The 282,004-nt window shown below is 54.7% G+C and overlaps 5 protein-coding genes and 2 pseudogenes across 12 annotated transcripts in view; 1 reads left to right on the top strand and 6 right to left on the bottom strand.

Moving 5' to 3' along the window:
* PLPP7 (phospholipid phosphatase 7 (inactive)) overlaps positions 1–7,183 on the bottom strand; it is a 13,910-nt gene extending 6,727 nt beyond the window's left edge. The window contains exon 1 of the mRNA XM_066366862.1: positions 6,535–7,183. Within this exon, the coding sequence (XP_066222959.1) occupies positions 6,535–6,988 (454 nt within the window). The 5' untranslated portion in view covers positions 6,989–7,183. The remainder of the gene's footprint in view (positions 1–6,534) is intronic.
* An 8,532-nt stretch (positions 7,184–15,715) lies between these two features.
* Positions 15,716–35,465, top strand: FAM78A (family with sequence similarity 78 member A). Of its 5 annotated transcripts, none has more exons than XM_066366863.1 (3): positions 15,716–16,250; positions 16,859–17,948; positions 33,440–35,465. In XM_066366863.1, the coding sequence occupies exons 2-3, from the start codon at positions 17,626–17,628 to the stop codon at positions 33,966–33,968; spliced, it is 852 nt and encodes a 283-aa protein (XP_066222960.1). In that variant the 5' UTR covers positions 15,716–16,250; positions 16,859–17,625; the 3' UTR covers positions 33,969–35,465. The 5 variants fall into 5 exon arrangements, with proteins under 5 accessions (XP_066222960.1, XP_066222962.1, XP_066222964.1 ...); XM_066366865.1 differs by lacking the exon at positions 15,716–16,250 and adding an exon at positions 16,356–16,528; XM_066366867.1 differs by lacking the exon at positions 15,716–16,250 and adding an exon at positions 16,520–16,532.
* Positions 35,466–53,686: 18,221 nt separating this feature from the next.
* NUP214 (nucleoporin 214) lies at positions 53,687–148,980 on the bottom strand. 4 transcript variants are annotated; one of them, XM_066366876.1, is made up of 36 exons: positions 148,826–148,980; positions 144,593–144,785; positions 142,992–143,143; positions 141,759–141,957; positions 141,036–141,106; positions 139,757–139,820; positions 139,263–139,366; positions 135,608–135,714; positions 134,900–134,966; positions 132,215–132,341; positions 130,991–131,152; positions 125,881–126,343; positions 124,423–124,595; positions 121,437–121,531; positions 118,666–118,752; positions 118,312–118,461; positions 117,137–117,295; positions 114,240–114,343; positions 111,459–111,641; positions 110,715–110,800; positions 110,541–110,624; positions 107,958–108,218; positions 106,503–106,664; positions 102,581–102,680; positions 94,469–94,547; positions 93,698–93,776; positions 88,934–89,024; positions 87,137–87,198; positions 84,797–86,617; positions 82,483–82,553; positions 68,922–69,075; positions 61,923–62,075; positions 57,212–57,383; positions 55,114–55,253; positions 54,340–54,364; positions 53,687–53,917 (listed from the first exon to the last, which is right to left on the bottom strand). In XM_066366876.1, exons 1-36 carry the CDS (start codon positions 148,868–148,870, stop codon positions 53,884–53,886), a joined length of 6,279 nt encoding a protein of 2,092 aa, XP_066222973.1. In that variant the 5' UTR covers positions 148,871–148,980; the 3' UTR covers positions 53,687–53,883. The 4 variants fall into 4 exon arrangements, with proteins under 4 accessions (XP_066222973.1, XP_066222974.1, XP_066222971.1 ...); XM_066366877.1 differs by having other exon boundaries at positions 61,932–62,075; positions 68,922–69,078; XM_066366874.1 differs by having other exon boundaries at positions 68,922–69,078.
* LOC136396292 (U2 spliceosomal RNA) lies at positions 81,348–81,453 on the bottom strand (annotated as a pseudogene).
* On the bottom strand, positions 90,225–90,378 carry LOC136396283 (U2 spliceosomal RNA; annotated as a pseudogene).
* Positions 148,981–150,728: 1,748 nt separating the features above from the next.
* On the bottom strand, positions 150,729–172,331 carry AIF1L (allograft inflammatory factor 1 like). The gene is made up of 6 exons (XM_066366887.1): positions 172,174–172,331; positions 171,901–171,962; positions 160,032–160,098; positions 157,782–157,823; positions 155,411–155,573; positions 150,729–152,909 (listed from the first exon to the last, which is right to left on the bottom strand). The coding sequence occupies exons 1-6, from the start codon at positions 172,202–172,204 to the stop codon at positions 152,822–152,824; spliced, it is 453 nt and encodes a 150-aa protein (XP_066222984.1). The 5' UTR covers positions 172,205–172,331; the 3' UTR covers positions 150,729–152,821.
* Positions 172,332–175,239: 2,908 nt separating this feature from the next.
* LAMC3 (laminin subunit gamma 3) lies at positions 175,240–238,278 on the bottom strand. Its single transcript, XM_066366888.1, has 28 exons — positions 237,792–238,278; positions 222,576–222,880; positions 220,104–220,234; positions 215,951–216,117; positions 213,603–213,791; positions 213,111–213,228; positions 212,440–212,538; positions 208,402–208,538; positions 204,863–204,973; positions 202,211–202,403; positions 201,944–202,053; positions 199,640–199,858; positions 197,443–197,631; positions 194,692–194,937; positions 193,735–193,888; positions 192,920–193,062; positions 192,268–192,446; positions 191,854–191,995; positions 190,249–190,454; positions 189,801–189,877; positions 187,679–187,813; positions 186,435–186,582; positions 185,159–185,308; positions 183,317–183,419; positions 179,255–179,454; positions 178,655–178,801; positions 178,461–178,560; positions 175,240–176,692 (listed from the first exon to the last, which is right to left on the bottom strand). The coding sequence occupies exons 1-28, from the start codon at positions 238,165–238,167 to the stop codon at positions 176,442–176,444; spliced, it is 4,725 nt and encodes a 1,574-aa protein (XP_066222985.1). The 5' UTR covers positions 238,168–238,278; the 3' UTR covers positions 175,240–176,441.
* Positions 238,279–282,004: the final 43,726 nt, after the last annotated feature.

Here is a 282,004-nt window from a genome sequence, read left to right on the forward strand (position 1 = left end):
GAGACATGGACAGGAGTGTGGTGGTTACGGGGGGTGGGGGGAGGGAAGGAGGGAGAGGGGGAGGGGGAGGGGTACAAAGAAAACTGGATAGAGGGTGACAGAGGATGATCTCTCTTTGGGTAATGGGTATGCAACAGAACTAAATGACAAGATAACCTGGAAATGTTTTCTTTGAATATATGTACCCTGATTTATTGATGTCACCCCATTAAAATAAAAATTTATTTATAAAAAAAAAAAAAAAAAGAAAGAAAGTAGATTGGAGGCTACCAGGAGCTGCAGGAGGGGAGGGGAGTGAGTGTTCAAGGGGGACAGAGCTTCAGCTGGGGAAGGTGAGCAAGTCCTGGAGACCATGGTGGCGATGCTTACATGACAAGTGTGAGGGTGCCTACCGCCACTCAGCTGTGTGTTCCAACACGGCTGACAGCCAGTCGGATGTGATATGTATTTAGCATGCACACAAAAAGCTATTTTAAAAAAATCCCGAGCACCAATCCAGAAAGACACAGCTCCTGGGGAGGCGTGCGGGGAGCGGAGAGGTTGGGGGGTCCTGAAGGTGAGGGTCTGTCCTGATGTCCCCTAGTTTGAGTGATTCTAAGTGAACACATGATTTCACAGGCCTTGATTTTCTCAGTGAAGAATCCAGGTGTGAAAGCTGGGCCTGTCTCTGAAGACGGTCGGGCGCAGAGAGGTGGACGGTGCCGCTGGCTCCCTCAGCAGCGGAGCAGGAGTGGGGCCTCTGCTGCCTGGGAGCCCTCCTGGATGCTCACTTCCGGCTTCCATTTCGGTATGAGCTGCAAGGGCGGCGGCGGCCCCGGTGGTGCGTGAGGGCCCTGGGCCGGTCAGGGCGCCCCAAGGGGCTCCTGTGGGGACACCGATCGCTTTGGGTCACTACATGCCATGAAGGGGCAGGGGAATGTTCTGCATCTGCAGGGCTGTCAGGAGTCATTCCACAGGAGTCAGCCTACATCGCCATCAATCTGGGGCCGTCTGTGCGAGCCTCGTGGAGGGGCTGTCCCCTGAGCTGTCCCGGGAGCAGGGGCCGCGGGGCGAGGGTGGGGAAGCTCTCGGAACAGCCTACATCGCCATCAATCTGGGGCCGTCTGTGCGAGCCTCGTGGAGGGGCTGTCCCCTGAGCTGTCCCGGGAGCAGGGGCTGCAGGGCGAGGGTGGGGAAGCTCTCGGAACAGCCTACATCGCCATCAATCTGGGGCCGTCTGTGCGAGCCTCGTGGAGGGGCTGTCCCCTGAGCTGTCCCGGGAGCAGGGGCCGCGGGGCGAGGGTGGGGAAGCTCTCGAACGGTTTCTGTGGAGGGTCTGCCAGCGGAAAGGGGGCGAGGGAGGGGGATGCCGAGAGACAGCTGGGGCTGCGGCAAGGTTGAGGGAGCCGGTTCTGGGTACGGAACCCCTCAGGCATGAAGGGATGCACAGGGCTGAGCCTGTGATGCCACATGGGCGGCCCAGGACCCAGCAGGCCCATCACGGCCGTGAGAACATGGACAAGCTGGGCAAAGCAGAGCAGGAGGTCATTTGAGAGACGTATGATGTGTTAGCAAGTGCGTGGAGGAAAAATGCAGAGGGCCCTGGCCGGATAGCTCGGTGGGTTAGAGCATCGTCCCAAAGCACAGAGGTTGCTAGTTCAATCCTCGGTCAGGGCACATACAGGAACAGATCGATGTTCCTCTCTTTCTTTCTTTCTTTCTTTCTTTCTTTCTTTCTTTCTTTCTTTCTTTCTTTCTTTCTTTCTTTCTTTCTTTCTTTCTCTCTCTCTCTCTCTCTCTCTCTCTCTCTCTCTCTCTCTCTCTCTCTCTCTCTCTCTCTCTCTCTCTCTCTCTTTCTTTCTTTCTTTCTTTCTTTCTTTCTTTCTTTCTTTCTTTCTTTCTTTCTTTCTTTCTTTCTTTCTTTCTCTGTCTCTGTCTGTCTCTCTCTCCCTCCCTCCCTCCCGGACCCAAACTGCACTGGAGTTCATTCCTGGGGACAGGAGCTAAGGGAGAGGCTCACTGTTCCATGATCTAGCCGTGCAATGTTTGCATTTTCCTGACCATAGGAACGCATGATGAGAAGCTGCTCAACCTCATACTCATTAAGGAGATGGAAATCAAAACCCCAATACCACTTTCACACCCATCGGGATAGTTATTATCAAAATCAATGGAAAGAAACAGGTGTTGGCGAGGCTGCAGAGAGATCAGGGCCTGCGGGCAGTGCCAGGGGGATGTGAGGTGGGGCGGCTGCCGCGGAAGACAACCCACCCGTTACAACACAGGATCACCACCAGCTCCACCTCTGGCTCCGTGCCCACGAGGAGGGAAAGCGTCACTGAAAAGGGTGCTGTCACGCCAGCTTCACAGCGGCCCAAAGGCAGGGCAACCCAAGAGCCCATAGACAAACGGTGGATTAAAAAAACCCGAAATGTGGTCCAGCCACACAGTGGAATATTATTCAACCTTAAAAGGAAGGAAATTCTGACCCACAAGGAACATGAACTTTGAGGACATGGGGCTGAATGAAAGAAACCAGTCACAGAAGGACAAATACCGTAGGATTCCACTCATATGAGGTCTCTAGAGTGGTCAAACTCCTAGAGACAGAAAGTAGATGATGGGGGAGGGGATGGGAGTGAGTGTTTAATGGGGACAGAGTTTCAATTTGGGAAGATGAGAAAGTTCTGGAGATGGACAATGGCGATGGTTGTGCAACAACGTGAATGCTCTTAATGCACACTAAAAAATGGTTAAAATGGGTCCTGGGCCCTGGCCGGTTGGCTCAGTGGTAGAGCGTCGGCCTGGTGTGCGGGGGACCCGGGTTCGATTCCCGGCCAGGGCACATAGGAAAAGCGCCCATTTGCTTCTCCCCCCCCCCCTTCCTCTCTGTCTCTCTCTTCCCCTCCTGCAGCCAAGGCTCCATTGGAGCAAAAGATGGCCCGGGCGCTGGGGATGGCTCCTTGGCCTCTGCCCCAGGCGCTAGAGTGGCTCTGGTCGAGGCAGAGCGACGCCCCGGAGGGGCAGACCATCACCCCCTGGTGGGCAGAGCGTTGCCCCTGGTGGGCGTGCCGGGTGGATCCCGGTCAGGCGCATGCGGGAGTCTGTCTGACTGTCTCTCCCCAGTTTCCAGCTTCAGAAAAATACAAAAAAAAAAAAAAAAGTAAAATGGGTCCTGGCTGGTTTGCTTAGGGGTAGAGCGTTGGCCCAGTGTGTGGAAGTCCCAGGTTTGATTCCTGGTCAGAGCACACAGAAGAAGCACCCATCTGCTTCTCCACCCCTCCTCCTTCTCTCTCTCTCTTTCTTCCTTTCCCGCAGCCACGGCTCTCTTGGTTCGAGTGCATCGGCTCTGGGTGCTGAGGATGGTTTTGTGGAGCCTCTGCCTCAGGTGCTAAAAATAGCTCAGTTGCAAGCATGGCCCCAGATGGGGGTTGCCAGGTGAATCCTGGTCAGGGCGCATGCGGGAGTCTGTCTCTATCTCCCTTCCTCTTACTTGTAAAAGAAGAAGAAAAAAATGGCTAAAATGGCAAGTTTTATATATCTGTTTTATCCATTAAAAAAATGACATAGGAAAAGTAATGTATAAGTTTTCATATTCAGGAAAATGGCAATAAAGATACTTTCACAGATCATGGCAACAATACCCAGAGGCATTTTCCCACCAAGGACAGGCTCACGAGGAAATCAGGATGGACTGGTGTGGGCCTGGGTCACCCGTCCCCTGGCTCCCTTCGGGGCTATCAAGCCAAGTGCTGCAGGTGAGGAACAAGCAGGGATCAGGTCATCTCACAGGTCTAGAGCTTGGGTGGGACCTACTGGGAGTCTGGACCTGGGACTTCTTTTTATAATGGTGACAGTGGTGATGATGGCAACAAGCACTGCTACACTAGCATGAGGTGGCATCTGTATGTGCTATGCACTTTGTAATTCTTCAGGGATGTGTTCACGCAACCCATTTAACAGAGGAGGAAAATGAGGCTCAGAGAGGCAAAGTCACCTGCCTGAGTTCCCACAGCAGGGCTGGGATTTGCATCCAGGTCTGGCTGACTCTGGAGTCTAACCTTTTGCCTTCTGCTAAGACCCCTTCTCGCTTTGAGCATGCCCTGGGGGAGGGCACACAGGCCGCAGTGCAGAAGACTTGCTCCTGGCCCAGCAGGGACTCCTTCTGGCCCCTTGGCTGGAGCCTCGCTTCCCAAGGTTCCTGAGTTTTCTCCAGGGCCAAGGGGAGCCCAGGTCCCAGCTGTCCAGGCAGAGACCTCTGCTCCCAGCCCAGGGATTGGCTCCATGAATTGACGGGGTACCCTAATGGTGGTGTGGGCGACCAGGGCTGGGCAGGGCTCCCTCACCCCTCTGGGCCTTACGGTCCGCACAGCAGTGGCGTTGGCCACCCCTGTGCCAAGCACTTTACCCCCTGAGTCTGCCCCCTCCCCCCAGCCCTGAAGCCCCACGTACAGATCAGGAAGCTCAGGCTCAGAATGTGGAACCAACTTGACTAAGTCCACAGAGTGAGTCCGGTCCAGGCAGGGACCTGGACAGGGCCCAGTCTGACCTCAGAGCCACCCCACCACCAAAGACTAGAGGACAACAGAACCCTGCGGACCGGTGGCAAGGGGGACGGCAAGGGGTTTGCAGTCTGGAGGACTTCGGTGGGGTCCCCAACCGACCACATACAGCTGTGTGGAGTGGGCAAGTCCCTTAACCCCTCTGAGCCTCAGTTAACTCATCTGTAAAGTGGGTATATTCATAGTTCCCTTATAATCATTAAAAAGATCTTAAAATCATGAAACATGGGACAGTCATGGCATAGAATGAAGCTCAATAAGCCAGTTTTAAAAAACTTAAAGTGACTGCCATTCTTACTCCAGAAGGAGTCTTGTCCTTTGACGCAGACACCTCTGTGCCCACCGCAGCTGGCTGCTGGCACGATGCAGAAACTTCCTTCGAATAAGCTAGTTACACCCAGTTCTCCCGGCCCATCACAGACGAGCTGCGTCTCCCTGTGCCTCCGTTTCCTCCTCTTTAAACGGGGAGGAATGACAGCCTCTCCCTCGTGGGGCTGTGTCGAGGATAAGAAGCACCGGTGTGGTTTATGGAAAAGCGGGCACACCGCAAACACCGAATACATGGAGGATTCTACCACCTCCACCGTCATCCGGGGAGGGGCCGTGCAGATGGGGTCCAGGGAGCGGGCTCGAGAACGCGCCCCAGTCCTACCCTCTGACACCAGGCCACCTAACCCCTAACGCCGCTCCGTGTCAGGCTGCAGTGGGTCCTGGGGGACGCCACGGATAGTGAGAGCAGGGTTCTGCCCCCAGAAACCGCTGGCGTGGTGCCTCGGCCCCTTTGCTCTGCCCGTACTCTCCCTCCCACACCCATGGCATAGCCCCTGGGAAGAGCACAGAACTGGAGGTCTGGTGCCAATTTTCAGCTCTGAAGCCTTGGGCCAGGTTGTTTTATTTATAGGAGCCTCAGTCTCCTAATCTGTAAAGTGGGGAGGATGACAGGGCCAATCACATTGGACTGTTCACTTGGGATAAATAACAAGTCAAGTAAATAATTTGGTGACAAGAACAAGAACACGTTGACGGTGCCAGACCCGACCACCATCTCCTGCATGGAAACCCGTGACCATTTTTCCCGCATCCCACCCACAAAGTGTCCATCCCTGGGCCCTCTGAGACTTGAGCGGGTAGAGACACGATTTTATTGTAACTTTCTCTAGACCACAGTTCCCAGTGGTCCAACCCATACCCTTTTGGAACTGGGACCCCCTGTCAGTGTTTCCTTAGCCTGGGAACCCCATCCACCTGTGCCCCACATGGTGGCCATGCTAGGGAGCGGGAGGGGTGGGATGGGCCCAGCGTGGGGGACGGAAGCCGAGATTCCCTGGGCACATTGGGGATCTGGAGGTGCCCGGAGTGTGGCCGGCTGGAGGGAAGGGCGTGCCGTCCACATGGGTCCCACGTGGTACCTGGCACAGAGCAGGCCCTCTCCTCCAGCGACTAACCCAGGGAAGCAGCAGGTATGGATTTCAGGAGGACACGCGTGTGTGGGAGCCCACACTGAACCCCCAGCACCGCTCAGGCCTGTGGGAGCATCCCAGGCAGCTTGCAGGGTCCCTGAACCGGGCAGTGAGGCATGCGGGCAGTTCCAAGTGCTGCCTGTAAGCAGCCCAGAAACAGGGACCCGGGCTTGCGGATGGGAGTTATGTGGTGAGGCGCCCACGCCAGCACCCCCGACAGGACCCCACAGACCATCGATCATCAGCCTTGAGGCCACAGCCTCTAGCCTCCCAACCCCCAAGCTGCCCCTGGGGCAGCGAGCACTTGCTAGGCGCAGGGCCCTTTCTTAGAGGTCCCCGCCGGGCCTCTATGTCCTCAAGGCCCCCTCCTGCAGGAGCCCTCATCTGCGCATCCCTGGCTCCCTCTTCTCCTGGCCGGAAGCTTGCCTGTTTCTGGGGCACCCTTCCTGCCTAACCTCATTCGACCATCCCAGTCTGTTTCCGAGGCCTCCCTGGTCCTGGTGGGGCCGGCGGCAGGCGGCGGGCACACTCACCCAGAAGCAGGTTCATTAGCACCTCCTGGCCGGCCAGCGTGCTGCTCTTCACCAGGCAGAGGATGGTGCCTCCGATCCAGGGGATGCCGTGGCCTGTGATGCCAATGAGCTTGACCATGGAGCGAGCACTGGCCCAGGAGGCGGCCCGGCTGGCACACACCCCCAGCCGCTTGGACATACAGATGTCAATGGCCAGCAGCGAGTTGAAGGCGATGCCCTTGAAGGAGGGGTTCAGCTGCATGCAGTCCTCCTCGGGCAGCTGCTGAGACTGGCGCCGCTCCCGGGCCCCCTCGCCGGAGGGTGGGGGTTGCACCGAGGGGCCCGAGGCCTTCCTGCCCGAGCTGCTGCGTGGCTCCGGGGCCCCCTTGGGGGGCTGGTTCAGGGAAAGGAACTCGGCCCGGTTGAGGATGTTGTTGCGGTCCCGGGCCCGGGCCCGGTTCTGGGAGGCTGGCATGGCGACGCTGACGCTGTGAGGGCCGGGCCCAGCCGCACTGCAGGGCCTCGCTCTCCCCCAGGCCAGGGCCGCCCCCAGAGCTGCCCCCGCTCCTCGCCTGCCTCTCGGCCTTTTCCGCGGCAGCTGTTAAATATAGAGTGACCGACTGCACATGGCTGTTTACCTCCGGCCGCCGCCGGGCTCCGAGGGCCGTCAACATCGGCGGGGCAGCCAATCGAGCCCACCCATGCGGGCTGGCGCCAATGGCGCCGCGGGGGAGGCGGGCGAGTGCGCTGCTGCGGCCGCTGCCTCGGCCCTGGGCTATGTCAATCTGCCAGTGGCTCCCTCCCCAGGCTTTGGGGGCCTCTGGGAAATGTAGTCCTTTTGCTACCCTGGCCCCGGCTGTGCTCTGGGACAGAGGTGCCTGTGTGGGCTCCAGACTAAGCCCTGCAAACTACCAGCTTCCCTCTGGGCAGTCCAGGCCTGCCTGCTTGCCTGCCTGCTCCACGGGCCTGGGCAGCTTGGACTCGATCCCATGGGCTCAGATGGAGTGAATGATGTCACGAAAAGCATCATCCTGGGTCTGTGGGGACCAGGCCAAGCCCTTTCCCTCTGTGACAGCATTCCATTAAGCTGGAAGGCTAGCTTTTATTATTATTATTATTATTATTATTATTTTTTTTTAAATCGGCCTTGAATTTGGCTTCAGTGCATCCCAGTCCAACGAATTGGCAATCTGTAAGGCAGGGATCAGGAACCTATGGCTCGCGAGCCAGATGTGGCTCTTAATGCCTAACGTCCACGGGTTGTTGAATTGCTCTCACGGAATTACATTTTAAAATATGTGGCGTTCATGGCTGTCTCAGCCAAAAAGGTTCCCGACCCCGGCTGTAAGGTGTGATTTCCATTGGAATGAGGGGTAATTCATGGGTTGGTAACGGACCCGCCCCCTGGAGGCTGCCCCCACTGCCCTGAGTTTTGTGAAGGACAAGAGCTCCGAGCAGCCTCAGGCAGCCCATAAATAGTTTCTGAGCCTGGCACCGTGCTAGGGGCCTGGCGCAAGGCAGCAAAGGAAAGACTCCATCCCTGTCCTGGGGAAGCTCACAGATCGGGGAGGGGCGGGGCATCAATGAATGACAGGGAAGTGATTGCAAGTGTGCAGACGCGTGGCAGGAATTGACGGAGGCTTCAGGGCTGGGCCTGGTGTCGTGGAGGGCTCCCCGGAGAAGGAAGAGCAGGGCAAGGGAGAGCTTTTCCCGTGCGAGGTCTCGGGAGGCCCACGGGGCTGGTGCAGGGAGCCAAGTGGGCAAGAGAGGCTGCAGACCTGGAGAGCGCAGACCAAGAGGCCCAGTCGAAGAGGAGTCAGGGTGTGCGTCAGGTCTCCGTGCACCCACCTGGGCAAATGCGGGCACCCAAAGCCTCCCCAGCCTTTGTTTTAGGGCGATGGGAAGTCAGGAGCGAAGGTCCTGGTCTCACTATTCGTGGCAGCCAAGGCCTGTCTGCTAGGCTGTGACGGAGGCAGGAGTCCATGACTTGCCCTCCAATCATGGAGCCTGCCTATGAAACCCAGGCCCCCCCCCCCCACGGCCTTCCAGGGACCAGGTGCAGAGGATCCCAAGACTCCAGCATCAGGCAGATGAGGAATGACCGGGGCTCCAGCCAGCGGCTAGCGGTGAGACGCTCAGCAGGTTACTTGGTCTCTCTGGGCCTCAGTTTTTCTAGCCATAACCTGAGAATAATAGTGTGTTCCTTCCGAGGGCTGTTGTGAGGTCAGTGAGCTAATGTTTGTAAACTGCTGAGTAGGGTCCCTGCCACATAGTGAGCCTTTGACACTGTGGGTTAGAAATCAATCTTGTTTAACAAATGGAGCCCAGCTTCTCTCCCTTCCAAGCGCCCCCTCTGTTGGGACCCAGCCCCAAGGTGGGGCTCCAGGAGCCCGCAGGCTGGAGTTCTTTGCAGACTTTTTGGCATTTCTTTTCCAGAGTGTTCCATTTGGGTGCAGCCAGGCAGGATGTCCCAGACTATGTCACATACCCCCCTCTTGGGTGTAGCATGATGACGTGTGCTGCTTTATCCTGGACCCCGGACAGATGCACACGAACACGTGCCCAGAATACACGGATAGCAAGCAGTGTACTGAGCTCTCTCTACGTTTTTGCTTATGGACCATATAACCAACCTTAAAGTTGGGATATCATCCCCATTTTACAGATGAGGAAGCTGAGGCTCAAAGGCTGAAGGCCTCCTAGGGGAAGCCCATAAGAGGGGAGGTCCCACTCCAAAGAAGTCCCGAGGGTGGGACATGAAGGCTTCTGAACTCAGACCCCTCCGACCACAGGGACCTGGGCCTGTTTGCTCCACTCTCCACTAGGGCACTCACCCCACTGTCCCTGGGCGGGGCCCACGACCTGGGCTCGCTTCAGAAGGGGCAGAGGAGTCCAGCCCTGACAGAGGCTATTAATACCCAGAGGCCTGTGTCAGCATCTTGGTCTGGCCAGAGCTGCCAGCAGGTTCTGAGGGCCACAGTGGGCTCCGCTCTGGGGAGGGCCATGGAGTCCCACTGGGCTCTGGAGTAGGGCAGGCCAGGTTCCAACCCTGACTCAGCAACTTTTGGCTTAGTGACTGTAGGCACGTCCTCTGAGCCCTTTCCGCTCTGTTTCCCCCTTGGAGGCTGGTGAGAGGATGGTGTGAAGGGTTCCCTCATACCCTGAGACCCTCCCCTCTCTCTGTCATGAGGTGACACTGTTTACATTCTCAGGTAGCAGAAAGGCAGGCGCCATCCTTTTACGAACACCTACCACAGGCCACACAGTCTCCCACTTTCCAAGAGTCTTAGAATTCATTCATTCATGGAATCGATACTTTCATTGATCTCTTCCTGCAGTCTAGTTGAGAAGACAGGATACATGCTGGCTGTAATACATTCAATAAATACAGATAATATAAGTGTAATCCCACTGCCCCTCCAGTACCTCTAACAGGAGGTGGTCAGGTTATAAAGGGACTCTCACTTATCTCAGTTCCAATTATTGAAATAGTTTACAACCACCAAATATGACTCTAATAACCAGAAATAATACATGAAACTGTATACACACACACACACTTAAAAATATGAGTGTACTGTATTATATGTCCTTAAAAAAATGACCTACCATTTTCACTTAACAAATATCAAGCTGGCCATGTTTCCATGACAACCCATCATTTTTCAATGGCTGTCTGTCATTTTGCCATGCGGAGGGGCCATAGTTTATGTAAGCAATCCTCTGTCATTGGACATGAAGATTGTTTCCGTTTTGTGACTATTCAAAACTATTCTGTGTGGCCGCCCTCACGCATGCATCCCTGTGCACCACAGCAGAATAAAAATAGTGGTTCAAGTGGCAAGTGCGAAATCAAACAGCGTGCTCAGACGCAGCCCCGTGCGCTCCGAGAGCCGGCCTGAGCCACCCACTGCCATGCCCAGACCTGGGGCAACACGGCGACTCCAACCACACTTCTCCCATGGTGACGATGACAAAGAGCAGGCTAGGGTGGTGACAGGACCCGTGAGGCCGCACAGCTGGTGAAGGTCAGAGGGACGTGGGCTGGCTGGTCTCGGTAACTCTGAGCCTGTGGGCTGTCTTCCTGGCCACGTGTCCCACAGCTTCTCCATTCCCCGGCTGCTTGTCACTCATCTGTCACTCACTCGCTCACTCAGGGGACACTTTCTGAGGCTTGCTGTGCACCATGCCCTGTGCAAGCACCAGTGAGAAGTGCAAAGATGACTGAGGTGGCACTATGCCTACAGACCACCTGCCCCCACCCCGCCGAACCGTTGCCCCACCGGGCCCCCGCCCACATCGCCTTCCCGTTCTAGCATAGCCCATCGCTAGAAAGGGGTGCCGTGGGCAGTAATGAAGTGATTTGCCAGGTAAGAGACAGACCAGGAGCCAGGCTCCAGTCTCAGCCTAAAGCCCCCCCGCCCCTGCTCACTTGGATAGACTGCCTCTTACTGGAGAGCAAGAGAGGCTTTCTGGCAGCTTCTGGGATCCAGGCCTGTTTGTCCATTGTAGACACTTGTTGTCTTTAAATGTGTAGGATAGATTCACTGCCACTGCTGAGCGTGTTGACCATTCTCTTGTACTTAGCACTTGCTCTGTGCCAGACCTAGAGCTGGGTGGATGTCCCTTCACCATCTCCGCAACCTCACAGACCGGCTTTCGGTCCCGCTGTACAAATTTGAACACAGGGCTCCAAGGCAAAGGGATTCTACCTGGCCCACTGAGTGAGCCAGTGGGGTACCCCAGGACTCAGGCCTCACCCCAATATCCCTTATCCTCTTCTGTTCTTTTCCTTGGCCTGCATCCATTCTAACACGTTTTACACTCATCTACTGTGTGTTCACGACTCTTCCTGGCAAAGTGTCAGCCAACGGGGTAGAGAGTGCTGTCGATTTGTTCGCTTACGGGCCCAGGGGCCCAGGCATGCCTGGCACCCAGGAGGTGCTCCACAAACCTTCAGTGAATGCATGGCTGTCTGATTCCGGAGTCTGGGCTCTAATCTACTACAAACCTTGACGTCAAAGACCCATGGCCAGGAGGAGACTGGTTATTTGGAGCAATGACCCCGGAAGGGGAGCGGAGCGGGTGAGACACTCCACTCTGGGCAGACGGCCTGGGGAGATGCACAGCTGCAGGGACAGTAGGGAGGGGCGGCGCAGGGGCCCCTGCCAGGCTGGGGAGGGAGCCCTGTGGAAAGCCTGTTTTCAGCACCGCCTGCCCAGCCCAGGCGCTCCCGCCCGACTCAGATCACTTTCTCAGTTCGCATTTCCAAGCCTGCTCTTGGGTTATTTCGGTCCGGAAACCTGATCCCGCGCGGGGTTTATTTTAGCACCTTGGAGAACTCCCAGTGCCGCACCCGATCCTGGCCGCACCCAGACGCAGACTCGCCTCCGTCCCTCTGTCCGGCCCCAGCGGCGAACGTGGACCGCGTCCTCTCTGTCACCTGCACGTGGATCCTCACCTCCGAGATGCTGGGTGGCGGGAGGCATGCAGGGGCGGCCCGAGAATGGCCCCATCGGCGCACACTCCAGGCTGTGGCTGCCCAGCCTTGGGGCGCCTCCTCTGGGGGCACCGCTGTCCACTGTCTGTAGTCCCGGAGGCTCTGATGGGGAAGCCTGGCCAGAGGGCACTGGGTCCTGCCGGCACCAGTGAAAGGTTCCCAGGTAGGGGCCCCCCTGTGAGCCAGGCTGGAGCAAGCTGCCCCTCACCAGCTCCCACTGACCTGATGTGGCCGTAGGAATTTCCACCCAGCAGGCACCTTCATGTCCCCCTAGTCCCAAAGTGACACCAACCCACCTCCATGTACTGTCACAGACCTGCACACTCTCACACACACACACTCATATATCACACGTACTCACACCCACAAGTGTGCTCAGCCACACCCACCATCACACACACATCCACACAGTTGCATGGACACAAACTCACCCTTACCCACAGACACACACACTGTCACGCACACTCATACGCACACCCACACGCTCATACAACCACATAACCAGAGCACACTCTGACACATCCTATGCATTCACATACACTCAGACCCGCATACATTGTACACACTGTCATACACAATATGCACACATTCACTCATCTACACTCCCACAAGACCCACATACAAATGCCCTCACACACACACACTCATGGCACAGACACTAACCTGGACACACTCTAGCCTCATACAACCTCACACATCCCCTCACACACAAACTCACACTGTCACCCACACTCACACCGTCATTCATTTACACATATACATTCACTCTAACCTCCTCTAATATGCTTACACACAACACCCCCCACCCACCCCTGGAACATGCATCTGTCAGCCGCCTCTCCCCAAGCTTAATACTGGACACAAGCACATCAAAACGGCTGACTCATACATGTCCTGATTTGTAGCGATCGATACTTACTCATAGCCATTTTGAGTATGAATTTGTACCTATTTATTATTTATGCTAATTAATACCTCTATTCATTATTCCCAGAGTTATGCCTTGATGTCTCTCTGGCCCACGGGGACGCGAGTGCTGTGGGGACCACGTCTGTCATCTGTCCTGGCCCTGGCTGCGTTCCCTGTTGTCTTCTGAGCGCCTAGCACAGAACAGGTGCCCAGTCAGCACTGGGGAAAAGGCCGGATTGAGGGTCCTGCGCTCCCACTGACGACACTTTGAGCTCCCAAAGTTGCCACACTAAGGAGTCCACCATCGCTGGGTGTGGGCTGGGGCTGTGTGTCCTGACCACTCCTCTCTCCCACTCGCTGGTGATGTCACAGCAGAGAGTCTGGGGAGACTGCGGTCTGGGGCAGGGGAAGGGTCCAGGGTACACTGTGACACTGTAAGTGTCCCGGTGGTATTGGGCGCCTCTCAAAGGTCTCCTTCCTCTGTTCTGCAGACGCCAGCACTTCGTCCTCATGTGGATGCACCCTGGGCCTCCGCATGTGCTGAGACAGCCGTGGGTCTGAGCCCAGCACCCACAGAGCTCCAGAAAATGCTGAGCAGAAAGAAGGGCACGGCTGGGAGGACGGAGGGCCAGGGGGGGGGGGGCGAGAGCTGGGGACGCAGCCAGAGCCTTGGAGGGCCTGTCAGGAGCTGGCCCGGGAATGCATCCATGTGCAGAGACCTTTCAGACCCTCCGTCTATCAGGGCTGGCCCTGGAAGCTGGGCCTTAGCTCACAGGCGCACGGACACAGACTGGGCCATGTCCCTGCAGAGCTCACCCTCAAACTAGCCTGAGATAGGGTATCGCATCAGGGGTAATGAGACAGGGGAGGCAGCTCAGGGGCCAAGGTTAAGAGAGAGGAGTCTTCAATTTTGCAAGAGCTTTTGCTCTCTTCTCGCACAACTTTCTAGAGACAGGGCTTTCAAGTATGAGCTTCTTCCGGGCTAAGAGGGGCTGGGGTGGCACCCCGGGAGGTTCGGCCAGACTTGGGTAGGGATTCAGACTGGAGAAAGCCGCTGTACCCGGACCACCCCTGGGTTTCTCTGTCTGTACAGCTCACCTCCTGGGGTCAAGGTGAAGACTAAAGGAGACAATGCTCATTTGGGCAGCATCAAACACACAGTGGGGACTTGATCATTATCATCACAAGCCCAGGGCTGGTGGGCATCCAGGGGACCCGTTCCCAGGACAGGACATCCTCTTCAGGGAACTGGTCACTTAATGAGCAGGTTAGGGCCCTGGCCTCTGTCCTTTTCATGTCAAATGAGAAAGATGTGCATGCAGCTCAGCCCATGTTCATGGAGCACTCATGTCCTTGTCACCAGGACAGTGTCCTTGCCGTCAGGGGGCATCCTGATTAAAGAGGTCTGCTCTGTTCCAGGCACTGGGGGCGATGGTGTTGGGAGATGAGAAGGGCACTCCGAAAGGTAATATCTCGCCTCTAGCGTAGTAATCATCTGATGCCAAAGGAGGTGTTAGAGCATCCCAGGGGTTAGAACGTGCGGTGGAGGCTCTGAGTGCCTGGCAGGGAGATTGGCAAGGAGAAGCTGCACTGGGCCAGGCGGCCAGGGAAAGCTTCCTCCTGGAAACGGAAACTCACACGAGTCCTTAGGAGACCTATGCTGCCTGGGTTTCTACCGTCCAGCAGTCAACAGGCCAGGAGAAACACCCTGCCCTGGTCTCAGTCTGTGGAACTAGGAATACGCTGCCCACTCGCTGAACTGGAGAGGGACGACCCTTTCACTGGGCTGGATGAGGGGCCATGGCAGTGAGCAGGGGGAGGGCAGGGGTGTGGCTGGGTTTACCGAGATACCTCCTGTGGCCTGAGCTGGTGCTGGTATTTGATGGGTTACTCAGCCTGGCCAATCATTCATCAAAGCAGAGACCTCAGCGTGGCCAGAACCCCCGCTTCCCTGGTCTCTGCCCTCACTGGCACTCCCTGGGAAGAGCCCCAGAACCACTGGCCCTGTGCCCAGCTCTGGGCACCTTTGCAAGTCAGAGTCACGGAGGAGAACATGGCTTTAATGTGGCCGAAAGGTTTTCTGATGTCACCCGGCCTTCTCCTAGAGATGGCTGCACAGTGAGGGTGAGGCCGACGGCTTGAGGGTGCTGGGAGAGGCCCACAGCTATCCCTCCACCACATCCAGGTTCAAACCCCTGTGAACCTCTGTACTCAGGCCACCGGGTCCCAGTCTCAGCTGGACACATGCCAGGGCAGGTCTCCCAGGTTAGGATGGCCGCTCTGTGAAACGCACAATATAGGGCTCCCACAGCGGTGCTGATGGTGGCAGAGATGAAGCTGACAGCACGTATTGGAGCCCAAAAGGCCTGACCACCTGTCGTCGTGCCCAGCGGCCCATAACAGAGGGAGCAACACAGGGACCCTTTCCCCAAACTTACCACCCTGACTTCCCAGCCCTGTTGCCTACCAGAGACCCGGCACTGCCTCCAACCAGCCACGGCCCCACCAGGGCCAGGAATATCAGGGCACCGCGACTCTTCTTCTCGTGCCCTAAGCCCCAGAAAGCCTCCGAGTTCAAAGGGCATCGAGAGCAGCCCACCTGGACCAGAGGCACAAGCCGAACTACACTTCCCAGAATCCGCCGGGCTTGCCAAAAAGGAAATGTCGTTTGTGCATGGAGAGACTCAGCTCTCCCAGCAGCTGCAGATAGAGAAGGAGCGAGAGGGGGGAAAGGGGGGCGGGTGGCCAGGGGGAGGGCGGGCGGTGTGCGGGGGAGCGAGGGTGGAGAGCAGGGCGGGTGAGCAGGAGGAGGAGGCGGCGCTCGCCGCCGCGGCCGCCGCCTGCGGACCTGCATCCCCGCGGGGCTGGCGAGCGGGCGGCGGTGCCTGCTAGCGCTGCCCTCCGGCCGGCGGCTGCGGGCGGACGCGGGGCCAGGCGGGCGCAGGGGCTGAGTTTCTGCAAAGTTTGACCTGGTTGCCTTTCCGATGCTGCAGCAGAGCGAGGCAGCGCGGGGCACGCCAGGCGGCTGCGGCGCGGCGGCGGGGCTGAGCGGCGACAGCACGCTTACAATGATCATAAAATAAAGGAGGCTCGCGGGGTGGGGGCGAGAGAGCCACAAGCCTCAGCCCTCCGCCCCCGGCCACCCCCCTGCAGCCCCAGGCTAGGAGGACGTGGGGGCCGGGGGAGCCCACGCCGGCCCCAGACCCCAGTAGACCCAAAGGACACTGCCCGGGGAAGGGGGTTGGGGCACCCGGAGGACGCACCCGCGGCGGGGTCAGGGGCGGCCGGAGGGCGGCGACCGGGGCACGCGGATTGGCCCGAGGGGCAGGTGAGTCTCCGGTGCCGCCCGGGCGGGGGCGTGCGCGCCAAAGTTCCCCCGCGGCTGCGAGCGCGCCCGGCGCGCGGGGACCCTGGGCCGCTAAAGGCTGGCGAGGGGGGACAGAAGCGCCTGATCCGGCGGGGCTAGGACACTGCGCCCTCCGAGGATCTGCGGGGTCCCGGCCCGGGAAGGGGTGCATGCTGGATCAGACCGGCCTGCGGGGGTGGCATTGCGACCCCAGGGTGCCGGAGGGACCCGACTGGGGAAGGGGCACCGGCGGCGAGGCGGTAGGTGCGGTGCCAGGGCCAGCAAGTCCACGCGGCCCTCTGCAGTGCCAGCCTGTCGCCCCCCTCCCCCGCCCCCGGGCCGGGAGGGTGTCAGCGGAGATGTCACGGGCGGCGATTATTCGTTGGTGCGTGCGGTCGCGCGGCTGCCACTGACGGGGCGGGCGGGGGGTGGGGGCGCGCCGCCTCCGGGGAGACCGCCCAGAGCTGTGCTGTCAGCTCCGCAGTCCGCGCCCGGCGCACACGCTTCGCTGTTCCGCGCGCCCCCCGCGGCAAAGTTAGGCTCAACTTTGAGGCGGGCCTTGACGTCCTGTCCCTTCCATCTCTCATCAGGTCCTCGGCGGCCGCGGCGAACTAGGCGGCGGCTGGAGCGCAGACCCGGAGCCCCGTACAGCGGGCGGCGACAGCGACGAGCGGACGCGGTGCATTCCCGTGAGGGCGTCGGCCCGCGCCCGCCAGTGGGCACCGACCGGGACCCTTGCTGCACCGCGCTCCTTGGAAACCTCGCGGACGGCGGGAGCCGAGCGCTCGCCTCCAGGAAGCCGCGGGTCGGCGCTCGCCCTCGAGGGAACCGGGACCTCTGCCGACTGAACAGAAACTGCCCTTCCATTGATTCTGCCGGGTTGGTTGAGAGGCCGGGCGCGTGTGCCCCGAGCGCGTGCGGAAGGCAGGAGGGCAGGAAGTTGGTCTTCTGCAGTGAGGGTGGCGGCGGCGCCGCGCCGGGACAGAGCCTTCCTTATTTATGTGTCTGCCGGCATTCGCCTTCTTCCCCGAAGACTTCAGGGAGCGTCCCGGAGCCGCGTTCCCCGCCTGCGAGGCACGGAAGGGCTGGATATCTGAACATGATTATCTATTAACATCCAAACTTTTCTTTTTTTAACCCAAAGAATATCGGTGATTTTTGTTCACTGCTAGCAGAAGAAGAGAGAACTCAGGGCCCTTGAAATGCAGCAAAATCCTTATTTATAAACAGGCCTGAGGTTGTGATATGCAAACGCCCCCCTACTCAGTGAATGTTCTATCCTATGGATATCTGTCTTGAGATTTGAAATCGGAGAGCAACCCTGTGTGCCCTGGGTCCGGCAACCTCCATCCTTTCAATGCCCAGTTTTCTCTGGGACTGCTGGCCTTCCCTGGAGATCAGAGCGCTACTGCGTGCCATGGGCTGTATTCAGAGCATCGGGGACAAAGCCAGAGTCTTCCGGGAAGGTATCGCGGTGATTGATGTGAAAGCCTCTATCGACCCCATTCCCACCAGCATCGATGAGTCCTCCAGTGTGGTGCTCCGCTACCGGACACCCCATTTTCGTGCCTCGGCCCAGGTGGTCATGCCGCCCATCCCCAAGAAGGAGACCTGGATAGTTGGCTGGATCCAGGCATGCAGCCACATGGAGTTCTACAACCAGTACGGGGAGCAGGGCATGTGAGTACTGCTCAGAGGCACGCTCTGGGGGGGCTGTCAGGGCGGGGAGACCCGAGACTTGGGGCTGGGCTCAGGGCCTCACTGGGGGCAGAGGGAAGCTTTATACTTGTACAGAAGTGGCCTCGGAGTCCTTCTTGGCCATGTGATCTCCTAGAAGGCTGGCACGTTGGGGCCGTGGCTCTGGGACCTTCCTTCCCACTGAGCTCTTCCCTGCAGATTGCTGAGAAAGCAGGGGAATATTCTGCCAGGTGCCTCTTTGACAAAACAAGCATGGCTGTCTGGGTCACCCGGGAGGCCGAGGCTTGGTCGCCAGGCCCAGGCCTCCGTGAGCCCGTGCGGCGGATATTTGGGGAAGTGATGGGGAGCTCTGAAGCCTCCTGAGTTATTTGCAAGTGCTGTGTGGTTGGGTCTGAACTTGTCTTTGGCGTTTTCAGATGCACATCAGGACCTGGGGGAGTGCTTTACTGTTGTTACCAGCGCTGTTCTGTTTGGAAGAACAGCTGCTTTTAGAAACCGGGGTTGCTCCGTGGGGTGGTGTTTTTTGTCTCCAGGGCAGGAGGCCACTTAGCTAGGCATTAGTTTAAGTATCCAGAGGGCTCCAGCAGAGCCCTAACAGCTGAGAGGAGCCCACTGGCTTCTTCTCTCCAGTCTGGTCTCCAGAATGTTCCCAGGATCATGTAAATGCAGGACATTGGGACCCTGGGACTCTTCTGGCCTGTCCCCGGCTCTCAGAGATGGTGATCCTGGGTGTGGAAAGAACAGTGGTAGAGGTAACTTGAAGGGCCACCCTGAGACAGGGCAGTGACCATGGCTGTTTCTGGGGCACCAGGACCTTTCTGAGAGAGCTGGCCGTGGCCACTCTCCCGTAGTGTCCCTCCTGGGCAGCCTCCCGGGTCTGCACGGAAGGAACAGAGAGAATTTCCCCGAGTAGGAACCTTTCACCGATGTAGGAACATCCCGGGCCATCTGAAATTAGAGAGGGGTAAGGAGGGGAAGAGAGGTTGGGGGGACACACACACACACACACACACCAAATCTTATGGCTTCTCCACTTAATAACTGAAGTTACAAGGGAAAGGGGAGGATCACGGGAAAACTTAAGACGCGGGTGTACCCGTGATCCCCCCGAAGAGGTGTGTGCGCCGCCTAACACTCATCGGCTCCTCCGTCAGCCTGCTTTCTGTGCCCAAGCCCTTTAATTCCCCAAAGCAGCTTTTAATCCAGGACAGGGGCTGACTTCCTATTCCAAAAGGGAAACGTGTGTCTTAGCCATTTGGTGCGGACCTTTCCTCAGAAGCCTTAAGCTCGGAGCCTTCTCAGGCTTTTGCAAGGCTTCTGGGACAACTGGCAAGACACCAAGGTTTTGCTCGGGGGCTTCAGGCTAGGTCTCTTTTCTCCCCCTAGAAGTTCCGGGGTAAGGTAGGCAGAGGGTCCTTCCGAACTTGGGAAGAGAGGGGTGCCCGGGGGAAGAAGGCCGTGGAGAGCGGAAGGGGCTGCGTTCTGATGGGATGGACGTGGCGTGTGGTGGGGAGGGGACAGGCCTGGCGCGCTGCCTCGGCCTTCCCCTTTGCACACGGGGTTTCCAGCCTTCAAGGCCTTACGCTCCACGTGGCAGCTCTGGGTAGGTCCAGGCACTCTTGCTGGAGGCTGGTCCGAGTCAGGAGACCCGAGACAACCGTTCTCTTTCTGTGCCAGTCCTTGGTTCCTGGGTAGAGGAACCCCGGGCGCATCTAGACTGCAGTCAAGCGGACTTGGGCGGGAGTCCAGGCTCCGCCACTGTCCAGGCCGTGACCTGAGCCACTCTGACCCTTGGTGTCCTCCTCTGCAAATTGGGGCGTACTAGTCCTTGCGCCACGGTTTATTGTGAGAAGGATGGGAGTCGGCACGATGCCAGGCCCACGGTGTAAAACACTCAGTAAGGCGGGTGGCTTTCGCCTTTAGCGTTATTCGGCCTGTGATGATGACCCTCTGCCGGGGAGCGAGCGGTGGGCAGAATCATGGCCGCAACTAAAGAGTTCCGACGGACGTAAATCACCCTTGTACTGGGTTTTCTCCCCGGCCCGGACTTCCTCTTTTGCACAGGGCCACTTCCTGACTTTAAAACGTGTTGAAATAGTGAAGTCGTGAACGCTTGGAGTTCTCAAGAGTCCGAGGCCGCTTTCTTTGCTCTCTGCCTGCTCCCCTTGGTCCCCTCCCCTTCTTGGGGCACCTCTGTTGCCACAGGACCCTTTATGTCCGCATCCCATTCCTTTGGGTTTATAATCCCACGTGGGAGGGGACCAGCTTCAGAGAAAGGGCCAAGTTTGAGGCTCCCTAGGAGGGTCAGTGTCCTTACTGGACTCAGGCCACAGGGTCAGACTGACTGACCAGTGCTGGCTCTGGGGCCTTGGAAAGCCACCCCGCGGAGCTTCGGTTCTGTCATTGGTCAGAACTCCCCACAGGCCGCTGGGAGGGTCCGGTGAGGACAGGTGTAGGGGCTGTGTTTGCAGCTGCTCAGCTTACTAGGAATCAACAGGAGCATGTTTAAGAATTACGGAAGAGCACGGTTCCTCGCGTGGGGCCTCCCGTCTGTGGGCAGAGCGCGCTCGTCACCCAGGGCCCCCTGGAAGTGAGAAAGGCTGGTTTTAGAAAAAGCCTGGAAGTAAGTGGATGTGACCTCAAAAAACCCTTCCCATCTTCCTTACTCCAAACTACTCTTTTTCATATTTTTAAGCCCCGTGACATGAAAGAAAGGGAGCAGTGATGAGCCGTGGGACTGACCAGAGACCTCCAGCTGCCTAGCACTGTCCCCTCGCTCTGCTTGGACTGGAGGCTGTCCCGCGCACTGTGGGCTGTTGAGTAGCCTCCCTGGTCTGTACCCACTCAATGCCGATAGCCCCCCAACTCCCTGCTGTGGCAACCAAAAATGTTTCCAGACACTGCCCGTTGTCTCTGGGAGGGGTGTGAAGCCACTCCTGGTTGAGAACCATTGGAATAGACCCCAACAATATGAATCATTAAAACAAAACCCACATTCTGGGCTTCAGTGGCCCAGGGCGGGCAGAGCCAAGGTGGCAAAGGTTAGGGCTTCTGTCTGTTACAAACGGGCTTGCATTCAAAATATTAATTCCAGATACTTAACTGAGAGCCATAATACCCCCCAAATGTTATCCCTGCTTGAGATTAATCTCTAATCCAGAACTTTTTAGAATGACATTCTGGGTTTGAAATTATCTGGAATGGAATAATAATATGACTTTTACAGACAGCTATAAAATGGTGAATTTCTCCACACCAACTTGAGAGGATTCTATATGGTTTTGGGTCCAACCCACATTGTTTTGAAAGCCACCCCCCTCCCCTGAAAACTGTTGGAGACACCTGCCTCGACAGCCCCGTCCCCCGCAATTCCTCAACCGCCACCTGTCAGCTGGCACAGTCTTCTAAGTGACAAGTCACAATTTCTCACCTGTGTGGGAGACACTTCACATTGTCCCTAGCTTGCCCTTCTCTGGAGCCCCCAAGGGAATCTGGCCCAAGGCCAAGGCCCAGGCCCAGGCTCAGGTCTGTTTCTGGCTCAGGGTTCTGCCAAAGGGCAGACTTGGGGGTGAGGGGAAGAGAGCAGCTCAAGAGGAGAGGGTCTCTCGGGGTTCACAGTGCCACCTCCCCTCACCCTCGCCCAGCAGGGTGTGGATCCCAGCTCTGCCATTCAGTGGTGCTTGACTGTGGGCCAGTCTCAACCTTCCTGAGCCTCCCTGTTCCCATCTGTGAAGTGGGGAGAACAGTCCTTCCCTCGTGCAGGGGTGAGGATTATGTGAGGAGTGAACCTAGCACAGTGCCTGGTGCCTCCTAAGGCTCAGTCAGTGGGAGCTGTCAACGCCATAGCTACCGATAATCCAGTGGTGACGCAGCGCCCGGCAGACCCAGCGTAAGGACTGCTCTGGTGTGGTTGTTGCTGAATTGGGTTTTGTGTACCCGTCTTACGGGGTGAGAGCCTTGGGCGGTGAGACTTCTGAGGGTCTTTGCAGCCACAGGGTTGGGTGACATCTGCTGTCACAGGAGGATGAGGCTGGTGGGAGAGGGCTAGGGGTGGGGAGGGACCTGAGGCCTTGGGGACACGCTGGAGCTGGGGCGATACTCAGAGGTGCCCAGCTCCTTCCTCCTCCGCCCTGTTATTTCACAAGAACATCATCTGATGTGAGGAGGAAACGTCCCTGAGGCCTGAAGCCGCTTGCCCAAGGCAGCTTGCTCTGCGCAGTGGGTCTGGGGACAGGCTGGGAGGACTGGCCCTGGTGACCACGTGGCTTCCTCCTGCAGCCCTGGCCGGAGCCATGGGCGCTGCACAGAACAATCGAGGATGCTGCTTCCTCTCTTCACCCGGAAGGCGGCCTCCCCCAGCTGCTGGGTCCCGGCAGAGGCGTGGGTGGGAGAGGGAAGTCCTCACTTCCAGGCTTTGGGGTGGGAGGAAGTGGCAGGGGACTGCCCGGCCCAAAGAGAACTCCCCCTGGACCGGGCCGGCCAAGTCATCACCCCAACCCTTACCTTCCGAGCGCCCAAAACAAAAGCTGGCTGTCCCTGGAGAGGTGCGAGGAGGCACCCGGCAGCCACTGTGACCAGGGGAAGAATTCAGTACAGAGACCCCTGTGTTTGCCGATTGGATTGGGGTAAAACGTCAAAGACCAGTGGCTCCCACGAGGGAAGGCGATCAGATGGTAGACTGCATTCTTTTTATTTAAATAAAAGCTGTAAAACATATAGGGTAGGAACCCATTTTTGTGATACAGTCATCACGGAAAGTGGGAACAGGCACTGTGTGGATGAGAGGGAAAGGTCTAGAGCAGGGGTCCCCAAACTTTTTACACAGGGGGCCAGTTCACTGTCCTTCAGACCATTGGAGGGCCAGACTATAAAAAAAACTATGAACAAATCCCTATGCACACTGCACAGATCTTATTTTAAAGTAAAAAAAAACAAAACGGGCACAAATACAATATTTAAAATAAAGAACAAGTAAATTTAAATCAACCAACTGACCAGTATTTCAATGGGAACTATGCTCCTCTCACTGACCACCCATGAAAGAGGTGCCCCTTCCAGAAGTGCGGAGGGGGCGGATAAATGGCCTCAGGGGACCGCATGTGGCCCGCGGGCTGTAGTTTGAGGACCCCTGGTCTAGAGAGATGTTTCCCGGGCTGTAGAGTGGCGGGTAACCTCAGGGAGGGGCGCCTCAGGGAGGGGCAGGCCCGCCCGGAGAGATGGCTTTCATTTCTTATTCATGCACTTCTCTCTGGCCAGCGTTAAAAAAACAAACAAAACAAAAGCACAGCATCTATAACGGAAAACTGAAACGGAACGGGCCCCACCGGGCTGGCCCCTCTGGCTGGGCCCGGGGCCGGGGCAAAGAGGGGTGCAGGCCTGGCCTCAGTGCAGCTTGTGTGGGGAGGAGGGGGACGCCAGAACCCCTCCCTCGGAGAGCAGGGGCCTGGTGGGAGAGGGCTTCTGGGCCTGTTTCTGTAAAATTGCAAAACTGGACAGAATTTGAACTTCTTGCAAACGGTACAGATGGTTTCATCGGGGACCAGGCGGGCTAATCCCCAAGTGCCCGTCTGCCTGAGTGAGGGCGCGGGCACCCGTGCCAGGCAGCCCTGGGCGGGGAGCCTCAAGTCCTCCTCTGTGAACCTCTTAGTGTGCCCGGCAGGTGCCGTGGGACGTGAAATACTGTTCGGGTGGACTTAGTTCAGTGTTATTTCAATTTAAAGCAACAAATTTAACATATATTACGAAAATGAATAGATACTGCTCACAAAAATTAGGGGATATTTCAAAATGAATATGAAGTGATGAGAAAAAGAAGCATTTGATTTTCTTTTTTTTTATTAAACAAGAACATCAGAAAAGCAAAGGACAAGTCAAAAAAGTTGTTTAATTATGCAAATGAGATGCAAAACCAACTTTTATTTCATTGGTGAAGATGCACTAGACAGGAGTACCTGCATGTGCCCTGGCCCCCTAATTTCTGTGAGCCGTGTATATTAGGAAAATGACTATATATCTATATACCTAGCGTATTTGACCTGTTATTTCAAAGGTGTTTCTTAGGAAAAGATAAATTTAGTTGAGTTTTTTTTTTTTTTTTTTTTTAAATTTTTATTTATTTATTCATTTTGAGAGGAGAGAGAGAGTGAGAGAGAGAGAGAGAGAGAGAAAGGGGGGAGGAGCAGGAAGCTTCAACTCCCATATGTGCCTCAGACCAGGCAAGTACAGGGTATTGAACCGGCGACCTCAGCATTCCAGGTCGATGCTTTATCCACTGCGCCACCACAGGTCAGGCGAGTTTTTTTTTTTGTTTTGTTTTGTTTTCATTTTTCTGAAGCTGGAAACAGGGAGAGACAGTCAGACAGACTCCCGCATGCGCCCGACCGGGATCCACCCGGCACGCCCACCATGGGGCGACGCTCTGCCCAACAGGGGGCGATGCTCTGCCCATCCTGGGCGTCGCCATGTTGCGACCAGAGCCACTCTAGCGCCTGGGGCAGAGGCCAAGGAGCCATCCCCAGCGCCCGGGCCATCTTTGCTCCAATGGAGCCTTGGCTGCGGGAGGGGAAGAGAGAGACAGAGAGGAAAGCGCGGCGGAGGGGTGGAGAAGCAAATGGGCGCTTCTCCTGTGTGCCCTGGCCGGGAATCAAACCCGGGTCCTCCGCACGCTAGGCTGATGCTCTACCGCTGAGCCAACCGGCCAGGGTGAGTTTTTTTTTTTAAGTGATTGATTTTAAGGAAAACAATACAGGAGATATGTAGATGGGACCTAAGTGTAGAAAGAGACAGGAAGTTTGGTCACTGCTCTGAGACCTGGTGGGCTGGGCGGACGGTCCGGCTCTGGGGTCCAGAACTCCCCGTGCAGTCAGGGCTCGCTGGAGCAGGGAGAGTGTGCTTCCCTCGGCCCAGGGCCGCTGAGGGGCCTTCCATGGACACCTCTGCGCCTCCCTGGTTTCCTTCACTCTCTCCTGAGAGGCCTTCGCACTGGGCCAGCTTGGACTGGAGGCTGGGCCTGGAGCCCCAGAGTGGCCATCCCCAGCCCTGTGGTGGCCCTCAGCACAGGCTCAACCCTTCTCCAGCCTCTAGGGAAGGCCTTTCGGTAACCCTTCTGGCTCATTCTCAGCCAGGCGTGCTGCTCAGAGCCTGTGTGTGTGTGTGTGTGTGTGTGTGTGTGTGTGTGTGCATGTGAGTGTGTGTGCATTGGGTGAGGGTCTGTCGGAGGCTGGGAGGTAAGAGCCTCTGTGTATGTCTGTGCGTGTGTGTGCATGCGTGTGTGTGCGTGTGTGTTGGGCAGGGGCCTGCAGAGGCCAGCGGGTGAGAGCTTGCTCAGGCTGTGGGTCCTGGCCTGGCGGCTTCCTGGTGATGTGATCTTGGGCTGGGCCTCTGACGTCTCCGAGTCTCCTCTATAAACGGCACCCCCACCCCGGGCCTGGCCCCCCGGCCCCCCGGCCCTGGCCCAGGGTCGGTGAGGGGAAGCTCGGGGCTGAGGTGGGTTCATAGGGCGCCTGGCTGGCGGATGTGCTCGGGGACCATGACCGCTGTCACTGTGGGGACAGCCCAGGTGGGAGTGGCCCTGCCGCTGCAGCTGCTCCAGGTGAGAGGGAGCACCCACAGCCACGGCTCTGGGTGAGGGTCCCCTGAGCAAAGCTGGACTCGTCACTGAGACAACCCCCCCACCCCCCGGCTCTGGCCCCACCCACCGTGTAAATCCTGGAGGCCTGGCTCCTGCTCTCTCGGGATCGTCAACAATGATCATATAATTATTTAATCACCCCTTGGCTGTGCCAGAAAACAGCAGGACGAGGACCAAGTGGCATCTAGGATGCCGGGCACTTGGCCTTGGGGGCAGGGTTAGGGCGGGCTTGGGGGGGGCGGGGGGGTTCTCCAGAGCTCAGCCGGGAGCACCACTGTGGAGGACAGGAGGGGGAGGGGCGCGGGGGCTCCTGGCAGAAGGCCCCGTGGTGGGGTGGGGTGGTGGGCATGGCCCCTTAAGGAACTGAGAATGGCCGTGGAGTCTGCAGCCTGGGGAGGGTGAGTGCGTGTGTGCGCGAGCGTGCGCGCATGCGCCTGTGCCTGGGACCCGAGCTTCAGCTACATCTGGCTTTAAGGTCCATGTGGAGTCATGGAAGGTTTAGCGGGATTGGAGGGAGGTACGGTGCGATCAGGAGTGTTTTTATTTATTTATTTATTTATTTATTTATTTATTTATTTATATTTATTTATTTTTGTATTTTTCTTAAGTTGGAAACGGGGAGGCAATCAGACAGACTCCCGCATGCGCCCAACCAGGATCCACCCGGCACGCCCACCAGGGGGCAATGCTCTGCCCATCTGGGGTGTCTCTCTGCCGCAATCAGAGCCATTCCAGCGCCTGAGGCAGAGGCCACAGAGCCATCCTCAGCGCCTGGGCAAACTTTGCTCCAATGGAGCCTTGGCTGCGGGAGGGGAAGAGAGAGACATAGGAAGGAGGGGGAGGGGTGGAGAAGCAGATGGGCGCTTCTCCTGTGTGCCCTGGCCGGGAATCAAACCTGGGACTCCCACACGCCAGGCAGACGCTCTACCACTGAGCTAACCGGCCAGGGCCTCAGGAGTGTTTTTTTTTTTTTTTTCCTTTCCTTTTTCTGAAGCTGGAAACAGGGAGAGACAGTCAGACAGACTCCCGCATGCGCCCGACCGGGATCCACCCGGCACGCCCACCATGGGGCGACGCTCTGCCCAACAGGGGGCGATGCTCTGCCCCTCCGGGGCATCGCTCTGTCGCGACCAGAGCCACTCTAGCGCCTGGGGCAGAGGCCAAGGAGCCAACCCCAGCGCCCGGGCCATCTTTGCTCCAATGGAGCCTTGGCTGCGGGAGGGGAAGAGAGAGACAGAGAGGAAAGCGCGGCGGAGGGGTGGAGAAGCAAATGGGCGCTTCTCCTGTGTGCCCTGGCCGGGAATCGAACCCGGGTCCTCTGCACGCTAGGCCGACGCTCTACCGCTGAGCCAACCGGCCAGGGCCTATCAGGAGTGTTTTTAAAGGATCGTTCAAGGCCCCGGCTGGGTAGCTCAGTTGGTTAGAGTATTGTCCTGGTAGGCCAGGGGTAGGGAATCTTTTCGGCTGAGAGAGCCATGAACGCCACATATTTTAAAATGTAATTCCGTGAGAGCCATACAACCACCTGTGTACGTTAAGCATTATCCAGTAAAAATTTGGTGTTGTCCCGGAGGACAGCTGTGATTGGCTCCAGCCACCCGCAACCATGAACATGAGTGGTAGGAAATGAATGGATCGTAATACATGAGAATGTTTTATATTTTTAACGTTATTATTTTTTTTATTAAAGCTTTGTCTGTGAGCCAGATGCAGCCATCAAAAGAGCCACATCTGGCTCGCGAGCCATAGGTTCTGACCCCTGCGATAGGCCAAGGTTGCAGGTTCGATTCCCAATCAGGGCACATACGGGAATCAGCTAATGAATACATAAATAAATGCAACAAACGGATTGTTTCTCTCTTTCTCTCTCTCTCCCCCTCTTCTTCTCTCTCCAACATTAATTTTTGAAAAATAAAAAATAAAAAGATTGCTCAGGCTTCTGGGAGGACAGCCACTGCAGGGGGCAGGCAGGGAGACCTGGAAGGGGTGAGGGGCCCTGACCGGGGTGGGGGGAGTCAAGAAGGGGGACAGTTTTGGGGCGGGAGGGAGAGTCAGGGGTGGCGGGCGTACCTGGAGGGTACCGGGCCCTCCACCACCTCTGCTGACCCGGGCGGCACCTCCCTGCATTTCTCTCGTGGCTCTGTGGCCGGCCTTGGCAGCAGGCGCTCTGCGAACTCCTGTTTGGGGGTGACGGTTGGGGACCACAGGAGGCACTGGGGGTCGAGGGACGCTGAAGGGTCCGTGTCTGACAGGACACGAGGGGGCCTTCTGACGTCCGGCTTCCAGCCTGGACTTGCCTGCTGTCCTTGGGGTTCCCCTCCCTGCGAGGACCAGGATCTGGAGAGGAGGCGGCTGAGCTGGTGGGACCAGAACCCGTGAACTGGGGCCGGGACGGGTGTGTCTGCCTTTACCCCGAGTCCCCCACCTCCAAGCAGAGCCACCGGTGGGACCAGAACCCATGAACCGGGGCCGGGACGGGCGTGTCTGCCTTTACCCCGAGTCCCCCACCTCCAAGCAGAGCTGCCGGTGGGACCAGAACCCATGAACCGGGGCCGGGACGGGCGTGTCTGCCTTTACCCCGAGTCCCTCACCTCCAAGCAGAGCTGCTGGTGGGACCAGATCCCGTGAACCGGGGCCGGGACGGGCGTGTCTGCCTTTACCCCGAGTCCCCCACCTCCAAGCAGAGCCACCCGCTGAGCCCCTGTGCGCGGGCACAGGTGCGGGGGTCCTTGCCAACTTACCCGTTTGGACAAGGAGGGTGCCCAGTGCGCAGGGCTAGGGGCTGAGCTTTCCCGCCACTCCGTGCAGCAGAGACCGAAGCCCAAGGCCACTGCAGAACAAACAGGCGATCTTAAGAGGAGGCGAAACGGCAGGAAACCCACTCCTTTCAGAGTCTGAAACCATAAGTAAGTTCAAGGAGGTGTCCGGTCAGCTCAGGGCCGGCCAGTCCTAAGTGCTGACACCTCCCTCAAGTGGTTCCAGAAACTTCCACACGTTGCTGTTTACTGTGAACCAGGTAGCATACGTCAGCCAGTGGTGGGATTCAGCCGGTTCGTACTGGTTTGGCAAAACCAATACCTAATTTTTCATTAGTTTGGTGAACCAGTTGTTTTTTTTTTTTCTCTTTTGTGGCAGAGACAGAGTCAGAGAGAGGGACAGACAGGAAGGGAGGGAGATGAGAAACATCAATTCTTCGTTGTGGTTCCTTAGTTGTTCATTGATTTCTTTCTCATATGTGCCTTGACCGGGGGGCCTACAGCAGACTGAGTGACCCCTTGCTCAAGCCAGCAACCTTGGGCTCAAGCTGGTGAGCCCTGCTCAAACCAGATGAGCCCGCACTCAAGCTGGCAACCTCGGAGTCTCGAACCTGGGTCCTCCACATCCCAGTCTGACGCTCTATCCATTGCGCCACCACCTGGTCAGGCAGCGAACCAGTTGTTAAAATGGCAGTTGTCATCAGGTTTCTCTCTAAGGTGGGTGCCTGGGCAGCCGCCCAATGTGGAAATCATAAATTTACATTTCTTACTCTTTTTGAACATTCACCAACATTCATCTGTGCAACAGCGTTTTCTAAGCGCCCGTAGTCATGTTCGTTCCGTCCACAGATAAAAATAATCTGACAGAACTATGCTTGTAATATTTATTTATTCATTTCATAAAACTCATTACACCTTTAATGAAATACTACATTTTAATTTCCTTGCATTTGTTACTTAAGTAAACAAATATGTAACGTAAAGAGAAAAAGTGCCAAACAGCCAGACAGTGACAAGCTGTCACTGGAAATACCTTAAATAACCGTTTATTGTTTTCTGTCACGTATTATTTAATATTCTTTCATTAATATTTTAAAACTCTTGTAACATAATCTAGTTTTGTGTACCCCTTTTATTGCTCTTATTTAAGTATTAAATGCATGAAATAATGAACTACCTGTCGGTATATCGTTTTTTTATACTTAAAACGGTCATTAGGACGGAGAACCGGCTGTTAAAATGATTTGAATCCCATCGCTGACATCAGCACATTTAACCCCTCAAACCTTGCAAGGTGGGAAGAGTTAGCTCCAGTTCACTGAGGGGGAAATGGAGGCTCAAAGATTTGTGACTTGGTCAGAGCTAGGAGCCAGAGGGAGACTGGGACCCCACTGGGGGGGGTCTGTGTCCCCCAGAAGCTGTGCCGTTAACCACGCTCCCTCCCACTTCCTCAATGGGAACATGGCCCACGGGGACCAGTCAGCCTGTGCTGGCTGTGTAAAATAAACAGACACCCTGAGCCCTGGTTCTGAGTAATGCCCCACATGAGACCCGGCTGCCTGCCAGTTTGTGAGGGTGGTCACCTGTCTGTGACTGAGCTGGGGCGGAAAGGAACCACGGAGCTTGGGGTTCAGAGGCTGAGAGGGAGCGAGACAGAGAGGCCGATCTCCACACCAGCTCACAGGAAGTGGAAGGGGGCCATGGAAGAACACAGTTCCTTTCGCAAGTTTGCGTCCTGACGTTTAGAAAGCTCTGGCAAGCGAGTGTAACCACCGTGAGCAGACGGTTTGGGCGGCCGGCACGGGCTTCTGCTGCTGGCGGTGGGTGGGGGGGTCTGCCAGAGCCCCGCGATCTTGGGGACCCGCGGGCTTTTGGAGACGTGAGGCCCCTGGGGCTGCCTGCTGCCCACGCTCCCTCTGAGTGTGATGGACCCACGGCCCTGGGCAGGAGGTGGCCTACTAGGCGGGCGTTCTCCTCATTTGCCACCTTTTCAAGAAAATAAAACAGATGACAGAGATGAAATAAACAAAAATTGGCCAAGTCGTGTTCATAATCATTCCTCCTATGGCGGCCCCAGTCCTGCCACCTGCTAACGTTTGAGTGACGCGTCCCAGTAGAGGAATGCAGAGTGTGTGTGTGTGTGTGTGTGTGTGTGTGTAAAGATAAACATGAACTTTACCATTCTGACCACATTTACGTTCAGTGACGTGAAATCCATCCGCCCCGGTAGAGGAATGCAGAGTGTGTGTGTGTGTGTGAATGCAGAGTGTGTGTGTATGTGTGTGTGTAAAGATAAACACGAACTTTACCATTCTGACCACATTTACGTTCAGTGACGTGAAATCCATCCGCCAGGCTGTGCGTCGGAAACTCGGTCCCCATTAAACAGCCCTCCCCCCTCCGGCCCCTGGAACCATCTTCCTTTCCATCTCTATGAATGTGACCGCTCTAGGGACCTCACACGAGTGGAATCACATAGTATTTGTCCTTCTGTGACTGGCTGATTTCGCTCAGCGTGATGTGCTCCGGGTCCATCTGTGTTGTGACATGTGTTGGAATGATGTCCTTCCTGTTTAAGGCTGAATCCTATTCCCGGTGTGGATGGACCCCGTGTCGTTCGTCCATCCCCCATCGGCGGACGCCCGGGTTGCTTCCAGCCGCGGGCCGTCGGGAGCGGTGCCGCAGTGCGCAGGGACGCACCTGTGAGGGCGCAGAGCCCACCGCGCAGGTCTGGCGTGGGCAGGCGTGCAGCGCTCTGCGTGCCGAGCGTCCTCCGCGTTGGTATCGAAGGGCCCCGGGGGACCAGCGCTAGACCCAGTCAGGCTGCCCGGGTCCCTGGCCCCGCTGCTCGGCCAGGTCACCTCGGAAAACCCCGACTGCCGCCTTCGCGCCACCTAGCTGTCCAGTAGGGTGCACGTGACTGTTGACGAGCCTCTGAGGGGTGGCTCCCCAGCTGCTGCTGCGGGGTCCTCAGGGCAGCTCTGACAGGCTGGTGTCCTCTTCCGTCTGACCGCTATTCTTATAGCAACAACAGCGATGACGATGGTGTTAGCGGCTACCGACTACTGGCATTTATTTACTTTGGGCCCAGCCCCGGGCTGGCACATTCCTGTCCCCCTCCTCCAGTGACCTCAGCAGGGACGTGTGTCCAAGACTGGGTGGCTGAGGGAGGTCTGGTTCCTGCATGGGGTCTCAGGCCACGGAGGGGGGAGCTGGGACTTGCAGCAAGGCCTGTGGGGTTCCTGAGCCTGAGCTCTAGGGCAGCCCTGGTGCCTGCTCTGCCCCAGGAAGCCGGGGCCCCTAGGCCCGCAGCAGGTGTGAGAGCCTCATGCGGGCTCAGCACTGCAGCAGGGCAGGGGGGCAGGGGGACACTGCAGAGCTGGGCGCCGACTGCGGCGCTCTGAGACACAGGGGGGGGGGGCTGGTTGGGTTCTTCCGCCCCAGAGACGGGCCAGCCAGATGGGGGCAGTTCCGGCTGTGTGGTGCTCCCTCTTCTAGGCCAGCATGAGCAGAAAGAAGGGGGAGTAGTGTGTGTGGGGGGCTTCTCTTCACCCCTGGAATCCTCAGGTGTGGGCTGAGGCCCCAGGGAGGGCCTGGGGGCCCAGGCTCCCACATGGTGGAGGAGACACAGAGGTGAGGGCCCACACCCTGAACCAGGGGTCCCCAAACTACGGCCCGCTGGCTGCATGTGGCCCCGAGGCCATTTATCCGGCCCTGAGGCCATTTATCCGGCCCCCGCTGCACTTCCGGAAGGGGCACCTCTTTCATGGGTGGTCAGTGAGAGGAGCATAGTTCCCATTGAAATACTGGTCAGTTTGTTGATTTAAATTTACTTTTTTTTATTTTATATATTGTATTTGTTCCCGTTTTGTGTTTTTTTTTTTACTTTAAAATAAGATATGTGCAGTGTGCATAGGGATTTGTTCATAGTTTTTTTTATAGTCTAGCCCTCTAACGATCTGAGGGACAGTGAACTGGCTCCCTGTGTAAAAAGTTTGGGGATCCCTGCCCTCAACAGAGGGCTCTGGGGGTGCTGGTGGCTATGACCCAGGCCCCAGTGCTGAGAGGGAAAGGTCGGAAGCACCCCTTTCACAGGTGAGGGCACTGAAAGTCAGAGGGGGCAGGTATTTTCTCCAGGTCACACACTGGTCAGTGGAGGGACCAGGAACATTCCTGTAGGTGCCTTGACCGGGCGAACCCAGGGTTTCAAACCAGCGACCTCAGCCTTCAGGGTCGATGCTCTATGCGCCGCGCCACCACCGGCCAGGGGAGCCATTCCTGTATGTGCTGACCCCATGGCCGCTGGGCTCTGAAGTCTCCTGTTGGTCTTTAAAACAAGAGAAAGACCTGGGGGCCACGTGTAGGCCAGAGGGGCTGCTGCATTTCCATCCAGGCCGGCCTGATGCTGTGTGGCTGCAGCCTCTCGGAGCCCGTGGCCTCTGCCTTAACCCTTTGAGTGGTACGAATGTTCACGTACGTCCCCTCTCAGAGGGTCACAATAAAATCACTACTCCGAGGGTTTAACCAAGGGCACATGTGGCCGTTCCACCAGCAGGAGATGTCCCATCTCAGGGGATGTCCCTCCAGCAGCTGGGCACGGCACACATCAGAGCTCTCCATTACTGTTCACCACCACCAGACCCGTCTGTGTGACGCACCTCCCCAAGGGCACATGTGGCTGTCCCCCCAGCAGGGGATGCCCCATCTCAGGGGATGTCCCTCCCAGGGGCTCTGGGCACGGCACAGGTCAGGGCTCTCCATTGCCGGTCACCACCACCAGACCCGTCCATGTGACGCACCTCCCCAAGGGCAGGCATCTAGGGCTTCCTGAAGCCCAGCCGGGGCCCAGCCCTGTCTGCTGTGTGGTTTTGGGGGGAGGAAGATGGAGTTGAGATGATGCAAGGGGACAGGATGGCCTTTGGGGGGGGGCGATGTCGGGGGAGCCCTGGTTCACCGGCCATGACGGACATTCGTTTCCTGTCTGGCCCCCTGGGAGGTAATAAGCCCCGTGGACAGAGGGGACGCAGAAAAGCCCTGTGGGTGGTGGGTGGGTGGCTGCTGAGTCAACGGGCCTTTTCTGTCCCCAGGTCCAGCTGGGAGCTCCCGGACCTCCAGGAGGGCAAGATCGAGGCCATCAGTGACTCGGACGGGGTGAACTACCCCTGGTACGGCAACACCACGGAGACGTGCACCATCGTGGGCCCCACCAAGAGGGACTCCAAGTTCATCATCAGCATGAATGACAACTTCTACCCCAGCGTCACGTGGGCCGTGCCCGTCAGTGAGAACAACGTGGCCCGACTGACCAACATCTACCGGGACCAGAGCTTCACCACGTGGCTGGTGGCCACCAACACCTCGACCAATGACATGGTCATCTTGCAGACGCTGCACTGGCGCATGCAGCTCAGCATCGAGGTGAACCCGAACCGGCCCCTGGGCCAGCGCGCCCGGCTGCGGGAGCCCATCGCCCAGGACCAGCCCAAAATCCTGAGCAAGAACGAGCCCATACCGCCCAGCGCCCTGGTCAAGCCCAATGCCAACGACGCTCAGGTCCTCATGTGGCGGCCCAAGTACGGGCAGCCGCTGGTGGTGATCCCGCCCAAGCACCGGTAACCCCCAGGGCGCGCCCGCTCGCTTCCACGCCAGCGATGACATCGCTCAAACAGCAGGCTCGTGGACGCCCCTCATCCAGCATAATACAACCATTCTACCTTGTCCGGTGGGGGGCGGGGGGTGTCTCACTGTGCACATGCCCCAGGACAGCCTCCCGCCCTCCAGATGGAACCGGCTTCCTCGCAGGGGGTAGTGGGGGGGGAGACCCAGCCAGGACAGACCAACCCCACGAGCGCCCACCTTTCAGTGTGACCTGGGGTCTCTCCTGCCCTCTCCTTTTTCTCACAGTTTTAGTCATTCACTTGCAACAGATTCCCCAACACAACTGCTTTTCAGTCTTTTTTTTTTTTTAAACAGCCTCTTGACGAGGCTCAGGGGCGGGAGGGGGAGGAGCCACTGTGTGACAGGCCCCCTCTCGCTGACCTGTGAGTGCTGTGAGGCCCTCCCGTGGTGGCTCCCCCTTGTCCCCCTTCACGCGGCCTTATGTAGACTTGCTTTGCCAAACTTTTGCCTTAAGCTGAATTTAAAGGAAAAAAAACAAACACACAAAAAAACCAAACCCGAAACCAAGAGAGAAAGCAGGATCTCTTTTTCTATTGGACTTTCCATCTTCTGCCCGAGGTGAGGGTGAGGGAGGGGGTTGGATCAGGGACGAGAGGGAGACGCCCTGAGCCCCTCTTCCCCAGGGGTCTTGGGGACACAGGCAGGGGCACAGATTCCGACCTAAAACCAGCTGCTCGCTCTCGTGTCGCAGCAGAAAGGAGACACCAGACGGAGGCTGTCTGAAGAGCCCCAGGTAGACACCCCAGTCCCCCGCACCTGCAGAGCAGGGCTGTGAGCCATGGCCTGGCCCGTCCACCCCGGGTCCATCCGCTGGGGCAGCCTTAACGTGCCCTGGGGGGGTCTTGGAGAGAAGGGGGGTCCTGTGAGTTATCGGCCATCTGTCCTCTGCGCCCATCCACAGAGGGTCCGCCCTCACAGCCCAGGGCGGGCGGCTTCTCCTTCCGGACCACACTGCCCCCCAATGCCTGGAGGGCCAGCCACTCGACCCGGTTTGGATCAGAGGTCAGAAGAAAGGCACGCCTTTCCCTCCAGGCTCCTTCTCAGGGGACGTCCCTCCCAGGGGCTCTGGGGAGGGCTGCTGACAGGCCCTGAGCCCCCCCCCCCGGGCTGGGGGTGGGGGTAGCCACGGAGGAAGCACCCACAGAAGGCTTTCCTGGACTGGGGGGGGGGCAGCTGGTGGCCACGCCCCTGCCGTCTGGGCTCAGGCTGTGGGACTCCGTGGGCCCCGGGGGGGGGGGGAGAGGCTGGTCTTTGAGGGCCACCCCCCCTCGAGTCCTGAGCCCCCCCCCGAGTCCTGAGCCCCCCCCAGTCCTGAGCGACACCCAGCTTTCTTAGCCGCATCTGCCTTCAAGGCTGCTCCCAGGAGCGGTGGGGGACACCCCACTGGAGCCCCCTCCCTCCAAGCTTGCCAAACCCACAGCTGCTTCCCTTGGGCCCCACATCCAAAATAATAATAATCAAGCACAGAAAACCGTCAGGGAAGGAAAACGATCCATTTCTGCTGCACATGAGCCACTCGTAGGAGTCCCAGTGACAACACGGGAGGGCGTCATCACCCAACCCCGGCTCCGCCCGGTTACCCATGTGACATCGTATCTACCACTCCAGGGGTGCTTAACATCTGGTCCCTCGCCCGAGCCCACTCCGGACTGACGGAGCCATCCCAGGACAAACGACTACGACAGCTTTGTGCTGCTGCCCGCCGGCCTGGTGCTTGGGGACCGTGTCGGGCCGGGACCTTCCCCCCTGGAAGCTGCCGGTTCTCCTCGGTGGGTACGGAGCCCTGCCACCCAGAGAAGGCGTAGCCTGGAGGGGAGGGTCCAGTGGGTCCCAGCTCCCCCTTGGGGGTGGGCGGGGAGGGGGAGGGCGGGCTGGGGACGTGTCCGGCTGCCCGGGGACAGGACCCGGCCTCCTGAGGGAGCCCCCCTCCTCACACTCAGGTCTTTCTGGTACTACACAGAAGAGGGGGCCGGGAAGCTGGGTCCCAGCGGGGGGCTTCCTGCTGGGGTTGAGGGTGGGGGCGGGAGAGAAGAGCAGGGCCAGTCCTGAGCTGTTTGGGGGGCAGAGTCCCCCCCACTCAGACTTAGTGTGAGCAAGGCTCTCAGCAGGGGTCAGCGCTGTGTGCCCACTCAGGAGGGGAAGGACACAGCTCCAGCGGCCTCCGCCCCCAGATCACCCCACCCCCCACCCCGGGCCCCTCTCTGCCCATCTGGCCTTTCTGAAGACCCCGGAGAGGCTGCAGGTCCAGCGAAGGACGCTGGATTCAGCGTGGGGCTGGCCCCTTGGCCTCCTCCCTCATGTCAGGAGCACAGAGCCTGGGTCCCCGATCCCTCGTGTCCCCTCCCCCCGTGTGGACACACCCCTCCAGCAATAAGGGCCATCCCCGGTCACGTCCACGGTCACGGAGAGTACTGTGAAAACAAACCACTGCACTTACCAGGAGGCACAAGACTCTTGAAGAAAATGTAAAATGAACCTTAAAACAAATATTCACAAGGAGAAATAAAATGTCATTTTAAAGTAGGCCTGGCCAGGGTCTGATGTTTCTGACGTGGCGGTTCATTTCGGGGCTGCTCTGTATTTCTGGCTAGGGGAGAGAATGGCTTTGGGGGCCGGAGTTTCTGGGGGCCCAGGGAGACCCTGGGGGAGGCAGGCCCCAGCCTTGGGCCCTCAGTCCCCACCCCAAGTGCCCCTGGCCGGTGGCCTGCGGGGAGAGCAGAGCTGGTGGCAGGCCGGGGGTGGAGCCAGGACTGCGGGGACCGCCTGGGTGTTTGGGCAAACAGTGGGACCCCGTCCTAAGGGGGTTGAGCTCATAGACTGGGCCCTCACCCGCAGACCTGCAAGCCTGTCTGGGTCAGGAGAGAGCTGCTCGGACAGTGTCCATCTCAACTGTGGTTCTGCCCGGCCCAGCCCTTAGCCAGCAGCTGGTGACGGGCCGCGTGGGCTCCGAGCCTGGACAGCGAAGGCTGCCTTGAATCACTCTCTTATGATGGGGTGTGGGCCCACCCCCGAGGTCCTGGAGTGGGTGTGGGCTCTGAGGGCGGGCCATGGACTCAGGGCCACTGGTGTGAGTTTGGGGGAGACGCCGAGCCGTGCTGAGCCCCGCTTACCTTGGACAGGAAAACGGGGCTCTCCGAGGATGCGGTGAGAACATACCCTTCTCAGCTCCCAGGTGTTAACTCACTGAACCCTCACAACCTGTCACCAGGACCCCCATTTCACAGAGGAGGCTGAGGGAGAGAAGGTGAGAGGCCACCCAAGGCTGTGCATCAGGAAGGGGCAGGGCCAGGACGGAAAGCTGGGTGCCAGAGCCCTGACACCGTGGAGCTCGCTCGTGTGGGGCGCTCAGCGCCAAGCAGACAGTCACTGCACAGCCCCGTGCCTTGGGCTCCCTCCATCCCGGGCTCCCCCACCCCACTGCCGGAAGTGTGCAGTTTGTGTGTGGTCACTGCTCCTTGCCCGCCCACAGCGAGCTGGGCTCAGCCCCTTTGCGGAGGGGCTGCCTGGTCAGGTCAGCTGCGGATCACAGGGTCACATGCCGGGGCGGGCGCTGACCTCCCGGCCTTGCCACGGAGGACAGGTGGCCCCGTTCACGCTGTGGCACAGGGGACAGGGCTTCTTCCCCGGGCTTCCCCCGTTGCAGGAGCCCCGCGGAGCTCTGCCTCCCGCCTCCCAGGCCCTAGACAGCCCGGCAGGAAGTTGCATAACAGGCTCCACAGGCCGCCCTCCACCCGGATGGCTCCTGGGTGGTGCGGCTCGCTGTCACGGCCTGGCTTTCGGTTGTGGAGTCGGCTCCCGAGCTCTGCCTGCGAGACTGTGGGTGTGTGTGTGCGCATGCGTGCACCGGCCCGCGTGTGATTGGAGGACAGGCGCGGGCCCGGCTGCCGGCAGGACGGCGGCGCTGGCTTGCACAGGACGAGCCGGAGCTGCTCGGGTGTGCGAACCTCCGTGCAGCCAGGCGGCTGAGCGAGGACACGAGGGCAGCAGCCTGCACGCTGGGGTGACATTGGGAAGGGCCATGTGCAGGGGGGGGGGAGGGGGTTGCGAGTAAAGTGGATTCTGAGTGGCGTTTAGTCACAGTGGAAGCCCTCCAGCCTCTCGGGCTGATAGCAGGTTAAATTTAGAAGTCCCAGACGGGGATGAAACTGCGACACTGGACGCTAGCCAGCTGTCACAGGAGCCTGGGCCTGGGAGAGCCTGCTGCTGTCGGGGCAGGACCGGCCCACCTGCCCCGAGATGTCCAGGAGAAGCCGGTGCCCCATGGGCCCAGCCATAGCCTCCCTCCTACCTCAGAGGGCACTCGGGGAGGAGCCGGACCTCTGCTCCGGACGCAGGCCCTGTGGGTTACACCCGGGCCACAGGGAAGCCCCTTCTGGTCCAGGAAGGAAGCGGGTTGTTGGGAAGTGCAGAAAGGTGATGCTGGTGGCAGTCTCGGGCCCTTGCACATTCCCAGCACCCCAGGTGCTCTTTCTGTCGCCTTTGGCTTGATTGGGACCTTGGTCACCAATCACCTCTCTCCTGCCTGGGTGGCCTCACAGAAACTGTTTCCCACTTGGCTGGGGTCTGGGCTCGGAGCCTTCGGTGAAGGCAGACACTGCAGGCGGCGACAGGCCGCTGTGCACGCACACAGTTCATAAAGGGATCATCAGAACACGGCTAAGTCCCGCGAAGGCACACGTCCAACTAGTGCGCGCCAGGCTGTGCCGCGGCCCTTTTCTGTCACCACTGGTCACCACCCTCTTTCACGGATGAGCACACAGACCCTCCGAAAGGCTCCGAAGGACTGGCTAAAGGTCTCTCAGCTAGGAAGCCACAGGGTAGGGCTGCTTTCGGATAGCCACCTTGTGACCCCGCTCTGTCCCTGCTTTCCCGGCAACACCATCAGCCCTTCCACACCCCGGTTCTCCCAGACTGCCTTTGGCTGTCCTTTAGCTAACAGCGGGGCGGGAGGCCTCTAGCGTGACACTGAGTACAGCCGTCAGCAGCCCCGCGGGCACAGGCCGACGGAAATGATTAAATGCAAGAAAAGGCATCTGAGCAAATAAGCTCCAACCCCAGGCCCCTGCCCAGAGAGGCAAACCCACGCAAATGGTATCGGTTCCGGCACCTGCCAGCCCGGCTCCCGACCAGGCAGGGCCGCCCCCCTGGTCCCTGCAGAAGGAGACGTGGACACAGGGTTGGTCAGTCCCTCCACTGGCCTGAGCCCAACCTAGGTTTACGTACCACGGCCCCGACTCATCGTTTATGGTCCCTTTTAAATCAGACAGATGAAGGGCGGTGCGGCTGGGTGTTCAGAGAAAGGGAGATGCAGGCAGAGGTCCTGGGCTATTCTTGGCTGGCACTTGACCTGCTGAATGAGGCCAGGCTGGCCGCCGGTCCTCGCATGCTGGAGGTTCCTCATCTGCAGGCCAGGACACGTGCCCCGGGCTCATCCGCCTGTCACACCCCGGGAAGCGCGGTGGCTGTGGTCGCCGTTGGGCACGCACATGGGGCTGCCCGGGCATTGAGGACACTGGGTCGGGTCGGAGTTTGTATTATTAGAGACGCTTCTCCCCTTCAGTAAGGCTCAGGGCTGCTGTGACATCCAGGTGACAGGACTTGGCTATCTAGCACTCTCAGCATCGGCAAATACACACAGAGCCCAGCCAGCCAAGCAGACAACCGAACTTACTTCACACAGCTTTACTGAGATCCAGTTCACACACCACATGGCTCACCCACGTAGGCGTGCAATCATTCCATGCTTTTTAGTCCCTTCACAGAGCTGGGCAGCCATCACCACAGTCGACCTGGGGATATTCGCATGCCCTCAGAAAGAACCCCCTGTCCCAAAACCACTGTACCCCGTTAGCTGTCGCCACCCCCCTGCCACCCCCCGGCCCCGAGCAACCACCAAGTGTGCCGTCTGTCTCTCGGAGGTCCCTATTCTGAACGGTTTGTGAACGGTCACAGCCGCGGTCTGGTTCTGGCTTCCTCCGCTTAGCACGAGCTCCCGGGTACACACCGGGTGGCCACAGGCCTCGGCGCTCCCTGTCCTTTACAAATGCAGTTTTGCTCCCCTCCTGTGCAGGAGGTGCTGTCAGCTGTCGGAGAAGCAGCCTCTCAGAGCACGCACTCCCAAGACTAATGGAATGTCACCAAGAACTGACGCCCCGGTGACGTCTGCAGGGGCGTGAAGGGGAACACGCAAGGGAATGGAGGGTGGGGAAGGGTTCTCAGAGGAGGCCTCTCAGCGGACACCTGGAGAACGGACCCGAGTGCCTCGTCCTCAGGAGAAAGGGAAGAGGAAGCAGAGCCCGCTAGGACAGTCTCCGGGGCCAGAGAACCCTGGCGGCCGCAGAACTCACAGGAGAGACAGCACCCAGGTGCAGAGAAGGGTCTGGTGTTTAAAGGGCAACGGGGCTGCCGGGCTCTGTGCCGGCTCCGGGGAGCCACCGGGGTGGGGTGGGGGTGACACGGCGGTGCCCCACCTAGGGGCTCTCGCTGCCCCGCCGTGGTAGAGGGCACCTGTGGCAGCAGCTCTCTCAGAGGCCCCACTTCATCTGAACCATTAAGACAAGATTCTGTGGAGAGGGCGAGAGTTCACGTACTGACGTCCCTGCATTTAAGACAAGATTCTGTGGAGGAGAGAGTGAGAGTTCACGTACTGACGTCCCTGCATTTAAGACAAGATTCTGTGGAGAGAGCGAGAGTTCACGTACTGACGTCCCTGCATTTAAGACAAGATTCTGTGGAGAGAGTGAGAGTTCACGTACTGACGTCCCTGCATTTAAGACAAGATTCTGTGGAGAGAGCGAGAGTTCACGTACTGACGTCCCTGCATTTAAGACAAGATTCTGTGGAGAGAGCGAGAGTTCACGTACTGACGTCACTGCATTTAAGACAAGATTCTGTGGAGAGAGCGAGAGTTCACGTACTGACGTCACTGCATTTAAGACAAGATTCTGTGGAGAGAGCGAGAGTTCACGTACTGACGTCACTGCATGGCAGGAGCGGAGTTTCCGGCTTCCCTGACACTTCACGTTGGCTCTGCTACAGCCGGCTGGACGCAGGAGGGTCGTGGGGAGACCAGCGGGCTCTGCGTGCCTGCGCCACCCCTCCCTGACTGTGTGGCCTGAGCCTTACCCTCAGCGCTCAGGGCTTGGGGTTCTCAGACGTGAAACCAGGATAAGCGTGGCTGCTCACCTCACAGGATGTGGTCGGCGTGTCAACTGCTACGAAGCCATCAAAGCACATATGAGAAAGCGATCAATGAACTAAGGTGCTGCAACTATGAGTTGACGCTTCTCACCTCGCCTCCCTTCCTGTCTTTCTCTTGTTAAATAAAATAATATATATTCTAATTTTTAAAATCTTTGACTCGTGAGTTATATAGGAATGTGTTATTTAGCTTCCAAATACTTGAGGATCTTCCCATTGTGGTCAAAGAGCATATTTCGTACAACTTGATTTTTTCAAATTTATTGAGACTTGCTTTACAACTGAGAATACGGCCTCTTCTGGTACCTGTGTACACTTGAGGAGAGATGCATCCTACCGGTTGGGTGGACAATTCTATACACGTCAGGTCCACACTGAGTACTGTTCCGGTCAACTATAATCTTACTGATTTTCTGCGTATCACTTCTATCAATTAGTGTTACGGCACGGCTGAATATGTGAAGATAAAATATTTACCACAAGTTTGACAGGGTGTTGTTCTTATACCGGTGAACACTTACTGCACCAGCTGACCCACACGCGCTTACCTTTTTAAGCTGTACCGCTCTGAGAAAGGTTCTACCTCTGGGCAGCCATCTCATTTGTTCTGGAGTGTGCACAGCTAACGGAGCAAGTGACTCGTTTTAGCTGCCTGATTATAGCCATATACTAATACCAGGTCATTACTGCCCTGTTCCCCTAAAATAAGATATCCCCCGAAAATAAGACCTAGTGCAATATTTTTCTTTTTTAGATATTTTTTATTCATTTTTATTACAGAAATAGAGAGGAGACCGAGAGAAAGAGAGAAAGAGGGAGGGGGGAAGGAATGGGGGTCAGGAAGCATCAATTCCCATATGTGCCCTGACCAGGCAAGCCTGGGGTTTCGAACCGGCAACCTCAGCATTCCAGGTTGATGCTTTATCCACTGTGCCACCACAGGTCAGGAACAATTTTTTTCAAGCTTAGAAATATAAGGCCTCCCCTGAAAATAAGACCTACCGTGTCTTTAGGAGCAAAAATTATTATAAGACACTTATTTTCGGGGAAACGGTATATAGTACCGTACATAGCCATATACAGTGTGTCCGTCAAGTCATGGTGCACTTTTGACCGGTCACAGGAAAGCAACAAAAGATAGAAATGTGAAATCTGCACCAAATAAAAGGAAAACTCTCCCCGTTTCATACCTATTCAGTGCAGTTTGATGTGGGCTCACGCACAGATTTTTTAGGGCTCCTTAGGTAGCTATCCCGTATAGCCTCTGCAGACTCGTCACTGACTGATGGCCTACCAGAACGGGGTTTCTCCACCAAACTGCCGGTTTCCTTCAACTGCTTATCCCACCAAGTAATGTTATTCCTATGTGGTGGCGCTTCGTTATAAATGCGCCGATATTCACATTGCACTTTGGTCATGGATTCGAATTTAGTGAGCCACAGAACACACTGAACTTTCCTCTGTACCGTCCACATCTCGATTGCCATGGCTGTGGGCTGCTCCGCTGTATACACGGTGTTATGTCATCATCTGCGCATGCGCACATGCTGCCACATCATCCTACAGAAACTGGGAGGGTTTTCCTTTTATTTGGTGCAGATTTCACATTTCTATCATCTTTTGTTGCTTTCCTGTGACCGGTCAAAAGTGCACCATGACTTTACGGACAGACACACTGTACTAACTCCAGATAATGACTCCAGTACATAGCCAGTACTAATGCTGGGTCATTACTATACAGTACAGGAAGCACACAGCCGTATATGTACTAGTACAAGGGTCATTATGTGCAGTAAAAGAGAAACGGGTCAGGAATGGGGAACTTAGCATTCTGTTCTCATTCTAATAAAAGATGAGGATGATAATGCCAGCTTTATCTCATTTAATCCTCAACAAATCTAGATGAAGGTATTTCCAGTCCCTCTTTCTAGATATATGAATGGGGCTCAGAAAGGTTAAGTGACTTGCCTGAAATCACACAGCAAGGATGGGGCTCAAGCCCAGGCACACCCAGGGTCTTAACTGACAAGCTGGACTGAGTCTCTTTCTTCCCCTCTTTGGGTCTCAGTTCCCTTTTGTATTCAAGGAGGATGTCAAACAGGATATGCTCCAGTCCTAAAGCGCTGGGCTTGATTCCCATGTGGGAATCCTTTGCTCACGCCAGGGCCACAGAAGGGACAGCCTCCACCCTGAACACACGCTTACAGCCAGCGACACACTCGGTGAGCCACGGCCTGTGTGACAAGCGTGTGGCTGGAGCAGGCAGGCCAACTGGCCGTCGGGAGGAAGCACGACCCCCGTGCGGTGCTGACGAGGGACCGGCAAGGGGGCCACACACAGGAAGTACGACACACGGACAAATGCCCCGGGGTGAGGACCTTGGTCCCATCACCTGTGAGGTGACAAGCACCCAGCACAGCCTGAGCAACACTTGGCTAGGGCGGCGTCTCAGAGATGATGTTGATTCGTTTCCAGAATGGCTCAAAACGAAGAGAGAAGAGCCTGCCGACAGGCGCCGGGGTCAGCCAGGTCAGATGCCTGAAGCCTGGGTGTCCAAGAGGACCCGGGCCTGGACTCCACTCAGAACACTGTTACCACCTGGTAAACGGGAGCTCGGCCCCCGGGGGCCCTGGGTGGGAGGAACTCGGGCTGCACCGCCAAACTACCACACGGAGGACCTCGTAATCTAGTTCAGGGCCCCGTGTCCGTGCATTGGGGCAACTCTTGGTTCCCAAAAACACAGGATGAAAGAGATTTAAGAGTCAACAGCCCAAGACTTGGGAATTCTAAATGCTTCTGACAACACTGGCTGGTGGCTATCAAGCTGCTCCATCAGCTCATACAGCCCACTCCATCAGCTGCAGCCAGTGACTGAAACTCTGCACGCCGTTCCTGCTCCCCCTGACCCCACCCTGTGCCTCTCGGCCGCTGGAGTCGGGGGATGGTAAATGTGCAAGGGGGGTGGTAAATGTGCACGGCCATTCTCGCCTGCAGGGAGAGAAACCTGCAGACAGGACCGGGGTGCAGGTGACCCCTCCCTGGGGCCAGCCCTGCACCCTCCTGTGGCAGAGTGGCTGGGGGGGGGGGTTAGGGGCGGAGGGCAAGGTATCTATCTCTCAGTCCTAGGACCTGCCCTGCTCTGGGGTCCTGGTCCTGGTCTGGGAGTGAGTGCTGCAGTTCAGCTCGGGGGCTGGATGGGAATGTCGTGGGCGTGCACTCGGAGCCAGGGGGCACTGGAGCTTGTCCATGTGGCTGAGCTGCTACAGCTCCCAGCTCCTCTGTGAAGCCAGGGGGCCACCTGTGAGACGACCATGGCTGTGCCAGGCACCACCCTGTGCCTTGTGCACACCTACCCTGTGCCAGGCACCACCCTGTGCCTTGTGCACACCTACCCTGTGCCAGGCACTACCCTGTGTCTTGTGCACACCTACCCTGTGCCTTGTGCACACCTACCCTGTGCCAGGCACTACCCTGTGCCTTGTGCACACCTACCCTGTGCCAGGCACTACCCTGTGCCTTGTGCACACCTATCCTGTGCCAGGCACTACCCTGTGCCTTGTGCACACCTACCCTGTGCCAGGCACCACCCTGTGCCTTGTGCACACCTACCCTGTGCCAGGCACCACCCTGTGCCTTGTGCACACCTACCCTGTGCCAGGCACTACCCTGTGCCTTGTGCACACCTACCCTGTGCCAGGCACTACCCTGTGCCTTGTGCACACCTACCCTGTGCCAGGCACTACCCTGTGCCTTGTGCACACCTACCCTGTGCCAGGCACTACCCTGTGCCTTGTGCACACCTACCCTGTGCCAGGCACCACCCTGTGCCTTGTGCACACCTACCCTGTGCCTTGTGCACACCTACCCTGTGCCTTGTGCACACCTACCCTGTGCCAGGCACCACCCTGTGAGTGGTGGCACCAGCCCTGTTTTAGCTCGAGTCGGATGGCACGCGTTGTTCCAGCTGCAAAGTGTCAGAGGACGGCCTCCTCCCCAGGTCTGTGTCCCGGGAGCGTTCGCCCTCACCCACGGTGTGCCCCAGACAGCTGCTCTGGCCGCAAGCTAAGCGCCTCCCTAAGCCGATGAGAACCAGAGGACCAGGGCCGTGAGCTCACGAGCCTTGGTGTGAGCAGCTGGCTTCATGCTCTTGAACCTCTGTAATAGCCCCCCCCTTGCCCCCCGGCCCGGCCCCGTCATCCTTGGTTGGAGTCTGGCTTTTGAGGGAGTCTGGGAAGTCACTCGAGGGTGGCATTTACCCTGGAGTCCCAACTTCTTGCTGTTAGGGGCTGCCCGGGGCTGCTGAGACAAGGCCGGCATGGTCCCTGTCCATATGGAGCTTACTGTTCAGGGAAAGGGGCGTCTGACTGAATAAAATCAAACAGCCAATCAGATGAATGACTGCGACAAAGGCTTCATAACAGCAGTGCACAGGACGGAACGGGATGTGGAGCTGGGGGTCGGAATGGAGTGGGCGGCCAGGAAGGTGTCTGGGCCAGTGGGACGGGTCACACTGAGATCCAGAGATGGGGGTCTGAGCACAGCCAGTGGGACGGGTCACACTGAGACCCGGAGCTGGGGGTCTGAGCGCGGCCAGTGGGACGGGTCACACTGAGACCCGGAGCTGGGGGTCTGAGCGCGGCCAGTGGGACGGGTCACACTGAGACCTGGAGCTGGGGCTCTGAGCGGGGCCAGTGGGATGGGTCACACTGAGATCCAGAGATGGGGGTCTGAGCGCAGCCAGTGGGACGGGTCACACTGAGACCCGGAGCTGGGGGTCAGAGCGGGGCCAGTGGGACGGGTCACACTGAGACCCGGAGCTGGGGGTCAGAGCGGGGCCAGTGGGACGGGTCACACTGAGACCCGGAGCTGGGGGTCAGAGCGGGGCCAGTGGGACGGGTCACACTGAGACCCGGAGCTGGGGGTCTGAGCGCGGCCAGTGGGACGGGTCACACTGAGACCCGGAGCTGGGGGTCTGAGCGGGGCCAGTGGGACGGGTCACACTGAGACCCGGAGCTGGGGGTCTGAGCGGGGCCAGTGGGACGGGTCACACTGAGACCCGGAGCTGGGGGTCTGAGCGCGGCCAGTGGGACGGGTCACACTGAGACCCGGAGCTGGGGGTCTGAGCGGGGCCAGTGGGACGGGTCACACTGAGACCCGGAGCTGGGGGTCAGAGCGGGGCCAGTGGGACGGGTCACACTGAGACCCGGAGCTGGGGGTCAGAGCGGGGCCAGTGGGACGGGTCACACTGAGACCCGGAGCTGGGGGTCTGAGCGGGGCCAGTGGGACGGGTCACACTGAGACCCGGAGCTGGGGGTCTGAGCGGGGCCAGTGGGACGGGTCACACTGAGACCCGGAGCTGGGGGTCTGAGCGCGGCCAGTGGGACGGGTCACACTGAGACCCGGAGCTGGGGGTCTGAGCGGGGCCAGTGGGACGGGTCACACTGAGACCCGGAGCTGGGGGTCAGAGCGGGGCCAGTGGGACGGGTCACACTGAGACCCAGAGCTGGGGGTCGGAGCGGAGTGGGCGGCCAGGAAGGTGTCTGGGCCAGTGGGACGGGTCACACTGAGACCCGGAGCTGGGGGTCTGAGCGCGGCCAGTGGGACGGGTCACACTGAGACCCAGAGCTGGGGGTCAGAGAGGGGCCAGTGGGACGGGTCACACTGAGACCCGGAGCTGGGGGTCTGAGCGGGGCCAGTGGGACGGGTCACACTGAGACCCGGAGCTGGGGGTCAGAGCGGGGCCAGTGGGACGGGTCACACTGAGACCCGGAGCTGGGGGTCTGAGCGGGGCCAGTGGGACGGGTCACACTGAGACCCGGAGCTGGGGGTCTGAGCGGGGCCAGTGGGACGGGTCACACTGAGACCCGGAGCTGGGGGTCAGAGCGGGGCCAGTGGGACGGGTCACACTGAGACCCGGAGCTGGGGGTCTGAGCGCGGCCAGTGGGACGGGTCACACTGAGACCCGGAGCTGGGGGTCTGAGCGGGGCCAGTGGGACGGGTCACACTGAGACCCGGAGCTGGGGGTCAGAGCGGGGCCAGTGGGACGGGTCACACTGAGACCCGGAGCTGGGGGTCAGAGCGGGGCCAGTGGGACGGGTCACACTGAGACCCGGAGCTGGGGGTCTGAGCGGGGCCAGTGGGACGGGTCACACTGAGACCCGGAGCTGGGGGTCTGAGCGGGGCCAGTGGGACGGGTCACACTGAGACCCGGAGCTGGGGGTCTGAGCGCGGCCAGTGGGACGGGTCACACTGAGACCCGGAGCTGGGGGTCTGAGCGGGGCCAGTGGGACGGGTCACACTGAGACCCGGAGCTGGGGGTCAGAGCGGGGCCAGTGGGACGGGTCACACTGAGACCCAGAGCTGGGGGTCGGAATGGAGTGGGCGGCCAGGAAGGTGTCTGGGCCAGTGGGACGGGTCACACTGAGACCCGGAGCTGGGGGTCTGAGCGGGGCCAGTGGGACGGGTCACACTGAGACCCAGAGCTGGGGGTCAGAGAGGGGCCAGTGGGACGGGTCACACTGAGACCCGGAGCTGGGGGTCTGAGCGGGGCCAGTGGGACGGGTCACACTGAGACCCGGAGCTGGGGGTCAGAGCGGGGCCAGTGGGACGGGTCACACTGAGACCCGGAGCTGGGGGTCTGAGTGCGGCCAGTGGGACGGGTCACACTGAGACCCGAAGCTGGGGGTCTGAGCGCGGCCAGTGGGATGGGTCACACTGAGACCTGGAGCTGGGGGTTGGAGTGGGGCAGGCGGCCAGGAAGGCGTCCGGGCCAGCGGGATGGGTCACACTGAGACCCACAGGACAAGCAGGGACACACGAGGGCGCCCTGGACCTGGAGGGCAGGGACAGAGCACGTGCAGAGGGACTGGAGAGGCAAAGGGAGTGGGCTGGAAGCAGACGGGCCAGGCGTGTGACCGTAGGCCACGGTGAGGGTTCCCGGGGGGAGGCCACGCCTGGGCATGTCTGGGAGGAGCAGTCCTGGGAGGGTGGGACACACCTCCTTTTCCACATCCCTGGGTCCCAGAGAGAGAGGGGGTCCGTGGGGGGAGAGGTGAGCTCCACTCCCTGCAGTGCGCTGCCCGAGCTCCTGCCTGCCGCCCCCTCCAGCACAAAGCCTCTTTCTTTGCAGCTGCTGGTCTAGGGCTGAAAACAATGTGGAGAATCTCCGGCCAGGGCTGAGGAATGGACGAGATTCTATTTATAAGCAGAGAGGGGCTGAACAATGGAGCCACAGCCGCCTCAGCAGGTCTGCGGCCGACCTCCTGTGGGACTCTGGGAAACCTCAAAGCCAGACCCCCGGAAGAGCCAGCGCAGGAAGGAGGGGATTAAACGGCCAGAGGGCGTGGAGCCAGCTGCTTCCCCCCGGGGCCCTGATCACCTTCACCAGGAAGCGCCCTGCAGGCCCCTCTGTGCACGATGCACGCCCACGGGGGCTCAAGTTTACCTCCACCTCTGCCCTCTGTCCCCAGGGTCACAGCTCAGACAGACGAGCACACACAAGGCTGGAGCTGGCAGGAGGGGACATAACTGCACAACAGGCGGAACGCTGGCTGTGGCCCGTGCCCAGGGCCGGCGGGGCGGCTGTGTGGTGCTGAGGGGCTCAGCAGGGTCCCTGGCACAAGTGGCCAGGCGTTTCTTCTAAAATAAATGACTCTCTGGGAATGGGTGGTGGGCCAGGCCCGGCAAGGGCAGGAGGCGGCCGGACTCCTCTGGCTGGAGACCCAGCGAGCTGCCGACCACACGAAGTGTCACCTAACGAATGATCACTACTATTATAATTGAATAGCTGACCCTTACACAACGTAAGCGGGTGTGGGTAAGGGTGCCGACCACCCATGGTAACAAGTCAGCCCTCTAGGCACGTGGATTCCCAACTGAGGATCAAAAATACAGCTGCCCCTCCCACGGGCGTGAACGGCGTCGGTCCCCTTAGCTCCGTGGGTGGATGGACCTGCGCAGTCCACACCTGCACTGCTCAAGGGTCCCCTGTACAAGGAAGAACATGTTAGAAACCTGCAGGAAGTGATACTTGTGTCCAGTGACATCAACAGTGATGCCGGTCCCAGGACAACAAGGATTCTGGGGCCAGCAGAAAGCTTCCAAGGTCAAAGCGATTTGGAAATGGCAGATGACTTCACTTCATTGACTTTACAAGGCACATATGAATGTTAAAGACCCAGGAGAGTCTTTTTTTTTTTTTTTTTTTCCACAGAGAGAGAGAGATAGACAGGGACAGACAGATAGGAACGGAGAGATGAGAAGCATCAATCATCAGTTTCTCGTGGTGACACCTTAGTTATTTATTGATTGCTTTCTCATATGTGCCTTGACCGTGGGGCTACAGCAGACCTAGTGACCCCTTGCTCGAGCCAGGGGCCTTGGGTCCAAGCTGGTGAGCTTTGCTCAAGCCAGATGAGCCCGCACTCAAGCTGGCGACCTCGGGGTCTCGAACCTGGGTCCTCCGCATCCCAGTCCGATGCTCTATCCACTGCACCACTGCCTGGTCAGGCCCCAAGAGAGTCTTAAATAGAACTATTCAATTTTGTTCTGTCCGTTCTTTCCCCAACTTGTGTGACCAGGAAGCCCTTTGGTTTTGGCCGAGAACAAACTTCCCTGAGGAAACACTATGAAGACAGCAGGAGTTTAGGGCTAAAATGACCGGATGCCAGTGGCTTTGGTCTGCATGGGAGTGACGGGACAGGGGTCGGGGCTGGGAGCGGGAGGCAGACACCCGCCCTGCCTTCCGCGCAGCAGGAACGAGGGTGTAAGAACCAGCAAACACCCCGCAGTGCCGCCCAGGGTTCTGTGAGAAATGGAGAAGGGAGCCCACGAGTTGACAGACTGGAGAGAAAGGAAAGACTGGGAGCCATGTGCGGCAGGACACAGGGACCACACTCCTACCACACAGCACTGCCACAGGGACCACGGCTGTCCCGAGGGCGGGAGGCTCCCAGAGGAGGCGGTCAGACGCTGTCCAAATGGGAGGAAGGGGACAGCCCGCCTGTGCTTTTATATTTTATATTTTTTGTGCAGGTGCCCACAGGGCAGTTGCAAGTGAACTCGGTGTCATTAGTTTCAGGAAGACCCCTTACTCTGGATTAGTGGCAAAACACACTGCTCACAAAGGTTAGGGGACATTTTGAAATGAAGATGAAGCAATAATAAATCCCCTAATTTTTTGAGCAGTGTAAGTTCGTCCAGGGGAGCTGGACTCTTTCAGATGCCAGAGGCTACTATTCCGTTATCACGGGGAAACACTTGCTCAGGACGCACAGTCCGCAGGCTGTCTGCGCTGGAAGCACCTGCACAGCTGTCCGACGAGACTCGGGGGCCTGAACCGCCCTGCCAGGTCTGAGCCTCGGGACTTGGCAAGGGCTGACCCTCACCACTGTGGTTCTGGGTCGGGAAGGGGTCTGCAACCAGGTGGACGGTGCCACCCCCACCCCCGGACTGCTTATCCCGAATGTAGGGCAGGTCCTGGGAGGTGAGAGCCGTGAGCCAGGCCCTCCATGTGCGTCCACACCCGGCAAGACTGGTCTTCCAGCCTCCATTCACCACTGAGGGGAAGCCCTTCCGACCGCCAGAGCCTGGTTCCGGCCTCAGAGCTCGTGAGGGCGGGGGTCGGGGGCTTGCACGGACCACACTCTTTCCGTGGCGCCCAACCCAGAACTTCCCTGGAGGCTGCTGGACAGAAAGCGGCGCGGAGGGCCAGGAGCAGGCCCTCCTGAGCCCGGCAGGATGGCGCCGGGGGCCACTGCTCAGGTGCGTCAGCACGAAGGGGACGTGGACACACCCACTGAGTCATGTGGGTTCTTCCTGTCCTTGAGAAGCCCGACTCACGGCCTCTATCACTGTGCTGCCTTCGGAAGCACCGATTATGCTCACGTGACATTTACATCTGGAAAAGCCAAGCAGAACACGGCCACTTGTCAACATGCCTCCCCCTTTCCTTCCTGCCCTTCCTGAGTTACACAAGCAGACACAAGCGAAGCCAGCTCGGCCTGCCTACCGACCCCTGCAGCCGACCCTCTGAGAGTGGGGGGCAGCCGTGGTGCCCTCCCCTCCCTGGGACAGCCCCCACTCTCATCTCGCTCTGCCTCCCCCTCCCCCACCAGGGAAGGCTCACATCCTCTCCCTCCCTCCCCTGCCCCCGCTTCTCCCTGGGAGCTTGGGTTTCAGGGGCTGCATACTGGCCGCGCTCTGCGATGACCCCTGCCACCTACCAGTATAACTGACCCCAAAGAAGGAGCTGCGAGGGGAGGGGCCCGCACGGCAGCCCTGCATTCCCCGGCGCTGTGGCCGCCAGCGAGCGCCGGGCGGTATCTGCCTGAGCACAACTGACGCGGCCTCGTGGAGAGATGTCACATGCCACCTCAGCGGAGGATTAAGGCACAGAATTTGAGGTCAAGGGTTTAGGCCAAACCAGCTTCTATTTATAAAAAAGAGCCTTGGGGGAAACAGATGGGCAGGAGAGACGGCTGGGTCTGCGTGAAGGTGACAGGATGACAGGCCCAGGCAGCAGTCCCTGGTCACACTGCTCCCTTTACAGCGAGGCCCCTCCCCGTGAGCTTCCCCATCGGAACCCGAGTGTCCGTGTCTCAGGACAGCTCCTGTGCAGACTAAGGGGCTCTTCTGCGGCAGGAACAAGCCCTGTGTGTGGCTGGTAGGTGCTGGGGACTGTCCTCTGTTCCACGCTGAGGGGCCTCGTGTGAGAACAGGTGGAACAGGGCTCTTCTGTCCCACAAGGGCCAAAACCGTGCACATTCGACGGCGGCAGTTCAAGCTCCCTGCCAGAGGCAGGCGCCCTAGCTGCTGGCGGTACGGATGGACTCTGCTCTTCTCTCAACCCCACAGAGCCGGTGGGGGACCAGGATGCCACGGGTCCAGTTCTGCCGTGGGGTTCCTGGAACCCAGCAGTGGGTGTTGCGCACGACCCCCCCCCCCTCCCAGACAGGTGGGAGAAACCACTGAAGGCAATGCCCAAGTCCAGTCCTATGTGACCAGCACCCACAGGGCTGGGGCTCTGGGGCTCTGACCGAGCCACCAGCAGAGCGGGGCTCTGGGGCTCTGTGACCGAGCCACCAGCAGAGCGGGGCTCTGGGGCTCTGACCGAGCCACCAGCAGAGCGGGGCCGGCCGGCCAGGCTGCGGCACAGGGGGCTCCGATGAGACCTACCCTCCTCAAAAAGTACACGGAACTTTCAAAATACAACTTCCCAATGCGTAAAACTCTCCACAACAGTCCCTTTCCGATGCTCCCTGCTGTGACCCAAGCTGAAGGCCTGGCATGCCCTGGGCCGGACAGATAATGAGTTCCCACACCTCTTCCGGACGCGAGGCAGCCCTTGTCAGCAACTGTCACACCACCGGCCTAAGAAGCAACTGCCCAGACCCGAAGCACCGCGTGACAGGCGCTTTACAAGACTGCGGTTCTGGTCCAGGGTCTATCCGGACGTGGCAACACCTTCTCACCTCCCGAGTTTGCCCAAGGGGTATCGCAATGCAGTTAACAGACTGTGGCCAGGCGTGGGTACCAACGTCACCGTCACTCACTAGAGATGAAGGCTGTCTTCATCAACTGCCCCGCCTCTCCAAGTAGTAGAAACAGGCTGTGTGACAGTGCCCATGGCCAGAGGAGGAGAGTGGGTCCGCCCACGGCCAGCACACCTGTCCCCGCGCTCACTGGTCTGTTCTGCAGGTTTGCTCACAGCCACCTAAACTCGAAGGCACAACTGCCTCTTCTGAAACTCTGTGGACACCTGTGTGAGTGAGTTTCTGCCCCTCCACCCAATAAGAAAGTTGGCACCGAGGGTCCTGATACCCAACAGCAAAGAGGACACAAAACAGGGATACAAGTTATTGCCTCAAAAAGGTGACAAGGGCCCTGGCCGGTTGGCTCAGTGGTAGAGCGTTGGCCTGGCATGCAGAGGTCCCGGGTTCGATTCCCGGCCAGGGCACACAGGAGAAGCGCCCATCTGCTTCTCCACCCCTCCCCCTCTCCTTCCTCTCTGTCTCTCTCTTCCTCTCCTGCAGCCGAGGCTCCATTGGAGCAAAGATGGCCCGGGTGCTGGGGATGGCTCCTTGGCCTCTGCCCCAGGCGCTAGAGTGGCTCTGGAGGCAACAAGCGACGCCCCGGAGGGGCAGAGCATCGCCCCCTGGTGGGCGTGCCGGGTGGATCCCGGTCGGGCACATGCGGGAGTCTGTCTGACTCTCCCTGTTTCCAGCTTCAGAAAAAAATACAAAAAAAAAAAAAAAAAAAAAAAAAAAGGTGACAAGCCAGCACTCAACTTCTGCCCTCTGTGGAGAGCCCGAGGGCCAAGAGGGTGGGGACCTCGTGCTAGTCTGACGGCGGCGGCCGGCGGAGGGAAGGCTGCACAGCCTCCCAGAGCACAGAAAGAGAAGACCTCTCCCCGCGGCTGTGAACCGAAGAAAACCCACTGATGTTCTGTATGCAAATAAACCCAAACAGTTTAATAATGGGGGGGGGGGGGCGCGAAAGGGGAACTAAAAACAGCACTCGAGTTCTGGTTTCTGTTCTTTCTGGGAGTGAGTCAATGCGAGCGTCCACTTTGGAGGCCTGCTTCGGTGCCGCTCAGGGAAGAGGAGCTGGGAATGCGGTCGTCACAGGAACCGAGAGGCACACCGACACCCACTCAGCTTCTCCAGCCACCGAAGCCCTGGACAGACCTGCAAGGAAGCGCCGGAGAGGCAGGTCAGCTTCCTGCTCACACAACTGTCGCGCTCAGAGTGCAGGCGCGGGGTTTTCCTGTCCTGTGGTTCTAAACAGGAGCAGAGTGAGGACCAAAAGGAAGACCAGGCAGCTGACGGGAACCCAGGGGCAGGCCTCTCTCGAGTCCTGCCTGCCAGTCTCTGACCAAACAGCCCGTCTCTCTCGTGCACGGCCCTGCAGGAGCCTTGGCCTGGCACCTCCTGCCACACTCTGGCCAAGATCAGCAAATCCACAAACCCCCAACCTGCCACGGAACCCCCATGCTTCCAGGACAGGCTTTTCAAACAGGAAGAATGTACAAACAGCAAAAACTTAGTCCAATATTCTCACACACCACACTCTTCCATTCTTACTTAGTGACTCAAAACGAGATACTTACGAGTTAGATGATCCAAAGCTGAATGCTGCAAAAGACGAAAAGGGTCAAGTTAAAACATACACACACTTGAATGAACAAGGTGGACCCTCGGCCAAGTCTCCCCTCCCTTTGTTCCCTGTGGAAAGCCCTCCCGCAGGCCGGCAGGAAGGCGAGCTGACTTCGGGTTGTTTCAGCCCCCCCCCCCGGTGCAGGCAGAGGGTCCTGGGCTGGCCCTCTTGCTCAGCTCCCCTGGGCCACACAGACTGCCACACAGACCCAGGTGCTCTGCTCGAGGCCACAGAGGCAGGGCCTTGGGTTCCAGGCTCGGCTCTGCTGCTCACTGTCTGGGCCTCTGGGCAAACTGGCCCCTTGGAATTTTTGTGTCTTCATTTGTACAACAGCAACGATGCCTAATTTCTGTGCCTCTCAATGTGTTGCCAAGATAAAAACAGAACATTTTTGCTCCACTATCTGAAGAAGCAGAACGTTAAACAAATGAAAGACATTTTGTGAAGTCTCGACTCTTTTTTGTCTGCTGGCTTAGAATTCTAAACCAAGATCTAACAAGACGGTAATTATTTTATGTTCTCAAATCTTGAGGAAAATTTGGTAAGAAATGGTACAATGTTACAAGTCTAATTAAAACCTACAAAGTACCTCTGTCCTTCAAGCACTTTCAGCTTTTAAGACACCCCACTGAAGAGCCAGGTAAGCACCACTCCTTCCTCTGGCGAGGGTCGCGGGCACCGCCGAGGGGAAGGCAGGAGGGACCCTGTGAGGGGGGCTGTCTCCTACCTGCTGTGCCGGATCCAAAGCCAGAGAAGCCCCCGCTCTGGGTCCCGAAGCCTGAAGTCTGCTGGGACAGCGACCCAAACGTTGGCGCGTTCTGATTGGCGAGGTTGCCGAAAGACGTGGTGCTGCTGCTGTTCCCAAACCTGCGCAGTGAGAAGGGGTGCAGTCAGCGCAGCGCGGCCCGGCTGTGCCCGTGTCTGCGCCCGCACCCACGCCCGCGCCTGGAGCCTCAGGCGGCCTCGCGAGTCCTCACGCTCGACACACGACTCGAGGAGACACGCTTGGTCTGCACCAGCAGCCTCTCGGAAGGAAGAGGCCAGAGCCCAGAGCAAACCATCTCTACTCTGGGGAGGAAGGTGACAGAACGACACAGAATGCAGCTTGCCCAGCGTGTCGGTTCTGCCCGCGCGGGACGCTCCAGGCCGCCTGGGGAGGGAGCAGTGCTGGACTACGTAGTTTTGTTCTGCTTCCAGTAGTTCTCCACTGCTTCACTTCAGCCCTCCTCATTAGCGACACCCTTCTGCCTGCCTCTCTCTGGACCTGATCCCATGTTCCTTCCACGCTGAGGGGGTGTCCCTATGCGCACAGACCACCCTGGCCCTGTGCTCCCGGTCTGGCCGGGTCGGCTACAGTCCCACCCCTGCCCCAGGCCTCTCAGACACAGCCGCGGGAACTCCTCCACCGTCTGTGGGGCCAGAGACCAGGGACCTAAACAAAGGGGATGACACGGGCCCACGTGGATGTCGTGTGGAAATCTTCTGCAGGTCCTTGCCGGTCCTTTTCTACAGAGCGGACCTGACCAGCAGCCTGGGCTCGCGGGAGAGCCCCTCCACGGCAGAACATGGCTCTGCTGCTGGCGAAGAAAAGGGATGGTTGCCAAGTCCGTCAATAAAACGCTGAATCCCAGTCAATGCGCCGCCAGCACTGCAGTGCTCTGCGCGGGCGGTCGGGGAGGGCGCGGGCCCCTCCAGCCTGCCGAGGACACTGGGTCGCTCGTCCCAGCGTGCCTTTAAAAGCCTGCCTTCACTTGAACTCTGGGGGTTTCCTGGGGGAAACTGAAAAGACCCATTAGTGTCTACACGAAAGCCGAGTGGCCACGCAGGGACGTTCGCTTTCCTTGGGACCTGCCTCCCTTTCTGCACCAGGTTCCTCATGGAGGGAAAAGGGTATGAGTAAGAACCTAAGTCTATTTTCAGGATAAAGATGGTACTACCTCATCACTTACCCCCAGGACTGCCACAATGCCTCCTTCTCCCCAGTTTTAGCTTTGCATGCCCTGAACCAGTGCCAAGGGCAAGAGGCTTATTAGACCATTCATTTCAGACACCATAGACCTCATCTGAATGAGGCACTTGGACGTCATGACCACCTAGATTTCATCGAGACTTCATGATGCAATGAGAGCTATTTTCTCCTTGAGGTTTTGGCAGCTAAACGAAGTATCTGGGCCCTTAGAAGCCCATGCCTAACGGCACTTTCAGGGCGGATGTGCACAATGCCGTCAGAGTGGCTTCGAAACCTGAGTGGTCACAGAGACTCTCAAACATGCGGGGGACCAGCTGGTGCCTCCCATGGAAGCCAGCCTGGGGGACTGTGGGCCGGATACCCTTTTCGGGGCTCGACTGGAGGAAGGGACACAAGGAGTGGCTTACTCAAGGACAGTGGTCTAATGACAACAACCCAGGAGGAGAGAACTGGTGAGAACAGTTTGTTCAGAATTTCGTCGCACCAGTGACCACACAAAGGGCAATCTTGGTGGCAAAGGAGCCATGGCAGGACTAGCTTTCTTCCTTTAACTGACCATTTAGCTCCAGCAGAGTGACAGGGCTGTCAACCAGTGCTCTGCACATCAGGGAAGTCACGTGGCCGTGTCCCCTCATGTACCTGGAGTCTGGCTTGGCAGAAATAAGCCTTCCCCAAGGGGAAGAGGAATCATGGAGCGACCTGCCTGCTGATCTTGACGGAGGGGCCCTCAGCTCAAGGTCCAGAGTAGGGAACATGCAAGAACGTCCTTTTCAAGCCCAGAGCACCAGGCCCCAGGGCACGGGCTGGCTGGGCTGGGTCCCCGGCCCCACAGGCCCCCCGGGTCCCAGGCGCTTACCCGAATCCTCCTGCGCTGGCGGCCGCAGTGCCCTCTCCGAACACTTTGCCTCCCGTCGAGCCCAGAGGGCTTGTAAAGGCTGGGGCTGAACCGAATGCTGGCACCCCTCCAAACCCAGGGGATCCCCCAAAAGTAGGAGGGCTGCCAAACACTGGAGCAGCACCGAAGCCACCTGAGCAAAACAGAGGCAAACAAACAGAAGCGGGGAAAGAGAGGGGGGACAGGAAGAGAGGACGGTGAGCGGTGAGCACCAAACCAAAAGAGAGAAGAGAAGGAAAGACACGTTAGACGGTCACATACAAAGGACTAAGGAGAGGCAACGCCCCTTCTACCAGCAAAACGATAATTAAAACCAAAGCAAACCGAACCACCCCACTGCCTCCCTCCATTTCTAGCAGAGAAGTCTGGGGCCCACTCGGGAGAGCTCCTTGGAATTCTAAGAACCCAGCAGACCCCATTTGTCTGTGAGATCCCTGGACCCTCCCAGAGATGAGCTGGACCAGGCCACTCCATGTTTTGTCAAATCAGAGCGCCACCGAGAACCTACTCGGCACATTTCCGGTCTGCTGCCCTGTTGTGAGACTCCTCATTGTAAAATCATCCTCAAAACTCCGATTCCTATGCAGCTGCCCGAGATGAAAGGCAGACTCTGTGACTGACCAGCGCACAGGCATGGTGCCAGGCTTCGTGGAAGCCCAGCGCACAGCGTTAGAAGCTCATGTCCCCTCTCGGGAGAACCTGCGACCCGGGCTCCAGCCGCGAGGGTGAGCGCTCAGCGCTGGCATGTGGCCAGGGGCTGGTTACTTATTTAGAGCCGATGGCTCCGCAACTCTCATCGCAGTCTTACAGTCTCTCTCTCTGTCCAGAGGAACTGTGTTTTAAATGCCTTCTCTTTGCAGTAGGAGCTACTCAATAAACAAGCACACTGCATTTCTTTTCTGGATGAAGGCGGCTGTACAAACGTGGTACAACAGTGTGCACTGGAGATAAGACAGCCTGCCAGCTGAGAGGGGAGCTGTCCGAGCCCCAGGCAACCTCCGCAGGCTCACGGCGTGCGTGCCTATGAGCACAAGCCGGCCGGGTGGCCACTGCATCAAGGGGCAGGCGGCCACGGCAGCCGGCTCCGACCGACAGAGATCTCCAGGGTGGGAGTATGAGCCAGCCTTCCTTGAGTGTCTCTTCTGCTCTCAGAAAGGTCCCCAGAGCCCAGACACTGTGTAAATCATTCCAGGCCATCAGCAGAGACCCTCGGTGTCTGTAGAATAGAATGAAATGGATCGTACAAACAACATACTCTAAGGGGGTATTTCTGAAGATGAGCGAGGCCTTGGGGCCGCACGCTGAGCAAATGGTGTCCTAGGAGCCTAAGGGGACCAGACAAAGTGAATCCCACGCAGAGGGAGCAATCAGGCCTCTCATTGGATGCCTAATCCCACCACAAGCTTCCACCACCCGGGCCAGCAAAGGCCCACAAAGGCCCACCAGCTGCACTGGCAGCTGCCTGTCCCTTCTTCTTGACTCATCCATCTGCTTACGGGCCACCCGCGGGGCCGCACCACGGGGAGGATCCTTTCCGCTCAAGCTCACGTTTGGGTTAACAGTCTGTATTTTAAAACCTTGAGTGAAATTCCAAGCCACGATAACGGGGACTGTTGGGTTACAAATATAACGGACTGGAAAAAAAAGTGCTAAAAAACCCTCGGGGTTGAATTATTTAAGACTGATTGCAGATCTAGTTACGCTTTCTTCCTAGACACACAGGGCTGCATCTAGTACCTCGTCGCCCATATTATTCAGACTTCTTGGTAGAAGGTGAGTGGAAAATGAGAAGTCACAATGATACAGAAAGTAAACTGGACCGGGTAGAGGAGAGGGTTACACACACACGTGCACACACAACGCCCCAAGCACACCTGAGTCACAGCGAAGTGAAACAGGAAGAGAATGGTCATTCTGGTCTTATTTCTGGAGACAGGCAACTTGCCCCTGATGCTAGGAGCGGTCAATTTTATTAGATGCCGTACTTTCGTGATTCTCTTCTCCTGAAGAAATAGAAATGTACTAATCACCACTGAACAAAAGAATCTGACTTACTCAGGGCCCTGGCAGTGCCAGGGGCTGCGTGGCAGTCTGTTTTTATCCTCCCAATAAACCCGGGATCCCCACTTCACAGGGGAGAAAACTGAGGCTCTGCAGCTTATGTCTGGCTAGCCAGTCAACAGTGGAGCTGGGCCTGGAATGGGCTGAGTTGACTCACGAGACCACCTGTCGGCTAACCACTCCCAGTCCTTCAGCAATGCCAGCCACAGATCAGCGGGTGAACCCAACGACCTGGGACGGCAGCAAGGACATTTCCAGCCTGTCCCTCCTGTCCTCCTTGAATCAATCCCAGCAGTGTTATGTCCTAATGCACTGTACTAGGGAGGACGGGCACTGTCGAATTGCTCAAAGACCTGTCCAAAGTCCCTCTGAAAGCAGAAAGCAATGACCCTGATGCCTCGGGCTTCGGTGCTGCCTTGGCGGAGAGGCGGCAGCTGGATTGGAAGCAGCCCCCCAAAGCTCTGCGGCACCCCCTGTGCTGGAAGAGCGCTCTGAGCACTGGGCACCCTGCAGACGCACCTCCACAGGCACAGGGCGGCAGGCTTCCCCACCTCACCTTCACTCTTTCGGGGACTGGCTCAGGCAGCTTTCTCTGTTCGAGTCCTCAAACCAGGTGGTTTCATGGGGCAAATAATCAAATAGGAAAAATATTCTTGTTTGCTTTTTTTTCTAAAGTGAGAAGCGGGGAGGCAGAGAGACAGACTCCCGCATGTGCCGACCAGGATCCACCCGGCATGCCCACCAGGGGGCGATGCTCTGCCCATCTGGGGCGTTGCTCGGTTGCAACCAAAGCCATTCTAGTGCCTGAGGCGGAGGCCATGGAGCCATCCTCAGCGCCCGGGCCAACTCTGCTCCAATGGAGCCTTGGCTGCAGGAGGGGAAGAGAGAGACAGAGAGGAAGGAAAGGGGGAAGGATGGAGAAGCAGATGGGCGCTTCTCCTGTGTGCCCTGGCTGGGAATTGAACCCAGGACTTCTAAACGCCAGGCTGAAGCTCTACTGCTGAGCCAACCGGCCAGGGCAGGAAAAATATTCTTAAAGGAAGTTATATTTTACCTAAGATTGAAATTTTAAAAGCATCAGATTCTCAAATCAACTGGGACCCGATCCCAGGATAAAGAACAACATATAAGAAAAACAGAGGAGTCAAAGAAAACACTACCAGATTCCTTAAAAAAAAAAAAAAAAGAGAAAGTCTTGATGATTAATGCACTAAAATCTCTTAGTCAAATAATATTTGCCTTGTTAACGAGGAATGAGAGCTTGTAGCCCTTTCATTTTTAAGTCAATCACTGCAGGGAAGGTTGGGGGCAGAATAAAGCTGCAATGCTGTTTCTCGTCCCTTGTAAGGTCTAGAAAGAGGAACAGTAACTGGCAACCCAAGACCGAGGCACCCAGTCACCAGCGAGCAGAGGTGCACTGTGCACCTAGGGCCCACAGCCACTTGGGAGAAGTCCCGGTGCCAATCCGGACAGCCCTGAGTCAGAGCGGCCTGTGCACCTGGCCCACAGGTAGAAGCTTTCCTCTGGAGTTGGCAGAATTTCGGCCTACCACACACCCACAGTGGGCCTGCTTAAGAGAACTGCTGTCTCACCAAACACTCCCCTCTGCCCCTCGGGCCTGCTTAAGAGAGCTGCTGTCTCACCCAACGCTCCCCTCTGCCCCTGCCTTAAAGAAAGCCTTTCACACAACTGTCCACATGACAGGTAGGAAGGCAGACCTGTAGGTCTGCGAGACAGGAACAGGACAGAGAGGCAGTTGACAGAAATGAAGTCAGCTTTTGTGTCTAAACATACAATGTTTTCTAAAAATTTTAATTCTAAGTCCAATGCATGATTATAAAAAGTCACAGTCCATAAACATATACTTTCAAAGTAATGCTGGGATAAAACATAGTGCTGAAAATATTCTTTATTCTTAATTACATGGGTATGGTCAAACTGTAAAAATAAACCGAGCTGTATGCTGACATGCAAGTATTTGGACATTGTATATGTAGTACACGTATATCTAATATATTCACGTTTATTACACTCAAAGGAAAAAAACCGACTCGGGGTGGTGAACACACAGGACAGTGTACAGATGTGTTGTAGGATTGTGCACCTGAAACCTGTATAATCTTGTTAACCAGTGTCAACCAATAAATTTAATGAGGGGGAAAAAAGGCAAAAACAAAGTGATTTGGAAAAGAAAGGACAATGACGCAGACAGAAGTTACACACTGCCCTGCCTGGGACAGGCACCGGGCACCCAGACACCGTGACCCGGGATGCTCTCTTACTTATACCTCAGTTACCATCGGTTACCACTTTCTTCTCTGTCCCCTTATTCTGGCCACTCTGCAACTGCTAGGTATCTACATTTTCTTCCCTTGGAAGACTCAAAGCTCTCTCAAGGGCTACGTTATATGCATTCTGTGCTTCTCTGCAGTCTCAGCAGGCCTAGAACAGTGTCAGGAACATCGCAGAGCTCAGTAAGTACACCGTGTGTGGGGGGTCCCTTCACCCACACTCCATCTACTCCCGCGAGACACCTAGATCCCCCTCCAGCTACTTGTGCGCACGCGAACACACGTCTCCAAGCGCCCACGGCTGCTACAGACACAAGTACCTGTCTTACTCGGGGTGGAGAACCCGAAGCCCTGGGACGCCACGCTTCCGCCTCCGGCGCTGAAAGTGCCCGTGGGTTTCTGCTCGCCGAACGACGAGCTGCCAAAGCCGCCAAACGTCTTGGCCCCACTGTTTCCGAACAGGTTAGAGGTATCTGAGGAGGTGAGACACGGGTGCGGGAGGTCAGAGGGGGAAAGGGTCCTGTCCTTATTTACTTCTAAGAACAGAAGGAAGAAACCTCGCTGGGTGTTCTGGGAGAAGAGAGTGAGTGACAGGGGAGCCCAGGGCTCAAGGGCGCTGAACTGAAGAGAATGGACCCCTTCTCTGATGGGCACGCACCCTATGGACCAGTGTTTAATCACTCTGGTAGCCAGGCTGAGGACTTCCTGACACGACCCTACAGGCACCACGGGCTCCAGAGAGGAGGGTCCTTCACAGACGCCCGTCTGCGCTTGCACAGGTATTGGACCAGAGCAGCTTCACACCGGGCTTTTATTCTAAACAACCTCCTCACGAGGACCAGCTTCAACTTTTGTCAAACTGGAGAAAACAGAGTTAGAGCAAATCCACAGCAAGTGGCACGGTGCCCGGCACTCCGCTTCTATGGTCAAGTTGGCATGCTTGCCACAGCCTGGTCCGCCCCGAGCATGGCAGACCAGCGACACCCAGGGCCTCCCGCCATCGATCTGGTGGCAGCCAGTGGATCCCATGAGAATGTAAGCGAGGCCAGCAAGACTTCCCGTCTGATTTGCTCTTTCTGAGGTTCAGGGGAAGCTCCTGACCTTTCCAACGCGTGTCTAGAGGGGCACTCCTTCCAATACGTGCTGAACCACTCCAACAATGGAAGGAAACTAACAACTAACACCCAGCTGGCGAGAGTTCTTGGTTTTATTGAGTTTGTGCCCGCAGGAGGCGTGGAGGAGCAAGCTACCCCGAAATGGGGTGAAGGCCCAAAGGCAGAGGCAGAAAGAGGAGGCTGAAGTGATCAGCTCTGGGGGGCGGGTAAGAGCTGACTCCATGCTGCCAAATGAGAAGTACAAACGTCTGCACCAGGCCGGGCCACCCCCAGCAGTGGCCAGGCGCTGCTCACTCACAGTGAAGGTGACAGGGGAGGGGAGGGGGGGAGGGGAGGGAGCCACTCACTCTCAAAGTCAAGCTGTCTGAAGGGGGGGTCCACCCTAACTTGTCAGTTCCCAGGTACCTCCCTCTCCACTCTGTTGCTGCTTCCCGTGTGAGATGTGACTGGTAAAACTTCTACTGCAGTGCTTGATCTACAATCTGGGAAGTGCTCAGCCTTCCCTCAGAGACACAACCACCTCAAAAACAAACAAAAAAACAACAAAAAACAGAGCCTTGACTACCCCGGGCACCTGCTAAAACCAGTGCCAACAGTCTGAGAGCCTGGCTGGGCACGCCAGGCCCTGACAGCGGCAGTGGTTAACCCCTATTTCGGGTACACAGGGTTATCTGTCCCCTGGGGGAGTCCTCTTGAACATTGTAATCGAAATTTCCCTTGACGAGCTAGTTGAAGGTCACCTCTGACTCCCTCAATGGCAGTCCGTTGGAAAATGGAGACAAGAACAGCCTTCTCAGTCATTCTTCTAACTCGAACTTTCAAGAACAGAGGGCTGCAATTTTTTGACTCAGTGCTAACGATGCACAATTTCAAATAGCAAACGAATTCACATGCACGACGAGGGGCTAGATCTCCTCTGGGAGAAACTCAAAATGCAGAGGTGAAGGATTTTGCTGGGACAGCGCTGGGAGGCTTAAATTCCTGAGACAGAGAAGTTTTCCAAGGCTTTGGGGCCCTGTATCCCTTTAGAACCCTTCGTCTTTAGGGTGCTCACAGCATATCACAACGAACAAGCGAACAAGCGTGCATTCTGCATTCAGACCCAGCTCAGCACACCCAGTATCCACGATGCCGGGCAAGCGCTTACACTCTCCTGAGCCCAGTTCCCACACACACAAAACGGGCAGAGCGGCTGTGACCACGCAAAGCTGCTGTGGAGAGGGGATGAGACCGTGTGAGGAACGCACCTCGTCTGGCACATAGTATGGCCTCAGGAAATACAACTTCCTGTTTCTTTACCTCTTCCTCCTGCCATCCATATCTCGTTCATATCCGACATAAAAAACACAGAGTAGGTCAGGTGAGAGAATCAATCCTTTTCATTCTGTGAAGATCCTGAGAACTCAACCATTCAAGCTGTAACAGCTGTCACTTGCAGTCTCAAAAGGGGCCGGGCATACTGAGCCGTTCCAGGATCTGTGTAGCTGCCCTGACCCAAGCGGCAGAAAACTGTCTGCGCTGTTTCTGTGGTCAACAATGTACTTCTCGGCGGTCTCTGAACGGCCCCAAGTAACAGTCTCTAGTTCTTGAAAACACGGCACAGGGACTCTGTTGGGCACTAAAACAGTATTCCACTGTAGGGAACTCTCGTGAGCCGGCCGGCTGCCGCTGCGCACTCCGGACAGTACAGGTGGAAGTGGCGTCCGCTCTGGGCCTGCCCGCCGGCACAGCCGTCCTGCCAGGTCTTTCATCTGGCGAGAATACTAGCGTAGCCTAATGTCATCAGAGACCAGTCCCACGTCATTCTGCAGGTCTCCAGTCACCCAGTCACCACACAAGAACTGAACATGTCCTGACAAAGGGACCTCAAAAAGCACCTGTCCAGGACAACTTCCAAGACATTTTCTTCTTCAATTTAATTAATTAATTTTGTAACAGAAACAGAGAGAGCGAGAGGAACAGATAGGGACAGACAGGAAGGGAGAGAGATGAGAAGTATCAATTCTTCATTGCGGCTCCTTAGTTGTTCATTGATTGCTTTCTCATATGTGCCTTGACCGGGGAGGGGGGGGGGGGCTACAGCAGACCAAGTAACCCCTTGCTCAAGCCAGCGACCTTGGGTCCAAGCTGGTGAGCTTCTGCTCAAACTAGATGAGCCCGCGCTCAAGCTGGCAACCTTGGGGTCTGAACCTGGGTCCTCCACATCCCAGTCCAACACTCTGTCCACTGTGTCACCGCCTGGTCAGGCTCAAGACATTTTCTTAAAAATCAGTCATAGAGGGAGCTTTGTGAGCCCAAAAAAGTCTCATCAAATGGCCTTTTCATTCTCAAATGTCTTCAGGTCCCTATATAGGAAAAAATGCGCCGAGGATGGGTCCAGCAGTGTCCTCAGTGAGACCTGGGAGGAGCAGGTTCTTACAAGTGACAAGCCACTGTGGCGCGAGTTGTAAATGACCCCTGGGTTCAGTGTGCTGGGCACTGTGCCTGGGAGGTGGAAGGGAACCTGGTGGGGAGGCAGCCTCCACACACTGAGCAGGCCGGCTCGGCCGCATGCCTGCAGCTTGCCTTCTCTGGGCTCTGCTCAGTCCCCGCCCTCTTCCTCCGGCTGACAGGGCAGCCTCAGGCCCAGGCCGCCGGGGCCTACACGTCACAGAGGGAACTGCGGGTTCCTCTATCTGTGCTCAGATATGTGTCTGCGAGGAGGAATGTGTGATGCCCTGAGGAACAAGCACAGGGCCGCCCTGCCCCCTGGGGGTTGCGACGTCACGCTGTGCAGCCAGGAAGACCTCTTGAGGCAACGTGCTGGAGCCGAGCCCTGGAAACACACGCAGGTTAAACGCTGGCTACGCCACTCAAAGCCTGTCACCTCCGTAAGTCCACATCCCTTCCCTGTCCTTGTCGATGAAATGGGGATGGCCACAGGGAAACTGCTGTTGTAAGACGTGATCAGAGCACAGGTGGAGCCCCTGGCACACTGTCTCCCCAGGAATGGAACACCAGGGCTGCGGGATTCCACACGAGGAAATCGCTGTGGGCCCACGCGACCCGAGTCCACGCAGCACAGAGGCAGAGATTTCCATTCACCCTCGCAGGAAGGGCAGGGTCAGTGGGTGGTGTGGAGGGAGCAGGGTGAACCCTAGCACTGAAGCAGGGGGAATGTGTTGGGGGAACTGAGTCAGTCAGAAAACCGTTGGGGCCAGCTCAGAGGGCCCTAACTTCAGCCTGAGGAGCTGGACTTGATGCCACAGTCAGTGGGAAGCTGCCAAACGGGTTTGAGTAGAGTGCGGCCAAGCAAAAGCAGTCTTGTCACTCAGTTTGGTATGGACTTCCAGACCGCAGTGGGAGAGACTAGAGGCAGAAAGGGGAGTTGGGTGGCTACTGTAATGCCCAGATGACATTGGGGAACACACCCCATAACGACAGAGAAAAAAGAAAAGGGAAGGGGTTCTTTGAGAGGCAGGAAGAGGACCCGGAATGCATATCCATACAGTCTAGGGAAGAAGCGAGACCCAAAAGTATCCAATGTCACAGTCACCCAAGGAGGAAGAGGCTGCCCCTGGTGATCTGCAGAGAGCACCCTGAGTTCGGTGGCCAGGACAGCGGCCTCCCCAGATGCTTCCAGCTCCTGCTTGCCCGCTGTTCTTCCCTCTTAGCCTGAACTTGGTCCTAAGGACTATGAAGGCTCCTGTCCCTGTCACCATCAAGCCATTTAGGTTTTTTTGTTTGTTTTGTGTGTTAGGGACAGAGAGAGTCAGAGAGAGGGACAGATAGGGACAGACAGGAAGGGAGAGAGATGAGAATCATCAAGTCTTCGTTGTGGTTCCTTAGTTGTTCACTGATTGCTTTCTCATATGTGCCTTGACCAGGGGGCTACAGCAGACCGAGTGACCCCCTGCTCAAGCCAGCGCCCTTGGGCTCAAGCTCGTGAGCTTTTTGCTCAAACCCGACGAGCTCGTGCTCAAGCTGGTGACCTCGGGGTCTCGAACCTGGATCCTCCGCTTTATCCACTACGCCACCACCTGGTCAGGCCAAACATTTAGTTTTTAAAAACAAACAGAAACAATTGTTAAGTATTTCCTGTACCCTCTGAAATTTACTTAAACTTCCCTGAGGCATACAAGTAAACTGCTGGGTAACAAATGCCAAGGTTTAGGAGAAGAGACCAGCAGGTGTCCGGGACCAAGAAGAGATGTGTTTATTTTAAACCAGAAGAAAAGAATCATAACGATGTGCCAGTGACCAACAGGCCAGGGAGAGCACTGTCCCACCTGCGGGGTGTAAACACACACGCCCTGGCGGACTGAACACGAGGCAAGGGGAGACGGGCACAGCAGGCTCTCGTGGGCCAGCGCCAGCCCACCGAAAGAAGGCAGCTCCTTGGCAGTAAGAGCCACGGCATGAGAAGTGACTCAGCCAGAAGGAAAGGGATTTCTACAAGGCTATGTCGAGCCTAAGTTTTAACAAATGGGTAACACGACCTGGCAGATGAGGACCTTCCTAGGGGCTAAGCTCACATTTCTCACTAGCACGCCAAGTGCCTCTTCTGTGCCAGATGCTGTGTGGCACATTATGGGAGGTGTAGCTGAATGCCAGATCTGCCACTTTCTGGCTTGTGACTTAAAAAAACCCAAAGCGATCACCTCACCACCTAAAGCTTGCTTCTTATTGGAAAATGGAGAGTGCTGGGTACAAGCGTCCACTTTCACAGTGTGTGCGCGAGGCCCTGCGGGGCTGTGCCGGGCAAACCAGCCAGCTGTGCCTCCGGCTCTGACCCTGCTCCCGAGTAATTAAGAGTTCATCTGCAGAAGTGGATTTTGAAGATGACAAGACTCGGTGTCTAAGAGCCCATAATTCTAGGGCTCTACGTTCCTCCTGCAGATGTAAGCCAAAGAACAAAAATTTCCCATTACACAGTGATACAAATTAAGAGGTACAGGGTCTGCTGACTGTAATCTTTCTTTCTTTCTCTTCCTTTCTCTCTCTTTTTTCTCTCTCTCTCTCTCTTTCTTATTTTCTCTCTCTCTCTTTCTTCTGAAGTGAGAAGCGGGGAGGCAGAGAGACAGACTTCTGCATGCGCCCAACCAGGATCCACCCAGCATGCCCTCCAGGGGGCGATGCTCTGACCACCTGAGGTGTTGCTTAATTGGGGCAAGAGCCATTCTAGTGCCTGAGGCGGAGGCCACTGAGCCGTCAGCACCCGGGCCAGCTTTGCTCCTATGGAGCCTTGGCTGCAGGAGGGGAAGAGAGAGACAAAGAGGAAGGAGAGGGGGAAGGGTGGAGAAGCAGATGGGCGCTTCTCCTGTGTGCCCTGGCCGGGAATCGAACCTGGGACTTCCACATACTGGGCCAGTGCTCTACCGCTGAGCCAACTGGCTAGGGCCTGTAATCTTTCTTTTTAGACTACCAGATGGGCAGTGACAGCAAGATAACAGGTCTGAGTCCAGGAGACTCAGGGTGGAGAGCTGTGCTGTTAACTACATGAGCCTTAATACTAAGGAAACACTGTTTGTCCTGTGCGTAGGACACGAGCCCTTGAGTCACTGAGCTCTTGTGCTGCACAACAGATGTGAGACACTAAAGTCAGACACAGGCTCCCAACTTCCCATCTCAGCCTCCATCAGCAGTGGGATATATACATTGTAAATATATAAGTGAATAAATTCCTTTCGTTTCTAACCAGGAGACAGATCAACAGAGGATTTTAAAAATCAGCTGAAGAAAGTGCCAGCAGAAGGCTACAGCCTCATTTGAAATAAGACACAAGGGTGAGATGTGAGAAGTAACAAAGGCGTCACCGTGTGGGTGACACCCCCCCGGGGCTGGATCTTCAAGCCGAGTCATGGCGAGCAACGCACACAGGAGAGCCCCGACGAGCCTCCCGCGCGCGCCTGCCCGCCCACTCTCCACCGCTCTCATTTACGCCTGTCTGCTTGCATTCATTTCAAGTCCTGTCGAGCCTAATGCATTTCAACCCTCTCCCTGCAGCTCTGATGTCTTTTCATGATTATATAGGACATCTCATTAAAAAACCAAAAATAAAAAACAAAATCAAAACAGATCACACTGCTTTCGGGTAGATCTTTTAAATGGCCCCTCTAGACCTTTCCTTCCCTTTCTATGCTTGTCACCGATGCATCGACAATGGCCATGAGGATGACAGTGGCCTTGGGGGTTAGAGGGGCTGGGAAAACTTTCTCAGCTTACTTGGAGAGGCTGTCGATCCGAAGCCCCCGCTGGCCGCGCTGAATGGGTTTTTGTTGGCTGCATCCTGGCTGGGTTTCCCTCCAAGGCCGCTGAAGAAACCTCCCCCTCTTCCCGTGTTTCCAGAGCCGAACACGCCGCCGCTGGAGGGCGAGGGCTGCTACAGACAAAGGGGACAGGAAGTGGGAGAGGATGAGAGGTTGCTGGAACCGGCCCCATCCGCGCACAGGAGGCGCTCGCAGCTCCGTGAATGGAAAGCGGGAGAGGTCGGAGTAGTCCTGGTGCGGGTGGAAAGCGGGAGAGGTCGGAGTAGTCCTGGTGCGGGTGCCCTCACAACCACAGGCAAGCTGGCTCTGCGCAGGCGTCCTGCACGGCCGGAGCGCTCAGCCAGGCCACGTGCACGGTCCTCTGAAAACATGACTTACAGGGTGAGCACTTCAAATGTCTGCCCTGCAGTCTGCCGTCTCTGCTGACACGATGCCAGGGGCAAGGGAACCAACTCAAGAGTTCCCCCAAATGAAAAAGTGTACAACTATTTCCAGGCTATTATGAGAGCGCCTCGTATTTTGAATTCTCTAGTGTTCGGCTGAACTCATCAGCAACTGCTGATAAGTGACTTACACTCTCTTTTCTCCCAATATGTGCACTTTTCTTTCATAATGACTTCCCCAGTGCTGCCAAAATAAGCTTAAATTGGCTCCATTGTTGAAGTGATGACCACAGCTGAATTCTGTCCAAGTCTGCAGATCTTATGTTCGGAGGCTGCTGCTAACTTGGGGCACACGCTGACTCAAAGCTGCACCCGGCACCACACATGTTATTTCTGTCTGGAGATTGTTTCTAGAAGGAAGACCAGGGCTAGCTCTGAGGGACCAGTAATATTAGAGCTAAGTGTGAGATGACGTCCTTGGCTGATAACGTGGAATAAGATGGGCTTTTAGAAACGAGTCGTGGTGTCTAAGAACCTTTCGGGAGCCCCCTTCAAAGGGGCTCAGTGGTAGAGTCTCGGCCTGGCGTGCAGAAGTCCCGGGTTCGATTCCCGGCCAGGGCACACAGGAGAAGTGCCCATCTGCTTCTCCACCCCTCCACCGCGCCTTCCTCTCTGTCTCTCTCTTCCCCTCCCGCAGCCGAGGCTCCACTGGAGCAAAGATGGCCAGGGCGCTGGGAATGGCTCCTTGGCCTCTGCCCCAGGCGCTAGAGTGGCTCTGGTCGCAACAGAGCGACACCCCGGAGGGGCAGAGCATCGCCCCTGGTGGGCATGCTGGGTGGATCCCGGTCGGGCGCATGCGGGAGTCTGTCTGACTGTCTCTCCCCATTTCCAGCTTCAGAAAAATACAAAAAAAAAAAGGGGACCGAGTGATGTAGAAGTCCCTCTTCCGTACATGGGAATGACCTCGCCTCGAAACGACAAGTGCTATGAGCAAGGAAGCAGAGTGTATTTCAGAACAGGACTTGAAATATTCAGTATCTCAACAGTGGCACTAAGGGTCAATGACCAAGCGCCTTCCGGTTGCTAGGCACTTCCCTATGTACCTTCACATCATTTAATCCCCCCAGAAGTCAAGCTGCCAGGGGGCCACCTTGGAACCGCAGTGCACAGCCAGCACCCTGGGCTACGCCCCCAGCCCTCACTTTCCCCGGACTCCACCAGGGAACCCACGCTCTGCTCCACAGCAGCTAGACCAGTACTTTAGGACGGCCGCCAGATCACTTCCCTCCTGTTTAAACATTCCAGGAGAGACCCTGCCTGGTCGGGCCCTTGTCTGTCTCCAGGAGAGACCCTGCCTGGTCGGGCCCTTGTCTGTCTCCAGATATCATCTTTTATCACGCCCCACTTCGGTATCATTATACCACTTTTTTGTACCTGGAATGCAACAATCTAATTTTTACCTGAGGGCAATGTACTTAATGTTGTCGCTCTCATTTTTCTTAAACTTAAAAAAAAAAAAAAGTAACAATTTATTACAACCATTTAATAATGAGTCATTGCTTTTTAAAACCTGGAATCTAATCCAATCATAACAGCATAGGCTTTAATAACTAGTAAACTGACTCCCGAAAGGAAGACATGACAACTACTATGTGACTGTAGAAATTTTTAAAGCCAACTTCCACGCATCACCTGGAAATACCGGCAATTGCCAGGATATGGACATTTAGTCCTTCAAAAAAAAAAAGCAATTTCAAATGGTTTAACCTAATTTTAAAAATATAACTTGAGCCTGACCAGGCAGTGGCAGAGTGGACAGAACATCAAACTAGGACACAGAGGACCAGGTTCGAAGCCCTGAGGTCGCCAGCTTGAGCGCAGGCTCACCAGCTTGAGCTCGGAATCACTGGCTTGAGCATAGGATCATACATATGATCCCAAGGTCGCTGGCTTAAGCAAGGAGCCACTCGCTCTGCTGTAGCGGCAAGGAGCCCCTCGCTCTGCTGTAGCGGCAAGGAGCCCCTCGCTCTGCTGTAGCGGCAAGGAGCCCCTCGCTCTGCTGTAGCGGCAAGGAGCCCCTCGCTCTGCTGTAGCGGCAAGGAGCCCCCCGCTCTGCTGTAGCGGCAAGGAGCCCCCCGCTCTGCTGTAGCGGCAAGGAGCCCCCCGCTCTGCTGTAGCGGCAAGGAGCCCCCCGCTCTGCTGTAGCGGCATGGAGCCCCCCGCTCTGCTGTAGCGGCAAGGAGCCCCCCGCTCTGCTGTAGCGGCAAGGAGCCCCTCGCTCTGCTGTAGCGGCAAGGAGCCCCCCGCTCTGCTGTAGCGGCAAGGAGCCCCTCGCTCTGCTGTAGCGGCAAGGAGCCCCTCGCTCTGCTGTAGCGGCAAGGAGCCCCCCGCTCTGCTGTAGCGGCAAGGAGCCCCTCGCTCTGCTGTAGCGGCAAGGAGCCACTCGCAATGAAGAAGTAATCAACAAATAACTAAGATGCCGCAACAAAGAACTGATGCTTCTTATCTCTCTTCTGGTCTATCTGTCCCTCTCTCTGTCAAAAAAAAAAAAAATGTATATAACTTGAAAAATAATGGCTACCTATAGAAATGAATAGAACAGCACACCACTGAAGTGAACGGACAATTATTACATCCTCATAAATGGGTTAGAGAGAACCCCCTTTATTTTTATTTTTTTTATTTTTTTACAGAGACAGAGAGAGAGTCAGAGAGAGGGATAGGCAGGGACAGACAGTAATGGAGAGAGATGAGAAGCATCAATCATCAGTTTCTCGTTGCGACACCTTAGTTGTTCATTGATTGTTTTCTCATATGTGCCTTGACCGTGGTTGCGACACCTTAGTTGTTCATTGATTGTTTTCTCATATGTGCCTTGACCGTGGGCCTTCAGCAGACCGAGTAACCCCCTGCTCGAGCCAGCGACTTTGGGTCCGAGCTGGTGAGCTTTTTGCTCAAACCAGATGAGCCCGTGCTCAAGCTGGCAACCTCGGGGTCTTGAACCTGGGTCTTTCCGCATCCCAGTCCGACGCTCTATCCACTGCGCCACCGCCTGGTCAGGCGAACCCCCTTTATTTTAATTGCTATAAACAACAATTGCTTTTAAAATTTTAAATTATGTAGCCCCGCCCAGGTAGCTCAGTTGGTTAGAGCGAGGTCCGAATACACCAAGGTTGCAGGTTCAATCCCCGATCAGAGCACATACAAGAATCAACCAATAAATGCATAAATATCTGAATCAGTGTTTCTTGCTTTCTTTCTCCCTTCCTCTCTCTCTCTCTAAAAATCAATAAACATAATTTTAAAAAACCTTTAAACTACGGAATATCTCAAAATGTGTAAAGCAATCAGTGGAAGAATATAAGGCACCTTCCATGAACCCATCATCCGGTTTCCATAATGAACGCACAGCCACTGGGATCGTCTATAACCATGTTTACTGCATGGTGCCCCCATTTCATCCTTAGTATGATGCAAATCCCTGACATCTCATCATCTCATCCACTGATTCTCAACATAAATCTCTAACACGTAAACAATAACCATACCATTATCATGTGCAAAACATTAATGCCTTGATATGATTAAATAGGGAGTTAATGTTCAAGACTCAACATAATAGTGCCCCCCCCAATCTGAATCCCACCGAGCCTGGAGACCCCAGCGCCCGCCACGTAGCAGTGAGTAGCAGAGGGCAGAGGGGCAAGTTAAGCTGGGAGCTCCGCCAAAGGGAAGCACTCGGCACCCAGACCACAGGGAACTCTCTAGAACAAATGGCCTGCTTTGTTCAACAACTGAATTATGAGGAAAAGGAAGAGAAAGAGACACACAGCAGGGTAATCTTCACAAAGAGACTTAGGAGACCTATCAACCAATCTCAGTGTGTGAACCTGATACGATCCTACTTCAAAGAAACAAATGTAAAAGAGACACTTCTCACACTTTTTCAGAAAGGCATTTCCTAAATATCTAACCTAAATGATCTTGCCTGATTCATCATCCTGCCGTATTCTTTTCTTAATATTTAAAGCACCCTGAAATTAAACTGTGTTAATAAAGACTCCCTCTATCAAACATAGACAGTTTGGTACATCATCGAACTCCTGCATGAATGATTTAATCTGGACCGATCTGGTTCTATAATTTACTAGCTAAGTATTGTCATTTTAACAATATGGTATCTTCTGCTCCAGGAACATGGGATATTCTTCCATTTTATTTAGATCAGAGGTCCCCAAACTTTTTACACAGGGGGCCAGTTCACTGTCCCTCAGACGTTGGAGGGCTGCCACATAAAGTGCTCCTCTCACTGACCACCAATGAAAGAGGCGCCCCTTCCGGAAGTGCAGGGGGGGCAGGGCGGATAAATGACCTCAGGGGACCGCATGCCAGACCGAGGTTTGGGGACGCCTGATTTAGAACATCTTAAATTCCATCAAACAATGTTTTTATAGTATTTAGAATATATGTTTTGTACTGCTAAATTCATTCCTTAAAAGTATTTTACTTTTTGATGCTGTTAAAAATGAATTTTCTTAATTTCAATTTTAGATGGTTTGATACAGATATGAAAAATAATTGATTTTATATATTGATCCTGTGTCCTAATTTGGCGAACCCATTTCTTAGTCCCAATTGTTTTTCACTGGATTCCTTAGGGTTTTCATGACCACATTATCTACAGATACGTAGAGACATAGTTTTGCTTCTTCCTTTCCAATTTAGATGTCTTGTCATGTCTTTTTTCTTTTTGCCTAGCTGACCTGGCTAGAACCAACATACTTAGTTCTGAGCTCATCCGTGTTACTGCATGCGTTAGTCATTCTTCCCTTTCTGTTGCTGAGCAGGACTGCATCGCTGAGGATGCCAGCGTTTACTACTCTCCTGGGAGTAAACAGCTGGACTGTTCCCAGTGCGGGCAGTCATAAACAAGCTGCCATGAACATTCCTACACAAGTCTTTCTGTGAACATACTTTTTCTTTTGGGTAAAGACCTAGGACCGGAATTGCTACACCATAATTCAGGGTATATTTAACTCACTAAGAAACTGCCACATGATTTTCCAGAGTGACTGGGCTGTTTGTTTTACACGCCCACCAGCGGCACATTCAGAAATCTAGCTGCTCTAGAGCTTTTCTGCACCTGGATGTTAGTTCTTAAATTTTAATAATTCCAGCAGGTGTGGAGTACTACCTCACTGTGGTTTTAACGTGCATTTCTCTGATGACTAACAAGACAGCTAGTTTTCCTGTGCTCACTGGCCATTTGCATATCCCCTTTGTAAAATATCTCTCCAAGTATTTTGCTTGCTTTTAAAAATGAGTTCTCTTTATTTTTTTTTAAATTTTAATTTTTTTATTTTATTCATTTTAGAGAGAAGAGAGAGAGGGAGAGAGAGAGTGAGAAAGGGGGAGGTGCTGGAAGCATCAACTCCCATATGTGCTTTGACCAGGCAAACCCAGGGTTTCGAACCAGCGACCTCAGCATTTCCAGGTCGACGCTTTATCCACTGCGCCACCGCAGGTCAGGCCCGAATTCTCTTTATTTTTGATTCACAGGAGTTCTTTATACAGGGTAGGGTAAAAAGTTGGTTTACTGCTGTTCTTATGGAGAATAACAATACATAATAACACAAGAATAAACTATGTATTTCATGTACACACAACTGTAACCTACTTTTGCCCACTCTTCATTCTAGACAGAAGCCCTTCGGTTTGATGTTATAAATATTTTCTCCCCAATATATACCCTGCCTTTTCATTTTTATAACAAGTCTTTTGGTGAACAATATTAGTTTGTAATTTTAATGAAGCCCAGTTTTTCAATTTTCTTTTTTTATGGTTAGTGTTCTTAGAAACCTTTATCTACCTAATGGTTTCTAACAGTGGCATTGCTGCCTTTCTGGGCTGGATAAAGGTTTTGCCGCATCCCTGGCCTCTACCCACTAGACGCTAGTAGAATGCCTCACTCCGGAGGGCCAAACATGTCCCCTAGTCATTGTGATTGTGAAATTCCCCTGGGGGACAGAGTGAATGCTAGTTGAGAAGGTGCTACTCCAAGGTGGCAAAGATATTTTTGCTATGGCTGTAATATATTTAAAATTTTTTTATGGTCACACAAATTGTTTCCCTGTATGTCCTAAGTCTTCTTTTCTTTAGCTGCTTTAAAATTTCTCCTTTAACATTTGGTTTTCAGAAGCTTAGTTTAGCTATGATGTGTCTAGGTGTGGTTTTCTAGTATTTATTCTGTTTGGGATTCCCAGATCTTAAGAGTTGTGGATTCCAGCCTGACCAGGTGGTGGTGCAGTGGATAGAGCGTCGGACTGGGATGCGGAAGGACCCAGGTTCGAGACCCCGAGGTCGCCAGCTTGAGCGCGGGCTCATCTGGCTTGAGCAAAGAGCTCACCAGCTTGGACCCAAGGTCGCTGGCTCCAGCAAGGGGTTACTCGGTCTGCTGAAGGCCTATGGTCAAGGCACATGTGAGAAAGCAATCAATGAACAACTAAGAAGTCGCAATGCGCAACGAGAAACTGAAGATTGATGCTTCTCATCTCTCTCCGTTCCTGTCTGTCTGTCCCTATCTCAGCCTCTGTAAAAAAAAAAAAAAAGGGTTGTGGATTCCTGTTTTGCAACAAATCTGGAAAAGACTGGCTACAATTTTTTTCAAATACTTTTTTTCTATGTCATTCTGTCTTCTCTCCTGGGACTCTGCTTACAAACACAACAGACACAGACTGCTGGACATTGCTGTGCAGGTCATTAGTGTTGCCTTTTTCATCTCTCTGAGCTTCATTTTAGATCATTTCTGTTGACAAGTCTTCAAGTTCCCTGTTTGATAGGATTCACTCTCAGCTATTAGCCTGAATCATTGTTTATTTTCAGACACTAGGACTTACACTTCAGAGACAGATCTGTTTCCCTTTGTGTTTGTAATTCCTATTTGTTTGCTGAGATTCCTAACCAACCATTCCTTTATTTTTCTTGTGAATACTTGAGTACAATAGTTATTTCAGTCTCCATCTGACCGTTCCAATAGCTGGATCATCTGGAGGTTTTTTTGCTGATTTCCAAAATATGATTGTGAAGTCCCCTTTTATTTTTGCTTCTTTACATGTTACATGCAATTACTTTAGGGACGGTATCCTGGTATTTGTATATAAAAAAAGAGCTGTGTGGTGACTGAAGAACACCTAATGTTTCTTCTAGAGCAGGTGTCCCCAAACTACGGGGCCGCATCCGCCCCCCACCCCGCACTTCCAGAAGGGGCACCTCTTTCATTGGTGGTCAGTGAGAAGAGCACTGTATGTGGCCGCCCTCCAACAGTCTGAGGGACAGTGAACTGGCCCCCTGTGTAAAAAGTTTGGGGACCCCTGTCTAGAGAGTGAGACTCCTCTCTTTCATCTGGAGCCTAAAGTAAGGAGGTACTCCTTCAGATTTCACTAAGTGTTATGTTGAATGGGAACCGAGTCGCTGACCTCTGGCTAGTCCTAACCTTTGCTTAGGGTTCGGGTCTTACTGTGTGTTTGAGCCTGTGGCCAGAGGGCAGCTGCGCTGCAAGTTCTTCCAGTTTTCAGTCTTGCCCTTACTTCCCTTTCCGTAGCAACAGCTGGGGAGGGGTGGGCCAGGAGGAGCTCATACTGGAACAAATTACTGTTGTATGTGCAAGTCTTTCAGACCCTAATCTGTTTTTTTCAAAAAAAAAAACAAAAAATAAAACAAAAAACTAGCCTTATTGTGATATAATTCATATACCACACAACTCACTGATTTAAAGTACAAAATTCAATGGTTTTTGGTATATTACATTATTAAGTTTTAAAAGTTGTATATAAATATATATATGTAAATAAAATAAACAAGTCAGTGGCATAATTATAGTCACAATGTTGTACAACCATTACCACTATCTATTTCTAAATGTTTTCATCACAAGAACCCAAATACTGTAACCATTAAGCAATAACTCCCCACCCTTCCTCCTCTGGCCCCTGGTAATCTCTAATTTTTGGCTCTATAAATTTACCTATCCCTTTTGTTTTGAAAATAATTTTTAATCTTTTTTTATCCTTATCTTTTATTGTGGTAAATATACATAATAAAAAACTTACTATTTTAAGAATACAATATACTGTTATTTCTAGAACTTCCTCATCATCAAACAAAATTTCTACATGCATATAACTCTACTTATGAAGTCATCTTTAAATGATTACTTTTGAATTAACCTATTCGAAAGATCTCATATAAATCAAATTCTAAAATATTTGTTCTTTTATGTCGGGTTTATTATAATTAGCACTGTGTATTCAAGGCTTATTCATATGTAGTATGAATCAAAACGTTATTACTTTTGAAGGTTGAATAATGTTCCATCGGATCTATATATCATGCTTTGCTTATCCAGTCATCTGCTGATGGACAACTGCAGTTTCTACTTTGAACCCATTGTAAATAATGCTACAACGCACATCAGCGAAGAAGTGTCTGAGTTCCTGCTTTCAACGCCTCAGAGTATATACCTCAAAGTGGAAATGGTGGGTCATGTGACAATTCTGGTTAGCTTTTTGAGGAACCGCTAAACTTTTCTATAGTGGCTGCACCATTTTACATCCCAACCAGCAAGGCACGAGGGTTCCAATCTCTTCACTATCTTGTTAATCTGTTTTTTTTAAATTATAGTCATCCTAGTGGGTGTGACATACTATCATAATATGGTTTTGATTTCAATTTTCCTCGAGTTTAATGCTATGCTTATCTTTTCATGTGCTCACTGGTCATTTATTTTACTTGCCCCCGTTGTTCCCCAAAGCTTCTTCTAGCTTCCTCTCCAGCCGGCACATTCCCTCCGTCTTCAGCAAGGCCCCTTTCCCGCCTTGCCAAACGCAGACCTGAGTGTGCCCCCGGAAGCTGCTAGACCATTGTGCTCACCTATGATGGGCTCTCCTCTCTGATAATCAATTCACAGGGACAGAGTCTATTTTCCAAAGATGGAAGTATTTCCACAGCAATACTTCTAGACTCATATGCTCTTTTAGAGCAAGAAGTACAGCCTATGTCCCTGCCCCCTGGACCCAGGCGAGACTTGTGGCTGCCCTAACTAAGAGGGTGTAGCATAAATGACACTCTGAGACGTCCGAGGATAGGTCATAAAAGGTGACACAGCTTCTGCCTGACTCCCTTTTTCTTGGAATAGTCCTCCTAGGAATCCAGCCACCATGTGAGAAAGCCCAGGCCACTCAGAGAAGTCACATGTAGATGTTCTAGTCAAAAGCTCTTGTTAAAGTCTGAACCAATAGCCAGGCCAACCACCAGAGATAAACAAAAAAATATTAAACAAACAAATGCTAAATAGATAAATGCTACTAGGTTTTGAGGTAATTTACTACACAGCATGAGATAATTCTAAAACTCACTGAGTGTGATTTTTTTTATTTTTATTTTTTAAAATAAGTTTTTTTTAAATTTTTTTTATTTATTCATTTTAGAGAGGAGAGACAGAGAGAGAGAGAGAGAGAGAGAGAGAGAGAGAGAGAGAGAGAGAGAGAGGAGAGACAGAAAAGGGGGGAGGAGCTGGAAGCATCAACTCCCACATGTGCCTTGACCAGGCAAGCCCAGGGTTTCGAACTGGCAACCTCAGCATTTCCAGGTCGACGCTTTATCCACTGCACCACCACAGGTCAGGCTGAGTGTGATTTTTTACACTACCTTTTTTTGGGTGTGTTTTAACAAGAGTAAAGGACTTTTACAACCGGGCCAGAGTCTGCCTTGCGTCCTTAAATCTTCTGAGGCCACCCTACTATTTAACAACCCATTCATTTTTACAATGTCTGTCATGTGGCCTCGGGCGCTGAGAATAGCACCTTTGGAGCGAATCAAGCCCAGGTGCTAAAAATAGCTCATTACTCGATTATTGGTCCAAGAGAGGGTTGCCAGGTGGATGAGTAGATCCTGGTCAGGACACATATGGGAGTCTGCCTTATTATCTCTCCTCTTCTTAAAAAAAACAACAAAAAAGTTTCCTTCAGGCCTCCTACACATAAATTCTCCCAGTATCTATCTGAAAACTGCTTTGACTGGATACTGAAAAAATATTTTTTGCTGAGTTTAGAAATTCTGGGTAGGTAGACTGTCTCTGCTTTCATTGTCACTGCTGAGAAGTAAACAGTCAGTCCCACTAACTCTCCTTTGAAAGGAACCTGTTTGTTTTTCCTCCAAGCACTTTTAATATTTTACCTTGGTAGTTCTGCAGTTTCACTTCGCTAGATCTTAGAATCAATTTCCTTTCATACATTCTGGTGGGCATTTGTGGGCCTTCTGAACCTGTGGCTAACTCTTTTTCTTTTTCTTTTTTTTTTTTTTTTTTGTATCTTTCTGAAGCTGGAAACGGGGACGCAGTCAGACAGACTCCTGCATGCGCCCGACCGGGATCCACCCGGCACGCCCACCAGGGGGCGATGCTCTGCCCATCCGGGGCGTTGCTCTGTCATGACCAGAGCCACTCTAGCGCCTGGGGCAGAGGCCAAGGAGCCATCCCCAGCGCCCGGGCCATCTTTTGCTCCAATGGAGCCTCGGCTGCGGGAGGGGAAGAGAGAGACAGAGAGGAAGGAGAGGGGGAGGGGTGGAGAAGCAGATGGGCGCTTCTCCTGTGTGCCCTGGCCGGGAATCGAACCCGGGACTCCCGCACACCAAGCCGACACTCTATCACTGAGCCAACCAGCCAGGGCTACTCTTTTTCTACTGGTTTTAGAAGTTTGTCTTTTTCTCTTCTAATGTTTTGCCACACAATCTTTATCTCTCTCCTCCTTCTGATTAAGTGTATGTGAATTCCTTCTTTTAAGGTTTTTGCTCCTTCTTTTGCATCTTCCTTTTTTCTTTTGCTCTCCATGAGGCAGTCCAGATAACTTCATCTGACCTACCTTCTAGTTCAAGGATCAGCCAACTATAGTCCATGGGCCAAATCCAGCCTGCTGCTTTCGTAAATAAAGCTTTATGGCAACATAACCATGCCCTCAAAGTCTAAACTGTTCACCATCTGACTCTTCACAGAAGTAGTTCACTGATTAGTGGTCTAGTGTATTACTGTTGTCTTCACCTGGGTCTAATTGCTGATATGAAACTTGATACAAGTTCTATTTGGTTCTTTTTCAAAGCAGCTATGATACTTGTAATTTCCTATTCTTTACTGGTATTTTTAAGTTCGTTTTCCTTTCTTCTAAACATGTAAAACACAGATGTTTTATAGCCTAAGAAGTCGGCAATGTATGTCTGCTGTTTATTCTGACTCTTGATCATAGTTCCTTGTTTCCTTTTTGACTAATTTAGGTATGGGAATCAATGTCCTTAAACATTATTTGAGGTAAAGGAGATTATAGTCAATAATAATGTGACAAGTTTAAATGGTGACAGATGGTTCCTAAACTTAGCGTGGTGAGATAAATGTTGAATCACCATGATGAACCCTGAAATTAACATAATATTGTATGCCATCTGTACTTTAATAAAAAGGGTAAAGTTACTTTTCTTCAGAGCGCCTGCTGCTTTTGCTAGACACGTGCACACAGCACTGCCTGAGACGGTGTCAGCCACACCCGCAGGCTGGGGCTGGGGATCCAGAGTCCTGGCTCGCTGTGGGAGGAGTGCTCACGGCACACAGACCTTGGTTAGTGATTTCTGCCCGCTGGAGTTATTCAAATAGGAAATCCAGATTTTCTCAGATCAATGAATGCTCTCAGGGCACAACTGAGTTCTGGGTTCCACTCACTCCCCTAGATTCCCATTTGCCTTTGAATTTGGCTTGGCAAAATAGCTTGTTAGCTTACCAGTACTTTTAAGACTATGGCTTTTACTTTCTACCTAGCACTCTGAGCCATTTTCAGTGGGGAACTCGGTTTGAACGATCTAATCTGCCACCCCCAGAACCAGAGATCAGAAGTTTTACTTCTCTCTGTCAAGGGTCACTGATTACAGCACAGCCCATCTTCAAAGGACAAAAATGACAAAGAAAATCTCCTACTGAAGACGTACATAAAACAAATACTATACTACCAGTTTAAACTGAGAGAACAGATACCACACTTGATCTTAGCCAGAAGGCCGAGAGGTGCTCTGCCTGCCGCTTTATTAACTAGGGGACAAACACCAAGTCCACTCTGAGAAAGTCATTTCTGACATCTCAGAGCACCTTTCTTCAGAGGGACCCCTTGTGAGGTCACTGTAATCTAACAGCAGCGACCTCCCTGGCTTCTTGGTGTCCCCGTTTGTCAAGTGAGGACAGTAACGGTACCCACCTTTCAGAAGTACTGACTAAGAACATGAATCAATTTGTAGGAAGCACTTAAAATGACACCCAGTACATAGATAGCCACCAGATAAGAAATCAATACAGCTTAGGGTCACTCCAAGGAGCCCCTGATTTCTGTTGTACATTCTTCTTCTTTTTGTTTAAATAACCATTTAAAAAGGTAACAAGCATTTTTAGCTCAATGACCTTAAAGGGGGAAAAAAAAAAAGGACAAGGTCCAGGAGCAGATTTAGCCCATGGGCCATAGTCTGCAACCCCTGGCCTAACAGAACAGGCAGAGGACGATGGAAATCAGGCAATATGCTTTTAAAGAAGGATCAAAATTGTAGTGATTCTCTCCAATCAGTTGCCGAGACTTCTGTGTCCTGAGGGAGCTAGGAAGGTGGAGCTCAGACTATATCAGCTGTCTGCTGGGGGGAGGTGTTCAACATAAACTGCTTATAGCATCTATCGCAGGGGCTGAGAACCTGTTTGGCTGAGAGAGCCATGAACGCCACATATTTAAAAATGTAATTCGGTGAGAGCCAAACAATGACCCGTGTATGTTACGCATTATCCAATAAAAATTTGGTGTCCTGGAGGACAGCTGTGATTGGCTCCAGTCACCTGCAACCATGAACATGAGCGGTAGGAAATGAATGGATTGTAATACATGAGAACGTTTTATATTTTTAACGTTATTAATTTTTTAAAAAGATTTGTCTGTGAGCCAGATGCAGCCATCAAAAGAGCCACATCTGGCTCGCGAGCCATAGGTTCCCAACCCCTGACGTATCGGAACATCGTGGATGGGTTTGCTATCAACATGAACAGAAGTCAACATACGTATTTACCTGGCCAAAGACTGTTCCACCAGTGCTGGACGCTTGACCAAACAAAGAGCCAGCATTACTAGAGCCGAAACCTACAAAAGAAAAAGAAAACAAACGTTTAAGTGGAAGTCTTTTACAACATCAAAGTGGATTTTCTTTTTAAAAGGCTTTCAGTTTGCTAAGATAGTCCACAATACATCAACCCATGAATAAAATCTGTCTTCCTACGTATGAAATGGAGAAAAATACGAGTAAGTAAATATAACCTTGCACTGCTAACACTTTTTTCTAATAGTATAAATTCTGAAGTCACAAGGACTGAATCCTGTCTCCTACCAAACCCCAGGGAGGTGGGGACCATGACAGTATACTCTCTGAGCAGCTGTTTCCTAGACGTGTAGTGGCCAAGAGATCTTTCCCATGACCGACGTTACGAACATTTTACTCCCTGGTTCCCACATTCTTCCAGGGTAGTGCATCCTCCTTCGATGTGGCCTAATGCAGTCGAGGTGCTGCTTGCACAGGGCCCGGGAAGACCAGGCACAGCTACATTGCAACAAGCAGTCGGAAGGCGGGAGGCCCGCGCTCACTTGTTGCTGGTCTGGGCAGGGAAGCTCAGGCGAGTCGAATTCCTCCACCAGGGCTGGAGTGATGGCTCAGGCATCTTCCCACAGCTGCTGGGTGAAGAAAGATTGCTCCCAAGGCTTTTAGTTATGTCGAAATTTGATTAAACTTGTGTATGAGGGATTCTCAGGCACTGAATGAACACAGGATGCACTAGAGATCGTGTTAAATACAATACTCCACTCCTTTCCAAGACTCACAAGGCCTGCTCCCTTGTCCGCTTTCTAGGCCAAGCTACCACATTGGCCATCACTCACATCAGCCAACGAGCCTCTGTAGACCAGCAGGTGGACATCAAAACTACCTTCACCATGCTGTCCCAGTGGCCAAACTTCGTGGGAGCATAACAAACATTTGTTGAAGGAAGGAAAGAAGAGATTCCCTTTCTAAATAAATTACGAACCATTTTCAAATAAGTTATCACCAAAGGAATGAGTTAGTGGTCACGTGGAATCCTGCCCACCCAGAAATCAGTGATCTTCATTTTCCTGCAGGGCCTACTTGCTGAAGAAATGCCTTTCAAAAGATAACTATCAGGAAGCAAGACTTAGAAAAAGATTTTCAAGTTTTAGAACTTTTAGAAGTAAAAGGAGCTGCTAAATTTGGATACCCAATAGGGAGGGTTGCATTTTACTTTAAAAAAGAAAAAAGTAGCCTGACCAGGCGGTGGCGCAGTGGATAGAGCGTCGAACTGGGATGCAGAGGACCCAGGTACGAGACTCCAAGATCGCCAGCTTGAGCGCGGGCTCATCTGGTTTGAGCAAAAGCCCACCAGCTTGAACCCAAGGTCGCTGGCTCCAGCAAGGGGTTACTCGGTCTGCTGAAGGCCCGCGGTCAAGGCACATATGAGAAAGCAATCAATGAACAACTAAGGTGTTGCAACGCGCAATGAAAAACTTCTGTCTGTCTGTCCCTGTCTATCCCTCTCTCTGACTCACTCTCTGTCTCTGTAAAAAATAAATAAATTAAAAAAAGAAAAAGTTAGATTGAGACATTTGGGTGTTTTTTTTTTCTTTTTAAATGATAACACTGAGGCACTGGCTGATTAGCTCAGTTGGTTCGAGCGTCATCCCGAAACACTGAGGTTGAGGGTTTGATCCCTGGTCAGGGCACATGTAGGAAACGACCAATGAATGCACAACGAAGAGAAACAAAAAAATGAATGCTTCTCTCTCCCTCTCTTCCTCTCTCCCTTCCTCTCTAAAATCAATCAATAAGAAATAAAAGATAAAAATTACAAGATTGAAAATATAAAAGACCAAACTTTCTATACGTAGAAAGCTGGTGTTGAGGAAAGAGAACATGCTGGCAGGCCGTGGACGGGCCGAGGGCTCGGGGTGCAGTTCTGCCTCCGTTAGTACTTGATGCCAACAGATCGGTCACCTTATGGCCTGACAGTTTTGGACACAATGACTTCTAAAGTGACTTCTGAATTAAAAACTTCCTATTTCTGAGCCATGCGTCACTTGCCGTGAGCGTGAGCTTTCTGTGACCCGTGCCGTTGGCACTGCGGTGGGTACTGCGCGGGCACTCACTGAGCAGTGCTGGGGCCACAGTGACCCCAGGACCACCGAGCCCTGCGCCCCTCCTCAACCTTTGGAGTCTTTGCTTTCCCTTTTTTTTCTTTTAATTACAAAAGTAATACAGATTTGTTGCAAATGCTTCAAGTAATACAGAGGGGGACAGGTTCAAAGGGTCCATAAACTCTTACCTGAAGCTTGACAAAAGCTAAACCCAGAGGGTGACGCTGTCGTGGAGGGGGCCGAGGTGCTCCCGAAGACAGAGCCTCCCTGCCCAAAGCCAGGGCTCTGACCAAAAGCAGGAGGGTTGCCTTGGACAAACACCGTCCCTCCTGTGTTGGCAGAAGACTGGCCAAACGAGAAAGAGCTGGAACTGCTGGAGCTTGGAGGGGCTCCGAAGACGTTCCCGCTGGTGGTCGCGGAGGATGCGGGCTGCCCAAAGGCAGGGCCAGAGCCGAAGCCGGGCTGACTGAAGGAGAAGCTGTTCGCCGAGCTGCTGGCCGACTGCCCGAAGGCCGGGGCCTGCCCGAAGGCCGTCTGTCCGAAGCCCACCGTGACCGAGGGGCCGAAGGCTGGGCTGCCGAACCCTGAGCTGCTGGCCTGCGGCGTGGCCGTCGCCGTGCTAGCTGTGCTGCCAGTCTGCTGCCCGAACAGGATCGGTGCGGTGCTGGCTGCCACCTGCCCAAACACAGGCGTGGTCGAGGGAGCGGTGGCCGTGCTGCTGGTGAGCTGGCTGAAAGCTGAGCTGGAACTGGCAGCAGGTGGCTGAGGAAAGACGGAGGAGCCACAAGTGACAGTTCCAAACACCGCCGTGTCTGCAGCCGGGCTTGGAGCACCACTGGAAACGGCGCTGGTGGTCGTGGGGGAAGAACTTGATGTTTCTGCGGTCACAGGGCCTGCACTTGGGGCCACAGCTGCTGTGACAGCAGCCTGCCCAGGCACGGACAGGGAGGAAGCAGGAGATGCCGGCTCTGTCTTGGTGTCAGGGCCCTCGGTGGCTGCTGGAGTGGCCTCTGCAGAAGGCGCTAGGAAACTGGGACCAGACGCTGTGGTGCCGGGGCTGCTGCCCGCGGGCTGGGCTGGGGCAGGCGCTTTCTTTACGAAGTCGGGAGTCTGCAGAGGAGCCGGAGGCAGAGCGGTTGACTGCTGCAGCCCCAAAAGTGAGGCTGCCAGTGCCGAGACCTCGCTGCTGCCCGGCTTCTCGGGCAGAGGGGATGTTGCCTCCTCTGTGCTCTTAGCAGAGGACGCAGGTAGGGTGGGGGCAGACGCTGAACCCAGGAGGCCACCAAATGACAACGTGGGGAAGCATGTGGGAAGGGAGGTGGCAGTGGTGGCCGATGGTGGGGCTGATGAGGGCACTGAACTGCTCGTCTGTTGGCTTCCAAATGAAAAAGTAGACTTGCTACCACTCAGAGACAGCCCACCAAAACTGAGGACCCCAGAGGACCCTGCACTGGTGAGGGGCAGACTGCCGAAGACACCAGTCACCGCACCGCTAGTGCTTGTGCTGCTGGCTGCGGGTGGCGCTGTGGCAGCAGTCACCGAGGAAGTCACGGGAGGCTCCACAGGCTTCCCCAACACGGGAGGGCCAGAGAAGTTAAAGCCCGAGGCGGCGGGGGCTGCCTTGGCCGGCTGGGCACTAGTCAGGCTTGCAGATGGGGCCTTACTGGCCGGTGTGGTGGCTTCCTCCGCTTGGCCGACTCGCAGGCCTGAGAAACTCCCCAGAGTCTCACCAGCCAGAGAGCTCGGAAACAGAAGCTCTCCCAGCTTGGATGGCGGGGCTTCCAGCTTGCTGGCAGGGGTGGAGAGACTGAGTCCAGAAGGGGCCACAGGCCTGCTGCTCGACGCAGCCGATTCTCCTGGCTGAGCAAGGGCAGCCCCGGGGGAGGCTGACGCTGTTGTCACCGCGGAGGGAGAGGAGCTCTCAGGAGCGATCTCGGTTAAAGGCTTGCCTCCTCCGCCAAACGAGGATGTATCCAGCTGGTTTGATTCTTTAGACGGGGGTGCCGCCCCTGGTAAGGAAAAGAAGTTAGGAAATGGGTTGGACTTAGCAGCAATGACCTGTCACGTCTCCACTGACCACCTCTAAGCCAGTCTCCGCCCTGATGCACTGGGGTGGCTGGTGCTAGTGCAGCCACCCCTGGGGGGGACAGTCAGTGCTTCTCTGCAGGGACGTCTGCTGCCTGCACCGTCTCTCTGATGTGGGAGGCATAGCTATCTTTTTACAACCAGTAAATCACAACAAGTACACCGTGTCTAGGATACTTGAAATGGACATTAATTACCCTAAATGAGAAATAAAAAGGCACCTTTCCTTGTCCTCCCCCATGTGTGCTTTCCTCAGTGACGTTCTCGGCCCAGAGCTCGCCCACGGACCAGCCCGTTCTAACGGATAACACCAGCACTACATTTATTACAAGCACTTGAGGCAAGACTCAGCAGCAAGTAAAATGACAACACATCCGTATGGAAACCCCGCACTCGTCGGGGAACGCAGAAGCGATCGATGCTGGGCAGCGCAGAGACCATACCTGGTGCGGCAGTGAAATTAGAAGACGGTGCCGGTGTGATTAACCCAAAATTAAAGACAGTCCTAGGGAGTGGAAGAAGAGACGTTAAAAGGAAACACACCTAAAGCAAACATGCCCCTTTCATACTGTACTTTCTAATGCATTCCCATGATCTACTCTCTGGGAATTTACAATCTAGCACATCAACCACAGAGAAAAAGCACGTCTGTGAGGCCGCGAGAGGCTGTCTGTGTGGGGGGAGGGGCAGCTGAGAAGGCCGCGGACGGAGGGATGGCTAGGCTGTCCCGGCAGAGGCGTGGGGGCAGCCCTGTCCCAAGGAAGACAAAGCGGTGGTGGTGGATGTGCACAGGAACGTGCACGCGGGAAGGGTGGCGACCGCAGAGGGCCTGCCCGGTGAGGAGACAAGCCAGGCTGGGTGACCGAACACCTCCCACACCCGCCCAACAGCAAAGAGCACGTCGGGACAGCGCGCTACTAGGGGAGACGACGGGGGTCCTAAAGAGAAGCTACTGGCTCTGCTGTTTGGACACAACTCTTGGTTCTGGGCTGGGATCCTTCGGTTCAAAAACTCTTCCGAACTCCTCCTACCTCCTCTCTCCCTCAGTACATTTTCTTACACGGTGAGTGAGAACAACACAGCCAGAGGAAAACTCTGCACAGTGTGAGCCGGAACAAACTGTTCACTGTGATAAAAGCTCAAATAGCAAATTTAAGTCAATGTATGACTTTAAAATATAAGAAACCAAGCCCATCAAGTATAATACACAATGTAAGAATTTAGATATATTTTTTAAACTCATCATGGCCTTTGTCGAATGGTCAAAGACCATCTAAAAGAACGTGCTATACGTTTACCATGTTTAAGAAAAATCCTTTTTCTGTCTCAACCTTGGTGAAGAAATTTTATCTAATAAAGGTCAGCCACTGGCCTGATGACTCAAACCTTTCTGGCCTGTTTTGAAAATGGGAAGAGTTGTCTCAGTTCACAGACAACTAACTAGCAGCATCTGTAAGACGCACTTACTCCTGGCATGGACCTCTTCTCAAATCTGCTCCAAACTACCTCTGGGAAGCACAAACACAGTGATTCAGAGAAAGAAAATACTATAATATACACCTCTCCTCAAAACCTGCTCTAACAGCCTCTTTCCCGTGAATGAGTGAGGCCTGAAAAGTGCGCAGGAAGCGCGTCAGCATCAGAGAGAAGAGGGCGTGGTCCATGGTCCCGGTTACAGCGGCCTCCATGGAAGGGGGAAGAGGCTCATCTCCTGGGCCAAACATGCCGCCCCACAACGGCAAAAAACCTCTGGGTGTGTCTTCACCTCCGCCACACAGAGCCCAACCCGTCCTCTGAAGGGACAGGATGCCGGGCAACGTTCCGAGGCGTCCCAGCGGCCGGTAGCCCTCCACGGCTGACCCGCAGCCTTCTCTCAGAGGAGCAGCACACCGACCTCTCAGGGCAGTGAGCCAGTCCACACGGGCCAGAAAGACAAGACCTCACTCAGTACGACAGACCAGATTAAGTACAGAGTCTGACACTGCCCCACGACCCAAAGACACCGAGGCTCAGCCTAAAAAGCAGAACAAGTGAATATGTAACAACACATGTGAACTTGAATCAGAAAGGGGAAACAGATTTACATCAGGACACCAAGCTACTGCCACTATTGCCAGATGTAGCGTTAAGCACTCTGGGCTCGTGAACATTTAATAAGCACCTTGCTGATGAGAAGATTTGGGGAAACTCTCTCTCCAGATTGCTAGGGATCTGCCACAAAAGTTACGTTTGTTACTAACCCAGACGGAGAAAATGAGAAATGCTTGCTGAACTGCCCAACAGCAGATGGGGTGGAAGTCACAGCAGTTTCTACCTTGGTGGCCCCTGGCCCTGAAATTAGGGAAAAAATGAGAACATTACAAAAAGGTAGTTAGAAACACGGTTCCGTTGGCCAGTCTCGTGACACCGGCTGTGTGGCACACACAGAGCAGCCCTGCCGTGCCTGCGGGCCACCCGTGCACTCCACGCAACCAACCACGGGGCGCGCGTGCGGCCTAAGTCACGCTCAGGGTCTCTGAGCTCGCTCTTTGGCTCTGTGAACATTAATTCCAAACCAAGACCGCAGCAATCTCCTCTCCAGAAAAGAGATCAAAATAATTCTAGTGCAGCTAAAATGTAAAGCTTTACAAGTAGCTTTATAATTATTAGCTTTATAAAAAGCAATACATACCGAAGGAAAAAATAATAAAGAAAACAGTTTATATTAACTAAGTATCTCCGAGTAGTGACTTCATGGCTATCCATTTTCTCTATTTCTGTATTTGCCATAGCAGTTATTTTTGTATTTAGCAGATTAGTTTCCTTTTTTTTTTAAACTGACGGAGGTAACCATGATTGCTGTAATGCAGAGACGTGCAGGAAGCTACAAGTGCAACGCAGCACCCTCCCCACGTTCGGCTTCACACAACTGCTCGTCGCCAGTTTGGGCCGTTATGTCAAACCTTTCCCTGATGACTCTACTTTTAAAGGGGGAGGGGAACTAGAAAACTACATTTAAAACAACCCAAAACAAACAACAAAATAAGTGCCTTCTTTTGAGGTTTGAAAAAAACTTGTTTTATTTGTTGATTTTAGAGAGGAAAGAGAGAGAGAGAAACATGGATTTGTTGCCCACTTATTTATGCATCATTGGCTGATTCTTGTATGTGCCCCGACTAGGGACTGAACTTGCAACCTTGGTGTATCAGGACGACACTCTAACCAAACAAGCTACCTGGCCAGGGCCAGTAAGATTATTTTTAAAACTATATATTATAAGCCAATGTGGTGTGGGCAAGGATATTCAATGCAGCACTGCTTATGATCTTGAAACATCAGAAACAAGCTAAACTATCAGCTGAATACTGGTAAGCTGAATGGGGAGCGCCATTACGATGAGGGAGGGAGAGCTGCACTTGCAAAGATGAACAGGATATTTACTGTACGGGGGGAGGGACAGGGAGAAACGACCACCAATCAGTGTATACAAGATACACCTCCTTCTGTTTAAAAACAACAATGAAATCCACTCGAGAGATACATATCAAATTGGTGGGGTCGTCATCTCCGCCACATGGGATGTACAGGTAGCTCTCACCTGCTACACTATCTCTACTCCATACTCTTTTGTGGACCTGTAATCCTTTTATTAAACTGGTAAGAACAGATACTACACTTGATCTTAGCCAAAAGGCCAAGAGGCAATGTAATACTTTTATGAACAGAAAAACAATGAAGGTATTTCCATTATTAAATTTGGTTTTATTTTATTTTTTATTTTTACTTATTCATTTTAGAAAGGGGGGAGAGAGAAAGAGGGAAAGCGGGAGGAACAGGAGGCATCAACTCCCATAGGTACCTTGACTGGACAAGCCTGTTTTATCTTTACCCACTGTACCAGCACAGGTCAGGCTCCATTATTAATAAATAATGTTTCAGATATGCTCCTTTTTTCTTTCTTTTTTTTTTACAGAGACAGAGAGAGAGTCAGAGAGAGATAGACAGAGACAGACAGGAACGGAGAGATGAGAAGCATCAATTATTAGTTTTTCGTTGCGCATTGCAACACCTTAATTGTTCATTGATTGCCTTCTCATACGTGCCTTGACCGTGGGCCTTCAGAAGACCGAGCAACCCCTTGCTCGAGCCAGTGACCTTGGGCCCAACCTGGTGAGCTTTTGCTCAAACCAGATAAGCCCTCACTCAAGCTGGCGACCTCGGGGTCTAGAACCTGGGTCTTCCGCATCCCAGTCTGACGCTCTATCCACTGCGCCACCGCCCAGTCAGGCTCAGATATGTTCCTTTTTAAAAAAATTTTTTTTGGCAAATTCTTTTTGTGTGTGTGTGTGTGTGTGACAGAGACAGAGAGAGGAACAGATAGGGACAGAGAAACAGGAAGTGAGAGAGATGAGAAGAATCAATTCTTTGTTGCAGCTCCTTAGTTGTTCATTGATTGCTTTCTCATATGTGCCTTGATGGGGAGGGGGGGGCTCCAGCAGAGCGAGTGACCCCTTGCTTAAGCCAGAGACCGTGGGCTCAAGCCCAGCGATTGTGGGGTCATGTCTATGATCCCACGCTCTAGCCAGCGACCCCGTGCTCAAGCTGGTGAGCCTACACTCAATTTGGTGACCTCGGGGTTTCGAGCCTGGGTCCTTTGCATCCCAGTCTGACACTCTATGCACTGCACCACTGCCTGGTCAGGCTTTGGCAAATTCGTTTTTTTATTTTTTATTTTCTTATTACAGAGACAGAGAGTCAGAGAGGGATAGACAGGGACAGACAGACAGGAATGGAGAGATGAGAAGCATCAATCATTAGTTTTTCGTTGAGTGTTGCTACACGTTAGTTGTTCATTGATTGCTTTCTCATATGTGCCTTGACTGTGGGGCTACAGCAGACCAAGTAACCCCTTGCTGGAGCCAGCGACCTTGGGTCCAAGCTGGTGAGCTTTTTGCTCAAACCAGATGAGCTCTTGCTCAAGCTGGCGACCTCGGGGCCTCGAACCTGGGTCCTCGGCATCCCAGTCTGACGCTCTATCCACTGCGCCACCGCCTGGTCAGGCAGGCTTTGGCAAATTCTTAAATATTATTTCTCAGGAAAATCCCTGCCCCATCACCAAAAGTCCTTTTTTTATTATCCTGCAAGTGAATACAGAAGTAAACACCTGGTGATGGAAGAAACTACTTCACACTTACCACTAAATGATAAATCTCATACCAACTGCATAAGACATGTACGAAGCAAAGCCCCTTAGATCTTGACTCTATTTCAGGAGTAAAAACAAAATACCTCTCCAGTGAGGTTCTTGGAAGAAGTTAGGATGTATTATCTTCCAAAATTATTTTCTAAAATATTAACCAGAAATTGAAAAAGATTTATTTTGAACCCTACATCAGGGGTCCCCAAACTACGGCCCGCAGGCCTCATGCGGCCCCGAGGCCATTTATCCGGCCCCCGCCGCACTTCCGGAAGGGGCACTTCTTTCATTGGTGGTCAGTGAGAGGAGCATAGTTCCCATTGAAACACTGGTCAGTTTGTTGATTTAAATTTACTTGTTCATTATTTTAAATATTATATTTGTTCCCGTTTTGTATTTTTACTTTAAAATAAGACATGTGCAGTGTGCATAGGGATTTGTTCATAGTTTTTTTATAGTCCAGCCCTCCACTGGTCTGAGAAATAGTGAACTGGCCCCCTGTGTAAAAAGTTTGGGGACTCCTGCCCTACATGATTCAAAGGTCCTTGACAATTGCACTAAACTCTTCCTTCTAGCCTGAGTCTTCAGCTCCTTGCCAGAAGGTGCTCTGCCTTCCTCTCACGCGTGGTCACGTGACAGTGACCGTGGCTGTGCTCCTCCCACACGTGGTCACATGACAGCGACCATGGCTGTGCACCTTTCACGCAAGGTCACGTGACAGCGACTGTGGCTGTGCACTTCTCATGCGAGGTCACGTGACAGCGACCATGGCTGCGCACCTGTCGCGAGGTCACGTGACAGCGACCATGGCTGTGCGCCTGTCACATGATGTCACGCAACAGTGACCGTGGCTTTGCACTTCTCATGCGAGGTCACATGACAGCGATCGTGGCTGTGTAGTAACCCCAGTGCTAGAGCACAGCTCTGCTTTACATGGCTGTGGTTTGTCTTCTGAGTCAAGGAGTATTTGGTGAAGACAAACCAATATCCAACAGACAGCCTCTGATGACAGAGAAAGGTTTGAGTGGATGACTGAGGAGAGACTGTGGAAAGCAGATCGCTAACATGTGAAGTTCAGCATCTCTAACCAAATTAGCTTGAAGACTGCTCAAACACATGAATCAGAATAAACACCAGAGTCCAGAGTGCTGTAAAAACATGGCACACAGGGGGCACAAAACCTCTGGAGCAGGAGGTAACACAGGTCACAGGAAGTGGGTGACGGGAAAGAGGCCAGCAAAGGGGTGCTGCGGAGGGTTCTGTATTAAAATTGTTATACATAAAAGGATACTCCTGCCTCAGGTTGCCCCTGGGCAATGTGGATGCCTGGCAAAGCACCCATGGCAAAACTAATTTTTGCAAATAATTATGCTTGAGTAAGTGTTGAAAATATGTCAAGTCATAAAATCTTTTAATACTGACATTCCGTCTACTCTGAAATCTTATATTGTAAGAGACCATTTTACTTTTTGCATTTAACTAGACTTTGAATTGTCGTGGTGAACCTAGAGAAGTGTTCGCCCCTCTCAGTAGAACAGCGGCCGTGCTCTAATCCAGCCCTCCGTGCACGGATCCCCCAGCAAGGCCGGGAAGACAGCATACCTGCTCCTTTCCGGAACACACATTTAAAGGAGAGCTTCGCCTCGCTGCTCTCGTGTCACAAGTCTACAGAGCTGCAGAAGGGCTCCCTAACGTCCTGGAGAGCCTCACCCACGAGGCCTTCTGATCTCTCCACTCGGTTTCCTACGTCACTGTCTGGGGTCTAGAACAATAACTTCTGTGGCAGAGTCTCACCTGTAGTTTGACCAAAACAAAAGTGCAAACCAACCTGAAGCTTTATCACTGGATGACGACTGCGCGGAGGCTGGCGTGGGCCCAGACTGCTTCACGGAATTTACTAGTAACCCCTGTAAGAGAACACAAGCAAAACATATATGAGAACCCAGTAATCATCCTTTGGAATAAAGGAACATGTTAAATGATAACACAGTTTTTAATAAACAAGCATAAACACATTTATTTAGTTCAAATAATTTTTTAAAGTTTCAAGTGAAGCCGATATTTTTAAATGCTTGTCACATATAGAATCCTATCAGAGGACGGAATCCTCATTCTGCAAGTGCCAACAAAGCAGGGCCACACCCTCGAGCGTGTAGCTTTCTCTCAGGGCCCAGCACAGTGCTTGGCCCGTAAAAGACACTGGAATGTGCTAGCCGTGGGCTCCTCCTGCGTTAGTCACAGGAGCCGAGGCTTCTCATAGGTGAGACATATCTAAACTCCTGTCTTGTCTGTCACACAGGGCTGTCGCGTGGATTCACGAAGATGATGTTAAAGGGAAATTACTGAGACCCAAACTCCCCATAGACACATGAGGTAGGAGAACTGTGCCCCATGAGTGCTAAGTGCAGAACACCCAGTGGCCATGGAGATAGCATCAGGTCCTGACCGGGCCTGCTACACCAAGACTGGTCTAAACTGTGGGGAAAGGGTCCCAGGTCGGGGTCAGATTTCCAGCTTATTTAACACGAAGTGAGGACTTAACACAGGATTGCCTTAGTCACACTGCATGATATTTCACAAAGCAGGAACAGTCACGTACCTGCTTAGCGTGGCTGCTGGCAGCCGCTGGAGCCAGCACGGGGTAAGGGGCTTTGGCTGCAGGGTACGGCAGCGAGGGACTGAAAAAGAGAAGGCGGGCGTCAGGAGGAACGCACGACTGGCGGAGAGCGCACTCACCCTTCAGCTGCTCTCGGGCCAGTGAGCGGCACCAACCTGGGCAGAGGACAGATGTCCGGACCCCAACCAAGGTCATGGGGCATTTTCCAGATTGAAGGATAAATTCTTTAAATGGAATTTGGGTCTTTATTATGAAAGTCAAAGCATTAAACTTAACACTTATTTTCTTCCAGCAATCCTAAAAACACTCTAGTCAGAAGCAGGTCTGTTTCTTACCTGGAGAGTAAGCCCTCTCCATCTATGCCCGTCCCCCAGCCCCAGTTCCAGACCCTGTGGGGAATCCTTGACCCTGTTTCCTAGCCTGGGAACGTTCACAGGACCTCTGGGATCCCCGGCACCACATATGGCTTGAAGCTTGAGGAAAGAGCTCAGCTTCTCAGAGCCGCCCCGAGGGCAGAGTGCGCACCCACTCTGTGGCACACGCGAGATTCGAACGTGCACGGCCTCGTGTCCAACCTGCGCCTGTGCCAGAGAATCAGAGTGCAGCCCTGTTTAGAGAAGGGGCGCTCACTATCTGTTGTCAGCCCTGCACAGGAGATGCAGCGAAGTGTGATTTCAAAAATTATTTAAGTGTTAATTCGTGAGGAAAAAGTCACCAGTTCAATGCAATCACAGATGAAAGTTCAACTGGCGGCTCTTGGGGTCAATTTTTTCAATCAATTTTCTGTCCTCCGTCAGCCAGTTGTCAGAACAACTAAGCAGCCGCAACAAAGAATTGATGCTTCTCGTTTCTCTCCCTTCCTGCTTGTCTGTCCCTATCTGTCCCTCTCTGTTTCTCGCACAAAAAACAAAAACAAAAAAACCTGGAAGAGGAAAGACAAAAATAAGTCCATGCCTCATAGACAAAATACTAGCAACACTCTTACAAGCATACCCAGACTCTCTGTTGGAATAAAACAGGAAAGCTATTAAACACCTTAACTTAATTAACATTTCTAGAACACTCCAACCAATAAGAACAAAATGCATGCTCTTTTATTCTATTTATTTTAAATTCACTGAGTTGAGATGGTTTCAAGTGTCAATGTAACACCCTCTCTGTCCACCACACTGTGCCCTTTCTACGCAGCACAGACAGTAACAATGTTGGTGAGGATGTGGAGGAATTGGAACCCTCATCCATTGTTGTTGGGAATATAAAAAAGTGCAAGTACTTTGTAAACCAGTTTGAACTACATTTAGCTCAAAAAGCTACACAGAAATAGTTGGTCCTGGCCAGTTGGCTCAATGGTAGAGTGTTGCCCCAGTGTGCGGATGTCCCAGGTTCAATTCCTAGTCAGGGCACACAGGAGAAACGATCATCTGCTTCTCCACCCCTCCTCTTTCTCTCTCTTCCCCTTCCCATAGCCATGGCTTGGTTGGTTTGAGCACATCGGCCCAGGTGCTGAGTGAGGATGGCTCTGTGGAGCCTCCACCTCAGTGACTCAAAACAGCTCACTCGCGAGCATGGCCCCAGATGGGCAGAGCATCGCCCCCCAGTGGGCGTGCCGGGTGAATCCCGGTTGGGGTGCATGTGGGAGTCTGTCTCTCTATCTCCCCTCCTCTCTGGAAAAGAAAAAAACAAAAAAAAGAAATACTGCATAATCTAGCAATTCCACTCCTAAAACACTACCCAAATTAATTAAAAGCAGGGTTTCAAACAGATACTTGTACACCAACATTACTGTAGCATTATTTAGGACAGCCAAAAGGGGCAAACACCCAAGTGTGCATGAACAGATGAATGGGGGACATGCACACAGCGGAGTATTTCTTATTCAGTCAGACAAGGGATGAAATTCTGACATGTGCTAAAAACAGATGAATCTTGAATCTTCAAGTGAAATATCCCAGACACAAAAGAACAAATATTGTACGGTTCCACCAATATGAGGCACCAACAACAAGCAAATGATCAGAGACAGAAAGTAGAAGAGAAGTTCCCAGGGGCTGGAGGGAAGGAGAGTGGACAGTGACTGTTTAATGGGTACCCAGTTTCTGGTCAGCACAATGACAAAGTTCTGGAATTAAGAGTGGTAAGGGTTCTACAACACCGTACATGTAGCAATGTCACTGAACTGTACACTTAAAAATGGCTAAAATGGTAAATTTTGTTATATATGTGTATTTCACCACAATAAGAAAAGGAAGAGCTCCCTAACTGTCCTGTGTCCAGTGTCCCCACGCTGGCCGTTCTGATTGAATCTCAATATAGGACCAGAGGCTTCCGGCTAAAACCATAGGTTCTATGCAACTATCTGCACTTATCAGAGCACAGAAGAATTATACACTAAAAAAGATGAATTTTACTGTGTTATGTCTCAATTTTATTTTTTTTCATGTCTAACTTTATTCTGGAATGTAAAAGCTCTTTTTAATTAAAGTATAGTTGACCTGCAATATTACATTAGTTTCAGGTATATAACACAGTGAGATTTCACACACACCTTCTAAAGTGAACACCACAGAATGTCCACTATCCATCTGTTCCTGTGCAAAATTACCATGACATTACTGTTATTACTATGCTGTGCCTTATATCCCTATGCCTTACTTGTAACTAACTGTAAGGTAGTTCATCCCCTTCCCCTTTCTGCCCATACCCCCATGGCCCAACCCTCTGCCAACCATCAGTTTTTCTGTATCTATGAGTCTCTTCTGTTTGTTCAGTTGTTTAGTTTCTTAGATTCCACACATAAACAAAGGATACACATTTGTCTTTATCTAACTTACTTCACTTAGCATAATACCCTCTAGGTCTATCCATGTCGCAAATAGCGAGATTTCATTCTTTTTTGTAATCATGCTTCAGTTTTAAAACATTGCTAAAGATAAAAAAACAAACAAAAAACAAAGCTGGTCACTCAACTGCTCATAAAACATTCAGTGATTGTGGAGTCCGACCCAAGCTTGCTGGATGCCCCGCCCTCCGCAGGAGCCCCCCGCCCCCGCCTCCTCTCCAGCTGCCAGGGCCACCTGGCTCTCTCCTAAACCTGCCAGACATGCTTCCCACTACAAGACGCGGGGTTGGCGCTCTTTTCTTAGGATATCCATGAGACCTGCTCGCTGGCTGCTTAGTCTTTATCCAAATGTCAAGTATCAAAAGCCACCAATAGGCAGAATGTTATGAAAGACAGAAAAATTCAGCTTAATGGTGAAAGAACTATGGTCTGCTATTTCCAGAACATTTGAGCCACTAACTAGGTGTGAGAAGCACCTCCTTTGGCCACCTCATTTAAAACTGCAACACACGTGCAGACAATTATCCCTGAACCCCTTTCTTCTTCTTTTTTTTTTTGTATTTTTCTGACGTTGGAAACGGGGAGGCAGTCAGACAGATTCCCGCATGCGCCCGACAGGGATCCACCCGGCACGCCCACCAGGGGGCGATGCTCTGCCCATCCGGGGCGTCGCTCTGCTGCAACCAGAGCCATTCTAGCACCTGAGGCAGAGGCCATAGAGCCATCCTCAGCGCCCGGGCCAACTTTGCTCCAATGGAGCCTTGGCTGCAGGAGGGGAAGAGAGAGACAGAGAGAAAGGAGAGGGGGAAGGGTGGAGAAGCAGATGGGCGCTTCTCCTGTGTGCCCTGGCTGGGAATTGAACCTGGGACTCCTGCATGCCAAGCCGACGCTCTACCACTGAGCCAACCAGCCAGGGCACCCCTTTCCTCTTTAAAATTTCTCCACCATGGCCTGAGCAGGCGGTGGCGCAGTGGATAGAGCGTTGGACTGGGATGCAGAGGACTCAGGATCAAGACCCCGAGGTTGCCAGCTTGAGTGCGGGCTCATCTCCTTTGAGGAAAAGCCTACCAGCTTGAACCCAAGGTCGCTGGCCCCAGCAAGGGGTTACTCGGTCTGCTGAAGGCCCGCGGTCAAGGCACATATGAGAAAGCAATCAATGAACAGCTAAGGTGTTGTAATGCGCAAGGAAAAACTAATCACTGATGTTTCTCATCTCTGTGTTCTTGTCTGTCTGTCCCTGTCTATCCCTCTCTCTGATTTACTCTCTGTCTCTGTAAATAAATAAATAAATATTAAAAAAAATTTTTTTTTCTCCACCATGCCTGTCACCATCTATGATATCTCACTGATCTATTTCACTCATCACTGTCTCTCCGTGACCAGGGCAGGGCTGTTCACAGGTCTGCTTTGCTAACTGCTCTACACCTAGCACCTCACACACTGTGTGGGCACATAAAAAACGCTAAGTCACTTGAAAAAAATGAGGAAACGAATAACAAAATTCCTGAAAGGAATGATGTGTCTGGTGTGTTTCAGTAAAAACCAACCAACCAACCAAAAATCCCACCTTATCTGGTCCCACCCTCTCCCAGCCCACATCCTGCCGGCCCGGGGCCACACTGGCCCTCTCGGAACCTCCTGTCCAGCCCGCTCTGCCCCTCCGGGCCCCGGCCACACTGGCCCTCTCAGAACCTCCCGTCCAGCCCGCTCCGCCCCTCCGGGCCCCGGCCACACTGGCCCTCTCAGAACCTCCCGTCCAGTCGGCTCTGCCCCTCCGGGCCCCGGCCACACTGGCCCTCTCAGAACCTCCCGTCCAGCCCGCTCCGCCCCTCCGGGCCCCGGCCACACTGGCCCTCTCGGAACCTCCCGTCCAGCCCGCTCCGCCCCTCCGGGCCCCGGCCACACTGGCCCTCTCAGAACCTCCCGTCCAGCCCGCTCCGCCCCTCCGGGCCCCGGCCACACTGGCCCTCTCGGAACCTCCCGTCCAGCCGGCTCCGCCCCTCCGGGCCCCGGCCACACTGGCCCTCTCAGAACCTCCCGTCCAGCCCGCTCCGCCCCTCCGGGCCCCGGCCACACTGGCCCTCTCGGAACCTCCTGTCCGGCCCGCTCTGCCCCGCCGGGCCCCGGCCATCCCACATTCCGCACCGCCCAGAGCACTCTCCCCTGCACTCTGCCGAGCCACTTCTGGCCAGCGGTGAGCTTTCAGCTAGCACACCGTCTCCTCCCCAACGCCCCCGCCTGCCCAGACGCCACCAGACTGGGCCCTGCATGCCTGCTTAGCACCCGGTTCTCCTTCACTGAACTTACCGCACTGCAACTGAAGAACTGCGCATGACTGCCAGTTTTGGGCTGTCTTCTGGCTGAAATGTAAGTGCCAGGAAAGCAGGGACTTGGTGTGACTTAGTCACTACTGTGCCCTTCACACCTAGGGCAGCACTGTGCTCACAGCAGACGCCCCAAGGGACTGCACTCTGCTCAGGAGCCCGACAGCCATAGGTTTGCTTCAGATAAACCCTCTCCCTTAGAAAGGACGGTCAGTCAGTGAATATAACAGGCGAAGCCAATGAACACAAAACATATCAATGGCAGAAATATGTCAGCTCACCGTATAGTACTTGTCACATGAAAATTAAATACTTAAAATACACTTAGGGCCCTGGCCGGTTGGCTCAGTGGTAGAGCGTCGGCCTGGCATGCAGAAGTCCTGGGTTTGATTCCTGGCCAGGGCACACAGGAGAAGCACCCATTTGCTTCTCCACCCCTCCTCCTCTCCTTCCTCTCTGTCTCTCTCTTCCCCTCCCGCAGCGAGGCTCCATTGGAGCAAAGATGGCCTGGGCGCTGGGGATGGCTCCTTGGCCTCTGCCCCAGGCGGCAGAGCGACGCCCGGAGGGGGAGAGCATCACCCCCTGGTGGGCAGAGCGTCGCCCCCTGGTGGGCGTGCCGGGTGGATCCGGGTCGGGCGCATGCAGGAGTCTGTCTGACTGTCTCTCCCCGTTTCCAGCTTCAGAAAAATACAAAAAAAAAAAAAAAAAAAAATACACTTAGGAAACTACTGCTTAATAGAATCTAAAATTCAGTAATTTTATGATGAATATATTTTCCTCTGAAGCTTTCTTATTGAGGGAGATGGTCAATACCAATTTCCATTTATCAATCAATTATGCTTAGAGTTTACGTATTATTTGATAAACGGTTCTTTCAAAGAAACTACATTCCAGGCAGTATGCTGGGCATTCAAATTAAATAACTGCACCACAGTCCAATTCTGTGGGGAAAGGAAGGAAAAGATTCCTTTTTAACCTCTGTGCCTATTTTTCTGGTCAGAAAGAACTGTCCCTCTAACAAAGCCCTTACCAAAGATCACTCAGAGGGACCCTCGAGGCACATGAAGCCTGAGAAAAGGCAAAGTGAAATCACCAAGAGATATTTCTCGTGGTGTGGTTAGTGGCTAAAATATCTCAGAAATGCCCGACTGCATTTTTCACCATTAAGCTGGATTTTCCTCGTATGTAATAGTCTTTCTGTGGCTCTTTGCCTTTTCTACACTGGGAATCTGGCCACAATTCCCAGCCTCTAATGCACATTTTTTTCCCTTGAGAAGTTCGCAACCACCACAAATGCCATCTTGGTCTACAACAGCATACCAAAGCTTCAAGGTCACTACAAGCTACAAACGTGGGTAGGCTTGTTTTTGTCTGTTAGTATGGCTTCAAGCTAACTATGAAATTCCTGAACAGGCAGTGCTGATAAATGGACCACTGGAGAAAAAAGAGAAGGCCAGTGGACTAGGGAGGCAGGGCCGCTTGGTAAAGCCAGAACAGGACAGGGCGCAGGCCTGGGTAGGGGACAGTGGGCACGATGTGGAAAAAACATAACGTCTGGGGCTGCTCTTCTTCTTTTTTCTGTATTTTAAAAATGTCTCATTTATTGACTTTAAAGAGAGAGGGAAAGGACAGAGAGAGAGAAAGAGAGAACAAGACAGGGACATCGATCTGTTCCTGTATGTGCCTTGACCGGGGATTGAACCCACAACCTCTTCTGTGGCTGCTCTTCTTGCCGCCGGACTTCCCATGGGCACCAGACACTAATTCCCTGAACGACACTGGTCCTCAGACACTAATTCCCTGAACGACACTGGTCCTCACAATCCCTACATTCAACCTGAGGAAATGTCCCTCAACTCTTCCCTGTGCCACAGAGGAGGCTGGGCTGGACTAAAGAGGCCACAGCGACAACAGACACAGAGCCATGGGGCAGGCACAGCCTATGAACGGCGCTGCCCAGAACTGCGGGAGGGAGCCGGTGCCCTGGATTCTAAGAGACTGAGACCAAAGAGAAGCAAGCCCTGGCAACAAGGACCCAGCCTCGAATATGGCAAAGAAGAGAAGCTGGGAGTCTCCAAACAGGGCTGCTGCCCTCTAAGAAATGGTTTGGTTTTGTTTTCATACAAAAGGCAAGAGCCTGACCAGGCGGTGGCGCAGTGGATAGAGCATTGGACTGGGATACTGAGGACTCAGGGTTGAGACTCCGAGGTCGCCAGCTTGAACCAGGGCTCATCTGGTTTGAGCAAAAGCTCACCAGCTTGGACCCAAGGTCACTGGCTCCAGCAAGGGGTTACTCGGTCTGCTGAAGGCCCGCGGTCAAGGGACATATGAGGAAGCAATCAATGAACAACTAAGGATTCACAACGAAAAACTGATAATTGATGCTTCTCATTCTCCGTTCCTGTCTGTCTGTCCCTAGCTATCCCTCTCTCTGACTCTCTCTGTATCTGTAAAAAAAAAAAAAAAAAAAAAAAAAAAAAAGGCAAAATAAACTTGAAAGAACAGAAATGCCTGGAGTGAGGAAGTGAGGAAGGAGACTGTCAATCTCAAGATCACCGCTGAGTTTTCAGAATCAACAGTCTGCAACAGAACTGAAGCATCAACTCTGGCAAGAGCATTAAAAATAAAAAAGTCAAGCCCTCCACCTGATTTGAAACCCCTGTGCACCACATGTAGGCCACATGACAAACAGTACACTGGGTGTCACCAACACAGACTTTAAAGGCTTATGAGGCAACTGTCACTGTCAAGTTGAAGAAGACAATCTGAAAACCCAACTGTGTACTCAAGATTAGCTATCCGCTCCTCCTATAACCTAAAGTTCTGCAGGAAAACTAAGCACCCTGTGTCATCAGCAATGCCGCCCCCTGCAGGCAGCCCCTCACTACGACAGAATAATTCACTGCAGACTCTCGGCAAAGGCTAACATACCCCATCGCTGCAGAGCCGAGGGAAGGGTTGTTCTTCAATTCCTGCACATTTACCACTTGAGGGACAGTCTTCAAAGTTGATTCCGTCAAAGTACTGACAGCTATTGAAACAGAGAAGAGAGAGGCATATTAATTGAAGGGGGGATCAAAAAGTCCAGCCCTAAGTAAATAACCAGGACACAAACTCAAGCAGAACGCATCTTACTACTGGAAGGAAATCTACTCCCAGGAGTTCTGCAGCTGTGTTCAGTGGACTGCCTGGCCTCCTCCATTCATAAAGATGATGAGACAAGGCTTCATGCAATTGAATCAGATGCCCTAGTTCAGGGAAACAGCATTCCCTGGCTAGATTTCATAGAGCAGAGCTGAGCTTACCTGCCACATTGCTGGCTCACCTTGAAAAGTGCAGAAAGAGCCAGAGGATTAGGGGCATTCAGACCAAGGATTTCAGCCACCCATCCACTCAACCACTCTTCCCACAGGCTTTCTACTGCCAGACTGGAAGGAACTGGGGATATGAAAAACGCCTAACTCAGAGTTTCTTCTCCAAAGGCGCTCACGGCCTAGTGAGCCGAACCCAGTGGGTAAAATGTGCCAAACGCAGCCTGGACAAGAACCGAGGGAAGGCCAAGAGCTTGTGTTAAGGGAAGGCAACTGAGATTAACGCGACACCCACTTACTCGTCTTAGGCTTGTCTCTCGTCTCTTTTCTCATCTTATAACTTAAATCCATCTCCCAAGACTTAATGACATTGGATTATGAACTATTCAGAAGGCCTGAGCAAAGCTCTCGGATCTCACCTACACACTTGGCAAAACTGAGAGCTGCCCCTGGGCAGAACGAGGCTCCGTGGCAGCCGCCTGTCCCCCTCCTTCTGAGGAGAGCTGCCCCCTGGGCAGAACGAGGCTCCGTGGCAGCCGTCTGTCCCCCTCCTTCTGAGGAGAGCTGCCCCCTGGGCAGAACGAGGCTCCGTGGCAGCCGCCTGTCCCCCTCCTTCTGAGGAGAGCTGCCCCCTGGGCAGAACGAGGCTCCGTGGCAGCCGTCTGTCCCCCTCCTTCTGAGGAGAGCTGCCCCCTGGGCAGAACGAGGCTCCGTGGCAGCCGTCTGTCCCCCTCCTTCTGAGGAGAGCTGCCCCCTGGGCAGAACGAGGCTCCGTGGCAGCCGCCTGTCCCCCTCCTTCTGAAGAGAGCTGACCCCTGGGCAGAACGAGGCTCCGTGGCAACCGCCTGTCCCCCCTCCTTCTGAGGAGCAACCAGAACTTCCTGTCCACGTGGCACACACTTCACCTTTCCCATTCAAAGGTGCCTACACCTTAGAAATTTTTGCTTCCAAAATGATAATAGATATCACACCACCTCCTGCTGAGAGCAGAATCATCTTCAATTCTGGCAGATTTTCAGTTTATAGATAATCAACTCCCATCAGCGTGACTTGAGCCTTGTTCAGCACAATGCCAAGATTCCGCTTGGTCCAAGTCATGTTTAAAGGGAACATCAAAGGATTCTGTTCTTTCAGAAGGCTCGAAGAATGTGGAAGTCCTCTTGTTTATGCTCTTTCATATCTATTTCAGAAGCCTTTCTAAGGGTTTTACTATTTGAACTTTTCTTAGAAATCTTTTCTCACAGTATAATGGTAATTCTTTTCTTGTCTAAATCAAATCACCATCATTTTAGTCTTTTAAAAAGACTGTATTCTAAGCAGTGATAAAACTAGAAAGTAACTTTATTCAGCTAGAACAGAAGCATTTGGTTTACAGCAGCCCCTCAGCCTGGCACTCCTGACACTTTAGAGCTGGATCATAGTCGCTGGTTGTAGCGGTGTCCTCTGCATTTTAAGCATTTTTTTGCACCAAATAAAGAAAAAAAGTCCAAGTTATGTGTGACAATTTGGTGTGACAAAAGGTGTCTTGGCCACTAAGTACTGTGCAGTGCATTATTTATTATCCCTAGAAGAGATGAGATTTGCGAGGTGAGCATGTCTTTTTTTTTTTTTTTTTTTTTTTTTTTACTTTTTCTGAAGCTGGAAACGGGTAGGCAGTCAGACAGACTCCCGCATGCGCCCGACCGGGATCCACCCGGCACGCCCATCCGGGGCGTTGCTCTGTCGTGACCAGAGCCACTCTAGCGCCCGGGCCATCTTTTGCTCCAATGGAGCCTCGGCTGCAGGAGGGGAAGAGAGAGACAGAGAGGAAGGAGAGGGGGAGGGGTGGAGAAGCAGATGGGCACCTCTCCTGTGTGCCCTGGCCAGGAATCGAACCCGGGACTTCCGCACGCCAGGCCGACGCTCTACCATTGAGCCAACCGGCCAGGGCCATGAGCATGTCTTTTTAAGGACATGAGGCTCTTTTTCCCCTTTTTTCCTCTGGTACCGCTGGTATTATAATAAAAAGCAATTTGCAAGTGAGTGGTTCTAATGGAAGGAAGTGTTGCTCAAAGGAAGTATGGCACTGCATATTTAATTTGTTAATCTTAATTTCTTTGCTGTGAAGGTCAAGATGAAATTTACCGAACACATCACACTTGCTCATGTGTTTCCTTTTCTGACTGCCTGGGCCCCCCACCTGCGCGAGCACACATCCATGCTCTCTGACAAGCCCCACTCAGTGCGACCATCTCTGTCCCGAGGCGCAGCGATAATTAGGCCACTGCTAAATGTGAAGGGCCCCTGGGGAGATGGACCTCCGGAGAGGGTTCCTGTCAGACCAGACAGAACTATAGTTTCACTGTCTCGTGGTCTTGTAACGCATGGGTATAAACAAAATAAGCAGACGGACAAATCGACAGTTGAGAGACTAGGGAATCAGGCACCTTTCATAATTCAAGGACTCTGTTACTTTAAGCACAAAGCTAAAATAGCATCACCTCAGCTCTAAACCAGCCTTGAGGGTTACAAGACTTTGTAAATGTCTTTTCTTTGTTGTAATGTCCTTTTACTTTTTCTTTGAAAGCTGCTTCCCTGTAGGATAGAATATAAATTGCTGCCAACTGTAGTAAGGATGCTGTTTAAAGGCGGCTTTTAATACAAGTGCATTTACAAAATGCAAGTGCTCGGTGGCGTCCTCTGTAAAGGCTACACCTGCCATCCTAGAAGACGCCGTACTGCAATGGAAAGACCTTGGGCTGGAGCCTGGGTTCTGCTCCTTATCGTTTGGGTCACCTGCACCTCTCTATACCTCACACCACTCAAAAGCCAATGGGCACACTAGCACCCACACTCACCGGACAGCCGAGAGCCTGAGATAACATGATACAATCTGAATGCTATTAGGCGATCTAGTTGCTAAGATTAATTTAGGCTTAAAGGAGACATTATTCAAAAGTAGGAATTAACAACTCCATCAAAAAAATCAAGCATCGGCCTGGCGTGTAGGAGTCCTGGGTTTGATTCCCGGCCAGGGCACACAGGAGAAGCGCCCATCTGCTTGTCCACTCCTCCCCCTTTCCTTCCTCTCTATCTCTCTCTTCTCCTCCCTCAGCCAAGGCTCCACTGGAGCAAAATTGGCCCGGGCGCTGGGGATGGCTCCTTGGCCTCTGCCCCAGGCGCTAGAGTGGCTCTGGTCGCGACAGAGCGAAGCCCCAGATGGGCAGAGCATCGCCCCCTGGTGGGCATGCCAGGTGGATCCTGGTCGGACTGCCTCCCCATTTCCAACTTCAGAAAAATACAAAAAAAAAAAAAAAAATAAAAAAAAAAATAAGACTGCCTCCTTATCCGAATGTGGCAGACCCTACACCTCCCCTTAAAAGGGAACAGTTTTAAACCTAGTCTGAATTCTCGGAACTCTATGCCAACCGGGAGAGAGCATTGTCACAGCAGTCTTCTCTTCTGAACAGCCACGGAGAGCCAGGTGTCTGCGGGCACCTGCTGTCTGGCCCATGGTGCGGAGGACTCACCCAGCCCCCGCGCAGGCGTGGGCTCCAGCTCACCTGGCGCCTGGCTGGCCATCTGCCGCCTCAGCGCTGCCGCCGCAGCCGCCTGCGGAGCTGGAATGGGGTGGGAAGGACCCGGTGCTCCATGCTTCACGGTTTTTGTTGCGAGCATTGTGCTATCAGCCCCTTGAGGGACGATTTTGCTAGCAGACGTAGACACTGAGGGAAATAAAAAAAGTAAATGGGAGAGCTCAGAGAAGAGAAAATCATAAAAGTTATAATGTTCAATTCTCCATGTTAGCTTGCAGAGAAAAGCTACCATGAAGGATCCTTAAGCACCAACACAGAAGAGCACCAGTCAACAGGTGGGTGTCGCCATCTTCCAAAGCAGCCCACTTCCATGAACTAAAATACTTTTTTTGGTGTGTGTGTGACAGAGACAGAGGGACAGATAAGGACAGACAGGCAGGCAGGGAGAGAGATGAGAAGCATCAATTCTTCATTGCTGCTCCTTAGTCTTAGTTGTTCATTGATTGCTTTCTCATATGTGCCTTGACGGGGGGGTGGAGGGGCTACAGCAGACTGAGTGACCCCTTGCTCAAGCCAGCAACCTTGAGCTTCAAGTCAGCAACCTTTGGGCTCAAGCCAGCGACCATGGGATCATGTCTATGATCCCACACTCAAGCCAGTGACCCCTGCGCTCAAGCTGGTGAGCCTGCACTCAAGCCGGCGGCCTCAGGATTTCAAACCTGGGTCCTCTGTATCCCAGTCCAACGCTCTATCCACTGAGCCACTGCCTGGTCCGGCTATGAATTAAAAATGCTTTATACCAACAATTTTCAACCTTTTTCACCTCATGGCACACATAAACTAATTACTAAGATTCTGTGGTACACCTAAATACAGACTTTGCCAATCCAAACCAAAACCAAACCAAACTAGGTATAACTTTGGTTCTTTCACACTGGACAACTATTATGTTGTTGTCATTTTTTGATTTAACAATATAAGACGGGTCAGGAACCTATGGCTCGCAAGCCAGATGTGGCTTTTTTGATGGCTGCATCTGTCTCGCAGACAAATCTTTAATAAAAAAAATAATAACATTAAAAATATAAAACATTCTCATGTATTACAATCCATTCATTTTCTACCGCTCATGTTCATGGCTGCGGGTAGGTGGAGCCAATCACAGCTGTTCTCCGGGACAACACCAAATTTTTATTGGATAATGCGTAAGGTATATGGGTCGTTGTATGGCTCTCACAGAATTACATTTTAAAATATGTGGCGTTTATGGTTCTCTCAGCCAAAAAGGTTCCGACCCCTGATCTAAGGGGAAAAAGGTCAGTGCCCTTGACTCAATAGTCAAGTATTGCATGTTTTATTTTTTACTTTATTTTTACTTCATTGCGTTGACTTGACTTCACGTGTCCCACTCAATACAACACCTTCTACCCCCTGCATCGTGTCCTCATCAGGCTCCGTGCAAACCTCTTTCCACCCCCTTACCTGAAGTTCCCGTTGCACCAGGTGGACCCTGACTCAGGTTAGGTTTAGCGAACGGAGCTGCCGGGGGCAAGAGACCGGGCTGGACCGAAGGAGTGCGAACCACAGGCGCGTGCCGAGGCACCGGGGCCCCTGCGTCCTCATCTTTACAGGGGGCCCGCGCATCTTCACTCTCCACAGACTGGGCGACGGACGATGTGGAGCTGGCTTCATCCAGGTCTTCGTAGTATCTCTGAGACAGGAAGGCGGACTGACACAGGCTGGCTGCAAAGTCGCAAACAGAACATGAGTTAGGAAGGAAGCAGTCCAACGCTATGCAGTTTTCACTGTGGACAGAGAAATAGCCCATTTGTAAAACAACTGAATCATCACGTAAGTGGAAGGGGCTGCTGTTGAATGTGAACAGAGATGGCTCGGGGCCTGACCTGTGGTGGCGCAGTGGATGAAGTGTTGACCTGGAACGCTGAGGTCGCAGGTTTGAAACCCCAGGCTTGCCGGCCAAGGCACTTACAAGAAGCAACTACTACTAGGAGCTGACGCTTCCCGCTCACTCCTCTCTCTAAAATCAATTAATAAAAAATGCCACGTTAAAAAAATTAAGATGGTTTGGGGTGTCTGCTCAATTGGGGCTTTGAAATACTGAGCTGTGCAGGACAAGAACACTCTGTCAAGCGAGAGACGATGAACACTGGTGTCAACGGGAAGGCCGCGTGCCTCCCCAGAAGTCCCCACGGGCAGAACAGTAACAGCAGCACGGGAACAGACAAGCTTCAGCAAAGGGAGCAAACGACTGCCACCACCTGTCCAACAAAACGCTTCTAAGAACAGGCCTGATGCAAACTGGAGGAAACAGAAGGCCCTTAGTCCTTAGTCCTGTCTTACACATTTCCAGATAAATCTAACAAATTCTTTTGAATCAATTAAGTTTAAAACAAATACTGAAACTAATCCTGACCGCCCTTGTTTTTTTCCCATTTAGAAACTATCAAGGCTTTGTGACATTTTACTTTGTACAATGAATTTTAGAATGCGTGTTAAAAAAAATAATACAAAATTATAAATATAATAGTCCCAATCTCTCTCTTTTTTTTTTTTTTAGAGAGACACAGACAGGAAGGGAGAGAGGTGAGAAGCATCAACTCATAGTTGTAGCACTTTAGTTGCTCACTGATTGCTTTTCATATGTGCCTTGACCAGGGGGCTCCAGCCAAGCCAGTGACCCTGCACTCACACTGGTGAGCCTGCACTCGATCGAGCTGGCGACCCTGGGTTTCAAACCTGGGTTCTAAGCATCTCAGGCTGACCGTTCTACTCACTGAACCACTGCCTGGTCAGGGCCAACCTCATTTTCAAAAAATCAAATTACATGTGCAAAGTTTAAAAGTAAACCAAAATGACATAATTGATGATACATTAGAGGTTGAGGAATCAGGGTAGTTTTTATTATTCTTCATATTTTTTTCCACATATTTCCAATTACCTACCAAGAGAAGGCATTCTTTAGATAATGGAAAGGTTATTAAAAAATTTCACTTGTCTGTGACTAATACTTAACTTAGCTTTATATGGCTACAGAAAAATTAATAAATTGTGATACAGTAAGAATAAACTAAGTTTCCTTCTGCTATTTTAATTACCAAAAAAAAATTTGTTGGTGGTATAAAAAAAAACCAATTTCAACTCAAAACAGAATTGCAAAGAAAAAACCAGGTACGGGCACTAAAGCAAAGCACACAGGTATGCCTCATGTTGTACATGACATATATTAACAAAGGAAACCGAGGTGGTTATCGAGATGACTCAATAGCAAAAAACAAGTTTTTTCCTCATCAGTTATACGGCTTCTTTTCAGCAGTGCTTTGGCCATCATTCCCTAATTATGGATATTTTTCTATCTGCTTAAAAAAAGCCTTTTTTTCAAATGTAATCTTACTGGAAACTGCACACAAATCAGAAAAGTAAAGCGTCTGAAGCAGAAGCCACACCCCACGGAGCGGGACCCCCTGCTTGGGCTGCTGCTGAGCGTGTACTGCAGCTTCCTACGCCTGCACTTGGGACAACAGACTCTGGGGACACCTGCTCTACCTACCAAGAGCCAAAAGGAAGACACAGACACACGCACTGCTCCCACTCCACAGACTGTGGTTTATGCTAAAAAATTCCAGATCAGGCCCTGGCCGGTCGGCTCAGCGGTAGAGCGTCGGCCTGGCGTGCGGGGGACCCGGGTTCGATTCCCGGCCAGGGCACATAGGAGAAGCGCCCATTTGCTTCTCCACCCTCTCCCCTCCTTCCTCTCTGTCTCTCTCTTCCCCTCCCGCAGCCAAGGCTCCAGTGGAGCAAAGATGGCCCGGGCGCTGGGGATGGCTCCTTGGCCTCTGCCCCAGGCGCTAGAGTGGCTCTGGTCGCAGCAGAGCGACCCCCCACCCCCGGCGAGGCAGAGCATCACCCCCTGGTGGGCAGAGTGTTGCCCCTGGTGGGCATGCCGGGTGGATCCCGGTCGGGCGCATGCGGGAGTCTGTCTGAATGTCTCTTTCCGTTTCCAGCTTCAGAAAAAAAAAAAAAAAATTCCAGATCAGTCCCCTTTACCTGGAGCAGTGGATCTCACTGGTGGGGTTTTCCTTTTGGCCAAAAAGCTTCTCAGCTGGGCCTGTTTCACAGGGGACAGTTTAGCTGCAAGAAATTCGTGAACCCATAAATGCTTAAAACTCATTCAGTAGACGAAAGAAAACAGAGTTAAAGGACTGGGGAAAATGCATTTACCTGGTACCTTTGGCAAGGGTTTGGTCTGAGACTCTATGCTGGTTTTCAACAGAGCATTGCGCAGGCTTTCCAGGTCACTGTCAAAACTGAAATCAGACAGTGTTCTATACAAACTACTGTGACCAGAGAAATCTGAGGGGTGGGGGTCCACTACCCTAAATATCAACGCCAGAAATGAGAGCACCCTCCGTAGAGAAACAGGCAATCTGACCGATCAACGTAATCACTCCAAAGGAAAGAGATGGCAACCTCCATGTTACACCCACCCCCATGGGCGCTTCAGCAGAAAGGGTAATTGATACACATTCGGCCTAAAGGCAGAAACACAAGTCCACCCTGGGGAGCTCAAGGGGAAACTGTCTAAATGCTAGGGTCTGAAAGTTTCCACTCAAGCAAAATGACAAATCTTATCAGTTCATTTTCAATAAAATAATTCCACTATGATAGTGCCTGCGGTCGTCTACGGAACACCTCCCTCACCTAACATACTACTAGGTGCTTTCTAGACTGAACTCTCTTATAATCCCAGGAGGCAGGTACTGTTCTCCCCATTTTTTAAGCAAAGTAACAGAAGACTAGAGAGAGTAAGGAACCTAACCAGGGTCACACAGGTGACAGACAGCAGAGTCACTTTCAAACCCATATCTGAACCACTTTAAGACGATTCCACCTTACTTCCAAATATGTGGTCGACCATTCGGCCCTAAGTGTAAGGAGCGCTAAGAGGCCCAGTCTCCCGCACACCTGTGAACACTGCTCTGGGGCTGCACAGACACGCAGATGCTCCGCTGCGTCGTGTGGATATAAAGCTGCAGCTGCTGGAGACTGTTCACCAGGTGGTTCAGCCGCTTCCTCTGCTGGTTGATGATCTCCCGGTTGTTGGCCAGGGTGTTGAACAGCGTCTCTCGCTCGGGCACAAGCAGGCGTCTGTTGACAGCAACGAGAAAAGAATACAATGTGAGAGGTTTGAGTAAAGAAGCCTCCCAGAAAAGAAAAAGACTACAACTGGAACGGTGGAAAGAATAAAACAGAGAACCAGGAGTGAACAAAAAGCTTCAAGAAATTGCTAGCACATAAAAAGGGGACAAAAGCCTGAGGAGAACGAAATGTCACAGAAGGCCAGGCCTGTGGACAGTCAGGGTAGAGATGGGGGAGACAAATTCATTCAGCTGTACACTTGCGGCATCCAGAGCTTTCCATGTAAATGATAGCCAATCAGAAGAGAAAGCCCAGGCTCCCTGCGCTTCTGTGGGAGTCAGTCATCTCTGCACAGCGCAGCCAGAGCAGCGGGCCAGCCCACGAGTCAGCGGCGGGGAGGAACCCACCCAGAGAATAAAGAAAGGGACAGGCAGTTCAAAATCAATTTTCATTTCCATAGGGCACAAGGTAATCCTTAGAGAAGGACCTAACACACAAAAATCTAGAAAATTATACAGATTTAAAAATCTGATCTCTGCAGAAAGGGAACTAAAAAAAAGTCCATGAATCTGTCATGAAGGAGAAAACCTGGCTTCTCTGTATCATTATGCATCTATTAAATAAAAAACAACCAACTTCTTCGTTAGCAAAGAGGGGTCTAGCAGAGCAGGCTGTTCACACGGCCAGGTCCAGCCACCCTCTCACAGGGGGCTGACCATGAATTCAGAACTAGGGGTGAGCTGTGGAACCTCAAAGGGGCCCCAACAGCCCAAGGGGACAGGTGCTCCAGGCCACAGGCTCAGGAATCCTCCCCAGCCAGTGTCTGAGGGGAAGTCATCTCTATCTACGTTCCAAGCTGAGATCCTGCAGGTAGGGCACAAAGCCTTTCTCCATGGGATACAATACACTGAATTCTGTCCCCTGAAGTGTAAGCACATGCTGGCCCTGCCCCTGACACCCCACCTGGGTTGCCCCACTTAAAAGTTCTGTGATCCCAGAGCTTTATAAACAAGTCAACAGCTCATTTCCTGGTTTGTTTCCTGCCACAGGCGAAGCACACGCATCAGGGTAAGTGATTCAGAAATCGGGCCTTTTGCAGGCTGATCTGTCTGCCAGGTTTCTCGTGGGCACCCGACTGCTCTTACAGTGTTTGACATCCTCGTCCTTCTCCCACACCCGTCATTATGCGCCATGCCCTTCTAATTAGCCACACCAGTCAGAAATGTTTCCTTCAAGAGAAAAATATGGAATATACGGAAAAAGTATAAAGAAAAACTCCCCCGGCCTTGGCTGGGTGGCTTGGTTGGAGCATCGTCCTGACAAGCCAGGGTTGCGGGTTTGAGCCCCAGTTAGGGCACATGCAGGAGGCAACCAGTGAATGCATGGACGAAAAGAGTAACCAACTGATGTTTCTCTCTCTCTTTCTCTCTAAAATCAATCAATAAACAAATTTAAAAAAAAAGAAAAGAACAATTCCTCTTCCCCATCTCGCAGGTGCACCAAGACCTTTTGGCACATTCACCTCCAGCCTCTTCTGTTTCCACCGCCACCCACACTGAGGCAGCCACTGGTACGTCTACCCTTTCTGCTGAAGCGCCCATGGGGGTGGGTGTAACATGGAGGTTGCCATCTCTTTCCTTTGTAGTAAGTACACCTAATAACCCAGTCATATAATTATGTAGTTTGTATATTCCATGTAACAAAAAAGATATTCAGTATGATTTTTCTGAGGACACAGTAGTCCACAGTTATGTCTACATTGAGAAGAAAAAGAATGAACAGACTTAGTGAGCCGCTTCTCTGATTTCTGGACAATTAGGTCCAATCCAGTTTTTCCCCTTCGTGACCTGTGCTGCAAGGCAAACGCCTCTGTGGGAAGCGTGGTGAGCACCGCTGCTGTTTCTGCAGACCGCGCGTCTGTGCAGGAGCGAGGGGCCGGGGGGTGGGCACAGAAAGCCAGGCAGAACCCGCATCTGTGCGGGAGCGAGGGGCCGGGGGGTGGGCACAGAAAGCCAGGCAGAACCCGCATCTGTGCGGGAGCGAGGGGCCGGGGGGTGGGCACAGAAAGCCAGGCAGAACGCGCGTCTGTGCGGGAGCGAGGGGCCGGGGGGTGGGCACAGAAAGCCAGGCAGAACCCGCGTCTGTGCGGGAGCGAGGGGCCGGGGGGTGGGCACAGAAAGCCAGGCAGAACCCGCATCTGTGCGGGAGCGAGGGGCCGGGGGGTGGGCACAGAAAGCCAGGCAGAACCCGCATCTGTGCAGGAGCGAGGGGCCGGGGGGTGGGCACAGAAAGCCAGGCAGAACGCGCGTCTGTGCGGGAGCGAGGGGCCGGGGGGTGGGCACAGAAAGCCAGGCAGAACCCGCATCTGTGCGGGAGCGAGGGGCCGGGGGGTGGGCACAGAAAGCCAGGCAGAACCCGCATCTGTGCGGGAGCGAGGGGCCGGGGGGTGGGCACAGAAAGCCAGGCAGAACCCGCGTCTGTGCGGGAGCGAGGGGCCGGGGGGTGGGCACAGAAAGCCAGGCTTTCTTCTCTGTCAGCGCCCACTTCATCTTTCCTGGAGGCAGCGCGCTATCTGCCACCACCTGCGGGGGCGGGGACCGTGCTCACTTCTGTTTTCTCTTCTGTTCCAGATGCTGGTCCCACTCCAAGTCTAGAACGTCATTCACATCTTGGACAGCAAATTTCACATATTGATGAAGGCGCCGAATTTCCTACAAGAAAAAAATAAAAATGACTCAGTTTCCCAGTAGCTTGGAGGAGGATGTATCAAAACAGTCAAAAAATTCTGAATTATTTTTATATTGAGAACCATAACGGACATAAAACATACTAGGATTTAGTGTTATCATCAGAACGCTATAACCCCAGTGAAGTCCAGAAACGCGACCTCTCTGAGGGCGTGATGGAGGCAGTGCAGGGAAACAGAAGCGAGTGGGCGGGGCCCAGGCCCGGGGATGAGCCCCGCTGCCCTGCTCCGGGGTCAGCTTTCAGCCCCTCTAGAGTTCTCCGCGCGGGCTGGGGATTTTCCACCGCACTCTGGAACTGCGACGCGGCGTCCGGTTGGGTTCTGCTGTCCCGCTCAGGACATTAACTGTACTAGAGACAGAATCATCCTACAAAAGTGCCGAGAAGAATTCTGACCCTATCTATTCATAACACAGAACACAGACATCAGCTCACCAATTGAGAAAAACATATCTTCTCCAAAACAAAGAATAGCACCAGCACTAGCAATTGAATTTTTCATTATTAAAATCCTTACCTATTAACTTATTTAAGGCCTGCAATAATTTTAAATTTTGGTCCAGTTTAACCTTCATGGCTATACAACTTGACTCTGAGAAGTTAACAATAAAGAGGAGCAGTCCATTAAAAATGTACACAAATGAAGACAGTGTGTGCACAGTGGGAAGAGCTCTCTCCGTCGGCACAAAGGTCTTACTATGTTTGAATGTATGTATTTTCAAAACCATTCTTGGGTAAGGGTGTATGCTCCAACTGAGAAAGAGGAAATGTCATTTAAAGAGAGCCAGGCTGATTCCAGGAAGTGGCAGTCACCTTAGCAGAAATATAAATTTCAACTAGTACTTGACACAAGGACGTCCTGGCTTTGAACACTCTAATGTGAGCAGACCTCCGTGAACAGGCTGAGGCCGTTCCTGCTGAACGCTCTCCTGAGCTCACCTGTCAGAAGAACTTCTCTCTGTAGGCCCGGCCCAAACCTGCCTCTCTGCAGCTCAGCTGCCCCCACCTGGGGCCCCCCAGCAGCAAGCTCCACCGCATTTCCACGTCCACCCCCGCCCCTCGCCACGTAGCCAGCGTAGGGCTGACTGCACGTGCAGCGTCACGGGTAGGAGCGCAGGCTCTGAGCCCGACTGCCCAGGCTCGGGCACCCGGCACCTTTCAGTGCTGAGACTTGGGCATGTCCAGTATCTTTCTATCGTATAAGACACGCACTAAATATGATCTAGTTAGCACTGTGGGGAAAACAACAGCAACAAAAACGATTTCCTTCTGAACGGGGAGAGTGTCGCTCAAAAGCCCTCTGCTCCTCTTTCAGTTTGGACACAAAGCACGAGGTGAAAAGGCAGTAGGAAGAGTGTAACTGGAGGCCACATGCGGCTGTAACTCGATGAGGGGCAGGCCAGTGGTTAGCACTCCCTGCCAAGGGAGTCAACACCCACAGTCGAAGGAAGCAACTAGGAGTAACACAGGTGTGGATCTGCTGAGGGGGAGGGACTTCCTCCACTCAGACCCTCAGGTACTGGGTGAGGCTGACCAGCACTGCCCACCTGTGCTCCATGCCGCTGGGGATTCTAGACAACTACATGGGAGTGGGAGATGATCCCTCCAAAGCTTGTGATACATATTTAGAATAAGCTAAACGACAAAAACCAGATTTCACAGAGGCAGAGAACAAGAATAATGAACGATCAGTGAGGAAAGTGGTGTTGCCAGGTTACGGCGTCCAGGGGAACTCAGTGGGTGGAGGTCTGCATCCTGGTCCCACTCTCCCACGCCGTCACCCGGGCAGCTGCTTCGTCCAGGAGGCTCACTTTCCTCATCTGTACAGAGCAATGCTTTCAAAGACTAGAAATAATTTGTAAAAACATCTAGCAGAATACCTGGTGCTCAATGAATAGTTGCTACTTCAATAATTATTCTTGATGACTTGATTTCTAAATGTACCTTTTTCAACAGCATACTTTCTACCAACTTAAGGTTTAATGTATTTTTCGCTCCATAAGATGAACCTTTTCTCCCCAAAAGTAGAGGGGAAAATGCCTGTGCATCTTATGGAGCAAAAAATACGGTATTTTATTAAATATTTTAACACACCATTTGGTTCAGAATATTTTTTTTATTTTCCTCCTTAAAACACTAGGTGTGGGCCCTGGCCGGTTGGCTCAGTGGTAGAGCGTTGGCCTGGCGTGCAGGAGTCCCGGGTTCGATTCCCGGCCAGGGCACACAGGAGAAGCATCCATCTGCTTCTCCACCCCTCCCCCTCTCCTTCCTCTCTGTCTCTCTCTTCCCCTCCTGCAGCCAAGGCTCCATTGGAGCAAAGTTGGCCTGGGCGCTGAGGACGGCTCCATGGCCTCTGTCTCAGGTGCTAGAATGGCCCTGGTTGCAACAGAGTGACGCCCCGGATGGGCAGAGCATCACCCCCTGGTGGGCGTGCCGGGTGGATCCTGGTCGGGCGCATGCGGGAGTCTGTCTGCCTCCCTGTTTCCAACTTCAGAAAAATACAAAAAAAAAAAAAAAGTAAAAACACTAGGTGTGTCTTATGGAGTAAAAAATATGGTAATTAAGATTCAATTTTTGTTTAATCCTAAAAGCATTATGTGGAAGAGTGCCTTTTCTCTGTCATGTCAAGAAAGTCTACGGGAATAATGTACATTTCTCACAGGAAATGAACAACCCCGTAAGGGAGGGAGTCAGCCACACACGCGCCTCGAAGAGAACGCCCCAGGAGCCTGCGGACAGAGCACCGGCTGGACCCCTACCTGGAGCTGGGCTTCGCTCTTGGGATCCAGGGGTCTCTTATAGAGCAAGTGCCGGTACCCAGAGTCATGGTTTCTCTCGTTCTGTTCTCGGGCTTCTTCGACACCGGCAAAGCCCTCAAGCAGAGTTGTTTTCAGGGTACTTATGTCCCCATGAAGAGACTGGAAAAGGAACAAAGATGTTTTGATAGAGAAAGTACTAGTCCTGAGAAACGAACCTCTCTGTTCCAGATCAAGGAAGGTGGCGCTTGTCAAACAGTTAACATGATGCGCATCTGCAGAGTCAGAAGCCAAAAAGAACCCCACTGCTTAGGGAGAAAGACACCAGCGTTCATTTTCCTTTGTATCTTTACCTTGCCTTTTTTTTCCCACTCGACCAATATTCATTTTTTAAAAGTTATTTCTCTTCCTCATTAAAAAACATTTCTAACGACCAGACACTCAGAAAACTAAAAAATATCAACAGGAGCTGTAACCCTAACTGGAGACAGTGCTAACATCTGGAGGTCTCACCCAGAGCTCTGCAGCAAGGCGGTGCGCCTGGGATCCCAGAGCTAGCGCTCAGAACTGGGTGGCTCTGGGCACATGACCTCACTTTTCTGAGCCTGTTTCCCAACTGGTACAGTAGAAAGGATAACAGGGCCTACCACACAGGGCAGTTGTGAGGATTAAATGAGACAATACAGGTCAAGAGTTTGGCACAGAGCCCAGCACACAGTTAAGTAGTAGTAACAGTAACATGATAAATACTACTATTAATAACACCTATTTGGTATTTTTATATTGCATATGGTCTTAAGTGTTGCTGTTTTTTTTAAACTTAACACTTTACTATAACCTAACTATATGTAGTTTACTACAAAAGTAAATTTTCAAATATACCTAAACAACCTGCAGCTTATAACGAAATGCCTTGTATGTGTCAGTGGGGCAGAAACTATTTTTATCCCATTTTCCGTGAGAAAACTAAAACAGAGTAGCTGGATGAACTTGTCTAAAGCCACCTAACTTATTAAGTGCCAAGGGCGGGATCTGAACTTGGGCACTGCTCCGTGAACGACTCACACACGTAAGAAGTAACACCAGTGGTCCATGAAGAGAAGTGTGCGCACCCCCATGTACCAGGAGTACCCCCATTACCCGTGCGAGTCCCCTCGGGCGCCGGCCAGCGCACGCACCTCGGTGGCCTCCCTGATCTCCAGGAGGAAGGCGTGCAGCTCGCCCGCCTCCGTCCGCAGCAGCCGCAGCTCCTCCGTCGTGCCCACCTGGAAAGAGGCCTTCGCCATTCGCGCCTTCAGCTCCACCAGCTCCTTCTGAAAGTGCGCAATCTGCGGGAGCCACATAGGAGGAGACTGCTCGGTCTGATGGGCAGGGCCGCCCTGTCCCTGCTGTGGGTGTGTTAACAGCACAGACTGGGGCTACCCCCAGGTTCAATGCCAGAGCAAAGCGGGCCTGGGGGGATCTGTGCGCAGAGCCAGCATGCCTCCCCGTCAGAGCTACTTCTGGAAGGACACACGCAGGAGCCCACTTACCTCCTCCCCAATGCCGACCATCACGGGATCGGACTCCTTCCACTGATGGCCCTGCTTCTCTGACACAGGGGGCGGAAGTGACTTCGCCTGAAATAAAAGGCCAAAAAAAAAGTTTTAAAAATGCATTCAATACCCCAAGTTCTGGCTTCTTGAAGCAGCGGGTTCAATGCCTATCATAGGTAGTGTCACTCCCGTAACACAGTCATTGTTCCAACAATCATTCTTTTGAACCCTTTTACTGGGTATGTACTTGGTCTAAGACAGGTTTAGACAGTGGAGGTAGAGCTGAGCAAGATAAACAGGGTGCCTATGCTCATGAAACTTACCTTCTACTGGGATAAGAAAACGTAAACAAATCAGGTGAGCTTCAGTGGTACATGATATAAAAAAACAGATAGGAACAGATAAAGAGAACACAGGGGACGACCTGAGACGAGCTGGCCCAGGAAGCCCTCCCTGAGCACTGCCCGGAGCGGAGGAGAGAGCTATGGAAGAGCTGGGGGCGTCCCTGTCAGGCAGTGGGGAGGGCAAGGCCAGACCGAGGCCTGAAAGACGCCCGCGTGTTTAAGACACAGACCAAGTAGATGCGGGTGCAGTGAGGTCAGAGGGGGCTGGACTCAGGCAGGAGCGGACCACGTAAGGCTACATCGAGGAGTTTAGATTTTGTTCTGTGTTGGAAAGCTACTAGTGAAGTTTTAAGACTTTAGATGACTCCTTAATTTACAATTTTAAAAGATCCCCATTGCTGCTAAGTAGAGCACGGCTACAAGTGCGAGGCGGAAGCAGGGAGGCCAGTCAGGAGGCTGACTAGGTAAGAGGCGACAATGACACCAGAGGGGCTCCGAGTCTAGCAGAGCTGAGAAGACCTACTGGTGCAGACGGGGGGAGGGCTGGGTTTGGGCTTGAGCAAACACCTGGTTGGGCTATTTACTGAGATGGGAACCCAGGAAAGGATTAGGTCCTGGGAGACAGAGATCGAGAATTCTGCTTCAGAGATGTTATCATTTGAGATGACTTTTTAATTACTTAATATCATCAATTAACATCCAGAGCTTTTAGAATGTATAAGCATTCATTAAAACAGCAAATGTTTACTTAACAAATACCATGCGTCACGCATTATGCCAAAAGCCAGACCTGTAAAGGAAGTGTTCACTTGTGCCGGTACTGGGCTGAGGGCAGGAAGGGGGGGGCTGGAGGCCAGAGAGAAGGAAAGACATGACTCCTGTTCTGAGGACACTCAACTAACCGAGGGGGAAACTGACATAAAATTACCTTTAAGTAGAGCCATAAAAATACACTAAGATGATAGACTGCAGCTCTAAATATGAAAAGTAAAATAGTAAAGCTCTTAGGAAAATACGGGAGGGGAGGGCTCTGTAAAATACATGAGTGTCTAACTACTGTGCTGCACACCTGGAACCCACACAGAGTAATGTGAACTGTAACTGAAAAGTAGAATTTGTACAAAACAGAGGAAAATATCATTTTGACCTTGGAATATAAAGTGATCTCTAAAACAGAACACAAAAAGCACTAATCATAAGAGAAAAAGTCATATAGTGAACTGCCTTAAAATTAAGAACGTGTAGTGATTAAAAGAGACCATCAAGAGAATGAGAAGCAACTCAGTCTGCGAAAGCGCTTACACTGTATGCGCGTGTGCGCATGTGTACGTATCCAAACAAGGAACTGACACAAGTAAGTAGGAAAAAGAAGAGTCAATAAAAAAATGGGAAAAAACTCGGACACCTCGTAGAAGAAGATATTCACATAGCCAATAATTGTATGGGGAAAAAGCTCTGTTTTACTGGTCATCAGGGATATACTCATTGAAACCACAAAATACAACAAAAGATGAAAAAAATCAAACCGGGGAGGACGTGGACTGGCCAAATTTACTAAAGAGGAATCAATGTGTTTTCTATGACCCAGCAATTCCACTCGTAGGTATCTACCCGCTCAAGAGAAGTGCAGACACTGTTCATCCAAAAACATCAATGAGCATGGTCACAGCAACACTACTCACAGCAACTTAAAACTGGAACCTACTCGCATGCCCACAGAGGGTAGAACGAACACGTGGTAGTACGGTCACCCACTATGGTACCAATAAACCCCACAAACATAATGTTGAGCAAAACAGCCAGTTGTAAGAATACATCCCATGTGATTCCATTTACAGAGGTACAAACAGGCGAGACTAAGCTCTGCTGTTAGAAATCATGATAGCTGAGTGCCCTTTGGCAAGGGCAGTGACTAGAAGGTGCACATGAGGGGAATTCTGGGGTCTCGGCCATGTTCCATTTCTTAGTCCGAGTGCTGGTTACCAAGGTGTGCTCAGCCAGTGACAGTTCACTGAGGTGTGTGTATTCCATGTGTACCTTCCCCCTGTGTGTGCTATGCGTCCATAGAAGTGAACTAACCTGAGATAGCAAGGAAAAAGGGCACTGTGTACATTTTTTTGGATACTCGAGAATAACAGAAAACCCCCCGACGCTACAGTGTTTTCAGGCATCAGATGACAATGACAGTGTCACATGCATAAGCTCGGAAGCCCGCAGGGAGACAATGTGGGACTCAGGAGCTGAGATGAATGGCTTTTATGAGCACACATTACAAATACTTAAAAGCTCACATATTTCCCATCACACAGTCCTAAGCATTACTGCAAAGTATACATTCTAAAACATAATAATCCATTTTATAAACATGTCTGTCTGCGGCAATAAACTCCTAAGCACAGGATTGTGAGCTAATGTTAAATGTACCTGGGGAGAGCCTGACTTGGACACCGGGGGTGTTATCCTGGGTGACTTCTGCCCCATTGAGGGCACTGGGCTTGGGCCACCGTGAGCAGATCGCCCTGCAGAATGAGAAGTCAGTTAAAACAGACAGCAGTTACTCCAATTATTTCTCCCATCACAAATGTCCTTTCCTCAAATTAAAGAAAAAGTTTCTCATTGTCTCTGGCCCCCTTGAACGACCTTTGCATGCGAGAGTGATGCCCGCAGTGGTCAGCCTCCGTTCCGAGACAACTAAAGCACATACACTGCATTTTCAGATGTGCAGCGCTTTTATGAAGTAGACAGAGCCCGAGCGGCTCTGCCAACAGCTAGGTGTTTGTGGGCAGGGTCCATCGGCTCCTCCTCTCTGCCCACAGAGGCTGCCTGTGCACCCCTGGGTACTGGGTACAATTTTAATAAACCGTTAGTGAGAACAATAATCCTCAACACCTTGTAAGAACTTAGAGGGTCTTCGGACCCTCCTGGAAGCCTCTGACACAAGCCTTACCCTGCTGGGCATTACGATCGCCTGGAGAACACTTTAAAAAACAAACACACCAAAACACCAACTGAAGTGTCACCCCCAGAGCGCCTGATTAAACTACTAGGGGATGGGTTCCCCTGAGTCTAATGTGCACTTGGGAGGGAGAGCCAATAAACTAGCACTCTCCAAACTTGAAGAGTTAAGAGAAGTAAGTAATGGCAGCGGGGAAGGCAGCGGTGGTGGGGGAGGAGGTTGGGCGGTGAGCAGCAGAAAGGGAGACGTAAAGGAGAAGTAAATGTGCCTAAAGCTTTCTCTCCCAAACCACAGAAACAGGAAGAGACAAAAGCAAGGTGTGGGGCAGCTGTGTTAGGCTTCCTCGCTAGTTTACCGGCTGCAAGCCCCTTGCCTGATTAGTGCATGAGCATGTGGCATGTGTGTGTGGCCAATATGAGGCTATGGGTGAGTGTGCTCAGGAAGACTGCAGATGTGCGACTGCCTGCCTGCCTGCCTGCCACTGTGAGGGGCCGTTCTTGCTGTCTGTGTGCCAGAGAAGAGGTTTTTCCCTGCCTGTGTGATCGTCCGCCGTTGTGAAGGTTTCCCCTGCCTGTGTACCTGTCCACCTTTGTGAGACTTTATTAAACGAATGGCCCGACCCTTTCCGGCTCCACAGTTCCTCGGCCGTCTGCCCGAATCCAATGTGGACCTGCCTGGCCTCGGCCGCCAGCTTTACACAAGGCTTCTTAACTGCTAGGGTCTTACATGGATGCCTTTCAGAATCTAATGGAAAGTCCCAGAATGGGGTGACTTGGGCAAACTCCACAAAGCAGCCCTTTCTCCTGAGCAGCTGGTAAAAAGAGACGATTTCAGGAATTTCACAGATCAATGCCTGCTTGATATTTACAACAAAATTATTCCCAACAGTCAAATACCAAATGGCTACCTAAATATGTCAGGTATTACCGCCAGCATTCACGGCAATAACCAACCTAAAAACTGAGACACCTGGCAAACACCACCTTAACCAAACGACCAAATTAATATCACTTAGGTCAGGACCAACAATCATGTAATGGGATCCACATATCACCTATGACTGCTCAAAACATTTAACCTGAATCTCATCAAGTGGAACAATCAAATCCAAGTTGAGGGACAGAGTCCAGAAAACTTGCTGGCCTGACCTCTTCCCAAATGTCGGTGGCACGGAAGACAGAACGGGTGGAGAGCATGTGAGCCTGGGACCAGACAGACACGGTCAGAGCAGACTGTGACTCCGTGTGGGCTTCTGGCGTGGACAGGGGAAAAACCCAGAAAAAACATTACTGGGATACCTGGGGAAAGGTAAATGTAGGCAATGGGTTATTGTTAAATTTCCTGCACACGGCCCTGGCCGGTTGGCTCAGCGGTAGAGCGTCAGCCTGGCGTGCAGGAGACCTGGGTTCGATTCCCGGCCAGGGCACATAGGAGAAGCGCCCATTTGCTTCTCCACCCCCCCTCCTTCCTCTCTGTCTCTCTCTTCCCCTCCCGCAGCCAAGGCTCCATTGGAGCAAAGATGGCCCGGGCGCTGGAGATGGCTCCTTGGCCTCTGCCCCAGGCGCTAGAGTGGCTCTGGTCACGGCAGAGCGACGCCCCGGAGGGGCAGAGCATCGCCCCCTGGTGGGCAGAGCGTCGCCCCTGGTGGGCGTGGTGGGTGGATCCCGGTCAGGAGCATGTGGGAGTCTGTCTGACTGTCTCTCCCCGTTTCCAGCTTCAGAAAAATACAAAAAAAAAAAAAAATTTTCCTGCACACGACCAAGTACTGTGGTACCCTTGTTTTTAGGATACTGAAGTATTTAGACGTGAAGTATTTCATGATGTCTGCAATGAACTCTCGAATGTTTTATAAAAATGTGTAAAAAAAAAAAAAAAGCACAATGTAAGCAAGTATTGAATTTTGGTGAAGAATAGAGTATCCATTATACAATTTTTGCAACCTTTCTGCAGGTTTGATAGGAAAAGGACGGGCGAGGTACATCTGCTCATGGAGTTTCATAATGTACTTTACTTAAACCTAGCTATAATTATTCCCACTTACGGACTTTATTAATAAATCTGTTTTCGGTAGGGCTGAAGGTGGACATTTAAGACGGCCACCAGCAGCAATGGGCATGGAGCCACTGCCAGCTCTCTCCCTCAACACAGCTGAAAGCTGGTTCTGTAGTGGCCCTTTGTGGGACGGGCTCCCCTGAAGACAAACCCCACTCAACAACACCTCGAACCATCAAGGGCAACAGCTCCACCAGAACCTTCCGAGAGACAAGCGTGGCAGCCCTGAGGCCACTGCAAACACTCCCAACCCTGAGCATGAGTCACAGCACGTTAGTGTGAGATATAGGAAGCACGAAAAAATAATCGTGTCCAACTATGTCAGCTGGGCTTCATAACTAGTAAAAATTTTAATCTGAGAATTTGGGACTGAGCTCGAAAGGAGTTTGCTTAGAATCATACCTGATGCCGAGGGCGAGGCGGAGGACTTCGAGGACGTGGAACCGGAGGGCACCGTGAGGGGCGTGGGGTGGCTGAGCGGTCCCGAGGAAGCCGGCTTGGAGGCGGAGAAGGGCAGCAGCGGGGGAGCACTCTGTGAGCTCTGCGCGGGCGCGGAGGCAGGCATGGCCGTGAACCTGGAAACAGCAGCCCGAGGGCATCAGAATGGCCGAGGCTCTTTCATGCCGGTCACGAGCCACGCCATCAAAGGACAACTCACTATCCGCACTGTCCAGCCTTCAGAAAATGGAAATGTTTAGCTATTTCTTATAAAAGGTAAAAGCGGCAAGAAAACACTGTTGATCTTCTGCCCATTTAGGAATGAATTATTCAATGAAAACATCAAATAAACAAAGTGAAAATGAAACAGTTCATCATGATATGAAATACTTATTTTCTGTTCCATCATCTGAGTAAAACAAACGAGGGCAGGACTCAATTACACTTAAGAGTTTAGCATCCTCTTTTTGCCAACGAAATGACTGAGAGCTCGCTTGGGCAGCCCCTTGAGGAGTGAGAGGGAAGAGGAGAGCAGGTCACCCTTTCCGGGGTGCTTGTCATCTGTGGGGAATGTCAGCACACGCCTCCGGACACTGAACGTCTGGCATGACGTCACTGGGAAAGGACGTTATAACACAGCCACAGTGGGAACACTGGGCAGTGCTCAGAATGAAGTGGCCGTGTGATCCTTTAACATGAACACGACGGCGGGGCGGGGCAGCGGTGACAACAGCCAACACCGCCTCCATAGCAACAGGAGTCCAGATGAGGGGGGAGAGCAGGGGTGTGCACACTCGATGGCTACCCTGGGAAGGGCGACAGGTGTGAGGGAGCGCTCCTTCAGGACGCTCACACTCGAGTGGGAAGGACACAGCGAGCGGACACAGGAGAGAAAGCAGGCTGAGTGAGCTGGGAGGACCGATCTGCAGGGAGCTGGACTGCCACCCCACGGGGTCTGCACTGTGCGCGGAGGGCAGCACTGGGGCTGTCAGGCAGGAGGGTCATCTAATGCGGTGACAAGTGCACAGGGTCACTGGTGGCTGTGTAGAAAAGAGCTCTGAGAGAGTCAAGGGGGACAAATGGGGGAAAAGGGGCAACAAGAGATTCATTTCCCTTCCAGGATATATACTCCGCATGGCTACATTTTTAAAAATAAGGACTATTTGCTACCTTTGAAATCTGAAACAGCAAGACAAGTGTTTACATTATAAACCTTTAATAATTAAAAAAAAATTCTAAGAGATCCTTCTGGACACTGTCCACTGATGAAATGCAAACCTTTTAGGTTGTTTGAATTTTTACCATTTGCTATTATTAGAAATGAAAATCTCAGTAACCCCACTCTCAGTGGCTGCTTGCAGGGCATAACACGCTCAATTTCTACCCGCCCCATGGAAGAAGCAAGCTTGAAGTGTCACTCACTTCTCGCTGAGGTTGACCTTGGCAGCAGAGGCCGAGGGCTGGAAGAAGGGCTTCATCCCGGTGTTTGGAGAGGACGCACTCGGCATTGGCGTGCTCTCCAGGGTAGGCTTAAAACCCGATGGCCCAAAGGAGAAGGGAGTGGCCGAGGGCACCATGGGAGAGGCTGTGGGCGGGACCGTCAGTGGGGGCTGAGGAGCAGGGAACAAGAAGGTGTTTGTGCCGAAGCCCCCTACTTCCTTGGAAGCGTCAGAGCCACTGGGGTACGGAGGGGGATCCTCGGTGACAGAACCAGATGACTTCAAGGCCGAGAAACCAAAGGAGAACACGGTAGGGACTCCCACAGCAGAGGGCAGAGAGAAGGTGGAGGTGGAAGCAGCTGGCAGCGAAGGTAGGCCAGGGACAGGAGCTGCTGGGGACTCGGGCTTCTGTGGTGCTTGCAAGGTTGGGGTCGTGGGAGTACTTCCTGCAGTGAAAAAAATGGGGAAAAGGCAAGGGAGGTGTTAACATTGGCACAGCAGAGGGCCACACAACAGAAAGCCAGGGGAAAGGGTTTGTGGTGGAAGGAAGCCAAAATAAAGGCCCTGGTTCACGAAGAGAAAAAGAAAATGGAGCTGCTATTGTACTTCCCTCAGCCACCAGCCCACGTGAGGCGTGCAGAACTCAGAAGGAACAGGGAACGGGAAGGGCAAGAGGCTCCAGCACTTCCTACACACTCAGCTGAATGACAAAGAAAAACGTTTACATGCTCAGTGTCATGGTGAAAGGTAAGTCATTCTGCAACATTTCCTTCAAAATCAGGAAGAGCTTTCATTCAGCTCTCTACTGCATAACAGCCACGAATGCAAGTTCAGATGAATTAAAGATACATGTAAAAGCACATATAGCCTGACCTGCGGTGGCGCAGTGGATAAAGCGTCGACCTGGAAATGCTGAGATTGCTGGTTCGAAACCCTGGGCTTGCCTGGTCAAGGCACATATGGGAGTTGATGTTTCTAGCTCCTCCGCCCTTCTCCCTCTCTCCTCTCTCTCTCCCTCTCTGTCTCTCCACTCTAAAAATGAATAAATTAAAAAAAAAAAAAAAAAAAGCCTGACCTGCGGTGGCGCAGTGGATAAAGCGTCGACCTGGAAATGCTGAGGTTGCTGGTTCGAAACCCTGGGCTTGCCTGGTTAAGGCACATATGGGAGTTGATGCTTCCAGCTCCTCCCCCCCTTCTCTCTCTCTGTCTCTCTCTCTACCTCTCTATCTCTGTCTCTCCCCCTCCTCTCTAAAATGAAAAAAAAGCACACAGACTATCTCAAAACAAAGGAGGCAAAAAATGAGTTGTCTCTGAGTCTAACTTAATAAATTTAGAAATGAAAAAAAAAAACGCACAGAAGAAAAAGATTCAGATTTGACTATTAAAAAGTTACATAACTAAAAAGTAAAGAAAAAGGTTTATAGCAAAAACCTCATACAAATCGAGATTAAAAATTTTCAAGACTCAAATAGATATAAGCTGGGAAACTAATTCATGACAAGTAAATTTATTTAATCTAATAAAAGAAATGTACAATTAAATAAGGCACATAATTGTCCTCTAAATTATCAAAATTTAAATATCTATAAACTCCTATGTTTGGAAGGGTAAAGCCTGAAACCCTTTTATTTCTAATAGGTACCTAATTTAGCACAGTCTTTTAAAAAAACATTTTAGCATTACGTCTCAAAAATTATAAAAAATGAACCCAGTCAACTCATTCTAAGAATGAAGTCTATGAAAATAACTTCTAAAAAGTGAAAGACATTTAAGGCAACCCAAATGGTAAACATATTCAATGAACCACTCAGCAGCCACTCTGTTAAATGAATCACAGAGTGCACATAAGAGCCTGGAAGAGGCTTACCAGCTGAAATGATAACCCTGCACACCAATGACGCATGCAATAGGAATGTAACCATGAAGAAAGCTGTTTATGAAAATACTGAAGGAGGATATCCCAAAAGGTAGGTTTAAAAGTTTTTCTACTTTGCAAACTTTCTATAAAGTAAATATGTTAATTCTCTAAATTAAATAACTAAATAAGAAAGCATTATTTTCTAGCGATACATTTACTTTTTTTTTTCTTTTTGTATTTTTCTGAAGTTGGAAACGGGGAGGCAGTCAGACAGACTCCCACCCAACCGGGATCCACCCGGCATGCCCACCAGGGGGCGATGCTCTGCCCATCTGGGGCGTTGTTCTGCTGCAAACAGCCATTCTAGCGCCTGAGGCAGAGGCCACAGAGCCATCCTCAGCGCCAGGGCCAACTTTGCTCCAATGGAGCCTTGGCTGCGGGAGGGGAAGAGAGAGACAGACAGGAAGGAGAGGGGGAGGGGTGGAGAAGCAGATGGGCGCTTCTCCTGTGTGCCCTGGCTGGGAATCAAACCTGGGACTCCTGCATGCCAGGCCAATGCTCTACCACTGAGCCAACTGGCCAGGGCCAATACATTTACTTTTAATTATTATTTTTAAAATTTTCTCATTGATGTGAAATAGCAAGGAAGTGGGAGAGGAGAGGGCAGAAAGAAATATCAACGTGCCCCACTTAGTTGTTCCATTTAGTTGTGCACTCACTGGTTCACAGTACAACAGGGACGATGCATTATCCACTGAGCCATCTGGCCAAGGCCTTATCGATACATGTATATTAATTGGTCTTGGTTCTTCCAAATTGACAAGATGACAGTTTACCTCACTATATCTAATGTAATGAAATACTTAGGCTACAAGTATGAAGTACTGTTTTCTGAATTGTCACTTTTATGAAAGTATAGAATGCAAGCAAAACTATTATTTAATACTTATTTTACACAATAAATATGGAACTAGCAACAGTTAATTTCTTCAAAGACACACACATAAATGCTAATTTCTTCCATGCATATTCAGTAGACCAATACGAAAAGTATATTCCACTGAGAATGAAAATGAACCTTTGAGCCGGACCTGTGGTGGCGCAGTGGATGAACCGTTGACCTGCAGTGCTGAGGTCGCTGGTTGGAAACCCCGGACTTGTTTGAGGTCAACGTACATATGAGAAGCAACCACTACTATGAGTTGATGCTTCCTGCTCCCATTTCCCCTTCTCTCTCTCTCTCTCCTCTTTTATTTTTTTTAAATTTTTTTAATTTATTTATTCATTTTTTTAGAGAGGAGAGGGAGAGATAGAGAGAGAAAAAGGAGAGACAGAGAGAGAGAAGAGGGGGAGGAGCTGGAAGCATCAACTCCCATATGTGCCTTGACCAGGCAAGCCTAGGGTTTCGAACCGGCGACCTCAGCATTTCCAGGTCGACGCTTTATCCACTGCACCACCACAGGTCAGGCCTCTCTCCTCTTTTAAATCAATTAAAAACAAAAACAGAAACTGAACCTTTGAGAATCATCACACTCTCTCACTGATCCTTCTCAAACCAGCACTGCTGGAAATGGGTGGAACCACTGTGTCCTGAGACCGCGGCCAGGCTGCAGCTAGAGCGGGCTGGACATTCCCTCCCGTCATAGCTCTCTCCCACTCGTCTGAGCACATCTGCTACTGCTGGACCAAGCGCAAGGAAAGAGGCATTTAACACTGGCCCCTGCTTGTGCTTGGGAGTTTAATCAGCTAGCAGCAAAGCCTTGCACAGTGAACTGTGTTCGGAAACAAACATCAGCCCGGAGGTCCCTGCCTTCACGGGTGCCCTGTTTGTTACAGGCAGACCAGGCAAGTGGGTATAGGCAGTTCATGGGACAAAAAAACAACTCAGCGTACATACACTATAGATAACGAGGTATCCCAACCAACAACACTGGTACAGTCTATGCAAGCCACCTGGCTTAGGGTCGCACTTGGGGTCACACTGACAACTGGCAGGAGCCCAAGTACCTGGCTCCACCGATGATGTCCAGCTCACTCTACATTAGAGCCGTGAGAAAAATATCCTTACCCAACCCAACCGGCCAACATTCTTTTTCTTAGATGTGGAGGTGACTACATTATCAGCATTTTTAGCTGTACTAGAAGAGAAATTCTTAAGTTAAATACTTAGAGAATTAAAAAAATATATTAGTGAAATTTCAAAATATGCAATCCCCTTTAAAAAAGTTTTATATTTTGTCCTCAGATGTGATACAGTTACACTGTGAAAAACCTGGAAATACAAATGATCATTGTGCGTGCAACTATGCACATGAAGAGTGTGTACCAAAACGCTGACTGGGGGCACTGCTGGGTGAGACTCTAAAATGGTCTGACTTTTGTACTTTCTAGTTTTTTTTTGCCAAAAACATATTTATTATTTTTAAAGATGAAAAAACAGCTTCACCAGGCGGTGGTGCAGTGGATAAAGTGTCGGCCTGGGATGCAGAGGACCCAGGTTTGAATCCCTGAGGTCGCCAGCTTGAGCACGGGCTCACGCACTCTGCTGTAGCACCCTGATCAGGGCACACATGAGAAAGAAATCAATGAACAACTAAGGTGTCATAATGAAGACCTGATACTTCTCATCTCTCTCCCTTCCTGTCTGTCCCTCTCTTTGTCTCTCTTGCTAAAAAAATAAAGAGAAAACAAACCTGAAAAAAATTAAATTATAAACAAAAGAAAATAAAGTGCCCATGTTTCTATCATCAGAAATTACTATTTTGATTTTAAAATCCTTTTTCTCATAAAAAAGAAATCAGAGTATATAGTGCTTTTCATGATATTTTCCACTCTTCCCTTGTCTACACATAACACACTTTAATAGTTCACACGGAACTCACTGTATGAATGTACAATCACTTACTTAACCGACCCCTCACGACTGAACATGTCTTTGGGCTTTAGACCACAGGAGACAGAGCAGTGTAATAGGATACTGTGATAAACTACGTGATGGGGCCACCGTCACCTGAGCTTACTGTTTTTCTAGAGCAGAGTTCAGATTGGAGAATACAGCCCGTGAGGGAGGGAAGGCGAGTGTGTGCGTGTCTGTTCTGGGAAACAACCTGTCCCTGACGTAGACAGACTGCCAGATACAGACAGCCGCCGGGCATCCTTAAGTATTCTCACCCTTGGGAACCGTCCTGTGCCAGCCCACGGCACTTCCTTCCTGCCAGAGGGGGGAGGGACATACCTGATGACTTGGGTTGTCGCTCTCCTTCTAAAGAGAGCTGCTCTGGTGTCTTGATGAGGGCCCTGACCCCAGGATTTAGATTGATCATATAAAATGGACAAAGCACACCATCAGTTGAAAGTAACATAAGAACTGGAGCAGAAGGAAGAGTCTTCTCTTCGTCTGTTGAAAAAGAAAACACAAGTGAAAAAGAGCCACGTCCACTGGAGGGCCTGGCCTGGGAGGGAAAGACTGCCCTAAACAACAAGGGGCTCAATGGAGCCGCCCCAACAAGAGCCCCGGTCAGCACTCTGATTCAGATCTGGACACATTTCCTGCAGCCGCTCTTTCAAGAGAGCTACCGCCACGACCAGCTGGCCGCCACCCTGTGGGGCTGGCGCGGGGCCCCGAGCAGTCCGGGAGCAGCTGACTCTCCCAGAGCAGCCCCAGTGTTTGCAAGGGTCCTGCTGTTAGAGAGGTGGGCTCAGCACTGCCGAATCTCCAGGAAGCAGCTGGGTCAGTAGACACATGACAGACTAGTCTCTTTAGAAAACACACAGCAGGACTCTAGGTGAATCAGCTACTCTACACTCACTCACAGCTGAATCATAGGCATGATTTTGTCAAGTAAGACTTCAAGAGATTCAGAGGAGACAAGCTAATCAGACCAAATGACCTGGCTCGGGCAAGGAGGATGCGAGAGGTGCCCGACAGCGACACCCCACTAACGGAAGCACCAAGAACACGTCTTCCGCTGCACGTGCACATTTCCCAGGGCACAGCTCCACCTAGCACTGCAGGGAGAAGCTGGACACGGAGCACACATGCAGGCCCAGCTAGAGGCCATGCGCCCGAGGTCTCCATTTCCAACCTGCGCCTTCACAGCATGTACTGCTGTGCCGTCCGCCTAGGCCTAGGGCACTGCGCCTCTGGGGGTCCTGGGGAACTGGAGTGGGCAGAGAAACAAAACTGTGAAATCCCTAGATGGTCTAGACTTCCACCATATTTTAAAATGTAACGATTCAGACAGACACCGAGCATGTCTGCCCTTGGTCTCATCTGTGGTGTCCATACAAGTTAGTTTAGTGTTGTCACATGGACTCTATGTCACTCTACAAGAAACAGTGTGCTACCAGAGGTCAAAGTGCCCAGCAGAGTAGATTCCGTCAGGAACAAATAGACCTGGACGTTAAATATTAACCAGTATTAGAACTAGTGCACTGAACTACCTCAGGCTACACTTACTGACAGCAATTTCCATTTGGTTGGTATAGTCTATGGCAACTCCCATGGGCAAGGAGTCCTCTCTCTTATCTGTCACAGGCAGGTCAGCTCGACTATTATCCTCCAGTTCCCAAGATTCCCAATTAATCTGAAAAAAAAAAGAGAAAGAAAAAATGCCATGTTAGAGCTTTGAATTGGCTCCTTCCAGCATCGTTCAAATATGAAAGAAGAAAAAAGCTCATCTGGATTAGATGTACGTGTGGACTAAGATTCTGAAATCCAGGAGATGGTCTAAAAGCTATGAATACCCCATGGAGCAAGGGATTCATTTTCCAAATCAACCTCTCTGCTCCTGGTATACCAAGTCCCTGCCTGGTGCATACATCCTGCCTCCTGCCCACCACAACCAGGTGGGACCCTGAACTTGCTGGGTACACCCAACAGTTGCACCAAGCCAGTCACACCTGCTCCTAGCAGTCTGGGATTGCGACCCAGACCCCCGGCGGATCTCCATGGTGGTCCTGAGCCGAGAAGCCTACACAGTGGGGCAGATGCCTGTGCTCACTGGTCCAGACAGAAAGGAACCTAGTTCTCATCTTCCCAGTTCCAGGTGCAAGCTCCCCATGTGGGCCTGTCTTCCTGCCTCTGAGAAACCACTGAGTTTTTCTGATAAACTCCCTTTGGTTTAAATTTGCTAGTGGACTCTGTTCCTTCCAACAAAGGATTTCTGATTTTTAAAAATCACTAACATTTTGTCTAACTTTCAGTGTTGACCAAAACTGGGCAGCATGAATCAAAGGGGAACAGCGTTCAATGAGTAACAGAAAAACAAGAAGCTGTTCAGGAAAGGGAACATAATCATACTCCATGACTTAGCTATATTAAAGTCATACTCATAACGTACACAAAATTAACTTTGAAAGACAACCTGTAGACAAAATAAAGACTTAAGTCACTACAGAACACAATGCTAACAGTACCTGTTCTGATACTGCCAAAGACAAGACACACGTGCTAACAGTGGAGAGGACTAGGGGAAGGTGAGCCAAAGGCAAGGGAGGAGGTGCTGAGATGCTCCTCTCTCATTCACAGAGTGGAAGATCAAGGCGTATAGTATGTGGTGGTACCATCGGAAAGGAAGGGGAATAGATGAAGGTCACCAAGGTAACCAATAGAAGACGCTGAAATAGTGCTATCACCCTGCTGAGAGGCAGGAGGAGGGATCTGAAGTTACATGCGAGCTAAGTCCTCAGCTCCTGTCCCAGCCAGTAAGGCCTGGAACCAATACTGAGTAACTCGCGAGGATGCCGGTTACGGATGGGGTGACTGTTAGCAGAAAAAACTTACAGGTTAGAAACAGTCCCTCGAGGGACAATCTTGGACTGGAACAGGGCTGGCTTTTTTGTTTACAAGCCCTGCTCCATGAACATAAATTATTTTGATAAAATGCAAAGATAAAAGTACATATTCAGTGTCCTTACATAAAATATCTGTCTAGGAAACCGTTACGAAAGTCAAGCCAAGAGCGAATTGGACTGCCGATGTCTGACCTGGTGACCCCCAGAGTGGCCCACCAGGTCAGATGACAGCCATGCATTCAGAGTGAGAGCCTGGCCACCCAATGATGGACAAATTCGAATGGTGAAGAGCTGCAGTGTCGCAGTGTGTGTGCACGGGGAGCACGACATTTTTAAGCTCAAGGCGGAGTTTGGAGCGCGTTGCCCTGGCCCACGGCTCCTCTGCATCCCTCTTCAGCCTACCAGGCTCAGGTGGGCCACCACGCGCCTCAGCCCACACCCTGCCCACCAGCAGGACGAAGTGGAAGAAGGACGGTAGGTGCTTGTGTGCACAGGCGTTACCAGCTTCCTGGTAACTTCTTGAAGAGAAACAGAAAGTATGTCTGGTGAGTTACAGCTTGGGGTGAACGACATGCTTCTCTCTCATTATCACGGATGGGTTACAGGTGACTGAACAGAAAGGGTTGGCTCACGAAATAGGAAGATAAAAATCATAAAACAGAGCAAGACAGAAAAGCCTTCTACATATCCAGGCCCACACTTGTCAGAGGTAAACACATAGTATGTGTAACCCACACGCCACATGGATGACTGCAAAGGAACAGAAGTTTTTTATTTTAAATTTAATTATTTTTTACAGAGACAGAGATTGAGTCAGAGAGAGGGATAGACAGGGACAGACAGACAGGAACAAAGAGAGATGAGAAGCATCAATCATTAGTTTTTCATTGCATGTTGCAACACCTTAGTTGTTCATTGATTGCTTTCTCATATGTGCCCTGACCGTGGGCCTTCAGCAGACCGAGTAACCCCTTGCTTAAGCCAGCGACCTTGGGTTCAAGCTGGTGGGCTTTTGCTCAAACCAAATGAGCCTGCACTCAAGCTGGCGACCTCAGGGTCTCGAACCTGGGTCCTTTGCATCCCAGTTCGATGCTCTATCCACTGCGCCACCGCCTGGTCAGGCCAGAAGTGCTTTTGACGACACTGAAGAACTGCTAATGCTGACACCTGTGTTTGCTCAGCACAACAGCGAAGCCATCTGGTCCAAGACACTAGGTCATTTAAGCGTTGCTCTCACGCAGGACCTCATGAAAGGGATGTTACCTCGTCTAATTCTTAACCATTCAGGTAACTCCCTCCAAACTCTTTCTCAGAAGTTTCCCATAAAAATGATCAGAGAGGAACTTACCTGGTCGCTCTGTCGAGCGAGGATGCTAACTTCTGGCGAAGCTGCAGATGCCACCAACACTAAATCCCTTCAAAGAATAAAACCAGGAAACCATTAAATTCAAACACAGCAACACTTCTAACTTGACTCAAAGTCTGTGGAAGTATCTATGAGGACTGCCTTGAGTTGCCAAGGAAAAAGGTAAGTTTTCTATATGATTGGAGAAAGGCGAGAAGATTTTCAGAGGTAAAACTTAACTCTTTAGTTCACAGGACAAAACCCTAGAGACTTATAGTTAACTGCCCACCAACTTAAGACACAGGACAGACACGAATGAATCAAGTCAGAATTTCCCGTATAGTAAATATCCTACCCTACACACAGATTACTCTAGTCAGAGGAATAGGAGCTTTGCTTCAAGTCATCAGAGGGGAACTCCTGCTATCAGAGAACTTTTAATACATTCCTTAAATGTATCAGTATTTTCATAAATGGTCACTGGGGTTATTAAGAAAAGGGATTTTTAAGATTAGCACATATTTGAGCTAAATAATTCAAGGCTGGGGAACTAAAGAAGTAGCCAGAAAGGCACGATCAGCGTCAGCTGAACATATGTTCACGGCACCTCGAGCCTCCATTTCCTTTCTTATAGAAAACAGTTGAAAACCGGAAAAACGCCGCTGGTGTGAGTGGACAGCGGAGGTGGACCCCGCCCGGCGCTCGGCTCACCAGTCTTCGATGTAACTGAGGAAGTAGTGGTGCTGCCTCTCCGTGCAGCAGCTGTAGCAGGGCTCCATGAAGTTCACGAACACCTCTGGGTGCTTCTCTTCTTTCTTCTACGAGGACCAGAACGAGAAAAAACGCAGTTCATGATCTTTAATCCTATGCAGCTAATAACCTCAAAACGAGAAAATCATTTAAGTGTTATGAGAAAAATTCACTCAAAAAGTCTGTGTCCAAACATGTGGATGTGATATAAAGGCAGCATCGAGCAGTATAAAGAACAGGAATGATGGCCATCAACCAAACTGATTTCAAACTGCCTGTCGCCCCCGGCCGTTGGGACAGGCACGGACAAGGTCCCCCACCTCTCTGACATGCAGTTTTCTCATGGGTATAATGCAGCTACTAAAACTACATCAAAGGCTGTTGTGTGAAACCAAACGATACATATAACAAAGCTGCTAGCACAGTACAAGGAATGTTAATCCTCAATAAATACATGCTAGTGTTACTATTATCCCAGGAATAGAAAATCTTAATGACATTTTGAAATAAGGAACATATTCGTGAGTTGCATGATGGGATTTCGGTCAACAGATCAAACATACAACAGTGGTCCCATAAGAGTACAAAAAAGCCGTAAAACTTCTATCAACTAGTGATGTTGTAGCCCTGACATCTTGGCCATCATAAAACTGTAGTGCAGGCCCTGGCCGGTTGGCTCAGCGGTAGAGCGTCGGCCTAGCGTGCGGAGGACCCGGGTTCGATTCCCGGCCAGGGCACACAGGAGAAGCGCCCATTTGCTTCTCCACCCCTCCGCTGTGCTTTCCTCTCTGTCTCTCTCTTCCCCTCCCGCAGCCAAGGCTCCATGGGAGCAAAGATGGCCCGGGCGCTGGGGATGGCTCTGTGGCCTCTGCCCCAGGCGCTAGAGTGGCTCAGGTCGCAATATGGCGACGCCCAGGATGGGCAGAGCATCGCCCCCTGGTGGGCAGAGCGTCGCCCCATGGTGGGCGTGCCGGGTGGATCCCGGTCGGGCGCATGCGGGAGTCTGTCTGACTGTCTCTCCCCGTTTCCAGCTTCAGAAAAATGAAAAAAAAAAACAAAAACAAAACTGTAGTGCAACGTTTACACAAATACCACTGGGTTACACCTGCTTACAGTATTCCGTACAGAGACATGCTATACAGGTTGTAACCTAGGAGCTGTAGGGGAACAGAGCTTGTTAGCCCAAAATGTCTACTGGACATAACGATTATTTTGAGCTAGTTTTAAGAAAGAGCAGACATGGAAGAAGCTCTGAAAACTAAGCAAAGTCAGCCTTTGTAAAATATTTACAAGGAAAATGTCCACTTGAAAGGGTGGTTCCGTGCAGGAAGAGGGACAGGACCTCATCTCTAGAAACTTACCATGCAGAAGACAACCACATAAATCTGCCTCACGACCTCCTGCTGTTCCTGTGCTTCCCCTTGTCACCTCCCATAACTGACTCCCCACACACCCAAATCCCCCTTTGCCTTCAGCTCAAGTTGGTATTTAAGGTGGTGGCTTCCGCCATTCTAGCCAATTATTCGGTTTTCCTGTGTCTCTCCCACATACACAGGAAATTTATTAAATTTTTGTATTTCTCCTGTTAATGTCTTTTAATACAGGATGTCTTAGCCAAAACCACAGAAGAGCAACAGGCTATACCACACAGGCTAGGTGTGCAGTAGGCTCCACCACCTGGGTCTGGGTCTGTGCAGACTCTGTGATGTTGCATGTGTTTCTCAGAACACAGACCTGTAGTTAAGAGGGGCATGCCATAAACATAGTTTAAAATTCAAATGGATCAGCAACCCAACCAAAAGAGTTAAAAACAGAGCTAAATAAAGCTTTTTTAAGCCAAATCAGATTTTACTTGACACAGAAAGTTGTTTGCAATTTACTAAGTAAAACATGGTTGTAAAAGAGAGTAAGTATAACTCCCAATGCTTATTATATTTCGATATTTACTTATGTATTTTCAAATGGTGTTCTGAACTTTTAAAGTTAACATGATTTGGAAATATAAGTTTTGCCTCATCTGTTTTTTTAAAGTGGCATTGCAATTTAAGAAGACTTTGTAGATACTAACGTTCTTCTGTCTTCAAAACACTTCCCTCCCTCACGTCATTTGGCTCTCTGCTCACACGGCTGTCTCAAAGTCTGTGCTCGAGCACCAATCTCAGGGGCACCCCGGTCATCGCTCACCCCGTCCCTCACCCTGCTCTACTTCCCTCATCATCCTTATCATTCCTGGATCCTACACTTACCTTTTGACTGGCACATCCATTACATTGTGACATCCACAAAAGCAAGGATGCTGCATTCTCAGCTTTAAAGCAGGGACTAACACACTGCAGGCATCTAACACACAGCTGATGATGAATAACTAAGTGAAACCATTTTAAAATTCAAGATATTTTCTTCCTTATCTAAAATGCCGAATCAGGTTAACATCTACTCAGTTTACAGCTTAAGCAAAAGCAAGTTTGATGAGTTTTTTCACCTTATAATAGAACGTGCTCCTAGCGGAACCCATATTGTAACTGCAGAACCACCTCAAATGGTCCTTTCCTGCTTCTAACAAGATACCAAGCTGCCTTTCAGAGACAACAGACTAACTTTAAGTCATGCAGCAAGACGTGTGCAGAGAGGACACTACCTCCAGCTGCACCTGGAACCAAGGTTTCACCCTCCCCTCACCCCCCATGGAACCAAAGGACCAAAACACGATCAGAACCTGAACTCTGGAATCTGAAGACTGGAACCCTTTCAGCAGCAAAGTGTCTGCTATGCAGGAAGCCCCAGGGCTGAAGCCCCTTACCATGTCTTACCACAGATGGCCAAGTTCAAAACTCTCCAATCAGAACCTGCATGGCCAGAGCTTCTGTTTCCTCTAACTCCTTACCCTCAATCTTTGCCTTTAAACACCCTGATTAAAAGCCATGAGGGGGCCCTGGCCGGTTGGCTCAGTGGTAGAGCATCGACCCAGTGTGTGGAAGTCCCGGGTTTGATTCCCGGTCAGGGCACACAGGAAAAGCGCCCATCTGCTTCTCCACCCCTCCCCCTCTCTTTTCTCTCTGTCTCTCTCTTCCCCTCCCACAGACAAGGCTCCATTGGAGCAAAGTTGGCCCGGGCGCTGAGGCTGGCTCCATGGCCTCTGCCTCCGGTGCTAGAATGGCTCTGGTTGCAACGGAGCAATACCCCAGAGGGGCCAAGCACTATCCCCTGGTGGGCATGCCGGGTGGATCCCGGTTGGGCACATGCAGGAGTCTGTCTGTCTGCCCCCTCCACCCTGTTTCTCACTTCAGAAAAATACAAAACAAAACAAAAGCCATGAGGGAGTTCAGGTTTGAAGCCATTCTCCTTGCAGGTGACCTATAGATCAAGTGGCTTTAATTTCTCCAGGACAAGCCTCCACGTTCAGTGTTTGGCTTTGCTGCGCAATGGGTGAGCGGACCCTTGTCTGGCTCCGTAACGTGACTTTGGTCCCCGGGCCAAAGGTGCACTGTGGCAATCATACACATGAGGTTGCACCTTCACTACAAGTAAGAAAAGGAAACTGAAGCCCAAGCCTCTAACTCTCTCAAAGACGTCTATAATTCTCAAAAAAACAGAGATGTCCTTTTCTCACACGCACCGGGAGTAGAGCCATCACCACATCAGGAGAAGTCTCCAAGGTCCCATCCGCAGCGGCGTACACGATTGTGAAGACATACGTCCCGATCCACAGCACATCTAGGACTGAAAGACACATCCTAATAGAGCACCTTGTTTAAAATAGCCCCAATGTTATAAATTTCATATCTTATGGATTAAAAAATCCTACTATAGCTTTAATCAAGGTCCAGATTTCACTGATTAGAAGCCCAAATTTATCCCAAAGTAGTATTTATTTTTTCTGGTGGATTATAATCAGGGAAAATTATGAAGAATTCTGACAAAACAAATCAGGATTCAGTTAATGCCATCTACCATGAGACTCAGTCACCTAACCGACATGATGAGGGTATTCATGCAGGATGCACCGACACTCCTGAGTGGGTACATCAGCATGTCACATGATTTGAAATTTCTGTCACACAGACAGCACCCTACTGAAGGTCAACTCAATAAAAAACGCTGATGTGTTACCTCTGACAGGATGATCTGACTCATAAAATGGAGGACAAGGAATGACTTTTTTTTCCTGCAAAGTCTGAAAGAGATTTGGAGAAAAAAAAAATTAGTGTCAAATGAAAGAAACCCTAAACCAACGAAAGTGTCAAATTCAAGATACTCTCCTAGAAGCCAGCTAAGTCTCCCTTCCCCAGAAGGGAGCCTGAACACAGAGAAGGGTAGATGGCGACCTCGACCTCTACCTACAGAAACACTCACACCACCGGGTTCAGATGTAGTTGTGGGATGCTCAGTGCGGCCCTATCTATAGGAGCAAAGGTGCTCATCCCGACAGCCAGCCACCAGTAATGGAGTAGAAGAACAGACTAAAGCATGTCCACACAGTGGACTGCTATGCAGCCACTGAAAAGAGTGAAGTGACTACACGTAATGAGTTAGAACTAGGACTCCAAATATACTCTTGGGTTTTTTTATAAAGGCAAACAGCACACCAATAAAATTAAACCCATTGCATTATCTTTTTTACAGGCTAATGCCCTAAAATATGGACTAAATGTCACATAACTTTTTGCTATAACAAATAACAGAACCTTAACCTCAAACCTGTATCATCTCATTCTCTGCTCGGCAGCCCCACAGAGAACAGTATCTCCAGGTGCTACAGGTACCGGAACGGGTCCTGGCATTGCCTGTGAACCCTCCTTCCCATCCAGGCCTGACCAGACATATGGGCTGTCTGTCAACTAATACTAAAGAATATTTGTGAACACTGTCTCAGGAAACTACAGGGGTAGGATGACACAGAACACGCAACAATGTAAGACTCCACTGTCTGTGTGGCCTGCAGTTAGAGAAACGGGACCTTGAAGACGGACTCAGCTGGAGGACACACACTGCTTTAACCTGCAGGGACTGTGCCTTTCCCCCACTCCCTTTCCCCCTAAGCTCTGTTTCTATGGGAACATGAAGTTGGGGAACCATGTAGAGAATACGGTAGCATTTTATGTAAAAAGGAAAACAAGTAATGCACGCACACAGAGACAGCTTGTGTGGGCATCCCGAAGAGTCTGGAGGGCTCCACTACACAGAACAGAGGGCACCCTGGACGCTGGACCACGGGAAGGAAGGGAAGGAGTTCTACTCTTTTCTGCATTCACTTGTGTACCGAGGAATTTGTTGCAATGAGAATAAATAACATTTTCATAGACAAAACCACCAAAGATATCCCCAAGCCACCCTCAAACCAGCGGGTAACTTCCCTGAGAACAGTTCTGAAACCCGAGGCAAGACTTACGGGGAGATACTGAACCACGGTCCCATTCTGTTTGCCCACTGCCAGCTGCTTCCCTTTGGGGCTCCAGCACACTGCGCAGAGAGGAGAATGCCAGCAATTAAACACTGAAGAAAGGGGAGCAAACCGGTGAGAGCCGTACCCAGACAGCGACATCCTCACTAGCTCTGGTTCTCTCCGCCCGTGGAGGACTCAGGACCGTCCTTACTTGGCAAAGGGAATAAAAGATCCCCTTGACAACACAAGCCGTTGGGTTTATCACCGGCCCGAACGGACCACTGACACGCTCCTTCCTGGAGCGCTGCCCAGAAAGCTGGAGAGGAGCAGCTCTGCTGTCTTCAGATAAGACAAGGGACCAGAGATGGTTTCAAATATCGAGAAATCGTTGTCTTTTTCCTATTTTATACTTCTGATGCTTTTCCCCCAAAAGGTACAAATGACTTTCAGAGCACAACTATTTTAGATCCAGAAACAATTATTCTCAAAAACACAGTTCTAGACCAGCAGTACCAAAATATTTCTTTCTCCAGAAAACTTGAGTACATTAAAGCTAAATCATATCTACTGTCTGGCTTCAAGGATGTTAACTCTGGAATTAAATATGCTCTCCACTTCTACCAAATACTAACAAATATACCAAAAAACCCATTTGCTTTTATTTCCAGAAACTAATGTTTAAACAGATCAGCATTATGTATGTACAAAGGGAAAGTGCTCGTCACCCACCAGACGTCACCGCCACTGTGGAAGGAAGTGTCGCACACACTTTCACTGCTTCTGTGACTTGCAGGACAGCAAGGCTGCCGTCAGCCAGACACATCGCCACCATGGAGGGGACGGTGGGGTTCCACTTCATGTCGATCACCATGCCTCCTGCATCTTTCAAAAGCTTATGATAGGCAAATGGGCGTTTCTGCTGTTTAGCCTTTTAAAACAAATGCCCCCAAACAGAAAATAAATTAATACACAGGTATTTAATAGTCAAAGAAAATTACTGAATATATCAGTTTTCCCAAATTACAGTTCACTTTTCTTCATGAACGTGAGGAAAAAGATTTTTAGCTCTACACAATTAGCGCTTTCTTACAATTTCAACACAACTTGGAAAATGGCAATCCACTATTCTAACACACTGGAGGCACTCCCAGCAGAAGACAAACAAATGCAAAACAATCGATGAAGAGCAGACACTAGGTTACAATCAGGGCTCCGCTTAGCAGCAATGGGCCCTGGGACAGTCACTTGAACTCCCTGGGCCTGTCTCTCCATCTGTAATGTGAAGACAACAGCACGTAGTGGGCACAGCCTTGGCAGGCACAGACAAGGCGTGCAGAGCACCAGTGCAGGGCCTGGCAACAGTCGGCACGAACACTCAATATTACTATTATTTTCACCAAACTGCCGGGAATGGAAGAACACTGCATCAGGAAGACAGAGACCCATGATGTAACTTCGACATCCATTAACTCTATGATCTCGGGCAAGTCACTAGAAGAGCCCTAGGCTTTCACTGTCTCATATGTAAATGAGAAATGATAATACTGGGGCAGGTCTTATTATGAAAGAATTTTTTTTTTTTTAGATTTTTTTTTTAATTTATTCATTATAGAGAGGAGAGGGAGAGAGAGAGAGAGAGAGAGAGAGAGAGAGAAGGGGGGAGGAGCAGGAAGCATCAACTCCCATATGCGCCTTGACCAGGCAAGCCCAGGGTTTCGAACTGGCAACCTCAGTGTTTCCAGGTTGACGCTTTATCCACTGCGCCACCACAGGTCAGGCATGAAAGAATTTCTTAAAGTCCCTTCTACCTTACAGATCTATGATTCTATAACTCAAGACATTTTTTAAATCCCTATTTTGATCTGAAAATGACTTCAAGGGTCAACTAAGAATGTCTAGGTTATGATTCAATACCAGGAAATCTTAGGTCCCATGTTGACATTAGAGTCGCCAGTAGCTTACCTCATTTGAGAATGTGCGAACATCAAAAAAAGCGATAACGGAACCATAGTCACTGGACATCATGCACACAGAGAGTGTGAGGTTGTCACAACTCAGGGCCAGGTGATGTACGGGGAACTTCATAGGAACTAGCAAGCCTTGAACTTTATCAACTATTAAAACATAAAAAAAGACAAAGCAAAAAATGGAATGTTCTAAGCATGCGTCACAACCCCTTTATCTAGGCCTATGTGAAACAATTTTTGCATCTACATAAACGCATGAAGAAGCCCTGATACCTACTCATGGGGATAAATCTTAGCTTTCTCAGATATGTCCCAGGAATTCTTCCTCATACAAGTTGGGGAAATTAACTGTGGCTATCCTCCTTGTTGAAAACAATGTCCTCAAAGTGGGTTCCCGGACCCAATTCCAACATGGGGGGGGTCTTCCCACACGAACAAACAATTTTCAGGTATCTGAGAAGCCAATTCAATTCTGACACTACTTACCTAAGGATCACATTAGAGTCCACAGGTTAAGGGTTCAGTCCTCTAGGACTGCTCCGCCCCCCGACACACTCTTTAAGCCTAAATGCAAGCTCAGGGTCTCTGTTTGTGACCAACTGGCTGCGGATTGGAGGTTTCAACAAACCTTTCTGACTCAGAATGCCAACCGCAAGTCCAGGTTGTTAACTGTACTTCTTGACCAACTGGTTATAAATCAAAAGCTCCCACAACCCCTTCCTTGGACTTAACTGATTTGCCAGAACTGTTCAAAGAACTCAGAGAAGCACGTTGCTGACTGGCTCAGCGGCGTATTATAGCAGACGACGCTGACACAGCCCGATGGAACTGCTCCACGGTCATGCCTGCGGATGCCTGTGGAGCTCCCGTGCGCTCTCCGCTCGCAGCTCTCCCTGCATCTCCGCGCGTTCACTAACCCGGAAACGTTGCAAACCATCCTCCTGGTGCTTTATGATTTTATGAGGGTCTCATTACACTGGCATGACTGACTAAATCACCAACCACTGGTGATTAGCTCAACCTTGGGGGGGGGGGCAGTGAACTGAGAGTTCAAACCTCTAATCACAAGGTTGGTTCCACTGGCAATCAGCCCCCACCCTTAGGCGCTTTCCAAAATTATCATTAACGTAACAACCCCCTCCCCCCCCCACTGCGCAACACTTAGGAAATTCCAAGAGTTGTGGGACCTGTGACCAGAAACTGTGGAGGAAGACCAACTATATTATTTCTTGTAAGTTTCATTCACCCCCCCCCATTTCTTTGGATAGAACTGTTGTGCCAACAAAAAAGCCATGCAGCAAACCCTTCTCCAAGAGAGCCAGAACCCAGGCTCAACTGAGCAAAATTAAACGCATGGCAGGATGGTAAATTCTTCTTTCCTGAGCTCAGAGGAACACCACATCTAAGGAGACACACAAAGGACTATACAGAACCAGAAAGGCTTCCAACATCTGACCTAGAACTTATTCTTGGGGCTCAACCTGAGGACTAGCAACAGTGTTCCTCTGAGTCTTAGAATGATTTCTTGGGAAGAAACGACATTAGCACTTTAGTGCAGTCCTCTCCCTACTACTCAACACAAAGCAAGTCACTTACCTATCTTATCAGTGTCTCCAGGTTTACTTTGAATAAGGAGATTTTTAGTAGGAAAAATCTGCAACCCGCTGGCTCCACCAGCAAAGACAAGGCCATACTTGTTGGACACAACAAGCAGATTGGAGCGTTCCTTGGGCAGCTCTTCGGGGGAGTCAAAGATTCTCACCTTCCTCAGGGTTCTAAACTGAAAATCCTGTTGTGAGAGATCAAAACAAGATCAATTCAGGGGAAATGGGAAATTAAATCATGTCTGTCACACTTAAGTAGACCCAATTCCAGTACAACAAAAATACATATTACCCCGAGGCCAAGAGCCATGGCTTAGTCATTTTTAAGCTTCCTATGAGGATTGTGGTACTTGGCACAGTACTTACTAATATTTACTCAGTGAAATAAACATTTAAAAATTTTTACATTTGAGAGAGAGAGAGAGAGAAGCATCAATGCATTGTTCCACTAAGTTGTTCCATTTAGCTGTGTACTTACTGACTGCTTTTCTTCGTGGCCTGATTGGGGCTCCACTCCGCAACCTCTGCCATGCAGGGTTGTTGCTTTGTTCACTGAGCCACCTGGGCAGGGACTCAATATTTTTTTTTTTTTAGCAAGAGAGAGGAAGAGAAAGAGAGAAAGCGCACAAGATAGCGACAGGAAGGGAGTGGAGAAACATCAAATCGTAGTTGTAGCACTTTAGCTGTTCATATGTGGGGAGGGGGGGCCTTCAGCCAAGCCAGTGACCCTTTGCTCAAGCCAGCAACCTTTGGGCTGAAGCCAGCGACCATGGGATCAGGTTAATGATCCCACACTCAAGCCGAAACGCTCACATTCAAGCTGGTGACCTTGGGGCTTTGAACCTGGGACCTCAGTGTCCCAGGTCAATGCTCTATCCACTGCACCACCACCAGTGAGGCTCAATGAATTAAATTTTTAATAATTATTTTATGAAGTCTTCCTTGATTAATCCAGCTCACACAAAACTTTTCCTTTCCTGAATTCCTAATTTATCATCTTAACCATGACACAAGCTGCACTTCATTATTTATAATCTTGTCTTATTTCACAGTATGCATTGTCTCATGACTCAGAATAGTGCTGAATAAATTGCCAAATACTGAAACCATCACCCTATTACACTGTAAGTTCAAATATCCAGTGCAGTACTCAGCAAATATGTATGGAAATAATGACCACAGAAAGATAACTAAATCCCAAGAACTGACTTACCCGCACTAAATGTTAAACACAATTCCACCACCAAAAAGTTACATATGGTCAGTTTCATGGTGTTCAAGACATACAGTCTCAAGTCCAAAACCCTGGCTATGAGGCCAGCGTAACTTGATCCATCCACCTGGGGAAACTCACAACACTGCTTCCCCACAAGTGCACCATCACCTCTGCCACACCCAGAGCCACCTCCAGCTCCCACCTAGGTCCAGTTTTCATTTTTTCCATTTTCATTCCCCTTTGGGCCTGGGAGCCTGCCCCAACTGCCTGTCACTGCTTGACTCGCCTAGTCTTCTATGAATTTATCTATGTGCTTTCAAAGACAATTTTCAACTTCTTGGTAAAAGAGTTCTGTAAGTTTACCAATCACTATATTAAGTTGTACTATAAAAGGTGTATTTTTTCTTCCATTCTAAACTTATCTTTAAGTTGAGGTTTTTGTGAAAAGAACATAAACCCCCTTTGGCTTACATGCCAGAAGTGGAAGAGCCAAAGACAGCCTTTCTCAGCCTTCACTTTTGGACACTGAATGTTTCATAAAGGATCCCTAACACACCCCCCAGAATAATTTCCTTGGAGTCAATGTTTAACGCATGTTTTCCAAGATATTAATAAAATACTCTTCATTTCCAACTGAGTACGGTGATCAGAAATCCACATAGCTCTCCAGGTGAGAACATAGTAAGGTTCATACAGGAGAATAAAATTCTCAGTCTTTTTGGTAATTCTCAACCTGATAATCCCAAACACCCTACTGGGGTCTCGGTCACACCAAAGTGGTCAGTGGGACAAAAGAGACACAAGAGTGCTCTCCCTTCTGTTGAATTCAGTTAACTCCAAGGGAGATGACCATCTTCTAAGTCTGTGGAAACCTTTTTTTTTTTTGCCTCTGCTCACCACATCTGAGGAATACGGCACACTCTCATTGGGTGGCTCACCCAGGAGGAAGAGAGAGTCACTACTCTCTAAGGCAGTGGTAGTCAACCTGGTCCCTACCTCCCACTAGTGGGCGTTCCAGCTTTCATGGTGGGCGGTAGCAGAGCAACCAAAGTATAAATAAAAAGACAGATGTAACTATAGTAAGTTGTTTTATAAAGACTTATTCTGCCAAACTTAGCGAAAATCCAACATAAAGTACTTGGTAAGTAATTATTATTATATGCTTTAACTTGCTGTAACTCTGCTTTATAAATTTTATAAAGTAAAGTTACTTCCCTACTTTATAAATCACCATTACTGTGGGCGGTTAGAAAATTTTACTACTAACAGAGATACAAAAGTGGGTGGTAGGTATAAAAAGGTTGACTACCCCTGCTCTAAGGTATGGATTACTACTCCCTAAATACATTTCAGTGATTTCTTATTCACCTTCCTAAAATATTCCTGCATCTTACTCCCTTTCAGGGGTTTATAACAATCATTGGGATCTCATACCCCTCTCTTTAGTTTCCTGACTTAGGCACATTTCCAGTACCAAAATAATCCTCCTATTAACTAAAGTTTTTTGTAGGACAAGTAAGTGATGAGCCCTGGTTCTGCATTAGGCAAGCCTGGACCACCTTACAAGCAGTACAATTGAGACTGAACAAAAGAGGATATTAAAAAAAAAAAAAAGATTTCTGCCTCCTTTTCTGTGACTTTGGGTAAGTTGCTTTCTGAACCTTGATTTGCTCCTCCATATTTTTTTCCCTTATAAAATGTAAAGCCAGAAGCCATGGCCAGGGCCACCAACAAAGCAGCCTTCTGGCCCATGCAGGTTCGCATTGGATTCAGACAGTCGGTAAAGAAACAATGGAGCCACAAACTGGTGGGCCATAGTCTTTAATCCTAGCTTGCACCCGGCGGGCAAGTAAAAAATACACACTGGGCTCCAAAACCCACTCACATTCAGTGCTCACAAAGCCACTGACTTATCCGAGTTTCCTAGAATCAAAGGTTTCTAGCTCACCAGCCTTATTCTCCTCAGTTCCCCATCTCCTTCCTTATCCCAGATACAAACTCTACACAAACTGGCATCTCACTCAGCACTCCACCATCTTGGCTGCTTCTCCTGGCCTCCTCCACGTGGCCTTTCTCTGCTCTCCTCTGCTCTCTCTTCTAATGATAATCTCAGGAACCAAGAGCGGGCAAGCCCCCGTTCTGCCCCTATTTTATAGTGTAGCTTCACAACCTCTAATCCAATATACAAAATAGGGAAGTCTCTAATACAAAATCACTTCTCTGAGGCATGATTGGATTGTACCACCCCACATCAAAAAGGGTGGGAAAGGCTTAATCCCAAAACCAAGCCCCAGGCTACAAGGATTCTCAACACACATTAATATCACCTGGGCAACGGCCTCTTTAACAAAGTGAGCATAATACATTTTATCTGCCCAACATAAAATAATTGTTTTCCATTGACTGAGAGAGAGGAAGGGTGAGGGAGAGGGGGAAGAGGTGAAGGGGAGATGGAGGAGAGGGGGGTGGGGGCGAGGGGGGAAGGAGGAAAGAGAAGGGGAGAGGGAGGGAGGGATAAAGGGAGAGAGATTGAGAGAGAGAGAGAGAGAGAGAAGCATCAACTCGCTGTTCCACTTAGTTGTTCACTGGTTGGCTCCCCTGCCTGCCCTGATCCGGGGTTGAACCCGCGACCTGGGCTTGCGGCCCTGGGCCTGCTCCTCTATGCTGTATTGACAACTATTTCCTGGGTGGCTGTATAATTAACACATGCCTAGCACACAGTAAACGCTCGATGAACAGCGTATCATCACTACTCTGACCGCCACAGGAAAGCAGCTAGCCGCTCCGGTGGCGCGCGCGAGACCAACAAGGGGCGGGGAAACCGCACTCGGCGGGACTCCCGCGCGGGCAGCACGGCATACTGCCCCAGGACGTGCAGGTGAGAATTCAACTCCGCAAAAGTTCGGGCGGGAGGCGGGGCAGCAAGGCACCCGCGCTCCCGCCGTTCCGCGGGGCTCCAAGGCAACGCTGCGACTAAGGGAAGGAGGGAGGCCGTGGCCAGGCTCTGACCTTCACCAACCGCTCAGGGATCATGGCATCCATCTCGTCTCCCATCGCGCCGCCCTCAGTTGGTCGAGGCAGGCCGCCGCTGCCCCCGCGGCCTTGCTCACACAGCCCAGGACCCGCCGAGGCCAACTTCCTTCTCTCAACGCTAGTGGCGCGCGGCCGACCCGCACTTCCGGCGCGCTTTGATGGCGTCACGCGTTTTCTTCCACCGCGTGGTCCAGGAAGGCTGAGGGACCTTCTGAAGCCGCGCGTTCTCCTGGACACCACCTCCTATTGGCTGGCTCGAACAGAGGGGGCGGGGCCTTGGAGCCCCGCCCACCCACGTCTTCGCTTTCCAGCTAGAACATGCAAGGTTCATTGGATGGCGCGTGCCCGAGCGCTCTACATTCAGTGTTCGGTTGAGACCCCGCCCAGAGTAATCCTTGCAGGGAGGTGGTTATTAATAATTCTCGATTCTGACAAATTAGGAATTTAACAGATATTTCCAGGGACAGCTCTTGAGTGAGGCTTTGTTGGGGGTGGGGGGAGTGGAGGAAAAGAGGTTCAGAAAGTGGATGGGGAGGGGCCTCACCACCGGAGACTTCCCTGTCTACACTAAACGGGAAGGTTAAAAGAGCAGCAAGCATCAAGCCGTCTTTTACAACTTTCAAGGTAATAATTTACGAAGCAAGAGCCTGGAAACCGCAAAAACACTTTCAGTGTGTTATTTCATCTTCAAGACATCCTAGTCACCTACAAGTCATTGCCATTTAATTGATGAAGTGACTGGAAGCACAGAGAAGTTAAAATTACCCAGGGCCCCTCGGTCAGAAAGCGGTGGAGGCGGGATTAGAATTCAGTTGGTCTGAGTATGCTAATCGAGGACTATTGAAATGAGAAATGCTCTAGGACGGAGGTTCTTAACTTGGAGCAGCAGGGTTGGGGTGGGATGTGTTTTCTCCCACTTACTATTTGGTTTTCAGCAAACTGTGGATCTGCTCCAAGCCTGCTTCTCTTTTAGAAAACTAGAATGACAAATGGAACCTGTCTCTGTGTTGCCGTGAGGAGTAAATTAAGTTCCGTGTTTAGCAGAGCCTCCTACAAGACACATTTCATTCAATCTGTTACTGTATTAGCCAGCTCTTCGGAACTGGTTGAGCCCTGAAACCCAAACCCAAAATACACCAATCAAGACATTGATAAGTTTGTCTGTTTTATTTCCAGTATGTAGAGATGATACCCCGCACCACACACACTCACACGCACGCGCACACACATTCTGCATCCACCTGAGCTTGCCAGACGCACTCCTTCCTTTTGAGTTGCAGGGACAAAGCCACACTTGGCAGTCCCCAAGTTTCTGGTTACATTAGTTAGATTTGGTCTTTCAGAAAGAAGACAGCTGAAGTTTTAAGAAGCTGAGCCCTTAGCCAGAAAAGTAGAGTCCTGGAGCCAATAAGCCACAACCTAAAATACATGCAGCTTCCCTTTCCCAGGAACCACCCTTGAGCCGGTCTCCCTCCAGGAGTTGGGTTCCAAGAAATGGTGAAGGAACTGGTGGGAGTTTTCCAGGACACTTCCCATCCAATGAGAGCTCTCTTTCCTGCCCTTAGCTAGAGCTGGGGACACACCTACTTTCTCTCCTCCCTTAAGGCTTTCCTCTGGTCTTGTCAACTGTTGGACCAATTGAAGTAAGCCTGGCTGGCTCTGCCCACCTTTCTGAGTGAGGATCAGGTCCGCAGACTATGCTGGGTAGTCAAGAAAAGCTCTACCTTACTCCAAGGTATTATCCTGTCCCAGAGCAGAGAGGTAGAGGGAAGGGGTGGGGACAAGCAGTTACTTATCTTATGATCTCAGGGGGAAAAAAGCCAAGACAGGGAAGGGGTGGGGTTAGTTTACATTTACAGGGAGAACTGTTTTGCTGGGGTTTAAACTTCAACTAGACCTGTGCAATTGAGCAGCTCCTTAGCCTGAAGACCAGCCAGTCATGGACAAATAATCTTGCTTCTGAACTGGTTGAGACCAGCCGATTAAGCCAGCCTGGCTATTTTCCCATCCCCTACCTGCTCCACTCCCTCAAACTGCTATAAAGGGCAGCTCCTTGGGCCCTTGAGTAGGGGTCACTGAGGAGCCACAGGGAATTCACACAGGTCCCAGCCTCCAGCAGCACCCAGCCTTTTCCAGTTCAGGTTTGCCAAAGGCTTCTTCTCCAAGACTCTTGCCTAGTCTTGGGCCCAGCTTGGTCCCCACAGGATTGCAGTACAGTCACCCTATCGTCAGTCCCCTTTTCTTTCATCTCCCTGTCCTTGTCTAGGTCCGACTTCCTCACTAGACATTCGATTCCATGAGTCCTATTTCATTGCTGGGTTCTTAGCTCTTGGCCCATAGCAGGGGCTTAATAAATATGTTCAATGGATGCGCGCATCGAAGTCCTGAGTGGGAAAGGTAAGGGACTCCAAAACACAGGTGGGGTCAAGGCGGAGGTTCCTGCTCAGTCAGCACGAGGCCAAGTGTGACGCTTGTGTGAGTTCTGAGAAGCGCGGCTTAGCTGAGAAGCTCTGGGGAATGCAGAACTGCAGAGGCAGACCTTGCCTTGACCCAGACCCTGATGCTGACTTGGAGGCACTGGGACCATGAGTTCTGGCCCAGTGCTGACCTAGGAGACAGCTCCTCCCTGCCTCTTCCCTCGTTTTCACCAGACGGGGGCAGCCCAAAGCATAGATGAAGCATAGGCAGGGCATCTGAACGCCTGGGCTTCAGTCTAGACTATTCAATCTCCAGAATCAGCCCTGACCTTGGGCAAGGCACGTAATCCCTGTGGGCCACCCCAGTTTTCTCACCGGTGACAGGAGAGAACTGGCTCAGCCAACCTACAGGGTGAATTGGGGCTATAAAACCCCGTGAGTCCATAATCAAGGACTCCACGAGACCCCAATCCAATCCCCAAGCTCAAGGCTTTGGGCGGTTTGGAAAGGGCAAGGTGAGTTAGAGACAGTGGACACCGCACATGTCAGGGCAAAGTAGGGGATCTTAAAGCTTATAACAGGCGGTCAATAAATACCTGTTGTGTGACTGAGTAAATGGATGGATGAATGAATGAATGAATGAATGATGCAAGGTGGGAAGGCCAATGGGGGGGGACACAGTCAGTTTGCAGGCAGACCGGGGTCAGAAAGGCAACCTCGTTTCTCAGCTGTGCTGACTCTGCCACGAGTATTTTAGTCTTCATTCTCCTATCCTGTTGCCCTCAGCGTCCCCCCTAAAAGGTAGGACTAGACTGAGATGATCCACCTGGCCTCCCCTCTACCTCCATAGCCTCTTACGGAGGGACAGGGCTCCCTCTGAGCTGCCAGGTGTAGCCAGGGGGCAAAGGCCAGAGGATTTCTTCCAGAACCTTCTTGAAGGGCTCGTATTGCCTCCTTCCTTCCTTCTGTCACCTCATTGAGGACGAGAAGAAACATGGCCCTGGGGGGGGGGGGCATCACGTGGGGCGGTGGGGCAGTGAGTGGCCACATCCTGGGACACCTGAGAGTGCTGGAACCTCAGAGCGTCTGGGCAAGTCCTAGCAGGGCCCTGCAGCCTTATCCCTACCCTAAGGCTTTCTGAAAGTGGCTGAGGTTGTCCCCAGCGCCAGGCCAGCATACCTGGACTAAGCTCAGACCTCCAGGAAGAAGGAACATGACCTGCTCCAATGTGGGGATCACAGGCTTCCAGCCTCCCTGCCCTCCCTTTGTCCTCTCTGGTTTTTGGTTTGATGTCAGTCCTTCTGCACTGGCGGTGGGGTGGGAGGAAGGAGGGAAGAAGAGAGGGAGGGGCCCCAGAGCCCTTTTAAGGCAGATAATTTGTGCTTTACAAAGAGATCACTGATTCTGCAGATGAAAAAAAAACAAACATGCCCAATGACCAAAAAAAAAAAAAAAAAAGCCCAAATAAGACAAAACACAATGAGTCCAGAGGGAAGAGAGATCAGGAGGGAGGAACAGGGGCAGGGAGGGGCAGGGGCAGGTCCAGGCGGGGTCCTCAGGGCAGGCTGGCAATGTCTCTCTCTGGAGGGGGGCCAACCGGCTTGGGGCTGCTCTCGTTGGCTTTTCCTTCAAACATCATGACTCTGGTTTGGAAATGGAGAAGAAAAAAAAACAAAACACAGCAGGATTAGGACTCCTTCCCTCACGCAGGGAAAGCTCATCCAGCCTTCCGTTTGCAGGGTCCTCAGCGAAACACCCTTCATCCATTTTCCAGCGGTATCTTCTCAGAAGCCCAACACGGCCGGCCGCTACAAGGAAGGGGCTCCCAGCCCTATTTTTACAGAGAAGAAAATTGAGGTGCAAAGTGGCACCGTGACTCCTCAGAGCCACGCAGGCAGTCCAAGTGGGACAAGACTCCGGATCTCTAGGGGACTTCTAGGCCACGTGCCTTCCCCTAACCCCTAGCCGCGCTGCCTGGAGGAGGTGGAACTAGGCTGGGCCATGGCTCTGTTCAAAACCCCTTCCGAGCTTCAAAACCCTCCCAGTGCTCGGAGAGTAGAGGTTCACAGGGCAGCCTCTGGATTTGAGCCCCAGCCCTGCTACTACTTCCCAGCGGGCGACGCCGACGCCCGGCGTTTCCACCTGGAAGTGCGGGTGCCAGAGCGCTTAGGTCCTGGAGCGGTTCCAGGCTTCAGCGCCCTACTCTGTCTGTAGTCATTCCCTGGCTGGGCTCTTCCAGTCCCTTCCCAAGGGTGACAGTCCCCAGACAGCTTGTCTCTGAGCTCCAGATCTGCACCGCCAGCTCCCTCCTTGACTTCTCTCCTCCGTGTCTGAAGGGCACTTCCCTTGAGCACATCAAAAATGGGATTCCTGGCTCCCGCCTTCCCCACCGGCTCTTCCCTCCAAGCAAACCGCACGGTCACTCGCTCACTTACTCGGACCCCAGACTCCAGACCCAGCAGACTCCTCGCTCTCCTTGACACCCCACGTCTTGGGCATGTAGGCAATGCTTCCAGCTCGACCTCCTAGATCACTCCTGATTCCAAGAGCTCCTGCCCACCTCCACGGCAGCCTCTCCTAATGAGCAACCTCATTTCTTTCCTGCACAGGCCTCCCTGCTGCCACTCTCACCCCTGCTGCAGCCAGAGGGGACCTTTTGAAAATCAGTCCCTAGCTTAGCGTACTCCAATGGCATCCCTCCACAGTTACAGAATGCTAAGTCTGACGGTGGCCCACGAGGCCCAAAACCCCTGCCCACCTCTGCAGACTCATCCTTCACTCAGTGTATTTACTAATGCCCCAGACACACTGGCCTCTGTGCTATTCCTTGAACATATGAACACGATTCTGCCTCAGGGCCTTTGCACATGTGGTGTCTGCTGCCTGGAATACTTTTCCCCAGGTCTTCACATGGCTCATCCCTTCCCATCTTCCTGACTCAGGGCTCTGATCAATTGTCGCCTTCTCAACGAGACCCTTCCTGCCCACCATTACATCATCTCTGTTTGTTCCTCTTCCCACTTTCTATATATATTTATATTTATTATTATTTTTTTGCAGTACACTGTTACAATCTGGGGGTTTTGTTTGTTTTTGTTTGTCTCCATTAGGACGTAAGCTCCACGAGGAGGCCAGCAACGCATGTGACCCCAGCACCGAGAATGAATGACTCCTGGCATAGAGTTGGTGCTCAGTAAATACTTGCAGAATTAACAAGTGATAAATCAAAAGAGTCCACATGCAGACGAGTGCCTGACACGGAGTAAATGTCCACTAAATCTTCAGTGTCGTTTTAATAGCATCGTCGCTCTGATTGCTGCCACCTGCCCTCCACACAGTGCCCTCTGACCTCTGCACCCACACGAAAAGCTCTGAGCAGCCCAAAGTGTGTGCTCAGGACCCAGTTACTCAGCTTCCTGGAGCCTAACTTCCTCTTCTGTAAAACGAGCCAGGTACACTTGCCATTTGTACATTTGGAAAAAGAAAAGTTAATCTTATTTCCTGAAAGCCAAGTGAGAGGTCCTTTTCAGCTCAAATACCACAAGACTCTCCGAGGGCTTTCCCTGCAGCGCCTCAGTGGGGAGGTCCCCGCATCCGGAGTGTGGTTTTAGCCACCACATACCAGGTGTTCGCCATCAGCCAGGTGCGGGCTGGCCCCTCCACGTGCGTTAGCTCATTAATCCTCAGGACAACGCTTCACGAAAGATATTTATTACATCTCTATCTTACACATGAAAAGCATGCGAACTCTATCGCCCTTCAGAGCCGGCTTTTAACTCCATCATTACGCTCACAACAACCCCACGGGGTGGTCGAGTCACTTTACAAAGGAGAGAACTGAGGTTCAGAGTTTTGCCAGTAGATCTGTCATCCTCAGCATTGCCAGCGTCATCCCAGGAGCCACTTACTGGGTGCCGACTCTGCCAGACCTTCCGCTACAGGCTAACGTCACCAGCAAGGTACAGACTAGCATGGCATCGGCGGGAAAGGAAGTCGGGTTCAGAGAAATGAAACACCTTGCCCAGCGGGTCACACCGTGAGTTACCTCCTGGCTGGTGAACGGCTGGGTGCCCGAGCCAGGGGCCTCTCCACACACAATGACTTGGCCTCCCGAGGCCCTAGGAGAGACGGGGGAAGTACTCACAGCTTGAGGACAGCCGACCGTTTCCCCAGCATCATGTTCACAAAGTCTCGGTAGGAGATGGTAGTGCTGACCCCACCCGTCACCTCCGAGATCATCTTCCTTATCTCCAGGTGGGTCTTGGGGACCCCAAGCTTCTCCATCATCCTCTTTAAAGACATCAGGTCTGCGGGAGGAAAAGCAGGTCCACTGAGGGGAGACAGGCAGCGGGGGGGCCGATGGGGAAGCTGGAGAAGCTCCCTCCGGACCCCACACCCGGAGGGAGCAGGGCGGCCCCTCCCTGGAGACTGCAGCCAATGAATGGCCTTGCTCCTCTAGGAAGAATGAGCCTATCACCCCCTCCCCCGGTTTCCTTCGGAGCAGTATGACTAGTGGTTAGGAGCACGGGCTTCTAGTGTCGCATAGACTCGGGTTGGAATCCCAGCTCTGCTATTTCTGGCTATGCGACCTGCAGCAAGCTACTTCACCTCTCTGAACCCCTGCTCCCATCAGATGGGTTGATGGGATCATCGGGAGGGACGAGGCAGGAGAAGCACCTGGCAGGGAGCAGGTGCACAGCAGTGGGGCAGCCGTTCTGCACTGCACTCCCCGTGGTGAGGGGGAGCGTGGGCCCGCTGCCCAGCTATCCAGGAGGTCACTGCCCCGCGCAGGTGGCGTCAGGGAGATGGCCTGCTCTCAGGCACAGAAAGTCATCTCCAGGGGGCTGGGTGGCAGCTTCTCCCATCTGCCACTCCCACTCTGCACTCTTTTAGCCAGAAGGGAGAGGGTGCCAAAAATACCCTGCCCAGCAGGAAAACCAACAAACAAGGGAGGCACCAAAAAAGTCACGACACCCCGAGGAGCCACAGCCAACTCTGACCACCGGGCTCCCAAGATCTGAGGCAATTTCCTTCGGATTGTTCCCGGAACAATGGGGTCAGCAAAGGATGGCGGGACAAGGGGGTGCGGCAGTGATTTTAGGGCCAGGCAGTGGTGTGCCAGCTCACCCGAGAGGCCGGGCAGCCCGGACTGGTGCCAGGCCCCTAGGTGCCAGGATGTCCAGGGCATTTCAAAGAAAGCTGGGCAGCCTTCTGCAGGCAGAAGTGAAAGGTCTCCCACAGCTGCTGGCCAGACTCGAAATTGGCAAGACCTTTCTGGAAGGCCATTGGGCAGCACGCTGCACAAAAGCCTTTGACTCAGATGTCTCGTTTCTGATATTTACTCTTAAGAAATAGTCAGGGATATGGAGAAAGACTCAGGTACGATTATGTGCTCCAGAGGATTATCAACGACACTTTAAGGCGTTGGCCGAATAAATGAAATATTACGCAGCCACTCAGTATATTTCAAAAGAAAAGTTAATCATATGTTAAAATACTCACTGTATATATATATTTTAAAAATTATATATATATTTAAAATATATATTTTTATATATATATAAATTATATATAAAATACTCACTATATATATATTTTAAATATATATATATATTTTAAAGGAGTTTCTAAAAACGGTATAAAACAGCATTTGTGATGAGAACAAAGAGTGGAAGGATATAAACCAAACTGTTTATAGCAGTTATCTCTGGGAGTCGGGATTGTGGGTGACGTAGTATCGTCTTTGTGTTCTGCTGTGCTTCCTAAAACATTTTTATGATGAAAATTGTATTAACTTGATAAATTTTTTTTTTCTAAAGAAGAAAAATATTCAAAAGGGGGCAAGAATGAGAGGCAACAGAGGAGGCGTAGAAACGTGGAGGAGGGGTCAGGCCCTGGGCCTGCCGCTTAACCACCACGTGCCCCAAACAAGTCACGTCATCGTTCTGAGCCTCGGTGTCCTCATCTGTAAAATGGGGATAATTAAGCCAGCCTTAACCATGTCATTCTGTTACTGGTGAAGACACCTATGGGATAGGCGTCTGTCACCCCCAGCCTCTGGGTGGCAGGACAGGATCAGGGTCCGCTGAAGGAGGGAACGTGAAGGCAACCTGTCAACTGCAGGACAGTGTCCAGATGGGAGGAGGGGCCTAGGGGCAAAGGAAATGCCCACCCCCTGGGCCAGGGCGTCAGCAGCATGAGCCCCTCCAGCCCCTGGCACAAGTGGCGCTGTCTCTATGCTGGGTCCCCTGGAGTGGGAGGCTGAGGTGTGGGCAGTGAGGGGGTGGGGCAGGAGATGGTTGGAAGAGAAGTTTGGGGGGGGAATGGGTCCAGAGTAAAGGCAGACAGGCTCCAACTTGGTTCAGCTAGCCCAGCCCATCGGGAAGGCTTTCCGTGTGTGCTTGACACACTCACGACACCTCACCCACGCGAGTGAGTCTCTGGAGATCCCTGGACCTTCACGTCGCCCACCCACAAACACCTTCGTGCCCCGACACACTCAAGGCCTCACTCACCAATCTCGCCTTCATTGTTCAGGTCAAACTCCATGTACTTCTCTGAAAATCACAGAGCAGAAACTAGCGTTAGCTTAGAGAGGAGGGTGGCCCCTGCGGGGTCCCAGGGACTCCCTTGAGGGCAATGGCCAGATCCTCGGGGAGCCCACATCTAACTCCTCCCCTCACACGGGGGTCTCGACGCGAGTCCTATCATCTTAGCCGTCTCTGAAGACAGAGCTTGTCCTGCTTGCCCGCCTCTCCTTGTGGGCGCCAAGGAGAGAGGTGCTCGGGAGGCCACTCCGGCCCTCGACCAACCGACCGAGGAGGGTGGCTGCGGCCTCCCAGCTAGATTCAAGCCTGGCCCCCGGATACAGACTCGGCGGGGCTGGGAAGGGCGGTGTGGGAGGGGACTGGTGTGCTTTCAGAGTGCCCCAGGTGACTCTGACGGGCAGCCAGGTGTGGGGACCGCTGAGGAGGAGTCCCTGTGGTTCGGAACCTCTGGGTCATGGTCCACACTGAGAAGCCGACGCTCTTCCAGGAGACACGCCTGTGGGCCTGCCCTTGCCCACCAAGTGGGATGCACTATGTCCAAGGGAACCCTTCCCACAAGCCCTGCCTACAGACTGAATTAAAAAGTCCCCAATCAAGGGGTCCAGGGAACCTCCAGTAGCAAGAGAGAATGACTTGGAGCACCTTGGTATCTCCTGTCATGGACAGTGTGCAAACAAGTCCTGTGGCCTTGGGCAGGTGACCCGCCATAGAAGGGCAGAGCCCTCCAGGCCTGCTCTGTGCGGAGCAGCCAATGTGAGCGAGGTCCTCCCAGTGAGCAAGGTCCTCCCAGTGAGCGAGGTCCTCCCAGGGGCCTTCCCGGCCCGGCACCTGCAGGAGCACCTGCCCTCCAGCCTCTCAGGCTGCCTCTGCCTCCCTCCCTCTCCCCACCCACTGCTGCGCCGAGCATGCTGCCCCTCTGCCCGAATGTCCCTCCCAGGTAGTCTCAGGGCTCCTCCTCCTGCCTCCAAGGACCCCAGTCTTCCTAACTGGGCACCCCCCCACACACACACACAAGCACCTACTACCCCAGAGACCTCTGTCCCTCCTCCCAGAGACAGTCTGAAGAACGACCCATTGGTATGCAGAGAGGAGGAAGGATGGTCCCTCCTCCGTGAGGCGCTGCTGTAAGCAGCTGGCATGCAGGAGGGGGGGGGGCGGGTGACAGGGCAGGGAGGAGGGTGCTGTTGTTTTAGTTTTGTTTTGTTTTTAAATGTAAAAAGCACCACTGCATAATGGTTAGGAGCAGGACTTCTGGAATGAGACCAGTATGGGTTCAAACCCCCAGCTCTGCCATAGGTGAGCTGTGTGACTCCAGGCAAATGAGCCCACCTCTCTGAGCCTGAATTTCTTCTTCTATAAATTAAAGACGGCATCGTCTCCCTCCTGGTTGGATTGGGATGATTCAGGGAACTCACAACACTGCCTTTGAAGGGCTTCCCACAGGTCAATGTTCAACAACAGCTTGGCCACTGAGGTCCTGCCCAAGGACAGCCAAGCGGTAAGCAGAGTGGGAGCACCTGGCAGGTTCTCTCCCTTGGAGCAGAGGTTGCCCGCACTGCCAAGGCCTCGCGGATGTCCACGCGGCCCTCCGGCGCGCCCGGGTGCATCTCCCCGGCCGGAAAGGTGGGCCTGCCTGCCCCTTATGGGCACGGCTCCTCTCCTTTCTCCAGCCGCTGGCAGGGAACCAAGCGCCAGGGCCCGGAACAGAGGGACCTTTATGCTGCCCCCTCTCCGCGCGCGGGCTCCCGGGCCCTGTTTTCTTTTCATCCCGTGCTGCCGGGATTCAATGGGCAGAAACTCTGCCCCCTGCCCCACTGCGAGACACAGGCGTCCATTCTCCACAGGGGCTCCCGAGACGCTCCACGGTGGAGGGAGAGAGGCCAGGGCTGCTACAAAGAGCCGATTGTGAGCTGGGGCCCCGGGAGCGAGCAGGGCCGGGGCGGCGGCGACAGGCCAACCTGAGCCCCGTGGGGCAGCTGCGGGGAGAGAGGGCCGGGCTGGGGGGGCAGGCTGAGGCCCGCAGGTGAGAGGCGAGGGGGCCGGGGGCGGCTCAGAGGCCGGTGGAGGGGCCTGCCTCCTCCAGCTGGGCACCCTGTCCTGCAGCCCACCGGGAACAGGGGCGTTCTGGATGAAACAGGGGCGCAGCCCGGGCCTGGGCAGTAAGGGGTGCAGCCCGGTGTCGAGGGGCTGGGAGGTGGGGCAGCAACCCCAGCGTACCTTTAAAGGCTGAGAGCTTCTCTGGGAGGTCCTCTTCATCGCTGTATTTCTGGTCACAGAGAAACTCCTGCAGGGGCGAGAGCACAGAGCTGAGCGAGGGGCCGGCGGGCAGCACCCACCCGCACATCGGGCCCTCGCCCTGGGCCTCTGCTCCCGGGGCAGGGCGGGAGGCTCCAGGGTCTGTCCTAGCCTTCTGTCACCCACCCGCACATCGGGCCCTCGCCCTGGGCCTCCGCTCCCGGGGCAGGGCGGGAGGCTCCAGGGTCTGTCCTGGCCTTCTGTCACCCACCCGCACATCGGGCCCTCGCCCTGGGCCTCCGCTCCCGGGGTCTGTCCTGGCCTTCTGTCACCCACCCGCACATCGGGCCCTCGCCCTGGGCCTCCGCTGCCGGGGCAGGGTGGGAGGCTCCAGGGTCTGTCCTGGCCTCTGTCACCCTCAGGGCAGCCCTGCCGAGTCCAGCCTGTGGGTGGGAAGTGTGCTCAGCAGCTGGGGTGGGGCCCGAAGGGTCCGCTCTAGAAGATGGGACACCTTCCAACCAAACTCTGAGTGTCACCGGGGCAGGAGCCTGGGCCTGGGGACCCCGCTCTGGGATCCAGAAAGCAACAAGCCCTAAGGACAAGCTGCTGGGTTCCAGCACTAATGTCTTAGGCACGTGACCCAAGCTTGTTAACTCCTCTCTGGTGTCCCATGCTTTATCTCCAGAGGGGTGTGGTGATCGTAGCTACTCCTGCAACTTGTGTGTGAATCCAAGGAGAGTGCGCGTCTGAGTCCTGGCACGGAGCTCCTGCTCCGTGAACACTCGCTGTCACGTTACTAGCCTCTGCTCCAGCCAGAACACGACTGTACATCGCTGGGGAGGTCACTTACCTCTCCCCTGTATCCTCACCTGTAGGACAGGTCTGTCCCCCTTCCCCTCCGAGGCTGGGAGAGACCTAGATGAGTCCCTTCAGGAAAGGGTGGGGAGGGCCAGGGGACACTCACAAGAGCCCCCAGGATGAAGCACTTACCCACTCGCTCTCTTTGGATGCCACAGGGGGATCCAAGAGTTTCCCATTCGATTTATTTAATTATATAAGTATTTATTTTTATTCAGAAAGTCATAGAGGGAAAGTGAGCCACAGAAGATATGGTTTTAGGAGACAAGTTGACAGTGGCCAAAGAAGGGCCCTTGGAGCTCAGGCAGAAGACAGAAGGGTCAAGGTAACGCGCCTGGGGTGGGGGAGAGGGGGACGGGAGAGGTGCAGGGGTGTTCCCGAGAGGGAGAGTACACCAAGGGTTTCCCATTTTACAGATGAGGAAATTGAGGCTCACACAGCCAGAGCTTCAAGTCAGCTCCGTCTCACTCCAAGTCTGCATCCTCGACCTCGACCCTTAAAGATGGGCAGATAGCAGGCCTTCAGCCGGCTTTAGAACAAAAGGTGACACATTCGTAAGCAACTGCTAGGCCAGCACAGGACCAGGGAGATCTTACTTGCCTTGTTGCTAATCTTCAAAGCTGCCTTAGAACCTGGGTGGTGATGGGGGTGTATACCCATCCTAGCACGAGACTCCGAAAATGCCCTCTCTTCTCTGGACCACACTTCCCTCATTACTGAGCTGACATAGGCATCGCTACCCATTTCTTTTCTTTTTTTTTTTTCATTTTTCTGAAGCTGGAAACAGGGAGAGACAGTGAGACAGACTCCCGCATGCGCCCGACCGGGATCCACCCAGCACGCCCACCATGGGGCGACGCTCTGCCCACCAGGGGGCGATGCTCTGTCCATCCTGGGCGTCGCCATGTTGCGACCAGAGCCACTCTAGCGCCTGAGGCAGAGGCCACAGAGCCATCCCCAGCGCCCGGGCCATCTTTGCTCCAATGGAGCCTCGGCTGCGGGAGGGGAAGAGAGAGACAGAGAGGAAAGCGCGGCAGAGGGGTGGAGAAGCAAAATGGGCGCTTCTCCTGTGTGCTCTGGCTGGGAATTGAACCCGGGTCCTCCGCACGCTAGGCCGACGCTCTACCGCTGTCTTTTTTTTTTTTTTTTTTTTTTAATGAGAGGAGAGGAGATAGAGAAACAGACCAAGCTATCCTCAGCACCCAGGGCCGATGCTCAAACCAACTGAGCCACTGGCTGCGAGAGGAGAAGAGAGAGAGAAGGGGGAGGGGGAGGAGGGGAGAAGCAGAGGGTCGCTGCTCATGTGTGCCCTGACTGGGGATCGAACCTGGGACTTCCGCATGCCGGGCTGACTCTCTATCCACTGAGCCAACTGGCCAGGACCTGGCATCATGCCTATGCTCATTCACGCAACAGTTTTTGAGGGACCCCAGGTACACTGCTGTGTTCTAGGCAGCCAGGGAGCAGGTGAGACCAAGGCAAATAAGATAAGGTCCTTATCTTAAGATTATAGGGAGTGTATAAAGAGATACTAAATGGCATCTAGGTCAATCACTCAATCTGCTCCTAAATTCCTCCTGTTTCCCCCTAACTGATGACTGGGTCTGTGCTTACACATGTCCCAGGACAGGGAACTCACTACCTTTCCAGCCTGTTGTGTAAACCCCCAAGGGGCTTGAAGCATATAGAACAAGAGAATGACAAAAAACCTAAATGGTAACAAAGCGCTCTGGGTTTGGATCTCAGTCCCCTCCTTACCAACTGTGAAATGGACACAAGCGTACCCACCTCCTCGGGAACCACCTGTCCCTCAGGGGATAACCAAGCTCACCTGTCGGTGCTCAATGAGCAATAGGCATGGTTTAGTGTGAGGCAGAATATGACGACTCCTTCCCGGGTTCAAGCGTCTCCACCCTAACTCAGCACCCTGCGACAGGGACGGAGGAACCCACCTGCCAGTGTGCCTCCCCTCGCTGGGTCGAGGGGCTCCGGACGGTCCCCTGGCTTTTGGCAGGAACCATGCTATCCCATTAAATCCTCACTATTACACTAATTTTACACCTGAGAACAAGAGCACCAGAGGGGTCAGATAACACTTCTAAAGCCCCGGGCAGCTGAGAAAATGCAGGACTGATTTGGAATCTGGGCCTATCAGACTCCAGGTCCTGTGCCTCCAGCAGGCAGGTCGAGGGCAGCCCCAGGGGCCATGGGGTCCAGCTGGCTCGCCCACAGCCTCTCTTGGGGCCTCATGCCCATGCACCATGCCCGGCCCTACCTCCCCGTAGCTGGGGCTGGAGACTTCTCCTGCTGCCCCCCCTGGCTCGCTCTGGCTAGGATTTCCCTTCCTCTAGGCTCTCACTTATAGCTCATTTCCACTGCTGACCAGAAAGCAGGACAATTAACTCTTGTCTGTGACCCTGAGCAAACCAGGTGCCTCCCGGGGTCACAGATCGCAAAGCTGCTCAGCAGAGGGACAAACAGGCCGTGTGGTTCCCAGACTCTGGGGTAATGCATAAAGAAATATTTCCCAAAAAAGTTAAGAGCAGGGAGAGGCCCTACACGAGGCTGCCAGATTTGCATTTTGCCAAGTAAAGACTAAACAAAGACCACTGACTGCTGCCATGAGTTCAGAAAAGGACATTTCATAAAAGTAGGAAGTTCCTAATCTCAGCATTTTTTAAATGGAACGCACGTGGCTAGCCTGCGTTCAACTCACTACACTGCTCCGATGTTCCCCCGCTGCACCATGTTAGGAACGGGGAATCCTTCGTGGGAAGGCAACGGCCCAACATCTGGGACGTTCTAGGGAGAGGAGAGCCGGGGCCCGTCCCAGCTCCCACGTTCTGGTCGACCAGAAGTCCTGCCCCAGCCCAGAGCCCGTGAGTAACGTGTACTGACCACTTCTAGGAATCCGAGCAGACAGGGTTCAAGGGGCGGGCGGAATGTGGGCCTTGTGTGGGAGACGAGTCACACCAGAGATGAACGCGGAACAACCGGGCGGCGACAGAGCGAGAACCAGGGCGCAGGGGCAACTGTGGCCTGCTGAGTCATGACTCCCCTTCGCTGGACCCGGCCCTGGGCCCGGCTTCCTCCCCATGGCGAGTTTGCTCTGGCTGGGTCCCCTGCCTGGACCGCTCCTCCCCACATACCGACCTGGCACTCTCTCTCTCGCCCCCTTCAAGCCTTTGCTCAACTGTCACCTTCTGAATGAGGCCAACGCCGTCCACCGGGCCCACGGCCACCCCGGCCTCCACTTCCAACCCACCCGAGCTTCCTGTGTGTCTCCTTTTATTTCACAGGGTGAATCACCCCCTAACACAATTTATTGGCTTATACTGTCCCTCGTCGGTCTCCCTCTGCGAGAATGTAGGTTCCACACCGTAGGTGCTCAATAAATATCTGCAGGATGAGCGACTGAATCGAGACTCAAGAGAGGACCAGGAACGTGCTCAAAGCAGCACAGCTAGCAAGCGGCCAAGCCGGGATTACACTGAGCAGCAGAGGCCGCTGGGGTTCCCTCCCTCCACGGAGCTGGAAAGGGTAGGTGACCCGAGGAAGCGAGCGTGGGAAGGGTGATGGGAGGAGGCAGGCCCTCGGCCACAAGTTCTCAGACCACGTGTTGACCGTCTCGTGCCCCGTGGGTGCCCAGCACCCAGTACTGCCCAGCACGCAGTAGACGTTCAATAAACATCTGTTGAATGAATGGAGAAGCCTGCCATTCAGCTAGGGTGACCTTCTCCATTCTCACCCCTGAAATGGTGAGTCAGCTTGGCTAAAGCGTGTGCACATGTGTGACGAGACACTGGGGGCAGGGGACGACTAGGAGATTGGAATCACATTTTTTTCTCGGAGCCAAAAATGACAAATGCTTGAGCCACAGAGTGACCAGGGGTGGGAAAAGCAGCTGACCCGTTCGTGTGTGGGTAGGCAGGCAGCTCTTGCTGGCCCTGGGTTGGGGGCAGCTGTGTGGGCTGGGACGCCGGCAGGGCCAGGGCAGGCAGAGGGCAGCGGGGACCGGGTTGGCCTGCCGGCTCCCACCCCACCTCCAAGCTTCAGAATCTTGGTCCCTGCTCATGCGCAGCCCACAGCTCCCGCCCCTTCAGGCACCTGCCCCCCCCCACATTCCCTTGCCCAGCCTTGGGGCCCAGCCACGCCCAGGGGGCAGGTACCCTATCTGTCCAGTTGCAGGACCCCTGGCTGCCCTGACTCTGGGGCCCCAGGCAGAGGGGACAGAGATAGAAGCCAGCTCCCTTTGGAAGAAAAGCAAAAGCAGATGTCAGAAGAGGGCAAGCTGGAGCCAGAGTGCCTGGGTTTCAACCATTTAGTTCAGGGCTAGTCAACCTTTTTATCCCTACCGCCCACTTCTATATCTGTTAGTAGTCAAATTTTCTAACTGCCCACCGGTTCCACAGTCATGGTGATTTATAAAGTAGGGAAGTAACTTTACTTTATAAAATTTATAAAGCAGAGTTACAGCAAGTTAAAGCATATAATAATAATTACTTACCAAGTACTTTGTGTCGGATTTTCGCTATGTTTAGCAGAGTAAGTCTTTATAAAACAACTTACTATAGTTAAATCTATCTTTTTATTTATACTTTGGTTGCTCCACTACCGTCCACCATGAAAGCTAGAACGCCCATGAGTGGGTGGTAGGGACCAGGTTGACTACCTCTGATTTAGTTGCTGTGTGAACATGACTTCATTGGTCTGTGCCTCAGTTTCCCCATCTGTAGGAAGGATACGAATATCTCATAGGCTTGTTCCAAGGAACCACAGTACGTAAGTCAATTCATATAAAGTGCTTAACACAGTGCCTGGCACCTGGCAAATGCTAAATACATGTTAGCTGTTCATTGTTCTCTTCTAACACTTCTATCCGCACTATCCACCTCCCGCAGCTCATCACTCCGACCCTCATCTCCTGGTAAGTGGATCAGAAAAGCAAACCGCCTTCCCTGCCTCAGGATGGTCATGATTTCTCTCTCCCCTCTCTGGGCAGCCTCACTGGACAGAGGGGGATAACTGAGACCCAGAGAGCTTGCTCGACTTGCTCAAGATCGCCGAGTTTTAACAATTCAAGGTCTCTCCCTCCCTTTGCCATCCCAGCCCCCTCCCTGCCCTGAACAAGGAGCAGGTGGCCTGACTACAGGTTTCTGAGCGAAGAAAGTCAATACTGGGAGTTACCTTTCCTCTTGGGCAGCTGCAGAAGGAGGTTACTGCAGAGGCCAGGGACCACTCTATAGCCCTCTAGGGGACGGGGTGTGTGTGGATGGCTCACTCCCCACCTCCCATCCCCCGCTCACGCTCCAGCCCACTGCCCCAAATGACAAGTTTCTACGGCCTCCAGGTATCAGGGGCTCTGAGACGGGCTATTACGCAGAGGGACAAGTCCAGAGGCTTTGGTGCCCTGGTCAGTCGCTGGCAACGAGCCAGGAAATGCAAGCAGGCAGGAGCCTGGAGTCAAAAAACAGGAAGCCGGGCGCTGAGCAGTCTCGGTTCTCCAGCCAGTGTCCACGGGCGAGGCCTGAGACGGTGACAAAGCTGTCAAAACAGCCACCGAGTCACAGAGCGTGGAAGTGACTCCGCAGAGCATCCAGCTTGTCCTCTCCGTTCAATAACCAAGGAGACCGAGGTCTCAGAAGGGAAAGGTCTCGCCCAGAGCCACAGCGGTCGGAAGCCGCACATAAACTTCCCTGAGCGCAGGTGCGCGGGACAGAGGGGCCGGGGGAGGGATGTTGGACCACGTTCCTTGGGTTCAAATCCCAGACCCAGCACTCACTCTGTCTGTGGCCCTGGGGAACTTGCTTCACTACTTTGGGCCTCAGTTTCCTCATCCATGAAATGGGGTCATAGTAACAGCATCTCCTCACTGGGCTGGATTAAATGAGCTAACTGCACAGACACGTACGAGGTGTTACCAATTATTGTCACGCATGTGGATCGCCTACACTCGAGCCGCACCAAGACACAACTGTGAGCAGGGGAAGGGCAGAGAAGTGACCCAGCCACGCCTTTCTGTTCCACAGCATGTCACAGAGTCCTCCTGATAAGCTTTGACCCCCAGGCCATCCCTCTTCAAAGGCAAGCTCTGCTTTGTCCTTGGACCCCTGGCTGACCGAGAGTGACAGGCCATCCACAGGGAAGAGAGTGCTCCCCTCTCAGCCCCAGGGGACAGCGCCCACAGCCACAGCGGTGCACAGCTGCTCCTCTTGGTCCCCTGCAACCTCTGATAAGTATCGGAATCCTCCCCGACCCCCAGGAGCCCCATCCAAGCGCTCATGCCCGAGAGGGGCTATTTCCACAACCAGCAGAGGATGGCAGCCCCTGCTGGGCCTGGCCTCCAGGTCCCTGCCACCGGCCTGATTTCACTGCCCCTACCACCTCCACCTCAGACTCAACTCTCCTTCTGGGCCAGTACCTCTAGCACCTGCTCCCGGATGCTGGCTCCTGGCCCTCCGGGCTTGTCTCTATGTATTAGCTGCAGCAGAATTTTGGGGCGGGCAGATATCACCATCTTGGAGGCCATCCAAGAGGTTGGTGGCTGAAACCCTGGGTGAAAACCCCAAGGCCAGGCAGTACCATACTAGGCCGTGGGGCCTCTGACGCAGCCTACAAGTTCTTAAAGGGCCAGGACCAGGCCACAAATGCCCAGCCTGGGGCCTGGCGCGTAGACGGAGCCTGTAACGTGCACCCGCCAGGACAGCAGGCTCACATTCCCCACGGCAGCTCTGGGGCCTCATCCGGACGCGGTGTCCTCGCCAAAAGATGGGGCAGCTGAAGAAAAACACCCCATCCGCTGTACAAACTAAGCAGACCCTGCAGAAATTCCATCTCTAGCTTCCTGTGACATGGCCACACTGAGGTCGTGACTGGCTGGACCTGCGGGGACACTGAATCCTCGGAGGCTCACGTGGCCAGTTATCACCATCTCCCTTATAATATATTAAGGAAGAGCAAGAGAGACGGGTACCAAGCGATGCCAGCTGGGCACATTCACCTGGGCAGGGACACAGTGGCACTGCCAGTACACAGGAAAAGAGACACACCTGTGTAGCACCTGGGTCAGGTCTCAGAGGTCCCCCATGGCTTGTGGGGGGGGGCTGGGGACATATACCCCTGCAGGCAGAGACACACAGCCTGCTGTGCCCGGCTCTTCCCAGTACAGAGGGCACGTGGGTTCTGAAATAACCACGAGGCACCTAAATGGTACAGGGAACGCTGCGTGCCCTTCATTCGACCCAGGAGGGCTGGGAGGACGGGATGGTAGCCAGAGATCTTTATCCACATAAGCAAGAGAGGCCTGTGTCACAGCTAGGCGGTGGCCACATGATGGACAGGGGCCAGGGCAGGCCGCAGGCGGTGTCTGAACTCAAAGACTCCTAGCTCTGTCACTTCCTGGCTGGGTGACCTTGGGCAGGTGACTTCACCTGGCTGAGCCTCTATTTCCTCATCTCTAAAATGGGAGGGCTAGTAAGCCGTGTCCCACGGCAATGTTTACACATTCTCTCGTCACCTATCTTCCTAATCAGACGTTCCTTTGACAGGCGTCAGTGAGATGATGCAGGCCAAGCACCAGTCACGCCTCAGGTTATTTTGTTAAAGATCCTGGCCTCCGGCTGGCTCAGACGGCAGCCTTCTCTGTCCTGCAGGTTCCGCCAGCGGTCCCAAGGGTAAGGGCGCCCAATGGGGTGCCCACCCAGCCCTGCCACTTCTCTCTGCCCCCGTGGGAAGCTGAGGAGAATGTATTCTATTGCCATATAAGGCTGAGGCTGCCGGCCTGGGGTCAGCTACCATGCCACCAGGGCTCAGAGAATGTCAGCTATGTGGGGGGAGTAGGAGGTGTGTGCACATCCTGTCCGCTCCAGTAGCGCAGAGAATGCGCACACAGCACAGAGGTGGGGGTGGGCATCCACGGAGGGAGACCCGATCAAGTGCAGAGATGGAGAGACTAGACTGGGTTCGAGTGTGGCTGTTTAAACCCAGGTGACTGACTCACCCTCTCTGAGTCTTGGTTCTTGTATGGGAATACATACTCACAGGGTTAGAGTGAGCACTCCACAAGATAAGGCCCAGAGCACACCTGGCACACTGCCTGGCACATGCCAAGTGCTCAGAAAATCAGAGCAAAACGCAGATGGAAACCAAAAAGTGCATTTCCACACAGCTCCACCAGGACCTCTAGGCCCACCTGAGTCTCTTGTCTATTTTCACTCCTGAATCCCTGATAAGAACAACAGCTAAGGCTTAGCTACCCTGCTGCCCTCTGGAAGCGGGCCCCCTCTGGGGGTGAGGGGGAGAAAAGCTCAAAAGGAACTGGGACGATGGCCCTAGAAGCCCCCAGAGCTGCCAGCCAGGCTGGGCTCTGCCCCCGGCAGCAGCCACAGAGGTGCCCAGGCACATGCAGGGAGCATGAAGCCCCGCCCTTCACGGCCTCCGCCTTCCACAAGGTCAATGGGCAGGTGCTCAGTCCAGCCCCCGACATACAAGCCCCACTCCAGTGGGGCAAGGAAGCTGAACCCCAAAGGAAGGCCAGTCTGGGGGGCTAACATGGTTCCCTCTAGAATTTGCCCACTCCGGAGAACCTCATGGCCACGGGTGAACCGAACACAGAACCTCAAAGAGAGGGACTCCCTCGGAGTCTGCAACGAGCTTCGCCTGCTCGCCTCCACTGACTGCTGTAGGGACTGGGAGCAGAGCAGGGACCACTGTCCCCATTGCAGGCAGGGGGAGACTGAGGCTCTTTCGGATGAAATGGCCGGGCCCAGGCAGAGCGGCCAGCAGGGGCCACAGCAAACCCCAGCCCAGCACCTGTAAGCCCTAAAACACCCAATGACAACAATCACGACAGCAGCCAGCTTTCCTGATGTGCTTTACGTAGATTGCATCGCTGAGAAATCACAGCAACCCGACTACGTGTCTCAGGTGCCCGGCCCAAGGTCACAGAGCCAACAACATTCTGCCTTCCTCTGCCTTCCCCTCGTGACTCTAAGCCACGGTGGGGCCACCTTGATCTACTGCAGGGAGGGGGGGCAGCTCAAGTTTCCGGTTTTACCCTAGAGCCTCCTTCCTCCAGGGGCCCAGAGCCTGAGCCCCAGCAGCCTGGCGCACAGGGTGGTCTCAGAACAGCATCTGGGCAGGGAGAGGACACTGGCCCGCAAGCTCTGCCACTGCTGTCTGAGTGGCTTTGATCGGCGGCTTGCCCTCTCTGGGCGCTGGGACCCCAATGTGGGTACACACAGCCCCTTCTTGCTCATCCTCTCCAGTCGAGCTGTCCGGTCCAGCTCCTGAGAGGCACGGGCTCTCCCCTTTCTGAGCCAAGCCAGGCCGCCTCCCAAAACAACCCTGTGGCCTCCCTACAATCTGCCCCCCTCCAAGGGCAGGGTTGGCATAGGACGTCCCACACACTCAGCTCCTCTGGTTTGTCCAACTATAGCCCCCTCTCCTCCATCCCCAGCTGTCTCTGGCTCAGGGTCCTGCTGGCTGCGGGTGGATTCGGCCAGCTTGGAACCCGCCCGGCCCAGTGGCCCAGGGGGCTGTATGAGGTCAGGGTTCTAGGCTCCTGTCCAGAGGGCAAGCGCAGCCCAGACCTACAGGCTGCAGAGTGAAGAGGGAGGGAGCCCAGCAGCCTGGACCCCTGAGATCCCAGCCAGACATCCAAGCTGCCTTTTGGATGTGTTCAACATGACACCAACAGGCAGGGCGGGGATGGCATTGAGGGGCTTTAGGGTCCCCAGAGTCCTCCACAAGATTCCTATAGCCAATAGAATGAAACCAGACAGGCTGCCTAGAGCTAGACAATCCAAGAAAACCAAAGAGGACATCAAGACTGCAAGCCCTACCACTAAAATACTGCCACCATGCCACAGTGCCTAGCCCCACCCCACAGACTCTGCCAAGACCCTGCTGACCCCACCAGCTTCCCACTTTGGGACTCAAAGCCAAGCTCAGACCCTGGGTGCTCAGTGGCCCAAGGGAGCCAGCAGGGGGAATGCTCAGCCTTGTTTCTGGGGACATGCCTCCGAGGCCAGTTGGGAAGGCACCTGGTAGATGTCCTGCTCAGGAAATAATCCTAAAACCATACACAAAGGTCTTCCCCTTGTGCGGTCTGCTGGACCAAGCGCACTGCATGCCTCCCCTCGCTCTGTGAGGAGAAGCCCTCGGGAAAGACCACAAAGCTTGGAAGTGACGGAGACCAGTCTGAGCCCACATCATGTAGAACTCCAAAGCCCCTGGCTATGCTGCCTTTGAGCTCTGGCCAATCCTGGCAGGCCTGGACACTTTTCCTTATCGTCTAAAATCTACATGGTCATTACACAAACGTTTATGGGGCTCCCCCTGTGCATCTGGTACAGCTGGGTGGCTTTCTTTAAAAGAAAAAGCATCAAGGCTCCCTGGGAGCCTTCCCTAAAAGCTGGAGTGGTTAAGAGTTGTGAGGGTGGGCAGGGGGCAGGCAGGAGGACAGCATTCACTACAGAGGACACTAGCCTGTGAGTCTGGAGCCCAAGTGCTAACAGCAGCCTGACCCACGCTTGCTGGGCAGCTGCCTAGCCTCTCTGGGCCTCCCTTCCGTCTCTCTCGGCTATAAAACAGGCACTGCTGGGAGACCTCAGGGGTCCCTTTTGGAGCAAATCCCTGCAGCCGGTCCTAGGAGGGCTTCCGGGAAGCCCCGGGCCGGCCGTATTGGAGCTCCTGGCCCGGCCCTACCTCCTCAGTCTAAGAGTAACAACTTGCAACCCGAGACGCCGGGGCCAGAGCTGAGTGGAGGGGGTGGAGGGGGACCTACCTGGAGTCGGAGGCACAGGGGCAGGGGCCGAGGGAGGAAATTGGGGGGAGCTCAGAGGAAGAAAAGGAAGGGGGGCACAGCTTCACAGACGGAGGTGGGAGCCAGGGGCCGTTGGGAGCTTTAGAAACGAGCGGTGCGCAGCTCCAGCGAGTCGCAAGCTGTCCTCGCGGCGGGGCTAGAAAAGCGAAGGTGGCGGCTCACACTTACCCGGTTGATCTCGGCCAGCCTCCTCTCCTGCCGAGCTTTGAGTAAGCCGAACGCCTTCCCTCCTGGAGACAAAGAGACAGCCCGGGAAGCGGGGGTCTCCCCGGGCCGCGCGCCCCCGGGACCCGCGTCCACCTCCTGCGCGCTGCAGACTCCACTGTTCGCTCGGTGCGCACAGGTGGCGGGCGGGGTACAACGCGCGCGGGCTGGGGGACGCGGGGACAGCGTGTCGGGGGCGGGGCAGGCTGAGGGACAGCGGGGGACAGAAGCGCCTACCTTGAAACCTGTTGCTGAGCGCGACAGACATGATGAGCACGGGGCTCCCGCCGGCTCGGGGCTTCGCGGCCGCAGCGAGTAACGAGGAGGGACCAGCGCCCGGTCCGAGATCCCGCGGTTTGTGGCGGAAGGACCGAGGGGCGGAGAGAAGGCGCGGGTGGCCGGACACACCCCACCCACCCTTCCCTCTGGCCCGCCTCCCTTCCCTCCCGCCGCGGGGCCGCTGGCCTCAAAGCGGCTATTATGCGGGAGACGCAAACTGCCGCCTGCCCCTCTGCTGGAGGACGCGGAAAATGCACGGCGCGCGGACCGCTCTTGCGCGCCTCCCTTTCCGCTCTCCCGGGACTTCCACAAGCCCCTTTCCCGCCCTGGGCCGTAGTTTCCCCGGAAATAAAACGGGGACGATCCTAGTTCGCACTCTGGGTGGTTGTAAGAAGCCAATGCGGGTGGCTGCGGCGGCCGGGAGTGAACGCGCCACCAACCAGGCCCTTACGAAAAATAAAAGTTTAGTTTTGTTGGGGTTGGGAGGAGGGGGGTGGGGAGAATGCATAATGACGAAGTGCCACCGGGCCATCATTAGCGACACTAAATCAATCAGAATGAGTTACTGTTTGGTTAATAAAACCTATTTCTTGAGCACGGACTGTGCGCCAGGCACTTTGTCAGATCAGTACCGGATACATTTATTAAGTTGTTTATTCTCAAAACTCTCTGAAATAGGATCCGGCACTCCCGTTTTACAGAAGAGCAAATTCAGGTAGAGGAAGCCCGGGGTGCAAGTCCGCCTGGATGATACATCAACCCGAGCCTCTAACTCCGGGCACATTGGCACCCAGGGCACAGGAACCTGGGACTCCTAACAGGGTGACTGTGGAGTTTCCTATCCAAATTAGGTTGTTTCTGAGAATGGAAACTGGCACTCAGAACAGTTATGAGTGCCACAAGCACAGACTGGGACTGTCCTGGGCAAATAGCACACTTGGTCACTTGTAATGTGCCCCCCCACCCCCCCCACCCCCCACCCCACACACACTGAGCATGTCCCTGGGGATTGGATCCAGGCATTCTCCTTCCCCATTCACCATTAAAATTTGGATCTGGTCAAGCTGTGTTATCTTGGGCAAGTCACTTGACCTGTCTGAGCTTCAGTTTCCTGATCTGCAGAATGGAGGAAACAAGCATCTGTCACCAAGCAGAGACTGTTTACAACTCATTACTTCCACGGAGTTTAAGCAGGTAATAAAAGTAAAAGCTTGGAGGGAAGAAAGGCTTAAGAGTTACAGCCCTTGGTTGATGGAAGATGTTCCACCTGCAGACCAGAGATGAGAGTTTACTTAGAGCAAAGCCCTCATAACTCACTACCCAGGCCAGGCTCAGATGGCCTGTTGCCCTGCCCAGTGGGGCTGGCTGGCCCTGGTTAGCCCTTCTGCAGTGCAGGGGCCACCCCACCTCCCACTGCTCAGCTGCCGGGCTGCATGGCTAGCCAGGTGTTCAACAGCTGCCACATTCCACGCAGCGCAGCCCCACCTCTGGGGCCAGAGACTGGCTCTGCGTGACCGGACCGCATGAGTCATGAGATGTCAGGCCGGAGGTACGTCACTGTGGAATGGAGAGACGGCCTGTTCTCCACCCATCGGGGATGCTGGAACTGGGCTTGGTCGATAAGGGTCTAATGCCAAGAGCAGGCACCAGAAGGCTGTGTACCTCTGTCAGCAGGGAAGCTGGTAAGGGGTAGAGGGAGCTGGGGACAAAAACCTCATCTCTTTGGCACCATCTAACACCAAACACCAATCATTAAACTTACTGTAAAGCAACAGCCTCCTGTTTAGACCTCCCTGTCCCTGTCCTCCCTCCCAAACTTACCCAGTCTCTCCCAGCTCCATAATGTTCACCACACGCTCCCCTCCCGTGCATCCTGCCCGGGTCGGTTTTCAGGTTCTCTGTGGAGGAGCACACCTCTTCCCTGAACACCCTCCCCAGCAAGTTTGTGTGTGGGGGGGAGCACAGCCCAGCTCCCACAACACGGCCTTGGACACAGAGACCCTTGTTATTCTGAACAGGAGTGGGGCGCGGGGGGACCTAGCCTGAGCTGGGTCAGCCTTTCCTGGGAAGGTGGAATCAGGACAGTTTCCAGCTTGTTTCTGCCAAGGATTTGACCTGACGACTTGTCGACCCGGTGCCGTGGTGGTGGGAGCAGTGGGAGCCTCTTCTCTCATCCAGTGCAGGAAACACCAGAAAGCTGCTCTGCAGAGAGGCGGGCCCGGAGCAAACGCGGCCAGAGCAGAGGCAGAGCCCGAGAGGGAAGCTCCCTGCCCGGCAGCCCGGGAGACCGCTCTGGCTCCAGCCCGGGCTCTCTCAGAGGCTTGGCGGCCCTTCCCGCCCCAGGATTCCAGGAGACCCTCCCATGTCGTCTGAATGGGAACTCCCCTTTTCTGCTTAAACCAACTTCGTTCAGGCCTAACTGGCCAAGAGCCCCGAGGGCGGCACAGTCCTGCCCCTGCAAACTGTTTGCAGGATGACCGGACCACGTCTGCCCGCACCTTATAAACCCTGGGCTGTTGCCGACTCCCCTGCTTGGAAGGTTCCCCTCCATCTCCCTACTCCTTGGGATCTGACCCAAAGCCCTCCTCCCCCTCCTCACTAGAACCCCTCCCTGAGCCTTTCGGTGCTGTGGGACACTTGGTTTTGAGTTCATTTCCTGCCTTAGTGTCTTCAGACTGAAGCAGAGGTCAGCTGAGGATGTCTCTGTACCCCACCCCTCAAACTGTCCAGCCCCTCAACTTTGCCCAACAAGCCCCCTGGAGCAGAGGAGAGAGGGCAGGTGCCTATGGTCACAGGACCGCAGCCACACCCCCCCTCCCCGAAGTGGGAAGATCCTGGCCAAGCCAGTGGGCTCCGCTTCTGCCACTCCTGCTACTGTGTGGGCCAAGATGGACCAATACATGTTCTTCCTCCCATTCCCTGGGCACTGGGCGTGTCCCACACTCAGGGTGTGCCGCCTGTGCGCCCACAGCCAGGGCCCCTGCTGCCAGCTAGCCTGAGAGGACCAAAGGCACACGACCCAGCTAGTAAAGAGGTCCTTTATTTCCATTCAACAGAATCGGGCTGCTGCCCGTCTGCCTTGCAGGGGGCAGGAGGAGCTGTGGGCGGGGCCTGGGCCCCCCGCAGCACCCGCTGTCCTGCTGCCACGGCCCTGCCATCTGTTGGAGAGGGCCGAGAAAGGGGAGGAGTGCCAGGAGGAAATGCCAGGGAACCCTGGGCAGAGGCCAGCGGGGGGCCTGGCCACAGTGGGACTCCCCAGCAGGGCAGACTCGAAGGCAGTCAGGCCTCCACAGCCAGCAGGGGCCTCCCTCAGAGCAGGTCAGGGCCCCAGAGCCACTGGGCCAGTCTGGGAAGTGTCCATCAGTCACAGGCCATGTGGGCTCAGTGGGGTCACAAAGGGGAGCTCCCTGCTCCCTGAGCCTGCTGACCCAGGCCCTTGAGGCCCAGACCACAGGCTGACAGGGGCACCGGATCCTGAGAGTGAAGTATTCCATGAAGCCAACGACCCCTCTGCAGGGGTGGGGGTGGGACCCCCCAATGATCTCCCTGCCTGGGTGCCCCCCCCCCCGCTGGCTCAGCAGGGTGCTTCATGGCCCCGGGTGTCCTGAAACTCAGGTTCTACTGCTGAGAGCCCCTTAGGATCTGGTGTTTCTTGGCTCGCCTGTGCCTTGGTTGTGCAGAGCTAGTGTGTGTGTGTGCGTGTGTGTGTGTGTGTGCGTGTGTGTGTGTGTGTAGGGGTGACAGGGGCTGGGGGCTGCAGTAGGACAGAGGGCAGCTCTGGGACTGGGGCTCTGGCTCTTGCTGAACCCACGCTGGATCTCTGCAGACGCCCCCCTCAGCCTCCCAGGTCCCAACCGTGTCCGGGCCCATGCTTTTAGCAGCGAGTGACGAGAGTGAGCACGTCAGTGCCACACAGTGTGTTAACGTAACAATCCCAGCACCCACAGGGGGGCAGCACACAGTGGCCCTCAAGAAGAAGTGTGGATTGACTGTGATGCATGCATGTGCACAGATGGGCTGGTGCATGTGCATACGTGTTACTGACACTGTGGTGTGCATGGGGGGGAGTGTACACACCTGGGGGAACCGTGAATGCACACACTGACTCCTGCTGGATGCAGGGGATATGGGCACAGACTCGGAGGGAATGTGTGTTCATGCGGGCGGGTTCGTAGTCGTGGGCTCTGGGCACCTGCAGGTGCGATGCATGCCCTGGGCCGGGGCACTCACTGCCAGCTGGCACAGCTCTCGGGCAGATTCTGCAGAATGGCCTCCAAGTTCTGCTTGTCGGCCCGGACCTCGGCGAGGTCGCTCTCGAAGCTCTGGATCTGCAACTCCTGCTGCTCAGACTCCTGCTCCAACAGCCTCAGTCTCCCCTGCAGGGACCCAGGAGGGCCTAGCCGCAGTCTCAGGTGCTCCAGGGCCTGCTGCGTCTCGTTCAGAGCCCGGGCTGGGGCTCGATGGGTGTCCAGCGACCCTGCAGAGGGGCAGAGAGCTTCAGTGTGGGCCAGCTCCCTGAAGTCCTTGGGACCCCGTTCAGCCCCCACCCTAGAGGCCCTTCCAGTCTGAACCTTCCAGGAGACTGACTGCCCACAGTCCACCGGGAAAGCGAGGGGCAAGAGGGCAGTGTGGTGAAGGCCTGGTCTGGGGACCTCACCGAGCTCATGCGCAGACTCTGGAGCTTGTCTCCTGACACATGGCACTGTGCAACTGCTAATTTTTGTTGTTGGTATTACTACTGTTGTTTAAAAAGAAGTCCTTGCCTGACCAGGCAGTGGCGCCGTGGATAGAGCATCGGACTGGGATGCAGAGGACCCAGGTTCGAAACCCCAAGGTCACCAGCTCGAGCGCAGGCTCATCCAGCTTGAGTGTGGGGTCACCAGCTTGAGTGTGGGATCATAGAGATGACCCCATAGTCACTGGCCTGAGCCCAAAGGTTGCTGGTTTGAGCCCAGGGTTGATGGCTTGAGCAAGGGGTCACTTGCTCTGCTGCAGCCCCCCGGTCAAGGCACATGTGAGAAAGCAGTCAATGAACAAATAAGGAGACTAAGGAACCACAACGAAGAATTGATGCTTCTCATCTCTCTCCCTTCCTGTCTGTCTGCCCCTATCTGTCCCTCTGTCTCTCTCTGTCTCTTTCACAAAAAAAATAAATAAATAAAATTGAAAAGAAGTCCTTGGGCAAACCCTGAGCCTGGTCTCCTCATCTATAAAGCAGCGTTATGTGGGAGGCCCGTGATGTCCCCTGGCTCCCACAGGCCCTGCCCACTCGCCAAGGGCCCACATTTACAGAGACCGCCTGTGCTGGGTGTGGGAGAACACGTGCTGGAGAAGGGTCTCTGGCTCCAGAATGAGGTCCTGGGAAGCACACGGGACAGAAAGGGCTGCAGACCTGGGAAGCAGGCCCCAGGGCTCCCCACAGTCGCAAAGTTCCCGGGCAATGAATGAAGGCCTCCTTGAAAGAACTGAACCAGGGGCAGGGAGAGGCAGAGGGCCCGAACTCTGATGCCCGGGCAGTGCCTGCTCCCAGGAAATACCCAGAGTGGCCCCACTATCCTCCAGCAAGTCCAAACAGCCTGGCCTCTGAGCAAATTCAGAATTGGGTTAGAGCCTCCATTCTACCTGCCTACCTGGGGCTCCCCACAGGCAGGGACAGGGACAGGGACAGGGACAGGGTCCAGGCAGTGTTGTTCACTACTCCTGTGTCCCCAGATCAAGCACTGTGCCAGCATGCATGAATGAATGAAGAATGGATGAGTGAATGAAGAATGGATGGATGAATGAATGAATGTATGGATGGATGGATGGATGAATGGATGGATGGAAAGATGAATGAATGGATGGATGGATGGATGGATGGATGAAAAGATGAATGAATGGATGGATGGATGGATGGATGGATGAATGAATGGATGGATGGATGGAAAGATGAATGAATGGATGGATGGATGGATGAATGAATGAATGAATGAATGGATGGAAAGATGAATGAATGGATGGATGGATGGATGGATGAATGAATGAATGAATGGATGGAAAGATGAATGAATGGATGGATGGATGGATGGATGGATGGATGGATGAATGAATGGATGGAAAGATGAATGAATGGATGGATGGATGGATGGATGAATGAATGACAGGGATAACAGCCAGAGAGGTCTATCCCTGTAGAGCTCACAGGAAGACCCTGGAGGGGCCCCAGGAACCCAGAGGGTCAGGGCCCAGCTGCGGACCCTCCTTACCCAGCTTGGCAAGCAGCTCTGACAAGGCCTTGACGTCCTTCTCCAGGGAGGTGCGCGATTCCTGGATCCGCTGCTCCATCTCGCTCAGCCCAGCACCCGCCTTTGGGAGGGAGGAGGAAGGAGGAGGAGCTTGAGCGGCTCCCCGCCGGCTCTGGGGCCACAAGGACACGGGGCGAAGGCTGTGGCACACAGACCTGCTCGGCCTCCTCCAGCGCCTGTCTCCGCGCTCCTGAGGCCAGCACCTGCCGGGAGGCCTCCTGGAGCATCGCCCGCGTCTGGCCGGAGAGCCGGCTGGCGTGGCGGCGTTCCTGCTGTCCCTCTTTCAGCAAAGTCCTGGCGAGCTGTGGGTGGCAGTGCAGCAAGCAGAGGGTGAACAGAGTACATCCTCTTAGGCGTAAAGACCACGATGGTGACGACAGGTGCAGTAGCGTCAGCGAGAGATGGTGAGACACACACCCATTAGAATGGGACCCGATTAAAGAACAGCTTGGGAGCTTAGGGAATAAGGCCAGGCAGGACTGTGTGTGAGTCCTGGTTATGTGATTTACGTTACTGAACCAGCCGAGCCTCACGTTCCTCCCCTGTCCCATGGGGACAGCAATGACACCTATTTCTTGAGGAATCCACAGGGTCCCCCATGTGAAGTTCCAGAGCTCAGAGCCTGGAACCCACCGAGCCCTTGGTAAGCACGGAACAGTCAGCGCTGCACGCAGGGAAGGGGCGGGTCTGCAGGGGCAGCTCTGGTATGATAGTCCTCCCACGGATACCACTGTCACCACAGGTGTGTCCCTGACCTTGGCGCTGCTCTTGGCCAACAGCTCGGCTTCCTTGCCCTTTTTCTTCGCACTGGAGGAGACAGATGCCGTGTTTCCCAGCATCCTCTCTGCGAGCTTGGTCTTTTTCCTTGCATCCACAAGGAGCCCGCCTCGGACGAGGCCGGCCTTCCTCCTCAGCACAGCCTGGTCCTGGGGACGAGGGAACTGCGGCTTCATTCCTGCAAACCCGGCCGAGGCGGTCAGGGAGGGCCTGGCTCAGAGCTTTGAGAGCCTTCCCGATGCTTGACCAGCTCCAGCCCCTCGGACAACACGAGTGGAGGTCGAAATACATGATCTGTGTGTAAACTACTCAGGCTTATGGGAGCGGAGGGGGGCAGACAAACAAATGAGACATACTGCCCAGCGGACTAAAGGTTCATATTCTATCATCATCCGTACTAAAGTCACAAGCTGCACGGTGGCCAAGGCCTGGGCCGCCCTTAGGGATGGGGAACTACGGCACACCACCCAGCAAAATCTGTTGTGCTCTTTGTTTTTCTCTACTACCTGTTTCTAAACAGGCTTCGAGGCCCCTTAGAGTGATAAGTCAATCAAGAGTTGATCTCTTTTTTTTTTACAGAGAGAGAGTCAGAGAGAGGGATAGATAGGGACAGACAGACAGGAACGGAGAGAGATGAGAAGCATCAATCATCAGTTTTTCATTGCGACACCTTAGTTGTTCATTGATTGCTTTCTCATATGTGCCTTGTCCGCGGGCCTTCAGCAGACCGAGTAACCCCTTGCTCGAGCCAGCAACCTTGGGTCCAAGCTGGTGAACTTTGCTTAAACCAGATGAGCCTGCGCTCAAGCTGGCGACCTCGGGGTCTCGAACCTGGGTCCTCCTCATCCCAGTCTGACGCTCTATCCACTGCGCCACCGCCTCGTCAGGTGTCAATCAAGAGTTGAACCATTAAAATGAAAAACTGAGGGCCACCTGCATCTCTGGGTTGAGGGGGGCGGGGCAAGGATGGGAAGTGGAAGAGTGAGAAGTGTGAGAAAATTAGGATAATAATATTGCCGGTAGTGAATGCTCTATTTACCTCTGAGCTTCCTAGCAGCCAAGACAAAAAGGGAAATACAATTCATTATGTTTTAGGATCTAACAAGAAGTTTCCTTCTGTAAAGAAAGAGACTTTTTCCCTCCCTTTCAGATAAGATTGTAAGGGAAATTCATCTCAAGGAGTATTGATTATAGTAGACAAAGTCAAGTTTTAAAAAGAATCAAGCCTTCTCATCTTTATGAGTACAACATGACATAACTGCTTTATGAAGGTAACCCAGAAATTAGATTTATTTTGCTTCTTCTACACAAAAGTGACATTTCTTAAAGCATACTCCATGGAGTCCTAATTCTACAGGGTGTCAGGAAATGTCAGGGAGAAATGTCAATTAAGTGTCAAGTGCACCAGGTTTCTTTTTCTTTAATCTTTAAAAATTGATTTTAGCAACAGAGAAGAAAGGGAGAAAGATTCAAGAATATCAATCTGGGCCCTGGCCAATTGGCTCAGTGGTAGAGCGTCGGCCTGGCATGCAGAGGTCCCGGGTTCGATTCCCGGCCAGGGCACACAGGAGAAGCGCCCATCTGCTTCTCCACCCCTCCCCCTCTCCTTCCTCTCTGTCTCTCTCTTCCCCTCCTGCAGCCAAGGCTCCATTGGAGCAAAGATGGCCCGGGCGCTGGGGATGGCTCCTTGGCCTCTGCCCCAGGCGCTAGAGTGGCTCTGGTCGCAACAGAGTGACGCCCCGGAGGGGCAGAGCATCGCCCCTGGTGGGCGTGCCGGGTGGATCCTGGTCGGGCGCATGCGGGAGTCTGTCTGACTGTCTCTCCCCGTTTCCAGCTTCAGAAAAATACAAAAAAAAAAAAAAAAGAATATCAATCTGTTCCTGTGCGTGCCCTGACTGGGGATCGAACCAGCAACCTCTGCATTTTAAGATGATGCTCTAACCAACTGAGCTATCCAGCCAGGGCTTGCACCAGGTTTCTTTATTGCGGGATTTCTCAAGCCTTTAATATTCTTTTTTTGGCCTTGGCCAGTTGGCTCAGTAGATAGAGTGTCAGCCCGGCTTGCAGACATTCCAGGTTCAATCCCTGGTCAGGGCACACAGGAGAAGTGACATCTGCTTCTCCTCCTCTCTCATAGTCAGTGGCTCAACTGGTTTGAGCATCAGCCCTGGGTACTGAGGATAGCTTAGTTGGTCTGAGCATTGGCCTCAGGTGCTGAGAATAGCTCGGTTGATTCAAGCATCAGCCCCAGATGGGGGTTGTTGGGTGGATCCTGGTTGAGGTGCATGCGGGGAATCTATCTCCCCTTCTCTCATTTAAAAAAATTTTTTTTTATGTGAGGATGGTAGAGAGGAAGGGAGAAGAGAGATGAGAAGCATCAATTCATACTTGCTTCATTTTAGTTGTACATTGATTGCTCTCTCCTATGTGACTTAACCAGGGGGCTCAAGGTAAGCCCCCGGCCCCTTGCTTAAGCCAGTGACCTTGGGCTCAAGCCAGCAAACTTGGACTTCAAGCCAGCGACCTTGGGATCATGTTGATGATCCTATGCTTAAGCCAGCAACCCCACGCTCAAGCTGGCAACCTCAGTGTTTCAAGCTGGGGACCTCAGCATTCCGGGTCGATGCTCTATCCACTGTGCCCCCAACAGTCAGGCAGGGCCTTTAGGATTCCAAAGTGTGCCCTGTAAGGCCTCAGAGGGTGCTACAGCATAAGGCATCTCCTAACTAACTTGAACACAAACCCCCTCTCGGTAGAGCACACTGTAGGCCGGGGGCCCTGGAGCACACCCTGGGGGGGAAGCCTCCTCCACAGTTCACTCGGCAAAGTTTCCTTCCATCCTCAATGCCACCCCAGCACAGGCCAACCGGTGGTACGAGAGGGTGTCTCCGAAAAGGGGCGGGAATGGGGAACAGAACCTGTGGTTAGAGGCCTGAGGGGCGTCCTCGTGGGGACTACAGTGCCACGCCAGGGAGGCAGACTTCCGTTTAGTACCTGCAAGAATGTTCTTCTTCTCAGAACCACCCAACAATGAGAAGGTGATACTTTGTGAGGTAGTGAGCACACCGTCATAGGAGGCAAGCAAGCTAAGGGTAGACGAGTCCCCTGTCTGGTAGGGGGTTGCAGCACACGATTTCCAGACCCCTTATGATTCTAATGTTCTAAAACCCTAATATTCAATCATCATATGTCACTGAGTTTACATTTTCCTAAACATGAATCAGAGACAAGCCCACACCACCACGCCTTTCCCGCCGGAAGCCTCCTAAGCAAGGGGTCCCCAGGACTTCCAAGTGCAGAGAAGCCTAGAGACTAGGGGGCAAAGCCCAGTTCACCCGCTGCCCAGGGGGTCTGAGCCCTCGGCTGGAGCTACATCGGGTGCTCAGGGTGGGTTCCCGCCTTATCTGGCTCACTGGAACAGAGCTACAAACAAAGGGGGCGGGGATTCTCTCGAGCTAGCTAAGAGGACATCACAGGAGCCCATCCTGCACGGGGACACGGAGAGGAAGAGCTGTAATACTGGCTGGTTTCTACTCAGCTGAGCTCTGATCCAGGGGTAGCCCCCACTTCCTCTCCTCGGTCTGTCCATCTGTAAAATGGAAACACTTAAGCCTCATTTTCCCTAAAGCTCCAAAAAGAGGCCTGGTCGGGCATCAACCCGTCCTCCCCTTCCAAAGAGAAACTCTGTGTCCCTACCTCTAGCCTCAACTCAACACTGGACCTTGGCAGTCATATCTGTACCAGGTAACGGGAGCCCTGGCCAGAGCGGACCAGACCAGGACCGGAGCGCCGATGGCATCGGCTTCTCTTCCCGTATGGGGTCTGGGGGATGGATGGCCACGTGGGCAAGGACCTAGTGAGCAGCATGTGCGACGGGGAGAGACAAGCCGTCACGGGACAGGTCTCCTGACGGAGAGAGTTGTCTGCTTGGCTTATACCCACGTGTTGGACCTGTCCCCTGCCGCCAAGCCTGTTCCGGTCGGTGGCTGCCATGGGCCTTTGTGCATCGACGAGCCTAGGGCTCAGTGAGGCACGCATACCTTCCAGGTCGGCCAGCAGGGTTCTGGCTCCCGTGACGGTCACTGTGGCGGCCTGGACGGATGAGGAAGCCCGGGTCAGGGCGGCTCTGGCCTCATGCTGCAGCTGGAGAGAGAAGAGAGAGGCTGGGCAGGTAGCACGCGGGTGCACTGCCTGGAGCCAGGCCAGGTGGGCACCGAACCCACATGTGATATGTCCTAAAACATCACCCAAACTCTGCCAATTCATCATGCTGTTTAGCAGGAACTCCTGGGTTTTCTTATACAAATGTTAATGCCTGAATCTCTCTCCCGAGAAGTTATCTGGCCCAGAATAGCTTGAAGTTGGAAATAAGACCACTACAGGCAGGAAGGACAACTGAAGGTTACTTTTTGCAACGCCGCTGTATCTCAAACAGCAAATCTGTTTCTTAGGCAACTTCCATAGAGAGTTTCTTCCCCAGGGCCCCTACACAGGACCAGATGAGGAACATGGGTTGGATGGACGAATGGACCCACACAATGTATTGTAGTTCATCCGTGCAACGGGATATTATTTAGCCATGAAAAGGAATGCACTGCTGATGCATGCTACAACGTAGAGGAACCTCAAAATCATGGTAAGTGAAAGAAGGGAGAGTAAGGAGTGACTGCTTCAGAGGCACGGGGCTTCCTTTTGGGGTGATGTGTGTTTTGGAACTAGTTAGAGGTGGTGGTTGTATTACACTGTGACTGTGCTAAACGCCACTGTACTGTACACTTAAAAATGGTTCATTTTATGTCACGTGAATTTCAGCTCAATAAAAGAAATAATAAATAAATAATATGGGTTTGAGGAATCACAAATGCTGCCCCGGAAGCCCTTGTGTCTCAGTCTGACTCTGAACGCTTAGCAGGGTGGGAGGGGCGGGGAAGGGGGGTGCTGTCTTTGGGGGGGGGGGCTCACGCTGGGCTCTGCCTCTGGCCCTGACTCCAGAGACCCAGGGAGGCCCCTCTCTCCTTGGCATACCCACTCGCAGACAAGGGTGATGGGCCAGGTCAGCAGGTACCACCCTACAGGCCCCAACAGGGCAGAGCTGCCCCAGGATGTGCTGGGCACAGGGCCCAGGTCTTCAGATGTAGGCTCACTTCTCACAAACAGCCTTATCCCTTCTCTGATTTTCAAGGTAAATGAAGGAAGGCTACAGAGAAGCCGCTTCTGTGAGAAGTGCCCGGAGGGGAGTCAGGTGGAGGATTAGTTCGTTCATTGTATCCAGTCATGCTGACTTCCTTATTTTGACACGGGCCTGGTGGTTAGGTAGAAACTTGGACATAAGGGCGATTTGTGTGAAGGGTACAGGGGAAGTCTTTATACTCTTTGCAACCTTTCTTTAAAAGTCTAAAATTATTTCCAGATGAAACATTAAAAAAGAACTTGAAGAGGTCTTTACACTTGAATAGGTTGGACACCACTGGACTTAGGCTAAATTCACCCTGTAACTCGACTTGGACTCCCTGCTCATGTAACACCATCTCTCCTTCTGGGCTGTAGACGCCACACCATGTGTGTGGGCGGGTGAGCTAATGACCGAAAAAATGAGTGAGACCCATCCCAGTTGTAACTAATGCTGACTAAGGGTGGTAGGCGTGGCTCTGGGGGCTGCCGGTGCTGCCGTCTGTCTGTCTGTCTATCCCGACCTCTGTCGGTCCATCCTGTCTCCTGCCCTAGCTGACTCTGAGGGTCTCTGGAGTTTCGGGAGGAGGTACTACAGGGATAAAAAGAACCTGCTGGAGTCTTTGCCTCTCCCTCCCCTATAACCCCGCCCCCAGATCACCCCAGGGCAGCCCGCCCACCTCCAGGTTCTGCCTCAAAGGACAAAAACCCACCTGTGTGAGGGGCTCTGTGTCGTGCAGCACAGTGTGGGCAGCCTCCTTGAGGGCCCGGGCAGCCGCGGTGACCACGCGCTCCCTGGATGTGACCATCTCCTCCAGGGTCTGCGCCTTCAGGCGCAAGTCTCCAGCCCGGGGATTCTGAGGCTGCAGGGAGATGGGGGGCTCAGGCAGGGCCTGGCAGCAGGGGCCGTGGGGCAGATCCTCTCCAGGGTGAGACGCGTCAGGGGCGGGGACAGTGTGGTAGGGCCACGTGGGCACAGGGAAGCAGAGGGTCGAGGGCGAGGGGTGAGGCCTGTCTCTTGAGGCTCCAATTCCAGCCCCATCAATCTCTAGAAGTGCAGCCTCGAGCAAGCCAGCTGACCTCCCTGGCCTGCACTTCCTCCCCCAGGTCCACCGTCGCTTAGCTGAGACCTGGGGGGTGCTAGACGCCCCGGTTCAGACTGTCCGGGCTCCAGAGAACATCCCTGTGCAGGGACTGCACGTGACCCCACAGCCTCAGCAGCACCTGGGGAACCAGCGCTCAGGCCAAATGCGTCACTACCTGCTATCTGCACACGCGGAGGAGAAGCAGGGACCCCGTTAGCAACCTGGGCCCGCTCAGTCCTGCTCACGTTTTTCTCCAAATGCATTTGGATAAACTTAGTAGGTTTTTTTTTTTCTCTCCAAAGTTCACTTCCTGAGTTTTGGGTGGAGGCACTGGGGAGATGAGAAGAACCTACCCTGGTCTACCCAGGGTCACCGAGAAGACACGATGGAGCTCATTTATCCAGAGGGGACGAGCGCAGGTCGGCAGGCGCAGAGGGGGGTGAGGCTGGCATGCACCGAGGACCACCCTGTGCGTTACTGACCCATCTCCCCCTTGAATAGGTGGCCCTTGGATAACCCAAAGGTTGAGCTCCACCTGACAGGTAACTGAGGCACAGGGAGGGAGAATCCTTGACCAAGGTCATGGCTGGAGCAGTGGAGCTGGGATGGATCCCAAGTCCGTCTAGTAGTCTAATGCCGTGGCTAATGCCACTGTGCCGGAGAAGCGGCCCGCCCCGATATTATTATTGTAATCACCAACCCAGATCGGCTGAGCGCTAACTCCGTGCCAGGCAGGCGCCCTGCCAAGCCCCGGAGGCGGATTATCTTGTTTTTTTATCAACTGCTGGAGAGTTAAAAATAAGCCACGGCATCTGCCTCTCTGCCTGGGCCACACTGGTTTCCCAGCTGCCACGCTTGCCCCCGTCCCCACCCCATGCAGAACGCCAGGGACGGCCGAGCTGACCGGTGCTGCAGGGGCAGCCCGCGAGGTCAGGTGCAGGGCTGCATTGGCGCCAACTTGCTGCACGGCGGCCAGCACCTCCTCCGCTTCCGGCAGCACCTCTGCCACAGCCGTGCCCAGTGCCCTCTGGGCCGCCTGGACCTCCTGGTACCTGAGAACAGAGAGTCAGGATGGCCCGAGGACCAGGGCGTAGGGCCTTCCTTCCCCATCAGCCCCTGGCCTCAGCTTTTGCAGGCCTTTCCCAGCCTCCCAGGCAGAAACCAGCAGCTGGCCTCAGACACTGGCCGCCACTCTGCAGATTTCAAATGAATGGAAAAGGCAGTGGAGGGACCACATTCTCGCTTCTTCATTCATTCGATTCAAACACGCTCTTCTGAAGGGCTCGCACTTGCTTTCCACTTGAGAATCACACATTTTGCAAGTGTTTGGCTCCTCTGGGTGAACCGTGAAGAGGAAAACGCCTGGTGTTGGGGAAGGGATAGTGGCCCAGACTTGGACTTGGCTCGGCTGTGCCCCTGGGTGATCGTGGACACGGAGACTCCTGGGCTGCATGACCACTCTGTGGCCCTTTAGCCCTGAGGTGCTGCAACCAACCAACTAGAACAGCTTTCCTGTCCTGTCCAGCTCTCCACACCCAGCCAGCCAAGCCTGCCCAACTGTGGGCACTGCTGGGGTGGAGACCCCCACCTAGCTCCCTCCCACCCCTCACCCCTTCTCAGAGAGCCAGCCCCCACCACCACCTCTGTTCCCCAGGGGGTCATGTGACCTCACCCCAGCCAGGCTGATTGGCTCAGGTCTAGCTACCTGATCTGAGCTGGGCCAATCAGATTCCCCCAACTAGAAAGTCCACCTGGGGCTCAGGCAGAACTTGGTGGGTCTCCCCTGACCCTTTGACAAAGAGGGATATAAAGGAGCCACCCACAGCAGAGAAGTAGAGCCCCCAAAAAGGAAGCTGGTGCCTGAGAGGAGCTACCTTGGGGACCTGGGGTGCGGCTGGGGGCTACGGCAGGGGAGGGAGGGCCCTTCTTGTTCAGGTTGTCATCCCTTCTGTTGAGAGGTTGAGCTGCACCCCCATGCATGAGTGGGTTCCTGTAACAGCAGCGGTCGGGCCCAAGACCCCACACATCCTGACCCACTGCACAGGCTGCCAGGGTAAAGAAGCCATCTCCCAACCAGCAGCCTCTGGCCAGGCCCCGTCGACTCCGGGAGGCCAGACCAAGCTCCTACCCACACCTGGGAGGGCTCACCTGTCCTCCAGGCCCCGCTGAGCCTCCTGGGCCACTCTGCCCTCCACCAGACCCCAGAGAAGCGTGTAACTGGTGTTGGAGGCTTGCAGAGCCCTCTGAGCCGTGGCCTTGATCTTGGCGGCAGTGTCCTTGTGGCTGTACGGGAATATCCACCAACCACGGCCAAGGGCTCATGAGGAAGGGGGCCTAGGCCCCAACCCACACCCCCCACGGCCTGGGCCTCCTGCTATCCCAGAGTATAGCCATGCTTTCTGCTTGACACACAACAAAGACTGACAGGACGGGGACCCACACCCCTGTTCCTGTTACACAGAGCTTATGCCTGTTGCCCTGGCAGAATGAGGACTAGGGCCCTTTATTATGCATATAATCTCTGTTTGGACAATAAATTATGTGGTCATCAGAGAAAAGGGTGGTAAAGAGAGCCTGAGTTTGAATCCTGACGCTCTCACTTCCAAGCTGTGTGTCCTTAAGCAAGTTAGTTACTTAACGTCTCAATCTGTTTTCTCATCTGTAAAATGAGGCGAAGGTCCCTATGATACAGCTGAAGGGGAAAAACAGGGGCAGATTCTGTGTCTGGAGGATCTTAAGCTGTTTCTGACAGGCAGTGGATGACACAACCCAAATGTCCATCAATGGATGATGACTGGATAAACAAAATGTGTCATAGCCACACAATGAATATTATTTGGTTGTAGAAAGGAAGAAAGTACTGGCTCTGGCCGGTTGGCTCAGCGGTAGAGCGTCGGCCTGGTGTGTGGAAGTCCTGATTCCTGGTCAGAGGAGAAGTGCCCATCTGCTTCTCCACCCCACCCCCTCTCCTTTCTCTTTGTCTCTCTCTTCCCCTCCTGCAGCCAAGGCTCCATTGGAGTAAAGTTGGCCCGGGCACTGAGGATGGCTCTATGGCCTTCACCTCAGGCGCTAGAATGGCTCTGGTCGCAACCGAACAACACCCCAGATGGGCAGAGCTTCACCCCCTGGTGGGCGTGCCGGTGGATCCCGATCGGGTGCATGCAGGAGTCCGTCTGTCTGCCTCCCCACTTCTCACTTCAAAAAATCACCAAAAGAAAAAAAAAAAGGAAGGAAGTACTGGTATATGCTACACCTAGGTGGTCCTAGAAACCAATCTGCTAAGTGGAAGAAGCCAGATGCAAATGACCATGTATTGGCCCTGGCTGGCTAGCTCAGAGGTAGAGTGTCAGCCTGGTGTGTGGAAGTCCTGGGTTTGATTCCCGGTCAGGGCACACAGGAGAAGTGACCATTGGCTTCTCGATCCCCCCTCCTCTCTCTATCTCTCTCTTTTCCCCTCCCGCAGCCATGGCTTGATGGGTTTGAGAAAGTTGGCTCTGGACGCTGAGAATGGCTCCATGGCCTCCCCTCAGGTGCTAAAATAACTCAGTTGCCAAGCAACAGAGCAGTGGCTAAATGGGCAGAACATCGCCCCCTAGTGGGCTTGCCTGGCGGATCCTGGTAGGGGCACATTTGGGAGTCTGTCTCTCTACCTCCTTGCCTCTCATCCTCTCACTTACTAAGAAAAAAACAAAAACAAAAACAAATGACCATGTATTGTGTGATTCCATGTACATGAAATGTCCACAACAGGTAAAGCTATAGAGATAGAAAGTAGGTTAGTAACCAGGGGCCGGGGAGGTTGAAGAGACATGGAGAGTGGAGCCTAATGCGTACCAGATTTGTTTTGGGGTGATGAAAATGTTCTACAGTTGATTGTAGGGATGGTTGCACAACTCTGAGTACACTGAGAACCACTGAGTTGTACACTTTAAACAGGTGGGTTGTAGGACATGCAAATTTCATCTCACTAAAGCTGTTATTTTTAAAAAGACAGTAGATGCTCTCAGACACCTTCGGTTGGCCAAGGTGACATTGTGCCCCGGTCCCAGCATCTCTGAGGTGCTCGTACTGCCCTCACATGCCTATCCTTCCCACGTGGTGACACTTCCCCCCCAGCCAGGCAGACCTTGTCCTCATCTGGCTCCAACCCCGAGGGTCGGGATGCTTGTGGGGCTGATTCTGACCCTGGGACCCCCGAGAAGAAGGGGTGGGCTCTGTTCGTAATGGTGTGGGCAGGACCTCACCATGTTCCCATGGCCTGGGGGCTCACCTCCTGGCAAGGACGCGGGCTTCTGTGGCCAGGTGGCTCCAGTTGGTGGGCTGGCCGGGGACTTCCTGAGGAATCACCTTTGGAGAAAAGAGGAGATGGCCCATCCCTGAAGGGCAGCGGGCCACACCTGGCGAAGTTGTTGGGCAGAACCGTACAGTGCCATTACGGTACTTCAGAAATGCTCGAAGTCAGCATCCAGGGAGCAGGGCCCGTGAACGAGGAAGGGACAGTGATGACACCTACCGCTTGCTGGGCACTCACTGCTTGGGCTAGGCCTCATTCTTTGTGCATGTTATCTCCCTGAACCAGTGAAGGAGGCTCTATGTGTCCCCCATTTGGCAGATGAGGAAATCGAGCCTCCCAAAAAGGGGAAGGAGGCATGCCCAAGGTCACTGGGTCATTGGCACCGAGCCCAGGCTCAGTGTGGGGAGGGGGCTTCCTGGGGTACCAGAGATGCCAGGATGGTGGCTGCATGCAGCACTTCCTCTTCCGAGGACTCCAGCGCCGCCTCCAGGTCTGCCAGCTGGACACAGGGCTTCTCGGCACCGGCCTGGGCGCAGCGGGCACTCTCGCTCAGCACCTGCAGCTGCTCCCGGGCAGCCTTTATGGCACCCTCGAGGCCTGTCACCTGCACCAGCAAGGCTTCCCGGAACCCTGCAGAAAGCCCGCAGCCCAGGGGGTCACGGAGTGGTGGAGATTTCACACAAAGCCCCTCGCCCTCAGCGGACCCTGTCCACGCCCTCCGCTCCTCCTGGGCACAGCTTCCCTCGAGCGCCAGGCTGGAGCACCGCCAGTCAGGTCCCGAGGAAGAGCCTCTTAGTTTTACAGATGCAAAGGCTGAGGCCCAGAGACCCAATGTCCCCCACACAGGAAGTCAGCTGCAGACTGGGGGCTGGCGGGAACCCAGGCTCGCTTGTGGTGACAAGCAACTCCTGAATCTGGGGCAGCAGTAAAACAACCTCGAGTCAGAAATGTAATGTGCAGCGTGGCTCAGAACGGGCGTTGTAACACGCGGCACTGGGTAGCTCCCTGACTGGATAATTAGTCTTGCTAACAGGTGCTCAGCTCACTTATATCTGGCTGCTAAAGGAATATGGATAGGTACTTATGAACATGAAATTTCACAAAATTACCAATTTGCTTTCAATACTCCCTAAATTTCAGTGTCTTAAGGCCAGATTCCACTTGGCTTTAGGTGCAGTCTTTTTACCCCCCCTTTATCTATTTATGTCTTTTCTTTTTTAATTCTCTTAAGTGAAAAGTGGGGAGACAGAGAGACAGACTCCCACATCTTCCCAAACTGGGATCCACCTGGCAAGCCCCCTACTGGCTGTGCTCTGCCCATCTGGGGTTGTTGCTCCATTGCTCAGCAACTGAGCTATTTTTAGCACCTAAGGTGAGGCCATGGAGTCATCCTCAGTACCTGAGGCCAACTTACTCAAACTATTCGAGCCATGGCTGTGGGAGGGGAAAAGAGAGAGAAAGAAAGAAATAGAGAAGAGAAAGGGGAAGAGATGGTCACTTCTCCTGTGTGCCCTGACCAGGAATTGAACCTGGAACATCCACATGCCAGGCCGACACTCTACCACTGAGCCAACTGGCTAGGGCCTCATTTATTTTCTATTCTGGGGAGATAGCAGTGAACAAAACGGACAACAGATAAGAGAGCAGGAGCTTTACCTGTTCAGCACCTGGGACAGCGCCTCGACAATTACTTGCTGGGTGAGTGCATTAATGAATGAACCCAGCCTTAGAGTCTCACTGAGCTTACAGTCTGGACAGGGGAGGGGGCTTGGGGATCAATGCTATAGTAAGACCATGATATTAATAGAGTTACAGGGTACAGCTGGGCGAGGGGCCTTGGAGGAGAGGTCCATGGGGAGACAGGACTGCACCATAGGAGGAACCCACCTCAGCAAGGAGGTTTTCCCAGCAGGTAGCTACTCCTGGGGCTGACCTGGGAGCCTCAGAGCACCCTGAGACCAGGGGGAAGGGTCCCCAAGGGGGATCTGACCAGCCAGCCCTCCCCTCGCCTCCCAGGCTCCCGCTGTACCTTGCAGCAGGTGGTGGCCCTGGTAGACGTCCCCTGGTGGGGCCTCTCCCTGCAGAATGTCCACTGGTCCCCAGGGCCTGCCACAGGTGGACCCCTGTAGCCGCCTCTCCAGCAGGGTCAGCCTGGCCTTTAGCTTGGCAGCCTGGAGGTGACAGGGAAGGAAATACTCCCTGGAAACACCCTTGGCTTCGGCCCGGCCGCTCTCCCTGAGGGTCCCCGGGCCCTACAGCTAAGGACACACGAGACCTCTGAGAACCAGCCTTGCCCACCCTGTGCCTGTCACTGCCCTTTCCCTTCCCCGACCCACGGCACCTGCAGGAATGCAGCCTACCACACCTCTGTCCTGACAACGGAGCGGGCATGAACAGAAGACGGAGCAGGCCTGGGCGCGCGGCCTGGGCGGGGCGGGCTCACCTCCTCCTTCACCAGGGTATAGCAGGACGGGCACTCCTGGCACTGGGCACCATCGGCTGTGAGGAAGAAGTTGTCCTGGCAGCGGTCACACTTGTAGCCCACGAAGCCGGGCTGGCACACGCACGTGCTGTTCTCGTGGCACTGGGCCGAGGCGGAGCCCAGTGGGGAACACCTGCAGGCTGCGGGCCGGGGCGGAACAGGCTGGGTACCCGGATGGCCACCCTGCGCCAGAAGCCCCAGGTCCCCGGCAGCCTCACACCAGGCTGCTCCAGGACCCCCTAGGCAGCCCAAATACATTCCTGGGTCCTTCCCGGGAAATGGATTCAGAGGTCAGAGGTGGTCCTGGGAGGCTGACCTCTTTCAGAGTCCCCGGGATCTGGGAGTGCATTACCAGGCACTCTAACTGCACAAAGGAGGAAACTGAGGCCCCAGGGCGGTGACGCAGGGGCCCAGGGACACAGGAATGGATTAGATCCTTGGTCCCCAGGGCACCCTCTGCTCGCTCACTCCACGTTTGCAGGGCTGCTCCGAGACCCATCTGTGCCTGACCGTTCTCTCCCCTGCTGCATGGCCACTGTCCCCGCTGGTCCTCTTTGCCCAGAAACCTCAGACCACGCCCTCCAGGCAGGCCAGGAAGGACTGGTCTCCTTACCCCGGCAGCCTTTGATGGAGAAACCGAAGTAGCCGAGCTGGCATCTGTCGCAGGCCTGGCCCTGGACGCCTGGGCGGCAGGGGCACTGCCCCGTCTTAGGGTGGCACTGGTTCTCCTGGGAGCCCAGCGGGTGGCACTTACAGCTGTGACAAGGGAAGGACCTGGGTCTGAGGAAGCTCTGGGTGACCCCCAGCCCAGCCGCCACTGGTGCCACCACGGTGAGGGGCCTTCAGATCACGCCCTCTGCTGACAAGACCCCATCTCCAGGTTGGTCCACGTCAGACAGCTTCCCCTAAGCTGTGCTCCAGGAAGCAGTCTCACAAATGCCCCTCCCCCCGCCGCAATGGCTATGGGGACATATACATCTTGGAGACTATACTCCTCTACGGGAAAGTCACAATGCAATTAGCATATCCAAGGCTCTGAGAAGTTACGCAAAGAAGAAATCTGTTTGCTTCACTGGGCATTTCCCTGGAGTCTAATGGTCCCCAAAGATGCTGTCTAAGGTGCTGCTGCGGCCAAAAGGTCACCGAGCGACAACGTCACTGAGAAGGGAATCAGAAACCAAGCCGGCCCCCTGCCCACCTGGACGTCCCTTAGGGCTGCTCTTGGCCTGCATCCTGGGCTGGCAGGGCCGTGGATCTGACCCCCCAGGGACTGTCCCTTTGTCCCCCGTCGGTGTAGGACACCGTGTACCTGGCAGTGGGCCTGGGACGCACGTTCCAAGCCAGGCCCCTCTCTGGAGGCTCCCTGGTGCCCTCCTCCACCTTGGGCAGACCCGAGGGGAAGGGCACCCGCAGCCTCGCCCCACCCACCTCCGGCAGCCCTGCCCGGGCTGGAGGTCGTAGAAGCCTGGGCTGCAGTGGCCACAGTCCCGTCCGGTGACATGGGGCAGGCAGGAGCACTGGCCAGTCGCTGGGTTGCAGGCTCTCTGCCCACTGACCGAGCCCCCTGGGTTGCAGCTGCAGGCTGGGAGTGGGAATAGGAAAGGGAGTTGGGAACCCACGGGAGCCATCCGTCCAGGCTTTGGGGGTCCAGCCAATGCAGAGAGGGCAGGCAGCCCACAGAGAGGACTCACGGGCAGCCCGGACTCCCAAGCTGTTTCTGAACAAAGGCTCTAGGGCCAGGCTCAGACCTCAGCCTGTTTGCTACATCCCTGGAGAGAGAGCTTGGAGGGCCTGCTGAGCCCGCCCTGAGCCCCTGCTGGCCAGAGAGGAGGCCAGGGACCCGGCCGGGGGCGGGGGGCATCAAAGGCAGATGGACTCCTGTATCCACTGTTCGGGACACTCAACCCTGCTCTCCTGGGACCCAGAAAACAAGAGGCCAGCAGAGTGCTGACAGGTGCCACGTGGAGCCAGGGCTCAGGAGCACGTCTGGGGCGGGTGCTGAGCCCCTGCCTGCAGCTGCCCACCACGCCTCTGAGGGGGACACGGGGCTGAGGGTTAGCCCAGGCAGTGGAGAGGGGTGGAAGCGCACCTCAGCCAGGAGGCACAGCCTGACTGGAAGCTCAGGGGCAGGAGGAATGTGACAAGTGCCACAGGCCATCGGGACAGTCCTACGTACTAACTGGGGAGTGTGAGGTGAGCGCTCAATGGTCAAGGCAGGAAGAAAAGCCACACGATCAGAGCTGACCAGATCCCAAGGCTGGGGGAGACCCTGGAGAAGAGCAAACCCTTGCGCTGTCTGGACAAGGAACAGAGAAGGCGAGGAACCTGCCCAAGCTGCACAGCCCCGCAGAGCGGGCCGGCTGGGTCCGGGAGGCGGGTACTCACACACGCATTTGTCCACGGGCCGAGGGGCCAGGGCGCTCCCGTAGAAGCCTTCCTGACAGTGCTCACAGTGAGCCCCTGTCGTGTTGTGCAGGCAACGCAGGCAGTGGCCAGACAGGGGGTCACAGTTACCCACGGCGTTGGGGTCCACGTTCCTGCTGCACTGGCACCGCCGGCAGGGTTGGGGGTCCCCAGAGAGCCCCAGCGGGTCCCCAAAGAAGCCATCATCACAGATCTCACAGCGCCGCCCTAGAGAGAGGCACAGGCTGTGTGTGGAGGAGCGGGCATGAGGCACGCCAGCCTGCCGGGTCCACGCGGGGTGGCATATGGGGAGACTTCCGGGGGGCTGTGACCTGGGAGGTTCACTCTGGGCACAGATGGGACATAAAAGAACATGTGTGTGCCATGTGCTTCATGCAGTGTCAGCCTGCTCCTGGGAAACACACCTGCCTCTCTCTGTAAGTCTGCATGAAACGTACAACCAGGGAGGGGGGGGACCCACAGACCTCAACCGTCGCCATGGTCCCCTGGGGGTGATGGGATGAGGGGCACTTTGTCTTCCTCTCACACGCACGGTGTGTCCCTCTTTACACTTTCACAGGCAGTTTCAATCATTACGAATATAACTCATTTGATAATGTAATTAACAGCCACTGTCATTGTCAGAGAGCTGTGGGCGCCCTGTGTTCTCATAGCTCATCGTTCAGTTGCAATCAAGTTAATATCACTAACGGCAGACAACCTTAAAAAGGGGAAGGAGGGATACACTAAGACAGAAAAAGAGAGAAAAGAAAATAAAAACTGGGAGAGAAGAGTCTGAAGGGAGCTCAGAGTAGAGGCCCGGGGCTGGCTCTGGGACTCGGACACAGAAATGAGGTAAGATGGGCGGATGGGGGGGGGGAGGGGGAAGGCGCTGGTGGCAAAGAATGAGTCCCCTCAGTGATCCAGCCATTCGCTTAGAGCTGGGTGAGGCAGGGGTGCCAAGGGGCAGGACGGGGGCAGAAGGGGATCAGAGCTTGACCCCAGTCAGTCCCAGCTCAGATTGTCCAGGACCAGGTGAACTCTTCGTGTGCTGGGCTCTCGCCAGGACCAAAGGACACTGGTGTGATTAAGACGAGGGCAGCACAGGGCCCCAGGGCCACTGTCCACCCGGGCATCCCTCCCAGGGTGGTCCCCTCTGCACATAGCCGTGCCTCACTCCCTGAAATCCTCCCTCAGGTATGTCTCAGCTGGGGTCAGCTGAGCTTCTCTAACTGCTCACACTCTCACGGAGTGGGCTGGGCTCCACGCGTGTCTCAGACCGGAGGAAGCCACGGTCGGGGTGGGGGCAGAGGATTTGGGGAACGGGAGGGCAGGAGGATGATGGGGCGGGGTGCAGGTCCTGAGGTGGGATGACCCTGCTCTGGGGCCGCCCCCAGCACTACTGCTGGCTGCCTGGGAGCGGCTGTCCGAGTGGCAGGTCCTCAGCGAAGCAGACATTTGACGGGACCGATGGAACAGACTGTCCTGATGCAGCCACAGAGACCCAACTTGGACTCAGGCGTCTGAGAACCTTAGAAATGCTATGCCAACTGGAACAACCAGCCATGAAAAGAACAGCAACTGCATGGTTTCACGGCTGTGAGGTCCTTGGAATAGTCGGAGTCACAGAGACAGAAAGAACAGTGGGTGCCAGGGGCAGGGGGAGGGCGGAGCGGGGCGCTTCAGTCGGGAAGATGGAGTTCTGGAGACGGACGGTGGAGATGGCAGCACAACAAAGCGAGTGTGCCCCATGCCACTGCACTGCGCGCTTATAAGTGGTTACAGTGGCAAACTTTATGCTATACATTTTGCCATAACTAAAAAAATTAATAGCAAAATATATATAAAGATTGGGTTTTATGCTTTAAAAGGGTAAGTTAGGCCCTGGCCGGTTGGCTCAGCGGTAGAGCGTCGGCCTGGCGTGCGGGGGACCCGGGTTCGATTGCCGGCCAGGGCACACAGGAGAAGTGCCCATTTGCTTCTCCACCCCCACCCCTCCTTCCTCTCTGTCTCTCTCTTCCCCTCCCGCAGCCAAGGCTCCATTGGAGCAAAGATGGCCTGGGCGCTGGGGATGGCTCCTTGGCCTCTGCCCCAGGCGCTAGAGTGGCTCTGGTCGCGGCAGAGCGACGCCCCGGAGGGGCAGAGCATCACCCCCTGGTGGGCAGAGCTCGCCCCTGGTGGGCGTGCCAGGTGGATCCTGGTCGGGCGCATACGGGAGTTTGTCTGACTGTCTCTCCCCGTTTCCAGCTTCAGAAAAATACAAAAAAAAAAAAAAAAGGGTAAATTGTAGGGTATGTGCATAAGATCTCAATGAAGCCGTTTAAAACAACCAGACGTCTAGGATGGGCCCGAGTCTAGAGGGGGAGTGAGGAACGGTGGCGGGGGGGATGGAGGGATGTCTGCATCACACAGTATCTGCTGATGTTTTCTAAAGCTGCAAGTTTAACCGGGGGTTCTCCATCTTAATGTATCAGTCAGGGAAGACAGCCTCCTGAGCTCCACCCCAAGATACTAAGCCAGGCTCTGAATTCTCAAAATCTCACCTGGATATGCTCAATGGCCCAAGTTCTGCCAGGAACTCACAGCAGCCCCGGGGCCCTGGCTATGGTGCTTCGGGACTCAGTGTCCCCAGAGGTCAGGCCTGCCCCCTCCCTCAGCTGCCACACTCCACACCCAGGACCCCACTCCTGGAGCCCAAGTAGAGGCAGGACCCCCAGGGCACAAGCCACTCACCTCTCTGGCCCAACGGGCAGTGGGTGCACACCACCTCCCCGCTCTCTGGGATGGTCGTGCAGGACGACTGTCCGGGGCACGGACAAGGCTGGCAGTCGTCGGCGTGGCCTGCGAAGGGGTTGCCGTAGAAGCCTGGCCAGCAGCGCTCACAGGACGGGCCCTCAGTGTGGTGGCCGCACAGGCAGATCCCTGAGGGGCAAGACAAGCACCTGTTCACCGCTGCCTGGGCCCAGGACTCCCCAGACACAACGAGCGGGCGTCTGGTGGCGGGGGTCACAGAACACGTCCCGGCAGAATGGGAGGGAGCCCTTCTAAAGTGGAGGCAGCGTGGTCCAGGGGTGAAGGGTCCACCTGGGGTTCACGTCCACCAGGTGAACCTGATCAAACCGTCTAACGTTGGCCCTGGCCGGTTGGCTCAGTGGTAGAGCGCCGGCCTGGCGTGCAGGAGTCCCGGGTTCGATTCCCGGCCAGGGCACACAGGAGAAGCGCCCATCTGCTTCTCCACCCCTCCCCCTCTCCTTCCTCTCTGTCTCTCTCTCTTCCCCTCCCGCAGCCGAGGCTCCATTGGAGCAAAGATGGCCCGGGCGCTGAGGATGGCTCTGTGGCCTCTGCCTCAGGTGCTAGGATGGCTCTGGACGCAACAGAGTGACGCCCCAGAGGGGCAGAGCATCGCCCCCTGGTGGGCATGCCGGGTGGATCCCAGTCGGGCGCATGCGGGAGTCTGTCTGACTGCCTCCCAGTTTTCAGCTTTGGAAAAATGCAAAAAACAAACAAACAAACAAACAAAAAACCATCTAACACCCTGCACCTCAGTGTCCTCACCTGCAAAACGGGCACAACGATCTTAAATGGGCTCTGACCTCAAAGGTTTCTCTCGGGATTCAAGGAGACCGTGCAGCCAGAGTGCCCTGCACAGTCCCTGGCACAGAGAGTTATTACTAATGCTATCACTCTTATTTCCTATTCTAAAACCTATAATCCAACCAGCAGACGCCAGAGCGAACGACTCCTCTCCGTTTTCCTTCTCCCTCCCTCCAGGTCCTCCCGGCTGCGGGGCCCAAAGGGAGAGGGGCGCGGACCCAGGGTTCTGGCCGTGACATGAGGCTCTGGTCATGGGGCCTGCTGGTTCTCAGAGGCTCCCTGCCCATGGGTGTCTAGTGATGGGGGGGGGGTTTCTGCGAACCCCCTCCTCCAGCCCCACAGCACCCGGAGTCTGCTTAGAGCGGGCAGCACCGGGACGGGGGGCCTCGGCCGGGGACGGGGTGATGAGGCCGGTTGGCAAGGCTGGGGCTGAGCGGAACGGGGGAAAGAAAAGGAACCGGAGGGGGAGGTGCAGCGGCGGTGGCAACAGCAGGGGGGACCCAAGGGGACCGGTCATGCCTGCCCACTGTCCCTGTGGTGTAGCCCCACGTGCTCATTACTCCTGCTCTGTCCAGGGTGGGTGGTAGCAGTGGCCGCCCCTCCCCCTGGACAGATGAGGACTTGCAGGGCAGGAAGCTGTGGCATGGCCAGGGGCCCTGAGGGATGACAAACTGGTGTCATGTCCTGAGCTGACTCTGCTTTCTCAGTAGGGGCTGCCTGGAGCATGGGGCGGAAGGATTACGCCATCTGGGCTTGGCTGGTGATGCCTGCCACGGGCACAGGACTGGAGATGGGGGAAGGCTTCGCACGGGCAGGTGCTTGTCCTCCCTGGCTCGTCTGCTGGTTCTCGGGCACCTTCCTTTGTCAGCTCCAAAGCGAGCCCGAGGAGAGCTGAGCAGGCGCTCCCTTCTCCGAGATCCCACCGGCTCCAGGAGAGTAGCAGGGCGCTGACCCTCCCAGGACCGGTGTGAGAGGCCTGTGTCCAGCCCCCTCCAGTACGTCCTGTCCAGTGACCTCTGGGGAGGTCTTTCTGGGTTTCCTCTCCAGTCAGTGGGGACGAACAGCAGGTAGTGAACTTGCGGGAGGAGCAGCTCTGCCATCTACTGGCCATGTGGCCTCCCTGCACTTTAGGCCCCTGACCTGGAAGCCGGTCCTGGCATCTCGGGGATTTCTGCGTCTTCAGTGATGTAGTGGGAGACAAGGCACCCAGCCTGAGGGGGAACTCGATGACTCCGTTTAATTACTGCTGTTTTTAGGGATCACTCCCTCGTGCACACTGTTTACCCTGTTCTGCGGGTAGCCAGGTAGCCTTACAACGGGGTGTTGGGAGACTCACCTGTGTCAGGGTCACAGGTACCATGCCGATTACAGGTACAGGGGACACAGCTGGCATAGGGACCTCCCAAGGGTGTCTCCCTCTTGTATCCTGGAGCACAGGATTCACAGAACTGGCCCACGTATCCCTGGGGGCAGGAGCAGGTCTCCACCCAGGAGGCTGGGGGGGAAAGCCCTCGCTGGGCCGACGTGAGCTGGACTTCAGTCAGGAACACTTGACCTGGGAGTGGAAGGGAGGGGGAAGAGAGAGAGTGACATGCGCCTGTTTCTGCCCTAAGCCTTTCTAGTCACACATCTGACAGCCTAAGGGTTATCGGTCCACTTATACAGAGGCGGCTCATGGATCAATTTTCATTTTTTAAAAAAATAGTCAAACAGGTCCTGGCCGGATCGAGCATCACCCGGAGCGCCAAAGCCGCAGGTTTGATTCCCAGTCTGGGCCCAAACAAGAAGCAACCAGTGAGTGCACAGCTAGAGGGAACAACCAAGTGGAACAAGGAGTTGATGCTTCTCTCTCACTCTCTCTCTCTCTCTTTCTCCCTCCCCCCCCTCCAGTCAATGGAAAATTTAAAATATAAAAATAAAAAAGAGTCAAATAAAGAGTAAAGGAGAATTAGGCAATTTTCAGGACAAGAACTCGCTATAACCGGAAATCTTATGGAAAGACGTTCATTCTCAGGGGTTATGAAAGACATGTACATGTAAACAATAACGATGCCGTTCACAACCCTCAGACTGGGAATCAATGGGGTGGGCCCTGGTCAGTTGGCTCAGCGGTTAGAGCATTGGCCTGGTGTGTGGCAGTCCCAGGTTCAATTCCCGGCCAGGGCACACAGGAAAGGCACCCATCTGCTTCTCCACCCTTTCCTCTCTCCCTCCTCTCTGTCTCTCTCTTCCCCTCCCGCAGCCAAGGCTCCACTGGAGCAAAGTTGGCCCGGGCACTGAGGATGGCTCTGTGGCCTCTGCCTCAGGTGCTAGAATGGCTCTGGTTGCAACAGAGCAACACCCCAGATGGGGCAGAGCATCAGCCCCTGGTGGGCATGCTGGGTGGATCCCAGTCAGGCGCATGCGGGAGTCTGTCTGACTGCCTCCCCGTTTCCAGCTTCGGAAAAATACAAAACAAACAAACCAACAAAAAAATAAAAATAAAAACCTCACAGAGCATCTAGACCGCAGAATGGTCCACGGTGCAGAGAGACAGCCCAGCCAGGCTTTTCTCCGGGCAATGACAAATATCAACCTCCAAGACACGTGAGCTGAAAACAGCAAGTTGCCGGATACTGTAGTGTCGGGTCCTATTTCTATACAGGCTGCCCTGGTTTAGGAACGAGATAGGTTCCATGGGTTTGAGAATCTCTAAGTACTTATATGCACACAAAGGTAAAAATAAAGACCATGTGAAGACAACCGTCTGTTTGTCTTTGGTAGGTAAACGCACCTGTTCCAGCTTCACATCCCAATTCAACTTAAGAACAAACCTACAGAACCAATCTCATTCGTAACCGGGGGACTGCCGTCTTTGTAAAACACAGAGGTGAGTCAGGCACACAGAAAGGTCCGGGGAGAGACGCCCCAGAACATTATCAGCGGGAAGAGGAAGTGTGGGGGTAGGGTGAGACGGAAGGTCGGTATGTCCACCTGCCTCTCCAGTTCACCCCAGCCCCCAGCGTGGGCTGGCACACGTGGACGCCTTGTAAACAGCGGTTAACAGACAGTTGAGGGAATGACGGGAAAGCGCTGGAAGCTGCTGGAATGGGTGAATGCAATTCCTGCCGGGAGCCTCAGCGAGGGGGCCCTCGAGTGACCTGGGGTGCAGGGAGGCTTTGAAGGACAGTGGGGGTGAAGGCCATCTAAGCACAGCTGCCCAGAGAAGGAACCGGAATGGGCTGGGTGACACGTGCCCCCCCCCCCCCCAGCTCCGAACTTAAAGAGGCCGCAGGGAAGGCCAGACATCTCAGCCAGAGGTTCTCACAAGGAGCAAATCTTCCCCTAGAAGCAAATTCGGGGGCGTTCTGCCACAACAATGGGCCCCTCGCAATGGTGACTCTGCCACCACGTGATGGTGATGGCAGAGGTCAGGGCTGCTTCCCTGGCCACACGCCTGCTGCTTAGAGTTGCCCATCCTCCAACCTGCCACCTGTCCAGCCCCTGCCTCTGTCCTCAGCACCCGCCGCTACCCTCCTGGTTCGGTGGCCTCGAGCAAGTGTGCCAGCCTCAGCTTCCTTCACAGTAATATGGGAACAATAACCATCGGCCATGAGGAGCCCCACCAGCAGCTTCTCGGGGTGTCCCTAGCAGCACTGACCGGAAGGGCTTGGGCGGGTCCGGATGCACAGAGCAGTCAGGTTGGAGAGCAGCCGCTGGAAGTGGAAAGGGGGTAGCGGGGGGTCCCCATCCTCCGAGGTCTCTTGCAGCCTGGCAGGGGGAGGGGTCAAACCAGAACCTGAGGGGGGTGGTGGCAGGGGGGCCATGAAGCCGCCAGACCACAGGGGCATCCCAGCATGCCTGAGCCTCAGGGACCTGCCCGCCTGCCCACCTTCCCGCCCCCCACAGCACAGAGTAGGACGCTTACTGGAACTCCAGCCGCACCTCCTTGGGCTGCCCCGCGTCCTGGGGGCCCAGCAGCTGGCAGTACCGCAGAGTCACGGCCAGGCCCGCCCCTTCCAGCCTCAGCTGCACGGGCAGAGGGGGGCCCCCGGGGGGGACCCGGAAGGTCAGTGTGAGGGGCTGTCCGTAGCTGAAACGCTGGTCACCCAGGAACTTCTCTGAAGAGAAAAGGCCTTTGAGCGTCTTCACTTCATTAGCCCGGGTTTAAAGGCCTGTGTGTTGGTTTTACTGGCAATGAAACGTCCCAACAAGATACAACAGTGGCCGCACGCCCGGTGTAATGCCCCGCTGTCACCATCCCGACATTCTTACTGCTTTGATGTCTGAACTCGGGTTGGGTAGGTGAGGTCCGACAGGACAGCGGGGCCTGTGTGGGAGCAGAGGACCCGCATGGTCAAGGCGCCCGGCCGCCCGCTCACAGGCAGAGCCCACAGGGACTCAGAGGGTAGCGAGACTCAAAGCGAGGGCGAGGGAAACACGCCACACGCGTGACTGAGCAGGGGCGCTGACAGCCCCCAGAGGCCCCGCTTTCTGCCGGAGTCAGCGCCGGCTTCTAGCAGAGAGGAGGACCAGGGCGCGTCAGCGCCTTCCTTCCGAGGGCTGGCCCTCTGGAGGAGCTCATGCTGGAAGTCATGACGCGGAAGGAAAGGGAACCACGAGGCCCCTTGCTCTCCGTCCTTCCGGACGCCGACACGTGGGAACTGGGTGTGGGGAGGGTGCTGCTAGAATGTGTGCCTATCAAGACGTGGATGAAAACGGAGAGTTTGTCCACCGGCCCTGCCCACTGCCGTGCGCCCGGCCCCGGCACAGAGCCAGCAAACCTATCTCAAGTGAATCACTACTTTTTCTCCAGGGTGTCAACAAGGCAGCCATGGAATAGAGCGTGTTTTCTGTCCGTGGGCTGCTGAGCTTGGAGCACCTGAGCCCGGGGCAGCCCGAGGACCCAAGTCCTTTGCTTTCTGGCTGCAGGGCCCTTGGGCACGGCGTCCACACAGCTCCTCAGATGTCCGTCTGCCGCCTTTGGCTCCTCTTGGAAAGGGAGGAAAAGGCCAGGACTGGGTCAGGGAGCCAGTGGACCCCAAATCTGGCCACAGGAGAGCTAAGAATGGACTCCAAGCTCCTGGTTCTAAGGCTAATAGCTTCTAGGAGACCAAAGCTTCCCTAGTGGACGGGGGTGTGGTTCAGAATAATCTAGAATTTCTTGCTTCTGTAGGAATCCCACAGACCCGGGCATGGAGTGCAGTGCCTGGCAGGGTGAGGTGCCGATAAGAAGAGCACAGGGGTCGCGTTGGGCGCGTCAGTGGCCTGAAGGAGCACTGGGTGGCAGTGCCGTGCCCGGAAGCAGGGGACTCCGGCAGATGCCATAGGGCTTGTGGTTGGAAGAAAAACGACCCCCATGGGTGTCCATGTCCCAATCCCTGGGACCTGAGAGTATGTTATGTTGCATGGTGGGGGCAATTAAGGCTGCAGATGGAAATCAGGTTGTTCATCAGCTGACCTTAAAGCAGAGAGGTTAATGTGGATTGTCCAGCTGAGCCCAAGGTGGTCACAAGGGTCCCTAAAAGATGGAAAAGGGCCTGGCCAGTTGGCTCAGTGGTAGAGCATCAGCCCAGCATATGGAAGTCCCAGGCTTGATTCCCAGTCAGGGCACACAGGAGAAATAACTGTCTGCTTCTCCACCCTCCCTCTCTCCTCTCTCTCTCTCTCTCTCTCTTCCCCTCCTGCAGCCATGGCTCGAATGGTTCAAGCAAATTGGCCTCAGGTACTAAAATAGCTTGATTGCCAAGCAACGGAGCAGCAGCCCCAGATGGGCAGAGCATTGTCCAATAGGGGGCTTGCTGCATGGATCCCGGTCAGGGCCCATACAGGAGTCTGCCTCCCTGCCTGTCACTTAAAAAAAAAAGGCCCTGGCTGGTTGGCTCAGTGGTAGAGCATCAGCCTGGTGTGCAGGAGTCCCGGGTTCGATTCCCGGCCAGGGCACACAGGAGAAGCGCTCATCTGCTTCTCCACCCCTCCCCCTCTCCTTCCTGTCTGTCTCTCTCTTCCCCTCCCACAGCCGAGGCTCCACTGGAGCAAAGATGGCCCGGGCGCTGAGGATGGCTCTGTGGCCTCTGCCTCAGGTGCTAGAATAGCTCTGATTGCGGCAGAGCGACACCCCAGATGGGCAGAGCATTGCCCCTTGGTGGGCATGCCGGGTGGATCCAGTCGGGTGCATGTGGGAGTCTGTCTGACTGCCTCCCCGTTTCCAGCTTCAGAAAAATAAAAAAAAAAAAAAAAAAAGGAAGAGGAAGGCAGGAGGGTCAGCGTCAGAGTGATGAGAAACGAGAAAGCCCAGACCAGCTCTGAAGCCAAGAGGAAGAGGCTGTGAGCCAAGGGCTGCTGGGGCCTCTGGGAGCTGGAAAAGGCAAGGGAACCGATTCCCCCGGAGCCTCTGGGGAGCACACCTCTGCCCACACCTGGATCTTAGCCCAGTGAGACCCATCTCACACTTCCGACCTCCAGGACACAAAGAGGACCAATTTGTGCTGTTTTCAGCCACTACGCTGGTGGCAGTTTGTCAGAGCAGCGATAGGAAACACACAGAAGGCAGTCCTGCCCTGCCTCTGGCTGGAGGTACCTGGTGCCCTGAGCTCCTCCTCGTCTTCTGGGCTCAGGAGGAGCCCCTCTGGGCTCCACTGGGCGGGGTGCTGTCGACCCCCCACGCTGCTGGCCCACCAGCCATCTGTTCCTGGACAGCAAACACACACAGAGACCCCCGTGAGACCCTGGAGGGTGGCCTCTGTCCCCTCCAACTTCACACCTTTCTCTGGGTCCACAGGATGGTGCCTGCCCGGAGGCCTGAGCACAGCCTGAACACGGGCTCAGGGCGGGAAGAGACCGCTCTAGACAGGCCGCGTGCGGCGTGCGGACGAGGGCTGGCTGGGGCCGGCAAACGCTTGGTGCCCACAGCCGGCCAGCGCAGACCCTCATCCCAGAGGCAGGGTGGGGGGGGGGCCTGCGGGTGGGAGGTAGCCCCAGGAGAAGCTAGGAGGCGGTCAAGCCAGGACGAGAACCCAGGCCTCTGGTCCCCAGTCCCAGTTCAGTCCACACTCGCTCTGGTGATGGCCGTCTAGCCGTCACACCAAGCAAAGTCGAGGGATCTCAAGGGGCCGGGGGGGGGGGATGGGGTGCAGGCTAACCCCTTGGGGTACCTGAGAGGTAAAGCGGGATGAAGAAAGGGAAAGAGGTCAGAAAGAAGAGGTCAAGGCTCTTCGGTGCCAGACTGAGGTCTGCCCTTCCCTGGCTGTGTGACATGGGGTAAGTTACATAGTCTCTCTGAAGCTGGTTCCTCGTCTGCAAACTGCGGGCAGTGAAACACGTGTGGTCCTGGTAGCAGTTCTCAAAGTCTGTCTGAGTACCCCGGAGAACCCCGAGACTCTGGAGGGGGTCCCTGGGAGGGGGGTCTCTGAAGCCAAAGTCTGTCTGAGTACCTCGGGGAACCCCAAGACTCTGGAGGGGGTCCCTGCAGTCAAAGTCTGAGTACCCCGGAGAACCCCGAGACTCCGGAGGGGGTCCCTGAAGCCAAAGTCTGTCTGAGTACCCCGGGAGAACCCTGAGACTCTGGAGGGGGTCCCTGCAGTCAAAGTCTGTCTGAGTACCCCGGAGAACCCTGAGACTATGGAGGGGGTCCCTGAAGTCAAAGTCTGTCTGAGTACCCCGGGAGAACCCCGAGACTCTGGAGGGGGTCCCTGAAGTCAAAGTCTGTCTGAGTACCCCGGGAGAACCCCGAGACTCTGGAGGGGGTCCCTGAAGTCAAAGTCTGTCTGAGTATCCTGGTAGAACCCCAAGACTCTGGGAGGGGGTCCCTGGGAGGGGGTCCCTGAAGCCAAAGTTTGTCTGAGTACCCCGGGAGAACCCCGAGACTCTGGAGGGGGTCCCTGGGAGGGGGTCCCTGAAGCCAAACCGTCTCCCTAGGAACACTAAGCTGTTATCTGTATTTCTCAGTCTCTCTCTCAGAAGCAAAGTGGAGCTTTCCAGAGGCTACAGGACGCGTGATCTCACACCGGACACGGCAGCAGCCGCGGCGAGAGTCAGCTGGCTTCTGTTAAAGCCAGGCCCTCAGGAGACACACAGAAATGCAGAACGAGTAGCACTCTTCTCACAAAATGTTTGATCTTTTAAAAAGTTACTTTTCAGGGCGTTATTATTATTATTTTTTTAATGATAAATTCACTACAACTAGTAGGGTTTTTTTTTTAGTATATATACCTATTTTCAAACTACTGTTTTAATTTCTAATACAGAAAATAGTCACATCAGCAACCCACATAAATAAAAGCACTTGGAGGGTTTCAAAAATTTTTAAGACGGTAAAGGAATCCAGAGAGCAGAAAGTTCGAGAACTTCTGTCCGAGGGTGATTATGAGATAATATGAGATGAACCCAGGGCCTTCTCCAAGTGAGAACAGACCATGGTATTGTTCTTAGGATCTATAACATGAGTCCCATGTGACATTAACATCCTGGACTCCCGAGCCTGGTGACACCCCCACCCCCACCCGGCCCATTCCAAGCCCCTCTCTGTCCTGCTTTCTGGTGGCGTCCAGCAGAGGGCGCACTGCCTCCACACCTGAGCCTGGTGACACCCCTACCCCCACCCCCACCCCCACCCCCACCCCCACCCCCACCTGGACCATTCCAAGCCCCTCTCTGTCCTGCTTTCTGGTGGCGTCCAGCAGAGGGCGCACTGCCTCCACACCTGAGCCTGGTGACACCCCTACCCCCACCCCACCCCCATCTCACCCCCACCCCCACCCCCACCCCCACTCCCACCTTCACCCTCACCCCCACCCCCACCCCCACTCCCACCCTCACCCTCACCCCCACCCCCACCCCCACCCCCACCCGGCCCATTCCAAGCCCCTCTCTGTCCTGCTTTCTGGTGGCGTCCAGCAGAGGGCGCACTGCCTCCACACCTGAGCCTGGTGACACCCCCACCCCCACCCCACCCCCACCCCCACCCGGCCCATTCCAAGCCCCTCTCTGTCCTGCTTTCTGGTGGCGTCCAGCAGAGGGCGCACTGCCTCCACACCTGAGCCTGGTGACACCCCCCACACCCACCCCACACCCACCCCCACCCCACCCCCACCCCCACCCCCACCTGGACCATTCCAAGCCCCTCTCTGTCCGGCTTTCTGGTGGCGTCCAGCAGAGGGCGCACTGCCTCCACACCTGAGCCTGGTGACACCCCCACCCCCACCCCCACCCCCACTCTCACCCCACCCCCACCCCACCCCCACCCCCACCTGGACCATTCCAAGCCCCTCTCTGTCCTGCTTTCTGGTGGCGTCCAGCAGAGGGCGCACTGCCTCCACACCTGGGGCGCCCCAGAGCCGGAGTCTGCGTCTCTATCCCTGGATGACACTGCCCTCCTCCCTGGGGGGAGATGTGGGGTGGGGGGACCCTGTGGGGCACCGCAGTGGTCCACACAGGCTGGGATTTACTGCCGAGTTCAGAGCTCCACCGCTTTCCTACTCCAAAGATGCACCTGGGCCACCCGGAGTTCGGGACCTAGGGCACCTAGGGCACCGTGACGCCCCTGGAGCCCCTGGACCCAGGGAGGGAACCTGCCCAACGGCTGAGAGCAGAATTCAGATGCTGACAAACCCCGGTGCCAACAACCAAGTTCTGTGACTTACCTTTTCTGGGCCTCAGGGGCCCCACCTTCCCGCCGGGCACTCCCCGAGGCCCCCTGCCTAAAAAGGGCACAGTGCCTGGCCTGGCGTAGAGCATGTATGTGCTCAGTAAACGGAGGCCAGGGGATTGAGCCCAAATCCCCAGCACTGGGACACCAAGGAGGCCAGTCTTGCCCCTGAGTGATTGGAAATTCCCCACAGGATCCAAAGGCTACAAATCCCAGCCCCGCAACAACCCTGCTCACAAGTATCGGGGCTGCTGGAGACCGAGGAAGAGGCAGGGCCGGGAGGGAGTGTAGGGGCGCAGGATGGTGCCGGGAGCACGGGGTGGGGGCACGGAGGGACACACCCTGCACGGCTGGCTCTGGGGGCCTGTGGGAGGCGCAGGGTCAGGCGGCCTGCAGGATTGCCCAGACCAGGATGGGCGCTCCATGGGGGATGGGAGAGGCCCCTGGGAGGCGGCTGTGGGGGCTCCTCTTACCCTGGCGGAAGTCGGAGAGGACGTGGAGCGCCTGGAACCCGGCGGCGGCCGCGCACACCTTGGAGTGGCCGTGGCAGAAGCAGCTGCTGCAGCCGGCCGGGTTGTGGGGCTGCAGGTTAAAGGTCCCGGGGCGACATCTGAAATTGGAAGCAGGACGTGCCCACAGGGCCAAACGCATGTGCTAGGTTCGGGGATCCCATCTGGACTAAGGCAAGCTCAGGATCCCACCGGAGAAATGTTACAAACATCCCCCTACCCACAGATTTACCCAGGAGTTACAAAGCTAGAGCACAGAGTCCCATAGGCTCCTCCCTCCGGCTCCCCCTCAAGGTAACACCAGCCGGCACCACGGGACACTGATCAAAACCAAGAAACTCACATGGTTCACGTTCCTTACTAAGCTCCAGACTTTATTAGGATTCTCCCCCTTTCCCATTAATGTCTTTTTCTCGCCAACATTCCACCCAGGACACCATGTTGCATTTAGTCCTGGCCTAAATCTCCCCCAATCTGTAGCAGCTTCTCCGTCTTCCCTGGTCTTTCATGACCCTGACACATTTTTGAAGAGTACCGGCCAGGTCTATTTTGCAGAACGTCCCTCGATGTGGGTTTGTATGTATGACATTTTCTCATGATTATGAGGTCGGGGTGATGGATTTGGGGAAGAAACAGAGGTGAAGTGGCCTTCTCATCCCAACACTTCGGGGTGACACCCAGGGGACGTCACTGGTCACATTAACCTTCCCCGCATGTGTCAGGTGCTGCCGGCCAGGTTTCTCCACGGCAAAACTGTCCTATTCTGTCGTTAGGAGCAAGACACTAAATCCAGCCGGGCTGTCAATCAAGGGGAATCAAGCTCCACCTGCCGGAGGGGCAGGGTGAAGCAAAGATGGTGGATGTGGCTGGACCCACCACAGTAAGGATCCACAGTAGAGGGAGATAGTTTGGGGCTGTGACAATATCCTGCTTCTCCTTCAAGTCCCGCCCACTGACTTCAGCACTCAGCAGCAGCCTCTGCCCACAGGGACGCTACTCCGCAATTCTAGCGGTGATTTTACATTTCCCTCGCTCCTTCTGCGTTTTGTAACTTAGGAATTCCTCGGCAAAGATTTGTCCCCTTGTCTCCGTGTATTTATTTATTCATGCATCTATTTATATCAGTGTGGGCTCGTGGGTGTTTATTTTATACTGTGGGTTATAATCCAGCACTATCGTTATTTATTTGGTCTTTCGAGTCGTCCCAGCTCTGGGAACCCTGTCTGGTTGGCCGTGTCCTCTTGACGCAAGCCCCCCATCCTGGGCTGGGTTTTGTTTGTTTGGTTTTCTTTGGTTGTTGGTTTTTTTTGGGGGGGGGGGGGTCTGTTTTTGTTTTTAATCTGGCAGGACAAGACACCCCAGGTTCATCCTGCCCTTCCCCCACCCCAGCCCCAGCCCCAGCCACTTCTCCAGGGAGCTCCAGGGAGGTGTTTAACAAACAGGTTCCTGGTCTGCAGCCGGGGGGGGGGGGGGGGGGGGGGGGCGGCTGCTCCATTTGATAGAGGAATCGGATTCCTGAGAGGCTGCTGCTGGCCCGATGCCCCGCAGGTTCCGAGGAACACATCTCATCAGGACTCCCATTTCACAGATGGGCAGATGGAGGCTCGGGGAGAAGACCTGCTCAAGGTGCCAGGTGGTGGATGGGGCAGAGCTGAGGGGGACCCAAGTGGGCTCCGGCTCTCCAACTCCACTCTGCCTCCTCCACTTGAGGAGTCTCAGTGGGAGGAAGAGGCACAGGGAATCCAGTTCCCACCCCAGGGCCCACAGGCCTCGAGCGGACAAGGCAGGGGGTGACCTGAGGCTGGCCATGGTGAGGATCAAAGCCCGGGCCAGCCATGCGGCTTTGGCACTGAACCAGGGCAGGCTTGGCACAGGCTGCCAAGAGTGGACAGTCCACAGTGCAATCCTGTGGCCAGAGAATCTGGGTCCCAGGCTGACCCTGCGCTGGCTGCAAGGGCTTCGGAGGCCAGAGACAAAGCCAGAGAGAAGACACAGTGTGCGCTCAAGGGGGAGACACACGTGTGTCAGCCAGCCGCACTGCGGGGCTCAAAGGTCCCAAACACATGGAGGAAGACTTTGGAAAGCCCTCTGCCTAGTTGAGCTTTAGATGCTCCATTTGTACCATGATAGGACGGCAAGTAGGCTTGAATCTCAGCTTAGTAGGAGCTTCTTGGAGCAGGGCAGAGAGAAGGATTCTGAAGTTATGACAGGGCTCATAATAAAGACCACTGTGCCCATGAGTGACGTCTGCCCTCGGTATGAGGTGGGAGGGTTGTGGTAGCACTCCATTAGTGATGTCTGCCCTGGCTGTAAGGTGGGAGGGTTGCGGTGGCACTCCATTAGTAATGTCTGCCCTGGGTGTAAGGTGGGAGGGTGTAGTAGCACTCCATTAGTGATGTCTGCCCTGGGTGTAAGGTGGGAGGGTTGTGGTAGCACTCCACTAGTGATGTCTGCCCTGGGTGTAAGGTGGGAGGGTTGTGGTAGCACTCCACTAGTGATGTCTGCCCTGGGTGTAAGGTGGGAGGGTTGTGGTAGCACTCCACTAGTGATGTCTGCCCTGGGTGTAAGGTGGGAGGGTTGTGGTAGCACTCCATTAGTGATGTCTGCCCTGGGTGTAAGGTGGGAGGGTTGCGGTAGCACTCCATTAGTGATGTCTGCCCTGGGTGTAAGGTGGGAGGGTTGCGGCAGCACTCCATTAGTGATGTCTGCCCTGGGTGTAAGGTGGGAGGGTGTAGTAGCACTCCATTAGTGATGTCTGCCCTGGGTGTAAGGTGGGAGGGTTGTGGCAGCACTCCATTAGTGATGTCTGCCCTGGGTGTAAGGTGGGAGGGTGTAGTAGCACTCCATTAGTGATGTCTGCCCTGGGTGTAAGGTGGGAGGGTTGTGGCAGCACTCCATTATTGATGTCTGCCCTGGGTGTAAGGTGGGAGGGTTGCGGTAGCACTCCACTAGTGATGTCTGCCCTGGGTGTAAGGTGGGAGGGTTGCGGTAGCACTCCATTAGTGATGTCTGCCCTGGGTGTAAGGTGGGATGGTGTGGTAGCACTCCACTAGTGATGTCTGCCCTGGGTGTAAGGTGGGAGGGTTGCGGTAGCACTCCATTAGTGATGTCTGCCCTGGGTGTAAGGTGGGAGGGTTGCGGTAGCACTCCATTAGTGATGTCTGCCCTGGGTGTAAGGTGGGAGGGTTGCGGTAGCACTCCATTAGTGATGTCTGCCCTGGGTGTAAGGTGGGAGGGTGTGGTAGCACTCCACTAGTGATGTCTGCCCTGGGTGTAAGGTGGGAGGGTTGCGGTAGCACTCCACTAGTGATGTCTGCCCTGGGTGTAAGGTGGGAGGGTTGCGGTAGCACTCCACTAGTGATGTCTGCCCTGGGTGTAAGGTGGGAGGGTTGCGGTAGCACTCCACTAGTGATGTCTGCCCTGGGTGTAAGGTGGGAGGGTTGCGGTAGCACTCCACTAGTGATGTCTGCCCTGGGTGTAAGGAGGGAGGGTTGCGGTAGCACTCCATTAGTGATGTCTGCCCTGGGTGTAAGGTGGGAGGGTTGCGGTAGCACTCCATTAGTGATGTCTGCCCTGGGTGTAAGGTGGGAGGGTGTGGTAGCACTCCACTAGTGATGTCTGCCCTGGGTGTAAGGTGGGAGGGTGTGGTAGCACTCCACTAGTGATGTCTGCCCTGGGTGTAAGGTGGGAGGGTGTGGTATGAGTACCTTGTATTTGCTGTCCCTGGATCAAATGCTCTCTTCTATGCTTCCTAGCTATTTCTTTTCAGGATTCTGAGCTAAAAATAATGATGCATTTTCACAGCTTATGAACCATCAGTGGTGACGGGTCAAAGCACAAAAAGTGGAACAAAATCTTTAGATAACTTCCTAGGTGGCAGATCCACAGTGCTCCAGGAAGGGTCCCAGGTGGTAAGGTCACCTCAGTCCACGCCCCCTGCTCCTCCCACCACAAGCCCTGGGGTCACTTCCAACAGGCTTCTCATCAGATCCGCTCACCTACCGGTCACACAGGTCGCCTTCCACATTCTCTTTGCAGGGGCAGCGCCCACTGTGGGGGTCACAGGTGCCCAGGCTGCCAGCGGGATTGCAGGTACAGGGTCTGCCAGAGAGACAGGACAGGAGAAAGGTGTCCAATGAGCAACTGCAGAACAGGAACAGCCCGTCCTCCTCGGAGGCATCTCCATCCTTCGTCGTTCCTGAGGGCCAGGAGGCACTGACCCAGCAGCCTGCAACCTTGCCCTGCTCTATTGTTCCCACCTTGCCAAGGAAGTGCTCCATCCACACCTGAACAGCAATCCCTCTGCTCACCCATCCATCCATCCATCCATCCATCCACCCATCCATCCATCCATCCATCCATCCATCCATCCATCCACCCATCCATCCATCCATCCATCCACCCACCCATCCATCCATCCACCCACCCATCCATCCACTCACGCATCCATCCACCCATCCATCCATCCATCCATCCACCCACCCATCCATCCACTCACGCGTCCATCTGTGCATCCTTCCGTCCACCTGTCCATCCATCAGCCACCATCCTCCCTCCCACCCTCCTATTCACTTACCCATCCGTGCATCCTTCCAGCCAACCACCCACTCAGCCCAAACACCCGCCAGGAGCCTCTCCTGGGCCGTCCACACCCACAGGACTGCCGCCCTCACCTGCAGCCTCCCTCGCTGAGCGAGTGGAACCCGGGCAGGCAGCGGTCACACTTCCAGCCCGTCACAGTGGCCTTGCAGGGGCAGGTGCCCGAGTCATCACACTGGAGGCGCAGGGAGCCTGAGGGAGGAAGGGCAGGAGGTAGCGGGGGGACGAGGCTCGGGAGCGGGGCGGCGGGGGCTGGACCGGGACGAGGCTCGGGAGCGGGGCAGCGGGGCTGGACCGGGACGAGGCTCGGGAGCGGGGCAGCGGGGCTGGACCGGGACGAGGCTCGGGAGCGGGGCGGCGGGGCTGGACCGGGACGAGGCTCGGGAGCGGGGCGGCGGGGCTGGACCGGGACGAGGCTCGGGAGCGGGGCGGCGGGGCTGGACGGGGATGAGGCTCGGGAGCGGGGCAGCGGGGCTGGACCGGGATGAGGCTCGGGAGCGGGAGAGCGGGGCAGTGTGGGCTGGACCGGGATGAGGCTCGGGAGCGGGGCGGCGGGGCCCACTCACCTGCGGCGTGGCAGTCGCAGGGCTGGCAGGGCGTCCCCGGGGTCCAGCGGTAGAAGTGCTCCTGGCAGTGCTGGCAGCGCGGCCCGGCCGTGTGGTCACGGCAGCGGAGGCAGCGCCCACCGTGGCCTGTGCTGCGGAAGAGCGCCTGGTCGAACACGCACTGCTCAGAGCGGCCGCTGCAGTTGCAAGCTGTGGGCAGGAGGGGGGGGGGTGTCAGTGGCCGTGGTTGGAGTGGAACCGTGCCAATCAGCCTCCCTGGGCCGAGTGAGCAGGCAGCTCGAGAAAGACCAAAGCTGGAGTTCAGGCCCAGCTTGATCAAGCATGTAGAGGCCAATTGAAACAGGACGCTCTTATGAGTAGAAGGGGCACCACTAATAAATAAACCAAAACACAGGACCCTCTAGGCAATCTGGGAAGTAGAGTCACCCGGTTGTGAGTCACAGAGAGGCCACCTTCGAGAGGGGCAGTGTGGCTTACCCCAGGATCTCTTGTGGGTCCTCTAATTGTGTGATCATGAGGTAGCTCAGACCCCTGTACAACACAAGTCACCCTTCATTCGCTCATTAATTCATTGGAAAAAAAAAAACAACACCAAAAATTGCACTGCAAATGGACTGTGTCTTAATTCCTGTGGGGAGCCCAGGGGGGCGGCAGGGGAACCAGCGAACAGCACGAGCCAAGTTCCCACATCGCGCTGCCCATTGTTAGATGGAGGCCAGAGGCAGCAAGCCCGGGAAATCCTGCAGGTGGGGGGCTCTGGGAGCTAAGGGAGGGGGCCACGGAGGGGGAGGGGCCAGGCCTTCCTGGAGGAAGTCACAGCTGCAGTGCCCTCTGAAGCAGGAGCAGGGAGGAGCTGGCCGGGGCAGGAGGGCAGGCGAGAGGAAGGGGAGAGGGCCCCAGGCAGGAGGTGCGAGCAGAGGATAAACTGTGGACAGCCAGAGAAGCGAGCTTCACCCAACGTGTGCTGGGGAGAGCGTGTCCTGTGATGGGGAGGGAAGAGAACGGGGACGCTATGCAGTGGGGCAGGACAAGGTGGGGTCCAGGGGCAGTCATGAGGTCAAGAGGTCAGCAGAGCTCGATCCTGAGGGGCCGGGCAGCGGGCTTCACCTCGGAGCAAGGCGCTGTGCGAAGGGTAAGCAGGGGTGAATGTAATCATATCTGCACTTCAGAAAGCAGCCGGGGCAGCAGGAGGCTAGGGCAGCAGGAGGCTGGGCGCCGGGCACGGGCAGGAGGGAGCACCCAGGGGAGGGGCGAGGGGGCGCCAGCTGCAGAGGACGCAGACGGGCCAGAGGGACGTGGACTCGGCCGCTCTCGGGGCTCAGGGGCTGCCGGGACTGGGGGTGGCGGTGAGGGGTCAGACATGGAGCCCCGCTTCCAGGTTGCTGACTGGGAGGACAGAGATGTGACAACAGGGGTGAGGATGTGGCAAGAGAAGCAGTCTGGCCTTTTGTGTCCCCACCATGAAGATGGCCCCAGGCTCAGGACGGGTGAGCCAGCCAGCCAGCTCAGCGTCCTTGGTGCTGGAGGACTTCCTGGTGGAGACAGGCCAGCAAGGGCAGCGGGAACCCATATGGGTCACGGCGGCCCTCGGCAGCTCCTGCCAACGGCACCCTTCCACGGAACAGCCCGTCCCCTCCCCACCCCAGCTCCAGCGGCCAGTGGCTCAAGCCCAGGAGGACAGAGGACCCAGAGGCCAAGTCCGCACACGAAGATGTCCCTGCAGGCAGCAGCAGCGCCAGCTGGGACGGGGGCCCGGTGACGCCAGCTCCACGGGGGGCCTGAAGCCCTCGGATGACTATCCAGGAGAGAGGGCACAGCTTGGGGACAGGGGACGGGGGAAGTCTGGGAGGAAGGTGGTGGGTCCTCCCACCCACCCCACGCACGGCCCCACTTCCCCGGAGAAGGGATGACAGCCCACCCTCTCCAGCGTGTGGTCAAAGCCACATCACAGAGGGAGGGGACATGAAAAACTGCTGGGGTCTGCGGGACAGGCTGGGTGGGCAGCCCAGCACCCTCTGGGACCCGGGGTGGCCTGGCTTTCATTAGCAGTTGCGGTTGGAGCAGCTGAAACAAAGGAACACGATGGGGGACCTTCCCCGCCCTCCTGCCATGGGCACCTCCACTGTGGGGGACTTAGTCTGGGGGAGCTGTCTGTGGGGGTGGGCCAGGGGAGCAGGGCCCACCGCCTGACTCCCTTCGGTGCCTCCTCATCCCGGCAGCACCAGGGGCACTCAGGGGCACAGCTGCCACCGGGCCCACCCAGGAGCAGCCCCCCTTCCCGCCAGCCAGGCCTCGGAGAGTTTGTTCCCGGCCTGCAGCCCTGGCCCCCAGAGTCCCAGGACACTCACGCAGACACTCGTTGGCGGCCTCAGCCGTGCCCCGCGCCCACGGGCGGTCCCGGAAGAAGGGCAGGCAGCGCTCGCAGTCCACACCTGTGGTGTTGTGCTGGCACCGGCAGACCAGCCGGCCGGCCGCATCGGGGCCGCACTCGCTGGCGTGCCCGTTACACTTGCACCTGGGAAAGAACACAGAGGACGGGGGGTCTGGGACCAGGAGGGCTCCAGCCGAGGAGGGGATCATCACCGGGGAGCCCTGCATCCCGGTGAGCCCGAGGAGGGGATCATCACCGGGTGAGCCCGAGGAGGGGATCATCACCGGGAGCCCTGCATCCCGGTGAGCCCGAGGAGGGGATCATCACCGGGGAGCCCTGCATCCCGGTGCGCTCAACCATGGCGCTTTACCGAGCCCTTCTACGTGCCCGGGGGTCACCGAGAACTGCCAGCACAGCAGTGCTGAGCTCCGCTGACATACAAGCCCAGCGCACTCCACAACTCCCCTCCCCGTCTCACAGACGGAGGCACTGGGGCACAGAGAGGCTGCCCAAGGTCACCGGTTAGTAATGGCCAAGTTCGCGAGGCTGCCTCTGCCTGCAGGCTTCTGCCCCGACAGAGCCCCCCAGGGGCCGAGAGGGACGCAGGAGGAAGTCCTCTGCCTCCCGGGTTGAGGGTGGGCAGCTCACCGGGCAGTGGGTAGAAGGGGCCTCATGCCCTTCTCCTCTGCGTCTGAGAAAGAGGCTGTTCTGGACAGAGGACAACCCCCTCATCTCCAGTCCCCAGTGAGTCTGCGCCTTGGAGGGCAACCCTGGCCCGTGTCCCACAGGTCAGGAGGCAGCTGGAATTGGGCCGGAACAAGGAGGTGCTCTGGGGACCGTGCCCCGCTGAGCCCAGCCTGGAGGGGCCGTCACTGCCTTCCTGAGCACCCAACCGAGCTCCTCGGAGGACGGCATGTCTTCCAGCTCCCAGCCTCCCTCTGTGCCGCCCGCAACTCCGCCATTAGTTCCCATCTCGCCAGAGCCCCGGCTGTGGCGGGAGGGACCCTAATTATCCCCATTTCACAGATGAGCCAACGGAGGCTCAGGCCACGAAGTGGTGGACGCGAAGTGGCAGACCTGGAGTCCGAGCCGTTCTCTCCCGCTCCGCGCTGACCCTGAGTTCCTGGACAGTTCCCTAAGGCCACTTTGCAGCTCCCCATCAGCTGTGTCCCACGCTCTGCCCCAAGTGGGCGATGAAGAATCGCTGACCCCTGCCAGCAGCCATGGTGCTTTCTCTCCTTTGGGGACTCAGGGTTTGGGAGGGGCGCAGGGCACTGCCTTCTCCCCAGGCCTCCCTGGGAGCCCTGAGTAGGTAGGTCACATCCCAGCATCTCCAGCAGGGGTGAGATGGGCACCAGGCAGTCTTGGGACAAGGGACCCCCCATGTCCCTGAGAGGTTGCTGCAAACACCTCCCTTCCCCACGAAGCCCTGTGACCCCAAAGGAAGAAATAACATGTGTGTAGGCTGTTGTGGAACACAGGCTGCCGGACCACCTGTCCCCAGCCAGCTGCCGGACTGAGGGTGGTCTGCTCTGGCAGCCGGGGCCCAGAAGTTCTCTGCACCAGAGCCCCCTGCAAGCAGGCACTGGGGTTCACGGCCATCCTTGCAGACTGCTCCTCCTGGGCGGTTTGACCCGAATCAAGTGCAGGAGTGGCAGGGGAGGCGGAGCAGAGGGGCCCTCACGGACACCCCCATTTCCCCTTCACCCCAAGCCCCAGCCTTCCAATGAAGGTGCAGACACGCTGCGTGCAGGCAGTCGGGCCGCAGGTCCCTTCCCAGACTTCTCCGCCCCAAGCGTCCCTGAATTGCGGAAGCCCCTTGCTTCCCACCCCACTGGCCATCCCTCCCCGTCAGACTGACTTCCCGTCCTAAACGGTTTTCCGATCACACACTTCCCCGCCATCTCCCACGGCCACCACCTAACACTGCGGCCGGTTCCCTCTCCTCTGCTTCCCCATGCGGATGCCAGGGGCTCGGGGCATTTTATAACTCCAGCCCGATTACGACCCTGGCCCAACCTGTAATAGTTTCCTCGGATTGTGGGATCAAAAGAAGCTGCCTCCACGGCCCTGACAACCTTCCGGCCACCTGCCCGCCCTCCGTTCCAGCCCCAGGGCCATCGCTTAGTCCTCAGGTCCCAGGTCCCACACGTGCTCACCTCCCCCAGCCTTGGCAGGTCCCTGTCTGCAGAGCACCGTCCCTGACCTGTGCACACCCTGCCCGGGCCTCCGTCCTTGTCATTCTGGGGCATGCTGCCGTGTTTACCAGGGACCAAACCGACTACTGCCGGCTGCCCCACAAGACCGGGCAGGGTACGTCTGTCGTCCCTTCTACTTTCCGAGCAGGGACTGGACGGACATTTCTGTTGAAGAAACCTCTCGGCCCTGGCCGGTTGGTTCAGTGGTAGAGCGTCGGCCTGGCGTGCAGAAGTCCCGGGTTCGATTCCCAGCCAGGGCACACAGGAGAAGCACCCATCTGCCTCTCCACCCTCCCCTTCTCCTTCCTCTCTGTCTCTCTCTTCCCCTCCCGCAGCGAGGCTCCATTGGAGTAAGGATGGCCCGGGCGCTGGGGATGGCTCCTTGGCCTCTGCCCCAGGCGCTAGAGTGGCTCTGGTCACAACAGAGCAACACCCTGGAGGGGCAGAGCATCGCCCCCTGGTGGGCATGCCGGGTGGATCCCGGTCGGGCGCATGCGGGAGTCTGTCTGACTGTCTCTCCCCGTTTCCAGCTTCAGAAAAACACACACACACACACACACACACACACACACACACACACACACACACAAGAAACCTCTCTGTCTCCCCTGGTTCCACTGCCCGCCTTGCATACCCGGTACCCGGTGGCCACCAGTGAGACCAGCCTAAAAATGTCAACAGCTCATTCCTGAGGAGGGAAGACGCTCAAATAGATGAACAACAACACGCAGCGAGCGACGCTGGAGTAGACCGTGGACCAGGACCAGGACCAGGACCAGGACCAGGACCAGGACCAGGGACCCGACAGCAGGAGCAAGGGCCGGGTCCTGGTAACGCTTCTGAGCTGTTGGCCGTGGGGCTTTGGAGCAGCCTGAGCTGCTCGTCCTGCGCTGGGGTGCCTCGAAGCCTCATTTAAAAATGTTTGGGTCCCTGTGAACCCCTACTGTACCCCAGTTTACCAGGAGATCAGGGCAGGAGTGGAGTTGATGGGATTCCCTGCTTATAAAACCAGGAGTGCTGATAGAGAAAGGAAAGCCTGGAAAATTTCAGTCCTGAGCCTGCGCGCGGTCACCATCAACTGGCTTTACACGCACGACGCAAGGAGCGTCAGTCTGGCTGGGATTTGAGCGCGCTACGGTAGACGGGTAGACGGGAACACTGAGCAGGGCTGCGCGCGGTGTAAGTGCCACTTTGTGGCATGAATAAAGGTAACTGTAGGTAGGTAGGTAGGTAGGAAGGAAGGAAAGAAGGGAGAGAGGGAGGGAGGGAGGAAGGGTGGGAGGGAGGAAGGGAGGAAAGAAGAAAAAATGGAAGGAAGGAATGGAGGGAGGGAAGGGGGAGGGAGAGAGGGAGGGAGGGAGGGAAGGAGGGAAGAAGGAAGAAAGGAAAGAAAAAGGGAAGGAAGAAAGGAAGGAAAAAAGGAAGGAAGGAAGAAAGGAAGGAAAGGGAAGGAAGGAAGGAAGGAAAGAAGGAAGGAAGGAAGGAAGGAAGGAGGGAGGGAGGGAGGAAAGGAAGAAGGAAGGAAGGAAGGAGGGAGGGAGGGAGGGAGGGAGGAAAGGAAGAAGGAAGGAAGGAAGGAAGGAAGGAAGGAAGGAAGGAAGGAAGGAAAGGGAAGGAGGGAGGAAGGGAGAGAGAAAGGAAGAGGGAAGGGATTTCAAGGTAGAGAACAGCAGGTGCAAAGGCCCAGTGTGTCCCGAGCACGGAGGTGGGAACAGCTGATGCAGGAGAAGCTGCAGGAGTCGGTCCGGGAGGCGGGAAGCAGCCAGGAAGTCCTCGAATGCCAGGCCCAGGAACCCTCTCCCTCTCTGCAAGGCACCAGAAGTAGCTTCTTCGCTCTCCACCCACGTGGGGTGACACCCACATGGCAGCCACCTTCTGTGCCAGCATCAGGGTCCTGGGGTCCCGGTCCCTGCTGCCCCGCCTTCCACCTACCTGCCGCCCACAGAGAAGTCAGACACAGCATAATAGTAGGACTGCAGCACCTTGGGGTCCTTGAAGATGTCGTCCCCAAACGTGTTGAGCCGGTCCAGCGAGATGAGGAGCTCAGTGCTGGTGACCCACTCCTGGCGGTCGGAGGGGAGCAGAGGGAAGGGGAAGAGCTGCTGTCAGCAGGTTCCTGAGTACTTGCTCCCATCCCACTCTGCTGAGAGGCCCAGCTGGCCGCCCTAGGGGGTCTCCTGGGACACAGGGACCGGCCAAGCTCAGACAGATTCCAAGAACACTGCAGAAATCAGGAGCCTATGGGTTGGGGGTATGACCCCAACCTGGGTGCCAGGCCACTTAGTGGCTGTGCAACTTTGGGGAAGTTGCTCAATGTCCTGGAGTATCCCTGTCCCCACCTGTGAAATGGGACAAGGAACAGGGCCGGGCCCACGAGGGCGTTTGGAGGGTGGCTGATGGCGGCAGCAAGGCGTGGGGTCTGGCACGTGCTCGGTATGTGGCGACCCTGTTGTGTGGGGCCCCCTGACTTCTCCCAGTGGCTCCTGCACCCCCATTCTAGAGGTCAGCAGGGGGAGCCCACAACCCTGCTCAGCTGGGCTTGGCATGGGGCAGGCCCTAGGTTTATGGGCATTTCACGTGGCAAAGATCAGATGCGCACAGACAGGTCACCTGTCCCAGGTGATGTCGGTCCCACCAGAACATACACCCCCACAAGAGCAGGGACTTGGGGACCCTCTGCACACCGCATCTCCGGCCCCTGGGCTCTGCCCGAATGCAGCAGGTGCTCGGTAAAGACCTGCTGGTCACCGAATGAGCAGCTTCCCCCGGAGAAGTCGGCAGGGAGAGAGGGGAGAGAACCCACGTGCAGGTTAACATTTGCATCGGCCTGCTGTTTGTTATAATAATCAGGCCACTCCGGCCGAATTTTAATTAGCGTTTTAGCGCCGCCCAGGAGCTCCTGGTTCAGCAATCAGGCCCGCCAGGACAGAACACGAACTCCTTCCCGGCAGAGTCTGTCTTTCCGCCCCGGCATGACTCGGGGCCTTGGGCCTCTGGCTGCTCCCCCGCTCAGAGACCCTCGGGCCTCTGCCCAAGCATGCGTCAGCCGGGGAGGCGGGGCCCAGCACCAGAAACCCTCAGCGGGAGCCTCAGCTGAGTTTTAGGTGTCCCCCACCCCCACCATCTCTCCCACGTGACTTCTCTAGTGTCAGTGGTGCCTTCAGGGATCTGGTTAAAAAGGGCCTTCTGGCCCTGGCTGGTTGGCTCAGTGGTAGAGCGTCAGCCTGGCATGCAGAAGTCCCAGGTTCGATTCCCGGCCAGGGCACACAGGAGAAGCGCCCATCTGCTTCTCCACCCTTCCCCCTCTCCTTCCTCTCTGTCTCTCTCTTCCCCTCCTGCAGCCGAGGCTCCACTGGAGCAAAGATGGCCCGGGCGCTGGGGATGGCTCCTTGGCCTCTGCCCCAGGCGCTAGAGTGGCTCTGGTTGCGGCAGAGCGATGCCCCGGAGGGGCAGAGCATCACCCCCTGGTGGGCAGAGCGTCGCCCCTGGTGGGCGTGCCGGGTGGATCCCGGTCGGGCGCATGCGGGAGTCTGTCTGACTGTCTCTCCCCGTTTCCAGCTTCAGAAAAATAGAAAATAAATAAATAAATAAAGGGCCTTCTGGTTCTGAGATCCGGGGCGAGGCCCAAGACTCCGCATTTCTCACCAGGGCCCAGGTGCTGCTGATGCTGCTGGTCCCGGAGCCCCCAAGGAGCCAAGGCCCTGGGGGGGGGACACAGCAGCAGAGCCCCCGAGGGCTCTGAGATTCTTTTTTGTCCCCCCCAAAAAAGTGCCAGCGACAGAACTCAGACCCGTCTATGGGAGGAGCAGCGGCTGACACGGGGCGTCTGTGGCTCGGTCCTCACAACCACCCCACGGGCAGGCACTGTTATCACCGCCATTCGACAGATGAGGAGACGGAAGCTCAGGGAGGGTCGGCGTTCCGCTCCGTGTTGCCCAGCTGGGCTCACAGAGAGAGGAAGGAGGCCCTCAGCGGGGGGGGGGGGTTCTGGAAGGAGCACCAGCCAGGAGTCAGGACACCTGGGTTCTGGTCTGGGCCCCCTTCCACCCTGTGAGCCCCTGGAGAATCCCCTCCCCGCTCCAGGCCTGGGTTTCCCCACCCCCAAAGGAAGGAAGGGGTCATCAAGAGAGGCGGTGCTCGTCCCACGGCTCCAGGGAGCCGCAGGGCTCTGACGCAGGAGGCCTGGAGAGGGACGCTTCTCCCTGCCCGAGGCCCCTCCTTTACTCAGCCCATGCTCAGGTGTCCACAGAAGGGTTAGACACAAAACAAAAGGCTTCTGTTGTTTAAAATCTGAAAACCGTGGGATCTCGTAGGCACCCCTGTGTGCGGCCGCTTTAGATGTTCCCGGAGTCCCGGGCACCCCCCCCCCGCCATGTCCCACCCACAGCCCGGCCCCTCTCTGACCTGCAGCACCGGGCTGTCCTCGAAGTTGTAGGCGCTGGGCCGGCCCTCCAGGGTGGAGAAGGCCACGTTGCCCCCGTTCAGGGGGGAGATGTCACTGAACTCGGAGGTGCAGAAGGCCACCCGCTCGTCCTGGCCGGGGCGCAGGAAGTGGCCCTCGGGCCGGCCGTAGGTCTTCCAGCAGGAGGCGCTGTAGTACTGGTAGGGTTCCCACAGGCCGCCCGCTCTGCTGCGCTTGTAGATGGCGAAGCTCTCGGGGCGGCTGGTGTGGAACTTCAGCCGCACGTAGGTGATCTCGTAAGCTTTCCCTGCAGCGGGAAGACGCGGACACACTTTACAGAAGGGGAGGGAGAGTCCGAGTCCTGGCCCGGGAGGAGCAGCCCCGGCAGCACTGTGCAAACTTTGTGGGGTCGTTGGAGGCTGTCTGGAGCACTGTGCTGGGAGGGCCACCGTCCGTTAGTGATGCCTGTTAAGGGCAACACATAGGACAACACTGACAGGCTTCCCAGTTACTTGTCACCTCCGATCTAGACCGCCTTGCCCCCCCCCCTTGCTCAGGAATATGCACGGTGGCACCCCTGACGGGCAGCCATCTCTCTGCTCAAGTATCTCCAGCAATGAGATGCTGCCACACCCTGAAGAAGACCACTCTACTGTTAGAAAGTTATTTCTTTGACTAAACCCCAACAAAGCCAAACCCTTCCACCTGTGGCTCTGACCTCCTTCCCTCTCAGACCAGTGTCTTCAGCGTCTGGAGACAGCCCCGTTCCAAACCCCCCGATCCTAACTCAGTCCTCCCTGAACCCCTCCTTCCTCCCACATCCATCTAACTTCTCTTCTGATCCAAATTTACCTGCCAACTCCACGGCCTCATCCTCCAACTTGACCCCCCCCCCCCCCCCCCCCCGTTCATGATAATTCAGCTTCTCTGGGCCACTCGACTGAAACGGCTCTTGCAACGCCGTCTCCGCCAAACACCCCCTCGTGGCCACAGCCAGGGGACCCCGCCTTGCCTTCCTTCCCGGGCCGCTGACGAGTCCTGTTGCCTTGGAAGCGTCCTGCCCCAGGAGTATCAGACGATGTAACGATATTTGGTAATAAAAAGGAATGCGGTACAGACGCTCCTCGACTTACGACAGGGTTCCGTCCGGACAAACTCATCGTGGAGTTGAAAATATTGGATGTCAAAAACGCACGTACGACACCTAAGCCACCTAACCGCAGAGTGCAGCCAAACCCACGTCCGTGGGCTCAGAGCACGCACGTCAGTCTACAGCGGGGCTGCGATCTGGAGTTTCATCTCAAGAGTCACCGCCTGCCTCGTCATCTCACCAGAAGCCGGAGGCCCAGCCGGGTGCTCAGCAGACATGGTGCGACGTAAAACCACCCAACACAACATCCCCCCCCCAAAGGCTGGCAACGCAGTACACTGCGGGGGGCCGGCTGTTGGCCCTCGCCGCCCTGCCCGCCGTCACGAGGGTGTCTTGCTGAGTGCGTATGGTCAGCCCAGAGACAAGGGCAAAACTCGCCATTCAAACTAGGGTTTCCACCCAATGTGTATTGCTTTCGCACCCTCGGAGAGCTGGCAAGCCGTCAGTCCAACCGCCAGAGGTCGGGGACTGTCTGTCCGGACACTCGCTACAGCGTGGGCGAGACTCCAGGGTGTGACGATAAACGAGAGAAGTTAATCACCAAAGACAACGCGGTGCAGGTGACTCCACTTAAACGTCCCGAACAGGCAAATCCATAGACAGAAAGTAGATGAGTGGGTGCCAAGGGCTAAGGAACGGGGGTTCCGGGGGCAGGGCGCGGCTGCTAATGGGCACAGGGTTCCTTTGTGGGGGGAGGGGGAGGAAAATGTTCAAAAACTGACTGTGGTGGGCATACAACCCTACATATATACCAAAACCACTGAACTGAGCACTTTGAATGAGTGAATGATATGGTGAACTAATTCTATCTCTGTACTGCTGTTACATATACTGTATTTCCCGTGTATAAGACGCACCTTAATTTTGGGGCCCGAAATTTGAAAAAAAAAAAAGTATTACATAAAGTTATTGAACTCATACAATTCCTCATCACTGTCAAAACTCCCATCCATTAGCTTGTCCTCGTCTGTGTCTGATGACAAATCCGTCTTCAATAATAAATGTAAAAACAAGCACAAAAAAGTGGGAAATGCAAGTAAAGAAACTACAACCACTGTATAAGACGCACCTAGGTTTTAGAAGCCAAACTTTTTGAATAAAGATGTACTTTATACATGGGGAAATACGGTAGGTGAATTATATGGTGAATTAATTCTATCATATAGCTGTTACATAAGGTGACTTAATCATATCTATATAGCTGTTATACACAGGTGAATTATATGGTGAATTAATTGTATCTATACAGCTGTTATATATATTTCCACACACTGGACCTCACATCCATTAGGACGGTTATCATATGTTTTTTAAAAAAGGTAATAACAAGTGTTAGGGAGAATGTGGGAAAATTGGAACCATTTGCACAGTTGGTGGGAATGTAAAATGGTGCATTTGCAAAGAAGAAAGTTTGGTGGTTTCTCAAAAATTTTTAAATAGAATGCCCGCACGATCCAGCAATGCCCCTTGAGGGTCTACACCCAAAAGAACGGGGTGCAGGGCCTGGCAGGGCTATTTGCACACCCACGTGCACAGCAGCGTTGCTCATGTGCACCAGGAGGGGGGAGGGGAAACAACCCCAGCGTCCATCATGGATGATGGACAGACCAAATGTGGTCTGTTCATACCACAGGCTATTTCTTTCTCAGCCTTAGAAGGCAAGGAAACTCTGACCCTGCTGCAACAGGGCGGGGCCCTGAGGACCTGAGGCTGAGTGAAGTCAGCGAGTCGCCAAGGCAAATATGACGTGATCCCATTGCTACGAGGTCCCTGGACGAGTCCAATTCACAGAGACAGAGAGGGGGACTGTGGGCGCCAGGGGCCGGGGGTGGGGGGGTGGGAGTTAGCGTTTCAGGGGCACAGAGATTTGGTTTGGGAAGATAAAAAAGTTCTGTGGATGGATGGTGGTGATGGTGGCACCACAATGTGAATGCCCTTTTTCTCTTTTTTGAAGTGAGAGGAGGGGAGATAGACAGACTTCTGTGCCCCAACCGGGATCCACCAGGCAAACCCCGTCTGGGGCCGATGCTCAAATCAACCGAGCTATTCTCAGTGCCTGAGGCCAATGCTCAGACCAACCGAGCTATCTTCAATGCCTCAGACCGATGCTTGAACCAATTGAGCCCCTGGCTGCAGGACGGGAAGAGAGAGAGAAGGGGGAGCGGGAGGGGAAGAGAAGCAGATGGTCACTTCTCATGTGTACCCTGACCGGGAATCTAACCTGGGATGTCTGCCTGCTGGGCTGACACTCTACCCACTAAGCCAACCAGCCAGCAGTAATGAATGTTCTTAATGGCACTGAATAGGACTCTTAAAAATGGTTAAGATGGGACCCTGGCCGGTTGGCTCAGTGGTAGAGCATCGGCCCGGCGTGTGCAAGTCCTGGGTTTGATTCCCAGCCAGGGCACACAGGAGAAGCGTCCATCTGCTTCTCCCCCCTCCCCCCTCTCCTTCCTCTTTGTCTCTCTCTTCCCCTCCCGCAGCCAAGGCTCCATTGGAGCAAAGTTGGCACGAGAGCTGAGGATGGCTCCATGGCCTCCGCCTCAGGCACTAGAATGGCTCTGGTTGCAGCAGAGCAACACCCCAGATGGGCAGACCATCGCCCCCTGGTGGGTATGCCAGGTGGATCCCGGTCGGGCACATGCAGGAGTCTGTCTCTCTGCCTCCTTGCTTCTTCTCCCTTCAGAAAAATCCAAAAAAAAAAAAAAAAAAAAAAAGCTTAAGATGGTAAATTTTAGGTTACGCGTATTTTACCTCAATGAAAGAAAATTTTGGATATGTATGCATATCTATCTATTTATAGCTGTATGTATTGCTATATATATGTACGGATATCAGCCCTTTGGGAATGTGGTTTGGCAACATGGATCAAGAGCCACAAAAGATCCCTGGCTTTGGGCACAAGAATCCCACTTCTGGGAATCCAAACACGGAAAGGAACCTACAGGCAGGAAAACGCTCATCACGGCGCTTCCTGTCGAGGCAGGCCAGCGAGGAGCGAGGAAACGGCTAGGCGAGGGGAGTGGGAAGACTGAGACAAGACGATTAAACACGGCCCCAAAATCTGACATGATCTCCCCTAACCAAGGACACTTGAGAACAAATGGTTTGTACCTCTCCTCCCTGACCAGAGAATAAATCGCCTCGGTCAGGAAGATAGAGGACAGAGAACCAATTAACGCCATCTGTGGCAGCCGCACCCAAGGACGGATGAAGTCAGGGCAACAAATAACAAAGAGAAACCTGATTAGAGGCAGGCAGACACGAGATAAAAGTAAAACCGTAAAGCGGACCGAAGACTAACAACCCCAAATACCCCTATATGCTCATTCTGATGGGTCAGCATATTACAGATGCACCTGGCAAGCCCGTGCGTGTTCTGCTGGGGCCTCCCCTGAGACTCCGGCCCGCAGGAGGGGGAGGAAAGACCTCGACAGACCCAGGGCAGGCTCGCTCTGGAACATGTTTAAGCTCTAAGGGACCCCAGGAGACTTGCAACCAGGGGAGCAGTGGGGGGAGCAGTGGGCAATGGCGGCTCCTCCCCGGCTGACCCCCTGACCCTGTCTCCAAGGTCCCCTTTTCTCAGACTTCCCAGGGAGCAGACAGCAGCCCTACCTGGGCTCTCTCCTGCGGCCCCTTCTGCCCCAAGCCCTTCCTTCACTGCGCACTGTCCCCAGCTGTGATAAACACACTCTCAAAATCACCCAGACTCGTACAGGGAAACCCTCCCCGCAGGAAGTCCAGAACCCAGCCCGGCCCGGCCCGAGGCAGACCCGCTCTGGGCCCGGTCTCCACCCAGCGACGCTATAAGGAGGAAAATTGAAACCATAAGGGTTCAGTGAATTGTAGGACAGAAATTCAGGGATGACTGAAGCCACTGTAACAGCTGACAACCAGTCCGCTATCCTGGGGGAAAGCTTGAGTCAAAATGTTGTATGAAAACGAAAAAGACAGGAGCCTGACCAGGCGGTGGCGCAGTGGAGAGGGCATCAAACTGGGACGCGAGGACCCAGGTTCGAAACCCTGAGGTCGCTGGCTTGAGCACGGGCTCATCTGGCTTGAGCGTGAGGTCAATGGCTTGATCGTGGAATCATAGACATGATCCCATGCTCTCTGGCTTGAGCCCAAAGGTCACTGGCTTGAGCAAGGGGTCACTCACTCTGCTGTAGCCCCCTGGTCAAGGCACATATGAGAAAGCAATCAGTGAACAACTAAGGTGCAGCAATGAAGAATTAATGTTTCTCATCTCTCCCCCTTCCTACCTGTCTGTCCCTATTTGTCCCTCCTTCTCTCTGTCTCTGTAAAAAAAACAACAAAAAAAACAAAACAAAAACCCCACAAAGACAGAAGACCCACCACCATTCAGAACCATCAAATCATATTTAAAAACCCCTAAATAGGCAAGAAAAGACATCCAACAAAAAAGTGTGACTGTCCTCAGCACAGAGTGATTTCTCCCCGTCCTAACTGTTCTGCATTTTCCCAATTTTCTCTCATGAAGCTTGCTTTCATTTAAAAAAAAAAAAACAGAGAAAACAGTTAAGAAAAAAAAAATTTTTTTTTTTTTTTTTTTAAGCAACCGCCTTGCCACGTTCTGTTTTAAGATGTTTTGCAAAGTTCTTCTGTTGCAGCCAGCTTGGCACTGCAACGCCACGGCCCTCGGGGAGAAAGTGCACGTGGCTCAGGAAGCCAGCGTCCGGGGGCGGCCTGGTGGCCGCTTCGAGCCAGCAGGCGTCGGGCAGGCGGAACCAGGCAGGGACTTGCCCCAGATGTGCGCTCGCTCACGCTCACGAGGGGAGGCTGGAGAGGGTGCTCTGGAGGCACCAGGCTCCTCCGTAAACATCTAACAGCCAGCCGCCTCGCGCGCGGGAGGGGAGCCCGGAGCCACTTAAAAGGTAGCTGGCAGCTAGAAGAGTGAGGGGAGAAAGACAGTCACCGGGATTTCATGCAAACAAGCAACACGGGCGCTGCTGTTCCGCCTCCACGCCAGCCAGGAGGTGAGAGAAGGTGCCGGAACATCACAGAGACCCGGCAGGAACTTCGTGTTACAAGAGTTAATTAGAAGAGCCAAGCATGCAGCTTAATCCTCGCTTTGTGGTAAACCGGTTTCTGCCAGAGGCGACCTGAAGGCTGGGGAAGAACCCTCCCTCCCTGCTCTCTCTCTCCCCTCCCCCCCCCCACACATAAAATCTTCTAAACAGCAACAGAATTAAATTTGCAGTTTCAACCCAGACCCTGGCAAACCCCAGGGGCTGGATGAGGCTTCAGGGTGATGTTGGGATGGGTTATGTTCCCTGCAGGAAAACTAGACCAAAATGTCATCCCCAACTGTCACCTGGGGGCTATGCTACTTGGTAGCACAGGGACCTCGCCTCCCTCTGCCCCACGAGCTGATCCCTCGGCTAGAACGCCGCTCACCCTGACCCTCACCTGCCTGGCTCCCATGTTGACCCTGCTCACCCCCCTGGCTCCCATGTTGACCCTGCTCACCCCCCTGGCTCCCATGTGACCCTGCTCACCCCCCTGGCTCCCATGTGACCCTGCTCACCCCCCTGGCTCCCATGTGACCCTGCTCACCCCCCTGGCTCCCATGTGACCCTGCTCACCCCCCTGGCTCCCATGTGACCCTGCTCACCCCCCTGGCTCCCATGTGACCCTGCTCACCCCCCTGGCTCAGCAGACTGACCCCACGCCCCAGCCTCAGCCCAGTGCTGAATGAATGCCCTTCTCCCGCGTTCCCTGGCTGATGGCTACTCATCCTTGAAGCCGTAGGTCTGGGTGCCTCACGGGGCTCTCCCAGCCAGGCTGGGCTTCCTCGTGCTGCTGTGTAGACACCTGCGCCTCTCTCCCACCAGTCTGTGACCTCTCGGGAGAAGGGCTGTGGAGCTCCGCCCGCAGCACGGTGCCGGGTGCATAGTAGGTGCTCACTAAAGCCCGGCTGGAGGCGTGAAGAAAGACAAGGTGTGCTCTGTGCTTTCGAGGAGTTTATAATCCAATGGGCACGTTGCGACAGGCAGGCCGACACGGTCATGGCTGTGTCTGTGCGTCCTGACCCCCAAACGAGTCTTTTTAACAACAGCCAGCATTTAGTGAGCGCCTACTACATGCCAGGCACCTTGCCGAGTGCTTTACGCGCACTGTGTCTCGAGACAACCCCAGGCAGTCCCATCCTAGCGCGTTTTACTAAGAGGGACCCGCCCAACGTCACGCAGCAAACTGCGGAGCCTCCCCGACTGCCGGCCAGTCGGGCCCCAAGGTCGCGGCCTTGAACCAGGCTCCTCTCCGTTCCGTGGGAGGCGGAGCCCCGACTCAGGGTTCTCTGGGTGCTCAGAGAGAAGGGGCTGTCTGGGAAGGGCGTGCTGGTGCCCAAGAAGGCTGCCACCAAGCCAGCACCTCAAGCACCGAGCCGTGTCCTCTCCTACCAGCTGGGACATAGAGCCCATCAAGAAAGACACCAGTGCAGCCATAAAACCAGGCCGGCCCACATCCGGCACTGGCCAAGCAGAATGAGCTCGGAACAGGGAGGCTTATTTTGGGAAAATGGAAACAAAACAAAACCCTTTAATTGAAGCCATCTGGGGAGCAGTGGACTGGGGGTGGGGGTGGGGATGAGGGTGCGGCTGGAGGGGGGCAGGGCGGGAAGTCGAGCTGGGAGTGTGTGGGTGAGGCTGCCCAGCCCGCTGTGGGCACGGGACAGGGTGAGGGGAGCTGTGCCTGGCCTGCAGGGCTGGCACGCAGGGCCCCCAGCCCTGTCGCCTGCTGCCCACGGCTCCTGTCTTCCTCTCCCACCCTAGTGCTTGGCGATTTAGGTGCCGGGGAACCCCCGTGCCCACAATGCCAGGCACGTGATGTGCACAGTTCATGGTATGAAGTTCATTCACCTTGTTGGGCCCTGGTTACCGCCATCCATCTCTGGAACCCTCGTCATGGTCCCCAGAGGAAACGCTGCCAATTCAACAACTCCCCCCTCCTGTGCCTGTGATCTGGACTCTTCTAGGGAGCTCGTATAAGCAGAATCATGCAGCGTGTGTCCTCCGGTGTCTGGTTTATGTCACCCAGCGTCATGTCCTCCAGGTGCACCCGTGTCCTGGCCGGGGTCAGGGTCTCCTCCTTTTTGAGGCTGAGTAATAGTCGATGGTGTGGACGGACCACCTTTTGCTTCTTCATTCATCAGTGGACACGGGGTGGCTTCCACTCTTTGGCTATTGTGAACGCTGCTGCTCGGAACAGGGGCGCCTTTACTTTTGGACCCTCAGTTTGAGGTCCTGGGTGACATCTGAGGGCTGACATCCAAGAGGATGCTCGAGTCACCCTGTCAGGTGGGAGTCTGGGCGAGACAAGCAGGTGGAGTCCCACGTGTCGTCGACCGATCCCAACAGGCGAAGTCAGGGGCATGCGATGGGAGGGGGCAGAGGGTGGCAGGCTGGCATGGGGGTGACAGGGGGCCGGGGAAGGGGGGTGGGTGAGCGGCTGGAGCCTGGGGGAGCAGGCGCCGGGCAAGGCCAGGCGGATGGCTGGGGCCCTTGTGAATGCCACAGCTTAGGAGTTTGGATGTATCTGGAAAGCTAGGGAGTCATTCGTTCACGCATCCGTCTACTCCCTTGTTCCAGGGAAATGGGGTGCAGTGGTGATGTGCCGGGGTTCGTATCCCAGCTCCACCAGGGCCAGGCTCTGTGGCCTTGGCCAAAATACCTAACCTCCTCCCGATGAACCGCGTGACATGAAGGTAGTGACTCAGTTTCCCAATGTGCACAAAACGCGTAACAGGGTTTAATGAGCAAACGCCTGCAAAGCACTTGAAACAATCCCATGACCAAATGTTAGCTGGCATGGCATTCACCGGCCAGGTGGCATTTATGGGCACCACGGCACAGGGGGCCTGCGCTGGGCACGGGGGTCCAGCTGCAGACACAGGTATCACCCTCTGCAGCTCGGAGCGTGACCGACACACTCAAGCCAAAGCCACAACGCAGCCCAGCCTAGACGGTGGCAGGGAACGGCGAGGGGCTGCAAGAACGCCTCGGTGGGACCTCTGCCCGACCCTGGGGGTCGGGGGACTTCCTGGAGGAGGTCGCCTCTAAGCCGAGTGGGGCGACAGCACAGTCAACAGCTGTGTCACCAGGGCTTGGTACCGGGACAGGCACACAGTAGGTGCTCAGCTGCTCTGTGCACGAATGAGACATGGGGTATCCAGAGGCAGGCAGGGAGAGACACGCTACAGGACAAATGCGACCACACACACAAAGCCCGGGACGAAAGAGAGACCGTCATGGCTCGTTGCCAGCCTGCTGAATGACGGGCAGGGGCCTCAGCCGGTTTGCACCGGTTCGGCAGAACCGATACCTCATTTTTTGTTGAGTTCTGCGAACCGGTTGTTAAAATGACACTTGTTGTCAGGGTTCTGTCTAAGGTGGGCGCCCGGGCAGCCACCCAAGGTGGAAATCACACACTTACATTCCTTTTTCTGAACGTTCACCTGCGCAACACTGTATCCTAAGCGCCGGCAGTCATGTTCGCTCTGTCCACAGGTGGAAACAATTTGACAGAACCACGCCTGTAGTATTTATTCATTTCATAAAACTCATTATACCTTTGATGAAATACTACATTTTAATTCCCTCGCATTTGTTACTTCAGTAAACAAACATATAACATCAAGAGAAGAAGTGCCAGACAACCAGGGGGTGACAAGCTGTCACTGGAAATACCTTAAATAACAGTTTTATTGTTTTCTTTGTCAGGTATTATTTAATGTTTTTTCATTAATATTTCAAAACTCTTTCTTATAACATAATCTAGTTTTGTGTACCTCTTTTATTGTTCTTATTTAAGTATTAAATGCATGAAATAATGAACTACCTTTCAGTATATCTTTTCTTATACTTAGGGCGGAGAACCGGTTGTTAAATTATTTGAATCCCACCACCCGTGAGAGGCAGCTGGCTGCAGCCAGAGTGGGCGCTGGGTAGGGGCGATCCGGAGGCTGTCTGCATTCTTCCCGGGCATTGGGACGCCCCCCTCCTGCCACTCCTGGGTCAATCCTGGGCAGCCCAGGAGGGGGAGGCGGCCAGGGCCGGCTGCGCCCCCCCGGGGATACAGGGGGCTGCTCTGTGGCTGGAGGCTAACCAGGGCCGCTGCCTTGACCCCCGGACCTGCCTGGAGCCCAGCATTCCAGCCAGAACCCCCAGGGAGCAGGAAGGAGGACTTGGCCCCGGAGCGCTGGCCCCGGCCAACGCAAATAGGGCCGCCCACTGCACAGGAAGATGCTGCGAAGCCCGAGTTCAGGGGACCCAGCTGGCTTCGGTCTCCTTGGGGCCGGCGGGTCCTCCAGCCGTCGCCCGAGCAGTGTCCCACTGTCTCCTCACCCCGCCCTCCCCAACTGCTGGGCTGTGCGGGTCTAAGAACACAGCGCGCAGCCTCCTGGGTTCCCCCTGCTGCCCCCCTGGCCTGAAATGCCCTTCGTTCTTGTCACCTCCTGCCAGCCTCCGGATCTCAGCGAGGCCCCTTTCCCCTGTGTGTGCTGCTAGAGCGCAAGTCCCTGGTCACATCGTTCCGGGGCCCAGCCACCCCGCAGCCACGGGAGGTGACCCGGTCGATGCACGGTGAAGCCAGCCTGCACACGCACAGTGGGCGCTGCCCTGGGAACCCCTCCCCAGCTCCCTCCCGCAACACCCCCTTCTCTTGGGGGCTCAGAACTCATCTGCTCAGAGATGAGAAACTCAAGGGTCTTTCTGTCACCCCAGGAGGTTCTCAGGAATCCAAGAAAGTGGACAAAAAGATCCCCCCAACCCTGGCCAAACACCAAGCTCGGAACCTCCTCGCCTGGATCTGCCCGGGACAGCATCACTCCCAGGGGCAGGGCAGGTGGGGGAGGGGCGGGGTCTGCATTTATGGCTGTGTGACCCCAGCAACTGATTTCATCCTCAGAGCCTCAGTTTCCCTGTCTATAAAAGAACGAATCGTGCTGGGTTGGGGGTGCCAGCTCAGTGGGGTTCTCAGCACGTGGTGAGAGCCCCCCGCTCTATGTCTGTGACCCGTGATAATCACCCACCTCCCCCATCCACACCCGGACCCGCCCCAGGTCCCAGGCCGCCTCTGCCCTGGCCCGCAGTGACCGGCTAGCCGCCAGACCCCGCTGCCGCCTTTCAGCGCAGACAGGAAGGCGGGCTCAGCAGCTCGGGATCCGGAACAGATGGCTGGAGCTCGCAGGGGGCTCTGGGAAAGCAGCGACCTCCACCAGGGGGCTGACCCACTGCCTCTCTCTCCCCCGCAGCTCCCCCACTCCCCCAAGGAGACCCGGAGGCTGGCGGCCACCCACACTCCCCTCCCAGGAACAGAGCCGTGGAGGAGAGGGGGACGGAGCCAGCAGAGGTGGCCTGAGGACTGGGGGGGGGGGGGAGGCTCCTCAGCCCTCCTCCCCTGTCCACAGGGCCTCCAGTGGGAATATGGTGACAACCCCAGACGTCTTCTTCCCCCATATTACGCAATCCATGGCTTTAGTGTGGAACAAAGTCCCATGGAACAAAAAAGTGGGTCAACTTGGCGAGTATTTCTTAATCCCTTTGGAGAGCCCCCCCCCCCCAGGGAATCTCAGCCCCGAGCTGCTGTCAGCAGTGACACTGGTCACACACAAGGACTGTCACAGCTCCGGTGAGCATTTGGCTGACCTGAGCTCATGGAACCTGCAAACCGTCCGGGAGGTGGCCGCTCTAATCCCCACTTCCCAGGGGGGAAGCTGAGGCAGGAGAGGGAGGGCGTTTGCCCACCGAGTGGCTGTGCAGGGCTGAGTCAAAGCCCCGTTGTGTCTCCCAGATCCCCGAGCTGGGCCCAGAAACACAGGACGGAGGAGGCAACATTGTCATTCATTCATTCATTCATTCATTCATTCATTTCTTCGTTCACTGGACAAACGCTTGTGGAGCCCTCCTATATGCTCCGTGCGGTACACACAGTCAAAGAGCACTGGTGCAGAGTGAGCTACACCTGTGTGCGTGCGTGTGTGTGTGTGTGTGTGTGTGTGTGTGTGTGTGAGGTCTTGGCTCAGTGAGATACACCTGTGTGTGTGTGTGTGTGTGTGTGTGTGTGTAAGGTCTTGGCTCAGTGAGATACACCTGTGTGTGTGTGTGTGTGTGTGTGTAAGGTCTTGGCTCAGTGAGATACACCTGTGTGTGTGTGTGTGTGTGTGTGTGAGGTCTTGGCTCAGTGAGATACACCCGTGTGTGTGTGTGTGTGTGTGTGTGTGTGTGAGGTCTTGGCTCAGTGAGATACACCTGTGTGTGTGTGTGTGTGTGTGTGTGTGAGGTCTTGGCTCAGTGAGATACACCAGTGTGTGTGTGTGTGTGTGTGAGGTCTTGGCTCAGTGAGATACACCTGTGTGTGTGTGTGTGTGTGTGTGAGGTCTTGGCTCAGTGAGATACACCTGTGTGTGTGTGTGTGTGTGTGTGTGTGAGGTCTTGGCTCAGTGAGATACACCTGTGTGTGTGTGTGTGTGTGTGTGTGAGGTCTTGGCTCAGTGAGATACACCAGTGTGTGTGTGTGTGTGTGTGTGTGTGTGTGAGAGAGAGAGGTCTTGGCTCAGTGAGATACACCCGTGTGTGTGTGTGTGTGCGTGTGTGCGCGCGCGCGTGTGTATAAGGTCTTGGCTCAGTGAGATACACCAGTGTGTGTGTGTGTGTGTGTGTGTGTGTAAGGTCTTGGCTCAGTGAGATACACCCATGTGTGTGTGTGTGTGTGTGTGTGTGTGAGGTCTTGGCTCAGTGAGATACACCCGTGTGTGTGTGTGTGTGTGAGGTCTTGGCTCAGTGAGATACACCAGTGTGTGTGTGTGTGTGTGTGTGTAAGGTCTTGGCTCAGTGAGATACACCCGTGTGTGTGTGTGTGTGTAAGGTCTTGGCTCAGTGAGATACACCCGTGTGTGTGTGTGTGTGTGTGTGTGTGTGTGAGGTCTTGGCTCAGTGAGATACACCCGTGTGTGTGTGTGTGTGTGTGTGTGTGTGTGTGAGGTCTTGGCTCAGTGAGATACACCCGTGTGTGTGTGTGTGTGTGTGTGTGTGAGGTCTTGGCTCAGTGAGATACCCCAGTGTGTGTGCGTGTGTGTGTGTGTGTGTGTGTGTGTGTGTGTGAGGTCTTGGCTCAGTGAGATACCCCAGTGTGTGTGTGTGTGTGTGTGTGTGTGTGTGTAAGGTCTTGGCCCGGTGCGGGTCTCACACTCAGGCTCCCTGGTTACGAAGGATGGAACCCACCCGCTGCTCAGTGCTCTAGGCCGAGTTCAAGGACACTGAAGCACAAGGCTGGGCACACAGCCCGTGCTGGGGAATGGGCCCTGCCCCAGATCCACGCCCTTCCCCGCCCCTCCCACCTTGGTGCCTGGGCCGAGCCTTCTGCCTGTCCCCGGATTCCACCGACACATGTAACCAATCAGCCAGACCCGCGCCCTCTGTCATGGGACAGCAGTCTCCTCCGCAGCCCCCACCCTGTCCCAGAGTCTTTCCCCTGTGGCCTTGGGGTCCTGCCAGCCCTGTCCAGCCAGCCCCCCCAGCCTTCCTCACCCACTGGTTTCCTGTCGCCTGCCTGGGTAGAGACGACACCCCATGGAGAAGTCCCACATCGAGGTCCAGACAGGCCAAGCAAAGGGGACAAGGCTTAGGAGTGGCAACCAGCACCCACATGCTCTGCTGAGGGGCTTAGGGCCCCCGCCCCACTTGAATGTCACTTCCCACCTTCCCCAAGGCACTCCAGGGCTAGGGAGAGCCCACATCATTGATGGAACTCATGTCAAGGACTTTTTGCTCTGACCTTGGATACGTGGCACACACATGTTCCCATCCAGACTGCCTTTTAGCAGCTGCGTGCCATTGGGCAAAACACCTAACCTCTCTGAGCTTCAGTGTTCTCATCTGAAAAATGGGGATGCAGTTCCATAATCCCTTCTCCAAACTGCTTGGTTCTAGATGTGTTTTGCATGCCAGACTTTTCAGAATTTAGAGAGGTGACCCAGCCCTTCACACCGTGGACTGTGTTCAGCCCCCAGCTGGGTTTGGGGGCCACAGGCTGCACTCAAATGAGATCTCAGCAGCAAAATGTATGAATATTCACCCTAAGTAGAATAAACAAGGCTTATAGACAGCCTTGGGTCACATTTAGCAGCCAAAATAGGTTTTTATAAAAATACTTTGAGGGTGGGGGGAGGGAGATATATTTGGTGGGACACTTGAATCTATGTAAGCACAATAAATGAAAATCAATAAAAAATTTAAAAAACACACACTTTTGAGTTTTCAAAGCTTAGGGAGATTTTGGACCCCAGGTAAGGGAGTGCAGACCGGTGGAAACATCCCCTCCCTGAAAAGGTTGTGGAGGCTACAACAGGTCAAACGCTTAGCTCAGTGCCGGGACATCCGGGGGCTTCAGCAGGACTTGGATTGGGCTGGACTTGGAGTCCAGTCCCACAATGCAGGAGAATCCAGGAACAAAGGACTGGGTCCGAACTCCGGATTCTGATCCTGGGGATCTAAGACCCCTGCACCTTGGCATGGGGTGGGGTGGAGGGGGGCACAGGCAGAGCAGAGAGACCACCCTATCCAGTCCAGCTACCCAACAGCAGCGTGAAGCATGCGCCTGCTCAGAGGGCTAAACCTTCCCCTGACGAATACCTGGGCTCCCACACCAGAACACCCCCAGGGACTGCACCCAGGCTCAGGGGTTCAATGAGGCACAGAGGTGGGTCTATGACCCAAGATTGGGCTCCTGCCTTAGAGGGCAGACCCGGGCGTGAGAGGTCACCTCCCCAGCTTCCCCATAGCAACCATTACAGAGCATGGTGTTTGCACCCAGGTCCACGGCTCTGTAAAGGGCTCCCAGGAGGCTTCCCGCCCCTGCAGCCCCAGGTGGCGCGCATCAGTCTATCCTTCCAGCTACTGGCGCCCAGGGCCCATTCCGAAGCCCCCACATCTGGGTTCTGCAGCCAGCCCAGGGCGCGCAGCACTAGCAGCGGCGGCCTCTGGCGTCTGGCCCGCGATGGGGTGGGGACAGAGGGTGAGATGGCGGAGGTGCCTCCAGCCCCACTCACCCAGGCGGAGAGTGATGTTGACCGAGGTGGGGTACTGCACGCCGAAGGCCATGGTGGGGCTCTGCCACCAGGTACTGTCGTCCTGGCTGTGGAAGTCGGTGAGGTAGGAGGCGTTGTGGTGGCGCAGGGGGTCCGCGGCGTCGCAGCGCTGGCACTGCGGCCCGGCGCCGCCTGGCGCGCCCACGTGCGGGCAGAAGTCCTCGGGCGGGCGGCCGCACGTGTGCGAGGCCTGGGCCAGGCGCCCGAACGCCGCGTTCTCGAACACCGGCAGGCAGCGCTGCGCGCGCCCCGCGCCGTCGTAACACGCGCCCATGCCCGCGCTGGCCGCCCGCGGTGCCAGCAGCGCCAGGCCCAGCAGCAGCGCGGCCGCCGCCATGGTCAAGGGCCTCGACGCCCTGCGCTCCGGGCCGTGCGTGCCCGGCTCTCCAACCCGACTCGGCTCTGGTGCGCGCGGATCCCGCGGGGCGCCAGAGACCGCCTCCCCCGGCGGGCGGGACCCAGGCCGGGTTGGGAGGGACGGCGGGAGGGACCGACGGCGGACAGCACACCCAGCGCCCGGCCGCTCCGTCCCTTGGCGCTGACCCCACCTGGCGGACGCGCCCGGGAATGCCCGTTTTGGGAGCAGCGCGAGCTGCCTCGCTCGGGCTCTGCTCGGGGTCCCTAGCCTGAGCCTCCGCGCCCCGTCTGCAAAACGGGGTTGCTCATCATGCAGCTTCATTTCCGCTGTTGTGAGGCTTCAACGGCTGCTCCTTAAAGGGAAGCCGCTCACCTGGCCCCTTTCAGTCCCGAGATAAAAGGGGACATCAGGGTCTTCCCCTGGCACGCCTCTTTCTAGCAGTAACGTGGATGGTTCCTCACGTTTCTACTGCTCCATTAACTCTGAAAAGTGCTTCTGCTGTTCGACTCTCTCCGCAATCAAAGCAAAGAGATTCTAACCTGATATTTGTGACTGACAGTTCCCGACCCCATCCCAGATACCATTGAGAGGCCTTCCCTGCCCCCTCCCCAGAAGAGGCCTCTTTTTTTTCTCATCTATTAAAGTTAGAAAATCAAAGGAGAAAAGCCATATGTTCTTATCAAGATATGCCAGAAAAAACACAAGATAAAATTTAGCATCGATTTCAACGAGCAGGCTGAGAGGATGTAACAGAAGGCGGTGCATGGGAGTATTGGGGTGCAGGGAAGCTAGGGTGGCTAGTTCAGCCTGGAGGGTGCTTCCCAGAGGAGTAAACTGAGTCATAAAGGCTGTGGAGGGGAAAGGGTGCCTCTGGCAGGAGGCACAGCGTGCAGAAGTCCAGAGGTGTGAATAGGTAGGCAGGTCTGTTGTGTGTTTGCAGCTCTGGGTGGGGAGCTGGTCCTGGGGGTGAGGCGGGGGACCAGCTAGCTCGTCCTAGAGAGGGGTCTGCGGGAGCTGAGGGCTGTAAGTCTGTGGTGGGGCAGGGACCTCATGTGCTTCACCCGGGTGTCCCCAGGGCCTGCACTGAGTGTGTCTCGGGATATCTGGGGAAAAGTAGGAACCAGCACGTGGCTGGCAAAGGCTGATTCTACAGGGGCTGGGCGGGAGATGATGGCTCCTCCAAGAGGCGCCAGCTGGGTGCTGGCTGAACTTGCCCAGCTCCTGGCAGGTACCCGCGAGGGGGCCATCCTGCCCCTGCTGGCCGCCTTAGTCCGGAGCTGCAGGAGGTCTCCTTCCAGGTCCCCCTGAGCTTCCTGCATTTCCAGTTTCTCCTCCCAGCGCTCCCCGTCCAGCTGTAAATGTTCACCCAGATTCTACCACCAGGTGGCGACATTGGCCGCGTTACGAGACTGGCCCTTCTGCCCCCTGGCGGCCAACGAAACCTTGGCCATCCCTGCATAGCCGATGGACCTGAGACCAGAACTCACTGGGTCCAGGGCACTGGTTGTACAAATGGGGAAACTGAGGCCCAAAGAGGGAAAGTGGTTTGCTAATGAAACATCCACAGCAAGACGTGGCCCGGTCTTTCTCATCCTTGAGGTCAGCTAGGTGGCCCCTAGGCATGGGCGTGTCTGGCACCCATAGAGTCTCAGGATAACTCCCAAAATCTGCGTGACAAAGGACAGTAAACAGTCTGTAACTGCAGGAAAGGGGCTCAGAATAAGCCAGGAGAACTGGAAGTCACCATTTGGGACAGTGGCCAATAATATGCACATGACCAGCTCTCCATTGAGAGAAGGCTCTGAGTGTCACTGCCCAGCAGGACCCACCACGACCCCAGCCAAAGCATGTACGCCTTGGGGCCAGGAGCCCCCTCTGCACACGTAGGACCTGAAACCCATGGCCTCGGTTTCCCTGTAATGATGAACCCAACCCCACAATCTGCCCCCTGTCCTAACCCGTTATCCTAATGGTGGCAGGGAGCTCGGGAAGGCTCTGGAGCAGCAGAGTCCTGTCAGTTTCCTTTGGGAAGATGGCTGGGGTGTAATCCAGGGGACCAGCATGGAGGCGGTGTGAGAGAAGGGGGCTGGTGTCTTTGTGTGGCTGATGGGGGGATGTGCCTACCCTGGGGACTGGGGGTTCCCGGCAGAGGCTTGGCCCCTGGCTTGGGGCTGCCGACCGAGGTGCCCATCACCTTCCTTCCAGTCCACCTACCACGGGTTAAAACCCAGGAGAGGAAAGCAAGGAGAAAAACCCTGTTCTGATTTGCTTAGTGAACATTAATTAAGAAGACAGAAGATAGTGGATTTTTTTCAAGCCAGAGATGAAAGGCCTGTTAATTAAATCTGGGGAGAGTGGGCCAGGGCCCCGCTGATCCCGCCTGACAGCTCCACGGCCTCTTTGGAGCCCTAGGATGGGGGCACCAGCACAAGGGGAGAGGAGCTCCCGCCCCGGGCCTTGGCGTCCTGCCCTGGAGGACTGGGCAGGAGAGTCAGCTGGCCGGGACTCACTGTGGCACCCTGCGGGCCCTGCCCTTCTGGGATGCCTCCTCTTCCCCATCCGGACAGCCGAAGCGCTGGTCCAGGTGGTTTCTCACGATGCCTGCCTGGCTCCAAGGCGCTGTAAGTTCGCACGCCTGGGCCTCAGTCTTCCCTTCTGTCACGCACTCGGAAGACAGGCAGGCAGAGCAGGAAGTCAGCACGGGGGGCCTTCCGAGGCTGTGTGGGGAACCGTGGGAGAGGGAGTGTACCGACTGGCTCCGCGTGGCCCCCAGGACTCTGCTGCCAGGCCCAAGCCCTTCTGTCTGCGTTGTGATGGCCTTGTGAGGCATCCTGAACCTCTGAGCAAGGACCACCTGGTCATCACAGAGACTTCCTGGGGGCCAGGCCTGGGCTGAGCTCACCACTTGCATGAGTAAGCGCAGACAGGGAAACTGAGGCTCAGCCAGAGGCAGGCTCTTGCTCGAGACCACCCTGTGAGTTAGCAACAGAGCCAGGATTCACACCACAGTTTGCCGGGCCCCGCAGCCTCTGTCCCCGCCACTCCCATCTCCTCCCTGCCTTCCCTCAGAGAGCGCCCGCTCTGGGCCTGCCCGGTGCCGGGCACCGGGGTTGGCATGCTGCAGGCGGCGTGCCCACCACAACCTCACAGGGCTCCTCAGAGAATTAGGGAGACAGTGACCCAGGCAACAAAATGATGAATTAGGCAGTGACAGGTCATCATCAGAGCCACACCGGAAACAGACGAGTCTGGGCAATCAGGGGAGGCTTCCCAGCGAAGGTGACAGCACAGCGGAGACCTGTGTGACGGGATGGGAGCTGACAGGGGGCTCCTCGGCTGTCTCCTTCACGGCGCGGCTTCTCCCTGGAGTTAACAAGTTCAGACAGGACAAGGGACAAGCCTGGCCTCAGGGCCTGCCACCACTCAGTCCAGCAGCTGAGTGGATGAGTCAGTCTCGGCAGCCTCGACACTGAGGGGCCCAGATAGGCAAAGAACGCCCCCATTTTGGGTGGTGTCAGGGCCAGAGGCCGGGCTGCAGAGGAGGTTAACAGTGGCTGTCCATCGTTCACTCATTCATTGGACAAACATTGACCGAGTCCGTTTGATAGGCCCTGGGCTGGACACAGAGGAGAGGATGATGAACAATGGTGACACCAGCCCTGCCCCTGGGGGCCCGGGTGATAAACTGGCAATTACAACCCAGGGTGAGCAGAGTGAGTAAGCCCCAGGGCTGGGAGAGTGAGGGGGGAGGGTCCGGCTCTGGGCCCAGCCTCCGGCTCCTGCTCAGCCCCTCCCACTTCCTCTGGATACCCAGGGCTCAGGGCAGCAACCCTCAGGCCTGGCGCCCCCCAAGGAAACGCCATGGCCAGGTCCGCCCAGACGTGGCCCTGCCATGCCCAGACACTGCCCACACACAGCCCGAGTGCCCCCACGTGCTGCCCACAGAGGGGGCCAGCCAGGGATGCCAGGGCAGTGGAAGCTGTCCTGTGAGAAGAATGAACAGTGCGGCTGCCCCCACCCAGTGCAGCTGCCCCCTACCCTGGATTAGGGGCCCCTTGAAGGCAGGCAGGGGGGTCAGACTCATCCCCTGGCAGGCGGGAGAGGGGGGGGGTCCACAAAACGCCTGCTAAATGAATAAAGGATGATGAGTGAATAATAAATGCGTGGTGATTGAATAAATAATAAATTTTAAAATGAGCGAATCTGATTAAATGCAAATGAAGGAATGACGATGAATGGAATAAGAAATGGAGAGTATGAATGAATGATCGTGAAGGAATGCTTGGAGCGAGGGCCCCTCCGGCCCGGGGTTCTCCTCAAACAGCCTCTGCCCCCAGCTCTGCGCCCCCACTCTCCCAGTGGGAGGCCCCACCTGACCGCTCCCCTCTCCGTTTTCCTGACCACACCTACTACCCTCTCCCCTTGGCCACTTGGATCCAGCCACACCGACCTCCTTCTCCAACACAGCCAAGTGTGTTCTCACCTCAGGACTTTTGCACATGCCGTTCCTTATGCCTGGAGCGCTGTTCCCACCGATGTGGGCATCCCTCACTGCCCCGGTGTCCCTGAACAGAGAGGCTCTCCTGGACCCTCCTCCCCACCCTCCCCGCCTTCCTACCCCTGAGCCCAGCCCAGTTGTTTCCGCCCCAACCTTTGCCACACCTGATTCCGCACATTTGTGCTTGCTTGTTCGTCTGTGGTCTGTCTCCCCCGCCAGACTGTGTGAGCTCCCTGGGAATGGGGGCTGGCTTGGCCTCATTTACTGCTGCGCTGCCCGCCCTGCCTGAGTGGGCAGCAGAGACACTCGTGGGGGGAATAAATGGAGATGCATTACCCACGGGACACAAAGCAGCGGAGCAGGGCACAGAGACACCTGGCAGAGTGACCGGCTGGACGCCGACATTGGTCCGCCCCAGCGGGTCCCCCTGCAGGGAAGCTGTCTTTAAACAGTAATTTCGTTTCTGAGGTCTTTCTGCTGAGGACAAGGAAACAACAATTATAAGTCAGCAGCAGAGCCCGACAAGGGAGGGGGAGGCTCAGGAAAGTGACAACTTCTGCACTCCAGCTGCCCTGGGATTTTCTTTTTTTAATTTATTGCTTTTAGAGAGAGAGAGAGAGAGGAACATCGATGTGCCCTGACTGGGGATCGAACCAGCAACCTCAGCACTTTGGGATGAAGCTCTAACCAACTGAGCTCTCTGGCCAGGGCTGCCCTGGGGGTTCTTAATCTGGACCCCCAAGCTTAAGTTAGAGCCCCGTCTGTCCCTGGGGTCTGGCAGGGCCCTACAGGGGGTTCCATTGCCCTTGGATAATGGCGGCTGCTTGGACCTTCACTCAAGACCCCAGAACCCCTGCCTCATAGCCAGCCTCCTCCAGACCCTCAGACAGGCTAGGCCCCCTCCTACCTACCCCAGGACCTTTGCTCCTGACAGTCCTTCTGCCTGACATGTTCTTCTTACCAGACTGACACCTGTTCTTCCTCTAGACCTCAGGATAATGTCCCTTCCTCAGGAAGCCCTCCCTGATGCCCTGTCCCCTGACTTCATGGCACTTCCAACCCGTATTAGTCTCAGGTCCTTCTATCCCACTAGACTGTCAGTCCCAAAGGACAAGAGTCCTGTGGCTTCCTGCTCTGTCCCTGACAGCCACCCAGGCAGGGACAGAGCGCTCGGTGCTCCATAAACAGCGAAGTGGCTGAGTGGCTGTGTGAGAGCAGGTGGGAGGGAGGAGTCTGGCAGCGAGACTCAGGGTCCTGTGGGCTCTTCTCCCGGTGCTGGCTCTTTCACGGGGTGAGGGGTGAAGGCCAAGGGCAGGGAGGAGCGGTGAGGGGTGAGGCCCAAGATGCAGACGACCTACAAGTGGGAGTCTGCCTCCCCCTTCATGTGGCTCCAGTTGGAAAACGTGAACTTTACAAATGTCAGGGAAAGGCGGGATTCTCGGCCTGGGACCCCGTGGAGCCCATTAGCATTCCGGTGCCTGAGCGAATGCCTCTCTGCCTAGGCGGCAGGCAGGAAATTTATGCCGCCTGCTGGGGCCCATGCAAGGCCCAGGTAAGAGCGCCTGGAAAATAAAACGGCGGGGGCTGCCAAATCTATGCCTCCCCCAGGAGGGCATGGGGTGCTGTGGGGGCCCCCGGAGGACAGGCAGGTGGATGGAGAGCCCCACAGGTGGACCCCCCTGGGCCGCTCCCCTGGAGGGGTGACCCTCCCCCTCCCCCGCATTGGGACAGGCTCTGTCCCTCCCACCTGACTACAGAATCATCCAGAGGGGAGAGGGCATTAGCCCCCTGGGGAAACTGAGGCTCGGGGAAGCAAAGTCACCCGCCCAGAGTCACGTGGCCGGGAGGAGCCAGGCAGGATCTGAACCCAGTTCTCTCTGATTTTCTTAGCAGCCCCCTTGCCTTGCCTTCCCCCACCTCCCTGTTTCCCGGGTAAACCTCGTTTAGGACAGTCCACAGTCTCTGATTAGAGTTCCTTCGGTGGCATCCCGGGCGCTCTGCAGGGGGCTGTGGCGCACTCACACACCCCGTGCCCTCCACTGCAGCTCCCTTCCCGTCCCACCCCACTGCAGACCAGTGTGCTCGCAGCCTACTGTCTGTCCACTGGCCGGCGGGGAAATTTGTCTCTACAGTGGAACCGTCTCCCAAGTCACCCCTGACACAATGCTGTGTCATAGGCATGTGCTGGGAGCTGCCAGGCTTCTGTCCAGATCTGTGTGTGGGGTGTGTGCATGTGTGTAGGGTGTGTGCATGTGTGTGGGGTGTGTACATGTGTGTGGTGTGTGCATGTGTGGTGCATATGCATGTATGGTGTGTGTGGTCTATGCATGTGTGGGGTGTGTGCATGTGTGAGATGTGTGCATGTGTGTGGGGTGTGTGCATGTGTGTGGTCTATGCATGTGTGTGGTACGTGTGCATGTGTGAGGTCTATGCATGTGTGTGGTGTGTGTGCATGTGTGAGGTCTATGCATGTGTGTGGTATGTGTGCATATGTGAGGTCTATGCATGTGTGTGGTGTGTGGTATGTGTGCATGTGTGTGGGCATGTGTGTGTGTGTGGTCTGCGTACATGTGTGTGGTCTGCGTACATGTGTGTGGTCTGTGTGTGTGGTCTGTGCACGTGTGGCAGGCCCCAGGCTGGGCCTCGTACAGAACTCTCCTGAGCCCGGAGACCTGAGAGCTGGGGCAGCAGGGGGCAGCCTAGTTGAGCTGGGGGAGGGACACTGGGCCTGGTGGGGAGGGAGGCCCGTGCAGGCCCTGGAACTTCGAGCCGCGGCAGGGCTCAGAGACACTGGGATGGCGAGACACAGACGTGGGAGCACTGGGGGCGGGGGCCTGGCCGGAGGCTAGGCTCTTGGGTACGGTTTCCAAGAGGCACGGGGAGGGGCACTGTGAGCCACTCAAGTTGGGCATGGGAGTCGGCACGCAGTGGGGGGCACGGAGTGACTACAGAGGCCAGTCTGGAAGCTCCCCCAGGGCACTCCAGATATCCCCCCCCACAGCCCAGGGTTGTTTCTCCACAGGGGCAGGGGCCTGGGTCAATTCTGGAGACCCGTGGTGACCCCAGGCTCCAGCCACTTAGCCCCTCTGTCCTCCCAGGACGGGGCCTCGCCAAGGACAGAGACACTGCCGGTTCCCTCGGCACCTCGCACGGTAAGCGCGTGGTCATCGCCTGTGCGTGTGGAGTGCAGGCCCGGCCCCGTGTCCTCGGCGGTGTGTAGGGCTTTCCCCTGTATTTGAAGCCCCCCGCCCCCCGGTCTCAGATGAGGACGTGAGGCTCAGAGTCAAGTGACTCATCCAGGCTCCCAGAGCTCATGGTGCCAGTGGGTAGCTTTGAAGACATGGTCTGACTGAAGAGCAGAAGCACGGCTTGGCCACTTGGCAGGGGATTCCTACGGGGGAGCCAGTCAGGGGCACGTGTCACCAGCCTGTGACAGGAGAACGGGCACACCTGGGCCTCTGAGGCTCCTTCAAGAGAGCAGCAGAGAGTTACGGGCTCAGGTCCCAAGTTGGGATGCCATGGCCCGGTGGCAGGCGGAGGGCAGGCAGGGCAGCCTGCCAATGGAAGCCCCTAAATAATGAAGAGTGACCAGCTCGTCTGCTCCCCGTCCCAGCCAGGGGACAGGCTCTGGCTTCATAACGCGTGATCGATGGGCCTAATATGGGACTAGAGACGGCCGGCTGGCAGCCCCAGCCTGGCCTGCCGGCTGCCATTTGCCTATATATTTATTTATTTATGCATTCCCCTCCATGGCGAAAGCCCAAAGACAATAAAAGAAATTGAATTGCATATCAGATGGGACATCAGAGGGAGATACGGCCATAAATCCCGTCGTATTTATTCCATAAATATCAGCGCGTCTGGAATAGCCAGTGCCTGTGATGAAGTTATAATCAGGAGTCTGGTCCCACGATGCTTGCTGCCGGCCCCTCCCCCGCTAGACAAACGGGGCTGGGTCCCCAAAAGAAATAACCGCTTCCTCAGGCCACCTGCCCCCACTGAGAGGCATCTGCTCACCCTGGCTGTCTCTGCCCGCAGTAAGGGGCGGGGTGCATGGCAAAGGGCTGGAGGTGGCCGGCATCACAGGGCCTGCGGCCAGATGCCGAGAGCCCAGGGAGGAAGGTTTCCCCAGGCCCTCCGCCCACCTACCACACTTCTCTCTCTCTTTCTCTCTCTGCCCCCTCTCTCTCCCTCTCTCTTTCTCTCTATCTCTCTCTGCCATTCTTCCAAGGTATAATTTACGTTCAGGGAAACGCACAAGTAAGTCTAGCTCGATGAACTTTTACATGCATACGGACATGGGAGAACGCCACCAGGATCGAGACAAGAGCACGTGGTCACCCCAGGAAGTCCCTTTATGTTCCCTCCCTTGTCATTACCCCCTTTCCCAAGGGAGCTGCCCTCCTGTCACCGTAGACCCCTTAGCAGGTTCTGGGAACTTCAGAAAAGTGCCGTCCTATAACTTGTGTGTCTGTTCTCTTGTTTGTTGGACACCCATGTATATGAGACCCGTCCGTGTCCTTGTGTGTACCGGGGGTTCCTCGTTTTCGTTCCTGCGTGGCATTCCAGTGTGTGAATACACTGCGATCTGTCCATCCAGGCTCCTGTGGCCGGGCATCTGAGCCGTTTCTAATTGGGGCCTCTTGTGAAAGTTGCTGTGAAGGTCCTTGTGGGTGTCTTTCTGTGAATATAAGCGCTCATCTTCCTCGGGTATACAGCTGGGAGTGGAGTTGTTGTGTTCACAGGATAGATCAGTGGTTCTCAAACTTTTTGAAGTCGGGGCGCATTTAAAATCCTACAAATAATTGTAGGCGCGCTATATACAAATTTCTGAGAACTATGTTATAATGAGTAAGTCAAATACTAAAGAAAAAAAATAAAGTCCAAGCATGCTTTTATGGTAATTAAACAAAATAAATACAACAAAATTAAATTTTTTCTGACATTAAAAAACATTTTTTGTTACTTTTTTGAGTTATGTTTCTTAGAATTCGTAAAAAAAAGGGGTTAAAATTTTTTTAAATAACAAAAAAGTTATCTTTTTATATATATAAATACATTCTTAGTAAGATTTAGTAAATTCGGCAGGTCCTGGCACAAATGTGTTAAGTTTTTTCATTCTTGTGTTTATGAGAAACATGAGCCTGATGTGTCCTAGAGATTTCTTCAATGTTTGGGCATATATTTGAAAGGCAAACTCTCATTTCCTCGTCAATACATTGAAGAATTCCTCTCTTTTTACTTTTAATTGTGTTGAGTGCAGAAAACCCCCACCATATATATCATCTTAACTTGACACCAAACAAAGGATAGAAGAAACTTGCCTCCAGTCTTTCTGGGGAACATGGGGGATAGTGTAAACAATCCAGCACCACAGCTTAACAGCCTTTTGCAACCTAATCAGGCAAGTGAGGTGGGAGGTTGGGCAGACTGTCAGCTTACAGCCAATTCCCCAAACCTCTGTCCCCCCAAAATCTAAACTCCAAAAACCCTGTTGGTATTTTGGTCCCCGACAGGCACATATTTCTCTGGAATACCATAGGGTGCACCTGGAAATCTTCTAGGGCGCACACTTTGAGAACCACTGGGGTAGATGTATGTTTACCTTTACCAGAGACTTCCAAGCATGTCTTTAAAGTATCCATGCCCTTTTATACACCCTCAGCATTGTGTGAGAGTTTCTGCTGCTCCTGGGGCATGCCAACACTTGGCTTTTTCTGTTCTTAATTTTAGCCATTCTAGTAGGTATGTCCTCTGAGATCCCTCTGAGGTTTCATTTGCATTTTTACCACTACCTTTTACCAAAAGCACTTGGGGCCCCTGGGCCGGCCCCTGCCCTTGCACCAAGCAGTCGGAGGGACCCTGTTGTTGGGTCAAGACCCTCTCTGCTTGAAACCCTCCGACAGCACCTGGCTTGCTAAGAGTCTGGGCCTTGCTGTCCTGGGGCCCTTCCCTGGCCACCCTCCCCACTCTCTCCTCCCCTGGGTTGCTCTGCCTGCTTCGGTCACTGCTCAGAGGTCTCTTCAAGGCCACCATCCCTGAACCCCCGGCTCATCTCCTCCCTGCCTCACCTGCGGCATTTTTCTCCCCAGCCCGCTCACCGCGTGGTCGTCTGTCCCCGCACCCCTGACATCAGCTCCCCAAGGCTGAGCCCTGTGCTCGGTTCCCAGTCACACCCTGGGGCCTAGACCAGTGCCTGGCACGGAGCAGAGGCTCAATCAATATTGGGCGAGCGGTCAGAATGCGTCAGTAGCACAGCGTTCTGACAGAGCCACTTTTTTTTTTAACGGAGGTGAGATTCCCATAAAAGTTACCGTTTAAACATGCACGCCTCCGCGGCGTTCAGCGCGCGCATGCTGTGCGGCCGCAGTCCCTGTCCTGCTCCAGCGCGCTGCTTGTTTGGGCCCGGCCTCCTCAACCTCTAATGTGACCTTAATACCGTCCCCTCCTTTTTACTTATTTAACAACTAAATGCCCCTGAGCTGCTTTCCCGCTCCCACCCAGGACTCCGGCTGCGACCCTGGGCTTCTCTCCCACCCTGCTTTACAGACGGTCAGCACATTTCACCTCGAGTTCGGCTGATGAGGGCTCCATCCCCGCGGGGGGCCCGGCACCCTCGTGGCTCTCCCAGGGGCCCGAGGGAGAGACTGGGGGGAAGGGGCTTGTTGGGCTCCCCTGCCCCCCCCCATCCCACGTTGTTGGCCACTCCGCCTGAGCCCACAGGTCCCCTAGACGAGGGACAGAGCCGGGCAAACCTGGGCTCGGCCATGCCACAGGCCTGCCCATCTCCCGCACGGTCCCTGCTCTGCCTCCTCAACCCACGAGAATCGCTCCTCTCCTTTGGCTAATAACTGGGGGGATGGGAGAACGACCCAATTTATTTGGCGACAAATAAAGAGCTGCCATGATTAAGAGGTGGGGGCAGGGGGGGGGGGAGAGCGTTTAACGGAGGAAAAATACCTTGGGTAATGCCATCTCCCGCGTCTTTATATTCTGAAACGGATCGTTCTGGACGCGGGCAGAGGGCCTGATTTAATATCCTCATGGAAAGTGCTGCACCTGATCCAATTACCACGGGAATTTTGATACAGTCAGCAGTCAAGATGAAAGATTCAGAGGCGCTCACCGTGGGCGTAAACAGAGACCGAATTATCCGGACTCCTCCGCCGGCAGTTAAGCGGCTCAGGTCGCTGCGAGGGCACCTCGGGCCAGGCTGGGGGGCCTGGCGGGCCACTTTGCCGCAGTCGGCCCCTGAGGCCACACTCCTCTGGCCCTCGGATGGGCAGCGGCCCAGGCCCGTGGAAGGCCCTGGGATGGGACGCCGGGTGTGTCTGGCCAGGGGGCTCCCCGCAGAGAAGCATCCCTCCGTACCTGGTCCGCCCCCAGTGCCCATCCCTGACACACCCTGTCCCCCGCTGTCTCCTGAACAGCTCGCGACGTGCCCGCCTGGATCAATCCGCGGGCTGCCAGACCGGCCCGGCTCTCGCCCTGCCTGGACGCCTGTGGCAGCCCCTCTCTGGCCTCCCTGCGTCTTCCTGCTGCCCTTCCATCACAAATGGTTACAAACCTGAGTCTAAGCACACACACGTCTCCTCCATGCTCAGAACTCTTCAATCACCTCCAGCTGTTCTTTGGAGAAAGTTCAAAGTCAGGATACACCTCCCTCCCTGGTCCCCGCACCCCCACAGCCTTCCCCGGTCCCCAGACCAGCCCGGATCCCACCGCCACATGCGCTCTGAGCCCCTGCCCTTCGCCTGCAAAACACTGGCCTTGACTCAGTGTAAAACCACCCCAGTGCCGTGCCAAGCCCACCTCCCCCACTGGGTTTGGGCTGCACAGACAGATGTCAGAAGGGCCAGAAGCTGCAGTGTCTCTGTCCTGCGCAGACCAGGTGGCCTTGGGCAAGGTTCCAGGTGCCCAAGCTTCGGCCGACTGATCTGCACACGGGCCAGTAACGTCTACTCTCTGAGAGGTGGCGGGAGGGTCCAGGAAGATGCTGAAGGACGGGACAGGTTCCGCAGCCAGACTCTTCGGGCCGAGAACCCAGCTCTGCCAGTGTCCAGGTCTGCCCCCGGGTTTCTCTTCTGCGGAATGGGTTGTTGTGGTGGTTCCCCAGGTTAACAGCCACACTCCTGGTGTGTAACGAGCACCATCGCAGTGTTAGCTTGTTGGGGACCTTGCACACTTTCTGAATATCTCTGGAACTCAACAAACCCTTCCCCCTTGAATGGGAAGGACTTCAGGCCCCCACCATGAGAGACTTTGATCAAAGGTCAAGGCCTGGATCACAGGACTCAAGTGTTTCTGACCGAAGCCAGACCTTGGCCTGTTAACCACAAACCTGTTCGTACATCAAGACTGTCATCTCCAGAGATCACCTCTTGGGAACAGACGCAGCAGGTGGGGTACACAGAAGGATCCCTTTTTTTTTTTTTTTTTTTTTTACAAAAGGGTAAGTTTTGAATGCAGATAGGAATGTACCTGTGAGTATATAGACGCCCCTGGACTGGCTTTTGTGCCCAGAGAAGGTTGCTCAGACAATGGCTTTGCTTTCAAACATTAACATTCTATTCGTGAATGTAACGTATTCAAAAATAATGCCATTCTTTCTTGTTTAATTTATTGCTTTTTAGAGAGAAAGGAAAAGAGAGAAGAGAGAAACAGAAACCAAGAAATGTCAACTTGTTTCACCTCTTAATGCCGTCATTGGTCGCTTCCTGTATGTGCCCTGACCGGGGATCGAACCCACAATGTCACATCAACATGTTGGGATGATGCTCCAACCAACTGAGCTACCCGGCCAGGGCCCCAAAATGCTACACTAAGTTTTTACATTTACTTTCCAGCTTACTGTTCTATTTCTGTGGTTATAAATTTAGCACAGCTGAAACCCTTTAAAGGGCCATTTGTTTTTGCTTGGTCCCATGTCCAAAACTAGTTAATCAAGCTCCTTTCAACATCTGAAACTGCATAAGCACATTGAGTATATTCGGTGTTTTTTTAAGGGCTTCGGTGGTCTGGTGGCGAAGCCTGCCTCTCTAGCGGGTTAGCGCATTATTTGTACGCCCAACGCACTGACTTGAGGAACACGCTGATGTCCAGCACTGGTTACAAACCTCCTGAGCGCGCACCTTACCATCCCATGTCCTAATCAAGCGCAGCGCTCGATTTCATAGTTTAAATGCGAGTTACAAGTCTGGACAGCTCCTTTCATCAGCAAAATTCCCTGAATTTTACAAATACGTAAACCACCCAACTTAATATAGGCCACTGCACACACTTAAGACACCGGTATTGATGTGACTGTTTTGATTCTCTTGAATGTGCCCATTAATTATACCCCTTCTTGGGGATGACAGATGCCAACCTAACACAGAAACAGTTTTGCCATGCCCAGAGATTTGGGGGTCAACCTCTCCGCTGACTGAGTGTCTTCCCGACCAGCACGGCTGGGGCGCCCACCTTGCTACTCGTCACCTCCTGGTCTGTGCAGCGCTGCAGCCCTGGGGGTGGGGGCAGGCCCCTCATTCGGTCTCGGCTTGTGCCAGCTTGACCCTCTCCAGCACAGCTCCCTTCCCCATCCCCCCCCCCCACCACCATTGATTGGATTCAGCTAATTGGTTTACTGAGTCCTTCTGTCCCGAGCTCTTCATGTCCTCCATCAGGGTGGCCGCTCTGGAGGGCTCTTAATGACAGGTGATTGGATTCTGCGCATCTCCCGGGGCTTTTGCCACAGTTCTGAGGTCACCACAAGGACAGGAGGAGGGGTACGCAGCACAGTCTCTGGCAGGGAGAGCCCCGGGAGACGGGTGGCCATGAGAGGCACGGTCTCTCCAAGGGCCGCAGGGCGACAAGGACGCTCCCGTCTCCCGGCGTTTGCTGCAGGCCTTGCCCCCGCTGCTGCCAGCAGCCACACCGAGTGGGCGACTTGAAGGCGGGCAGGTGGACGACCTTGGGCTGTGAATCCCACCGGCCGGGGAGTCCCGCAGACTTGTCCTCTCCGCCGAGTGCTATCGGGCAGGTGCGCCGGCTCAGAGCCTCACCTGTCAAACCAAAGGGGCCTTTAGGCTCCCTCCCGGGCAGCGTGGCAGCCGGCGCTGAGCAGGACCTGGTTCCCAGCAGGCTCAGCCTCAGCGACAGTCCCCGTCAGTGCCAGCTTCCTCCTGAGCTCCGCCCCCAGGAGGCCCGGGCTGGGGCAGGAAATAGTCCTGCCACTCATGCCAGCACCTCTCATTACTAGGCAACCTCTGGATGCCGGGCTCGCAGGCGGGGCGGTCCACCGGGTGTTGTTTGCACTCTCTTGTTGCGTGTCTTAACAACCCCATGAAGGAAGTAACAACCCCAGGAAAGTCAGTGCTGGGACTCAGAGAGGTTAAGTAATTTGCTGCAAGTCCCACAGCTTAGAAAAGGTAGAGAGCCAGGTTGGTCTGATTCCTCAGGACCCTGTCTTGACCCCTGAGCCGTCCTTCCTCCGGGCCAGGCCCCCAGATCCAAGCCGGGCCTGACGAGGCAGTGGGCGGGCGGGCGGCAGGAGGCGGCAGCTGTGACTGCGCTTTCTCCACAGCGGACAGGATTCCGTTCCATCTCAGCGTCACTCCCTCCTCAATTATCTCGCCCCTGGGAACCCGAGTGAGTCAAACCCACCGTGAAGGCAGCATCTCTCAGATGAAAGGCGCCCACGCAGGGGTGCCCGGCAGGCCCCTGGCCGCGGCGTGGGCCTGTCCTGGAGGGGCCCAGGAGGTGGTGGGGACTGCCGGGAGGGTGGGTGGGAGTGGGTGGGGGTATCCCCTCCAGCCTCTCCTTTCTTTCTGCTGGAGGGAAGGTTGTCATGGTAACTGGGGCTGGGTTGCCGTCAGTCATCTATGGGGATGTTTTCCCCGGGATGAAAGGGGCAGCGAAGAGGTGAGGGGAGGAGAGGCAGACGGCCCCCCTTCCTCGGGCTGCTGACTTAATAAGAGGCAAAGGCAGCTCCAAGGATGTTTTTCGGCAGGAAAAATCAACTGCTGGTTTGAGAAGTGGCCGGTGGGTGGGGAAGCCAGGCCCGGGAGCAGACAGCGGGCTCCCTGAAGCCTGGGTGCCGTGGGGAGAGGCCTGGGGTCCCGAATGCCCTCCCCGCCTGGGGCGGAGGCCAAGGACCCAGCGTGGGTCTGACGCTCTGAGTCAGACCGAGGCTCCTAAGAGGTGGGCACAGCAGCCCAATGGTTAGCTCAGACCTGGGCTGGCTGGAGTCCCCTCTGCTCCCCGGCTGAGGGGTGGCCTTCTCCTCCTCAGTCCCAGTGGAGTCACAGGAAGCCCCTGGGGAGGCGAATGAGATGTTGCCGTGAAGCCCTTCGCTCTGGTGGACAGCCCCCTTCAACGGGCTGATGTCAACATTATTTCATGGACCGGGGGGTTGGCTTCACCCAGTCCTCACTGAGATGTTCACACAATGAACTATGAAGGGTTATGGGGCAGGCCAGCTTCCTTTTTCTCTTCCTCCTTTTCTTTTTTAAACCAGCTTCTATTTTTTTTTTTTTTACAGAGACAGAGAGTCAGAGAGAGGGATAGACAGGGACAGATAGACAGGAATGGAGAGATGAGAAGCATCAATTATTAGTTTTTCTTTCTTTTCTTTTTTTTTTTTTTTTTGAAGCTGGAAACAGGGAGAGACAGTCAGACAGACTCCCGCATGCGCCCGACCGGGATCCACCCGGCACGCCCACCAGGGGGCAATGCTCTGCCCCTCCGGGGCGTCACTCTGCCGCGACCAGAGCCACTCCAGCGCCTGGGGCAGAGACCAAGGAGCCATCCCCAGCGCCCGGGCCATCTTTGCTCCAATGGAGCCTCGCTGTGGGAGGGGAAGAGAGAGACAGAGAGGAAGCGGGGGTGGAGAAGCAAATGGGTGCTTCTCCTATGTGCCCTGGCCGGGAATCAAACCCGGGTCCCCCGCACGCCAGGCCGACGCTCTACCACTGAGCCAACCGGCCAGGGCCAATTATTAGTTTTTCGTTGCACATTGCAACACCTTAGTTGTTTATTGATTGCTTTCTCACATGTGCCTTGACCCGCTGGCCTTCAGCAGACCGAGTGACCCTTTGATCGAGCCAGCGACCTTGGGTCCAAGCTGGTGAGCTTTTGCTCAAACCAGATGAGCCCGCGCTCAAGCTGGCGACCTCAGGGTCTCAAACCTGGGTCCTCTGCATCCCAGTCCCACGCTCTATCCACTGCGCCACTGCCTGGTCAGGCTAAACCAGCTTCTAAAATGGCGGAATCGTCTCCCTTGAACTTGGAAGGAGCTACAGAAGGGAGGCCCAGCGCGCTCCGCTCTTGGGCGAGAGTCATCCTGCCTGGACCCATTCTTCCAGGACGTCCCTCCTTTACAGACGGGGCCACGCCAGCCCAGGGAGGTGGAGTCACTTGCTCCAGGCTGCCTAACCAGTTGGGTCTTTCCTGGCAGAAGTGGGTGGCCCAGGGTAGGGGGCCAGGCTGCCCCCGCTCATGGCTCTGCCCTCTGTGTAGAGAGACAGTTGAGTGTCCTGCCCCCCACCCCCATAGTGAGGATGGTTCACAGTAAACCAGCCACACTGTCTAACTCACAGCTCCATGTGGCTTAGGCCACATCGCCAGGAAATGACCACATCAGAGGCCAAACCAGGCTCATAACTGACCACCTTCTAAGGCATCAATCCTTGACCAAGAGTCAAGAGGGTTGTGTTATAAGGACAGAACCAAGGATGAGAACTCCTCCGATGGGAAAGGCAAGGTGGGATAGGACCCAGGGGGCTCTACAGATGTTCTCTAAAGCCATTTCCTGCCACTGTGCAGGAGACCCAGGACACCCCTCCCTATCTGAGGAGCAATGCTTCCTTCCTTGGTATCATGACAGACAAGACTCCTTAGCCTGACCAGGCAGTGGCGCAGTGGATAGAGCATCAGACTGGGATACAGAGGACTCAGGTTTGAAACCCCGAGGTTGCCAGCTTGAGCACGGGGTCACTGGCATTAGACATGACCCCATGGTCACTGGCTTGAGCCCAAAGGTCACTGGCTTGAAGCCCAAGGTCGCTGCCCTAAGCAAGGAGTCACTCGCTCTGCTGTAACCCCCCCAAGTCAGGGCACATATGAGAAAGCAATCAGTGAACAACTAAGGCGCCGCAACGAAGAATTGAAGCTTCTCATCTCTCTCCCTCTCTCTCTCTCTCTGTCAAAAAAAGACTCCTGGCCCTGGCCAGTTGGCTCAGTGGTAGAGCATCGGCCTGGCGTGCAGAAGTCCCGGGTTCGATTCCTGGCCAGGGCACATAGGAGAAGCGTCCATCTGCTTCTCCACCCCTCCTCCTCTCCTTCCTCTCTGTCTCTCTCTTCCCCTCCCGCAGCCAAGGCTCCATTGGAGCAAAAGATGGCCCGGACTCTGGGGATGGCTCCTTGGCCTCTGCCCCAGGCGTTAGAGTGGCTCTGGTCGCGACAGAGCGACGCCCCGAATGGGCAGAGCATCACCCCCTGGTGGGCGTGCTGGGTGGATCCCGGTCGGGCGCATGCAGGAGTCTGTCTGACTGCCTCCTCATTTCCAGCTTCAGAAAAATACAAAAAAAAAAAAAAAAAAAAAAGGCTCCTATGTGATCCATATGAATGGGAAGAGTTTCACTTCGTGAGCACTTACTGTGTGCCAGCCCCCCAATGCTGACACCCTCGTGCTAACTGCGAGCTCTAGGGAGCGTTATGTCCACTTTGCAGACAAGGTAGGTGGGGCTCAGAGGGGCAGTCACCTGCTATCGTAGGACGTTCTTCCAGGAGCCGACCCGAGTCACGGATTTCAGGGCCGGTGATTTTGGGATGGAACTCTCCCAGGAGAAGCGGAAGGAATGGGAGAAGCAGGACAGACAAGGCACAGAGCCCAACAAGGGTGTGGTTTCTGGTGGCCCTGGGCTCAGCCTGATGCCCTGAGGGTCGCCGGAGCACAGAGAATACCCCTGGCGGATGTCCCATCCCAAGGCGGCTGCACTGGGCTTTCATACCCCCCCACCTGCCGGTGCCTGTGAACTGTTAGCAGCAAAGTCTGAGAAGCGGGCACACGGGCTACAGCAGCAGTAAGGGGACACGAGGGGACCTGGTCAGGACCCCGAAGTCTCTGCCACACTTGCTCTAAGTCACATACCTGGCAAGTCACAGAGTCAGGACCCAAGCCCTTGCCGGACACCAGGCCCTGGGCTCTCAACAGAGGCCACACACCTGCCCCAGAGCTGGCGCTGTCCTCATTCAGAGCCTGGTTCCCTGTACCCACTGCTCTCTGCCGGGAAGCCAGGAGGCAACTCCTAGGCGCCGAGGTGACCCCAGCACACACACACCGCAGGCCTTTATTACGCCACAGTGTCTCGTGCTCTAGCACACGGACTCACCACAGAAAACACAGCACAGTGACTCATGTATTATTCATGCAACAGGGCTCTGGGGGCAGGGTGCGGTGGGGGGTGGGGGCAGCATGGAGACTCCCTGTGCAGAGGAACAATTAGACACTCCTGAATTCGGGTTGGGCCCCTCTCCGGGGGTGGCAAAGGAAACAAACACAAGTTGATTTGAAAAAAACAAACGGGCTCTACCAATGATGTCATCTGATGACGGATCTGTGGGGAGACTGGGGTTTGGGAAAGGCAGCCCCGGGGCAAGCTCCCTCTGGGGGGGGGGTCAGAGGTACGGGGTGGGGGAGGGGGTGCAGCGGGGCGGGCTCCGGGGGGAGTCCCTCCTTTCCTGTACTGAGCGTCAGTGCACACAAGTCCACAGCACCCCTCACGGCGCTGGGGGGGGGGGTCCCGGAACCCTCCTCTGGGGCTTCACCTCCCAGCCCTCTCAAAGTTAGATTCAAATATGTATGTGACTTGTTTTAACCAAGGGGACAGGACGGTGCAGGGTGTGGGTCCCTTCCGGGCCAGAACATTGAAATGGGGGTATAGGACCCCGCGTGTGGTAGCGATCCGGTGGGCCTGGCTCCGGGGGCCCACACGCGTGTGGACGGGAGGTACGAGTGAGGAACAACCCTTGTGCTTTTAAGCCACCGGGCTGCTGGGCTTGTTCCCAGCCTGCTGGGCTGGCAGGGCAGCTGCAGATAGGCAAGCAGGCTCGGGGGCATGAGGGCACCACCTCAGGTCATGCCACCTGGGAGTGGGGCAGCCAGGACTCACACCCAGTCCTGTCACCCTCACTGCGCATGCGCGCACACACCAGCTCCCTTCTCTCCCTGGGACAATTGATTTTTTTCAAAAGACCAAACTGTCACTCTGGTGGGTGGTGCAGTGGGTAGAGCATCCTCCCGGAGTGCCGAGGTCACCGGCTCAACCCTGGGGTCACTGGTTTGAACCCCGGTCAGGGCACATATGAGGAGCAATCAATGGGTACACAACTATGTGGAAGACAGGTTGATGCTTCTCTCTCTTCCCCCTTTTCCTCTCTCACAAACAAAGCCTGTCCGTGGGCCCTGGCGGCCTCCTAACTGTCCTCCAAACCTCTTCCTTTACCTCCTTCTGCGCAGGCTGGACACCGGGCTGGGGTGGCCGCCCCGGGCTCTTCCTCCCCTTCCTGCTCCTCGCAGGGCCATTCACACAGGGACAGGCCACCTTTCTGAACGCGAGTCCTTACACCACCCGGTGCCGGCCCTCAGCGCCCCGAGGACAGAGCCCCCTGCGCACTGGCCGCGGGCCGCCCTGCCCCACCACACCTGCCGCCCTTCGGGGCCAGGTGCTCTATCCACCGGCCTTCCTTCAGGCCCTCAGACCCACACTCCCGCTGCAGGCCTTTGCACGGATGCTCCCGATGCCTCCAACGCTCATCCCTGTGACCTTGGCCCGGCTGGCTCCCACGCCTCCTTCGGGCCTCACCTCAGACATCGAAGAGGGCTCTGCGGCACTAAGCAGCAGGTGTGAGGGTGGAGGGGGCCCAGGAGCTCTGGAGCTCAGAGTCAGGGCCCGGGGTCAGTGTGTGTATGTGTGTGTGTGTGCACGCGCGCGTGTGCAAGCCCCCTTCCTTCATACCCTCCCTCAGATGCCCTAGTCTCTGCCAGGTCCCTGTCCCTCCTGCCTCGAGCCACCTGTGATTTGCTTGTTCACTGGCCACCCGCCCTACAGGAACAGAACCCCATGCAGGTGCGACTGTGCCTTGGTACTGTGTGTCCTGAGTCTTGTCCGTGCCTCGCACAATGCAGGCAGTAAGTAAGCACTGAAGGACTGAGGGAATGCTTTGCATTGGTGATACCGTGGGTGGCCATGAGTCCGTAAAGAGACATTTGAATTTCTCTGACAGCTCAGCTGGGAAACAGAGCAAGCAGCCCCTTTCCTGGGGTCCACACCCACCTTAAACAACAACAACAACAAAGACCCCGCCCCCATGAACAGGCCGCTGACCCTCATAGGGCAGCATCACTGAGAGCTGGTGGTCCTTCCTGCACCGAGGCCTGGCTGTACCTGATGCCCTGGGCTCAGGGTCTGGGCTCTCCGAGGTTCACGTGCCAAATCCCTGCCCCCTTCCAGCAGTCAGGCCTGGAGCCCTCGATCATGTCCCCACACTGGTGGCAGGTGATAAAGACCTTCAGTTTTCTAGTACCCGTGCTGGCTGTGTGACCTTGGACGAGTCAGGGGACAGAGCGGTGGAAACCTCACTCTTCTCCTCTGTAAAATGGGTGTAAAACAGTACCCATGCTAAGGGTTGTCCTGGGGCTTCGGGGAGGCCTCAGGCCAATGCCCACAGTTACTCCCCCCGCCTCCAGACCTGATGGAGGGACTGTCATTTAAACAGGGGACACTCAGGAGATGGGGGCCAGGGCGGGGACTCTAGATGGCTACTGGAGGAGGGGACATCACATGGGGTTGGGCAGCGGTGCTTTGGAAGAAAGGCCGCCCCAATGCGGCACGGCTGGGTTAGCCACGACAGGCCTGACTCTCTGGTGCCTCAGTTTACCCTCTGAGTGCTCACAGAACTAGGTTGATCCCTTTCCCATGGCACAACCTTAAGGGGGTTCAGACTTGGGCAAATGGGGCATGGGCCCCAGGCCGCTGTGGTGAGACTATCAACTCTACCTGCACAGTCTTTCCCCTACGGAGACTTCCCAGCCAGAGGGCAGACGGCTTTGCCCCCCACCTGCCATCGCGGGCACGGGCTGCCCACAGCCTGGGAGCGGCAGGGGCTGGCAGAGGCTGCGGGAGGGCAGGTCTGGAGTCTGCACAAATGGGGTGTGGGCGGTGGACCTGGCAGCCCCCTCTGGTTGAGCCCCCCGCGGGCTGTGTGGCCTGGGCAGTCCGAGGCACTGGCCGAGGCTGTGGCCCATCTGCCGAAATTTCAAAGGCAAATGTTCTGAGAAATAACGGGGCTTAATAAGCCAGGCTGGTCGATATTCCATGGGAGGGGAGGGAGCGAGAGGGAGGGAGAAGGAACAGATACAGGCAGAAAGACAGAGAGAGAGGGGAGGGAAGAGACAGACCCAGATAGATGAATATATAATAACACAGACACGCACATGCAGAGAGAGAGGCATCCACCCCCCCACACACATACACTGAAACAGAGAGACACACGGAGACGGAGAGAGACAGGGACACAGGGACACACCCAGAGAATGGGGAACTTCAACTTCAGTGATGGGGGGCCCTGGGGAGAGAATCCAAAGAGGCCAGGAGGAGCGTGGTGGGGGCCTGAGCCTCCTTGGGAATCCTGCGTGAAGCTGCTGGCCACGCGGCTCAGGCTCCTTGTCCTCGGTCCTCAGGCCCTCGGGCAGGGGAGCGTGTGGTCACCACTCCCTTCTCCTTCCCAGAGAACAGGACACAGCATGTCTTTAGTGCACGTTTTAAAATTTTTCATGGAGGCCCTAGCCGGTTGGCTCAGTGGTAGAGCATTGGCCTGGCGTATGAAAGTCCCGGGTTCGATTCGCGACCAGGGCACACAGGAAAGGCACCCATCTGCTTCTCCACTCTTCCCCCTCTCTTTTCTATCTCTCTCTTCACCTCTCCCCCCTCCCCCCTGCAGCCAAGGCTCCACTGGAGCAAAGTTGGCCCCGGGCACTGAGGATGGCTCCGTGGCCTCTGCCTCAGGTGCTAGAATGGCTTTGGTTGCAAGGGAGTAACACCCCAGATGGGCAGAGCATCGCCCCCTGGTGGGCATGCGGGTGGATCTCTGTCAGGAGCATTCAGGAGTCTGTTTCTCTGCCTCCCCACTTCTCACTTCAGAAAAATATAAGACAAAATCTTTTTTCATGGAGTGCAAAGTGTTTATTTTTTTCTTTTGTTGCCTATGCCTTTGGTGTTATATCCAGTAAGTAACTGCCAAGGTCAATGTCCTGAAAAATTTGCCCTAGGTTTTTCTTTTAAGAATTTTCTAGTTTTAGGTCTTCAATAGTTCTTGAGTTAATCTCTTTGTATGGTGTAAAGAATTCAACTTCATATACATATATATCTTTATTATTATTATTATTATTATTATTATTTTTTTTTTTTTTGCATGTGGATATCCAGTTTTCTCAGCTCTGTTTGTTGAAAAGACTGTCCTTCATTTAAGGGTCTTGGTATCTTTGTTGAAATGATTTGGTCATGTGTGTGAGGGCTTATTTCTGGGCTCTCGATTCTAACCCACCGGTCTGTCCTTTATGCCAGTACCACACTGTTTGGGTTACTGTAACTTTGTAGTAGTTTTTTTTTTTAATTGATTTTTAGAGAGAGAGAGAGAAGCATCAACTTGTAGTTGCAGCACTTTAGTTGTGCATTGGTTGCTTCTTGTTTGTGCCTTGACATGGCGGGGGCAGTGCTCAAGCTGAATCGCACACTCCAACTGCACCAGCCGGCGACCGTGGGGACTTGGAACCAGAGACCTCGGAGTGCCCGGTCAGGGCTCTACCCACTGCGCCACTACCGGTCAGGCTTTGTGGTTGTTTTTGAAAGTATGAAGTTGTGAGCCCTCCAACTTTGTGCTTCTTCTTCAAGATTTTTTAGTCATTTGGAGTCCCTTAAGATGCCATATACATTTTAGGATGGATTTTTTTTTTTATTTCTGAAAAACACACTGAATCTGTAAATCACCTTCGGTAGTATCGATCTTAACAATATTAGGTCTTCCAAACCATAACCATTAGATGTTGTTTTTCCATTTATGTATGCCTTCTTTAATTCCTCTCATCAACATCTTGTAGTTTTCAGTATACAAGTCTACGATCTCCTTGGCAAAGTCGATGTGTACGTGTTTTATTCTTTTTTCACACTTGTCCTGGAATTGTTGTCCACGGTCCCTGTCTCCCGTGAACAAGATCATTTTACTTCTTCCTTTCCAATTCGGATGCTTCTTGCTTCCTTTTGCTGCCTCCCTGCTCTGGCTCGGACTTGCGACACCACGCTGAACACAAGCGGTGAGGGCAGACAGCCTGGCCTTGTCCGTCCCCTGCGGCCTGGCCTGTAGTTTTGTTTTCGGACCCGGGCCACTGCTGGGCAGCGTGTGGAAGGACCGCCCGGCTTGCTCCGGTCAGTGCTCCCTCACCCTGGCTCACTGATTTCCCAGGACAGGTTTTCAAGGCCCTGTTTGTGCTTCCACTTTAGAGAGAGAAAACAGAAGCCCCGAGAGTTGGGGTCCCCCCCAGCGACGGGGGTGAACAACAGAGTCAGAGGGCCAGGCGGAGGGTCGGTCTCCTCGTGCACTGTGGTCAGCGGGCACCTGCTCGGATCGTGGAATGAAGGCGCGCAGGCAGGTGGCTATTTTTTTTTTTTTTTTTGTATTTTTCTGAAGCTGGAAACAGGGAGGCAGTCAGACAGACTCCCACATGCGCCCGACCGGGATCCACCGGCATGCCCACCAGGGGGCAATGCTCTGTCCATCTGGGGTGTTGCTCCATTGCAGCTGGAGCCATTCTAGCGCCTGAGGCAGAGGCCACAGAGCCATCCTCAGCGCCTGGGCCAACTTTGCTCCAATGGAGCCTTGGCTGCAGGAGGGGAAGAGAGAGATAGAGAGGAAGGAGAGGAGGAGGGGTGGAGAAGCAGATGGGCGCTTCTCCTGTGTGCCCTGGCCGAGAATCGAACCTGGGACTTCTGTACACCAGGCCGACGCTCTACCACTGAGCCAAGGCAGGTGGCTATTTTAAAGGTTCCTGCTCCTGGGCCAGGGTGGCCTGACCCCAAAGCCCTTTATTTCTCCCGCCCCAGGACAGTACTGTAGCCCAGGGCTTAGAGGGTCCACAGGCCAAACCCGGCTCTGGCCTGCTTCGGTTCAGCCTGTGAGCTAAGAGGAATGCTCACAGCTTTTAAAGGGCTGTAAAAAAGGAATCAGAGACAAACCGGCAAAGCCTAAAAGACTCAAGGCTGGGCTCTTTCTGGGAAACGTGTGCCCCTGTGGTGTGACTCAGATTAATGGTGGAGCCCACCAGCCTGGGGACACAGGGGTGAGGCCTGGGGCACGATCACCAAGCTATGGCTTGTCACTGCCGGGCACTGGCCGGGGGATGCTCAGGCCGTCTACCCCAGTCCCTGCCTGGGTCCCTAGAGCCACACACCAGCTCTTGGTGGCTGAAATCTCCCTCATCCCAGGAGGAGGTGAAAAATGTGACACCTCAAAGTGGGACATTAAAGTTTAACTGGGGCGATGCATATTTAATGAGTCTTAACAAAGCATCTTTAAAGAAGTCCCAGACAGCCCCCTGGGGGCGGGGGCGGTCTGTCAGAAAGCCACCCTGCCCACGGCAGCCAGGGCTCCCTCATCTGTCTGCTGTGGCACCCCGGGGGTGACTGGGCATGGCAGGCTCCTGCCAGGGCCAGGCGCAGGCGGGCGGTCTGCAAGGGGGCTGCCCCTTCCTCATCAGTATCGCGGGGCTGTCTGGGGCGCTGCGTGCGCAGGGGCGCAAGTCAGGCTGCCTGGCTCTGCTTCCAGGAGCCCCCACGCTGTGGGACAGACATGGGAGGTTGTCACAGGCTCTCCTGAATCCAAGGGCCCCAGCCTGCCTGCCAGGAGTTCTGATGAAGTCACATGAGCCTCAGGACTTCACTTTGCTGCTCCCTTGCCAGCCACGTGACTTGGGGGCCTCAGCTGACTCTCAGAGCCACCTGGATATGTCTGGGGGCCCCTGGGGGCTTCTAGTAAGGGGCCCACCAGGCCTACTAATGTCCCGTTTGGGCCACTAACAGCCCCGTGCCCCTCCTTGTCCTCACTGGGGTCTCTCGCCTGGGTACTCATCACACAGAGATGACGTACCGCACGACCCGCACTGCAGTCAGCTGCTTCCCACACCTGGGCTGCTGACTGCCTCCGTGACTTCCCTGTGACACGTGGCGAGGGCTCCCCCAGGGTCTGTCCCCAAGCCTGGTCCTGGCCCGGGGTTCCCTGTTGAGCTGAATCAAAACGCCTGGATTAGACACAGGGCGGGGGGGGGGGGGAGGTCACTCTTGACGCCCACTTCTCCTTTTCCTGTTTCCGACACTGTCTTCCCTCCCCTCCCCCACGGCTGCACTGCCCTCTGGTACTCCTTGTCGGCACCCTGCCCCCATCACAGAGCCATGGTTCCCTCCCTCACCTGTAACACCTGTTAGCCTTCCCTGTCATTTCCTCAGGGGGCCCTTCCTGACCATGTGAGACCCCTGAGGGGGTCCCTCTCAGCCTGGGTCTCTCTCTCCTTCAGCACATACATCACAGAGGCCACTGATGGCTCCCAGGTGACCCACCTCCCCCACAGACACAAGCCTGGCTGACCCCCCAGTGCCCAGGGGTGCCGGCTCAGACCCTGCACCACCCAGGGGCCTGGGTTCCAGCGGAGACACCAGATGGGCACCCCCATTCTGTGCCACTGCCTCAGCTTCTGTTGATTACCTGCTTTGGGCCCAGCTCTGGTCCCCCAGGTCCCAAAGCAGTACTGCGTGGCCCCAGGGGTCCCGGGGTCCACCTACAGAAGGGCCCCTTCCTTGGAGCAGACACGCCAACCCCCCACCTCCTTTAGTCACCTCCACCAGTTAACTGGGGACCCCCTGCCTCGCTCAGCTGTTCAGGACAGGAGCAGCATTGCCGGCCAGGCCCACCCCGCTTAGAATCTGAGGAGCTCAACTCATCGTCTTAGAATCGAGGCTTCTCCGACGTGCAGAAGTGTGGGTGGTGCGCCCACAGAGCATCTCCCCCGGCCATGGGCTACGGGCATGCTCACAATCGCAGGTGCTCTGCAGCAACTTTGGGGGCTGAAGGCAGGAGGGGCTGAGGGAGGCCACTGGGAGCCCCGCAGGGGCCCTGGGCCCGTTCAGGCTCCTCACGCCCCACTCAGAACAGCTCTGATGTGAGACTGAGCAGTTCTGTACAAGATCGCATTTAAACGAGAGCATTGCAGCTCAAAGGGAATCGGAGACCTCATCGGACAGATGGGCTAGTGCAGCCGAGGAGGGGTCTCCTCCTGGTCACAGCCCAGTCCCGGGCCGGCAGGGACGCAGCAGCAAGGACAGGAGTTAGGAGGAGGGAGGGAGGGGAGCTTGGAGACATCTGGAGGGCGTGTCACATGGCTGTGTTCTTTCTCAGGGAGAAGCAGGTGTCCTGGCAGCCTCTCGAAGTCTCTCCAGCCCCCTCCGCGTTCCCACCCCCTACCAGACACCCCACACCCACCCTCCAAGATGGCACAAAGGAACCAGCCATCCTCGCGTTTGGGAAGCCTTTCCAAATTCCTTTGCCATTTGTTATCTCTCTTTTTAGGGGGAAAAAAAAATTTCTCCCAAACATCCTGGGAGGCCTGTGATTTCACGATTCTAAGATTCTCTCGTCTTGAGACTCAGTGGTTGGAAGGGTCTAGGAGCTGGGAGATTCTCATTCCGTGTCCGGGGATGGGGGCAGGTCCACGGGCCCTGGTCACGTGGGCAGCAAAGCCCATCCTGGCCTCAGGCCACCTGCTCTTTCTGCCCTGGCCCCTCCAGCCAGTCGTGGGAGCTCAACGGCAGGCAGTTCCCAGGCAGGGTCCCGGCTTCTGGCTTCCGGGGAGAGGATTCAGGCCCCCTCGCGTCCGCTCTCCCTGTCAAAGGGGCAGGAAGTATGCCACGCAGGCCACCTGCTGGGCAGGCCACTCTGTGTTCAAGGGTCGGAGCATACACGCACGGGCAGCTCTGTCCCCCCTCTCTTCTCCGGCTCAAGGCTCCACTATTCCGAGGCCCGGCAGGCCATCTGGGTGGGGGAACCACATCTGAGCCTGGTCCCAAGGCCCCTTCTCTTGGGGCCTGAGGTGACAAATGACTTTGGCTTTCCTGGCAAAGTCTCGAGATGGGCCCCTGGGTGTCAGATGAGCAGCTTCTCAGCCCACCTTGCTCTGCGCAGCTTAGACCTGAGCTGGAATCTTCTGGAATTGGATTCACAGTCAAGGCTCACGTCACCTCCGGTTCACCATCATCATCATCTCTGGAACCAATTTCCCTTGGGGGCCTTGAGGGGTGAGAGCAGGGTCTGGGACAGGGTCCCCAGGTTCCTGGCCAAATTGTATCTGACAGAACCACAATCTCACCCCTTCCCTATGTCCTCAGCTCTGCCACGAGGACCTGCCCGGGGCTCCTGGGGCACCTCTGGGGCGAGAGCCCGGAAGGCGGCAATGGGGAGTTCATCCCATCCAGCTACTTCGTGAGCCCCTCAGCTCTGATGTGAGTGATACGTGGTGTCAGGAGGAGCAGAGCACAGGCAGGGGACACCGGCAGCAAGGCTGAGCTGACGACGGGCACCTGCTTCATAATCAGGCCCTTTGGGGCAGGCCGGGTCCAGCACGGCTCCAGCGCCTCATATCAAGGAATTAACACTGGGCCCCGTGAGCTGCGTGGGGTGTTCCCACACTCAAGGACCCACTCAGGTTCAGCCCAGGGCCAGGGTGTCTCTGATGGTCTATGGAGAGAGTGGGGTCAGGGTTCAAGAGGAGAAATGAGGGCTTTTGTGCAAAAATAGTGGAGAGTTGTGGTGGTGAAGGTGATGGTGAAGATGATGGTGGTGATGATGATGATGATGGATGATGATGGTGATGATGGTGGTGGTGATGGTGATGGTGGTGATGGCGGTAATGATGGTGGTGGTGGTGATGGTAATGATGATGGTGGTGATGGTGATGGTGGTGTGAGTGGTGGTGATGGTGTGAGTAGTGGTGATGGCACTGATAATAATAACAGTAGCAGCCAATGTTTATTGAGCCCCTGCTATGTGCCAAGCCTTGTGCTAAAAAGTTGATAGGCCTTGATCTCATTCCATCTCCATGGCTACCAAGGAGGTTTGCCTTTTTGCATTATTATTATCACCCCATTTACAGATGAAGAAACTGAGGCTCAGAGAGGCAAAGTCACTTGCTCAAGGTCAGTTAGTAAGTGGCAAGGCCAGCGCAGGAACCCGCATCTGCCTGACTGCACTGCACCATGTTAACCCTCATATCGGGCCCCTGTGGTAGGGACACAAAGTGGCAGCCCCATAGAGGGACGTGGCATACCCCCTGCCCCTACCAATCCACCTTCCCTGGGCCACCTCGCACCCCTGCCGGCCCATCAGCCTCTGAGCCTGTGCAACCCCTTTGCAAAGTGACCGCATAGCCTTTTTCTTCTGTGACCTCTGAAATGGTCCCGTGAGGTAGACCTGAGTAGCAGAGGGGAAACTGAGGCCACAGAGAGGACATGACTTGATAGAAGTCACAGAGCACAATTGCAGAGAGGCAACTGACCAAGACCACAGAGTGCTTGACGCTCAGCCAGGGTCTGTCCTCCACCCTCCCTGGGGCCATCAGACTGGTCGTGGTGGACACCCGAATGGGGGACAGCACAAGGTACTTATGAGAATACTTCTTGGCTGTGCAACAGTAGGTAACTGTCTCAGCCTCTCTGAGCCCTGGTCAGGACTCAGCACAGTCCCTGGCATGTCAGAAAGTTTGGGTCTATGGGAGCAAAGGAGAGGGACTACAGGGGACACAAGTTGTGGCAGCCCAGAGCCTTGGGATCCATGCAAGAGAGGACCCCACCAACCCTGCCGCCGATGGAATGCCTCTCGCCCTGGGGGACAGGATCCATATGTCCATTGGGCTGGAGTCCACCTAGGGACAGCCCAAGTCCCCTCCTACCAGTCTCAGACAAGGACTGGCCCTAAGCCACACATCATTGAGGCTGAGCCACCGGGCTTCCACGGGGACCTGGCACCCCGGGTTCTGCCCGGCTGCTCGGAGGAGGGGAGGAGTTCACACACGGACCACTGTCATCATGGTGGCAAAGCCTCTTGGCAGAGGGGACATCCAGGCTGGGCTGCAGCCCCCTCCACAGCACCCAAGCTGTTGATAAGGGGGGAAGTTGGGGAAAAAAAACAAAACCAGATGCCTCTTTGAACATTTCTGGCATTCGCAAGGCTGGGAGTTTCATCCCAAACGCAGCTAGCTTCCCCCCGCCCGCTGCCTCCGTCTCCTGCCCCGAGCTTCCCGCCCTCCCGGCCCCGCAGCAGAACGCTGGGAGGGCCTGAGCCTCCCTGGGGCCTCGGCACGGCGGGAGCCCGCCTGCAGTCCCCACCACGCCACATCTCCCCGGCCACAGAGCCCTACTCGGGCCCTGGCCTCCCGAGAGCCTCATTGCTGGATCTGGCCCCGCGCCTGCGCCCACGTCTGATGGGCACCCCCCCAACCCCCGTCCCCTGCTCACGCCTCTGCTCCTGAGAGGCCACGGCCTCTGCCGGCCCCCAGAGGCCCCCCACAGAGGAAATGAGGCCCCAGCTGTGCTGGCGGAGAAAGGTGACTCATGACAGAGCCTCGGCTCCCCTCCCCGACCCCAGGCTCAGCAGAGCAGCAGGACAGGGCTGGCCTCTGGGGTCCTCCATGGCCGCCATGTGGTGCCGCCTGCAAGCAGAGGGACGAAGGCCCAGGCCCCAGGCCTTTCCGCGACACCTGCCCCAAGCTCCGGTCAGGGCAAGTCGCGGAGGGGGCTCTGCAGCGCGCGCTGAGCGTGGGGCGGCCTCCGCTTCCCATCTGGATGCGGAGGGGTTTGCGCCGACGGGCCTCTAACGGACGCCGATGCTGTAGGATTCTAGAACAGCTCCCCCACCAACACACACACTCACGCGCGCACACGCGCGCACGCACCTCCATCCCCATCACTGAGGGAAAGTAAAAAAATAACACCCACCCCGGCTAATCCTTTCCCGACTTATACCACGCAGCTCAGCTCTCTTGCCGGCTCCTCTGGGGGATGATGGAAATGTGAATTTAAATAGAGTTATGTCAAAAGAACATTACCCAGCACGGCCCCAGCAGGGAGAAGCCCTGCGGGAGCCGCAGAGGCAGGCCCAGGGCTGCGCGTTCAGGAGGGAGGCCAGCACCTTCGGACGATTACAATCAGGATGGCTTGATTAGCCTTCCTGCTGCCTTGCCCCTTCCCAGGAATCTCTTTAATAGCCAGCTGCCTTCTTTTGGGGTGCGAAGGCTGGCCCCCGGGGACCAGCTGGGTGTGGACAGTCTCCTGGTGGCCTCACGGTGACATCCACATCTAATGGGGACTCCAACCCAGCTTTCCAGGCGGCTCCCTTCCCCCTCCTGGCCGGGGGCCGCCACCAGCCTGGGATGGGATTAGCACGGCTGTCTGCTCTGAGCCGAGGGCTCAACCATGGGGATCTGGGCAGGACAGATCTTGTGCCAGGAGCTGGAGGCATCTGAGAGGCCCCTGGCACCCCTTGACGGCCTGAGTCGACCCCTGTGGCCCCCACACTCCTGGCTGTCTTCCATCACCTGGGCACTGTGGAGAGAAGGAACAGTCTGCCTTGCACAGGCACAGGGCAGGGACGCGGCAGGAGCCCGGGACAGGACCTCCCTTCCCTTGCCCCAGGACCATTTGTAACATGTAAGGGGTGCTTTGAGACGTGGGCAGGACTGGCAGCATAATCTTCTATTAGAGGTACATTCCTTGGGGGCTCCAAACACTCCTAAACTCAAGCCAATGTAGCATGGCAGGCCCCCAAGGGGAGAGCCAGGAGCGAGGGGCCCAGTGGTGGTATGCCTGGGGTTGTGCCTACCACCCTCCCTGATGCTGCAGGGCCTACTGAAGCCTGCTCTGGAGAACAGTTCAGAGAACTGCCTTTATCCCAGAAACAAGGTGATGGTGGTGATGGTGATGATGGTGGTGATGGTGATGGCGGTGATGATGGTGATAATGATGGTGATGATGATGGTGAAGGTGGTGATGGTGATGATGGTGATGGTGGTGATGATGATGATGGTGATAGTGGTAGTGATGGTGGTAATGATGATGTGGTGCTGATGGTGATGGTGATGGTGGTGGTGGTGGTGATGGTGATGGTGATAGTAATGGCGATGATGATGGTGATGATGATGGTGATGGTGATGATGATGGTGATGGTGATGATGATGGTGATGGTGATGACGATGGTGATGGTGATGACGATGGTGATGAGAAGGAAGATGAGGATAGCAGCTATGTATGGGTCTCCCAGGATAAACTAGGTGCTTCTAGAGGTTGACCTGGTGCAGAGCAGGCCCGAGCCCTCACTCAGAGTTCTCTGGTTATTGCTGGAGTCTTCAGCTCTCAAGGCCCCAGGAGCAGGTGGCTCAAGTTCTGCACCTGCAGGTCCTACCCACAAGCTCCTGCGCAGGCTCCTGGCCTTGGCCTTCTCCTCAGCCCTCAGGAGGCAGTGGCTGCTGAGGGGACCTGACCTGGGTAGCCACATCCACATGGCTGCTGAGTTCCCATCACATCTCAGATCTGACACAGAGAGAAGGTTCCTTCCTTTTGCTGAGCCGAACTCAACCACCCACCGTCCCCTTAGACGCTCATGTGTAGAGTCTCAGTCTTTCCTGGAAATCACTGCTGACGTGACTGTCCCGGGCGAGCCCACACCATGCTCCCCCGTCCTTGGCTCCAGCCACACCCCAACGCTCTGGGACCCACCATCCTGCTGGTGCCTTCGGTGCGTTAGAAGAAGGTGCCCCTTTTTGCCCCCACCACCCTTCTCAGCCAGGTGCCCTTGTGCAGGGCACAACTTGAGCAACTGTTGCAGGCGACCCCGCCTCGTCCTCCTGACTCCTAGGGCAGCAAGTCCTCCCGCATTAGGTGCCCGCACCTGGAGCTCCTCGGGGCACCAGCTCTATTGAGCTGCAAACAGGTCTACTCTGGACCCCAGTTCGGGCTCTGCTAGGACACCTTATGTGCTCAACCCATACAATCTTTAAGACGTTCTTAGGAAATAGGCTCACTGTCCCGGAGCTCAGAGAGGTTGGGTGACTTCTCCAAGGCCACACAGTAGGAGAGGGGCCAAGACTCAGGCTGGCCCCACTGCTCGCAGCGACGTGGACGTGGAAACCCAAAGGGAGCTTTCCTCTCCTCCACCCTCTCAGTCCTTGGCCCTCAGTCCGTCCAGCATCACCCCACCTATGTCTGCGTGTCTTCCTCAGCATGAAGACAGCAGCCTCACAGCGGCCTGGGGCGCCGTCCACACTGTCTGGGTGGGACACAGCATCCCTGCCCAGGGACAAGGGCTTCTGTGAGGGTTTCCTGAGCCACACACAAGGAACTGGGGCTTCCCGCCAAGCAGACCCGTGAGTGCGCCATGTTGGGGGTGGACCCAGCCAAGCCTTCCGGTGACGCGGCCCTGGCCCACGTCTTGATGGCAGCCTCCTGAGGGACCCGGACCAGAACCACCCCGCCAAGCTGCTCCCGAAGTCCTGACCCTCATAAATTGTATGATATAATAAATGTCGGCTGTTTCAAGCTGCTAAGCTCTGAGGTAATCTGTAAAGTAGCGATCAATAACCAGCACAAGTACATACTTTTGTTCCCTTTTTTGTTCAAAGTGGAAACTGAGCTCTGAGGCGTCCCAGTCAAGGGCCTCGGCTTAAACAAAGGGGCCCTGGCTGGAGCGCCCGTCTCAGCAGGAAAGCACTGGCCACAGAGGGGCTGAGACCAGGGGGGCCACAAGGCTTCGGTTCAGGTCTGTGCACCCCACTTGTTCCCGCCCCAGCACAAGGAAGCTGCCCTCTGGGCGGGGCGGGGGGGCTGCCCCTGGGGACTCCAGAGTGGGTTGGCTGATTCACAAGGAGCCACTCTGAAACTGGCCCCCAGGCATGCATTCATTCATTCATTCATTCATAAATCATAACCAAACAACTGTGTGTCAGAAGCAGTCACAGTCCCCCCATTATTATCCTCTTCCCCATTGTTTCTGGGAGAAAGCTGCCTTACTGAGAGCCTCAGACCACCTCTGCAGGGACACAGGACAGGACCCAGGACACTGGGCTGGAGGTCAAGTACTGACCCGGGCAATCAGGGGCCGGGCAGGAAGGGTCCAAGGCTGGACACTTCCCAACAACCGCGCTGGGCTCGAGTCAGTGTGGGAAAGAAGGTGAGGGATCCCAAAGGGAAGGCCAGGCCAGGACAATGGGATCAAGAGTCTTAACGATGGCCCTGCCCTTTGACCCAGTAATTCCTGTCCTGGGAATCTACCCTCAGGAAGTCATTAGCAGGGCAGAGGGAGATGGGAGGGCGAGGTTGTTCGCTGTGCATTCTTTACAACTACAAAGTAGAAATAAATGTCCAAAAAATGAGAGAAGCTTATAAACACCATGTCCCCCACCCAGTGCTGGAATCCGATGACCTGGAGGATAAATCTCCCATCTACAGCTGCGTAACCTCTGTGCCTCAGTTTCCTCTTCTGTCAATGGGACACAATAGGACTTAGCTCTGGGTCCCCATAAGCATTAGATGAGTCAGCACAGCTTGCGCGTAAGCTCAAGTCCCGGCACACAGATGACCTTCTGTACGTACCTATTAGCTAATATCATCATGAATAGGCCTAGCCTTAAGAGTGGGTTGTTGAGTATTTAAGGCCACAGGGAAATTCCCACAACTGGTTAGGAGATGGTCCGTATCGGATAACCCTAATCTGGTAAAACACGATGACATGAGCCAGAAATGGCTGTCCCCACTTCAGCCTGAGGCCCTTCTGCAGATGGAGGGCCAGGTCCGGTGGCAGGACACAGACCCCGTTGTCACCCCCATCAGTGCACATCCCAGGGTCCGTGTCCGGTGCACAGTAAAGCCGCAGGCGCTACAGAGACACAGGTTGCCCTGGAATTTGCTGACGGATGTGACAGAATGGGCGACACAAGGAGAGCTGGCATGCGCCCCTGGTGGCTTTATGTTGGCTCCCCCCAGAAGCGGAGATGTAAATACAAATGGTTTATTTGGAGGTGAGGCCAGGAAGCCCAGCAAAGGTAAGGGGGGTAGGAGGTGAGACAGGGAGGGAGGGCAGGGAGGGAGCCATGTGCTATGTCTCAGGGGCAGCTGTGGGCACCTGGGGCACAAGCTCCCCCCCCCCCGCCCCAGGGCAACTCAAGGGAACAGGTGGGCACGCCCTCACTGACGAGGGGGCGGAGCAGGGCTCTCTATCCTCTACCCTTGCAACTCCCATCCTTCACTGGCCAAGGCGGGTGAGAGGGAGTGGAATCCTGGCAGGTTCCAGAATGGTGAGTGCCAGTGCCCCCTTGGGCAGAGATCCCACCGTGCCTGCTGCCCTGGCACATGGCAAAATGTGGAATAAATACTGCTGCTATTTCCCCATCTCGACCCTGAGGGCCCGCTTACAAAAACACCGCCAGCATCCTCTCCGTCGACGTCGTGTGTCAGGACGTACAGTGAGATTCCCGAGACGCTGCTGGTCCTGGGTCTCTGGCAATTACCATAGAAAAAAGACTGGAAGGAAGCCCCCAACATGATAGCCAGGATTGCCTCTGGGCACAGTGCTGAATAGTGATTTTTGTCACCGGAAAAAAATATCTACACGAAATGGAAGGAAGACACACAGAGGGGAGCAGGCTGCGGGGCGGGGCCACCACGGGGAGCCTGGAGTTGGGAAGCACCTGTGCTTTAGATCCACAGTTAATTACACGTCCGTAATACTATTTCATGTTGGCTGACCACTTACGGTGGGCGAGATTCTGAGCTAAACCCTCATCCCCTCCTTCCTACTGCCCTGGGAGCGGGAGAGAGGGGTCCTGTCCCCTCCTGTATATTAGGGTGTATTAGTTGGCCGTACCTGCGATAATGGGGTGTAAAAGCCACCGACTTATGACAACAGCACTCACTCACCTTTCCAGCGGCGTGTGGCTCTGCTGAGTTCAGCCTGTGCCACGTGTCTCTCAGCCTCCTGGGAGCAGTGGCTTCCCAGGCAGGGCATGCTGATGAGTGAGCAGGGCAGCTCAGAACACTGCGCTCTGCTCCTGCCCACGTCCTCACTGCGAAGCAAGTCACACAGCCAAGTCCAGCGTCGATGGAGCGGGAGGCATAGTGGAGCCACCGGGCAAAAGGCATGGGTGTGCAGCTCTCCAACGGAGAGGGGGGACTGGGAGCAATGACTCCATCTACCCGGAGTTCGCCGAGTCCCTGTGTCTTCAGGGTTCTGAGCTGATGACTCCAGCCTGGACCTCTCTCCCGGGACCCCAGGCTCGGGTATTCAATGAATACCTGCTCTGTGCCCTTCTGGGAGGTCGAACAGGCGACGTGACATGGCCCGGACAGAACTCCTGACCCCAGCCCCCCACCACGCCTCCCCTGGCTGCCCTGTCTCGGTAAGCAGTGTCAGCTCCACCTGGGGCTTGGGCCCTGGACCTCAGCATGGCTCTCTCTCTCTCTCTCTCTCTCTCTATCTCACTCACCACATCCACTCCAGCCCCCCTCCGTCGGCCAGGCCGACTGGCTCCACCTCCAAAATGTGTCCCCTGTCTGCCTCCTCCTCTCTGTGTCCGCTGCTAACGCCTCGGCCTGAGCGGCCTCCGTCTCTCGCCTAGATGACTGCAGGAAAGCCCCTGGCTGGCCCCTGCCCTCCGCCCAGACCCTCTGGGAGCCCGTCCTCCACACAGCAGCCAAAAGGAACTCGTACAAACGCGGATCAGCTCATAGCAGGGCCCCGCCTGCAATCCTCCAGTGCCTTCCCATTGCTCGGCACCACACCTGAACTCGCATCCTGCCCTTCCTCCTCCACCCCGCCTCCCCTCCGCGCCCTGCCTACCGTGTGCGTCAGTTATCAGTCTTGTTCCTACCGCAGGGCCTTGGCACCTCCAGTCCTCTGCCTGCGGCAGGCGCCCTCCAGACCTTCCCCCCTACTTCTCCCCTGGGAGCTTGGGTCACCATTTGTTGACTCACTGGAGTTAAGCCCCACCTAGCAGGTACTCAAAAAATATTTGTTGAAAGAACTCACCAGTGTTTGAGAGGCGGGAAGTGGGGGAAGCAGTGGGAGAATGAGTGCCCTCCTCCCGAGCCCAGCTGGTTGCGGGGGCCCTGCAGGTAGCTCCAGAAGGGGCCTGGATTCTGAGAGAGCCACAGCTCTTGAGCACCGGGGTGAGGTGGTGGTGGGGGACGGTCAAATCCCCACTGGGGTTGGAGGTGGTCTTACCCCGAGGAATAGCCCAGGTGGGTGTTAGCCATGGCCTGTCTGCCTGCCAGGCCCTCTCCATCCAGCCTCACCGGCCACTCCAGGTGAGATGGGAGCATCACCAGATAGGAGGCACCTGGAGCCCCGCCCCTCCGGGCCGTGGGCCCTAGGAAGGCAGGGCCAGGTGGAAAGTCCACCTGCAGGGGAAGGAGGATGATGAGGAAAAACTCTCCCTACAAATGAATGACCGTGGCTTGTTCTCATGAGGATGTGGGCTGTGAGTCATCCCCCCCCCCCCCGCCGTGCCCCCACCACCACATCGGGAAGCAATCCGGCTGTGTTTTCAAAGGGTCCCAGCCCTTCGGTCCTTGCTGTTGGTGGGTGCCAGGTGGTCAACCTGGAAAGATGGGGAGAAGCAGGCTGGGAACTAGAATAGCAGAGACTGACACGCCTTTCTGCACACTTCTGAGGTTTGACCCAGACACCAACTTCCTCAGAGGCACAGCTGACAGCCGAGCTCCTCCCCGGCCACCGGGCTTCTTTTTCCACTGATTTGAGAGAGAGGGAAAGGAGGAAAAAGAAAGAGAGAGAAGCATCACCTCGTTGTTCCACTTAGTTGTTCCATTTTAGTTGCACACTCAGTGGTTGCCTCCCCTTATGTGCCCTGACGGGGGATCAAACCCGCAAACTCAGCATGCTGGGATGACGCTCTAACCACTGAACCACCCGGTCGCTGTGGCTTCTCCCTGCCACAGTTTTAAGACAGCTCTCTGGCAGATGTGATAGGAAGGCAGGACATGTGCGGTGGGCAGTGTGACACTGGAGACAAGCACCCCAGCCCATCCCCTAACCCGAGAGCCTGGATGGACTAGGGGGAGGGGGAGAGGCAGCGGTGAATGTTTGTGGAACCAGTAAGTGAATGAATGAATGAGCCGAATGACTGAGTGAGGGACAGGAGTTCCCGGAAGACACACTGGAGCCACCATCGCACACCCTGGCACTCAAAGGAGCACTCAAAGGAGCACCGGGAGGTACCCAGGTGTGAGCTACGGGGCACCCGCACCCCCATGCACCGATAGTGGTGTCAACGCTGGAAAGCCGTTCAGTGGCGTCTCACCAAGTTTAACGTGCCCCCACCCTGCCATCCAGCAATTCCATTCCTGAGTACACAGCCAAGGAATGCGCCCATGTGTGCACCAGGCCCTGTGTACAAATGTTCACACCAACACTGTTCTAACAGCCCCACATGGAAACAGCCCAGACGTCCATCAACAGGAAAAGACTTAAACAAATTGTGGCGCTGCGGTAAATGCAATACTACTGGCAAGGACAAGGAATGCCCTGCCGGAACTCACAGCGCGGACGGATCTCACCAGCCTGGGGTTGGGCGCGAGAAGTCAGACCCAGAAGGGGACGCGCCACCTCGCTCCGTTGGGAGAAGTTTAAGAAAAGGCAAAAGGGAGCTGTGGTGATAGGAGTCAGAGCAGTGGGCACCGTGCGGAGGGGGTGTGTGGCTGGGGGTCGTGGTGGGCCGGGCAGGAACCCGGGGGAGCTCTCGGGGGCCACAGAAATGACAGGCGTGGTAGTTGAAACTCATCCTGCCATACCCGTAAGGTCTATGCATGTTATTATATGTAAGTGAGGCTTTCATTTGTTCTTAAAGTCAGACAGGAGAGAATAAAGGTCTTCCGTTTTCAATCATATGGTAGACGAGACAACTACAGCAACAAAAAACCCTACAAAAATCAAAATACGCTGTTTCACAAGCATCCTGGGGAAACAAAGAGGGAACTCAACCAGGTCCAGAAACAGAACAATTAGGGGGAAGACAGAGAACCCGCGCCGAGCTGGGCAGACCAGGGAAAACTCCACGTGCGGGGAGGAAAGGAAGACGGTAAGGGAAGAGTGTCCACAATAACCGAACCACCACAGGCCCGTTCTCCTGCAGATGTGGGGTCTGAATCCACTCTGCGCACCACAAGCGCTTGTGGGGCCCCAGCCTGTCCTCCGACGCCCAGTGGAAACAGAAGCGCCTCCCCCAGGGGCAGGACAAACACGCCAGAACAGACCGGGCGCGCAGCAAAAGCTGACAAAGATGGAACGCACCATCCAAAATTACAAAACACGCAGGGAAACAGACCGTGAGTCAGCCGGCAGAAGTGCCGACACACAGGATCAGCGCCCTGAGACTTCAGACAGGGTACACGGTGTGCTGTAGCACACAGAATACAAAGGAACCGTGCACGGAAGACACGCCAGTTTGAACATCAGGCCACGTGGAGGCTGGGAGGTGGCCACTGGCTGCATCCAAACCGACCGCATTTTTGTTTTCCACACCCAGCGCTCACCTCCGTTCATAAGAGGTACTTGCAACCCGAGTGCTCGCTGAGTGGAGCTTCCCAAATTCTGCACCTGTGGGTTCTGGAGAACTGGGCTCAGGGATCAGACAGCGGAGCTCGTGAATGCAAGCTGTGATGTCTGTGAGACGTGTAGCCTTGAGCAAGGTAGTTGACCTGCGCATACCTGAGTGGCTTCTTTGTCTGTGAAACGGGATCATCATGGCATCTGCCTCCTGGGTTCTCCTGGGGATGCCAGTGACAAAGTCCAAGCTGCCTGCAAGGGTGCCTGGTACATGGCAAGCATTTGGCGAAATGACAGCCAAATGCTCGAGCCCGTGTCACCTGCTGGTCAGAGTTCCTGCTTGGACGGAATGCTGGACTCCTCCAGCCCCTCTGGCCCCTCCTGGCTGGGTGGGCTTCTGCTAGCCTCTGCCTCCCTTGTTACCTCTGCTTCTCTTCCCTTCCTCCCTCAGCCCCACCCCTTCTAGCTGCCTTAGCCTAACCTCCTCCCCCCCACCTGGGTTTCTCCCCTCCCTCCTGGATCCCACCCTCCCGGCCACCCTCAGCCTGAAGTCTCAGCTTTTCCACCCACCTAGTCCACCTGGACGTTCTGCTGAATTAAAAACCAGAACGCCACTTCTAGCTTTTACAAGAACTCACTGCCTCCTTGCTCTGTATTTATCGAGCACCAATGACGTGTCAGAGGGCCTGTGGGGAGGCTGGGGACACAGACACACGGGCAGTGCCAGGTTGACCATCATGGCTGAGTCATCCTGCTCCCGGGCTCCAGTCTGAGCCCAGAGGGCCCCAGCCTTGGCACATGGTTTTCTGGTTACACCTGACAAACATGCCAGAAGATGCCACACACAGCATCCTAGTGGACTTGGGGCACAGACCCACCACCCCTGCCATGCACTGCACATCCACACAAGAAGCGCATGCCCACAGTCACACACACACTCTCTCCACGCTAATCCTTGCCTTTGAGCACGGCCTCTCATCTGTCAGCCCCACTCAGTGTTGACAAAGCAAAATAAAAATGAAAAGAAAGAAAGAAATCCATCCTGTCACTTGGGCTCCCCCCCACCCAAACCCTGGCACTGGGCTTGGCAGCCCCACCCCCTCCACCCCCGTCTTTGTATTATGGGTTTATGTCAAGGTATGTTGGATTCTAAATTAAATGTCAGCCCACTGTACATTTCTGGCTCCAGCCGCCGAAGATGAGGAGCTGGCGTTGGAGACCATCCAGTTGTTCAGCTCCTCGTGCCTAACAGTGAGGGCTGACAAGCCCATTGAATCACCGCACGGTAGCTTTCCATGCCACGGGAAGCCAAGACAAATTTATTTTTAATGATAAATGCAACTGTCAGAGTTAAGTAGCAACAGCTTTGCGGAGAGAGCCGAGTCCCCTCGCAGAGCAGGGCCGAGGCTGAGTGGACGAGGGCCAGAGGTCCCGACCTCCTGACCAGCTAGTGCCCCAGGCCTCATGAGACAAGCACCTTCGACATTCGCTGTGTCCCTGCTGCACATCGGCTCCGCCGTGCTCGCTGAATGTCTCAGGCCCGGCTCTAGCCAACCAAGAGGAAGGAAGCAAGTGAGAAAGAGAGGAGGGCTCTGGCTGTGCCAATTCAAATTCTGGCCCCATTAGTTGCTGTGTGACCTTGATCAAGTTACTTAACCTCTCTGAGCTTCAGCGGCCTCATCTATAAAATGCGGATATTAATAACACCCACAGGCTTTTGGTGAAATAGATATATCATTAGTGAGAGGTATACAGCACATGAAAATGCTTACAGGAGGGTAGCTATTAATTATATCATTTTACTAATAGCACTGTTATCCAAGTTATGTAACTTACCTTTCAGTGTCTGTTTCTCATCCATAAAATGGGGAGAACCATCACTCCCACTCATGAAGGTGTGTCTGCCTAGCTCAGGGTGGAGTGTGGGGGGGGGGTGCTCCACAGACCACGCCAGCCAAAGGGCAGGCCTGCTGAACGTTGTCATCTGACAACCCTGGCCGCTCTTTTTCGTCTGTCACTGGCTCTCTCCTTCATCCCTCTGATGCTGGCACGCCTCACTGCCTGCCCTGTGCCCATGCCCTGCTAAGGGATGTGCCTGCATCAGGACCCCCACTGCTGTGCCCTCCAGTGCAATACGCTGGGCACCTGTCCAAGGTCAGCTGTCTTCGGCCAGCTGATAACCTGTGATTGACATGTCCTGGCTGGGAGTCAGCCCGCAGGATGACCAGCAGGATGGGTCACAGACCTTCTCGCTGAGATTTAAACTAAAAATGCTGGTGGGGCCATCACAGCTAGGTGGCCACAGGCAGAATCGGGGAGCCAGAGAAAGGAGGCTGAGTGGAAGTGCAGAGGGCGGGCACAGGTGCCAGGGCAGCCTGGGGTCTAATGCGGTTCAGTCTGGAGGTCCCAGGCTCCCGCCGCGCCTCCCCCTCCCAGGTCCTGGCTGGTCCCTGAATGTCTTGTCTTGGGCTGGCTGGAAAGCCAGATGCTCCTGGCCAAGTGAGCACAACTGGGCTCCTCCCAGGGGCTCTAGGACAGACCCACGCGGTCAAAAGGCAATCAGAGGGCGGAACCCCGTTCCCTCTGTGGAGTCAGCTAAGCTTTTGTTCACCTAGATCTTAGGCTCAGTGAACAGAGGGCGGCCCTCTCCTCTTCCCAGACAGTGCCCCAAGTGTGCCAGCTGAGTGGAAAGCGCTGACCAAACACCTGTGGGCTCGTGCTAAAGCTGCACCAGGGCTGACTCTTCTTCTGGGTGCTGAGCTGGGGGTGGGGTGGGTGAACACCACCCAGACGTGTGTTTACCGCACCCCCGCAGGCAGGAAAGTGAGGAAGCTGAGGCTGAACAAGTGAGACAGCCCGACAGCAAACAGAGCCAGGAGGAGCCGCTAGGCGGCCCCCGCTTACCCGTCCAACCACCTCTCTGCAGGCCTGGGAGTGGATACTCCAACCAGTGTCCTCCTGGCTGCATGCACCTGCTGCAGGCTGTTGTCACTCTCCGTTCTCTGCCTTGGCTGTGTGGCTTCACGGCCCGCCCGCAGTGCCTTCTTCCCCAACATCCAGATGTGCCCACCTTGGGGGTCTGGCATGTGCCCCTCCTCCTCCAGGATGCCTTCCCTGGAGTGCATGCCCGGAACCTCTGTTGGCCTTAGCATCCTCCTCCCCGCACTCAGCATCTCGGTTCAGGGTCCCGCTCGGTTGGTCTTTCGTCTGTGCATAGACACCGCTGGGGCTTACCTCTACACCTCACACTGGAATCACAGGAAGTCCCAGCCATGTGCCTGGCAACCTCACAATCCCCCACTAAGAAGGGGGAGGTTGTGATTTCTTGTTCAATGAGGAAACTGAGGCTGGAGAAGACAGAAAATCTGCCCAAGGTCAAAGCGGGAAAGTTTGCAACCTGCTCAGGTGCTTCTATCAACTCTCAGAACTTCACAAGAGCCCCAATGCAGAGGGTGCTGATAACCCCTTGGTACACGTGGGGAAACTGAGGCTCAGAGAGGTACAGTATCTTGCCCCAGGCCACACAGCCAAGGCCTTGTGCTTCCCACCACATTTCTCTGCCCTAATAACCCTCTAGGTCACCTGCCAACCCCTTTAATCCATTAGGAACAGGGCCCAATAAGAGCCACAGGACTAGGGTTCCAAACGGGTCCGGTGACTCCCAGCCTGTGCTATGGGATCCTGCAGCGCACTGGGCAGCCTCCCTGTGGGCAGTGTAGTGGGGCTGCAGGCAGCCTTGGAAGAAACAAGAGGCTGTGGACAAACAGCTGGTGGATTGTGAACCCAGCTTCTAGTGGGTGAATAACAGGCTACTCAGATGGCATGGGACACAGAGTACCCCCCCCTCCCACCCCAGCTTTCTGCCCCAGGGTGCAACCCCCATCCCCTGGCAGCCTGCTCCGCCAGTGCGGGACGCAGAGAGGACCCGGGAGAGGGACAAAGATGTGACGACAGACTGGCAGCCAGTGGGGGAGAGACGAAGTCGGTGCCAGGGAACAGCGTGGCGGGCCAAGGCGCCCCGGGAGCCGGAAAACAGCTTTGGGGAGAAGCGGGGGGCGAGACAAGGGGGGTTCTGTTCTGCAGTTGGGGGAGCAGAAGATAAGGGGCTGCGGATGAGAGGGGCGGGGGAGGGGCAGTTGGCCTGGCTCTGGCGGCAGCCCGGGGAGAGCGCGGCTGGCGGGGAACGCGGCGTCGGGCCGTGTGGGCGTTCTCCCGGTCAGAAGCCACAATAGCAGCTTGTTAACCGAGGCAGATTAGGGACTTTGTCAATTACCTCAGAAGGCTGCTCCGGGAGGACTCAACGCTTTTAAAAGTGCTGCAGGTGGGAGGGGGCGACTAAGAAGCCCCCCTCCCGGCACAAATCCCTCTTCTGCCCTGCAGAGGAGGAGGCGGGGGGCTGATACGGCGCGGGGCGCGCCTGGGGACGCGGGCGATCCGCCGGGAGCGCGGGCAGAACGCGGGGCGGCTCGTACTCGCGACCGCGGTGCGGGCGGCTGTCGCGGCAGCGGGGACCCCAGCTCAGCACGCAGGCCGTCTGGCCACGGCTCTGCGCCTGAGAGCGCCTGGACGCAGGTCTGTGGGCTCTGGCCAAGCCTTCCCCAGGGCAAACCTCGTGCGGCAGTGTCCCAGGAG

The sequence above is a fragment of the Saccopteryx leptura genome, chromosome 2, assembly GCF_036850995.1.
Source record: "Saccopteryx leptura isolate mSacLep1 chromosome 2, mSacLep1_pri_phased_curated, whole genome shotgun sequence".
NCBI classification, from domain to species: domain Eukaryota; kingdom Metazoa; phylum Chordata; class Mammalia; order Chiroptera; family Emballonuridae; genus Saccopteryx; species Saccopteryx leptura.

What these genes read in the sequence shown, in the direction of transcription:
- FAM78A (XM_066366863.1), top strand. Translation starts at nt 17,626, where the DNA reads ATGCCCAGTTTTCTCTGGGACTGCTGGCCTTCCCTGGAGATCAGAGCG. An exon ending in CAGTACGGGGAGCAGGGCAT is followed by an intron (nt 17,949 to 33,439) that starts GTGAGTACTGCT and finishes TTCTGTCCCCAG; the next exon opens with GTCCAGCTGGGAGCTCCCGG.
- NUP214 (XM_066366874.1), bottom strand. Translation starts at nt 148,870, where the DNA reads ATGGGAGACGAGATGGATGCCATGATCCCTGAGCGGTTGGTGAAG. An exon ending in GAACAGAAGAGAAAACAGAA is followed by an intron (nt 111,642 to 114,239) that starts GTGAGCACGGTC and finishes TGCTGTCAACAG; the next exon opens with ACGCCTGCTTGTGCCCGAGC. An exon ending in AGCTTTGGATCATCTAACTC is followed by an intron (nt 53,918 to 54,339) that starts GTAAGTATCTCG and finishes GCTTCCTTGCAG; the next exon opens with GTCTGTCCAGGGCTTCGGTG.
- AIF1L (XM_066366887.1), bottom strand. Translation starts at nt 172,204, where the DNA reads ATGTCTGTCGCGCTCAGCAACAGGTTTCAAG. An exon ending in GAAGCTCTCAGCCTTTAAAG is followed by an intron (nt 157,824 to 160,031) that starts GTACGCTGGGGT and finishes TGTGATTTTCAG; the next exon opens with AGAAGTACATGGAGTTTGAC. An exon ending in GAACAATGAAGGCGAGATTG is followed by an intron (nt 155,574 to 157,781) that starts GTGAGTGAGGCC and finishes TTCCTCCCGCAG; the next exon opens with ACCTGATGTCTTTAAAGAGG.
- LAMC3 (XM_066366888.1), bottom strand. Translation starts at nt 238,167, where the DNA reads ATGGCGGCGGCCGCGCTGCTGCTGGGCCTGGCGCTGCTGGCACCGCGG. An exon ending in GGCCGCCAACGAGTGTCTGC is followed by an intron (nt 213,792 to 215,950) that starts GTGAGTGTCCTG and finishes TCCTGCCCACAG; the next exon opens with CTTGCAACTGCAGCGGCCGC. An exon ending in GGGCCACCACCTGCTGCAAG is followed by an intron (nt 190,455 to 191,853) that starts GTACAGCGGGAG and finishes GGCTTTCTGCAG; the next exon opens with GGTTCCGGGAAGCCTTGCTG.